The 265784-nt window shown below is 37.4% G+C and overlaps 6 protein-coding genes and 1 pseudogene across 10 annotated transcripts; 3 read left to right on the top strand and 4 right to left on the bottom strand.

Annotated features, from left to right (window-relative positions):
• The first annotated feature begins 16392 nt into the window (after positions 1 to 16392).
• LOC113050036 (protein RIC-3-like) lies at positions 16393 to 21906 on the top strand (annotated as a pseudogene).
• A 1055-nt stretch (positions 21907 to 22961) lies between these two features.
• On the bottom strand, positions 22962 to 118304 carry tub (TUB bipartite transcription factor). 4 transcript variants are annotated; one of them, XM_026211836.1, is made up of 12 exons: positions 117769 to 118304; positions 61421 to 61472; positions 50765 to 50927; positions 47757 to 47891; positions 43651 to 43827; positions 42941 to 43062; positions 32421 to 32612; positions 30720 to 30832; positions 30213 to 30327; positions 29866 to 29964; positions 29336 to 29507; positions 22962 to 28426 (listed from the first exon to the last, which is right to left on the bottom strand). In XM_026211836.1, the coding sequence occupies exons 1-12, from the start codon at positions 117828 to 117830 to the stop codon at positions 28293 to 28295; spliced, it is 1536 nt and encodes a 511-aa protein (XP_026067621.1). In that variant the 5' UTR covers positions 117831 to 118304; the 3' UTR covers positions 22962 to 28292. The 4 variants fall into 4 exon arrangements, with proteins under 4 accessions (XP_026067621.1, XP_026067622.1, XP_026067624.1 ...); XM_026211837.1 differs by lacking the exon at positions 117769 to 118304 and adding an exon at positions 71430 to 71948; XM_026211839.1 differs by lacking the exon at positions 43651 to 43827.
• Positions 118305 to 122005: 3701 nt separating this feature from the next.
• Positions 122006 to 175079, bottom strand: rras2 (RAS related 2). Its single transcript, XM_026211834.1, has 6 exons — positions 174645 to 175079; positions 130353 to 130440; positions 128097 to 128199; positions 125766 to 125874; positions 125093 to 125211; positions 122006 to 124765 (listed from the first exon to the last, which is right to left on the bottom strand). Exons 1-6 carry the CDS (start codon positions 174744 to 174746, stop codon positions 124678 to 124680), a joined length of 609 nt encoding a protein of 202 aa, XP_026067619.1. The 5' UTR covers positions 174747 to 175079; the 3' UTR covers positions 122006 to 124677.
• A 5135-nt stretch (positions 175080 to 180214) lies between these two features.
• Positions 180215 to 190383, bottom strand: copb1 (COPI coat complex subunit beta 1). The gene is made up of 22 exons (XM_026211833.1): positions 190265 to 190383; positions 189430 to 189573; positions 188769 to 188998; positions 188501 to 188670; positions 188296 to 188410; positions 188106 to 188198; positions 185967 to 186104; positions 185748 to 185867; positions 185562 to 185669; positions 184509 to 184655; positions 184242 to 184387; positions 183963 to 184059; positions 183306 to 183466; positions 183108 to 183228; positions 182795 to 183022; positions 182412 to 182591; positions 181552 to 181696; positions 181345 to 181464; positions 181104 to 181249; positions 180929 to 181018; positions 180688 to 180843; positions 180215 to 180541 (listed from the first exon to the last, which is right to left on the bottom strand). The coding sequence occupies exons 2-22, from the start codon at positions 189518 to 189520 to the stop codon at positions 180482 to 180484; spliced, it is 2862 nt and encodes a 953-aa protein (XP_026067618.1). The 5' UTR covers positions 189521 to 189573; positions 190265 to 190383; the 3' UTR covers positions 180215 to 180481.
• A 2401-nt stretch (positions 190384 to 192784) lies between these two features.
• LOC113049465 (cGMP-inhibited 3',5'-cyclic phosphodiesterase B-like) lies at positions 192785 to 243297 on the top strand. Its single transcript, XM_026211832.1, has 16 exons — positions 192785 to 194054; positions 227138 to 227188; positions 228486 to 228734; positions 229784 to 229920; positions 230380 to 230486; positions 231494 to 231713; positions 231801 to 231892; positions 232000 to 232163; positions 234605 to 234739; positions 235081 to 235192; positions 235361 to 235474; positions 237107 to 237306; positions 237563 to 237766; positions 239967 to 240128; positions 240200 to 240437; positions 240523 to 243297. The coding sequence occupies exons 1-16, from the start codon at positions 193161 to 193163 to the stop codon at positions 240741 to 240743; spliced, it is 3300 nt and encodes a 1099-aa protein (XP_026067617.1). The 5' UTR covers positions 192785 to 193160; the 3' UTR covers positions 240744 to 243297.
• A 1661-nt stretch (positions 243298 to 244958) lies between these two features.
• On the bottom strand, positions 244959 to 251045 carry LOC113049462 (vitamin D 25-hydroxylase). Its single transcript, XM_026211829.1, has 5 exons — positions 250494 to 251045; positions 247808 to 247949; positions 246319 to 246948; positions 245904 to 246230; positions 244959 to 245818 (listed from the first exon to the last, which is right to left on the bottom strand). Exons 1-5 carry the CDS (start codon positions 250731 to 250733, stop codon positions 245637 to 245639), a joined length of 1521 nt encoding a protein of 506 aa, XP_026067614.1. The 5' UTR covers positions 250734 to 251045; the 3' UTR covers positions 244959 to 245636.
• Positions 251046 to 255133: 4088 nt separating this feature from the next.
• On the top strand, positions 255134 to 259462 carry LOC113049463 (calcitonin gene-related peptide-like). Of its 2 annotated transcripts, XM_026211831.1 has the most exons (5): positions 255148 to 255292; positions 255877 to 255968; positions 256383 to 256517; positions 257845 to 258030; positions 258757 to 259462. In XM_026211831.1, exons 2-4 carry the CDS (start codon positions 255883 to 255885, stop codon positions 258002 to 258004), a joined length of 381 nt encoding a protein of 126 aa, XP_026067616.1. In that variant the 5' UTR covers positions 255148 to 255292; positions 255877 to 255882; the 3' UTR covers positions 258005 to 258030; positions 258757 to 259462. The 2 variants fall into 2 exon arrangements, with proteins under 2 accessions (XP_026067615.1, XP_026067616.1); XM_026211830.1 differs by lacking the exons at positions 257845 to 258030; positions 258757 to 259462 and adding an exon at positions 257107 to 257756 and having other exon boundaries at positions 255134 to 255292.
• Positions 259463 to 265784: the final 6322 nt, after the last annotated feature.

Below are 265784 nucleotides of genomic sequence, written 5' to 3'. Positions count from 1 at the left end.
TAGCCAAGGTGCAGCTTTGGTTGCTCTTCTTTCTAGATGCATGCTAAAAACTCTCTCCTTGCTCTGGCAATTACTGCCAAATTTTTAGACACCTCTTTCAAGTGATTTCACATCAACAGCAGACGCATGTCATCGCTCTCTCACCATCCGCTCCTCACCACCCAACACAAAGAACTATGACAAACTGTCAAGTACCAAGCAGCCTGCTACATGGAAATGAAGCAATTAAAATAATGCCACATTTCGGGTTTCTACTGAGGACCAGCATCTGGTGCTTAAAGCTTTGATTCTCCTATAGCTTGAGCCAAAATCATTTTTTTATTACTTTAGATCGAATGCAGGAATATATATTATGAATATATTAGTGGTGGAGATTTTTCTGTCTCTCTTTCTGCAGGTTCAGCGATATAACAGTATATAAGTGACTCTAGGGAGTTCGACGAATCTTTCATTCAACAGTACGGATTCATTCAAGAACAAAACAAATGGTGATCTTTATGAGTGAACCATTGAATCATTCACTTGAATGATTAATTCAAAAACACTCATTGATTCAGGAACTTACTTATAACTTATATACAAAACCAAGTGAAAGAAAAATACTAACATTTATTTGAAATACATTTCTTTAGTGATTATTAATTTACTTATACCACGGGGCAGTTGAATGCTTCAATCTGATTGGCTGACGAACATTCTGAGGTGTGCAGTTATTTTCAGGGAAACGCACAGCGAACATACTTGCAGGCAGCTCTGGAACTCTGCTTCACATCGTGGCTGCATCACCACTTCGGCTGTGCATTGTTTTTCTAATAATTCAATGGCCCGGAGTCAATTATTCCTTACATATTGTGTTATGAAATATTCTGCAATTGTAATTGTGGTATACTTAAAGCCTGCTAAATTGGAAGAACTAATTTTGTGCTTAATGTAGGCCTACTTTAATTGTGCGGAAGTGGTGCTGAGGTCAAACTAAAGATATACTGAAGTATTTCTGATTGTGCTGAAATGGAACTATAGCAAGTAACCTTTTAAAGACTGGATATCTTGTATTTATTATACAGAGATCATACAATCCTTATTAATAGTGATATTAAAATACATTTTAGTCATAATATTAGGGATATTATGAATATCCCTTAAATAAAGTTTAATTATAATTGTATATATTTTACATATAACTTAAGTGATGTTTCAGTAAATAAATTTGAAGCATACTTAGTATGAAATAAAAGTATATTAATTAAATAAATTATGGCATTGGTTGTTTTACTAGAGAATATACACAAACAGTCTACTGTTCAAAATATATTTTTTAAATAATAATAAAAATACATATTTAATTCAACAAGGAAATAAATGATTAATCAAATGTGACAGACAAAACATTTATAATGTAACAAAATATTTATATTTAAAATAAATGCTGCTCTTTTAAAAAGTTATATTCATCAAAGAATCCTGAAAAAATAAACGATCAGGGTTTCCACTGAACTTTTAAGCAGTACAACAATTTTCAATATTCATAAGAAGAAGAAATGTTTCTTGAACACCAAATCAGCATGTTAGAATCATTTTTGAAGGATCATGTGACACTGAAGACACTGAAAGTTGAGCTTTGCCACCACAGGAATTAATGTTTTAAAATATATGCAAATAAATAGAAAGCACGTATTTTCAATTGTAATCATTTTACTGTATTTTTGTTCAAATAAAGAGATCATTGGCAAGCATAAGAGACTTCTTTTATAAACATAAAACTTACCAACCCCAATTTTTCTGAACAGTAGTGTACTGTATATACTCATACTGTATATTAAATTGACTACAGTAGGCCTATGTCTTTTTCTTTTAAGTCATGTGAAATACAGCCAAGTATTGTGACCCTTACTCAGAATTCGTGCTCTGCATTTAACCCATCCAAAGTGCACACACACAGCAGTGAACACACACAAACCATGAACACACACCCGGAGCAGTGGGCAGCCATTTATGCTGCAGTGCCCAGGGAGCAGTTGGAGGTTCAGTGCTTTCTCAAGGGCATCTCAGTCATGGTATTGCGGCCCGAGACTCAAACCCAAAGCTTAGGGTTAGGAGTCAAACTCTAACCTTTAAGCCATGACTTAGAGGTTAGACAAAAAGGGACGACTTTTAAGCTAAACATAATAGAAAAAAGAACTATAGAGTTAGACACTGATGGGAAAGATGGGGCTACCACTGTATTTCAGTTCGAACAGAAGAGATGCTAGAAACCCTAATGTCTATGGAAATCGTGAACAATCAGAAAATATTTTTTTTAATCAGCATCTTCTATATGGTTGATTCATCAGAGTCTCCTTTTTTAGAGGAGACATGTGAAGCCACAGGGCTGGCTGCAGCAACTTCTCAGCCTTTTTGGTGACAGGTTTTATGAGCCTAATGCAGTTTGTGATGTATAGCATAATAACCTCTCTGACTGTAGGGCCCGGCTCCTAATATCAGCTGGCTTGTGTATCAGGCAAAATTATTGTAATGAGACCCTATTTCCATATAACAGCGAAATGAGTTCATTATTCTAAGTTATATTGGTGGAGTAACCGAAAGAAATTGATGCTTTTATTTGGGCGGAATTGGATTCTGGGCATAAATAGAATTAAGCAAAGTTGCAGATAGCAAAAAATGCAATAATAATTATATTGTAGTTATCAAAAGGTCATCACCGGCGGCCCCCCCCTCCCTCGCACGTCCCTCCAATCTCTCACCACATATTTCAAACGGAGGTGTGCTTGTCAGAACGTCTGCGATTATTCCGGTCGCTATGCCCATACAGTTATTGAAATTCTGTCGCATGTCAGTTTTACCACAAAAAAAAAAGAAAAAAAAAAAGCAATTGTTAGACTGTGTCCTTGCATCGAACACCATTTCAAACATCTTTGAAACACAAAACATTCGCGCGAGTATGCCATCCATCACCGACATGCCGACACGAGCGAGATTTGGTGGATTCCACAGAAGGCTCGCCGTCCCCTTTTATCACCCATGTTGATCATTCGCATTCCTAATTGCGTTTATTTCTTTCAAGGTAACCTTTACAGCAACCCGGTGTGTGGCTGCAGCAGCACTATTCAAAGAGCCCGTCGAGAGCTGCGCTGCAGTGTATCCTCTTCATCAGCTGATTATGCTATCTATCAGCCACAGCTGTCAATGCTCATTTAAGAGCCCTGCCAGACCCTCCGAGTGATGCAGTCGAGTGTAACCCCACTGATTGCTGTTTTGTAATCCAACACCTCACCCTGTTCCTTCCTGGAACAAACATTCTAGCCCCTTTAAATCTAAAAATTCATAGGCCTAAGCTCTGCCGCTGAGGTTGGGGGGCGTGGGGGGTAAAGCCTAATTACAAACACACTGCCATCGAAGAAAACATTGTTTTGTTGTTGTTGTTGGGGAAAGAAACAAACTGAGTGGAGGAGAAGAGAGAGAGCGAGCGAGAGAGGAAAAAACGCAGGTCCAAATTCCATTCTGCATTGCCAAGGCACGCTTGGGATGCTGGCAGCTACAAAGATTCAATTATACAAAGTGCAAAAAATAATTAGAAAAAATAATGGCACTTAAAAAAAACAGGCCCCTCCAGAAATTGCGTAGAACAATAAATCTGTTAATTAGCTCATTAATATTCAATTGGGGTCAGTGGACTTAATGGAACCTTTTTCATGGGCCAAGGAAATGTTTAACACTCCGTTCTTCCTCTGCTGGCTCCTATTATCAACTACGCACAGGCGAGTCTTATCAGCGCTCCAGATGGTGGAGAACAATGCCGACCCATTATCGTCCCGCCGCAGCATGTGTGCCTTGTAACCGGTGTGTGGTTGAGACAGTGAAGTATAGATACCGAGGCATTTAGTGTAATTGATATGTGGTATATATCGTATTGTTTAGGCCCTGTTTGTTTGCTCCGCCGCTATTCCAGGCGAAAAGGGAAGGCGAAGATGGATTCTCGACGCTGCGGTTTCGGGGGTCTCTCTCTACAGGTCACAGATAACTTGTCAACACCGAGGCTGGTGTAAAATGCATCAAAGCTAAAACTCCTGGGCGCAGAAAAAAAAAAAAAAGGGTGAAAACGCAGACAGAGTAAGGTTTTGTTTGTGCAAAACAGAGAAGCCGCTGTCAGCCATTAGACTGCGCTCAGCCTGATGTTTTATTCAACAAGTGTGATGAGGAAAGTTGTCTAGGCACAGATTGAGCTCCTCAGCGTTGTTGAACTGTTTTAAAGGCTATTATGAGCTTATTGTCTGCCTTCCTCTTAGTCAATCACATTGCGCACCAACGGCAAAAGGTCAAAGGAAACATAATAACAGTGCCGTAGTGACGTGAAGCATTTGAATGCTTCCAAAAGCGAGATTTTTCATACTCTCGGCTTATGAAAGCTCTCCTGATGTCTCCAGCATGGAGACAAATCTTTGAGAAAACGCAAGCTAAATGAATCAATAAAGGCCGAGAGCACAACCGGGTTAGGTGACACATATTAATAGCAACTGGTTATTGGTGTAGGACATAAAAAAGTCAGACTTTCGCATAGCTCAATAAACAGCTAATGTAGTAACAGAGAGCCTCGTTCATTATTTCTGATGTGAGAATATGAATTTTCTTATAAACACTGCAGCTCTCAGCTTGCGAGACTTTCAGTTAGCTCAATTTCTGAGTCAGGACAGAGAGCCGTTTTTATCATCGGCTCTTCAACTTGACACTAAAGAGAGAAGGCACAATCATCAAATCTTCTGTCTTGGCACCAGATAGTAGAGGCAGATAACTAGTCTTTGATGAGGTCACTTTCTGTGTCAGGTGCTCTGAACTCACGAGGACCTTCACTTCACTTTCACTTATTAAGAGCTGACAGACTCACAGCACTTGAAGTGTGTTTGCAGACACCTCTGTGATCCCATTTCATATTGAGCTGGGACTGTGAGCGCCTAATATTTGGTATTCTGTCATGTTTGATTAGACATGTAACCACCTTACACCACTAACTCTATTGCCATTACCTGAATGCATGGAATACAAAGGAACTGTTGTAACATGAGGTGAGTTTTCTTGACTAATTTTGACACATAGCATTCTCACATGCTTTTTCTGGACTTCAGTTTATCAAAAACATCAATAGATAGAGAGCGCTACAATGCTGGAAATGGTTAAAAGTTGTGGGTGACGGAGAGGTCATGCTTTATACACAAAAAGAGCATTTTCTTGGCACTCAGTACATTTAAAAAGCCTTTCATGGCTATAAACAAGGCAATAAAAGGGGGTCTAGCAAAAGCTGTATCTGGAATAGTGTGCTATGATACTACTCTTAACATGTACAGTATGCCATTTAAAGATATGACAGAAATAATATTTCAAAACCAGCCTGAAAATAGGTGACACTGATAAATATCAACCCAATCACATGATCACTTTCCAAAGTCTTTGTAAGTAACTAAAGTGAAAAGTGAAGTGACATTCAGCCAAGTATGGTGACCCATACTCAGAATTTGTGCTCTGCATTTAACCCATCCGAAATGCACACACACAGAGCAGTGAACACACGCACACACACACTGTGAGCACACACCCGGAGCAGTGGGCAGCCATTTATGCTGCGGCGCCCGGGGAGCAGTTGGGGGTTCGATGCCTTGCTCAAGGGCACCTAAGTCGTGGTATTGAAGATGGAGAGAGAACTGTACATGCACTACCCCCACCCACAATTCCGTCCGGCCCGAGACTAGAACCCACAACCCTTCGATTGGGAGTCCAACCCTCTAACCATTAGGCCACGACTTCCCCTAAAACTAAACTAAACTAAACTAACTAAAGCTAAAACTAAATTTAGTTAAAACTATAAATCTTTTTTTAAATATTAATACAAAATAATAAACAATGATGAGAGCACATAACAAAGTAATGAAAGCTAATTCAAAATATTAACAGATACTATAATAGTATATAATATAATACTAAAATAGCATGATCAATGTCTAAAATTGGTAAAAATCACCTGAATCATTTGTGTGGCTAACATGCACAAAAACACACTGTTTGCTCAATGTATTTCTATTATTGTTTCCCATTTTATTTGTTGTTTTAAATGGAAAGTTTTCCTATTTCTTTCTCTTTTTTTAATTAACATGTTTCAAATGAAATGAGGGATGGGGGTGGTGATCAGAATAGAATAACAATCATTTTGAACAGCACCACAATAAATTCTTGGCAAAAATGAAAGCACTCATGTCTTTAACTATACTTATTAACGGTTGGAATATTGTAAGACCACTACAAAAGCACATAAACTGCAATGAAATTAAATAGAAATATATATATATATATATATATATATATATATATATATATATATATAAAATCATTTACAGGATTTTTAACTGTCTTTAAATTGAACTAAACTTAAAAAAAGCATTCATCAAAAAAGGATCATAAATACATGAATGCATGTCCATTCCTGCCATGAGATTATAGTTGTCCTGTCGAGTGAATAAACTGTTTGCTCTGTAAGATTAGCATGACGCTCACTCTATTAACTTTCTCTCTCCTCCTTCCCTCACATGTGCAAGATAAATGTCAACCATAAGAAGACATGCCTCTCAAATCCCAAATGGGGTCTCACTTTTGAGAAAAACAAGGTGAAACATAAAAGCAACAACCACTTTACCTCTGTCTCAGCTTGAAGTAAAGACTTTATGGATTTTTCACTGAGATAAAAGCAGAAGCATTTTGTTCTAAGCATGCTTGTTTATTGACACCGTTCAGCATGCACAGTAAGATTATTTCAAACTGTATGATCTTTTTAGTTGCTTGTAAAATTTCAATTTTACTTTGCTTTATCTCTGTGGAGAATATCTATGAGGGTTGCGCGGAGGGTGAAGGACTTAGTGGAGATTTTCACTCACCCTTTTGCTCAGGCAGCTTAGTGAAATGAAATCCAAAAACAACAACAGGGAGTCAGTGGGCATGGCAGTGACGAGCAATGCTGAGGCTTCTCTGAGGAAGATTGAAGCAGCCTGCCATTTCTTTATAACTTAGATATGACGCAGAGATATCGCTCACAAACAAAATGTGTTCAAATTTAGAGTTAGCCCTGAAAAAAAAAAAAAAGATTTGACCCAGTCTAGTGAATTAAAATCATATATATTCATTATAGTCATAATAATAATGAACTGGGTATTTGTTATTACGACATTTACCACTAAGTATTTTTTATTTTTTTAATTAAAAAAAATACTTTTTTCACTAAAGTCACTACATCTGAAATTATTAAAACCATTTGCTTTTGTAGAACTTATGTATTGTATGTATGCTTTCAAACACAACCTTTTATTTCGCATAAAGCACACCATGACAGATCTATATTATAGATTTAGATATGACAGTCTATAAGCTCTTTTGTAAAGAGCACCCTAATGAAATTTAAAAACGGCACAGGAAATAAAAATAACTTTGCAAAAACCTTCATTACTATTAAACAGACTTGTCTGCCACCATGTTTCACCTTCCAACTACAAAACAATATATTTTATTTGTAATAATGTGAGTACACTTGGTCATTCATATGCTTGGAACTCATAAATAGAATATTTTCCTCTCCACTTTAAGTCTGAGTGCATCTCACAATCTGACTTATATCTAGCAATTGCAACTTTCATTCAAGATATCTTATTCATATCTCTTGAATAAAACACAGCCAGACAAGGCACCTCTGGTTGAGCTTATGGAGTGGATCTCATCATTAGATAAGAAGCTGTGTTTTCAGTCGCTCTTCTTCTCCTGGCTCACTTTCACCCCTCTGACAGCAGGGCCATTATCCAATCAATCAACCCTCTAGTGCTCCAACCACCTACATACACTCACGTTTAGGATCCAGACACAAGGGCGACCTCGAGAGCAGAGCTGTAGGCAAAAACGGAGACCCCCTCCTGCTGAGTGCAATTGGGATTTGAGAAAGTTAAACACTTCCCAAGCACAAATTCCAGCCTGGCCAGCATTGTAGAGATCCCATTCTCCTCACAGCACACTTCTGCCTAGCAGAGGTCATCTCCATCAGCAGCACTACTCTCAAACACACACTAATGTATACACTGAGTCCTCCTTGCTTCCCTGCTGGTGTGGTGGTCCTGAGCCCTCAAACACTGCTGTCAACACTTTCACAGCCGCCCTTGACTTTCACAGGACTTACAGATGCTGAAGGAGCTGAAGGACAGAAATGTCAAAATGAAAAGGTGATATCAGACAGAAAACATGAATGGCAGAGAAGGAATCCATGGAGATCTAAAGTAATTCCTTTAGAAATTATTATAATCAGAGGATTTGGGTGATTCCTGCTGCACAGCACATGAGGGTCACTTACATGAATTGTTCATGTCATAATCACTTCGTTTTAAAATCAGACTGAGATGGAAAACAAAGTACAGAAAGTCTGGTGGACAAGAATTGTAGGTGATGAAATAAGTTCAAAAAGTGCATATAAAAATCTCTTGTTTCTAAAAGTCAGGCAGATGCTGGCATGTTTTTCAGATTGAAGTGAGACAGTAGCTGGCTACCTTTACTGTGAAAATGTTAACCTTAACAAGTGGTTTATTGGATTAAGTGGATTATTTAGCCTTTTTGTCTTAAATTTGTTAATAAAAAAAATTACCAAAGTCATTCAATTCAAACTTTCCAAGCGATACATGCAAATCATAAATACACCAAAAATTACATTTATTAAAGTAAGTATTATTACCGCTGCCAAGTCTACAATGACAGATCTCATCATAATTGACTTATATCAATCAAGGCACAAGTTCATGCATTAAATCTTAATTGATTAACAACATCTTCAATGCATTAAACAAAAAAAAATTTACATACTGGGTTGTGGACTGAGCTCAAAGCTGGTTTGAACTCCAGTGTAAGACTGGATATGATATGTGTCTTCATATAGTACATACTACATATAGCAACACACAAGAGACAAATGTAACAAAAAATGATTAATGGATTGGTATGCTTAAGTGTTTCACAGCCAAACTGCGATGAAGTCCTTGATGTTTTCTATAATACATGTAAACCCAGCTATCACATTCACTTATTTCTTCATATACACTCAACTCATCTGAAAAGTTAATTTATGAATGAAGAGCCCTTGAGAAGAACACTGCAGGATCTTACAACAGGTTCCACATTTTATATTGAATTATCACAATAAGTTTGTACAATGCTTCTTATCAACATGTATAAAATGATGGGGTGTTGATGGCGCAATGGATAAGACACATACATGTCTTTGGTGTGAGAGACCCGGGTTTGAATCCACTGTGAGACACCAATGTGTCCCTGAGCAAGACACTTAACCCCTAGTTGCTCCAGAGGCGTGTGACCTCTGACATAATTAGCAATTGTAAGTCGCTCTGGATAAAAGCATCAGCTAAATGAATAATGTAATGTAAACATGTAACACATGAAAAAAGAAAAGCATCATGCACTTTTTGCTAGCAAAGATATCAGCAGCCAGTTAATTTGTCGTCATTTGATAGTGGACAGAAAAACACCTCACGCTATACTTTGACTTCCATTGTCCGCTAGCCTTAAGCTATCCCCACAGGCAATCTGATCAGGTCTTGCTATAACGTATCACTGTTAGCCCATCACGCCTACATGTGTACAAACCTGTGCTGCTCCAGCAGAAAAATCTACACAGGAAGGGGGTGGCATTACTAAAACAAAGAGAAGCCTGTTTACAAGTGCAAAAACAAGCACATTACATTCAAACAATGCCACATCAGCCCCAATCCCCCTGTCAAGCTCACTCTCCCCAGCACATGCCCCTGGGGGATCCCAGACCTTCCTTCATGTTCAAAGATTATCAGTTAATCCAAAATGTGCCTGAAACACAGCAGCGCAAAAAAAAAAAAAAAACACGGAGTGGGCCAAGAATCGGAGGAGGGCTCATGTGGAGACACAGGGTTTTTGGACTTTATTTATTTGTTGGCTTTCATATTAATCCATTGGAACAACACACCATTTTTTCTTTCCCCCATTTTTTTTGGGGGGGGGGGGTTGGGGGGGGTGTAAATGTTTCAGAACCATTAAACGAGAGATGAAAGTTTCAATGGATAGCATGCGAGAGTATTAATTGTAAAGGCCATTATTTGGTGTCCATGAGGCTGAATCAGCTTACCCACTCCATTCCCCCATTTGCATACAAAATGCTTTATTTTGGCAATCAATGAAAGTGCTCCACTGTATGTGTGGCTTATCACATGCTTGCAGGGAATGGATTCCTTCGCCATCTCGTTAAATTCTGTTGATGCAGAACAATTTGAAACATGGCACAGGCTGCAATGACATTTAAAGATGCCTCGGCTTAATTATATTTTGCAAACATTTGGGTTGTTTGTCCTCGGGGATAAAGTGTCTCCACTACAAAGTTAACTTGTTAATAATTGCGTGAAAAAGCGCTCTCTCCTTCTTTCGCTCTCTTTTTTTTATCTGTTCTTTGTTTCTTCTTTTTTTATATGGAGCACTAATCATTATCACCCATTAAAGCTGGTTAAGACCATTCGAGGTGCCTGCTGTACACACAAGGGACACGCCGATGACATTCTGTCCTCTCATTTATTTAAACTAAGGGTTCAGATGTCTGGGATCCATCAGCACACAGTTGAAGCAAATAGTCAACTGAATCAGCTCTATATAAAATGTTCCTCTTATGTGGTTTGAATGTTTGTTTTGTGTATGATTCACACACTCATCTGACTCATGCGGCAATTCACTTTATGTAAGTTGTAAACTTTTAATGCCAAAGCACTCATGTCCTATTCTACATAAAATTAAACATTAAACAGTATGCATCAAGAAATACAGATTTTACATCAGAAAGCCATAAAGTGAGCTTTTATAAAACCATATATTCAAGATAAAATGACTCACTTTTAGCATTTGATTTACATTGCACATTAAAACTGCCTTTGGTTGCTCAGTCAGAAAAATCACTCACATTCTCAGGATAGAGTTTGTGCAACAAACACTATTCACTTTCCTTTCAATTGTTTGAAATGTTGTGCTTACAGTAAAAATGATATTCCACAAAGACTCAAAAGTAAAGGAATAGCTCAGACAAGATATACAATCTTCACCTGTACAATAAGAGTTTATACTGACCACAGCTCCAAATCGTCAAAACAAAAGTAGACTGACGCTATGGCAGCTTTATCTTAAGGCCAAACTAAAATTTCAGTATTTCCATTTTTATAGTTGTGAACACCGATAAATTAAATGCCATCAATTATTTTATTGGCTACAAAATGGCTATCAGGCTTGATTACTGTGTTAGCTGCACTTGATATGAGGAGAGAGAGTCATTACAACACATCGACAAGTAATGGTAAGAACAAGTCAGCAAACTACTATAACATAGCAGCACAAACTTCCTAAGCATTATTTATAAAAACACAGCGACACATCTGCTGTCACTGTCTCCTTTGAAACGTGTATGAGCGATACAAATAAGCAAATAAATATAAAAAAGAATCGCTAATACTCAATGATTTTGGCCTGTTGTATTAGCCACCAAAAATTGTCACTTCCTAGATGATGATGTCATCAAGAACCCAACTTAAAATAAAATTTAGTTTTTTATTGACACAATACAATTTTCGATGAAACAAAAAGCAGTTAATATTGTGTAAATTTTAGAAAGAGTTTGAAAGACTTTAACATTGTATCCATTATATTAAATGATATTTATGATGGAAATTGTGTGAAAATGCCATGAAATTATCATATTTTTGTTTAAATTCATGGAGTTTTTCAAAAATGTTTACGTTCATGCTCTTCTGAAATAATGGGGTTGATTACCATTATATGATGTTGCTTGTCATTTTTGTGCTGTACAGTGTAAAACTACATAAATATCTAATATAAAATGTATCTCAAGTCTGAATTCTGTTTCGTTTCTCCTAAACTAAATTCATGGCCAGGTATCCACTCCGAGTCAACCCATGTAAAAACAAACAGCTCTCTGTCACACTTGAAGAGTCCACATGTATTTGAAGCATTTACATTCTTCACAGTGAGGCATGTGTGTGCTTGTGATACTGACTCGCCTGTGGGTGGGTTTCTGCTAATATGCTTGTCTGTGTGTTTATGCACAAGTGTGTGTGTGTGTGTGTCCGGCATTTCAACCATGTGCAACTGAACCTGCAATTTCACAGCGCCTCTCTCGCTGTGCTGCAGTGTCGTGGTGGTGAGCCACCTTAAATAATGTCATTTCCCCCCTGCTGTTTGAGATCAAAGCTTCTATCAGCTAAACCTCTGCGCCTTCTCCACCCTCACAGTGGCCCTCTCCGCCTGCCCACACTCTCTCCACCACATACAGCGACCACAACAAAGATGCAATGCACTGGCAAACAACTCTAGATGTCAAACAAAGCCAATCAATTGCTTGTTTCCTGTGTGAAAACACATCGGTTATGGCTTACCTTTAAAACGATAGGTCGGGCACATGGAATTACCTTGATGGAAGGAATTTGCACCACTGTTTTAATATACTGACATTTGTGCCATATATGTAGTTAGTCACTAACTGACATTGGCTTCATAAACAACAATTTCAATGCAAATGCAACACTGCTGCGGTAATTAGTATAATTGTTTTCTCCATGAATAATGTTTATAGTGTATGCAGGCATGTCCAAATATCGGAAATTCACAAGGGTGAAATAGGAGAGACCGGGGCTAAATGTCAAAATTTTTATTTTAATGTATGTTTATTAATGCCCTAAAGTCTTATATACACTACATTTCAAAGGTTAGGGGTGAGTAGGTTGTTTTCCGAAATTTAGATTTATACATCATCTAAAAGCTGAATAAATAAGCTTTCCACTGATGTACTGTATGGTTTATTAGTATCGGACAATATACAACTGTTTGAAAAATATAATGAAAATTAAAATTCTCCAAATGAATTCTTAGCAAAGCATATTACTAATCAAAAATTAAGGTTTGATACATTAACAGAAGGAAATGTAAAAAATATCTTCATGGAACATGATCTTTATTTAATATCCTAATGATTTCTGGCATAAAAGAAAAATCGATAATTTTGAACCATGCTATGTTTTTTTTGGCTATTGTAAAAAATATACCCAAGCAACTCAAGACTGGTCATGTGGTCCAGGGTCACACATATACAGTACATAAATACATATATACACTCTACATATGTGTGCACGCACAAAACATACCAAACTATTGTTTTGTCCAACAAATATTGTGATTTTTACTGTGATTAATATCATTCTGCATGTGAACGGCTATACCAAAAAGGCTGAAGAGGACAGACTTTTACCTTTATAACTGTACCAGCTCAGTCCAAGCACTCTTTTGCCATCTTCAAGAAATGGATAAAGACCAACCTCTTTCATCTACACTTGACCCTCTAACACTTGCACTCTCTATTGTGTTTGCATTATATCTACTGGTTTTTATTTAATTCTCTAACTGTCACAACTGGTCAAGGAGGCAAACAGGCAGATTCAAACAAGCAGGTGAGTTTATCAAGGAAACTGAGGAGAACCTAAACTGAAGTGATCAATGAAAGCAGAGAAAGCGGTCTTATCGGAGCTGAAACTTCTAGTCCTTCAATAGATAGCAGAGGCTTCCAGGATCAACATGTAGGCAAGGGAATTTTTTATTTATTTATTTATAATTTTAAAAAACTTGCTTTGTGTACTATGTGTATGTGTTGGACTATCTTGTCAGCGCTTAAATATTGTTGCTCTTTTGTTGGTTTGCTTGTCCTCATTTATAAGTCTCTTCAGAAAAAATGAATCTACTAAATAATTAAAGTATGAGAGCATGGTTCCAACTTCCATTCATTTAATAAAATAAATGAAGCTGGCCTGAAGTGTACGCCAGTTGTTTTATTATGTTCACTTGTTTATCTGAGAGCTTTGCAAAAATGTGATGCTTGGAGGATAACATTTAGAAAAAATTATTCTAATACAGTTTATAACTAGGTGTTTGAAAGCAATATACTGTACAAAACATTTGCCAAAAAATCCTTCATTCTTTTTGACCTTTGACCCCTTGAACTCTGGCTGAGTCAGGGGAGCAGCAGCGAGTAATGTGTTGTCTTGTGCTGGTAGGACATAAGTGCTCTCTGGCCGAGGTCCAAGCAGCTTTCCCACACTCACGCCGCAGCTACAGATCAGATTACTATTTACACTGCTTTTCAGCCTTAATCAGGACCCCCATCTGCTGCCTCTCTTCACCGCATAATACATCATCAACACATTCACAACACTGTCCAGTTATGCTTTACGTTTACGCACTCTCTCACACACACACACATGTCCAGCATCACTTCCCCATTCCACAGTATAAAGACAGGTTGAAGGTCTGGCAAGACTCAGATTATTAATCTACATTTGAGCATCCGTCTGATAATATCTCAGGACCCGATTATTCAAAGTCTCATATGTGGCGTCCTGCTCTCCTCATGGTAAAAAATGCAGTATGACAACTGGCCAGTGTCTCAAGGCCTGGCTCACACATTAATCCAGCACATTCACTCACCATCACTGTCTCTCCTCCATGAATATAAAGGCCCCTGGATTTGTAACAGTATGTCCTTCACGACACTCAAAGCCAGCTTCATTCCCATCAATATTAAATAAAAATTAAAGCACACTCGATATATGGGAGTGTGCATTGATTTAATATTTCACCCCAGAAGTGAAAGAAGCCCTTGCTCCTGCACTCAACTTGCAATTTGGAAATAAATTGACTGATTTAGACAGAGCCAGAAAGAGAGAGAGCAAAAAAGGGTTCGATGCGAACCTGGTCTGCCAGCACAGAGTAAGGTGACATTGCACAACAAATCACTTGCATGAATATAGAGAAAGAAAACGATTGCTATTTCTGAAAGCAATTTTGTTTGGTGAAGGTGTGTTGATTGCCATGTATGTGAATCTATCGCTCACATGACAGGAAGGGGCACATAAGAGTCAATGGCATATTTTGCTTTTAGCATAAACAATATGAGCACTAAGACTTTCATACAAAATCAGACATAAAAAGGCAACGATCTGCACAGGCCTAGTGTGTTTCCATGAGGTGTCAGGCACAGTGCGACTGTGGCAGTGCATCCGTCGTACTTTAATTGAGCCTAATGAAGAATAATTAGGTAGTTAAAACGTTGATAACAGAGCAGCTCAGTAAACAGATAAAAGATGAGCTGGCCTAAAGGAAGAGTTTGATCACATGTGTACATTCACATTACATCGCCACCATGCCGAACTTAAGGACCAATTCACTTCTCAATTTTCTCCATTTCTTTGAAAACTGGAAATGTTTTTTCCACATGCTCATTAAAACTCCATGTGCTCAAATTTAAAACTTTAATTAGGAATTATTGGAAATGCAAATGAATGTGAATAATTATTTAGCTTAGCAACAAGGTATTTTCACACCAAGGTAGACCATGATATGCGCTCAAAGGTTTCAGAGAGGACTGTGAATGGATTTTTTGTTTTATTTTGTTTTTTTTTTTAATACAGAAATTAACATAAAAATGGTAATGGCTGTGTAGCCTTTTCATGACTGGTTCAATGTAAATAGTAGAAAAATACTCTGTATAGTGTCTTAAATATCCTATAAATACATTTTACTAAATGTATATAGAACATGGGTTAAGTCAGTTTATTTGTTTGACATACATTAACATTTAAAAATTACCATTATACAAAATAATTTAATAAAATGAACAATAATTTAATAATTCAGTAGTTCATGCACTATGCACAGAGATGCAATATGGTGACATTTAATGCATGACATTAACTCAAGAATGTTGCACTTTAGGTTTTAGGGCTACATTTTATATGGAATCAAATATAAAAATAGTTTTATTAATTCTTTAAATGTTATTGTTGTTTTATTACTTAAATCCTATGGAGACACAAGCTGTCCAAAACGTATACAAAAGTTCTGAGATTCGACTGTAGTGTAGTTGAGATCTCAATAAGGCTTTTAATGAGGCCTCGTGAACGCTATAATCACGACAGCACTGCCATCTACTGGACTAGTAGTTGAATAACAACAACAAGACGACAATCGCAATCATCATAAACATCATCATCAACAGCAAAATACATAATAATAACGATAGCCTATTAATATAAGTGCAGTTGTGATCCCAAACACTGTGTAATGTAAATTAGAAATGTATTATGGATATATGCTTTGTGTTCATGTAAAGGCACCGATAAAGTAAAAGACTGAATTATTTCATAAAACAGGTTAATAACAGGTCACGAATATGATTAATGATTCTGAGTGAGTTGATTTAATGTGTCGTCAGTGTAATGTCAGCAAGAAATCGGATTAATGTTTTCAGTCATTTCAGCTTCAGCAAATCAACTGGAAATTTCATAAAAGTGATGTTGTGATGTTGACGCTTGTCACCGTTTGTTCTACAACATCTCTTATGTCTGTCGTATTGATATGCCTGTTTCAACGTGTCAGAAGATCACCTTCATGACTTGCATCGTCCTCTGCATGTATTTATTCCTACCTTAATTGAAAACCTACATCAATTATTTTTACCCATGAGTGAAGAAAAATGTAATCCCTCGTTTATTGTTTCAATAATGTCAGTGCTGATTTGACCATCCCTGTGATCTCTGTTCTCAGGAATTGACTAGGAATTGCTCTTTTTAGTGCAAATCTCTTATTATATTTAATTATTTTCCTCCCCTTCTACACAGACATTCATTATCTGAAGATCATGATCACTGGGACACAGACTCTCATTGCATCAAGCATTACAACCCAGAGGCCATTGTCCGAGCCAAAGGTGTTGGCAAGCCAAATCTCCTGGACGAGGTCATCCCAGTCTATGGCTTTTACATCTTCCTTTATATAATCTACTTGTTCTTTAAAGTGAGTCTTATCAGAAGCTATTTGGAAAGCTGCTCTGTTCAGCACATCTCCTGTTATAATAATTTCCCTTGAGAAAATATCTAACAGGTACTTTAATACATACAGAAATGTTCTAAAGTTTGGGCTTAATTAGATTTTTAATGTTGTTAAATTTAAAGTTTTAAAATACAGTAAAAACATTAATATTGTTAAATGTTATTACAATTTAAAATAACTGTTTTGTATTAAAACATTTTTTAAACATAATTGATTACTGTGATGCAAAGAATGATTTTATATATACTGTATGTGTGTGTGTGTGTGTGTGCACGCATATGTCTGCTTTCATCAATCACTGATGCTTACTTTGCTCTTTCAGCAGCTGACCTCTAAGGACAAACCTCATCAACAAGGGTGCAGATTCCCTATACTATAGTCAGAATACACATTTGAAGAGATGGGTGAGTTTGCATAAACATCAACCCTAGTTGTACAACATTATATACCTAATAAAGATGCTTATCTTAATGACACCATATTTTAAAATTGTGACCTTTTTTGAAATCACATTTCTGTTTTACTGTTAGTGCATGCATTCTCTGCACTGCAGTATCTAAATCACATGCAACTCCAGATTACGATCCTGTGCAAGACCTGGCAAGCTTTTTTCTTTGCCTTTTGTTTGACACAGATTAGCAATCAAAAGTAATGTTTTATAAGCCTAGCAAGCTCCTGATACCAATTAACAGCATGTCTTTTGGATCAGTAGTAAGAGGTTTAGCTCTATTCATCAAATGGATGCCAAAGGGTGGAGGGAGCAACTGACAGAGCATCAGCATTGCCCTCAATCCCTGTACAGCATGTGTATAAAAAACTCAAACTTTGATTAAAATGAAACTACAAAGTGTGGCCTCCACGTTTCAATGAATTTGTATCTAATATGATTCTTAACCTCATTCAGTTGTCTCCCTGACAGCTACTTGTCAGCTGGTGCAGATGCAAGCCAGAATGAGTGGAAAAAAAACAGAGAAAAGTGGATATCTAAAGTTGTCCCCCCATTTGCCAGGTAATCAGATCATATTTCTCTCCTTACACCATCCAGTAACTTACTGATCAAAGAGCCCGTACATAATCTGCATTCTGCTTCAAATGGAATCCAAAAGGAAAAGTGCTAGTGCACAGCATTAAATTTCCCAGTAAATGCATAAACTGCTAAAATGCATGCCTGGAATGCTATGCAAGTCGCTTTGGATAAAAGTATCTTCCAAATGCATAAATGTAAATATAAGGAAAGTTGTTTTCCTTTATATTCATATAACATAGATCCATTTTCCTCTAAGAAACTTCCTTTTCTGTTTTTTTTTTTTTTTTATGTAATTTGTAGACCAGTATTTGACCCTGCACAACTCCATTGATGGTTTTCTTTAGTTAAGCTTTACTAGCTTTATTTTTTGTGACTCTACATGTGTTTTAAATTTATTTTTAAAATAATGAGCAATAACAGAGGTTTTTTAATGTTTTGCAGCTTCATTATCATCAAGAAATGTATACGTGTTCTCGCAGTGGTTGCAATTTGTTACTTTTATGTAACAAATCACTGTTTCTGTTTTTCTCTTATAAATCACTGTTTCTGACTCACCGCTTGTTCTGACTTCAAGTCACGCAGGGGCACACGGAGGTGTGAGGAGAAAAGGCTCAAACAGTTGAAGGAAATCACCCAAATGATGTGGGAGAGACAGTTGTGAGAGGGAGCCTCATTGGAGTAGTAAGCCGAGGAGGCCCCTTACACTGCAGACTGGGAAGGTATACCTCAAGGCTTTGTCTTGGGCCCACTGCTATTTCAGTTTCTTGGTCCTTGAATTTAATTTTAGTTTCCCAAGACTATCCAGAGGAGACCTGCCCAGAGTTTGACATGCCCTCCCACACAGATTTCCTAGTGTTATACTTAAAGAACCAGACCAAGTCATACCCACAGCAGAGGAGCTTGCTGAGAGAATGGAGAAGGAAGGAGGAGGATTAGCCTGGGCCTGGGCCTGGGTCTGATGATGCCTGTACTAATGAGGAGTTGAAAGAGGAGAATAATTTGGGTGAAAAAGAAGAGGATGACAAAGATGAAAATAAATATGAAGGGGAAGAAGAAGAGGAAGAGAATGAGGATGATGAGGTTGAGATTGGAGAAGATCAGCCCTGTCTTCCTAAAAGTATTGATGAGGATGATGAGAAACTTGAGTTACCAGGTGAAAAAGTAGAGGAACAGAAACCAAGTAGGAGAAGACAACAAATCACTTTTAGCGATCACAGACATATCTTCCATTATCCAAAGGGTGGAGCTTTTGGCTGCAAGTTATGGAAGCATATGGGTAGCATTATTCAATTTGGGATGTAATATGCAAAATGACAATGCAATATGTAAAATGGCAATGCATTTCTGTATTTACATTTACATTTTCCAATACATTTGTGCAACGTTTGGTGCAAAATGAAAATGAAAATTAAATTACATAATTTTCATTTGCCATTTACTACACCAGTTTTAAAATGTAAAATGAATATTAATTTTAAAGCTTTCTAAGTTGCAAAATTAAAATGAAAATGTATTACAGAAATGATTAGATATGTCTAACATGTTAAAGCAAAAACTGTGGCAAAATGATCATTTAAATGCTATTTTTCTTAATTGCATTAACACTCACAGTCAAGACACTTACGATTGCATTTTCATTCGGTGTCCCGCAATGAATGTAGCAAAATTCAATGTGCACATTGAAAATGCATTCCGAGCCGATCACGTGTCCCCGCCCTCGCGCCACGTCAATCATTATGTGAACAAGGCGGGGCTTACAGAAGGTCAGAGACTCAAGTCTCAAGAAGAGGATTCAATCAAGTGAGACAACATGGACAAGACAGTTGGTCCGTGTATGTTTTGATCATTTTGGTTTATGGCTTCAATATTTCATTCGGACTTGTGGGCGGAGCTGAAACGCTGCTTTCATCTGATTGGTCGAATCGGATCGGTTTTCATCTGACAGCCTTCAGCTGAAATGTCTGAAACTACGCTCACTGTTAATTAGCATAATATTTGAATCAGATGTAGCTGGGCACATAATTCGTGCTGCTGAGACCTGCAAATTATTTCTAGGTTGTAGTATTATATGAATATTGTCCCACTGATAAAAACAGTGCAAATAGTTCTGTCCCTTTGGATAACAGTAAAGTGGAAATAAATATAGTTAAATTTATGAAATAAAATTAAATAGGATTTTTTGGGAAGGTAAGTCTGGCCAGTTATACAAGCAACACTAGTCAGACGAGTCTGAAGATCTGAGCTGAATTGGGTGAAACATTAAAGTTCTAGTCTGTGTCAATTACTCTCATAATAAATAATAATAATAATGTTAACTGTATTTTTCGTTATAAGTTGCATCAGTCCAAAAATACGTCATGACAAGGAAAAAAACATATATAAGTCGCACTGGACTATATGTCACATTTATTCAAGACCAAGAGAAAACATTACCGTCTACAGCCGCGAGAGGGCGCTCTGGGGTAGGCTACAGGAGCACTGAGCAGCATAGAGCTAATTTTACTATTTTTATTTAGAAATGTAACTATATTCATTTTTACAATTATTTATTAATGTCACACACACACATACCTAGTGCATTATGACTTAAAAGATGAGAGTGGTAAATGTTACAGACATGGAACTGTTCAGTCTATTATTGATTTTATATTCCACTTCACTGTTATCCAAAGGGACAGAACTATTTGCACTGTTTTTATCAGTGGGACAATATTCATATAATACTACAACCTAGAAATAATTTGCAGGTCTCAGCAGCACGAATTATGTGCCCAGCTACATCTGATTCAAATATTATGCTAATTAACAGTGAGCGTAGTTTCAGACATTTCAGCTGAAGGCTGTCAGATGAAAACCGATCCGATTCGACCAATCAGATGAAAGCAGCGTTTCAGCTCCGCCCACAAATCCGAATGAAATATTGAAGCCATAAACCGAAATGATCAAAACATACACGGACCAACTGTCTTGTCCATGTTGTCTCACTTGATTGAATCCTCTTCTTGAGACTTGAGTCTCTGACCTTCTGTAAGCCCCGCCTTGTTCACACAATGATTGACGTGGCGCGAGGGCGGGGACACGTGATCGGCTCGGAATGCATTTTCAATGTGCACATTGAATTTTGCTACATTCATTGCGGGACACCGAATGAAAATGCAATCGTAAGTGTCTTGACTGTGAGTGTTAATGCAATTAAGAAAAATAGCATTTAAATGATCATTTTGCCACAGTTTTTGCTTTAACATGTTAGACATATATAATCATTTCTGTAATACATTTTCATTTTAATTTTGCAACTTAGAAAGCTTTAAAATTAATATTCATTTTACATTTTAAAACTGGTGTAGTAAATGGCAAATGAAAATTATGTAATTTAATTTTCATTTTCATTTTGCACCAAACGTTGCACAAATGTATTGGAAAATGTAAATGTAAATACAGAAATGCATTGCCATTTTACATATTGCATTGTCATTTTGCATATTACATCCCAAATTGAATAATGCTACCCATATGCTTCCATAGCAAGTATGAGGAAGAGGAGGAAAAAGAACACGAAGGAGAAGAAGAGGACGATGATGATGAAGGGAATGAAGAGGAAGAAAATGGTGATGATGAAGACTGTGAAGAAGAAGAGGAGGAAGATCAATGTAATGAAGATGGGCCAGGTGAGAGAGAAGGAGGAGGACGATCCCCTAATGGAAGCGGAGAGCCTGGGATTCAATGATGAAGTGGGATGTGATTCTGAGAAACAGGAAGTAGACCTCATTGACTTGACTCATTGACGTACCAACCTGAGTTAACCATCATCTCAAACAAGTCAGAGTCTCCCAAAGCTCAAAGCTCTGGGACTCTTAGAATGTGTCATAAGAAAGAAAGGGTGAAGAAGTGACAAGCTTTTCAAAAACACAATAGTCTGTTCGAATACCCTCTAGTTCAAACATACCTTACTGTGAATCTTTCTTGCTTTGCTTATGGAAATGCTTTCTCTGTAACCATTTAGGCTTTTCTAAGATTTCATTAACATTTTTCCAAGAACAGCTAGAGAATATTTTGTTGAGTATGTTGTGTCAAAAACTGGTACTTGTAAGACCTCTTTTCCAAAGAAAATCTTTGCCAATAAAACATTTCTGAACAGAATTAGCTTTTTATGAACATTATTTAATGAGCACTGAATTACTTAATTACAAATGCAATGATTTCATCTAAAATATTTGGGATGCGAAAATTCACGTTCAGATTTATTTATTTTTTTTCATATCTTGAGTAATGTATACAAACACTGTATATTGACCAATGTACACATTTTACAAAACAGTGTGACATAACAGTTATACATTATCACTTCAACACGATTGGTGAGATTGTTTTTTTCTTTTTTTTTCAAACAATAAAAAATAACGGTAAAACACATTAATTTTCAGTGTTTTTAACGCTTTAGAGCAAACCCAAAATGTTAGAGCATTACATAAAGTATAGAAAATGCTGGAATGGTTTCACAAGGCAGTTATTAACAAACTGTAATAACTTACACAGATTTCTTAGCAGTTTCGCTAAATAATTTAATATATACTATTTTCTAAAAAAAAAAAACATAATATTAAAAATACTTTTCTGGGGAAAAAATGCGTTTTAAAACGTAATGTTAAAAGTTAAAACTTATCTATGACGAATATAGTAACAAAAAAAGATAAGCCACTTGCATCAAACTTCATGCCTTTGTCTTGGATGAAGAAAAAACTAACATTCTAAATATTATTTTTAACTTAAAATGCAGTTTTGTGCGATTAATAATGTTCTGCATGATGGAAACAAACATACATTTTTCAAATTAAACCAAAGGGGCTCTCAGTAGGAAACAAAATTATGATAGATTAATTTCTTAAAAACACATTCATTCGACATTAACGTTATAGATTTTAGACAATTACAATATTAAGACTCGCTGTGACATTTGACAAATGAAAAAATAGTATAATAAAAATAAACTGCAAATCATGCTAATGCTCTGCATCTCCACAGAGCAGATCTAGTAAATCTGTGTGGCCATCTGAAGACTTTTACAACACTTTAATAGTTTGGCTTTAAGGTACAGCAGGATTTTGAATTAGGATTTTCCTTTAAGTCAGTCCCTACAAGTCAGGTCGTGACCGACAAATTGTGATCTCGCTTCAAGAGACCAATCTACTTCAAGTCTAAAATGAATGAGCCAATGGACATTGGCATGCAGTGATTGCATCCAGCTGCCGCTGATCACAGTTTGAACATAAAAATGCATACCAGCTTTTTGCTTCAGAGCTGAGCGCTAACATCATTCTGCTCCTACCAATTTTTTCATGGTGACGACGAGTTTAGCACACTCTAGGGAGTTTTTTGTGTTGGCGGACGGCGCTTCAACTGTGGTCATTCCTGTGTCAAGTGGGTTGCATACTTCAGGCTGTATTATGACCTGTCATGCTGCAAGAGGCAAATTCACCTGTGCATCTCAACATGTAAAAGAGCATTTCCTGAAAGAGCCTATTAGTCTAAAAGAGTACACGAGTACGTTTTTGTAAAGATGACAGGTCATCATTTAAAGATGTTTTTTCCCCTGTGTATTTCTGGATGCGTTCGTTACCTGGCACCGGGTGATGGCCACAATCACTGCCTCACATGTCTGGGAATTAAACATGCATAAGTAGCATTCTTGTATGAGTCATGTTACCATTGCAGGAAGATAACCATCGGGGAACTGCGGACCAGGCTCTGTTACTTCCAGGGGAGCAGAGCTCTGTTGCCTCTGCCATGATCTAGGGTTCCTCCAGGCAGCAGCCTGGTGAGGACTACTTCTCAGGCGGTATGAGGGTTAAAGTGGTAGCAAACCCTTACTCACCCCACAACTCCTCCAGCACTTTGCAACCAGTTGAGCAGCCAAAGAACAAGCTGGGCCCTATTCGAAGAACGTACCTGCGGTATTCTTCGGTGCTCCTCTCGACGAACGGATGTTGATTACTGCACCAGAGGGAGAGCTCTCTGGAGAGGAAGATTCAGCTGTGTTGCTGCCCTCCGGGATTGTGGCAACGCCTGAAATCAGTCCAGAGATGTTAGCTATGCTTTCACGGGCTGCCGAGAGGGTAGGGCTCAAGTGGCAACCTTCACTGTGTCCCCAGGCCTCGAGGTTGGACGATTGTTTTCTCTGGGTTGCTCGCACCGGTGCTCATCACCCCGCCCGGGTGCTTTTTTTTTTCCTGGAGGTGCATGAGTAGCTCACTAGTCATGAACAGCATCTTTTACTGCCGGAAACTGGTTCTTCTTCCCTCACCACCCTCGACGGGGGTATAGTTAGGGGGTATATGCCGATCCCCCCGTTGGAACGGTCGGTAGCGATGCAGTTGCGACCTAAGACCCCACCCCTCCAGGCCCCCCTGTCAAACCTGGTAGTAAGCGGAAGATCACACGGCCCTGAGGCCACCCAGAGATGGAGGGAACTGCTCTTTGGAAGATGGTGACCGCACCACTCCCTCCCCTGTAGGAGGGCTGGGAGAAGGATCTTTTGTTTTGTTTTGCCCCACCGTTGGCTGCATAGTCAATGGCACCTGAATTCTCAACATCTCTTGGTCCCAGGAGGGCACAGAGAGTCACAAACGGATCAATACCGGACCACACTAATTCTCCTCTGTCACCAGCAGGCAGCAGCGGGCAATTTGAGAGCGTCAACAATGGCCCTACTCTTGCCCCCTCTGCCAAACAGTGGAACTAGGTGAGCATCGCACCGCACACTCAGAACCCTTTTCAGTCCAGTGTGGATGGGGTTTTACACTCAGTAATTCACCTTACCCAAGAAAGGCAGTGGGTAACTAATGTCTTGAACAAGGCCCTTCACCGGTTACTGTTCAAGATGTTGATGCAGAAACACATCTTCGGGTGCATCCTTCCATCCCAACTGCACTGGCATACCAATTGCCTAGAGTAGTTTGTTGTGGGCCTTTGCCTTGAACTGTCTCAAAGGGCGCTTAAAAGGCAAACATGTTCTGGTCCTAACGGACAACAAAGTGACTTTTGTGTACATAAACCGATAAGATGGTCTTGTTGCTAGCCACATCTTCCTTTCCACCATCACTCTGGTGAGAGCACCTTGAAGTGGAATCTGTTGACGGAGTTGTGCTCTTCTCATTGATAAGACCCCTAGAAACGCCTGACCAAGGCTTTCCTTTTTGCAGCAAGGGTTAGAGCGAAGGCTGTCTCCCTCCACCCTTAAAGTCTATGTCACTGTGATTGCTGCTAACCATGACCCCTCGGAAGGTAAATCGGTAGGGAAGCATGACCTGTTCATCAGATTCCTTAGGGGGGCGAGAAGGTTAAATCCTGCCTGACCCCCATCTTGGGACCTGTCTCTATTGCTCAAAGCACTACAAGAGGTGCCAATTTGAGCCTTTGGAATTAGTTGAGCTGAAGTTTCGATCAATAAAAACTCTATTCCTGCTTGCACTGAAATGCCATCTCTAAGCAGAGGATGGCCAACTGGATAGTGGATGCCATCACCCTGGTCTATCAGGCACAAGGTGTGCCCTGCCCGTTCAGATTGCGAGCTCACTTTACTAGAAGTGTTTCATCCTCCTGGGCGCTGGCTTGTGGCACCTTGCTGGCAGATATTTGTAAAGCTGCAGAATGGGCAACCCCCAACAAGTTCGCTAGATGGTACAGACTTCGCGTGGAGCCGGTTTCCTCCTGTGTTCTCACAGGATGAATCCATGAGATCCAGTAGAGGGCTGGGTTCCATATGCAGAGACCTAAGCGGATCCCATATGTGTTAAGTCCACAGTATAGCCCGTGTTTCCCCAGCAGACTCTCAGCCATTTTCTAAGAGGGTTACAATCACCTTTATTGTTCCATATACATCTAAACTGTTGTTCATATGTGTAAGTGCTTCTGAAACCTCCTTCGGGAAGGATGGGGCTTTCTCAAGTTCCTGTTCCAAGTGGAAAAGGTAAGTTTTCCCAGTGTTATCCAATATCACTGAGTGGGTAGTGCTAAGAACAAAGGTGAATGGTCTTCTTGTTGTGAGCCCCTGCCTACACCAAAAAGTGGCACAGGAGGCTCGCACAGGACAATGGAAGGGGCAGCATCCATGGCACTTTGATAGGGATCCCAATTCATCAGTCATGACATGACTCATAGTGACTGACTGAAAGGGAACTTCTCGGTTACGTATGTAACCCTTGTTCCCTGAAGGAGGGAATGGAGATGTCACGCCACATCACCACAGCTGCTGAACTGTTGAGCGGCTGGGTTCCCAGTTTGCCTCCACAGCGAAAACCTGGTATGCTTTGCACCGGCTGCCTTTTTATGCTGATGCTGTGATCAGCAGCAGCTGGATGCAATCATCGCATTCCAATGTCCATTGGCTCTTTAAGTTTACATTCAAATTAGATTTGTCTCTCAAAGTGAGATCCCAATTTGTCGGTCATAATGTGACATCTCCATTCCCTCCTTCAGGGAACAAGGGTTACATACGTATCCAAGACTATTTATTTCTTATTAGATTGCCACACTGATAATACAACTTCCCTTATTTCCTTTTTTTCATTAATCAGCACTGTTTAGCAAAGACAGAAGTCTACAAGCTTCAGTACAGTTAAAGATGATGATTTGAGTTTTGTGTAAATTCCACTCTGACACTTTGTTTCATCCACATTTTCACAACTACCCTCATGCAGCAGATTTCATAGATGATTGAACAAACTGTGTTGCTCACTATGTTTACATGGACAGTTATAATCAAGCTTAAATAACTTTATCAAGTTCTGGTAGTCAAACTTTGCAACATCTAACCAGTTCAATTTGAATTGGACTGAAGTGTTTCCATGACAAATTATTAATGTAGCCAGAAATAGAAAAATGTAAAAGTGCATGTAAACCATGCTTAATCGCTTCATTGTACATGTAGTTGACTCTGTTCTGGAAAATCAGCTACTCCACAAGCAGGCAACTAAAGCTGATCTTTCTGGTAAGCTACAACCCAGTATTCTGGAAATGTACAGGTTGTTTTCAAGAACAAAGACAGAAGCTTAAAATTACCTGTATGACAAACAACACTGGCTGAATAAAACAATGTAGCATCTTACCAACTTCAAGCATCACAAGTGTTTCATCCCAAGGCACGATATTTACAGCTTTCCACCATTAATCTTTGAATAAAGTGCTCAGTACATTCCCCTACACATGTAGTGGGTCAGTATGAGATGATAATGTACTTACCCTGATATTGACCCTTATTACACACTTCTTCCACCATGCAGGACTTCAGGTGCTATCACACTAGTGCTACTGGTGTGGACCTGTATATGGCAAACCATTAATTTTGGTTTGTTCAAGTGATATAAAAAGCATTTTTGGATCTCATGTTTTCTTAAATATGTATGTAAACCATCCAGGAGTACATAAAGTCATAAATAATTATATCTATTTTTTGTGGAATTGTCACACATTCATCAGTTGAATTTTAAGAAATTTGCACCAAAAGCTTGAATGTGAAGGTACCTTGGTCAAGCTTTGTGCTTGAAACACGGTGAATTATGGGGTAAGACAAGCAGCAGATGGTATGAAAATCTATAAATTCATAAATAGTGGTTAAATATGTCAGACTGTCATACTTCATACTGGCTTTGGAGTCCTTGTGAAGCATGATTTGATACGTTACACATTTAAGTGGCATGTTGAATGACACAAGTGACGTATAACTGAAGAAATGTCACATGTAAAAGTCATTTACAAAAGTCCATTAAATCAAATACCCAAACTGTTATATCACAGCTACATGTTATATTTCTTGTGAAATCTCATAATTGATAGGTTAGTGAACATTAATTCTTTTAGAATTATGACCATGGAAAAATTATTTTTGTTTTTAATCTTAGGGACAAAAATACTACTGTAAAATATCCTTCTTTTAACATTAGCAAAATGTTAGTTTTACCTTGACAATTAAGTAAAGAAAGCGAGTAGGAGATTTTTGACTGTTGACTCAAATGAATGCATCCTCTTCTTATTAATCTTCCAAGTTAGAGCTTTGAAGTCTTTGTGCTTTCCCCCAACTTTCTTTTTATAAAGCGGAAATGCCACTTTGCTCACGCACATTCACACAAGAAGACACAAACTCGATACGCATTCATGCCTCCAATGGAGCATCTTGAGAGAGGGACCCTGCTGCTTTGGAGTTCACTGCAGCCCTTTACTCAGTGATTGGGATTGTAAAGCAGTCTGTCTGGGTCCTTTCGAGCTTGTGGCTGGCAGAGAGAGATAGTTACTCACAGGCTAGCTTGCTGTCAAAACTGGACAGAGCAATAGCAAACGCCTGCAGGGCACACATGGGGTAGTTGTAGTCCATTGTGAAGACGTCCTCTGCAACACGACCAAACTGCATCACAATGTAATCCGCTGCATACATGAAATAGAGAATACAGGGATGAGAGTACAGACAAAACAAACTATTTCTAAAATAAAAATAGCATTTTTTTTCAGAACTAACACATTTTCTAGATCACTTTTTCTATTATTGCTAACCATCGGGTCTAAAGGTAATTTCACATAGATGTATGATGTCAGTAACCCTTGTGTTCAAGGGATATTTCAGTGAACAATGAAATTGTTTTCATCATTTACTACTTTCATCATCCTTATGTCATTGCTGTATGAGTTTCTCTCTTATGTTGAACATAAAAGAAGATATTTCAAATGATGCTGGTAATCAAAAAGCTAAAAGACCAAGAACACCAACAGTTTGATTTTTCAAGACTCTTTTTTCATATATATTTTTCTATATATATTTTCAACAGAATGAAACTTATACAGGCTGACATAGGTTATAGATTTACTTAAACAGTTAAATGATGACAAAAAAATTTATTTCTGGGTGAACTATTTCTGTCACACTAGCAGAATAACCAGTGGCTGTAGTTCCTCAAAATAACATGTTCCACAATGTTAACAATCAGATGTTTTTTACTCTATTTTAAACAATATATTAATTTGTTTATATATTTAAAGTTAACAGACTTTATTTACATTTAAAAGTGTTTTTATGTTTTATTTCTTTGAAATAAATTACACTTGTTTATATACACATTATTTAATGGACTAAATTAATAAAAATTAAAACTTTAATAATTGTACAAAATAATTGAACTAAAAGCTAAAAATCTAATGTTATATATCCATTTAAATAACATTTTAAACCAATATATATTCCATTACAGATTGATTTTAATTTCTTAATTTTAAACATTGATATTGTTCCGAAATAACAATTTTCCCTTGAATTCACAATGCAAGCCAAATACTACTCACGGTCATTGTCATGAATGATTTGAAAATTTTTGACAGATGCTTGGGTGACCCTGCCATGGAAGTTAAGCACATATGATTGCGTATCATCGTTCCACACAGGTGTCTTGTTGTGAAGCTCTATCACACTCTCAGTGCTTTTGTTCTGCCATCGAGCCAGTAGAGACTCATGGTCCTGCACAACAACAGACAGATGTGGGGGATTAGCTTTCCATTAGAGCAACATTTGTATATAAAATATAGGACAAGGGATATTCGTTGCCTCATATTAATGCTTTACATAAGACATACATTACCTAGTATTTTACTGCTCATGTATCACAAATTACACGTAAATTAACAAACTGAAAAGATTTATATAAAAAGTAGTTTAAAAACATCTATATGATATCATATGCACATTTGAACAGCTTCTTCTATATTATTTTGAGAACTACAATTACAATTTTGATATTCTAGCTAATTACAACCTATGTATGCACAAACAGGCCTGCATGCTGGATTGATGCTATCCTAAACAGTCTTGCACTCACATTTCGAGGCCTTATTGAGACTCTTTCATGGTCCATGTTCATTCCAGGAATAATGACACTCATCTTTCGCGGCCCCTTGAACCCTAAAACATTAGTTTCCTGCACAACAGAACACAAACATCTGAATTACTCACACATCAACTTACTGAAGAGGAATTCTTAGAAACCATTCATCTACACAAGCATTTCATTTCCTATTTTTCCTTCATCAGTGGTATTGCTATGTATAAAAACCACCAGCAGAGGTCAGGCTTGGCTCACGGTGCTAGTGGTTTTAAGAGGTAGTGCCCTTAGGGCTGGGTGCTGGCTCTGCTGGCCATTGACTGAGATCATGCCTACGAACTCACGTAGCAGATTGCGGCAAGCTCCTGTCGTAGATTCCCTGCTTCTAGGCTGGAGGTGGTCTTGACTGGGTTCACACCGCTGTCATATACCGTAAACTTGGTACCCATAAGGTTCGATCTGTGAGGATGACATTGGATAAAATGGAATATGTGCAAGCCATAGCTATTTCACACCAAAATCAAAAGAAGAAAAATGAATGAGTAGTAAAAATAAAAATGTAACATATAATATAAAAAAATAGTCTTTAAATATGCTGTAATGAGATTCAGACATCAGCCTGCACACAGTTGCTCTCTCCTCATAATGAATGAAGACACTCCAGCACACAGGCAATGAACCCAATTACAGTTTTAAATGGGTTCAGCAGTGCACACATGCACACAAACCCATTAAAAATCCCTCTAGAATGTTTAGAAAGAGACACATGCCTGTTGTCTGTAAGAACAGCACTGATTTACATTACACTTCCTTATGAAACACAGGACACAATGAATCATTTTTAAGTATACCTCAGTTTGCCAATAAAGCTCTCGCCGCCCCGTGATAGGTCAGTAGGGTCGATGGAGATGAGGTAATTGGATGTTTTGCTCTTCTTTCTCTTCCTCCCGGCTAAAAGGAAAACCTAATGTATAACAGATTTTAATTGGGTGCTGAACAGCTGCGAAAAAACGGCATCAAAAACATCTAACAGAGATTGTGACATAAACAAACAATCAGAGACAGTGTTTCCATGTTTCCATAAACAACTATTATTAGAACACTAGTATTTTCACCAGCTAAAAAAATGGTTTGTAGTCAGCTATTTCTATATTTTGCTGTAGTGTCAGTAGGAAACATCAGTTGACATTTCCAAACATTCATTTTGCCATTAATTGTAAGAATCCGGTGAAATTTTTGTCTGACAACAGCCAGTGCTGCACACAGAGATTTGATCTCATCATCATCAGTGTGTCTGGAATGACATGAAGAAACAGAACAAACTGAGACAGACTCAAGCCAGAAGAACTGTGGCAATGTCTCCAAGATGCTTCAAGAAACCTACCTGTAAAGCTAAAGTACTGTTAAAAGTTTTAGGTACCTGTGTAAAAATGCTGAAAAATTAGGATGCTGTCAAAAATAATGGGTTTTCTTTTTTCAATTAACCTCCAGTAACTAAATGAAATAAAATTTTGGTGTGACTATCGTTTGTGTTTAAAGCAGCTTTTGCCCTGTAGGTGCATAGTTTCTCAGGTAGCTTTGCAGGTACCGTATTTTCCGGACTGTAAGTCACACTTTTTTTCATAGTTTGGCTGGTCCTGCGACTTACAGTCAGGTGTGACTTATTTATCAAAATTAATTTGACATGAACTGAGAGAAATGAACCAATAAAAAAACATTACCATCTCCAGCTGCGAGAGGGCGCTCTATGCTGCTCAGTGCTCCTGTAGTCTACACTAAAAACACAGAGCGCCCTCTCGGAGACGGTAATGTTTTATCGTAGTTCTAAATAAATGCGACTTATAGTCCAGGGCGACTTATATATGTTTTTTTCCTCATCATGACGTATTTTTGGACTGATGCGACTTATACTCAGGTGCGACTTATAGTCCGAAAAATATGGTAGGTTTCTTGAAGCATCTTGGAGATGTTGCCATAGTTCATCTGGATTTTGTCCGTCTCAGTTTATACATGCTATGCTTCTTCATGTCACTCCAGACATACTGACAACTGGCTGTTGTCAGATTAAAATCTCACTGCATTATTAATTATGTAAACTAATATTTCCTCCTGACACACTACAGCAAAAGATAAAAAATAACTGACTTAAAACCATTTTTTTTTTCAGTGTGTGTGTGTGTTTAATAATTGTTTATGGGAATTATGTTCATGGGAAAATATAATTTGGAAGTTGGCTATACGCTATATTTCCTATTCTATTTGGTAAATAAGACGGCTATAAGACATTGTTTTTAAAATATGATTTAAGAATAAGTCCTGATATTTTTAGGAAAGGCAGCAATATTATAATTAACTGTCATTTAGCTAAATCTCCCTTCGGGCTAAATGTGGCCCATTTCATCAGAATCAATCATTTCAAGCCTTTTGGCAAATTAAGAGGAATGGAGTGTCACTGATTGGGCTTGATTGCTAGGACACAACAATCATGACTTCCAAATAAACCAAAACTCTTTAGAAAAACTGGAAATAATCATTGTTTCGTTGTTCCTGACCTTCTTGCCGTCCTCTCTCTCCAGATGGAGGTAGTAAGTGGGGTACATGCCCCTGTCCATGCCCTTCTTATCTCGTGTGATCCGGCATTTCACAGTCACCCCTTGTGGTGCGGGTCTGAGAATGAACTCCTCCAGGTCATCCACATCGATGGATGGCTCATTGGCCAATGGGGTGGAAGCTGAGGTCGCCTCCTGTCACATTGATTAGGCAGATAGAGATGGATCCCAGTCAATTATAAATTCACACGGTGGAAGAAATGTACATTTGTATATTATTGAAGATACACAATCATATTCATGTATATGTATTTTTATTTAAACCTGGAAAAAAATATACATTTCGTAAAACAAAGTAACTGTAAAATGAGGTAAAAATGCAAAATATATAAATACATAACCTTTTTGTTCATTAATTTATTTATTTTTTAGCCCTAAAAAGTAAAATCCAGGTACAATATCAAGTGAGGGTAACTCCACTGTGCAGACGGTCAAATGTCCTTGCTTTTATTCAGTGATAGAAAATGTATAATAGAAGTATTTGAGCACTACTGTTTGGACCCAGAATAAATGAATCCAATGTCACTGTGGTCTCAAATGTAAGCAGCTGCGATTAAAACTGAAATGGTAAAGAGCAACAAAGCAGCCCAGTGACGTTAATAGGGTCAGACTCAAGATACATCGATGAGCCACTACACAACCAAATAAATATACAGCTAGATTTAGACTCCATGACTATAGTTTACTGGAATAACTTGGAGAACTAACAGATAACATGTACAAGGTTTTTTTTTTTCATGCAAAAGTGAAGATTATGAGATAAAGATATAAGTGGTAGATTTTAGTTTAATGCATTTCTCTTTGCATTTTTCTGCAGTGTGACAAATAAATAAATCTTTACAATGTCCATGTAGTACCTCAATTTATAAAAGCATAAACATTATTAAGAAAAAAAGTATTTCAACATAAATGTAGATTCAATATTACAGTCATACTACGGGTATTCTGCCTATTGAATTATTCTACTAATGCATTTTTATTCTCTACAAATCACAGTACATTGTGATCACCAGTGAGATGGTGGTAAGAGCAGGGGTTTCAAACAGGCACGGTTTCCATCAAGTTATTTTAAGAAAGTAATCATTTCACTGTTGCCATAGGAAACAACAGGACTATGACCTTCCATTTCCAGCACTGCAGGCTTTGTGCCGAGATAGACACAAGAGTATAAATCCTAGCATGACAATACACAGACTGGTTTTGTCAGCACTGTACAGGTACAGTAACACAACTGGACACTGAGGAGATCACATTTGGAGCTAACACACAAAGACCACTCAAAATAGCAGTTAACCTTCAATTTTAACATCTTAGCATAGACAGGAATGGACAAGAAGTGACCTTTACCAGCAAAACTGCTAGCTTGGGAATAAACTAAAGATACAGTCAACAATTAATCATTTTCTGTAGGTTTGGTTGGTAAGTCAGAATCTTATTGGTGCAGAAATGCATCTAATCCAATGATCTTTTAGCATTTGCAGGCCAAGGACCCTCTGAGGTATGGAACAGTGACCAGTATAGGGAGTAACTGATTACTTTTGTGCTGTAATGCAGTACAGTAAGGCATTACTAATACATTTTCAGTAATATTTTCAGCACTTGTGTTAAAACACACTTTTAGTCCAAAATTTAATCGTTCAAAGAAAAACAAAAGAAAGAAGAAGAAAACAGCTAGGCCGCGAGACATTAACGAATCAAAAATACGGCAAGTTCTATTTCCTTTTTGTGGTCAATCAATAGCAGCGTGTGGTGTCCAAGTTTGGACATAAAGATTTAAACGAAAGCTTCTGATATAAGAAATAAATATTTAGAGATTTATTTCATTCATCTCCCTCTTACTGGTAGAACTTTGTATTGTGTAATGTAGTCCAGTGAAGGGGTGTTTAGGGCGTGTTTTACAGGAGTGTCAAGAGGCTACCGGCCCAACAGTGAAAAAGCTGCTTGATTTCGGCCTCTGTGCTCAAGGTCCAAGGCTATTAGCGTTGCCCGGCTCGCATTAAGCCCTTGCTTGCACTGGCCAGTGAAAAAGCGGAAGACTGTAGGCAGAAGACTGTACATGCATGAGATGGACATCTGCGCATCTTGTCATGGCATTAGAGTTTACATATAGTCTTGCTGTGTCTAATATGAATAGACCCAAGCTATTCACAGATATTGCCATATAATCACTTTACCTCTACCATATTTTTAACAGATTTGGATTGTTTGTGATTCTGGTTGTCATCCTTTCTTGCATTGTCTTGAGACTTCACTTTGCCAAGTATAATCTATACTGTTAGTAGCCTGGATAAGCCAGAGTCATTGTGCTACACCATATGCTCTGCAGTACATTTTGTAATTTTAGAACATCTTTTGTTACGCATGTAACCCTCGTTCCCTGAAGGAGGGAATGGAGACCGACGAATTGGGATCTCTCTTCAAGAGACCAATCTACATTGAGTGTAAACTAAATTAAATCAATGCACTTTGGCATGCAATTATTGCATCCAGCTGCAGCTGATCACAGCGTGTGCATTAAATGGCAGCAGGTGCAATGCATACCAGGTTTTAGCTGAGGGGCCGAGCTGGTGACCCAGCTATGTTACCTTTCAGTCGGTCACTCTTGACGTCACATTGTGACTGAAGAACTGGGATCCTCTACCACAGCAGCATGGATGATGGCCCCTTCCAGTGCCCTGTGCGAGCAGCCTGCGCCCCTTTTTGGTCTAGGCTGGTGCTCACAACAAGAAGACCACTCACCATTGTCGTATCACTAACCACCCAGTGAGACTGGATAACACTGGAAAAACGTACTCGTTATACTTGAAACAGGGATGCTGTGGAAGCCCCATCCTTCCTGAATGAGGTCTTGGGAGCAAATACGCATATGAACATCCGTTTAGGTGCATATGGAAAATTGGAAGTTATTGTAAACCTCTTGGAAATGGCAGAAGTTTGATGGGGAAACACGGGCTTTGAGACTATACCGTGGACTTTACACATATGGGATCCACTTAGGTCTCACATATGGAACCCGGCCTTCTACTGGTTCTCAAGGATTCAATCAGTGAAGGCCTGATGTCGGACGTTCTGCCACGTCTGGCTGCCGAGGGGATGGAGGAGCTCAACAGGGTCTACAGTACAGACACTCTGGAGTAATTTTATCAAGACTACACTAACCACTTGAGGTGAGAACACAGGAAGATAGCAGCTCCACAAAAAGGCTACAGAAGCTAACGAACGTGTTGGGGGTCGCCAAGCCTGCAGCTCTACAAATATCTGTCAGCGAAGTGCCACGAGCCAGCGCCCAGGACAATGCAACACTCCTAGTAGAGTGAGCTCACAACCTTAATGGACAGGGCACACCCTGTGCATGATAAGCCAGGGTGATGGCATCCATAATCCAGTGGGCCATCCTTTGCTTAAAGATGGCCTTCCCCTTCTGCCAGCCTCCGAAACAGACAAAGAGCTGGAACTGAAGTCCTAAAGCTCTTTGTCTGGCCAACGTACCATCTCAATGCCTGGATAGGATGGAGCAAAGTTAGGGCTGGGTCTACTTATTCCGGGGAGCAGCACTTGCAGGCTTACTACCTGATTCCTGAAGGGAGCAGTGGGAACCATGGGCGCATAGCCAGGCCAGGGCCTCAGGATCATGTGGGAGTCAGCCGGCCCAAACTCTAGGCATGAAATGTCGATCGAAAATGCGTACAGGTCCCCTACCCTCTTGATTGAGGCCAGTGCAAGTAGGAGCAGAATATTTAATGAAAGAAACTTTAGCACGACTGAGTGCAAAAGCTCTTAAGTGTGTCTTGTAGATGGTGGTCTTGCCAAAGTGTTGGTGTTCACTTCCTCTTTGGGTAGGTCACCAATAACCTTTGCATCCTGTCCAGGGACCAGACATGAAGTTTCAAGAGGTCAGGATGCCCCATCTCTGAGTCAGTAGATCCTTCCTCAGAGGAATCCGCCAGGGAGGTGTCACGGTAGGAAATCCAGTGTTTCCTCCGTGTCATGTTTTGTTATTGTTTTTGTACTTACGTTGTCTCCATGTGCTCGTTTAGTTGATTGTCATCACCTGGGTGTTGATTGTCTCGCTCCAGCTGATCGTCATCATACCTCTGCTACTTATACTCACCTCGCTCTCTCTCTGTTGTCAGATCCTCTCTTATGTCTCCATGCACTAGCTGGATTATCGTCTTCCGTGTTTGTGTGCTGGTTTGGATTCGTGTTGTCGTCCGCGTGTCAGTGTTCCGGTCTGTTCCTGGTTCCAACCATTGACCACCTTCACCTGCACCGCTGACTTCACCATCCCGCTCTTCTCACGCCACCGTAGACCTTCCTTGCCATTGCCAACACTCTGGACACTCTTTATCAATAAACTACATCTGATTGCCTGCAATTGCTTCCTCCTCTTTTATCTGTCGTTACAGTAGGATCTGACCATCATGGAAGCAGCAGGCGATCGCTCCCCATCTCATCTCGAAGAATTTCTGCAACGAGCTGTGGGTCGTATGGATCGCCAAGACAAGGCGATAGATGAGATGGGTCGAGCCTTCCAAGCAATGGTGACGAAGGTGTCCGAGCTCGTTCTCCAGACGCAACAACAACAACAATCGTCACCCGCTGCGCCTCCCACGCCACCCACACCGCCGATCGTCTCCGGGGGGATTTCCCAGCCCGAACCACGCCTCCCCATCCCGGAGAAATATGCGGGTGAGCCAGAGTTCTGTCGATCTTTTCTGTCTCATTGTTCTCTGCACTTCGCCCTGCAGCCCCGCACGTTCTACACCGAGGAAATGAAGGTGGCATTCGTCTTATCTCTACTTACGGGAAGGGCTGCCCTCTGGGGGACAGCGGTGTGGGAGAACCAAGACAGCTGCTGTGCCTCGTTCCACGCACTTTCGGAAGAGATGAGACGGGTCTTCGACCGCTCCGCCGCCGGGAGGGAAGCGGCTTGGCTTCTCACGGACCTACATCAGGGGGAAAGGTCCGTTTCCGATTATTCGATTGAGTTCCGCACCCTGGCGGCGGAGTGTAAGTGGAACGAGGAGGCGCAGTGGGATCACTTCCTGCATGGGTTGGCTGACCGCATCCAACAGGAGATCCGCGCCGTCGAGCTCCCCACTTCTCTCAACAGTCTGATTGACCTAACCATCAGAGTGGAGAATCGACTCGATCAAGCCACCAGACGGAGGGGGAGAGCAGTTCTCGCGAACAGACCGGAGGCTCAGTATCAGCGCTCAGATGTTGCGGTCAGCCCACCGGGAGATCTTGAACCCATGCAGGTGGGGCGAGCTCGGCTCTCCCGGGAGGAGAGGATCAGGCGGAGATCCCTGGGACTATGTTTATACTGCGGCAGTCAAGAACATCACATCCAGCGTTGTCCGGTAAAAGACCGAGCCCGATAGTAAGACGGAGGCTACTATCGGGTGGGATCTCTGCCAGAAAGACCTCATCTACATCGACACTCCTTCCGGTGAGTCTACGGTGGTCCACCCACGCACTCGAGCATCACGCCTTGTTGGATTCTGGGGCAGAGGGTAATTTCATGGACTTCCAGTTCGCTAGTAAGCTTAACATTCCTCTCACCTCCCTCAAACACCCCATTGCACCCTTTGCTCTCAATGGACACAGACTACCAGTCATCACTCAGACCACCTTACCTGTTTCCCTCACCACTTCTGGCAATCATACTGAGGAGATATCATTTTACATTACGGACTCTCCTTCATCCCCCATCGTTCTCGGTCACACCTGGCTTCAGAAACACAACCCCAGCATCAATTGGCGCCTTGGATCTGTGGTTAGCTGGAGCGAGGAATGTCATTTGTCTTGTCTTTTGTCTGCTGGTGTTAATGTTTCTGAGTCTGTGTTTCAGGGGGAAGCAGTGGATTTGGCTAGCGTGCCCGCGGAGTACCACGACCTGAAGGAGGTGTTCAGTAAGTCTCGTGCTGATTCTCTTCCTCCTCATCGTCCCTATGACTGTGCGATAGAGTTATTGCCAGGTACTTCTCCGCCTAAGGGCAAGTTATATTCTTTGTCTGTTCCAGAGACGGCGGCCATGGAGAAATATATATCCAGTTCTCTAGCAACGGGGTTTATCCGCCCTTCCTCTTCTCCAGCGGGGGCGGGGTTCTTTTTTGTGGGAAAGAAGGACGGATCCTTGCGACCTTGCATTGACTACCGAGGGCTGAACAACATAACGGTGAAGAATACCTATCCTTTGCCGCTTATGTCTTCAGCTTTTGAGAGGTTGCAGGGAGCGTCCGTTTTCACTAAATTGGACTTACGTAATGCTTATCATTTGGTCCGCATCAGGGAGGGGGATGAGTGGAAGACTGCCTTTAACACCCCTAGAGGCCATTTTGAGTACTGCGTTATGCCGTTCGGGCTAACCAACTCGCCGGCAGTCTTTCAAGCACTCGTTAATGACGTGTTGCGAGACATGGTCGATCTGTTCATATATGTTTACCTGGATGACATATTGATCTTTTCTTCGTCTCTCCAGGAACACGTGCAACACGTACGACGAGTGCTTCTGCGGTTGCTAGAGAATGGATTGTTTGTCAAGGCGGAGAAATGCGTTTTTCATGCACAGTCTGTTTCTTTTCTAGGACACATCATTTCGACTGAGGGTGTTCGCATGGATCCTGAGAAGGTTAAGGCTGTGGTAAATTGGCCATCCCCAGAGTCTCGCAAGGCCCTGCAGAGATTTCTGGGGTTCGCCAATTTTTACCGGCGTTTCATTCGCAATTTCAGCCAACTAGCCGCTCCTCTGACCGCCTTGACCTCCCCTAGTTTGACGTTCAGGTGGTCAGACGCAGCTGAGGCTGCGTTTGCCAAACTGAAAAGCTGCTTTGTTTCAGCTCCCATTCTCGTCACCCCTGATCGCTCACGTCAATTCATAGTGGAGGTCGACGCGTCAGAGGTGGGGGTAGGAGCAGTGTTATCCCAACGCGCATCCTCAGACGGAAAGGTGCATCCGTGCGCGTATTATTCTCACCGTTTATCTCCTGCAGAAGTTAATTATGACATTGGCAATCGAGAGTTGTTGGCAGTCAAACTTGCACTGGAAGAATGGCGTCACTGGCTTGAAGGGTCGGGTGTACCTTTCATTGTATGGACGGACCATAAGAATCTCGAATACATTAGAACCGCCAAAAGACTTAACTCCAGGCAGGCTCGGTGGGCATTGTTTTTCGGTCGTTTCGATTTTACACTTTCTTACCGGCCGGGTTCCAAAAACATCAAACCCGATGCTTTATCCCGTCTTTTTGAGCGTTCCGATCCTACTGCTACTCCCGAGCCCATTTTACCGGGGACCATCATTATCTCCGCGCTCAGGTGGGAGGTCGAATCGAAGGTGTTGACCGCCTTAGAAGGGGTAACGCCCCCGGCTCGTTGCCCACCGAACCGATTGTTTGTGCCGGAGAGGTTACGGTCAGACGTTCTCCAGTGGGGTCATTGTTCCAGTGTTGCTTGTCACCCAGGGGTTAGTAGAACTAGATTTCTGGTCAAGCAACGGTTTTGGTGGCCTGGTATGGCTCGTGACGTCCACGATTTCGTCTTGGCTTGTTCAGTTTGCGCTATTGGTAAGACTTCCAATCGACCTCCAGATGGGTTACTCTTACCGCTGTCTGTCCCTTCAAGACCCTGGTCCCACATTTCGCTAGATTTTATCACCGCCCTCCCGCCCTCTAAAGGCAATACGGTGATTTTAACCGTAGTGGACCGGTTCTCGAAGGCGACTCATTTTATTCCCTTGCCCAAATTACCTTCAGCCAAGGAAACAGCGGTAGCTGTCATTGACCACGTCTTCCGCATACATGGCCTCCCGACAGACGTGGTTTCTGACAGGGGTCCCCAATTTGTGTCCAAATTTTGGCGAGAGTTTTGTAAATTGTTAGGAGCGACTGTTAGTCTTTCTTCCGGGTTCCATCCCCAGAGCAATGGTCAAACCGAACGAGCCAATCAGGATGTCGAGAGGGTTTTGCGATGTTTGGTTTCCAATAATCCTTCGTCCTGGTGTCAGCAACTCTCAGTTGTGGAGTACGCACACAATTCTTTGCCAGTGTCATCTACGGGCATGTCTCCATTTAAGTGTAGTTTAGGGTACCAACCACCTAATTTTGTCAGTACGGAATCCGAGGTTTCGGTCCCCTCCGCACACGCATTAGTCCAGAGGTGTCACCGCACCTGGACCAGAGCTCGCAGAGCTCTGCTCCAGGCTAGGTCGCGCACCAAGGCTAAGGCCGATCGCCACCGGTCGAAGCCTCCCCGTTACGTCGTCGGTCAAAGAGTGTGGCTTTCTACCCAGAATATTCCTATGCGGTCCGTTTCTAACAAACTTGCTCCCAAATTTATTGGCCCGTTTTCTATTACCAAGATTATTAATCCGGTTACCGTGCGTCTTAGCCTTCCTCCGGCGTACAGGAGGATTCCTCCCGTGTTCCACGTCTCCAAAATTAAATCGGTGATTTCTTCCCGTCTTAATCCGCCTGCTCCGGTTCCCCCCCCGCCTCGTCTCGTTAATGGGGAAACCACCTATTTGGTTAATCGTATTCTGGACTCTAGACGGAGGGGACGCGGTTTTCAGTACTTGGTGGATTGGGAAGGTTACGGTCCGGAGGAGAGGAGCTGGGTTCCTGCTCGGGACATATTGGATCACCACCTTATAGATGATTACAATCTACAGGTAAAGCAGGCTGGGAACGTCAGGTGACGTCCTAGGGGAGAGGGTACTGTCACGGTAGGAAATCCAGTGTTTCCTCCGTGTCATGTTTTGTTATTGTTTTTGTACTTACGTTGTCTCCATGTGCTCGTTTAGTTGATTGTCATCACCTGGGTGTTGATTGTCTCGCTCCAGCTGATCGTCATCATACCTCTGCTACTTATACTCACCTCGCTCTCTCTCTGTTGTCAGATCCTCTCTTATGTCTCCATGCACTAGCTGGATTATCGTCTTCCGTGTTTGTGTGCTGGTTTGGATTCGTGTTGTCGTCCGCGTGTCAGTGTTCCGGTCTGTTCCTGGTTCCAACCATTGACCACCTTCACCTGCACCGCTGACTTCACCATCCCGCTCTTCTCACGCCACCGTAGACCTTCCTTGCCATTGCCAACACTCTGGACACTCTTTATCAATAAACTACATCTGATTGCCTGCAATTGCTTCCTCCTCTTTTATCTGTCGTTACAGGAGGGGCTGTCGCAAGGAGCACTAGTTCGGGGAACCAGGTCCGAGTGGGCCAATACAGTGCCACAAGAAAGACCAGCTCCTTGTCCTCCCTGTCCTTGCACAGCATCTGTGCGAGAAGAATCACTGGGGAAGCACATACTTTCCAATTCCCAATTCCCAATCCCAATTCGTCAGTCTATATGACATTGAGAGTGAATGACTGAAAGGAAATGTTAAGTTCTACTTCTGAAGATATTTTAGTGAAAGTAACTCAAAAGTAATATTGGAGCCATGCAACACATTAACAATTCTGAGACACTAATATTGTAAGGTAATGAATTACTTGTAAATAACAGTACCAAGTAATCTATAACAAATTACAGTTTGGAAGTAATTTGCACAACACTGACAGTGACCCTTTTACACCCTCTGTTAGACTGCCTATCACAACTTGAATATTGTACCATTATAACTGCCTTACATATGTTATGATGCTTACATTGCAACCCCATTAAAATAATAATTTTAAAATGTGTATATATATATATATATATGTACAGACATGGAATCATGTCCTGTATATGTGAATTGCAATTTAATTTTACTTCAATTGAATGGATCTTAAAGGATTTAATGCTGTAAAAGTCTAATGTTGTAGGGAAAATTAAATGTTTCTCTGAATTTTACTTTCTTATCTTCAGCTATATTTAAACTTTTTATTTATATATATTAGATATTTTACTATATATTTTTATTTGATACATATTTTGTACAAAATACAAAACACTAATTTCCCCCAACAATTACAAAATACACTAATATTTAATATGTGGCTCATCAAAGCCACATTTATTGATTTATTCAAAAATATGAAAAAAATAAAACTCTGAAATATTATTACAATTGAATAAAACTTGGACCATTTTAAACGTAACCTCTCTGTGATGGTAAAGATGAATTTTCAGCAGCAATTACTCTAGTTTTCTGTGTCACATTATACTTTTGTAAATCTAATATGCTGGTTTGGTGTTTAAGAAACATTTCTTATTATCAACATTGAAATAATTTGCAACACTGTAAAAGTCTTTTCTGTCATCAATTTAATGCATCCTTGCTAAATAACTTCTTGAAAAAAAAAATCTGACACCAAACTTTTGAATGGTATATTAAATACAGTATTTCTCTTCAATCTCCCCATAGCAACGAATAAGTAACAATGGTAACCATGATCTGTTTCCATCCATCCTGTCTGCACCTATAGCCCACACTGTGTAAAAGTGAAATATCAACTTAATTAGAAAAAGTAGTCAACCTTGCTGGACTTTTTGCTGGTGGCAGATCCAGGCCTTGTGTTGCTGTTGAGCTGAGATGAACTAGAGCTGACCATATCATCTTCATCATCGTCTTCATCAAAGTTCATGCTACTGGAGATTCCTTTGAACAAGAAAAATATTAAGGTTCTTATCAAATAGTGTGTCGATAGCAGAACATGAGGAGAACAGCAGCAGGCATAAAGGAAACATAGAGGCATTATGTAGTGCAGATAACACTGCAAATAACTGCACTCTGATGCCAAAAGAGCATACGACAGGAAATTTAGTGTATGCAACAAACTAAGTACATTTGGATAAAAAAAAAAGAAGAAAAAAAATTCTCATTGAATCTTTTAATCTGTTCAACAAATAAGAAGAAAAAGGGATGCACAAGACAAAATGATTATCCACAGTCCAGATTGTCTCAAACCAGCTCAAATAAGTCATGCAGACAGTAAAGACATGATCCAATCCAAATATATCACAGAAGGAGGAGAGAGAGGCAGACACTGAATCTGAATGCTATAGCATGTAAGTAGATTTCAAAGTGTTAGTCACCAGATGATGATACTGTACATGATGTTGTTTTGCATGTTAGGCGATCAGTAATACTGAAGAACAATCTGCAAATCTGAGTGAATGGCTTAATCAGCAAGATCGTAGGGGTCTTTCCATCTGTCTCTCTCTCCGCTCTCGTTTGCTGGTGTACCTTTCTTCAGCATGGTGACCCGTAGGTCCTGTTTGCCCTGTGATTGTGTGCTGCCCACTGCCTCACCCTGGCCCTCTGCCTCGCTCTCCTGGGCAGGTGAGTGGCCCACTGTCAGGATCTGAATCTGGTTGCCCAGCTCTTGACCCTCATCCTGGAAGGCAGCAGGCCCATCAATTCCTGTGGTACCACCACAACACAGTAACACTGTTAACTCCACTATGTCAACCAGCCTGCATCCACGTTGGTATCACAGAATAATGACGTTTCATGGAAATATGGAGACAGACATTCAATGAATGAATGAATCCCTCTGCAGTATAAGACTTGATGGTCCTTTTTGTGACATAAACACTACCGAATATAAATTATGTAGATTTATTTTTAATGTTTTCTAAAGTTTCTTATGTGCTCACCAAGGCTGCATTTATTTGTTTTAAACTTTGTGAAAATATTCTACAATGTAATGTATTCCTGTGGCAGCAAGTCACTTTACTGTATGCAATATATAATCTTCTCAATGAACTTTGCATGTGCTGTTGCTTTTAAGCACCCTTGGGGTTTCAAGAATTTGTTGTTGTCTATTTACAGATCCTCTTTATGTCAGCCTGGGTTTTGTATTTCATCCAATTAGTCACTATCAGCGAAAGAACACGTTGTTCCAGACAAACACAGCTACATGCAACTGTCCAGATTATAGCTACCCTGCATCCATGCATCCAACCAGACCAAATCAAGTCATTAAAGCTATCGAGACCCTTTGTCCCCCTCCAGGGATTCATCTGCTGAACAATGTCAGAGAATTAGCTCTGACTAGATGGTCGAGAGGCATTAGTGCTCGTGATTGCACAAAAATCAGCATTACATTTAAACTATGATTGTCCCTGAAATTAAAGTGACCTGTGCTGGGGCTCCTTAACAAGGTAAGTAATCATCAGAGAAAAAGCCAGAGACATAATATTGATTGATCAAGAATAGTCTCCATAAAATGAGCAAGATGTTTGCATCAGCTTATCCTTTCAAAGCTTTGGGTCCAGATATAACATGTCTGATTTGAAATTCTCATTTGTGAGTCATAAAACAGTTTTTATTGATTATGTCATGTATAAAGCACTCTAACCTGTTTCGTGGGCCACTACACGAGTATAGGGGAGATAATGATTGTTCAGTAGTCGCAGGCTCAGAAGACGACTAGCAGCACCGTAATAAAGTGAAGAAATAGCAGCTTTCAGACATGCAGCAAAAAAATATTTTTTAGGCATATCCATACTTGTTTCCAGCCAAATGTTTTGGTTGTAAAATCACATTTGTAAAACAAAAGAAAGCGGCCGTCAAACTTAGCTTGATAAAGTCAAAACTACACTGAACAAAGTGCATATGTTTTTTTATTAGAATATTTTATACTTGATCCAATGCAAATAATTTACCTTTCTGTACTGTTTTGAGCTAAAGTTAACTGTTTAGTTAACTGAAAGTAAAAGTAAGTTTTGTTGGTGTAATTTAAATTATATGTTTCATGTGTATACTACTGTACATCTTATTTTAATTATTTATCTTTCTCAAAATCTTTCACAGCAGGAAAAACAGACACTTTGGAGAAGGTGTTAAGCTCTGCAAGGATAAGAAAAGACAGCCTTTCTTGGCAGAAAAATAAACTCTTTTTTTCTTTATTTGTTTGTTTCTACAGATTGACAGAGACTTCAAGAGTAAGGTTCACCCACAAATGAATGTTGTTCCAAATCCATAAGACTTTGGTTCATTTTTTAAACACAAATGGAGATTTTTTTTTTTTTTATAAGGAAACCTGATATATTTCTGTCCATCTATTTAAAGTTCAGGTAACCAAAACTTAGAATGACCTAGAATGTTGTGAAGATGAAAGTATTACATATGAATCGAATTGTTTTGTTTGTTTGTGTTGTATATTAAGAGATATTATCACTTTATATGATGCTTTTATACACACATAAACATATTTTACATGGATTCATTTTATGATGCCTTTATGCCTTTTTTGGATCTTCTAAGTTTTGGTTACATGGACTGTCACTGGATGGAAAGAAAGTTTTCAGGTTTCATTATAAAATGTGTTTTGAACATACCCAAAGTCTGATTGTTTTGAACTACAAACGGTAAATTAACATGATTTTCTTGAAAAATTAAGCTACAGATGACGTTTTTCCAGTAAATGTATGTTTTTAAAAAGCACTAAATATCAGGACAATTGTTACAAAATGTATTGAAATCTATAAGGAGTTTATAATTTTTACCTTGCATTCTAATGTATTTTTCAAATGTATCCAAATGTGAGAGATTGACTTTTTTCTTTTCTTTTCTTTAGTTAATGCAAGTTCATCTGAAATATAATATGAGTGTCTTTTTCAATGGCACATGGACGTTAGATTCTTGAAACAATGTTGTATTCTAGAATGTTATGCTTTTATTAAGCCAATACAGATTTAAAGTAGTTTTTCCCTATTAATTGTTGTAAATTATTCCTCAAATTGGAGTAGAAATTATTTCAATGAGTGTTGAAGATTTCACTTGACTCTCAAGAGTGTAAAAAGCTTAAAACAGTAATTCGACAAACATTTAACACCGAGATAAAGTAATCTGATTAACAAGTTAAAGCAACTTTTTGACTTTGATCCAACAAACAAAAAATAATAATTCAGTGTTCCAAAAAAACTTTTTTTATTATTAATGTAAGCTAGTTTATATCCATGTCAGCTACTCCACAAAAAGTCATACCTTCAGCAAACGAAAAGCAAGAAATTAATGTTTTCCCTTGTGTGAATCATTATGGTGCTGACGTTGAGCTAAAAGCATCATACTTCCACATCTGATGGATGGAGCCCATACGTCTATTTGTCTACTTCATGAATGTTTGTGTCTTGTATCGATGAAGGCTGCAGTAGTTCAACTCAGCGCTGCTCTTGGCAGGCAGACAGCAGCTGCTCCTAAGCAGTATTAAGAGGAGATTTCGCTATTCCTTGAGAAAAGATTGGCAGTAGAACAGCGGTTTGGTTCCTCTCCAGGGGCACGTTCATTAATGCCCTGTGCCACACTGTCATTGACAGAGAAAGAGGTGAAAATCCTCAACGCTCTCACAGGGAGATGGATTTAGATGAGTGGAAATTAAATACAAAAACACAGTATGGAGAACATGAAGGCATGGAAAGATTGAATATAGCTGTGGTAGTTTAAGCAAGCACACTACAGGAGAGATGGAAAATTACAGTAGCTGCTGTTTGACTTAAATTATATGCTTTTTATTGATTTACTTTTATCCACTTAGAATGCAAATTAACTTTGTTTTAAAGCTGTAGGACTCTTTCTTCTGCTGAACACAAAAGAACATACAGATTTTCAACATCATTTCTTTTTTGTGTTTTACAGAAGCCTTACAGGTATGGAATGACATCAGGGTAAGTAAATGATGACAACCTTTTTTAGTTTTGGGTAAACTATGTTTTTAAGGCATTAAGCAATGCTAAAAAATAATAAAAATGCTAACGGATATTGTTGTCTTGCATGGTAAGACACGTTTACTTTATGTGCATGGCAACAAGGCAGTTTTGAAATCAATGTAAAAACCATGAAAAAATTACACAACCATTTAAATGTTTTGAAAGAAGTCTATTATGCTCAACAAGGCTGGATTTATTTGATCAAAAATTTTGAAAAATTTTACAATTTAAAATAATACTTACTACTAATGCTGTTTAAAAAAATTTGGAATCCATAAAACCATATTTTTTGTCAGGTTTTTTTTTATGAACAAAGTTCCAAAGAACAGTATTTATTTGATATCTGATATATATTTGTGTGTGTGTGTGTGTACCATGGTTAAATAAATCAATCAATCTTACTGATCCTAAACTTTTGAACAGTAGTGTACATTCACACAGGAACAAATCTTTTTGCATGCTGAAGTGACATATGTGAACATCCTCAATCTTTTCTTCTGTACAGCGCAGGAAATGCTGATCATGACACAAACGGAATCACTGGATGACACAAATGTCCTTTACGCACACAGATACACTCACACACACAGATTTTCGTGCACATGCTGGGCCTGATGGTTAACAGGTTGCTCAGCTGACCTTTGTGCTTTCCTTTTTTCTCCTTCTTGGCGCTGCCAGTCTGAGGAGTGGAGGTAGGCGGCTTGGTTTTTTTAGCCGAGCGAGGGGCCTGAACCTCTGCTACGGCTTTAACTTCTTCCTGTTCTGCTTCTTGTACTAAACAAGTGCGGGATGAGCCAGCAGGAGCAGAGAATATAGTGTAAGAGAATACAAAAACAAAAACAAGAGGAAAATAAAGAAAAGGGTTAAAGTGAATGAAGAGAAGAACAAGAGTTAGCAAAGAGACAAAGCAGAAACAAAGCTTGTGTTTTTAGCATACACACAGACGACGGCTACAAGCACACACACACACACACAAATAAATATCCCACTGCTCCCTGGATCCAATTTTAATTACCTTTATTCAGTGGCTGTCAGAACAACTGTGAAATCAAAAAAAAAAACAATTTCTTCTCACAGTCTGCTTTTTTTAAACTGTCCTTCAAGGCCTTGACTGCTGTGCTTTCTTAAACAACAGTTCTGTGAGGATTCATCTGTCTATACACTCATGAAAGTGCCTATAACTGTCAGTTTGACACTTGTCGATAGCTACAGTACGTCACTAACACTAAAAGACATAAAGAGACGAGCCTGTCAGAATGAGAGAAAGGTGATCAATGGTTTAGTTATGGAAAGAAACCACAGAGACACTGACTTGCTTTTTGAAAAGAGAGAGTGATGGAGAGTTAAACAATGGAGTTACAATGCTCTCTTTAGGCTCTGTGTCTGTCTCAATTCTGGGTTAAGACGCAATACTACAATGAAAATTCGCAAACATTGATGTTGTCATTTCAATTATAGGGCCTAATTATCGAATTAGAATTTACAATTAAAACACTGCCAAAACTTATGGAAGGCAGTTTTTTCCAAGATTATAGACATAAAATGTGAGACAGTTGATCAAAAATACAAAATGATTATTATATCATTAAATTAAAATGATCCATACAAATGATCAAACCTGATAATTACAAAAAGGGTCTGTTATTTAGCTTTCCTGGAACTGAATATAACAAATTTATGACATTTTAATCAATGTAATTATAATTTCAGTCTATATATATATATATATATATATATATATATATATATATATATATATATATATATATATATATATATATATATATAGACTGAAATTATAATTACATTGATATATATACACACACACACACATGTTTGTTTTTGTGAAAAGTGGGGACATCCCATAGGCGTAATGGTTTTTATAATGTAGAAACTGTATTTTTTATTGCCTTTCACCAACCCTACCCCTAACCCTAACCCTCACAGGAAACATTGTGAATTTTTACTTTCTCAAAAAAACTCATTCTGTATGATTTATAAGCGTTTTGAAAAATGGGGACATGGGTTATGTCCTCATAAGTCACCCTCTCCTTGTAATACCTGTGTCATACCCATGTCATTATACAGAGTTGTGTCCTGATATGTCACAAAAACATGCCCACACACACACACACACACACACACACACAATTTCATCTCATTCAATTATAATTTTATGCAATAACATCTAGTGCATTTATGCACCTTTGTGCAGCTATGTAAATATTCTGTGCAAATGTACCTTGAGATACACTATATATGCCAAACATATAATCCACTAGGGTTGACAAATGCAAACGTACAAAGAAGGAAATAACATGCATGGCATAATCAACTACAGTTACAATTCACTGCAGCTCATGCTGGATGAGAGCCAAAAGGTGCTCTCTTGTTGATGAGACAGCACAACACTAAGGGAAACAGGGTAAATTATTCATAATACTGTATACCGCTAGTATCAACAGACATTCCTCTCTTTCATAACACAACACAAGCCTGTGAGGAAAATAACAGTCCCAAAGCACCTGTGTCAGATCATCAGCATCAACTGAATGATGATTTATGAGAATGTTCTGGTTCCAGTACCAGTTAAACTTTATTGACAGTATTTGTGGCATTGTGAAAACTGAAAAAATTTAAGATGTCCCTCAGTTTGTAAATAACTAAGGACAAACTCTAATTTATCTTTAGATGTAGGATCAGGAATTTGACTCTAAATTTCTGAGTCAGAACTTCGCCAAAGGCATCAGTAAGCAATGGCATAATAAGCATTCAACGACTGCTTACAGCAAAGCTGTGCTGTTACTGTTAAGACTAAAACTATTAAAAAATGGTTTTCAGTAATTTAAATAAAGCTGAAATAAAAGCCTTGACAACTAACTGAAATAACAAGGTTTAAGCTGTATTCCATCAAGTATTAAACTTACAAAAACTGAAATAATTCAAGCTAAACAAAAATATACTTCAATATATAAACTAAAACCGATCATATAAAATATTAGAATTAAAAGCTTATTCAAAGTATTAATAAACTCCGCAATAGTATTATATAAACAATACTAAAATAAGATGGAAAGGGCTTTAAAGGGGCTCTAAACTAACAAGGTACATGAGAAGTCATTAAACACTATAATGTAGATCTATAACACACTTCTATTTCATTGTCTCCAGCTTAACCATAATGCCAAACAGAAACATTGCATGACAATGCACCACAAACAGCTAAAAATAAATGTTAGCTCACAAATAAAAAGGCTTCTCATAGCTCAGAGGAAAGACCCCTGACACTAGCAAATGTTTTAATATAGATGATTGAGGTCTGCATTGACATTGTAGGAAGGGTTTATCTAACACTGAGCAGTCTGGGACAGAGATCAATAGAGTAACTCAAGCCAGTACCGCTGGCACTGTGAAGAATGGCAGTATTGTTTGCCGAACAATCATTTCAAACATGCATTTCCATTTTCAATCACCAGTCTTTGTGAGCCTCTCTGTTTGAGCAGCCTGGGTCGATATTGGCATGTCAGCATAATGACTGCTTGGAATAACGTCTCATGCCCTCGACAGTGAACGTGACCTTAGAGTCTCTGTGGCATTATGGTTATTTGATATATTAGGAGAGAGTGGCTTTGAACTGTATTCTGTACCGTGGTAGATGATGCTGCTGTTGCCGCTGAGGTAGCTCTCCACAAGGGGAGCCTGTTCCTCCGACTGCCGGGTCCGCCGCACTCGAGAGCGCCCATCCAGATTAGACTGCACCATCAGGGGCTCCTGACGTTTCTTTTTCTGCTTCTGTTCCAGTAAAGCTCGCTACAAACACACATTAACAGATACATGCATGTGATCTTTAGTGTGCAGCAAGTGTACATTACAGTGCAGTATTTCAAAGCAGATTTGAGATTTATAGTACTTTTATAATGGTTCTCTATGAAATATACAATTAAACAACAATAATGTTCCATAACTGAAGAGAATATCAATCAATGACTACACAAAATGTCATCCGTTTTTTCTTTATGAATACAAATGTCAGACATGAAAGAAATACTTAAATAAAATATTGGAACAAATAGCTAGAACAAAATATATTTATTTCTGAGAGAAATGCCTCTAGTAGTTATGTGATTTTAAATCACATCTTGCAACAACAACAAAAAACTATCCACAAGGCATAACAAAAAGCTGCCAACAAAAAAACTGCTACTGCAGTATTACAGCTACTGTTTTCATTACTGAATGTTCTTCATTGTACATGGCACTGCTTCTGTATTTCTGTGCATCTGCCACAGCTTATTTTAATCTTCTGAAGAGTTTATTTGCAAAAAACATGAAGGACAAGAGATGAGGACAAGATGCACTGCATGTTTTAACCTGTGCATTTTACCTTTGTAATGTTTCTATATAGTAATACAAATCTTTCAATATCAAAAACTTAACCACAGAAAGATACTGCTGTGCATGGATGTGAAAAGCATCTGCAGCATGTTCTGAAAACCTAAACAACTAATAAGCTGAATAAATCTTACTAATAATCATACTGAATGCTTGAGTAATTAATTTGATATAATATCACTCCTTATGTAAATCACAATATTCTGTATTATAGTAATTCATTTGAATATCCATTATATACAAAATAAAAGAAGGATTAGTTGCATGCATATGAAATAAAAATGTGTACCACACACGTCTTTAAAGCTGATCAAAAGTGACAGTAAAGACCATTATAATGAGACAAAAGATTTAAAAATGGTATGGAAATTTCTACTCAACACTGAATATTATGTAACTGGTTTTTAACACAGATAATAATAGGAAAATTTACTTAAAGAGATACTCCACCCCAAAATGAACATTTTGTCATTAATCACGTACCCCCATGTCATTCCAAACCCGTAAAAGCTTTGTTTGGCTTCGGAACACAACTTAAGATATTTTGATGAAAACCAGGAGGCTTGCGACTGTCCCATAGACTGCCAAGTAAAATACACTGTCAAGGTCCAGAAAAGTATGAAAAGCATCGTCAGAATAGTCCATCTCCCATCAGCGCAGTGCTGCATGATTAATCGAATGCGATTGTCATGTGCATTTTGTTAGTAAAGCCGGTTCTGTAATCAGCAGTAAATCTGCATAGTAAACTGCATTATAAATATACTTTATTTTAATATGAAATAATAAGAAGAAGAAGAATAAGAACTCCGATAAACCATATATTATCGTAGTCGTGTGTTTATTAGTCACGCTGAATCAATGAAAGCAGTTAAATCTTCTGTTTATTCAGCTGTAGCGATATGCATTTCCTGGGTTTCTTCTTCGGGACATATTTGTATTTTCAGCCCTCTGGCCTTCGGATAGCTATTTACTGCTGATCAAAAAACGGGCTTCTCTGAAACATATGCATGACAAATCACAGCTTCTGTCGAATCACGATTTCTATTCCATTTCAATTAATCGTGCAGCCCTACATCAGTGGTTCAACCGTAACATTACGTAACCGTAACAAGATAACAAAAATAAAAGGTCTCATTCATGAAACATTCATAAATATACAAGTAAATATGTGAATGATTTGCACGTAAAGAGACCTTCCCGAAAACTCTTCTCCTGATTCACAAATAATTTGTAAATTTCAGAGGTGATAGTGAAATGTGTGTGTGTGTTAATGAATTCCAATCAGTCGTAAATCGGATGCGCATGCACGCTCATTCTCAATTTCCATAAATCCCGCCCATTAAATCTGACTGACAACTATATATGGGCATCATATTATGACACCAACTGAAGGATTTCACCAAGAAGTGGTCGGGGTAGCCTGAAAAGACTAATTAACAAGTCATCATTCTCGGCAATTAAGTCTGCGCAGTCTCTGAAAATATTCCTTTTGCGCAGCATTCTATCTACCAAATCTAGCAAAAGCATTATATCAGCAATTGTAAATGTTTCTTGTTTTCCCTGATTTTGGCCATTTTATAGGAAAGAATTTCCGTAACAATTACGGGGCTATTAGTTTGCCCAGCCCTATTGAAAGCAATTTATTATTTGATTAAAGTGTTCCTTTGCAGATACTATTACTAGCTCTCATAATAAAAGTAAAAAGAAAAACCATATGTAATTGTTATATATTTTTTCAAAATGATTTAAATCTGTACCCGATTAAGGTGAATTAAAATGCAGCCTTATTAATTAGCAAAACGTTCGGATGTTAAACACTATTTACGCGTGGCTGGGAGAAGGTGTTGATTTCTTTCATACCAACTAACATTTGGATAATATGAACATTTGAACGAATATGAAAATTTATGGTAGAACCACTTTACACACGATTTACACAAAAATTCGTTCTGCTCGTGTTTCATGAATGAGACCCAATGACTTTATTCTACTCGTCTTCTCTGTCTCTCCCAACATCACCATAGCGGATGTTGCGTACACTTTTCTGTGTCAGCAGCACTACAAGGATTCTATGTGTATTTACGCACTGATTTAAAAAGGAAACAGCACATTCTTTTGGCACTGCTGACAATCACATTCAGCAGAGAGTAAAAAACACAGTTCACTCCAGTCTATGGGACATTCACAAGCCTCCCGGTTTTCATCTGAAATAGCTTAAATTGTCTTCTGAAGACAAAGCTTTTACGTGATTAATGACAAAATGTTCATATTGGGGAGGAGTATCCCTTTAAGGAATCAAATCATATAGAAATTTCTGCAGCTTTGCCATCACAGGAATAAATTGCATTTTAAAATATATATTCAAATATTAAAAGTTACTTCAAATTGTAATAATATTTCACAATATTACTGTTCAAGTAAATGAAACCTCAGAGAACATAAGAGACATAATGTTACAAAAACATTAACATATCTAAGTAGGGCAACTAAATACGTGATCTTTCTCAACCCCTCAGCTCCATAACTCACAACATTTCCATTCTATAATTTTCCCTTGAGAAATCTCTGACGAGCTCTAACTGACCCCAAGTAGACTGACAAGTCACTCTAAAACATTTACTCTAATGAAGACTTTCAATTCTTTAAGCACTGGTTCTCCTCTCCATCAATGAATGAGGTTCATCAAAGTCAGAAGATGACGACGAGCACTAAAATGATGTTTAAACCTTGAAAACTTTTGAGCTTCAACAACAATGGAATAGAGCCACATAAAGAACCACTTGGAGTGCACAGACTGTGTTGCCTCTTCATAAAACTTTCAGCGTCCTAGAGCTAAAACCAGCCTTTACAACACGCCTTCCCTTCACACACGACTGCATGTGCATCCCAGCATAGGTTTCCCCACACAACATTCCTCTTTCGCACCAACCTGACGTTATGTACAGCAATAGCCAAAAGTTCTGGGGAGATCCCTGTGCTGGAGTCTATCAAACATTAAAGGAATCCTTGCGCGTGTAGTGGGCTTGAGACCAGCTCTGTCCAGTCAGGCAGAAAAACACCCTCCCCTGTGCTAGCTGGTGGGTGAGCAAATGGAAAATCCTTAAGTCAAAAGGAACCTATTATCACGCATTATGCAAGCAGAAACACACCATTAGCTGCTATAAAAATACATGTATTAAGCCTTTTCTTAATTTCCATTAGGGCTGTGTCAACAATATTGAAATATCGATTTTTTGATGAACCAATATACATTTTCTAAATTCCAAAAACTTTTTGTCTGTTTTGTTGTCTGTGAATGCATAAAAAAAAACTGTGTCCACCATCCAATTATCACAAAAAACTACTTTTGAAAAGGAAACAAAGTCACAGCTTTCACATTATGTTAATTTGATGACAAACTACAATGAAATTGTAGTGAAATTGAAACTTCAGGAAACCTATTCCATGTCTATTGCTCATTAATGAAATAGAAAAAATACACTAAATAAGAAATAACTAATAATAAATAACTAGTTTGATCAATAAAAACACTGAATGCATTAAACATTCTTTCGATTTTTACTTGTTAGTAATGTCTGATTTATTGTTTAGTGAAAAAATTCAGTGTAGAAACATTTCACTCAGAAATTGGAAGCAATATTAAGTTTGAATTAATTAGTGTTATTTGCAACTTTGAAAAAAATAATTCTTAGCTAAAACTCATGAAAATGAGCTTAAATGTACATTGTAGAATGTTGAAACAATTATATAATTGAAAAAGTTTATATAAAACTGGACTATATGCAATTTAAATGACTCATTTTATTGGAGTGCTTTAACTAAAAATAAATAGCATCTTTCCCTTTAACATTATAGTAATACACAGCAATGAGAAAGATTTTTTTTCATTAAGAAAAACGGATATGCACTGTACCTGATAATTGCAAACAAATCAAAACCACATCGCAATCTATGTCAATACACAGTCCTTTTCATAATATCACAGAGATATCATTAAAACAAAAGAGTTCAAATCCTTTGATTTGACACACCCTGCAATTTGGTTTGGCTCTAAAATTGTTCATTTTTACAGAGACAATGAATTCATGCGTTTTTAATAATGCTTGATGTTCCTACACAATTTCATCTCCCTCAGGGGTTTCTATTCAAAGCTTGTTCTATTGGCGGTACCTTGTTCCTTGGGGAAACATGCCTTTGTGCAGTGCACACAGATCTCCATTTTGATGTTCTAATAAAAGTTGTTTATCTGCGAACACATTGCCTAAACACGTCGCCGTCTGTGCTCGCCTCTGTTCTCAGAGCTAATGCTAAACAGCTCTGCCAAATAAGCCATAACATTTTCAGTATCATCGAAACAGATCGTTCGGAACACGCACTCATGCAGCACCTTAAAATTCAATGAAATGCAGTGGTCAAAGACATCTGAGGCCACGTAGAGCACAAAGACGATGGCTAAGGTGATGCTCAACAATTTCAGACTCAGCTCCTCCAAAGTTATTATGCAGACATAATAAACATGGTAATTTGGTCTCATGGTCTTTTGAAGAGTGTGGGAGGTACATTAAAGAGCAGCCGAGCACTGTGAGTTAAACCTATTGGCTTGAGTCAAGATTTGGAGCAAATTATGCTTGTCTCCCTATCCAGCTGTAGGAACCACTGGTGTTTACAGCACAACAGCATGCAAAGCACCCTCGAGGAGATATCCACCAAACCCCCTCAATGCAGAGGCGAGGAAGGTTGAGGCTTGCGTTCCTAATGTTTGCAGTTCATTAAAAAATCCTATCTCCCATCTACAGCCCACCTCTAGACATTATGGACAGTTAAAGAGAGGAAGGTCTTTGACAGACAACATTTTCTGAGATGTCAGTTTTCTCAAAAAATAAATAAATAAAAAGCTTCAATGGTGAAACAGATGCTCTTTCTATCTCCTCTAACACCCTAAATCTGTCCCAGCTCTGTAGTTCTGATACTTTGAGAATGCGTCACTGAATCTTTTTATATCAGTCTGAAAATTGAGAATTAACCAATCAAATCTGTAAGAATAACCCTGACACCTTGATCTCGATACTGCTGGTTACAAGTATTTCAGTGGATGTCACAAGTTTTCAAGATTGATTTAGAATAATGTTAAATTATTTTTGCCATTTTTGCCTTATGATAGTACCGATCAGAACTGACAGGAAGCAAAGTGGGAGAGAGATAGGGGTGGGATCGAGAAAGGTCCTCGTGTCGGGATTCAAACTCAGGACACCTGTAGCACAAAGGGGCTGCCTGAAAGGCTATCTACCCTCACTTTAAAAAAAAAAAAAAAAAAAAAAAATGTAAACACTGGAAAATGACAGTAAATGTTTCTTTAGAACCAAATCAGCATATTATATTTTTTTCTAAAGGATCACATGACACGGAAGACTGGCATAATGGAGTTATTTTAAATTGCAAACAATATTTCACAATATTACTTTACTTTTAAAAATTATAAAAGAAACATCTTTCAAAACATTAAAAAAATCATACTCACCCAAAACGTATGAAAGTTAGTGTATGTAGTAAGAATAAAAAAATATTATTGCAGTATTGTTGCAGTGTTTGTTTTGTTGCTAGGCTTTCTTCTACTGTATGTTGTAATGGACTATTTTTCTTATTATTCAAACTAATACAGATATTACAGTACTTTCAACTTTAATAAAAATGTTATGTCCAAGTATTTATTTATTTTGCTTAATATCTGTAAAGCTGTATAATAATGAGCAGGATCATGTACAAACAGCCAGTCATTACTGCAAAATAAATCCCTTAATGGGGTTGCACAATAACTCTGGTCAGCGTTTACAACTCTCTGTACATGATGCTTTATTATGTTCATCATGCCTTTTCTCACATTTTGTCAAAAAAAAAAAAATAATAATCTAAAGATATTAGTGAAAAATTACATGCTTGTAGCAAAGAATAACTACCTCGCAGATTAACTAACATGGACTGCCCAAAACTTTGTGAGGGTGTCCAAGGAACCCATCTGTTGTTCTTAGTGTCTACTGCACAATGCACAAATAACAAAGCATTATCAGCATATCCAGTGCAAACCACAAGACTAACAAAGGCCACAGAGGAACTAGTCTGGCTAACTGAAACAACCAATCTTAGCATACGTTTTCAAAGCTACAGTATCTGGGGCAAGTCTATGGAAGCAGATTAGACTAATTCACGTAAAAAAGGCACAATGCACACATGGGTATCCCAATTCACATTCATGAAACCCAATTCATGTGCACAAAAAAAAAAAATATACAGGTGCATCTCAATGAATTAGAATGTTCAAATTAGAATAGAAAAATTCATTTGTTTCAGTAATTCAACTCAAATTGTGAAACTTGTGTATTAAATAAATTCAATGCACAAAGACTGAAGTAGTTTAATTCTTTGGTTCTTTTAATTATAATAATAATTTTGGCTCACAACAACAAAAACCCACCAATTATAATACTTAAGTATTCTATATATATATATATATATATATATATATATATATATATATATATATATATATATATATATATATATATATATATATATATATATATATATATTCCATAATGGATACAAACAATACTGTCCCTGAAATGTAGAACGTAAACAAAGGAATTACCATCCATATTACAACATTATTGATTCACTGGACTAAAAGTGCTCTATGGGATGTCTTCAGTGGACCCTTACCTTTCTAACTAAACTGGGATTTACAGCTATGGATCTATTTATGACTCGTTAAAGGAAAACTCCACTATTTTTGAAAATAGGCTGATTTTCCAACTCCTGTAGAGTTAAACAGTTGTGTTTGACCTTTTTTTAATCTATTCAGCCAATCTCCGGGTCTGGCGGTAGCACTTTTAGCTTAGCTTAGCATAGATCATTGAATCTGATTAGACCATTAGCATCTCACTCAAAAAAGTTGTGATTTTATAGGATGATATGTCTAGGAACTATACTCTCATTCAAGCGTAATAATTTCAGTGATATTATGCAGCGCCTGAAAATAGACCCCAGCTAGTTTGTGTAGCTGCAGCAATAGCAGAGTTGCTGGGGACCATTTTCAGGTGCTGTGTAATATCACTGCACCTGCTGCACCCATGGTACGGCAGCAAAGTTCCTTGATTATTACACCAGAATTAGAGTATAGTTCCTAGCCATACCAGCCTAGAAAACTGTTCAGTCATACAGTTTCTGCTTGATGTCGACAGAAACAATTTTTTTTCAAACTCTGTGCATGCCAAAGGGCTGTGGGATGTCGGTCTGTTCCACATGGCTTCACCATCAACGACCCCCACTGCTGCCTCACGCCCACAATGGAGGCGCCACAATTGGGGTGAGAGGAAGCGGAAAAAGGGTAAGCACGGCTAACCCACCATCGTACTGGCTAACGTATGCTCTTTGGACAATAAACTGGACTAAATCCGATTACTATGCTCAACTCAGAGGACTGTAAGAGACTGCTGTGTTTTTATGTTCACGGAAACATGGCTCAGCAAAAGCATTCCAGACTGCGCTATTCAGCCCGATCAGCTGACATGCTATCAAGTGGACAGAGTCCTCGTTGCGAGAGGTAATTAACGTGGTGGCGGGCTTTGTGTTTACATCAATGTGTGGTGCCGCGATGTGTGGCGTGATCTGCAAACACTGAATTTATGATTATTAAGTGCCGGCCATTCTATCTACTGAGGGAATATTCAGCCATACTGCTCGTGGCTGTATACATCTCTCCCTGCTCCAACAACAACAACAGGAATGAGGCACTAAATGAACTGTACCAGCACATCAGTGAGCAGCAGACAGCCCACCCTGATCCTTTTCTCATCTTAGCTGGGGATTTCAACCATGCAGACTTAAGGAGTGTGTTTCCAAAAATACACCAACACATGAACTTTTCCAACACGAGATAAAAACACTTTGGACTTTGTTTACACCACACAGAGAGGAGCTTACAAAACCCTCCCCAACCTTGGTGCCTCAGACCACATCACTGTCATGCAAATGCCTGCACACAGGCCGCTTGTTAAAATCGGCAAACCAGTTCACAAACAAATACAAGGGTTGCCAGAAGGGTCATCAGGGACTGTTTTGGCACCACTGACTTCAATATGTTTAAGCAGGCTGCCACATAAAATAACACCACAGACCTCCAAGAGTACTCCGAAACTGTCACTGCCAACATCAACAAGTGTAGTGATGATGTAACAGTCACAAAGACCATCAATGTCAGGGTCAACCAGAAGCTGTGGATGACAGGGGAGGTCTACAGACTCCTGAAGACGTGTAACACTGCTGTTCGGAGATGAGGTGGGCCTGAAGACAGCTAGAGCCAACCTATCCTGCGGCATCAGAGAGGCTAAGAGACAGTACTCCAGGAGGATAGCCCATCAATTCAGCGACTGCAGAGACACTTGTATCCTGTGGCAGGGGATAAGTCAAGTCAAGTCTGCTTTATTGTGAATTCTTCCACATGTACATTACATACATACAGAGAATTGAAATGGCGTTACTCTCAGACCCTTTATGTGTACTGCTTAAATTTAGCAAATACATTCTTTATAAGCTTTCCATTGAAAAACAGTGATCTATTGTTGGTGCTTCAGGCTTAGATCTTTAGGATGATATATAGTTTGTCAAGATTAATTTGGTCCCTTTTCATTTAATCCATTCATAAACATTGACACATGCAGACAAAGAGCAATCCATGCACTGGCGTCCAGGTACAGGTTAACATGTTAAATAAACATAAAACTCTATCAATATTAAATCATAACACAATAAACAGAACAGAACTAAATACAAGCCGCTGACTTACACTGGTCACGTTAACAAGTGTGTCTAAATGACCGATTTTACATGCAATGATAAAACAAAACACCTTTACAAGGCTAGTTAACTGAAATGAAACGGCCAACTGCACAAACCTCTACTCTGCTGAACTTGAACTGTGGTCTCACGCAGATGATAAAACATCCAGGTAAGCATGCCCACAGGGGGTTATGATTGGTCGATCAACACGCTCAAATCTGATATGCTAAAGAGTACAAGTGTCTCGCGTGGAAGGAGTTCACTGGCCGGGAAAGTCTCAGTGAAAGTGAAAGTGACGTGACATACAGCCAAGTATGGTGACCCATACTCAGAATTTGTGCTCTGCATTTAACCCATCCAAAATTGCACACACACCGTGAACCCACACCCGGAGCAGTGGGCAGCCATTTTTGCTGTGATGCCCGCAGAGCATTTGGGGGTTCAATGCCTTGCTCAAGGGCACCTCAATCATGGTATTGCAGGCTTGAGATTCCTACCCACAACCTTAGAGTTAGGAGTTAAATGCTCTAACCACTAGGCCACGACTTCCCCAAAATACACACACAAATCCAAGGCGATTCACAGTCCATGAACTTGTGAATTTTAAACATTCAAAAATGTTGTACACAGTTATACATCTGTCATTTGTGTTTTGCATTTCTGAAACATACTTTATGAACATTTATTTTTATTTTGTGCACATGAATTGGTTTTTATGAAAAAAAAAAAAAAATTCATGCACGTGAATTGGGTTTCATGCATGTGAATTGGGATACACGTGTGCATCGCGTTTTTTGCCTGTATTATTGAGTCTAATCTGTTTCCATACAGTTCTTTTGAAGTAACAGCTCATAACGTAAGGCAAAGGGACTGCTGGCATATGAAATCTTAGCAAAGACATTTTCTTTAAACTATCTTGAGAATATGTTTCGGTGATGCGACTCCTCAATGAATGGTTTCTCTCTCATTGTTCTGTTTCTGCCTGTTTTTTCTTTTGTTCATTCTATTTGATTTATCCCATTTCCTTTGAGCAGAACCATCTGTACACAGTGCTGAAACGAAACCAAAGAAAGACTCACCTGTCTATCCAGCTTCTGTTGTCGCAGGTTCGTGCCCTCATCATCCAAGGTGCTGCAGGAGGACAAAACAAGATTAATGGGGAAACCTCACAAAAAACATGCGCAACAGGCGTTGCTCTCTATTTACTGGTCACTAAATCTAAAATATGAGCAAAACTGTATATAAATAGTGCATATATGCATCAGACAGTGCTGCTGTGTTGATCATGTCTATGACTCATTGTGCTCTTTCAGGTCCTGTGAGGGGGGAGGTCTTTGGTAAAGTCTTTGTGCTCTGCCTGTCCCTCCTCTCGTTCCCTTTAATCAGCTATGACACATTCACTAAAGACCTCCTTATGCATTTCTGCCACCTGTTTTTGTGGAGCCGAAAGCTGTGTTAATTAAATGGCAATAGAGGGCTTCCTCTGTGGCTGGTGGGTCATGCGGAGAGAAGAAAAGTGACAGATCAAGGGTGGTGTGGAAAAGGATTTGTGCTCTGTAATCTGTAAAGCACAAACTTTAACATCTGATAGGAACACATTTTACAATCAATCAGAGTATTGAGATTACAAACAGTTACAAACACCATAAAGAAATCAAGAATGCTTCCATCCATGTTGATTTGGCTAATCTCTGGATGTTATCAGACAAACAAAGAAAACGTTAATTTTATAATTGTATTTTTTTTTTTTTACAGCAGTTTAGGTTCACAACACCACAGGCATTCACTGATTTCCTTGAAGACATTATGAAACACAAACAAATATAATCAGATGCTTGCATTTTCATAAATATTTAGACAAATGGATAAAATGTCATACAGAGCAATAGATAATGATAGAATGAATGATAGAATGATAAATAGAACTAGAACAAAAAATATAGATGGGTTTTGACAGAATGTTCATATACATTGTTTGTGTATATTAGGGGTGTGCCCTAAGCCGAATACCTTATTCGGAAAGGCACGAATAATGGCTTCAAAAATAATAACGGATAACGAATAATTCTGCCGAATATTTGGCTGAGGCTGCAGCACAGTCTGGTGTTTACTAGATTTACAGATGAGCCAGGGGATCAGCACAATATTTTACACAAACCTCCGAATTCACTCAATGAGTGTGAAGTGAATGAACGTAAACTTTATGAATGAAAAGAGCGCAAATCAAATACCACATTGCTGTTGCCACACTATACATCACTCAGAAATCAGAGCTTGGCAAGAGTAGGGCTGATATTATCTAAAATATTACATCATACACGTTCTACTATTTGTTCTACTATTTAAACCTATGGTATGATGTATGGTATGATACACGAATAAGCACAATGTGATTGCCAATCAAACAGCCGCGTTGCCGTCTCTGCGCGTCTCCATCTCTCAAAAACCAAACGAGCTCTCTGTCAAGAGTATAGGCTAATAATCAACTTAAATACAGATACATTACAGATACAGATACACAGAAATAGTTCTCCACACTCTGTTCTCTTTATTTTCCCCATAGTTTTTCCAGACCTGCAAATTACTTAAGTAAAATACTTTTTAAACTCAGCAGGAACCGGTGAGCCAAAAGAATTCATGTTGTTTTAAATAATACTCTAAAATTACAATGCAGTAACAAGCATGCAAAGTAGCTAAATGAGTTTATGAATGAAATAAGCACAAATAAAATAGCAGTGTTGCAGTTGCCTTTTTTCATGCATTTCCTGGAAATTACTTAAATACATTTCCATATTTATAAATTGCGTAGGAACCCTTACTGTTTTAATTTAGATACTTAAATATCTATTTATTTATTGGATCGCGAAAGGTCCCCAAGCTGGGACTCGAACTCACATTGCTCGAAGCACAACCGCACTACATCTCGAAGAATAAAGATACAGATCCGAATAATTTTGTGATTGATACAGATAAAAATACAGAAACAAATCGTCGCTGCACACCCCTAGTGTATGTAGCTATAAATATCATATGTATATTATATATATATATATATATATATATATATATATATATATATATATATATATATATATATATATATATATAAACATTTGAAATTATTCACAAAAATATAATTTGTATAAAGGAGTCACTGAGTGAGTTTAAATGTCAATATTAATTAATAATAATATTAAACTTTACCTCATGTAAATGCAATACTTCGCAATACTTCGATCCAAATAATGTGATTAAGCTCATCATTGTAGCAAACAATCGTATTAAAATGTTTGTGCCGTATTCAATTAATGGGTATGACAGTACACACCTTAAATACATCATAACTGCTCTAACCAAAGTGCAGATGTGAATAATGCATTGTTATGATCTGACTATCAAAGGTTTGCTATATTAAGTCTTTGGCTTAATGCCTACTTCATATCGCAAGCAAAAGCGGAGTGTGAACAGTGCATAGTTTGTAGGGGTATAAAGATTCACTCGTTTTCTCGATGCATTGATTACAGACCCTGATGATTCATATGCATCGATCTTAAAAACATGATTTTTGAATCGTGAATCACTGATCACGGACAGTTATCGATTTAAAACTCAAGGTAATAAAGGGCTCCATTACCTTCTATGTTACATTATGGCCCCGTAGAATTTTTTTTTGTAAAAATAGGCTAACGATTGCGTCATAACCACTCAACTCTCTGTCGCATTACCGTACACACAGGAGGAGAAGCTCTCAGGCAATTAACTTAATATGGCGTCTATCAAGCTTAGTTTGAGTCTGCGCGTCAGAAACGGAAGTGCTAAAAATTGCTGAAAATGGCCTTCACTTGTCTCAACTGAGGTCCAATGGGGTCCCTGTGTCCATTTCTTTTACTGTCTATGATTTCTCCTCAGGACTCTTGGCCAGTAATACTAATATAAGTAGTTTTACGTTTCTGTAGTTTGTCAATGGCTCTCTGCTTCTAACCAACGCAATTACCTGAGCAGTCGAAAGCTGCATATTTATTTAATGGACGGAGCAGAAATGTAAGTGTCTAAATAATATGCACAGTTCCATTGAATGATAAATGTGTTTTAACAATGTGTTTTAACAATGCTGATGAACTGAATGCACGAAGGAAATTGTTAAAATAACCACAGCATTAACAACGACCTTGAAATAAGAGCGCAAGGTTTATCTTATAATCAGATGCATGAAATTAGCATTCATTGCTTTAGCAAACAGACAACGGGTGCGTTTTCTCTCAGAATCATCATTCGTCGATGGAGAGGAAAAGTTAAATAGCTACTATAGCATTTATTTTTATGAAAATGAGATGAAGAAATTTTCACACTGAAAGAGAAGTGATCTCGCTCTCATAGACGTGCCAGTCTTTATGTGCAGCTAAACCCAATAAAAGCAGAATGAAATGATGAAACACTAAGAAAAAAACCCCACAATAAATAAATATTATTTATGAATGATGAAGTGCTAATTGACATCTTTTATTACAGTACATAAACTATAAAGTATATTTTCTACCTTATTCTGTGCAGAAAATTACAATAATAGCTATTATTTAGGGCTGCACGTTCTCAAGTTTTTCATTAACCGTTAACCGAGGCCCTTAGCGGTTAATACTCGGTTAACCATAGTGTGCCATAGTAACCATAACCATAGTAATTTCCGGACATTGGCCGAAAAAAAAAGGAATGTCCGACAAAATTTAATCTCTCCGGTCAAATTGTCCTATTAAAACTGCCTAATAATTCCGCCCATTAACACAATCTGAATTTGAGAATAAGCCTAAAATGTATAAGGCAAAAGGTAACAAGCAGACTCCGCGGCCGCCTCGCTAAGGCTATGACTATGTTTGACACGTACAATATTTGAAAATCGATAATTATTTATTTATTTATTTAAATTACATTTATATCTGAATTTATGTCAACCTATAGACTTTCAAATATCAAAATGTCGTGAATTAATATGTATTTTTGTACAAAATGACATATAAACATATTTTCCTATTATACTTTGCCTGGAAACGCTTCCAACAAGGCGTCGGTTCTATTTCTAGCATGAACGCGTCGAGCCGCGCCTGAGCCGCACGTCTCACGCAGGCAGTCGGCAAGCTCTAACCTGTTAACATGGGAACCGAATTAAAAACAGACACGCCACGCAGCTGAGATGCTTTCGCCACGCATCCAGTGTGTCCTGACCGGCCTAATGATGCCCGGGTGTTGGCTGTTGAGATTACAACAACGAGGTTGTACTTGAAGTATATCTAAGCACTGTATTGCAATACTTGCATTTTGCCCCGTCACTCGTATTAGCACGATTCATATTAGAAAAATGACTTCTTCTTGTGGACATTACAAATGTCTGGGAGCGCTCTGGCGGTCTCTGGTGGTGCAAAAATGTATTACAACTAAATTCAATGCACGCCATTGACGTCACTTAACCGAGCAAAATGTTTCACTCGGTTACACAATTTTTAACGGTTAATCGGTTAACCGGTTAACCATGGACACCCCTACTATTATTATATACAACAAGAAAAGACAAGACAGACAGACACAGCACAGAAATTCATGTTGCTCTAAGCTTGTCTTTTTGGGAGGATTATACTAGTGTCTCTTTCTCCTTCTCTCGCTCGGTTGGATATTCCAGTGCCTAGCTGCAAAGAACTCAGAATCTCTACTTTTCCTATTTAAACCTGCGAAATCTCACAGTGTGGACTGACAACACTGACACCATTTTTATCACACATGCACATGGGCATGAAGATACAAGCCCACTAACACACACTCATTCAGAAATACAGACACCTATTTGGTAACTCACACACTTACTCAAACCTCAGGATACAGAAAAAGCATTGCTTATTTGCACACATTCCTGAATTCCCTTCTAAAGCTAAAATACATAAATGCACACTAGCACAAAGCGAAGTGCCTAATGTTAGCAGTCAAGGGTGTCAGTTCCCATCAGATTGGCAGATAATGACATAAACAGAGTGGTTATAATGAGGGTCAACAAGGAATGAGAGAGAAATTGATATGTTCTGACAGCTGTCTGCAATGTGCGGTAGAATTTCTCTCCTTCACCATCAAGCTTCACTGATGACAGTGACAAATCACTTTGTGTGTCATTGTGTGTGTGTGTATGCATGTGGGAGTTTAACTGTATGTGTGTAATGGAATCTGAAATTAACATTTTCTGATTTGCATGCTGTACTTTTACCTGCAAATCTTCATTCATCAAAACAAAATACAAAGCAAAAATGTTGGAAAATATCTTAAAATAGGATTTACTCAAGAAGCAAAATTGCATAAGTAATTGGACAAGGCCTGTTTTTTTGACAATATACCTTAAATTAAGTTGACCTTTCTTCTGCTTCTTTTATATTGCATGGAGAATTTTGTGATAACAGAATACTTTTTTTTTTCTTTACGCAATAGGGATGATTCCATATTCTTTACACTACTCTACTGCACAGATCAAGAATGAAGGTCATTCACACTTTCGAGATAGATTTAAAGAATTTCTATAGCATTATGGAAGTCTTTTCTTCTTAGTGCCAAATGTTTTTTCCAAGCTTAACAAAAAAAAAAAAAAACATTTTAGAGGACATTTGACTGATCAGGGCCAAATTCATATCAGGACAAAAACAGCATGCATTGCCATTTATGCACGTGCACACTAGCATGACAGTGGAAAACAGATTCAGAACAAAACAAATTGAAAACAGGCAATGGTACTCATCTTTCCATGTTTGTGGATAACAAGGTCCTTAACCCCCAATGAGCTCTGCGTATGTGTGCATGTCTCCATGTAGAGTCTGTGAACTACCAGAGCACACTGGCTCTCTAATAAACTGGCCAAGGCTGTGAAATTAGTGTTTTTAATGCAGGAGATCTAGCTGAAGCAACCTCAGATATACCAGCGTGATCTCAAAGATCAATACATTTTTCATAGCAAGCCCATCTGCAAGGGAGGATATGCTCATCAAACAAGGAAAAAAAGCCATGAAGGGCCCAACAGCGCTGCTGACTGAGAGAGACATGAGGGAAGGACACATTCACTCCCTATGCTCACTCACTGCTGTCTGTTTCCCTAGTCCTTTATTACTGTAGGGGTTGTCAAACATAAGAATATTGCCTACCATCACGAAGGCAGGGATCCAGATCTCACTGCATTACCAGTATGCCTGAAAGCAAGAAACTTAAAAGCAAATCACCAACTGCTGCTTCTCTAATTATTGACCTACTTTCTTTTTTGGATGGAAATCATTGCCTGAATTTCACATACAAGTAATTCAACTGTTCAACCACAACACTACGTACAATACTACAGTACATAACTATGTGCAAGAGTGTGTGTTATTTATGAGATCAGCCTTTTACCAGGCAAATCTCTGCCCAATTCCTATCTACATAAATACTAAAAAGATTGGTCATCAGTATTACAGGAAAATAACTATCAAAAATACTTTTATAGACCTAAAGAAAAGCAAGTAACAAAAGACGTTTGCAGAGGATAAAGCTATTGCTCATAGGTTGCCCTTTCATAGCCAAGGATAATTGAGTTGCTAGTTTTATTTTTCTGTACACACACACACATTGTGTACACACACACATCTATTTTGTGGGGAAAAATGAAGATGATATCTGCACCACAGTGATAACATTGGACGGCATGGCTTTCACTGAATGAAAATATTGGTAACACTTTACTTATACCCTTTAATAACTCTTTATAATGCTTAAAGGCTTTAACACATTTATTATAATTCATAATATAGTATGATAAATCTTGTCGTAGATAATTATAACCAAATTTAAAATAGCGTAACAATGAATTGATAAGTGTCATAATATATTAACTGGGGTTACAATTACTCATGAGACTGTACAGTCCATTATAAGGTGCATTACAATGCATAATTAATTAAACCTTCTTTTATAATGCATTACACCAGTACATAAAGGCTTAGAGATTTTGACAGTAAATTATGGAAGAATTTTCTCCTTTTAATGCCTCTACTTACTACTACAAACAAGTGAGAGATATAATTTATTATTTTCTTTTCTACAGGTTTAGTTAAAACACATGACTCATGTATGCCTCTCTTTCCATTACGGTTCCCTTGAGCTCCTCTATTGCCGAAGCAATAGATTTCTCAGATCCATTCAGGTCACAATCACAGACCTCACACACAGGAAACTGGGGTGTGGGAGAGGGCAGATCTTCACAATCAAAACACACTCCCATAGAGACAGTCTAAGATCCTCCAGGGTAGGTCGAGCGGTACCTTTAGCTCTTTGCAACAGGCGGCAAGTACTCCCTGATGTAATTTTTTAAAGAAAGAGTGGAGGAAAGTAGGCTCGTAGCTTATAGCAACCAAGAGCCAATGAGAGAGCAGAGGCAGTGGAGTCATGGCAATGAGGCTCCTCTGAGAGGCAGCAGCAGTTATGCCTCCAACAGCAAACATACTAATATAGCCATGCTTTTGATTTATTTACACTGATAATCACTGATCTTACCACACGTAAATTACAAGTAATTAAACATATAAAGCAAAAAATAACTTAAAGAGCATTCTGAAAAAAATATTAAAGAAATACTAAAAAAATAAAATAAATGAGACACGAGCATGGGTTATATTAAAGGAAAACTATTACTTGTCAAATTTGACATCACATTTTAATAAGAAATGTAACAAAGCAAATCAGCAGAAATTCATCAGGAAATAAAAAAAACTCATTCAAACTGCAGTTGTATCTGCAATATGTGCGAATAAAAATTATTACTTTTATTCAGACTACAAAAACATTAAAGACATTTATAATGTTACAAAATATTTATATAAAAAAAAACTATATACTCAGAGAATGAGAAACTGAAAATAATTTACCATGGTTTCCACATAAATATTAAGCAGAACAGCTTTAATGAGTTCTGAAGGAAATCATTAATTCTGAAGGATTTCCCAGTAACTGCTGTTCAGTTTTTGCCATCACAGGAATAAGCTATAATCTATTTAAAGAAATATTAAAATATAGTTTTTTATTTATTTTAATAATTTTTACAACAATTTGTAATAATGTTTGTTATAATTATTGATCAAATAAATGCAGCAGCATTTATTACTACCAGATAAATCTGAATAAATGTAGTGCAAAACTCATACTTCAAAAACCTTCACAAATTATCCTAATGATCTTAAAGGGGTCATTGGATGCCGAATTCACTTTACATGTTGTTTGAACATAAATGTGTGTTGGAAGTGTGAGTTAATTTTAACATCCCCTTTCTCAAAACAGGCTGTTCTGAGATTCCTGTCAGAATGACGTAGTTCTGAACAGGCCGCTGCCACGATAGTTGATTGACAATGCCGTCTTACTCATCCTTAGTGTGGCTGTATGCACCTGACAAGTTATGATTGCAATCTGCCATTAAACAAAAAAACGACTCCAGTGCAGGGGAAGACAAGAATGTCTCCGATTTAACGATTGAGGTGTTTTGTTGTTGGATGTAATTATGAACATTAGGGCTGCACGATGTGTCGTTTAAGCATCGATATCGCGATGTACGAATCCACGATAGTCACATCGCAGGATGTGCGATGTAGGCTGTCGTAGTGATTCCGTTATTCATTAACTGTACGGGTCAGCTGCTCCCCGGCCCATGACGAATCTGATTCGCGGATTAATTGCACAGCTTAACTATCATAGAGTGAAAGTTTTGACAGGGAAGAGAGAGAGAGAGAGATAGAGAGAGATAGAGAGCGCATGCGAGAGAGAGAGAGAGAGATAGAGAGAGCGCGTGTGAGAGAGAGCGCGCGCAAGAGAAAGAGAGTGCGTGAGAGAGAGAGAGAGAGAGAGAGGGAGGGAGAGAGACCGAGGGAGAGACAGAGGGAGAGAGAGAGAGCGCAAGAGCGAGCGCGCCAGCGAGCCCCGGCCGGCGGCTGCACGCTCACCGTCTTCAAACAACACGAGCGCTGTCTTGCTCTCTCTCCCTCACGCATATTAATCAATTGACACGATGGTGTTGATGTTTAAATCATTTAAAATGAGAACGTAAGTGTGCTCACCCCATTTTTGTTTGTAAGAAAAAATTTCATATCGCAATATATATATCGCAGAAAAATAAAATATCGCAATGTCATTTTTTCCCAATATCATGCAGCCCTTATGAACATAGCAGTCGTCATTTACACCCGAAATCCGAGCCGCTGAAGATGCAGAGGATTAAGGTTACTTTCAATTTTGACAGGAATACGCTGATCCCCAATCTGCCTAAATGCATTTATGTTCACATGAATCACTTGTGATCCAGCTTCAAAACAGAAGTAATTAAGTGACTGTGAATCATTGCAAATCGCCTTTCCTAATATGTGCTAGTTAGCAAGTTTCGCGGCTGAAGTTTACAGTCTGCTCGTCACCCCACAGAAGAGAGGGGCGGGGTGAGCAATGCTGATTAGCATTTAAAGCAACATGGACTAAAATAGGTTACTGAAAACAGAGCTGATTTTGACTGGGTAAAATATTTTTTTTTTTACACTACGATTAGGAAATTTTATCCAAAGTATGTTATAGACTTTTCATTAAGACCCCAAAGATCATATCAACTTGTGGAAAATGGGCATCTGATGACCCCTTTAACAAAATATGATCTATTGTAGCCCGCTAGAGTTCTAAAAGTTCTGAAAGCATAAAAAAAAAACAAGATCAACATAGACAAGGTATACGGACAATGCAGCAGTGACAGTTACGTCAGCTGGCTCCAGTAGGGCCATCTTTATTGCTGAACCCTGTAATAAATTGTGTGTCAGACCATCTGATATAAACAAAACCTCAGCAGCAACTACACAACCGGACACTCACAATCTAGCTCTGAACCCTCAACTAGCAGCACGAGAAACCCAAGAGTGTAGACAAGGACAAGGGAATCACCTTTGTCCCCTTTTGCAGCCCTGTGTGCGAGCCACTCATTATCAATTCATCATCCTCTTTCCTATATCAAAGACACCTATCCTCTCAAAACCAAACACACAAGCTCACTCTCTCACCAACAAACACATGTACCTGTAAGGGATCCAGTCAGACGAGTGTTTGGAGCTCATATCTGTGTGTGTTGAAGGGGTTCAGAGCGCAGGGGGAAGGGTAGCGGCAGCAGAGTAGGACAGCAGCAGCGATGCCAACAGCAGAGCCCATGCAGCCCAACCATCCCCTGCACTTCTGTCTCCGCTATCTACAGATCTACAGTCTCTTCCATTCACACAGCTCCTGCCTGCGGTCCACAGCAGATCCTTTTCATCGTGAGCCAGGCTCAGCTGCCTCGCTGGGACTCCTGTTCCCTCGGCATGTGCTGTTTTCTTTCTGTTTGTTCACAATCCCTCGTGCTTTATTCTTCCGTTCACCTTCACTGTGCGTCTCTCGTCATCGTCTTTTACGCTGCTCTGTGTACTGTGGCTCTCACTCACTGCGCCTCGTACCGACTGCCTCCTTCCCTCCCTTCCCTCTCTCTCTCTCCTTCCCTCGCTTGCTCTCTCTCTTTCAGACCACTGTCATTATAACCTTACACAGCCCTAAGAAGGGAGAACATATAAGAGTGAATCGCTTTTGTCTAGCTGCTTTGATGTTTGTCGCGATGCTCTGCTGGTCCATCAACACACACACACAGATACACACGAGGCTCTGAAAAGCGGGAGCCTCAAATGAGTTTTCTAAGCCATGATTTATTCATCCTTTCATTCAGCGCTGGGCTCATTAACATGGGACAGAGCAGCGCAGTTGTAATTGTCTTTGATTTAACATGCTGAATCTAAACTCAGCACACCATTTTGTCTTTGTTTATTGGCCTTCCGCATTTTTTCTTTGGTCCCTCTGGTGCTTCACTCCGCTAAATAAGGATCTGTCTTCATATACATATTTTAATATCAGCATTATCAGACTGCCTTCATTAGCCACCGCAGAGAACAAAGCTAAATGAACTCATCTCCTCTGTGGATGTTGTATTTTAATGCTAAAATCATATTCAGAATTGAAAAAAAAATACATGACTTCTGCTGTAGCTTGTAAGCAATGTGTATTCTCATTTTTAACAAACATGATGCAGTGGTGTCTTTAATCTAAATGAAAAACAATGTTCCTCAGTTACCTGTATGGTTTTAAATTATTTCTCCTTCCATATTTGTCTCAAGTGCACTCCTTTTGATTTAGTGCATGGCCCAGACGCACACTCTTCCCGGAACAGTAAAACTTGGCGCTTTGTAAAACTACAGCACATTACTTTAGGAATTAACCATGCATTAAACAAGTCTCCTGTCGTAGCACCTTTGACTAACCGGCAGTTTATTCTAGTCAATAACAGCCTGCTGAATTACACAAAGCGATCAGTTGTGGTTTGTTTATGGTACAGTACATGTTACAGTATGTGCTGTATAGTGCCAGCTTTATCAGTGTCAGATATGTAAAAAAGTGGCAGTCTTGTGAATGGTTCTACTGAAAACAGCTGACTAGAGCATAGCTGAGTAGAGCGGAGTATGTTCATCCATATCCCCTAAACACATGTTATTGATCTTTATGTGAACGATACGTTTAATTTTTGCCTGTGAAAATGACAGACTTCCCTCGTGCGACATATGATGGACTTTTCCAGTCATTCAGCCCACTTAAACCTCACCTAGACAATATATTTACAGACTATATTTAAAAAAAGATATAGTTCTGCTTGTGAATATCTAATTAACTTGCTGGCAAATGGCTCAAAAGTGTTTTATAGAAAGCTGAATATCTTTGAAGAGATTTAACCTTTTCAGTTGTGAGTTTAAAATATTCTAGCAGTCCCCCCAGAGTGAGTTTTTTTAAGGCGACCGTTATTTTAGAACGTTTCCCCTTACTGTTTCCATGGTGACACATCATGCTTGTCACATGACACAGCGAGGCCGCAATAACAATATGACAGATGATCTCTTTTATCTTGTTCTTCTTTTATATAAAATATTCACAATCTTGCATACCATCTGATATTACGGTTCACAAATGTGTGTAATACTTGTTTTTTCATTTAAAAACCTTTCTAAATGATATTGAGTGCGATATGTGACATGGGTGCCGCCATGTTTGTCCCCTCTGCAGTTGAGAGAGTCCTGTCAGTCGGATTTACAGCATGTGAATTCATCAGTTTCTCCCGAAATACAAGTAATAAGTTGCCAGTGAACTGGGAGAAGAATAGAGTTAATTTTACAGTTACTTCCACTATGTGTATCTGATATGAATAAAACACATCGGCAAATTATATTTGAATGGACTGTTAATGTAAATAAAAAATTTAATTAATTAATTTAATTTAATTTAATTTAGCTTCCATAGACATGTGAGTGTATTTTAACTCTAAGTGTATTGTTTTACTAGTACTTATGTGTATTTAAATCTGAAACCTAAAGTAAAAATTATGTGGTTAAAAACACTGCATAGTTGTGATAATGAGTCAAGTGCAGTGCACATCTCTCTCTGGCTCAGCACCAGCTAAAGCGCGAAAGCACAGTTTAAATTTGACAGTTATGCAACATCACCGAATGTTCTGAATCCATATGTGGTACTGTATTCCCAAGGGCACAGAAATAAAAATCCTATAAGGGGGACTGTACCACTCAAAGGGTTAATGACACTAAAACTGTAAAAGTATACCACCAGGTGAAAAATAAATATACTAAAATGAATTTGAAATACATTTACTTCATGCCAAGTATACTACAAATGCGATTACATATTTATCTACTACTTAAAAATGCCCTGTACTTTTGATATACTAATATGGTACACAAAGTCTGCTAAACTGATACAACTTAATTTGTGGTTAATGTACTTTGTGCAGAAGTAATGCTGAGGTCCAACTAAACATTACACTGAAGTACATTTGATTGTGCTACAGTGGAACTATTGCAAGTATCCTTCAGTTACACTTTAAATATCTTGCATTTAAAGACCAATATTATAAAAAATAAGAAGAAGAAGAAACACAATCAATCCTCGTCAATAATGACATTAAAACACATTTTAGGCTTAATATTAAGAAAGATGCAATGTGCACAAGTAGTACTCCATATAAAGTTTAATTAAAATATTAAACTAAGTATCAAGCAATATGTCAGTAAATATGTTAATAGATTTGAACTATACTTAGTATGAAATAAATGTATTTTAAATATAGGTATTTTTGACTAGGGCATACCGACATACATACATAAATGTTTTATAAAATGATGGTGTCAGTTTAGAGCTGGATATGGCAAACTACCATACGTAAGCATGTGTTAAAGATCTAAATGTTACAATTCAGTATGTCACAGAGAGAGAGAGAGAGAGAGAGAGAGAGTGAATCTATGGTGTCAGTTTTAATCTCTCGTGCGGTTTACTTCTCATAGGAGCTTCTGACCTCACAGAAGAACAACAATTTCCCAAAGGCATCTTTGTATTCTTTGTTATCAGAGTAACCATCAACACTTACACAAATATATCTAATTTCAAACATTTAACTCAAATAATGAACTCGAATCAAAGCAATTATTTTTAGTTATGTCAGCAGCATATTAAAATAAGACTCTGAAAGGGTGAAAGCCACTGCTAGATTTGCTTTCAGACAAAAGAACCGAAGGCAAAGATCAGACAGACATCTGACCTGCTTTTATCTGGTGCTCAAAAAAAGAAACTTGATACAACCAAGTCCCATTTGGTGGCCAAAACCATTCGTCAGAGATCTGCAAACTGTCCCTGCCGGGGGGCAGAGGTCAACATTTGTCCTAGTAGAGGTCAAAAACAGCGAACATGGTGGGATGTTGCTGGATCATACGCACTCCGCTAGGCTCCAGCAGAGGGAGAGCAGGTGGATAAGCAGCATGGCTAGTAAATATTTGATGGTGCTGCAAGCCGTTTGAAGTCACACTATTCTGAGCCTGGGCAGATCCATTAGTGAAACCTACGGCCACCTTGCCTAAAATTATGTAGTCCACCATCAAGCTGTGCTAACAGCACACACACGCTGCTAACTTGATTGGCTGAGTCCCAAAAAGAGTCAAAGTATAACACTGGCACAAAGGCTTAGTAGATATTGGATGTTTTGATGCACTGTAGCGCTTCAGTTCTGAGAAGCGCTATGACAGGGGGTCTCTGTGTAGTATGGGGCTAGCTAACATTGCCAAGGCCGGCATGTGGGCAGCTGCAGAGCCAGAGTATGAAGAGCTTTGTTAATAATGCAGAGACTCCATCAGCCATGCAGGACACGAAGTGCCAACGGTCGCTGATGAATGAACATAAATCCACACTGCTTTGTGTGTGAGTGAGTGTGTAAGATCTTTCTTTCTTATTCTGATCAAATTACACTGTCAGTGACAAGTAAGTATCTGGCATCAAATGGCAATAAATAAATTAAATCACAATTCACCTCTTTTGTGCTATGTGAAAAACAAATATACTCAAATGTATATGAAATACATTTGTTTAATGCTCAGTATACAACAAATACATGTATACATTAGGCTACTTAATAAAAATACCCTGCAACTGTAATTTTAGTGTACTTAAATGGTCTGCTTAGCTGGAACAACTTATTTTGTACTTAATGCATTTTACTTGTGCAGAGGTTGTGCTGAAGTCCAATATAGTAAAGTATATTTGGACTATTTTCAAAAATACCTCTTGTATTTGAAGACAGATATTATGTAGCGTTCATACATTCCTCATCAATAATGACATTAAAATGCATTTAAGGCTTAATATTAAGATTCGAACTACCGTATTTTTCGGACTATAAGTCGCACCTAAGTATAAGTCGCCTCCGTCCAAAAAATATATCATGATGAGGAAAAAAACATATATAAGAACCAATAGAGCATCACAGTCGACGGCCCGAGAGAGCTTTGGTGCCGGAAGTCAATTTCCAATTAATTTCTCCCATTGACTTTCGGAAAAATCTGTATCTAAAGAGTTTTAGAGCATGTCTGAGGATAACCAGCTATGACTGAACTCATATAACATATAATTTCAAGTGAAAAAATTAAGAGAAAATCCAAAAAAAGTCAAAGGTACTAGACTGTGTACATATTTTAATTTCGAGTGAAGGAGCTACTCATCCCATAAACCACCGCGCCTCACTGAAGTCGACTGAAGCCACAACCGCAAACTAGCCTTTTGAGCGACTTCCAAATCTGACGACAGCCATGCAAACTTTTTCCTCCAGTGAATTTTATTTTATATAGTGAATGTGCAGTAAAAGCAGTTCTTTCAATATTAATCTTGTAAATAGTGTTTTATATAGGTATTTTGTATTGATTTTTATATTTATCATCGTGTATTTTATATATTGTGTGCGTGTGTGAAAGCGGTTAACGATAACGTCAGCAACATGGTCGTCAACACGTCGTTGCCATTACACAAATGTTCAGTAAATGCACAAAAAGGTATGCCTAGGCTAAATATTGTTTTGACAGTGGCATTATAAAATGCTTGATATGACTCATACCATATGGAGGCTACAGTAGCCTAGCTAAAGTGGACGATAATGCTAACTAACGTTACCAACCCCCCTGCAAAACTGTGTAGGTCTTGTCCCAAATGCTGGCCCTTACAAAACCCACAAGCTGACCCTCGGACACGCTACACTCAACCAACGTCACATGACCCTATCTGAAGTGGTTTTCACCCCTTTGAACACTTTTGTTTTCCTCCTTGAAAAAAGCCATCATGGCAGCCAAGGAGATCGTGATTGCACTGATAAGTCTACCGTGCAAAAACACAACAAAGGTTTTTATTTTATTTGTATTTTTTTATTAATGATCTTCAGTCTTCACGCGGCTGTAAACGGTAATGTTTTTCTCTTGGTTAATTTCTCTTGGTTCATGTCAAATTAATTTTGATAAATAAGTCACACCTGACTATGAGTCGCAGGACCAGCCAAACTATGAAAAAAGTGCAACTTATAGTCCGGAAAATACGGTATACTTAGTATAAATGTATGAAATAGTATGAAATGTATTTTCAATATATATATTTTCAGCAACATTTAGTACTGATTTTGGGATTTTGATTTTAAGTGCCCAGTTTGTTTAAAATTAGCATAAATATTGCTTTTGAGCTGCTGTAGAAGTCATAAATTCTTTATTATAATGTTCCTGTGGCTCAAATGGTAGAGCATTGTGTTAGCAGCGCAAGGTTGTGGGTTTGATTCCCGGGGAACACGTTAGATAAAAACTCGCTTTGGATAAAAGCGTCTGCTAAATACATTAATTTAATTTTAATTGTATTATTATTTATTCAAATTAAATGGTTTACTTTCATCTTTGAATTTGGTTTTGCACAAAGTTTCTTTTTTTAGGAAAGGGCAACATTTAAAATTTAAAAAAAAAAAACATTAAAAGACAGGGACTGATCTAATATTTCAAAAGTTTTGACATGTAAAGGAAGGCTTAAAAGGAAAGGTCTGTGATTTTTCACAAATGTGGTTCTGCTAGTAAAAGAAGTTCTTGGACTTTTGGACCTATGACTTAAAATAAGACAGTTATTGTGCTAAAGGACAGAAGATATATGGGAGACATAGGGAGGTAAAAGAGTATCTCGTGCTCATATTGAGTGCTAGTGAAGTGACTTTGTAGGCAGCACAACTGACTACACAACCTGACGTCCTTTTTGATTACATTATATATTCCTGCTTCTGCCAGCTATTCTAAACCAATCGCAAGGTTTTCCATTTTAATTGGAGGATCAGTTGATGTTCCAGTCATTCCAAGCCTGCTTTTTAAATAAGCTCAGAGACGTAGGTTCACAAAATTACATTAAAATCACAAGAAACCACCACAAAAACTTAAACTCCATAATACTCTTCAAGGCTTTCTGTCTCCTCTTTTTTATCTCAAAAAATCTTTTTTTATCTTGTGCAGAGGCACAAGCGATTTCAAGCTCATCAGTTCTAATTTAAAACCATCTGATGACCTCTTCATTAAAAACCAGTGAGACGGCTCTCAATGAGATACAGACCTTTTGTGATTACGGCCACAGTTGTGAAGATAAATATTTACTGACATCTAATTGAAATTGCATTAGCAGTGGCTAGAAATCCCAGATGGTCAACTGGGCAGATGGTAGAGGAGTGTCTATACAAACAGAGGAGTCTTTATTCCAAATTTTCATCTGGTGAAGAGGAGAAAGAGGGGGGAAAAGCAAAGAGGAAGTACGAGAAATGTTGGCTGATGGTCTGCATCGATTCCCAATGATGGAAATAACAGTTCATGCCTGAAAAGACCCTTCTATAGGCTGACATTTAGATTTCATTCACAGATTACTCACCATAAAAGAGGCAAAGGGAAGAAAAATACATAACACTTAAAGAGGATAGACAGTCCTTCACTCCAATTGTTCTGCACCCTATCTGGACTAAATGACTAATTCATGTCCACAGGGTCAAGGTTTGGTTAGCATGGCTGCATTAGCTTCTGCTGGTAGAAAGTGTAACCACATCATTCTAACAGCAAAAACAGAACATCTTTCTACATTGGCTACTCAAAATTATTAGTGTCTTCTGCTTATTTGCAAGGAACACTTAAATATTTAATTATATTATAGCCTAGTAGATATTTTTCTAAGTCCAAGAGAAATCTCAAATTCCTTTTGTCAACAATTTTCTATAAGCTATAGTGGAGAATAAAAAAATCTTCTGGAGGGCAGTTCATTCCTTTAAAAATGTATTATTTAACGGAATTTGATCACTCAAGTAAACCTATTCAAAAGAAAATATGAGGTTTTGCTTGAATAAAAATCTTAATATCTTATCTTTAATAACATTTATTATTAATTTTAATAACAGCCACACAGCAGTAACTGAAATGAATGAGAATGCTAACAGACACTTCAAGTAGAATGAAATATATTAACTTAAGACAGAAATGTCTTACAAAGGAACATCACTACATCTTCCTGACAATAAAAAATATTAATTGTACTTCAGTTATTAGGCCTCTTGGCTTTGTTCTTACTTTCTTTACCCACAAACTGTCAGATATTTATGGAGAAATTTAAAACCAAAATCAATTTACAGTCTTCACCCTGTAGGTCCACACTGTATTACACAAATGCTCAGGTGAGATTTGTATATTTATAGAACTGCGCTACTGCATTTAACATGTGCTGTGTACAATATAGTTATTTTGTCAACACTGTATAATTTTCTGTTAGACTGGTGATAATTTAACAAGATGTCTACATTAGATCTCTAAATGAGGTCAAGACTTTATTCCAAATCACTTGCTCCCTCATTCAATTCATTTAGTGGAGCAGAGCTTCAGGTTAATATGCCGAGATTAGAAGCAAGCTTCACCTCTAGAGAGAGCTATGACATGGCTAATAAGTAAGATGTTCCTTGGGGAACCGAGTATGAACAGACTGTTCACTACTGCATTTAAAAGATTCATGTAAATTCTGTAATCATTCACTCTCAGTCATGAGGTTCCAAGCCTGTATGGCCAATAAACTTACCTTCCACTGTGGCTCTCACATCTCATCCACATTGACATGCAAAAGTAAAACTGACCTCAATATTGGACAAACATGAAAAAGCAAAATTCTCAGCAGCCTTTTAGGCCACCTCATGTAATCGGTCATCAGTGTCACACGATTCTTCAGAAATCATTCTAATATTTAATTTAAGGTTGAACTAACCTGTTAAGAAACGTCTAACATCTGCCAACACATGCTGGCTCTATCTGTGATCTCTCGGTTTAGAAACAGTGCACAATTGCCTAGAGGCACGACACTCTGAATGTTGGAAAGGGTCATTAGCCGTGTTTCCACTATCGAGCTAGGACCGGGCGTGCTAGTGCGTGCCAGGGCCAGTCGCGTTTCCACAGTCACTTCCGGGGCTTGATCGTGCCTCGCCGGGGCTTCCTCGGGGCCAACGGCCAGGTTTTTTCGGCCCGACGAAAACCTTGGGCCAAAGCGGGCCAGCTGGGGCTAGAGGAGGGGTTACGAACAAAGGCGGAGTTTCTCAGCGTCTGGAGAGCGTCAGCGCGGATCATTTCAGAAAGATAACAGCTTTAACACCAGCATTAAAGACGTTTTAAAATAAGTTGAGCTTAAAACTCACTCTTAGTAAGCAGCAAGTGTTTGAAATAACTTGATCCGATGTGGATTATAATCATTAAACAAGGCAGAAATATTTATAAGCGATGTAAAAGATTATGCACGCCAAACATTAACGTTATATAGTAAACATGTTAAAAATGACCGCTTGGGTAAATAAGACGTCAGCTTCTTATTCTCTATCACATTTATTAAGTAACATTGTGTCGTTTCGTGAGTTTAGCTACACGTTGCATATCATCAAAATATAATAATGATTTTTGTTTGGGAGCTTTTATAAAAATAGAGAGTCTGCGCTGAGGATCATTTCAAAAAGATAACCGCTTTAACATCAGCATTTAACACTTTTTTTAAATAAGTCGAGCTCAAAACTCTCTTTCAGTCAGCAGTGAGTGTTTGAAATAACTTGATCCAATGTGGATTATAATCACTAAACAAGGCAGAAATATTTATAAGTGATGAAAAAGATATGCACGCTAAACATGTTACCATAGTAAACATTTTAAAATATGACCGCTTGAAGAAATTAGACGTCAGCTTCTTATTCTCTATCACAATCGTGTATTTATTAAGTAACTTATATTATCTGTCAGAAGCCTCGTCTCGAGTTTTTCTCACGTTGCCTATCATAAAAGAATATAGCCAAACAATGTTTTTTGTTCGGGAGCTTCATTCTAAATGTGACGGCTGTGGCTAATAAGCAGAAACAGACTCGACTGAACAAGCAGGCTATTTTCATGAGCGTTAAAAATAAATAAATAAAATAGAAATAAGTGTATTTATGTGTGAATTATTTTGAGTCCTGATAAATTAAAACAATATGATCAATGTATCACTTATTCTATAGTTAAAACATCATGCTTTTGAATTTGAATATATAACAAAGCATGCAAACAAACTGCCGCTTTTATCATGTTTGTTTTGTGATCGCGCATGTTCCAGTGACTTATTTCTTAGTTTTCTGATAACTTCTCTTTGTTGGTGAAATAATGAGGTTGCATGACGTTGTTCTGAGAGGCGTGTAAGGGCGTGTTTTAGTGACGCGCAGCGGTGCTTCAAGCTCCACTGTAGAAACCCTGCGCTATTCTGGCCTCGGTGCTACTGGCCCGAGGCTATGAGCCCCGCCCGGCCCGCTTTAAGCCCTGGCTCGCACTGGCCCGACAGTGGAAATGCGGCTATTGGTACCATTTGTTCTGAGCTAACTGAGTTTCAAAAAAGGTCAATGAGATTTCAGGTGAAGACCCAATGAAATGGATTAATGTCAAGCTAAAGCTGTGCCAGGATCCTCCGAGGCAAGTAATATGAAAATTCACAAACCCAAATATTTCAGTGCAGTTCAGACAAGGGGATGAGAGGCACACGGATGGCTGGAACCTCAGGGTTAATGACTGCGCACAAGCACTCGCCCCAGTTCTGAAACAGAACTTACATAACGTATGGATGAGTGTTTACGCTTGAAGGAAATACGATGCCGTGAACTCTCATGGTCAGATATCCTTTCATGCTAATGAGGGGTGAAGCAATAATGGGGCATCTCACGTCTGTGCCCTGTACCGCAGAATATTCTCACACTGGTAACTGTATGCAGATCAGCTGCATAGATAATTCCAGACCTCCATCATACTCTACCTATAAGCACACACAAAAGAAGAAAAAAAATCCTTCTAGATAAAATTAGGTTAAATAGAGAGGAAATATAGACTTTGCCTTAATTGTCTTGTTTCTCAGCTAATTGATGCTACAGGCCCCCAAATGTTCTCTGGAATCTTTTCTAACATTATTAATTACTTTGCCATCATTTCTTATCAATTGCAGAATAAAATTATTAATTTCAAAATAAACTTTATTGATCCCAAACCTTTGAACAGTAGTGTATTTTTATGTAGAGACCCATTTATATTATAAAAAAAAATACAAAAGTATACTTTAAAATTGTACTATTAAAAAATCTAGTAAATGTGTAAATATTTCCTGCAAAATAAGACAATAAGATTTTTTTCCTTTCTTTTTTTAAACCCAGTATTACTGTTACTGATCTACAAACCAGAAAATCTGGAAACGATGAACACTCCTGCTGTAGAGTTTCAAAAGAATATCACAAACTGCTCAGATTTCCAATTACACCAAATGTTGCAGTCTTACATGAAGTCTCATTCTCATGAAATGTGAATAACATTCCACGTCAGAATCTCCCAATAACAATATGTTCTGTACAATCCACATTAATCCCATTATTTCATTTGTGTCGATTTTTGTTTCTTCTAGAATCTTCATTAGAAACAACTGAGACAAAGCTGACACTAACATTAAAAGAAACATAACCAGGAGCTTAATTAAGTCTCCTGAGGCATGAATGTGTAATTTCTGAGCAATAAAATGTTGCTCTCGGTACAACTGGGTAGTAGTCTGATTCAATTTATTTTAGTCACAGCTGCTATCCTATTTCTAGTAACTAAAAAAAAAGTCAACCAGAAGAATAACAGTACTAGGCTTCTTCTATTCTTCTATTCTTGGCTGAATGTCACGTCACATCACTTCTACCAGTGTCCAGAACGCTCAGCGTAAAACTTCATTTTCATTTCATCAAAGGAGCAGGGTAACACACACCAGCTGCGGTGGTCATGTAAAGCACAGGTGCGGAAACTAGAGGGCACAAGGTGATTCTTGTCTCCCATTGCATCACTCCTCTTTGCACTCTTGAGCAATACAGCAGCACTGCAACCCACAATTCCCCAGCTTCACTCCAGCACCTGAGTGAAATATGCGCATGCATTGAAAATGATGTGGGGTTGAAAATGTCAGCACGGTCAAGCCACTGGTGCAGTAGACCAGGAGAGATCCCATCTGTCTTTTTCATAACAGTAGCTGCAGATGACTAAACAATGTGGATCCAAATGTGTCCTATATACAAGATGTTTTCTTAAAGGTATAGTTCACCAAATGAAAATTTGCTAAAATAACAATTACTCACCCTTGGGTCTTCCAAGATGTAGATGAGGGTTTTTTCTTCAGTGGAACAGACTTCCCCCTCAGTCCGTTCACAATAGAGTTTGGGTCACCCTCAGTCTGTTTGCCGCAGGGCCTGGTGCGACCGCACCAGTTGCACTGCCCAAAGGACAGGCCTACTTATGATTTCCACAATGTGGAAAACAAGGACGAAATCATGGAATTCAGTCATAAAAAATAGAACTTACTGTATAATGCAGAATGTCACAGAATTGGCCAAATTTTAAATGAATGAATCAAAACCAAATCACAACATGGACTAGTGTCTGTGAATACAAAGCCGCAAATGACTATTTAAATATGAATCCTGCATGTTCTGCACATCTCTGTGTGAATAAATGGCAAAGACACACGGTTTTGTTTACTACTCATATCTTACTGAAGTGCCTGTGATACTCACTGTGATACTGCGTTTTCAGACAGAACTGATTTACCAGATAAACGTAAAAACACTACACAAAGTATTTCTGATAATAAATAAAAAAATACATTAAAACATTAAAACAAATAATTTTTTTAAATAAATTATTTAGAAATGTTTTCACAACTGAATGAAACAATTAAAATGGAATCCAGAAAATTAATAGAAAACAATTATTTTTTACAAATAAAAATAAATTGGAGAAGAAAAAAAGTATTTTATAGGCATATAAAAACATTTTTTTACTTTTAATAAATTGTGTAAGTTTCCTGATTTTAAATAATTAGACATACTTTTTGATTTACATAATTTAATTTGACCATTAAAACGGAGTCTAATGAGGAAAAAAAAATTAAACAGAATTTGGTGAAAAATAAAACCGCTTTCTTAAGGCTCTACAGTTGATGAAATGGGACAATGTTTTTTTTTTCAGATCTTTGGATATATTGGACTGTATATTTGTATATACTCTTATATACTCTTATGGCACCCTTTCACTGCAGAGGATCTATTGGTGAGCACGTGATGAAGTGCTAAATCCTGAATGGCCTGAGGGTGAGTCAATTTTCATTTTCACACTTCTTTTTCTTTTTGGGTTAATTTCTTTAGGGATCTGCAGTGGCTCATTGTTTCATTGTCAGTTAAAAAAGCAAAAAATGTTCAGAATAACAATAATCCCTACTTCTAGATACACAGCTAAAGATTGTGTTTGTAGGGTGGAGTGATGGGCATTGCACCATGCATCACTCCTGACATCTTTAGTTTCGGAAAACTCTCAGAAAACGCTTTAAATCTGAATCTAGCATAGTGATTTCATCCGACAGCTCCAATACAGCCATAGAGCTCCTTAATGTTTTTCATTGTCAGTTCAAAACACACAGACTGCACTGCAGTTGGATTTCATTTTAGGTATTTTTAGATTATTTAAGACCTTAAACCTCATGAAGAATCTCATTAATGAGCGATACAGTGAGGTGATGACTACTGACCTAAATAACTTGTGCTAAAAATTTCCAAGTCAAAATCCAAAAGAGGAAGTAGGTTTTTATTGCACTTATTGTCATCGTTGCTCAATGCAAAGGTCAGGTATCAGTATGAGAACATGTGATGACTGAAATGTTCTTATAATCAATAACTAATTGTGACACTTTCAGTTTACCATAGATGATGCATTTAATTCTGGAAAACATGTAAATGTGTACATAACATATAAATGGATATGTACGCATCATTACCTTTGCTTTTGTACCTTGATGAACTTAATCTTTTTTTGACTTGGCAAGTACAAAGAAGAGCCACTCCAAGGTGCAGCTAATTTTAGTTACCATGGTAACATCTATGGGTGCATGGTTGTCAAGGTAATGTCATTGCATCAAACAAAGTATGTGCTGAAGACCAAAAAGAACAACCAGAAAGATGTGTGTTACTGTATATATATATATATATATATATATATATTTAACTATTAAGTGTGAAGTTCATGATAAAGATTTTAATTTTCACTTTGATAACACTATCATTATTACTACTTAAATTTTTTAAAAATTTTGATTTTAAATTTTTTATTTTCACAAACACTACATCATATTACCTTGTGTCTTCCCTTAAGAGAACTTACATGTGAAAACATTTCTAGCACACCACGGGGGACAGTAAACTCTGTTACACCCCAGCTTTACTAGTTAAAAAAAAATACTGATGTCACTATTATTGTAGTATTATTTACTAAAATTAGTATTAAATAAATAAATAAATAAATAAATAAATAAATAAAAAAAAAATAATAATTATTATATATATATATATATATATATATATATATATATATATATATATATAATATATATATATATATATATATATATATATATATATATATATATATATATATATACATATATATATATAATAAAACTAATTGAAATAAATTATATTTGATAAATCATAAATAAACGATTAAACAGAAATAAAAAACACTTCCAAAATTAAAATGAAAACTAAAAATATTAAAATTAGCTAATATTATATTTTAAGTTTTAATTTAAATTTTTAAGTTTTAGTAATTTTGTTATGTACTTTTCTTTTCTACTTCAACTGTACATAGCTTTATTTTTTAAGTTTTAGTTATAATTTTAGAATTTAATCTCAAACATTTATTTCAGTTAGTTAATAAGTCGAATATTTTAATAATTTAAATGAGCAGGATGCGTCACCCTTTATTTCCAAGATAATTAAAACCAAGTCCAAATTCATATTTTTCAAAACATGCTATTTCTGTGTTTCTGTTAACACGTCATAATCCTTAATTACCGGACCAATATACCACATCTAATCCTCCTTAAATATCACTGAATTAGAGCTTTAAACTTAAGAATCCCAATTACTACACCACTGCATTATTACAGGTTACTTTTTGACATTTCTTAGCAATGATTACGCACGCTTGTCTGTGAGTATGTCTGCATTTCACACAGCTATAGTACTAATGAGATGACGTCTTTGCCACGTCTGGCTGCCTCATCTAACACAAGCACCGCAACTCTGTATCCCACAACCATAGCAACAAGCCACTAATTACTCACCCCCCCCCCCCCATATACACACACACACACAAAAAAGAGCCAGAACAAAGTGGAACACAGTGTCAGTCTATGGAGCACTCTGCTCTGCTACTGTAGCCATACTCACATACACCGATGAGTTATGAATGGAGATGACTTATCACTACACTGAAGCGAGGAAACATAAGAACACAGAGAGATGAGCAATGCAGAGCAACATAAAAAACAAACAAAGCTTGCTAACTAAACATTCGGATGTAAATTTGTGTATTCTCCATCTACAGAACAAATTCCATATAAAAATATATAATCAAATATAGATATAAAAAAAACAAATCTATTTTGGAAAGCATCCACTTGGTGTACCTTAATTAAACAAGCCACTGCCTATGCAGTTTAATAAAAGGATCTTCACTGACATCTAGTGGGACATAATATAAAATGGCCTCATGCATGATCAGTTCGGGTTTTGGCAACGGCCCAGGCCGGGATTCAGGTGAATTTTCATGTCATAGTTCAGATGCGGTCCAGGCCTTGGTCCGGTTTTAGGCTTCTCTTTATTTTTATATTTTAGACTTCCATCAATTAATGATGAAAACAATTGCTGTGCTGGTGGGAACAACACAAGGCCGAGCTTCCAGTATTCTCAAGAGTGCCTTGATGGTGTTAAGGCCCAATCCCAGTTCTACCCCTTAGCCCTTCCCCTTTCGTGCTTTCACAGGAAGATTCTCTAGATTCTCTTTTGGGTGGAGGGGTAGGGGGAAGGGGAAGGGCCAGATAGCCCTTCAAACGAAGATTTTTCAGGACCACACTTCAAACGAAAGGGTATGAATTATCTCGGCAACATGGCTGCTACAGCGAACAAAAAGATACATAAATGTAAGCTTTTTTGGCATAAATAAAAATTTTAATGAAAAGTAATCATTTGTTTTATGCTACATTCAATTGTGAGTTCATATTAACGGTCATGTTACTCAAAGAAATGTTTGCAAAAAATCGCTAATATTTGCTAACGTCATATCATTACAGACTGCATGATAGTGCCACATCATCTGTCTGATCAGGGCGATAACTGCTGTAGACATTGATGGAAATTAGAAATTGCTAAACCATTTTCTCAAATATTGCCTATTTGAGAGAGAGAGAGAGAGAGAGAGAAATGGAGGTTGCGTGTATTCGCGTCTGTGCGTTTATCTTTTTAGAGTGAGTTTACTTAACAGCGATTGTATCCTCTCGTCGCTGGAAAATAAAATGTAGCAATTCAGTATTTAAACTGTATTTAATAAAAGTCGTGGATAATAACAAGTTTATTTTCTCCTGGATGTGTGAGCTGCGCGATTTCCGATATGTGTGTGTGCCAGTAAGCAGCTCATTAATACAGAACGATAATTAAAGGCTCTAATGCACATCAGCACACCAGTATATGTGTGTACTGTAAGAGCTAGACGACGAACGCTGATGACGTGTGACATCATGGTAGTGGTGTCCCAATCCTTAGGGGAATATCTTCTCCCCTACCCCTTGGCACTCTGGTTTAAGGCAAAAGGGGAAGGCGGAGAGGTAGGGGAAGGGGAAGGGGTATAAAATAGAATTGGGATTGGGCCTAAGTGTCCCGCAGCAGGTGTGTGGTGTGTGCCGTCATCACAGCTGAACAATTCTGCATTCAAATGCACGCAATAGGCTTAAAGGGATAGTTGAATATGAAAATTTGAAGTTTATCTGCTTATCCCCAGGGCATCCAAGATGTAGTTGACTTTGTTTCTTCAGTAGAACACAAACAGAGATTTATAACTCAAACTGTTGCAGTCTGACATTAATATAAGAAGATCCGTCACGTGCCAGCTGAAGAAGATGATGTGAATGCGCTCAGGACATTTCGGACATTGCGGTGAATCAGAGGTAAAAAAAAAAAAAAAAAAAAAAACGCTATATAAATACTGTTCAGTTTCTTGAACACACCGATCGTTTCGTGTCTTTACAAGTCAATGCATCGTCATGAGCTGCAGTATTTAATTTGGTTTTGTTTATGTTTTATTTTTGACTCTCAACCATGATTCCCATTCACTTCCATTATATGACTGACAGACTGCAACGGCTACTGAAGAAACAAAATCACCTACATATTGGATGACCTGGGGTTAACTAGATAGACATCAAATTTTATTTTTTGGGTGAACTTTCCGTTTAAGCTTCCTGCAAAGCATAGACAAAAGTAATTGCCATAAATGTGTCAGGGGACAACATTAAGGAGATATTTGAATTGTTTATTAATAAATAGTGTTTTATGAGTCTGTGTCGCAAAGATGAAGTTGCCGATACTGACTCGCCACCTCTTCATTAGATGTGCCTTTAGAGAGCAGTGCATCTTTATGGATTATGATTATACTGAAAGAGTTTTTAATACATTTTATATTTGTTAATGGTGCAATGTGTAATATTTACAACGATCTATTTACAGAAATGCAATACATAACATGTTTTCAGATGAGCATAAAGACCTTACTTAATGAACCGTTATGTTGGACACAGGCTGGGCTAGGGCCTGAACATCTCGGGCTAGGACCTAAATTTGAGGCCCGCACAGGGCTCTGGCTAAAATGTCAGTTTTACATGGTTTTTCATTAGACATTTCATGCAATTTAGAAATACCACCCAGGGCATGTCCAGGAAAAGAGGACATATGGTCACTTTTAGTATTATACTCCTTATGTACCCTGACATATCAAATCCAAGACAATGAAGTATAAGTGAAAATGTGGGTGTCCATATATATGAAATATACACACACATTTTCACATACTTATATTTCAGTGTCAAGATTTGACATTTCATAAAAGAATTATGAGTAAATGAGTAAAAACTATAAAATAATATAATATACAATGATCTTACAACTAACCAGGTATTAATAAATCATATATCCATATCATGTGTTTGTGCCAAGGGGTTTTGCAATACCTAGATAAAGTGAGCAATCAACATCCACATTAATCTAAAATGTCTGTCGTCTTGGAAATATGTAAATCAAATTCTGCCATTTTTGTTTATGGGCCACTGGCAAAGAACGTAGTGACATGTTGACAGTGCTGATTTGGTGATTTCAGCACAAGTCGCAAGCAACAATACTGAGCTGTGACATGACCGGAGCAGACAAGCTAAAAAATGTTGCTCTGAAAAAAATAAAAATAAATCAAACATGGTAACCATGGCCTACTGATTCAAGCTACTATACATAGCCACAAGGTGGAGCACTAGTCTAAAGGTTTCAGGAGTTTCACCACAATGTGGCACCATAAAAACATTGTTTTCATCTTCTCATTCTGATATAAAGATAAATAGGCTATACTACTATAACAACAACAACATAAAAATTATTTATTTTAGTACAATTTTATGAGAGTAATAATAAGTAATCAGAATCTCTTCCACACAGCCACAAGCTGAACTAAGCACTATTTACATACCTAATGCCACAACATCCTGACAGGCACAAAAGATTATAGTAAAAAAAGTTTTTTTTTTTTTTTTTTGTACTCAGCAAGCCTGTTGACCCACTTACATCCTACAGTTTTACTCCATCAACATCCACTAATCGCTCACTCCTCCATGCCTTCACACATATATATGCAGGAAGCCTTCCACCATACCGCACCTGTGGAGCTGCTTCATTTATATTCATGGGGATGTGTGCCGGACTATAAGCTGCTCTGCACTTAGTACAGAATGTACAAGTAAGCTACAGGAAACTGCCCTCAGCTCTCTCCATTTCCTGTGAACATCCATACGGCGGGTTTCTTTGTTGTAAAATAGTAAATCTTCTAAAGGTGTATGTAGTGTCATAATCAAAGCATGTTCTCTAAACTCAGTATGGATCTCTGAATAAGGCCTCTGTGAGGGGCAGTGCTTTAAATGATAGTGTGTTCAAAAAGCAAGCAAATTCTTTGGGCATCTATATTCAACTTACATAGCTGAGTGGATAGGAATATAAGTATTAAATTAATTTACAAAACATGACTGTGTTCATAAATGATGTTCATGAAATAATCAAACATATGCTTAGTAAACGGTTAAGTTACTAGCTAATATATTATTATTATTAACTTTTCTGACATGGATAATTTATTACGCTGTGAGATTATAGTACAATGTTGACATTTCAATGATTTATAAGTGATTTATAATAATATATTAACTAGTACAGTAACTCAACTAGTAACTATATGGCAAAAAAATGCATTAAATTTACAAAATAAAAAAAAAATTAAGATAAGGGGTTGCAATCAATTTATTTATCTACATTTAAATAAATTTAGTTGAATAACTTTCACCATTTTTTTTTAAATGTGGCTAAAATATATTGTTTGCAACCACTTATCTTAAAAAATTGTGTATATTTTTTTCAGTGTTTTAACCTGTTTTAAAGTATCTTAAAGTATCTCGTAACTTACGAGATTTGTAAATCCTTATCATAATACATAATAATCATTTTTGAATGTATAGTCATGTTTTGTAAATGATTAGTTAATCATCACTTGTCGTAGTTAATAGTGAATAAGTGTTCCCTATTCTTAAGTATTACCATAGATATACACAAACATGACAATTCGGTACGTACCTCAGTTCTGATGTCCCAGTTTGGTATGGTTTTGGTAATGTATCTATACAGTTTATGTGCTTAAACTGAACTGCTATTACATATTTGACAAAAATGTGTGTGTTTGTGTGTGTGCTTCACTCACTTTCCTGAGTGCTATAAAGCAAATTTGCTATAAAGCAAATTCTTTATAGCATTTGCTGTACATTCAGTGCTGTACTGTAAAACAAATGTTAAGTGCCTAAAAAATGAGGAGTTTTGCTGCCTTCTCCTAAGCAACAGAGTAAACATCTTTTGGCTTGATGACACAAATGAACCACTGTTCGGACCCAAATAAAATAATATGAACGCAGTCCAGCAGGGGCAGGGGGAGTGGGGAGCAACTGAACTGGTTCGGACCAGGCAAGTGAACCAAGTGTTCAATGCAGCACCCTAAGTGTGCCATTTTCATTTAGAAGCTGTTGCTTTGAACCCACATTCTGTGGTCAAAGGAGCTCTCCATGACATGTAGGTGAAATAGACAGTTGTTATGCTCCAAAATGAAAACAAACCCATCAGAGAAACAGCAGGAACATTAAGATTTGCCAAATAAAGTGTTTGGTAGATTCTGAGAAAAAAAAAATGCTGGGGAGCTCAGCAACATAAAAAGGCCTTGATGGGCACAGATGACAACAGCGGTGGATGATCAGAGTATCCTCTCCATGGTAAAGAAAAACCCTTTCACAACATCCAGCCAAGAGAATAACACTCTATAGGAGGTAGACCTGTCACTGTCAGAATCAACAATCAAGAGAAGTCTTCACGAAAGCAAATACAGAGGGTTCACCACAAGGTGCAAACAAGGCCAGATTAGACTTTGCCAAAAAACATCTAAAAAAGCCAGACCACTTTTGGAAAAGCCAAATCTACCAGAATGATAGGGTAAAAACAAACAATAACAACTAAAGTCAGCTGCAGCAAAAACCTGGCGAAGCATCACAAAGGAGCAAACAGAATCTTTGGTGATGTCTATGAGACCCAGACTTCAGTCAATTATTGCCTGCAAAGGATTCTCAACAAAGTATAAAAAAATGAACAATTAACTGATGATTACATATTTGTATGTACAATTATATTTGATCCCCTGAACAGGGACACTGGACAGTAGTGGGGATAAAACCACTACTGATTACCAGGGCCCCAAAGGAAGAGAGGGCCCTTGAAAAGTCTGGAATATATATTTTCAAGGGGAGGGGGGCCCATTAGGACTGCCTATGCATAGGGCCCGGGATCTTGTGCAGCACCTCTGCCCCTGAAAATGGGGGGATGGTGTATAAAAATGGAGGTAATTCCTAAGCATTTTATGTTACATTTGTTCAACCCCTTAAAAAGTTCAACCCCTTGAAATTTAAAGCTTAAAGTTTGCAATTCAATTTCTTCTTGATTGTTTCATTTTAATTTTATTCTGGTGGCATACAGAGCCAAAATTATGAAAATTGTTTCAGTGTAAAAATATATACAGTATGGACCTTGAGCTGAAATCTCCAAAAACCTAAAAAAAAAATTCAAATAGGCTATATCTTTATTAATAAACTGCATATTTGAAGTTTAAACAACTACATTCTGTGACACAACAATGGTAGTATTTGTAAAATTCCAGTGGGTTTGGTCCTCCGCCATGATGCTCACTGAGAAATTGGCTACTGCAAGCAGAGTTATACAAACGGTGAAAAGGTTCCCAAGGTGATGCTGGTAGAATATATCATGGCTAGAAAGACCCCCAGACAATCAGATATTAGAACCAGAAGTACAATATTTGGCCAAGTTACAACTATTTTACTGAAATCTGAGTGCAAAAAATAATTGAGAAAATCATACTAAGTAACCAAAGCTTTTTCTTTTGGATGCGATTAATTGTTTGACGGCATATTTGGCTCTTTACAACAGCCTTCATGATTTTGCATGTTTCCTTTTGGAATATCTGTTTCTCTAGTGTAATGCATGCATACAGCCTATATCATTAAAGGTCCCCTTCTTCGTGATCCCATGTTTTAAACTTTAGCGAGTGTGTAATGTTGTTGTTAGGGGATAAATAATATCTGTAAAATTCTAAAGCTCAAAGTTCAATGCCAAGCGAGATATTTTATTTAACAGAATTCGCCTAATAAAAAACGACCCGTTTGGACTACAGCCCTCTAGTTCTTGCAGCAATGACGTCACTAAAGGCGGGGGTGCACGGTGCGAATTCGGATGGTCGGAAGATCGTATGTCCACACACACGGCACGAGTGAGTATATCTGAAAATCGTACAGACAAGATGATATACGACACGATTTTACAACCTGCGAATTCCAGAAGAAAATCGCACGAAGTTGATAGACGCGTTCGACTTGAAGCACCGCTGCACGCACAGAAGGATCACTGTATGACATTAAAGTACTGCGAGAGCGATAAGAGAGCACACATATCCAATGCATTCGAATCGTGGTACTTTGATGTCATACAGGTGAACACTCTGTGTAGCGCTGCTTCAAGTGGAACGCACCTAATATAACTGCTCTCCCTCTCTCATAACTGCATATAAAATATTGATATGAGCCGTGACTGTTTCCTACACATACAGGTTATCTTTCAGCAATAGGAAACCGGGACGTTTGGTTACCCTGTGTGTGTTCTTGTATATGGTTTATAAATATCTGAAATAGGTATTACAATGTAAACATGGTTTGTGAGGACATTTCCTGTGCCCTCGTAAACCAAATGGCTTTAAAAAAATACTTTACGGTGTTTAATGGAAATTTTAAACATGCATTTTCCATGATTGATAGAGGTAGTGTATGGGGATATACAGTATAGAATACCGTTACATTTATGGAGAGTCCCTGTAAACTACATATGCGTGTGTGAGAGAAAGAGCGAGAGAGAACTAAAAAGGCATTGGAACACGTTGCTAGAAACCTCATACAGCGCTCGCGGTTCAGACTTCAGCGAGTTTATCCTCCTGGTTCGCCGTGGCGCTGCCGTCTTCGTCTTTCCTCTTCTATGGTTTTCCTAGTTAGTGATTGGTCAACTTCAGATAAATCAACAAATTGACTCGTTCAACCGCACAAATGGCACGAATTCAAACCGATAGCTCACAAACTTTTTAGACAGGTTTAAAAATGATCGGGAGGTCGGGAAGTGCTCGTAAGCCACTCTGCTCGGCTCGTAATTCATCGCAAATGATACGAGCCACGACCATACGAGCATACGCGATTTCCACATGATTGAAAAAAAAAAAATTGCATGCAAACTCGTAACGACAGCAAAAATCGCACCGTGTATGCCCACCTTAAAACAGTTTCTTGACTAACCTCCGCCCACATGAATACACAAAAAGGGGGGTGTGGTCTTGTTGCGCTCCAACGGAGAAGGAAGAGCTGTGTTTGTGTTTGCCATGTCGTTGAAATGCTGTTATTTTCATCTTGGAGTCCAATCATCTTTGTTTGGGCTTCCCAGAGACGCTGTACTTGGAGATTAATGGTTACAATTTATGTTTAACCCGGTTCCCAAAAATTATAATCCACATGTAAAACTATGTGAAGCACATTTTGCTGAGGACAGCTTGCTGAGGACAACTTCCTCAATCTCAATCAGTTTAATGCCGGATTCACAAAAAGATTAATCTGAAAGATGGAGCAGTTCCCTCTTTTTCTGGAGAAGGCGTTGTTTATGGACCACAACCGGTAAGTGCATTTTATTATTTAAGTTGGTGCGTTTAACAGTTTCTGTAACTTACTACACAAAGGACAAAGCTGTTTAGCTTTGTTAACTAGATGTTAGGGCTGTGCAAAAAAAAACGAATTTGATTTTCATGCGCATCTTGTCAGTAAAAACGCTTCTGTAATTATAAGTTCATTTCCAGCACATGCTCGTGCCCACTTGCTTCTCAAGACTATTCCAAAAATTGCCCAATCACGTTACCAGGAGGGCCGCGTGCTCTAAGCTGCGGTCGAATCACAACACAGGTACCGCTAGCACAATCAGAACTCGTTACGTATTTCTGAAGTAGGGACTTCATAGAACAAGGAAGTCATCAGCCATTTTTGTGACAGTGAAAACAGCGGTATACAGTTAGGTCAATTGTGTGCAAAAATACTGTGTTTTTTTACTCGCGAAACATGAACACGTTATATTGCACACTGTAAACACAATCAAAGTTTCAAAAAAGTGCGAAAAACGGGACCTTTAAGTGAACTATTTACACAGTATTGCAGTCTTAAGCTAACATATAAAGCTGTCACAATGTGTCCCTTTATACACCACAGTGTTCAGAGTGGATTCTAATTACTGAGGCAGTCTCATTGCCCACAGCCGTGCTTTCTCCTGTCAACTCCTATCTACACCATGATTGTTCACCATAGCAACAAGCCACATGGGTTCCTCATGTGGGCCAGAGCTGGTGAGACCCAAGAATGCAGTTCTCATGTTAACCATTACAAATGGCAACCACTTCTCAGACCTCTCTGATTCATCATCAGAGCAGTGATAAAATGGCACTGCCACCTACAACACTCATTTCAGGAGTCCTGTCAAGACATGGAGAGCAGTGAAAAGGGGGTGTAACTGCGGAGGTTTTGCAGACAAAAGACATCTAATCAGTGCCCAGGGAAGCAGACCGGCCAGGAAAATTGACCTTTGAAACAAGAGCTTCAGCCTTTAATTAGACCGACCCTTCATGTACTGTCAAGCTACGTGCTGGTGCAATGTGCTTACTAAAATCCCAAATGTCAGAAATGCTTTGTGCTTTGGCAAACAAACGGTGGGGAGCATGTGTTTATATTTTTTTCCTCTGTTTTTTTTTTTTTTTTTATAGTATTTTAGAGTATTTTTAGAGAAATTGGTCTGTGCAATTTATCTATTCTAAAAATGCATTATCATGCTTTGCAGAGAAGCTCAGAAAGAAAGAGCACCTTTTTGTTCTCTACAGGATGGCCTTATATCATAAAAAGAACAATAGAACAAAATAGAACAGAATATAATAAAAACATTTTTGTCTCTACATACTGTACAGTCCTTACTTCAGTCTGAATAATAAAATAAAATAAATTAAATTAAATGGGTGCAATAAATAGAAAATGTGTGTTGTCTCTATAGTTCAAGCTCAAGTTGAAATTTATTACAGGACTACGGTGCTACATAAATACAGACATACAACAATGTAGAAAAGCAGTATGAACCTATGCACAAACCAACCTACTGACATATTTTGACTGTAAATATATTATATATATAAAGGTTTGCCTATACATAAACCACATAAATACAGACATACAACAATTAAGTAAAGCAGTATGAATCTATGCACAAACCAACCTACTGACATATTTTGACTGTAAATATATTATATATATAAAGGTTTGCCTATACATAAACCATAAAAAGAATACAGACTAAACAAATGCTTCACATGATACTTTACATGTGCAAAGAGAAATATCGTAAGTCAAGCTGCTGGCTGGGGAACAGTGCAAGATGATTTGTAGTGCATGAGCATGTAAACATACACATATCACAGAGTCTTTTTGGGGATAATGTACACAGCAGTGTATGAAATGTGTCTAGTGCACATAGAGCACAGTGTGGTTTGTATACAGATCCCCTGTAAAGACCTTGTCTCAGAGGACCACCAGGACAAGACCACAGGAAACAGATAATTCTTCTGCACAATCTGACTTTGCTGCAGCCTGGAATTGAACTACTGGTTTCGTCTGGTCAGAGGAGAACTGGCCCCCCAACTGAGCCTTGTTTCTACCAAGGTTTTTTTCTCCATTCTGTCACCGATGGAGTTTCGGTTCCTTGTCGCTTCTGGCTTGCTTAGTTGGGGTCACTTCATCTACAGCGATATCATTGACTTGATTGCAAATAAATGCACAGACACTATTTAACTGAACAGAGATGACATCACTGAATTCAATGATGAACTGCCTTAACTATCATTTTGCATTACTGAGACACTGTTTTCCAAATGAATGTTGTTCAGTGCTTTGACGCAATGTATTTTGTTTAAAGCACTATATAAATAAAGGTGATTGATTGATTGATTGATTGTACATGCCCACTCACCTGTGTGTAGCACACTTCAAATAAAAAAAATAAATAAAATACATACAGTTTTTCTGTGACGGGGTAAGGTTGGGGGGTGCAGAAGTGAGATGGTTCATGTTACAGGAGGTAGGGGGTTTGTGTTGGGTTTCAGAGGCAGGCTGGGTGATTTGCGTTCAGGGCTCTCAAAGCCTAGGGGAAAAAGCTGTTGAGCAGTCTGCTGGAGCGGGCTCTGATGCTCCGGTACCGTCTTACTGATGGCAAGAGCTGGAAGAGACTGTGGGAGGGATTGGTGGGGTCCTTCACGATACTTTTGGTTTTACTGGAGAATCGTGTAAGGAAAATGTCCAGGATGGAGGGGAGAGGGGCACTGATGATCTTTGCAGCTGTGCTCACTGTCCGTTAGAGGGTCTTGTAGTCTGCTGCACTACAGTTCCTGTACCAGGCAGTGATGCAGCTGGTTAGCATGCTCTCTATGGTACCCCTATATAATATGATGAGGATAAGTGGAGGGAGACTTGCTCTGTTCAGCTGGTTCTGATCTCCCTGTGTCATGGTCCAGTCTTTGAACTGCCATAAATTCACCAGACAGACTTTCACACTATACAGTATACCCTGGACTACATTTCCCGTGATCCACTGCACCAATTACAAGTTCACCTGGTAACTAATGGTAACACACTACACCTAGTTCCCATCAGTGACACTATAAATGTTGCACTCATCCACACACACATTGCTGATTATCAGACCAATAGTAAAAGTTTAACTGTCAATCATATCCAGTCTTTTTCAATTAATATCCCACATACAGCAGTTTCTAAATTTGTACTTTTGAAATGGATCTATGACATACATAAGTGCAGCCTTCTGCATTTCAATGCAGTAAAAGTCATCCAAACTGTTGTCAGAGTTTACATCAAGTAATACACTTTTATATTGACAACATGACTAAGCATTCTGCCGATCTTGTTTGTAAACAATGACACAAGGACATTAGGCAAGCGAGAGGATTTTACCCCCGCTGCCTGGCTGAGGTCTTTGATGAATTGAAAAAGTACAGATGATTTGATGGGGAGTGAAACTCTGATGCACTCAGTCAGTGTTCAGCGAGTGAAAATATATCTGTGCTAATCTTCTAATAGCCTCAAAAACACACACTGGCAAGTAAAATCTAAGAATTTATTAGCCAATGGCTAACGATAGACATCATTTAGTCACCCAAAGTAAAATTTAGTCGCATATGCGACGCAAAGCATTAAAAATACTGGATAAAAAACCATACCACTACCACCACTCTAGTATTCTGAGGAAATATCAGTTACTTACCTGGGAAAATCTAATTAAATTCAAAAACATTTGTTTAATTTATAAAATTAGTTATGGCTTAGCACCTCCTCCACTATGTGATTTAATACATTTTAGATCCAGTGAGGTTAGGGTAACTAGAGGGGCAGTGAGGGAAGACTGCATCATACCCCAGAGAAAAACAGTTTTTGGTCAGGCTGTCTTCTCCGTAAGAGCAGTTCAGCAATGGAACACAGTGCCGGCAACCATTAGAGAGTCCTTGTCGTTCTTTTCATACAAAAAAAAAATGGCTTGTAGAGAACCAAACTTGTGGGCACTAATGCTTTTATGTGTGTATTTAAATATTATATCATTTTTATATGAATTGTATTTATTAACCATAATGTGTTATATGCAATTTTTTTTTTTTTTTTTTGGATTTTGTACTTGTTATTATTTTTAAAGATTGCCTTGTTTAAATCTGGCTGGGGGACTACCGATGAAAATTAGCACTTTTGAGCTAACTCAGGTACCCTTTCAAATAAAGAAATAACTTGTAATGTAAAGGGTTGTGTACAGTATATCTAAAGTCTTGGGAGTTTATTTAACCTATAATTGATATTCTGTGAGAAATCTGTACACTATATGAGGTAAAATAAACATGCACATGAGTAGATATTCTATTGATTTGTGCTTATTGGTATAAAAGCGTTATAGACTAAACATTCTGTTTATAGTTTTTCTCGATTGCTTAAACACATTTCTTGAAAATATACCTGATATTCTCAAAACAGTAAACACAAATCCATAACATCTCACCCACTTCCCCAAACAAACTATTTTCAGGTCAAAATGAAGCTCTATACTCAAAACCACTCTCTCTTGCTGAAAAAACAAACTTTGCCCTCAGACAATACACACAAGCCCTCAAAAACACACACACTACAACATAGTCTAACACACTGGTGAGATTCATTCAAAACAATACTACAAAAACCAGTAATAAGTTGTGTTGCTTGTGGTTCTCCCCCTCAAGGAACTTTTCACATGATGAACACATGTATACATTTGCACATTTTCTATTCCTTAATGTACTGTACAGTACAATACACCAAACAACAACAAAACAATATTCTACTCCAGCATCACATCTTTGGTCTGGGTCAGACCAGAGAATCTTGTCAACATCACAGGCTATAGTGGCCCTAGCCAGGCAGCAGAGGTACAATTCTTTTGCATGACTGATCCATCCCTGTCACACATCACCTGAATGTTCTTATGATTGAGGCGACGGTGAAGAAGCTTAAGTTTGGCTGAACTCATTGCCCAGCCTCCCTCATAGTCATACCATGGACAGGGACATGGTCAACTAGTGGCACAAATTTCATCTGAGACTCCTTGTCTCCTTGCCCCCTTGCCCCTCATCCTCCTCCTCTTCCTCTTCATTCACCTCTTCCTCCACTCCTTAGTGCTCTTGCTCATCCTCTTCCTCTTCCTCCTCCTCCTCTTTGGTGTCCTCGACTTTTTCCAATCACGTCTCTCTGGATCCATTGTTCCAAGACTGAATGAACTGACTGGGGCACTTTTATCTATCTGTTGAAGGTTCTGATTGGTTTGTGATAAACTTTGACTCTTAGTGTTTCCACTTAGTTAATTGTGTGATATTTGAGTTTAAATTGTGCAGACTTGAGTGAACAATATTGAATGCTAGTGCTTTCTAAATGACCACATGGTGTAAGGACTGAGAAATGTAGGGATTTGTATGTAGAGTTTTGCAGTAACAGTTCACCAAATCTGACTCATGTGTTAAAGCAGGGGAATAGTGTTTACAGTTTATAGTTTGAAAATGGGTGTTCTTTGTCAAAACTGGCTGTATGGTTTAGAAATTTTAGTTTAAAATCCTGGTTAGTGTTTTAGCAATCAAGAAAACTAACATGTTTTAGTATTTTCGAAGACACAGCACATTTGACTTTTTGCCATCCTGGATTTTTTTTTATGCTCGTCACGTTGCATTTTGCATTCTCCATGAAATAAAAACTAAAATAAATATATCCTTCATAGAATTTGTATAAAAACGGAGAAAACATTTTCACTCAAAACATATCTGCTTGTATTGCTTATTCATCAGAATTTCATACAGAAACTAAAATGCCTAATTGGTGCATCTGAACTAGCATTAAGACTCAATATGTTTCACAACCAAATACATTCAACTACTGTGTGTCTTCAGAAACAACAAATTATTCATGTATCCATTTGTTGTCGTGATATTCTTGATATTTGTGTGGTATACTGCACCATTTGTCAACAAGTAAAGCTACAAGTGCTTTATTTGAGGGAAAAAAACAACAACAACCATGTTGTCTATGCAAGTATATTCCAACACCTGGCACAGACCTTTAACCCCTTAATTTAACCCCTCTGCACATCATTTTCAAACAAATCTAGCCCTATGAGATGGCTGCCCACCATGTTTAACAGCTGCTGACATCGTGCGTTGAAGGCATACTTTGTCTTTCTGCTAACATAAACTGCTCTAGATGTAGAAGATTGATGTTTGATAGATGACTCATCAGACCATATATATATATATATATATATATATATATATATATATATATATATATATATATATATGAGTCTATTGCCCAGGGGTCCAGGTTTTGTTCTTCTCACACCAGGTCATACATCGGGCCTAATGCGAGCAGTTTCTAAATTTTCTAAAATAATTATTTTAGAAGCCATATTTTTATTGCCATTTCTCAGCTATCTGTATCTCTTCTTATGAACACTGTTCATCTTTACCAGTTTGTTTGAGCATGTTATGTAATAATAATAATTTCTGACTTCTGAGGCTGTTCCTATTGACACAATGCATTATTGTGTAACTACAGCACACACAACTCAGTAACCACATAATGTGATCTTGCTGCTAACTGTGATTCAGATGATTTTCTGTTCAAATCATTGTGCATGTGGTGTTTCCATGATTTCTCCTACCAATTCTACCAATTAAATAATAGATATGACAACAGATACTTGACCATACCTAGACAGAATTAATGTTTTTTTGTTTGTTTGTTTGTTTTTTGCAGGTTTAACATTATGCCAAGTGACTGTCTTCATGAGTTAGTCATTAATTATCCATTCAAATGATGTTTAAAAACAAAGATTAATTCAAGAGTGTAACAAGTGACATATCTTTATGAATTAGTCATTGAACCACTCAATCAATACATTCCAAAACACGGATTCATTTGGCAATAAAACAACAAATAATGTGTTGCAACAATCCTGCTGTGGCTGTGTTTGTGGGGGAAGCAAATGTGGTTATAATATTGTGTCTAAAATTTAAGTTACTAAATTTTAATTTTACTGAACTGTTGTATAAAAGCAATATCATATAATCATAGGGCTGGATGATTATGGCCTAAAATCAAAATCTCAATTAATTGAAAATTTTACCTCAATTACGATTAATGAACGATTATTTTGTTTCTGTTTTGTTTTTTTGCCTTCATAGTTCAATGACAAGGTTTGTACTGTAAATATCATTGACTAGGGGTGCTCCGATCACGATCGGCCGATCGTTAATGCGCATCTCGTCAGTAAAGCCGGTTATCTAATCAGCGGTTAATTCCATCAGGTGCCTGATTTCACATAGAGCAGCTGTTACTACACAGAGCCGTTGTTAACTGAGAAGATGCGCCAAAAAACGCTGAAAATGAAGTGGATTTGCGCAACTTCTCTATTAACAACGGCCATGTGTAGTAACAGCTGCTCTATGTGAAATCACGCACCTGATGGAATTATCCGCTGATTAGAGAACCGGCTTTACTGACGTCACGGGCTGAGCGGCCACACCTGCGGATCATCAAGAGCTGCCTATTTATGCACAGCAAACGAACACAGAGATGAGAGATGTATCCAGGAGAGCCAGCTAATCCTAATTGTCTGTCTTGCTTTCAGAGAGCAGTGTGTGACCGCCAGCCCCACCGCATACGGGAGAGCACAACGGACCCACACCGCCACAGCACACAGATCACAGCACACCGGACCACCTCACCTCACCGCCTTCTGCCACACTATTTATTCATAAAATCCACCCTTTGTATGGCTGCCGGCGCACGTGTCCAGGCCACGCAGCTGCTGCCGAGGATGACATCCCAAGATGACGTTATCACATACCTCCAGATGTTTGAGACCGTGGCCAGGAGGCGTGGCCCAAAGTGAAGTGGGCCTGGATCATCGCATATCCCCCCCCCCCCCCCCAGAGTAGTGATGGGATTTATGGCTCTTTGAGGGGATCCGGATCTTCGCGATCCGTTCCTTTCAAAGAGCCGTTCAAAAGAATGGCTCTTTTGGCTCTTTTTAAATATTTAGTCAGTTTTAAGAAGCCAGCTTGGGAGCATCTCAGTTTATCCTGGAAATAATCACTGGGAGGTATTATGAGGTGAGATTTGTAGTCAAATAATTAAAGCTCAGATATCACACACCAATATCTGAGTTTGAATTATTCTGAAATATTGATTATTACCTCATTTCTCATGTGTCGACTATATTCCATAGGGTTGCACAAATCCCTCTGCTTAGACAGTGACATCATTATTTTGATTTACCTTTAGTACAAAGTGTGTGTGTGTGTGTGTGTGTGTGTGTGTGTGTGTGTGTGTGTAAAACTACGTTGACTTATGTTATTCATACAATACCTACTCACAAATAAACATAAAAAACAAAGCCGGCTGCAATGAATTTCTGTGCAAAACAGCTTTTACTACAAACACTTCCACACAAGAACATTGTTATCACACAATAACATTTTGATAGAAAACTATTTTTTTTTTTAAGTAGATAAAATTAGAATAAATAAAATGGAAATGTCTACATACTATTACTACTGTAAACTTTGCAAATAGGACATCAGCCCCTTCAAGTCAATGAACAATAACAAAGTGGGCTGCAATGAATGTCTGTGGAAAACAGCTTTTAGTGAAACATTTCTATACAAGTACAGTATCACAAAAGAACATTTTTAATGATTTTAAAATAAGTTTTAAATGAACACAAAATGCAATGTAAATGCATGCACAACTAATAGCTAATATCATCACGCTATAAAGGGTTGGCCTGCGCTGGGTGCGCCCCTCCCCCTATAACTGTTCTGTCTCCTGGAGGAGCTCATTTGTATGAACACGCATAGGAAAAAAAGAACGATAGAAAGAACGGCTCCTCTCCAGTCGCGACTCGGCTCCCATCGTTCATGTTTATGAGCCGTTCAAAAGAATCGGTTCGTTCGCGAACGTCACAACTCTACCCCAGAGCTCAACGAGTCTTACGAGGAGTGGAAAAAAGAAATCCTGGGCCGGATGGGGCTCTCACCGATCAGCGCCGCTCAGCTCTTCAATGAGTGGGCCTTTGATCCACGACAGCCGGCCCAAGCTCAGGCGGCCAATCTCTCCCATTTCGCACAGCCCTGGCTACTGGCCGGGGGTCCCAACGCACACCAGGTAACGGAGCGTGTCGTCATGCTTTGCCTCCTGTGGGCCCTTCCCCACCCGCTACGTCTGGCAGCCGGCATGCGGAACCCAGTGAACTCCCCAGCGAGCTGTTGGAGGCCATCGAGCTGGCGGAGGCCACCCAACACAGGGAGGTTGGGGAGAGAATGGGTGGTCTAGGAGTGGCGCACGCCGGAGGGCACCCAGCGAACAGTGAGCAGGCCGGCGGTTCCGCGGAGATGAGCCTATGCCCACCAAAGCACCCTGCATTCCGCCACAACCTTGGCTGGCAGGCTGCAAAGTGCACACTGAGAACGCGCCGCGGGCGGAGGTTCACCTAAACAGTCGCCCCTAACTTGCTTTTCTGGACTCAGGCAGTGCGGTCAGCCTTGTGAATATGGCAGTGTTCGGGAGATCCCTCAGGCCTCCACCGGCTTCACACCATTTTCAGTTGCTCTTCGGTCACCAGCCCCGTGGTCTGCTCGACGTTGCCCGAGAGGCCTGGGAACAACAACCGGACGTACACTGTACGTCCCGTGGACCCCCGAGACGGAGGCGGTGTGACACGTGTCCTGAGCTCTCATCAGCGTCGCCCTGGAAACAGAGCAGTCACACCTGCTCCTGCTCGTCACAGACTGAGCGGCCACACCTGCGGATCATCAAGAGCTGCCTATTTAAGCACAGCAAACTAACAGAGGTGAGAGATGTCTCCAGGAGAGCCAGCTAATCCTAACTGTCTGTCTTGCTTTCAGAGAGCAGTGTGTGACCGCCAGCCCCACCGCATACGGGGGAGCACAACGGACCCACACCGCCACAGCACACAGATCACAGAGGAAGCCAAGCACCCCGCACCAGACCACCTCACCGTCTTCTGCCACACTATTTATTAATAAAATCCACCCTTCGGGGAACTCACCTGTACTTACTCATTGTGTCCTTCACCCCACCACACTATATATATATATATATATATATATATATATATATATATAAAAATAAAATAAATTTGGTTTTGACAGACAACCCAGAAATCAAACAGCCCACCAGAAAGTTCAAGTACTCCTTAACCGTCCATCACAAGGCTAGGGGAGTTACATTGAATTGCTTAAATGTTTCATCAACCTCTTCCTGAATGTGATTTATAAGAGCTTCACCATATAGTGATATCTAATGATTGATGTTAACAGTAACACAACCAATAACCAGAGAGATGAAGAGCATCAATCACTAAGGATGACATCAAACTAGGGGTGTGCCGGTTTCAGAATTGGTGATGACGGTTATGACGTGAGTCAAATGTGACGGTTCATAACATAACCGTCGGGGGGGGATAGCGTGTTTCATTTTGTTTCATATTGTCTCGCCACCATGCTAGTGGATCTGCCGTAGAGTCAATTGGTTGATCTTGGAGATAGCGGGTTAACTCCGTGTCAGCGCGCGCTCTGATCGGTAAAGGGGCAGAGATTTCAGACCTCCGTTTATTAAGGATATCTGTCACAAAACTCATCATCCGCGCCAAAGTTTTTTGAGCAAATTTCAAAGCCGCACCCGCCCGCCATCCTCTGATTGTTTTGCCGTCTATGCTTTGCTGATGCGAGCCGCAAAAAAAAAAAAAGCCATTGTCTGTTCTAGAAAGGATGCAGCAAAGATATTTAATGCTAGAGTATGAGGCATAGGCCTACGCTGAGTTTCATTTACAATGAGATGCGCTCTAGTTCACAGCAGTGTTGCCAACTTCTTTCAATGGAAAGTAGCTAAACCCTGCCTGAAAAGTCGCTAAATGTCGCTAGATGACGTCATATGCTAATTAGCATATTCATGACGTAGGTGCGTCATATTATCTCGCCCTTTCTGTGCTCATGTACTGCATTTTAATGCTGCAAAAATTCTAAAAAAATTCTAAATAAAGCTTGTGCTCGTTCGGCAGTACTGGAGAGTCTCAGAGAATAAATAAGGTCTGTCAAAAAAAGTCGCTAGATTTGTCGCTAGTCGCTTTTTTGGAAAAAAGTAGCTATGGGGGTCTGAAAAGTCGCTAAATCTAGCGACAAATCCGCTAAGTTGGCAACACTGGTTCACAGTGCAGTGCAAGTGAACGCGGCGCGCTGGTGCTTCCATGTCACGGTTATCATTGTCTGCTATATTTGCTTTTTATTTATTAAAATACATGCAATTGGTTGATGAAACATCTATTAAAATGAAGATAAAATTAGTTCAAAACAAAATTCGTTTTTAAGAAAGGTTTTCTACAAAGCAAAATTTAATGAAGTGGTAAATATCATGTCTGACGATTTACAAAACTTCATTAAGTGGTAAAAACCATGTCTCCCGATATATTGCACATCTGATGATCCTATCTAAAAAATGAAAATAATTTTTGATAAAAAATGTTTGTAAAAAATATTTTAGTGACACGGTTTTGGCGGTTATAGAGTTCTAATGACGGTGTTCAACTATAACCGCCGGTCTCACGGTTATATACTAACCGTCACACCCCTACATCAAACCACATCATCCTGTACAATAATATAAGTTTTCTCAAAAAAATAAAAACGTTGCCATGGAATACACATTTACACATCCACCCCCCTTCACTTTCTAAGACTAATGCATCATCAACAGAGAGAGAAGAGAATATGTGTGTGTGTGCATGTAGAATATACATGTTCTCTATGCAGTTATGTAGTTTTTATTATTAGTTTTACTGCTACTGTATATTTACAAAGCTAAGCTCGAAAACATGACTGAGTCACCAGCATATTGTTAATGCTGAAAGATCTTGAAAAGCATTTAAATGACATTCAAAAGACTAATGGCCTTGGCCATTGTGACTCAGTAAAAATTAACTTAAAAAATGTACAAGGTCAGATAAACATTAAAGATGTAGCAGTATACTTTAATTCAAATTTAGCCTTATCTTCAAGACCACCTACATATATAAGGGTGAAATGTGTTATTTTTTTGTACATTTCTTCCTTTGGAACAACATCAGGGGGAGTAAATGATGACAGTAGGATTTTTTTCTATCACTTTTATACTACATGTTTGTGTTTGTGTGTCTGTATTCACACCAGCAGCATGGGTAGAAGCCACTGGCAACTTCTGGAGTGTGGAAACACACCAGGGGTCTCATTTATAAAACTTCATCCTAAAAGTGTACGTTTGAACAACAACTAGATTTTTTGTTCGCACAAAAGTTCAGATTTATAAATGTGTATGCCAGAACCTGCATAAAAAAATCCCTTTATAGATCCCATATTATCATCCCACACAGCGCTCACACTTTCTCTCTTCTTCGTCGTTAACAGTTCTGTCTAATATGGATAGAAGGCTGTCTAATAATCAGATAGAACGGTTAAACAAAGGAGTTAATGTATACAGAAAGTATTATAACGATTGCTTTTGTAAGGCCTACCGTATTTTTCGGACTATAATTCGCACCTGAGTATAAGTCGCATCAGTCCAAAAATACATTATGACGAGGAAAAAAACATATAAGTCGCACTGGATTATAAGTAGCATTTATTTCAAACCAAGAACCAAGAGAAAACATTACCATCTACAGCCGCAAGATGGCGCTCTATGTCTTCAGTGTAGACTAGAGGAGCACTGAGCAGCATAGAGCGCCCTCTCGTGGCTGTAGACGGTAATGTTTTCTATTGGTTAATTTCTCTCGGTCCATGTCAAATTAATTTTGATACATAAGTCGCACCTGACTGTAAGTCACAGAACCAGCCAAACTATGAAAGAAAGTGTGACTTATGGTCCGGAAAATACGGTAATAGTAATAGAAGGGCAAACATTATAATACGTATTTATATAATTTAAACAAATCTTTGAATGACTAATCAACATTTCACAAACCTTGCAAACTTGTCGAATCCAGCTGAGAGATCTTGTGTGTATGTGTATCCAGCATGATTGCATGTGCTCTGTGTGATGGTCAGTCTGTGTGAATTGAATGCTTTACACTTTAAACTCGTGATTTCAAATTATGCTGTGCTTCATGCAATTTCTACTCCTATTTTGTGCCTATGCAACGTTTATAACGGAGACCCCTGGTGATCACTGTTGTCATCTTATCTGGAGTATTAGTGCATCCACATCCACAGTCTGACATTTCACACACTGCACGTCACCACAGTGAATACTTAAAATACCTTTCAGTTACTTCTTCTCAGCAGACGCTTCCAAAACATTTTACAACTATTCTTTTGTGGAAACGGTCTATGAAAAGTTAGGTAAGGTGTCTTATCATTGAGCACAATGATGACAGAGCAAAGTTTGAGAGCTCATTATATGTCATACCTAATTGAACCTGCTACACGTGTTCTAATACTCTAGATGACCACCATAGTCCACTTCTTAAATATGGGCACATTATAAGTCTGTTTTCTTGAAAATGGTTTATGAAATGGCTAAATGCATTCAGATGAATTGTGAAATGGTTACTGGCAAGTTAGAGGTCACAGATTAAAGAGACTGATAATGACATTAAATACTAATGTCATTAATCTCCCATATAAATTGGATGATTGATTGGTAAACACCCACGAGACTTACGTGAGCAATTTTGCTAAACTAAATGTATGGCTCTCTCTCTCCTTTGACAAGATTAGAAGATGCAATAATCCTTTCAGTGTCTCCCATTTGCAGACTACTTACCTGGCTTTTTCTCCTGCAGCAAAATGACTCAGCAGCTAGCAAGCTTGAATTGCTAGAAAAATGGCAACTTTTTTTTTTCATCCAATAAAAGCTTTTAAAATGTGCCTCGTTTTACTCAAGGTTTATCTTAAGGAATGTCTAATGGAGTCTAAAGGAAATTAAATCCTCAAATTAAAAGGAGTGCTAGAGAAAATATGAGAAAGCACTTTCACCTTGTTCTCAATATCTCAGAGATGGTTTTTTTTTTTTTTTTTTGTTAAATTGACAGTGGCATGTTACATCTCAACTGCTCAACAATTTTTAAGTCTGACAGTACTGCATTCATATCTACAGCTAGTGAAATGTAGCTATGAGGTATGAAAAATCAACTACACAATAATACAATAAGACACATGAAGTGATTTTATCATCATGTTTTAACTGGCTTACGGTCCACTTTTCATTAACAACCACAAAAAAAAAAAAAACAATTCTACTGCCAAGTATAGAGATCATTAGGATAACTATTTGCATTTTACAGTAACCAAAAGACATTGTAACTTGTAGCATTACTATAGAATTTAAGTGATGTGAGGTCACAGATATTAACTCTGTTCCTAGAGTAAGTTATTTTCTTAAGGTGCCAACTCTGTGAGTGTCTAATAGGCACAAAATGCACACACAAATATTAGGTAAAAATGGAATAATCTTTCTTGCTGTACTTTTTTAAACAGTCATTATGTTAGGAATGGGACTTAAAATGCTGTCTATATAGGCAGCTCACCAGATGATTTCAGATCCATTGTCTATTGACTAGTGCATTGATTTTGGCTTTCTTTTAAATAATTAATTTTCTAACGCTAATGCTTATAATGTCAACCGAATGCCTTTTTATTTTAAAAAGCTTTTGGGTTTAAATAATTTACACCCACACAACTGACTACCCTTCATCACAAAATTAATTAGGGCCCTCAGATTTCACGGGCAGAAAGGCTCCGAGGTGAACTGAAAGAATAAAAAAATAAGTAAACAATTAACACCACTCGGCATGTCTTCAGCCTCTTTGGGCTTAATTACCATCTATCTATTTTTTTGCCCCATCTTATGAGAAACTGTCCGTAATTAAATCAAAACCAGAGTATTTATAATTAAGTGTCATTTCAGAAGCATTCAGACAATTAGAACTGATTTTGAAGAGGTGGAGAGAGGTAGACGTGTGTCTCGTGTTTTGTGCTATGGACGTTAGGGAGATCTTCTCTCTCCCTCTCTGCTGCTTTAACCAATTCTGTTTTAACATATACCAGCCTGGAGCCTGCGACTGCATTTCCCTGGTGAACTCCACATCTCTGACTCTGAGACAGTAATTAGAGCAGTACAGCAGTTTCTGTTCTGTGCCCCTCATCTGTTCTTTTAGGAGAAAGGGCTTATGCTCACAGCATATGTTGCTTTAATGTGTTTTCCACAAGATACACTTTAATTATTTCATTAAAATGGATTGTATGGATAAGGTATAAATAGATTACTCAGAATACATTTTGTCTCTTGCAAATTTACACAATTTGACAAGTAGAGTTATCAGCTGCTTAATTTGTAGCAAGTAAATATGGAAAGATTAAAGTACTGTTTAGAAGTTTAGGGTTATGTTTTTGAAATACATCTTACTTCTCACCAAGGCTGCATTTTTTTAAATCCAAAATACATTAAAACAATAATATTATGAAATATTATTACAATTTAAAATAACTATCCTTTTAATACCTATATTTTAAGATTTAATTTATTCCTGTGATGTCAAAGCACATGACTCCTTGGAAATCATTCTTTATTTTGATTTGATGCTCAAGAAACATTTCTTATTATCTATGTTGAACAGTTGTACTGCTTTATTTATTTTGAAAATTTATATGAACAGAATGGAGAAATATAAGAGCATATTTAAAATGCAATTTGTATTAACAAAAATCTTTGCTGTCACTTTTTAAAAAAATATAAAAATATATATTTTGGACAGTATATCAGTTATATCATTTTGAGACATATAGGTTTTAAAAAGCTACAGAACCTGCTCAAAATATATTTCTTTCTAGTTTTTTATAATCTTTCAAAAATGCAATTATAAAAAATACCTAACATCATAAACAAAAGGCACAGAGTTAGAAATTTGAATAGCGAGCTAATAATAAAAACCCAACCATGACTATGGTTACCATTATAAACTCATTAGCAAAGGCTTAAACCGGCTCCATGAGAAAAAGAACTGGAGCATCTTCACGCTGCAGTAGAGGAGAGGTTTACTGTAGATTCAGTCACAGGTGAACGGTTACCACAGAAACGGTTCCCAAATTATTCATAAGGCTGAGTTTATGTCAGGGGTCACAGCTCCAGGGGCCAGACCTGAAGGACACCACTTATGTCCCATATGAGACAAGACAACAGATTTGAACACACACATACATATGCAGCCGTGTGCTCTTCTTTCAGTAGATTAGTAGTGCATTGTTGTTCAAATCTACAGAAAGCATTTTAAATCTGCTCCCCTGTGCCTCACTAAGGTCTCTAAGATCCAAAACGTCGATAGGAGGCGAGACCGCTTATTTACTTAGCCTCACATAAATTGCTTTGTTTAGACGTCTATCTGTAGAGATTGCCTGGCATGGACATCTTCTAATTAACCTGATATAGGATGAAGAACAAAATAAAAAAGGTACTATAGTGTTGTCCAAGGATTTCAACCACAGGTAACATTTTCTATCATATTCTCAACAGATGTGCATCAATCAGCAATATATATATATATATATATATATATATATATATATATATATATATATATATATATATATATATATATATATATATATTAGGGATGCACGATATTGGATTTTGGCCGATATTCGATATGCCGATATTTTCAAAATAATTTTGGCCGATGCCGATACCGATATATACAAACATTTTCACCTGATATATTTAAACTTTAATTTTACTGAAGAGAAATCCACGTATCTCTTCTGTACTGATTCTACCATAAATTTATTATTTTACAAATGTAGACAGACATTCACACCTGAAAAACAGGTCAATTAATTCACTTGGAGAATATCGGTTTGGCTCATCGGCAGAAATATTCATATCGGCCGATACCGATGATGGTCATTTTAAGCTTTTATCGGCCGATACCGATGTTGTGCCGATATTATCGTGCATCCCTAATATATATATATATATATATATATATATATATATATATATATATATATATATATATATATATATATATATATATTTTTTTTTTTTTTTGGGGGGGGGGGTTGTGATAATAACCTCAGCAGGTAATAACAAATCACTATGATTGGAGTGCCATCAGTCCAACCCATTTATCGATTAAGCGGAGGCTAATAAACCTCCAACCAGGTGATCACAAAAAAGGCTAGTTAGCATCACTTGCTCAGTGCTTGCTGGTGGATGCCAGAATTACACTGTAAAAAAGGAAAAGAAAAAAAAGAGAAGCATTTTTGCCTACTATGGGGTATGCAAAAGGTATAATATATACATACCTTAAATATATATCTTTTATTCAAATGTAGAAGACATATTTTTCTTTGAATGATTTCCTACAGCCAAACAAACACCCATGAGCAAAGATGGAAGCCTCCATCCAGGTCACATACTCCTTAGGGTTCATGCACAAGTCACCCAACTGCCACAAAGATGAATGAAAATGCTAACGGATAGCTCTCTCTGCAGGTAATACAGACCTTCAGTCGAGAAATTGAGATGTCTTCTAATGGAGACCTCTTTCCCCACCAAGCTATCTTAACAAACTTACTGAGTCTGAAATACAAAATTAATCCCACAAATCAAGCATCTGCCATAGAGAGAGTGTGTCTTTATATAAATGTCTTACAATGGTTCCACTTATCTGTCAGAACACAGTAGATGTTCTGTGTAATTCATGCTGTGATTCAACTCCTATTGGAATTCAGTCCATGAGCTGCAGTGAATGATGTGAAAAGTCTGTGCCTCGCAATGATTTTTCACCATCACACTTCTCATATTTTTCACTATAGTAAGAAGTAGGGATGTCAACGATTAATCGATGATCGATTAATTGTCGATAAGAGATGCAATCGATTAAGGCTATCGATGGTCGGTTAGCTGCGTGCGGCTCATGCGCACTCAACACGTGCGAGCGGCTGTGAGTGACGGTGACGATATATAAAAGCATCATCATTCATTCACAATGTACAAATTAAGCTTTTCATGTGATTTAAACTTTAAAGTACATTAAAATAGAAACAACATTAAAGTTCTTCAACATTAAATGCAATAGAAATGTAGTTACTAATCATTTCATCAGATAACTGTTTTATATCGTGCGCTTTGCAGGGCTGCGGGACACAGTGACAGGACAGGTAGTCTATTCATTCCTACAACTTGTTAATTCATTCCTACGAATTATTAATGTGGCAATTGTCCATGTTTCATTAATTTTGTTCCCTAAATAACCCATGATTTAAGTGAAATAAGGGAACAAATTAATAAATCGAACGAATTCTTAATTCATGAAATCTTTAATTTCCCTTCCCATGTTTACCACAGTAAGAGATGCGAAAACAGTTATTAAAAGCGAAAGATAATAAAATAAACCTGGGAAATTAGAGGGTTAGACTATGAAGATTTAGGAAAAGAAACGATGCCTAAATATACTGAATTTGTGGAAATTCGCGACCAACCGGCAAACCAGAACAAAGCCGCGTAAATGAAGACTATGGGGTCCAAAAGCATGGTCGCGATCTAACATTTTCCAGTTAACCTATTATTCCTCTAATAAACAAAGCTTTTATACCACACTTGTCATAATCAGATCTTATCATTTCTAAATAAATAATTGCTGGATTCAAAACAGCGATTAATAGGCGCTGTGACCGACACATTCCTGGAGCATTCACTGCTGTCATTAAACGATGACGCCGAGCATCGTTCACAAGTTTCTGCATGGACCTGACTAGGGCACAGGTTCTAAGCCCTGGGACAAAATGGGATGCTTTAAGGAAAATTTATAGCCTACTAAGTAATAGGCCCAACATAAAAATAACAATTTGTTTTCATGTTTTTTTTTTTTTTTTTTTTTTTAATAGGCTATGCGAAATATATCCGATTTAAATAGGCTAATTAAGATTAACGGATTTAAAACAGAAGTGTGGGCGCTCCATAAGTTCACAAAAAAAAAAAAAAAAAAAAAGGATGACAACGCATTCTGTTTGTTTGCTTTATTTTACAAGAGCACAAATCTTCTGTTTTTATTGTGAGTGTGCACAAATGAAAGTAAACACTTTTGCGGAAAATATATAGCTATATTTTTTAATGTCTCAGCTGTTTCGATCGCCCCGGAGCCTGCTGCACACGTATATTCTAGCGATTCAAACTTACATCGCAGTCTGCTCATTATCAAAATAAAATGTCAACTAAACATTAAAAGGTTACACTGGTCAGTTTAAATAGACCGTAGTATACCGGTCCACTCTGCTGTTATGCCAAGGACGTTTTTGCTCATATGAAGAGGATCATCTTTTCCGTCTATATGCGAATGCGTGTTAAGTACAAGCCTAGTTTACATTATAAATAATAGTTTAACATTCAAATACATTGCGAATATGGAAACATTTCGATTTGTGCCGAATGAGACATGAGCAATAACCTCCAAATAAATCTAGCCAAAGCCGCGCTCGCTCATCCTCGTCTGCACGCATGCACTGTCACGATCTAATGCGCTGTATGCCGGATTTTTAAAAATCTGACATTTTCTAGGACAGAATCCAGCAGGATCAAATTAATGTGAGCAACTGTGTTTTGGTGCAGCAGCGCCGATGTAGTTCACTTAATGTGCAGCGCAGTCACACGCGCTCCACATTTCGGATAATTTTATACAATAATGTCAGTTGAAAACATTGCAATTGTGCTTTAAAATACAACAACGAGCACCACAAAACCATTTCAAGAGGCGCGTTCAGCGTTCTCCGTGCGGGATTGGAAACTGTCAACAAAGTAAAATGACCTCAAAAGTATGGCTCGCTCTCTTCATTTTATCAAATGATCATAATCGCATCTATTCATTTTATAATCCTGCTACTAGCATTTTATTCAGACTAAAACCTCTTTAATTCAATTGAGAAAGCGTTTTGTGTGTGTGTGTGGCTTTTGCACATCCTGTCATACCGCTGACTGCGTGCCTGCAATAGACGCATTTTGCAGTATTATGGTTAACGATTAATCGATTAATTGATCGTTAATTTAAACGACGATCGATCATAGAAATAATCGAAATTTGACATCCCTAGTAAGAAGTGTGAAATAAGGTATGAAAAACATATATAACCTTGCTTTAATTAAATAACTGAGCCTTTGCTAAGCCCTGCCTTAACAACTGTTGCCATCTGACATGTTCAAGCTTCTTTATAATGTAACTAAGCTCATGAAGGAACTCTGTGTTTGTAGTAGTTCCTCTTTTCATGTTGTTATTGCTTTAAAAAACAAAAAAACCTATTAACATTTTTTTCACTGAAATTATGTTGGAATAAAATATAAATGTTAGATGAAAAACGTAAATTATTAGGAATAAAAAAACTGAAATGCCGAAGCAAGACATTAAAAAGGCAACTTCCAAAGTATAAAAACTAATAAAAATAAATAAATCCAAATCTCACAATTTATTTCAGTCCAATTAAGAATAATATCCATTAAATCAATCTTTACCCCTCTCTGAGCACTGAAAATCAAACTGGCTGTATGTGAAATAACATACTCTCCAAGTCGATACTACAATTCCCAACTTCTCTCTGCCTATAGTATAATGAATACAATGAATTCAAACTTTCTACTCTTTTCACATTGTTTTTATTTTTTATTTTTTTGCCTTCTGTGTATGTATATTTGGATGCATGCAGTGATGATTCATCTGGGATGTTTAGTGAAACTAGTCAAGAGTTAGCAACAGTAACCAAGCAGGCTAAGCTTAGCAAAGGGTCAATTAAGTGCACTGATTATATGATCCATTGAGAATAAAAAAAAAGAAAAGAAAAAAAAAAGCAGGAATTAATTATAAACAGGTCTGTCTAATGGTCATTGTGAGACACCTTATCTGCCTCCTAATGAGATCACTTGACATTTATTTGGATAATTGGAGCAGATTCCCCCCTCTTTGACACAAATGTGAAAATGCTTAACTACTTCCATTGAAGTTGCCTGTGCTGAAAACTCTCTCTTCTCTTTCAGCTGTGCTAATGGGGACACCGGCTTGTTGATTAGACCGTCTGAGAGCCGCTCCAGACCTGATGAGGATGGCTGTCGATTGTAATGCCAGCATGAGCTGTGCACGTATGAATCTGCAATCAGCACCGGTTCCATTAAATCCTGAACTAGCTCAAGGCATCATTCTGGAGCTGATCTAACCGCAGGTAGTGGCTGAATTAAATAGGTGAGGGAAATGTTCTTACTGCAGTGCTGGTTATAGTTAAAAGGATTACAATCAGTTGAACAAAATATTGTGGTGCTTTGTCTCCATCACACCCGCCTCTGTATTCACTGCACATCATAGATAGAACTATGATCTGGGATGTACTCGAGCCTGATGTGCTGGCAGGCATTGTCTCTTTTATCCATTCATCAGAGATGGTATACTCAGCAATGAATAGTATTCCCTTTGTTTGGAAGAGAAGCACCAGCTGTTCTCTGAAGCACTGTCTTTGCCATACGAACACATCCTCCATTTACCTCTGTGCCCTATCACCCACATGCATCCCCCAACACTGAACTAGCCAGAAGGGTCTCAGAGGAGAGAGACAGAGGGAAAGATGCTGCATCCAGAATGCATACCCCTCGACTACTGATGAAGAGTGTTTTTCAGCTATGCAATATAAAAACAATCTCAATACTACACCTGCCGTTAGAACTGTCCTTTGACCTTAGATGTACTGATAATAGAAGTACATTATGCTGAATCTATTAATCAGGTGAAAATAATAATCAGGTGAAAAAGTACAGTTTACCATAAGGCTCAAATTATCAGTATATCATTCAGTATTCAGATTATTTATAGAAAATATACTTTAGATATCTTAAATCATAATATATAGAAAGAGAGAGATATACAGATTAAGAAAGAATTAGATTATTTATAGATAAATTTTACTCAAAGTATGCATTAAAAATGTATCATGCATGTGTATACAATTCACTCATTTTTATACAGAGCAAGTAGTTATGATTTTGTAGCATTTTTAGAAAAATAGTATAGAACTTTCTACAATGATATTACATATTTATTAATCTGATGACTGCAGTCCCATGGTACTGGGATAGCAAAATGTCTTTTTGCACACTTTGGCAAATGTAGAACATCATTTGGTTATTGTTTTTTCTATGGTTTCATAAATACTACATGTTTAGACCATCTCGTTTAATAAAACACTTTTTTATTTTAGTTAAATGTGCATATTCAGACAGTTTGATGAGATGGTTGGCTTCTTACGTATATTATCCCTGCTTCATTGTAACATGCCCCATGAAGAAATGCTACAGTATGAGGTATCAAGACTACTGTATTCCCTCTGGGGAGCAGTGAGAGTGCAGTCACAGCATACCAATCACATCCTGGGTTTTGACTGAAATTTCAAATGTGTCACCTACAGCAGACATGATGAACTCCAGCATCTTCTGGTTCATAGGCAGGATGATGCCCGTAGAGAATTGGGATGCTGACAGTGGAGCTGAGAGGATGCTGAAACCAGGCTAATCAACACAGCAGAGATGCGCTGCAAAGAGCACGTGTTGAAACAGAACGGTGACGTTTCGCTCTGCAAAAGCTGTGTTGATACGCAGTAACCGTTATCTCAAAACAAAAATGACCCGTTATGTGCTGTTTGATTGAGCCTAATGTTTCTCTTTGTTACAAACTCCTTTGCGAACACTATATCAGCGAAAAACAGCATTAGGTTTGCGAAATGCCCTTCGTTTGTACTAAAAGATGCCATTTGTTCCATCTCAAACGAATTACGAACTTTATACACAACTTCGGTCGTTAAAATCAGCGTGTTCGGTCACCGTCATGAGCCGTTGGGTTGGTTTGTTCGATACATTTCTCTTCGCTATTTTCTTTGAGCACATGCATTATTTAACTCGTACAAAATCTGATTTTACAGTGTGTACAGAATAACGGCATGCTTACCTGTCATAACTCCATCGACTGTATGACATGCTCTTATTGTTGCTCAGTCCGTCCATGGCCATCTGTGAACGCAAATGCTCGTTTTATGCAGCGACGGCGAGGTATAATATTGTTGGCGTCTTGTGTTAAATCCTCCGTCTTCACCACGGTGGATGTCTTCAGCTGTTTCTAGTGGAGAGCTGGGAAGCCAGAAAACCGTTTGGTTGAGGGGTTTAAAATAGGTGGACTAAACCACTGGCTGCGAGAGGGGAAATGTCTGTTAAATTCACCATGCTCCTACACGTTTGGATTAAGATTTTCTTCAAGAAAATAACGTAGACATCAGTTTTGTTGTTGCAGAAGTTACAGTGGAAACCTTTTGCGTGTGTGTAATATATAAAAAAATCCCCTCTATTGTAGAACAGAAGGTAAAAAGGGTAGCCTAAATTTTGTTTCGAGCATCGATAGATGCAAACTGTATATTGGTCATTCCTGAGCCTACATGTTTTTCAACTACACGTGATTCAACTTCTAAACACCCCGCATCATTAGGTAAATATCAGTCATATTTTTCCACCTTTGGCATTTTTGACATTTTTTTCAAAATTACGGACACAATGTAATTGGTTTAAAAAGGATTTTACACAGAAATTGTTATAAAACAAATATATAGCCTAGCTATTGCTCATGTCATGTGTCCCTGATAACAAATGTAAGATTTATCATAATTCTCACATTTTTATAGGACTGAAGCTAAAAACACATAATTTGTGTGTCTATGGTCTCTTTATATTTGTAAAAAAAATTGTTTTATTAAAATCTTTAACTAAAACCACAGTTTTATTGTTTTAGTCCTTAATGTGTCATATAGTAGCCTACACAGCAAGAAATACTTTTGTTCTCATATATATATATATATATATATATATATATATATATATATATATATATATATATATATATATATTTACTGAAACCATTAAACTATTTTATACCTTTTCATTTAAAATATTAATAAATGAAGCAAATAACCCGTCACAAGTTTACAACCCGTAACAATGAGAAATAAATTTATTTATGACGGGGATGAGATGTTGAAATGTGGAAAAAGTAATAATTTTCCATCTTATATTTATGTGATGGGGTTGAGTTGTTAAGTGTCACAGTACCCTCCGTGACTATAACATGACTCAAAAATATGAATAAAAAGTATGATTCTACAAACCATTTTCTGCACCACTATTAAAGATACCTGACTGATGTAATTTCTGGGAAATTATGTCACATATGAGTGGAGTCTAAATTTTTATCGGGTAGAATGGTTAGTGTGACGGTTGAGTTCAGACTGAGAGACATAACTTAAAAGTATGTTTTTTATCAAAATCATCAAAATACACACCATGAATTATCACTAATGCTCATTTATCATTTATCATATATATATATATATATATATATATATATATATATATATATATATATATATATATATATATATATATATATATATATTACGCACACACACACACACACACACACACACACACACACACACACACACAGTAAAGATTACAATTAAGCCTAGTTTTTTGAGGATGATTGCACCCTAAAGAAAACTGAGCATTAGTGATAATGCGTGTGCATTTTGATTATGCATCATCCAAGATATTATGTAGAGAAGTATTTAGGAAAATAAATGTAGGCTAATATGAAAAATGTGCAACCTCTGACACAAAGGCCTCTGAGGTAAACTAATGTCAGTCATCTATTTTTACAGAATAGATATAACATACAATTGATAGTTTTAATTATTTTAAAAGCTATCAATGTTGAATAGTAAATGAAATGCGTCATGTAAAATGATGTATCTTGACAATAATTTAATAATAAATGTTATTGAAAATTTATATAATAACAGAACCCCAGACAAAAGTAAACACTTGCAGCAATAATGATACCACATTATTTAAAAATACAAAATAATAATAATAAAAATAATAATTGTATTACGCAAATCTACATTTACAAAAAATGTAAATGATTTCCAAAAATATGAAATGGTATAATTTACCAGTTTCTTGCATTAGCTCGGTCTATTTTCTGGAGTACCTTTTAAAAGGCAAATATACATCTATTAATAGAGTGAAAGAGAGAGTAACGGGGATCAGTTAGTGAGTTGCCTACGTAAGTTTTGCACTCCTTGACTGGATCACAACATGAATGGGCTGGGGGATGGGGGGTTGAGGTGGGAAATCTTGGAGAGTCCAATATCATTCAATAAACAAAGAAACTGATAATGTGGCCAAAATTACTAATCAAAAATGATACTGTAGGGAAAAAAATAGCAGAAAATAATGACTAAAACCATGGCACATTCAAATATTTGAAGTCTTGACAAATATGTGCAAGATGGACAAGATCAGAATTCAATATGCAAAGAAATACAAGAACAAAGACCAATTACAATTCAGTTATCAAACAATGATTTCACCGCTGTTGATTAAATTGTTAAAACCCCAATTAAACTTGACTTTTAGTCATCTTCATAAAACAGGACAAAATTATCTTTTAGTAGATATATGCAATTAAATATGATCTCTGAACTGATAATATTCATGTCTCATTTTGCCTTCACAGGCTTATACCTGTCCAAAAACTGCTCTCTAGAATGAGAATATCTTTTTTCCCCAATAGCATTTCTTGGCCCTGAAAAAGCCCTCAACATTGTCAATGTATGTCAGGATGAGATTTTCAAAATTGAATCTTACATTTATTAAAAACTTATAAAGCTAATAAAGAGCAAAATAAGTAGCATACCTAAATCTTTAAAATCATCCATGAAATATTGGAATAGAATTTACTGAAGTTTTATAAAACTGATTAAAAGTAATCAGATCGTTGTTCAGAGTGTTAATCAAAACAAGACTTTTGGAAGAAATGTACCAATTCTAAATGGTTTATTGGTTTTTTCAGTGACTGTTTATTTACTAGAAAACAAAGAATGTTGCCAATATTTGAGATCTGAACAATGCGGTTCACTCACATCGCTGCCGGTTAACCATGTGCTGCCAGGCAAACCCAACTTCAAAAATATGTTTGCAAGCGCAGTGACATTAAGCTGTCAATCCAGCCATTCATGACCCAGATGTGCTCAAAGGACACAAAGCTGTCTCCCAAACAACGGCTCGAATTGAGTACAGCCAGTCAAAGGCACATTCTGACCTCATAAAGGCATCCATGTTTTTGCCACATGCTCATCAGGGGGGTGGGGGGGTGGGTAAGAAAGTGTTTTAAGCTACCATAGATCAGTCAGATTCAAACACCAGTATCAATGTGCTCGTTTTCTTCTTTTCTATTATGATCCCTCATTCCCAGCAGGTGATGGTGATTATTAAAGCCCACTTATCCATGTGAATATGTGTGAATGTGTCATGGCGATTTTGACACAGCGCTCATCCACACAACGTGAACGGAACAACAAAACCCCCAAAATACATTTATGTTAATACATTTTTAAGGCTTCTGCATTTGACAATTATAGACTGAAGAGACCAGTGATCCATTATATGATTGCATGCATAATTCATTCTTTAGATATATGAGTATTTAAGGTCTCCCTGCACTGGGAACTACAGTTTTAGCATTACATCACCTGCCCACCAATGGATTCTCTGCAGTGAATGGGTGCCATCAGAAGGATTTGAACTATTCTTTTAAATAGATTGTCTTATGATGCTTTTGGGAAACTCAGCCCTGACCATTCAAGGCCCGTCTCCGAATATGCTTTAATAGTAACTGTGCATTCAGATTTACAATCACTATAAAACTGACACACACAGCAACAACTCTATATTATAGCTGTCACTGCATTGATTTAATTCGGTTACTTGACACATTAATCGTAGAACTGTCACAGCATGAGCAAACAACAGCTTTTCTGAAGCCGCTCCTCTTAATTCGGAGTATTCTCCAAAATAATATGACACCCTTCTCCTTTATAATGTTACCGAACACTTTTAAATCTCATGAAAGAACACACAGCAGACTCAATAACAATAAAACCAAACTTATGACATAAGTTGTCACACAGCTCATTACCGTATCGGCTGGAACACCATCCAAGAATAGAATGGAAGTTTTGCAAATCACAGGGAATTTAAGGACAGCAAAATAACAATCTACTTGTCACTTACAGAACGAGAGCTATCCTTCTGTGCGACGTGTTGTACCCTGTTTCCTCATTAAGGAAAAGCAAATATATCACAGATAAAGCATAGATTTTATTATAGCACCAGAGGCTATACAGGGGGAGGGAAAGATGTGACAAATAAAACACAGTATGTATTAGATGTACACAGACTCTGGGAAGAAGAAGAGCCATGCACTTCCGTTCTTACTAGCTTTGGATTTGATCCATGTTGCTATTAACTGGTGTAACGGACAAGGTTTAGGTTAGGATATGAACCTGAGTCATCACAAAAGGGCATCGCTCGAAGCATTGGCCCAGTGATCACTGATAAAGTTGTTATAGGCTATGAGGTGGACAACTGTTAGGATGGGTTATCGGCTTCAGTCCACCGAAAGGACCACAGTTCAACACACATTGGCCTTTTTTTTTAGTTAAAAACAAACCAAGATAATTAAATACTCCTCTTTACATATACACACAGTTGTGCCGCGAGAGCTTTTTTCACTTACAAACATATAAAAATACTCATTAACTAGTCTGATAAGAAAATAATGTATAAAAGTATATAGTAAAAACATTTAATCATGTCCATTCAAAGATCACTTCCATCTTTTCTCTTATATTACATGATGATGAAACACAAAAACTAAAACGGTTTATTTGTATCCCTCGTACAGAAATGCACGCTGGAAAATAATATTCGTAGAAGATGGAAATAAAACGGGACATGATAGGAACCCTCGGTGTATGAAGCCAGGAAGCAAATGATCACCTGTCAGAAGAGAAATCCCAGATTGAAGTGTGAATGTCACCGAGACGTCAAACCATATTAAATGGAATGTGGATGTCTGGTGTCTAAAAAAAACAACTTGATTTGATCGGATCACATACACGAAAGATCTGTGATGTCAGCAGTTCAACAGAGTCCTCACGCGGTTTCAGTCACTTAAATACGTTTCCAAACCGAGAAAAACTAAATCAGTGTATAAGTGAATTGAAATACAAGGCCAGAGAAAGAGACAATTATCTGAAAGACTAATTCTCTGTGTCACCGATTTCGGTGGGGTACCGAGTAGAGAACAGACAGCCTATTGTGCACTACTGAATGAGCAGACATCGTCAGAACATTGTGAAAAGACTGTAAATGGAGAAACCTGAGTCTGAGGATAGTCTGTAGAATTCCGAGCTGAGAGTCAAGAAGGCTTGAACAAACCATCTACATGTAGAATACATTTCACAATCACAGAACGGAAAGGGAAAGTTCAACCAAAGATGAACATTCTCTCGTCCCCCCAAACCTGCATGACACACTAACTTCTGTGAAACACAAGGAGATATTTTGAAATATGTTTTGCAGAAAAAATGAACAGTCATGGGGCCTTAACAACAACAACTACTTTCATTCTGGCATGTGATCAAAGACAAATAAGAAGGAAAAAGAAGAATAAATAATTTTCCCCTATTCAATATGACTGTATAATAGTAATAATAATTGAAAATAGTATTTTTACTCTAATATTTAAATTATAAACATTAATACAGAAATATAATACTATTGTACAGTAAAATAAGAACAACAGTGAAATTAACAATATTTATGGACTATGGCCTTAATTTCTTAGATTTTTAAACATAAAACAATAGTCATTTTGGCGGAAAACCAGAGGGAGACCGTAAAACTTTTCTTTTGTTGACAAACGCAGCAATTTGTTCCTCGCATACACATAATTCAAGTGGGTCTGAAAGAAGGTCAGAAAATGTGAAAATCAATATAAATATTAAAGCAAATTGAAAATCACATCCTTGTTTATTGTATGGACAAAAAAAAAAATTGTGTTCTGCAGATAAAAGGTTTCGGTTTGGATCAGGTTTGGAACAAATGAGGCAAAGTGAATGATTTTTCATTTTTAGGTGAACTATCCCTTTTAAAAAAAGAAAAAAGAACAAACAAACCCATACATGCCAAGAAGCCTTACGATGCGAACCAAAATGACACCTTGACCAAACAGTAAGTTGGCAAACTGACTTCACTGCTGACGAAATTGGCATAATGTTAGAGGCTATCTATGTACATATCTGCGAGTACATTATTGTTTTAATGCATGTCAAAACAAGCTCGTCAACCTCACACACAATACTCTGCGACTGAGTTTTTGTCATTATAAAGGTGGTCTCAACTCACACGAATCTTCACTTCTGTACAATCGCTGATTAGCATATGGAAGTAAAAACAGATATGGCACGACACACACACACACACACAAAGCTTCAGAACATCATCTCAATCTAGATCTCGTGACTAAAAGGCGTCTGCAATCTCAATGGTGTTTCATTTAGTCTTTCCATCTCAGCAAACGTACTAATGTCACAAGGCAAGAGAAAGAAAAAACCCTTCGAAATACAAAAACAAGGAATTGTGTGTGTGTTTTATAGCAAACTTGTAAGAAGCGATGTTTAGTGTTGGGGCACGATTACCATATTCTAGGTCACACTGATGTCAGTACTCTAGTTGAAGGTAGAATGGCGAGTTCCATCAAGATTTTGTCAGTTTGGTTCTTCTAGTAGTGAAGTCCTAGAGGCACAACTGCCCCTGATAAGGCTATGAGAGAGACTGCTGTTTTGAAGACATGCACATGTAGAAAGGCAGCGAATTCATCCGCACAGGACGTGATGTCAGAAGGCAGGGTGGGGGGCAGGGACCGGTGACAGCAGCTGGGTGAGTGGCGGCAGTGAAAGGCCAATTAGACAATCACACAATGGCAGCCGCTCTTATCCTTCTCTTTGCGCGTGGGCTCCGGCGAGGGTGGGCACTCTTGCTCTTGGAACTTCCTGTGAGAGGATGTGACAATCAGTCAAAACTTTTAGCGAACAAATCTCTGAGCTCAATTTAAAAATCACGTAATACGAGACATTTTTACCCATGAAATTGGATAAAGTAGACACCAATAGCTCTATTAAATATGCACCATAATGAGATCATAATGACAACATTGTAGCATACGATTGTTTGAAATGTTCATCTTTTCTTAACGTGCACAGATTTACATTCTTATTTCAGAAACAGTATGCAAGTGCTCCATTTCAACCACAGTCTGCTGTTTGTCTGCTGCCACCATCTGGTGGTACAACAGCAATGTATGACACACACACACACACCTTATGACTCGGACCAGCTCGTGGAAAGCCTGGTCAACATTCATACGGATCTTAGCTGAGGCCTCCATGTAAGTGACTTTGAGTTGCCGGGCGAGCTGCTGACCCTCCTCCTGAGTCACCTGAAAAAGAAATCCCTCCTTAATTAAAATCCAGCTATGCACTTCATTTTTTTCAACTATTAAAATTTTTGCTTTCTGTTTAAAACAATATTTCTCATAAGCTGCCTTTCATAAAGGTAGAGACAACTGATGCAGTTCATTTACAACAGGCTGACATTCTCTGTTCTGACACTAGGTGGCAGCGTAACACAATCCGAGTGGCTTTCTATGCACTCAGTAACCCCATATCTTTTATTACCATCTCTCTCCCTCAGACACACACACTCTCTGATATCTTTCAGCCTTTCAGTTCATTGATTTTCAGGACTGGATTTCATCCACATGTAATTACCATGAAACTGTGCTCTTGAGGTCTGTATATATGTGTGAGCAGTATGTACATGTGTCATTTTACAACAGAAACTATACAGACAGAATCTCTGCAATGGATACAGCAGACTGCCAAGTCATGGTAAGATTGCAGAGCAGACAAAGAGTATTAAAACATTCATATCAATACTCATTCAGTGGAGCTCTCTGAAATTGCAGTATTTGAAGTGATTCACGCCACTCACTTGTCTCTGTTGCTCAAGATCAGCTTTGTTACCCACTAGAATCATGGGAAATTCATCCCGGTCCTTCACTCTCAAGATCTGTCGTTGGAACTTGTAGATCTCTTCAAAGCTGAGGAAAACAAGATGATGTATAGCCATTAAAAAGGTCCAAGCAGCTTGAAACTAGCCATGCATTTTCTCTCAGACACACACACACACACACACACACAAATGCAAACATGAAGCTGTAAATGTAATAAAATTATAAATTATGATAGAATTTTCATTTTGGGGTAAACCTTATAAAATAAAACAAAAACCATTTCTAAATATAAAATTCAAATACATTTTTTTTAAAGATAAATAAAAATAAATCATCCATCAATTCATCAACCAATCAATCAAATTAATATTTTAATATACTGATCTGTTGCTCAAAAAACATTTGTTATTATTATTATTATTATTATTAATGTTGAAAACAGCTATGCTGGTTAAATATATTTTTGTGGAAACCTTAAAGCATTTTCTTTAGGATCCATTGATTAATAACATTTATTTAAATGGATTTTTGTAACAATGTAAAAGTGTTTATTCTGATAAATATATATTCTTACTGAATAGAAGTATTACTTTCATAACCAATTGTACTGAGTTGACCCCAAATGTATATATAGTGGTTTAAAAATGTTATGTCTTTACATAAAATATTGAAAGAAAATAATTTATTAATTTTAAAGATTTAAAGTTTATTAAGGTTTCAATTTATGAAACTAAATCAAATTAAATATGGCCGCGGCTATTTACACTAAATGAAAATAGCATATTTTCTTAGCAACACATGCTATTTACACTAAGTGCAAATAGCTATAGATTCTATTTACAGTATATTAAAACTGCAGGATCTTCTGCTATTTATAATACTAATAAATATTGGCAATTATCTGCACCTCAATATCGGAGTATATTATACAACAATATGCAATAATAACGTAATGAGTGTTATTTGTAATTTTAACTCATATTATTAAATGGATGCTACTTTATTGTGACTATAAAGACCTTGATACACCTACCCCACCCCAATACTTTATTTTCAACTTTTCTGTTACTTCCTTAATTTTTATTGAAAATAAATGCCTATCCGATGAGATATGAGATTTGCAAAGGGAGAAAATTTTTTTTGGCTAAAGGCGGATTCAAACTCGGGTCAATCACGTCAAAAATAACCACGACACATGCTTTACCATCTACACCACTTGAGCTGCTGTTAGGCGATCGTCTTTTGTAGTGTCGACTAGACCAATCACACATTGGTGGGCGGAGTTAGTGTAAATAAATAGCCTCTGTCAAAAAGATGGATATTTTTGCACTTTTTATTTCTGATTAAATATACTTTTCAAAGTTAAGACAAAATCTCTGTGGAAACTTTGTGGAAAATATTATAAATAACTACACTAGTGGTGTTGTTTCTGCTAAGACACCGGTTGTGTCAACTTGAGGGGAACTAATAACAAAACAAAAAATCTCCTAATAATTGTCCGATAACCCATATGGGCCTCAATACATCAGGCATCCCTAGTGAGGATGTTTTCAGAAATGATGAAATGAAATCACATGCATACACCCACAGAGCAGAGCTCCACCTCTCCACAAAACCTAAATGGAATGCAAGCCCACCCTTCCAGCTGATGAGCAGCTATCTCTGTTTTGGGCCACAGAACTGCATTACAGTACACAGGATGACATGAGGTCACTCAGTTCTCATGCCGTTGCTATAAACTTTTCAGTAACAATGTTTAGTAAAGATGGCTAGAAGCTGTTTTACAGAGAACAGTGTGTGTAAGCTGGGGAGGGAAAGACACTCATATGAGGTCTCTGTTGATTCTGACAGTGCGAGTTGTCTAAATGTCATGCAGGAGGAGGAAATGCTTGTCATGGACTCTGGAGAGAGAGTGTGTTCAGAGAGGCCTTTGCTATCGGCTCCAAGCCCGGTAATGTAAACCAAGGCAGAAAAGACTGTTTACTGTATAAACACTAAGTGAGAACAACTCTAAGAGGGCACAAACCGGCTGATCACACTCCTCATTCCTCGAGGACACAAAACTGCAATGTGTGTGAGATCTGATCATTTGCATGCGCTGGGTTTCACCGAGACCACACCTGCGGCGTAAATTAGCACGCTTCTAATTTTACAGTTACAGAAAATGTAAATGAGAGAAAAGGGGGAGGGCCGTTAATACGAACTGGAATGACAAAAACAGAATGAAAGTGAAACTGAGACAGACAATGTAGGGGAAAGGGGAAGAGAGAGAGAAAGTTGAGAGAAAACGTGAGTGGGACGTTGCTCACCTTCCCCGGTCAGTGACAGAGAAGACGAGAAGGAAGCCCTCCCCTGTCCTCATGTATTGTTCTCTCATGGCTCCAAACTCTTCCTGTCCTGCTGTATCCAGGACTAACAACACAGAACAGCCATGTTAGTCACCCACAGACAGCACTATTGGTATGATCAGAGCCTAAATGAAATCAATTATTATTTTCTATTCAATTTAGTTTTCTTATTTATAGGCCTAACAGGAGTTGTGTTGTGTATCTATGGCAACAGTGAGAATTAATAAGTGTATTTACTAACAGTTATGACTCAACGGCAGATTGAATAATGTCTGTATGAACACATGACAGAAGTCAGCTCCCTTCTTGAGTAATGCTTGTAATCACAGACTCCGTTTGTGTTATTTTAGTGATCAGATCACATTAAAGTGGCATGAAATGAAAATTCGCCCATATCTGTTTTTTTAAATGGATGTTATTGATCTTATTTTGAACAATGCATTTTTTGTTTTTAACATTTTGTTTGACCTCATTATTTTGAATCAGAATTTCATAACTTGAATTTCCATTAAAACCACAGACTTCTCTTTTGTGATGTATGCTGGACTTCTCCAACTACTTAAAAGTTTGCCTAAACCCCACTTTTGCATGCTCACGTTCCTCTCTATCTGTATTTGAGAGCAGTGTGCCCACATCCAAAAATCCCATCAACAGCCGATGGATAGAACAAAGTCCCTGCCCTACTTTTTTTTTATCATAATCATTTGTATTCAGTTGTACATCGCAATACGGAAGAAAACATCACATTCTGCTGTGAAACTGTACCTTTTTGACTCAAAGGCCTTCTGCAGTCTAACACAATATTTAAATTACTATGTTCTTTAAGAACTGTATGTTCTCCAATATTTTTTTCAATATTATTATTATTATACATATATAGTATGTATTATTATAATATTCAATTATAATATAATTATTGTCCCTTGGAAGTTTGAAGCTGGTACTGTCCTCCTGGTTGAACCACTGCCTTAAAGAAAGATATGATTTTTTTTTTAAAGGTGAGTAAATAATGAAAAAAAAAATATATTAGCTTTAAAGGGATAGTTCACCCAAAAATGACAATTCTGTCATTAATTACTTACCCTCATGTCATTCCAAACATGTAACCTTCAGAACACAAGTTAATATATTTTTTATGAAATCTGAGAGCTTTCTGACCCTGCATAGACAGCAACAGAACTACCACTCAGAAAAAGTATTCTCGTAGTTCATAAAATTATGGTTGAACCACTGATGTCACATGGACTATTTTAATGATGTCCTTACTATGTTTCTGGGCCTTGAATGTGGTAGTTGCAGTGCTGTCTATGCAGGGTCAGCAAAGCTCTCAGATTTCATTTAAATATTAAATGTATTATTTGTTTTCTGAAGATGATCGAAGGTCTTGCGAGAGTAATTAATTACAGAATTTTCATTTTTGGGTGCATCTCTTTAAGTCATGCAAATTTCCACCTAGATTTTTTCAATTTAAAGTATTTTATTTTTTATTTTTTTTTATCAGCCATGTGATCCTGGACCACAAAACCAGTCTTAAGTTGCTGGGGTATATCTGTAGCAATAGCCAAAAATACATTGTATGGGTCAAAATTATAGATCTTTTCTTTAATGCCAAAAATCATTAAGATAGTAAATAAAAATCATGTTCCATGAAGATATTTTGTAAATTTCCTACTGTAAATATATTAAAACGTAATTTTTTATTAATAATATGCATTGCTAAGAATTCATTTGGACAACTTCAAAGGCGATTTTCTCAATATTTAGATTTTTTTTGCACCCTCAGATTCCAGAATTTCAAATAGTTGTATCTCGGCCAAATATTGTCCAGTCCTGACAAACCATACATCAATGGAAAGTTTATTTATTCAGAGTTCGGATGATGTATGAATCTCAGTTTTGAAAAATTGACACTTAAAATAGATTTTGTGGTCCAGTGTCACATATATATGGCTGGAGAAAGTATAGTCATTTAGTAGATGCTTTTGTCCAAAGTGATATTACAGTGCATTTTTTATAACCCCGCCCACACAAGTATGCATATTGCATAGAATAATAACGAAATGCACCAGTTCCTCTGTAATTGATTTGATATCTGTGATGTATCATCCAATCATAAAGGGCTTCATCGTTCCTGGCGGTTAGCAGTATATTATTTCCCTACATCCCATGTGATTTGTTTGACAATCAGACTCCTTCATCTATCAGAGGCATACTTACTGTCCAGCCGCGCAGGCCTCTCGTCAATCACACACTGCTTCGTGTAGGAGTCTTCAATCGTAGGGTCATAGTCAGTGACGAAGTATGACTAAACAAAAAGAGAGAGAGAAATATAAACAAGAAAGGTCAATATCACATTCTATATAAAGAGGTGGGAAGGCATTGAGAAAAGTTCATATTCAATATATGAGAGATCCTGTCTACTAAAATGCTTTAATCTCTTTTGGATTTTTGATAGAATCGATGTCTCCTTGACAGCTTACAAAAATCCCAGACTCCTGTATATGTGGTTTGATGGATGGTGGAAATGAATAAACACGGCATTTGATGAAGCAGCTAAAAGACTTTTATTTAGAAATGTCAATATTTGGCAAAATTTTTGTTTGACCAAGAAATTAGCATTGTAGTCTCTAAATGTTTGCTTGTTTATATCTAAAGCTCACTTGAATTCATTTTCGATCATTAGATGTGATGTTAACCAGTCTGTCTGACACCAGTCTCCTTTTTGAGGAACCTTCATACACAAACATCATAAACAACATCGTTTACTTCAGCTTTGAGGGATCTACATGCATAAAGAGCATTTGTTTTGAAAGCTATGCTAAATGAGGGATTAAACTCATAACACAACCCAACAGAAAAACTGTTCTGTGTCTTCTGAAAAATGAAAGAGAGGTCCACCCTTGTGTGTATGGTCAAAACATGCACTGACTTCATGTCAACATTGTCCTCCGTGGCCCTCCGTTTGGGGTTGATAATTCTGGTTAATTAACCGCAAACTTTTCCATTTCCACAGACTATGTTTCTATGCTAATCTGAACACGGTATCAGTTTATAGGAGAAGGGGGAGTTCTAAGGAGGCATTTTTCACATTTTTCCCATGTTTTGTGTGCCTCTCCTCCCAGGAGGCTGTTTAAGTGACGACAGCTGAACGTTGTGTTCAGGCTTGTCTCTGTGTCAACTGAACACACGCTCATGCTCACACACAAACACACACACGATGCCTAAGCAGCAGCTTCCTATTATGAGTTTGACTTATTGATGTTCCTGTAACCACTGGTTGAGTAAACCATTTTTAGCAACGAAACGAGAAGCGCTCCAAAAAATGAGAGTAGGGTTAAGCTTTGTTCTCTTTTCTGCATCAACCATTCACTAAGGATGGAAAACAAGTCTACACCGGAAAACCAGCACCAGTTCAATATTCTTATGATCTTTAAAAGCTCACAAGCAGTTTACACATAATGTGTAAAATATTTGTTGAGAAATATGACTTTTTTTGTACAAAATAAAAAATGTCGTATAATTATAAATCAGAATTCACATGTAATTCATGTTTCAAAGTGTTAATGACTTCAATATTATTCTAAAACGTATAAAATAGTAATAGTAAAGAATGAGTAAGTGTGTCCAAACTTGTCTGGTGGTACTTACACACTCAAAAGTTTGGGGTCAGTAAGATTTTTTGTTTGATTTGTTTTTTGAAAGCCTTTGCTAATCAGAGCTGCGTTAATGTGATCAAAATATCATAAAAATAGTAATACTGTGAAATATTATTACCTTTTTTATACATAGTTATTTTTGTGATGGCAAAGCTGAATTTTCACTAGCATTACTCCAACTTTCATTGTCACATGATCCTTCCAAAATCATTGTAACATGCAAACAAACAGGTATTCCCAGCCCAAATTCATGCCAAGATTGCTGATTGGCTCGTGCAGGCTGTGGTCAAATATTTTGTGTGATATCATGTGATATCACGTGATCTATTTTCAGTGATAATTGTCAGGTAATAGACATTTTCCTGTGTGCTGATCCAAAAAACGCTTTAAACAGAACCTGATTATTTGCAGCATACTGCTATTTTTAAAGCGCAGGCAAAGTACACTTGCAAACGTTTGTGAAAGTGAGCAAATGAAGCATGCATGTTAGCGTTTGTGCATTGACAAAGAAGCCTGTAAACCCTCGCTTTTTTTCTTGACATCAGTCATCCTTTCACACAGTGGCTCCTCTGTATGCACTGTGTGCAAGACTCCATCATGTCCACTTTCCACTGTTCAATAATTCATCAGCAGTGCTGCATATGCAGTCGACTTCATCGCTCACTCGTCGCAGTGGGGATACAGGCAGAATGTGGTGAGAGAGAGTAAGACGGACAGACAGAGAGAAAATACCTTTCACTGAAGTTATGTGAGCAAAAGAACAAGGCACCTGATTTCGTGACAATGCTACAACCTACTGAGAGTGAAAGTCACACTTTAGTTTGATGAGTAAGTGAGAAAGATGCTTTAAAAACATCAGTCTGAACGTGATAAGACCAAACCTTTAGTCATGATTCAACATGGGAGCTCACACATTCCACAGTTTCCTGCACAGCAACACCTCTCAAACCGACAGCGTTTTATTGTCCTCACTGACCACACACACATTTATTTCTGTGAATTGTGGGGACTTTCAATTATTTTTATACTGACCAAACAATATTTTCTATCCCCTAACCCTAAACATACCCCTTACAGAAAACATTGTATGCCGTTGCATTGTTACACTTTCAGATAAACATAGTTTACAATTTTTTATAACCGTTTTCACTTGTGAATGTCAAAACATTTCAGGTTTTACTGTCCTTGTCCTCAATGTAGCATAAACAAGTACACACACACTTACCTACACCCCGTTTAAACGTTTGGGGTCAGTTTCATTTTTTAAATGTTTCATCTGCTCAAAAAAAGACTGCATTTTTGGGATCAGAAATATAGTAACAGTGGTAATATTGTGAAACTTTTTACAATAAAATATCTGTTTAAAATATCTACTATTTAATATATATAAAATAGGGCTTGAGGTTTAACACGTTAATTAGATTAATTAATTACGATGAAAAATAACATGTTAAAATTATTAACGTATTTAAAGAACTTGCCCCACCCCAGACCTACGTGGGTAATCTGACATTTCATACATTTATTTGCCAACAAAAATACAAAGACAAAGCAGAACTGTTTGTCTCAGAGCAAAATGCAGCTGCATTGAATGAATTGGGTGAACCGTTAGGACCGCTGGATCTGAAGCGGCATTGCCCAGACTGATCAGTTTATGAAATCAAAAGCACACAGAGTCATCTGCTCTCTAATTGCTTTCATGGTACTTTGATGTCACAGATGTAAAATCTGATGGTGATGATCTGCTTCAAATTAATGCCTTTCTATAGTCTTCTGTGTCACACGATCTTTCTGAAATCACTGATTTGGTGCTCAAGAAATATGTCATATTATTACCAGTGTAGAAAGCAGGTGTGCTGCTTAAATATTTTGATACTATTTCGCAGATTTTTTGTTCTTTAATCTGATCAATTTTAATGCATACTTGCAGAGTAAAACTATTTATTAATTTATGTTTTTATAATTTTGACCCCAAAATTTTAAATGGTAGTATAGTTATTTAAATGAGGACATACAATAAACTTATATACATAATTAAATTAAATTAATATTCATTTTAGCTTTATTTTAATGTTTCTATTAATATATAAATATTCTCCAGAATATCAGTACATTCCTAATTTATAACATTTAATTTATTACATTTATCTGCAACAATAGCTCAACACACCCAAAATATAAAAAAAAAACACTTTTACTTAATTTCATTATATTTTAAGTTGCTTGATCGCCACCAAAATATGGTTGTTATATTTAATCAACTTCTAGGGACAATACTGTAGCCAAAGAATAGCTAAGTAAACCAAAACGCATAGTCTGCTTTGGTTGTAAGGCAGGTGTAGAGGGTCTGTGGTTGAACAAAGCCTGCATTTCAAAGTCAAACTGTGGGTAGCTGTTCAGAAATGCCCACCTGTCCTACCTTCGCTCTGTGTGACAGCATGTCCCAGCTGACCTTCATCAGATGTATGAATGACCAGAACTAATGGCTAACTCTAACAGTGGTGGGTCCATCTGCTTTGGCCCTCACACAAACTCTCTTAGAAAGAACCATGCTAAATGCAAATCACAGCTCTTCCCCTCAACAAATATACACTCTTAATAATACAGGTTCTTTATTTGCATCTATGGTTTCTGGAAGAACCTTTATGATCCATGGAACTTTTCCATTGTGCAGAAGTTTCTTTATAGTGGAAAAAGGGGTTTTCAAAGAAGAAACTGTTCCTTTAAGAACCAATCACTGAAATGTTCTTTGGGGAAACCAAAAGGGTTCTTCAATGGCATCAATGTAATAGGCATAAAAGGCTTTTATTTTGTAGCTGTGTAGCTCATTCCATTCAGCCGAGCTGTTGTTGTCATGTGAAAAAGAGCCACACTGTACCAGTGCAGGAGATCTCTGATATAAACACTTCAGTCATCAGTCGTGGAAACAACATTTTTAAGGGGCCTCCAAACTCCCTGAATGCTCTATAAAATGCTCTCCGCGCCAAGGTATACCAATTAAAGAGTGCTAGCCAGAGTTTCCAACCGTGTCATACAACTCTTTGCTGCCATAAAGGGTGATCGTAGCCACCTGACGTAAAACATTCTGGGATAGGAGAGGAAAAGGCCCACCCCAGTCGAAACCAACAGGGCACCTCCAACGTTTGGCCTAAAGGAAGGAAACTCCACCTACAGGGCCAGCAGCCAGAGAAATACAGTCCTATGGGTGGTGATGATTTCACAAAAGAGATATTCCCGTTACGCCCACCCTCCCACCGCACACAAGGACACCTCCTTTCCAGTCCAATCACTCTTTCTTTCTGCTTTTTAACACCCACTTATCCCTCCATCCATTCGTGCATCCTCTATCCACCCAGTGAATTCATACCTTTAAACAGTAAGCGCTTGTTTGCCCAGAACAAAAAGGTCAGAGCCAATGCAAAGAACAGAGCAATACAGAAATACAACAAATGGGTAACTGCAAGTGTCTGTAACTGTCTTTGACAATAAAAATACAAACATAAAAAATGTGTGGGTGCACATCAAACTACACTCAAACTACACTTGTCACCCACTTCCGAACCAAAGACGCCTCCACACATTGATCCATCTGACACATTTCAGATATGAATCGCATAACGTCACGCACATTCACATGATGTAAACTGGCAGGGATCCATACAATCCAGTGTATCCAATGTGTGTCTAATGAGCCACATTAGTTGACATGAAACAATGAAGCAATATATAGTTTTCAGAAAAAAAATATTAAGCAGCAACCGTTTGATCATAAATAATAGGAAATGTTTCCTGAACACCAAATCTGCATATTCAAATTATTCCTGAAGGATCGACTGGAGTAATGGCTGCTGATAATTCAGCTTTGCCATCTGATTACATTTGTAAAATATTAAAACAGAAAAAAGTTATCTTCAATGGTCATTATATATTACTGTTTTTACTGTATTTTTTTTTTTATCAAATAAATACAACCTTGGTAGGCATAAGCATGTCTCAGTTTCTCACTGCATGTGTGTGTGTTTACATTTTAGGGCTGGGCGATGTCTACCAAATTGGCATCAGACAATGTCTACAGTGAAATATCATGATGGATGATGACATGACTTTCATGTCACTTCACTTTCATCGGGGGAGTTGGGTGGGGTTAGGGGTGTGCCTGAAGTGTGAAACAAATAACGCGTTCTGTGGAGCCACTAAAAGGTTAGCCGCTTGCCAGTGGTAGTCTGTTGCATTACAGTACATGAAAGTTCACTTACCACATACAGAGGGTATGTCTGGTAAGAAGATGGCGAATGATCTGCAGATCCTAAACACCAATGACAAACATCTAATCTTGTCAAATGTGTGGTAAATACTGCTGCTCCCTATAGAGTCCTTGTGATTACGAATCTCAAAACTGAAAGTGAAAGTAAAATGAGCGGCGCAATCAAAAATCGTTTCAATAACGCCTCCCTGATGCCTATTTTTTATCCTCACATCTCGTAGGCAATTTTTTTCCCTTTAGGGTTTCCGTAGTACACTTAATTTCCTTTCCAAACATGGAACTGGTAAACGGCAGATTGTGGGAGGATGGGGGGTGATGAGTAATCACGATGTCAGCTTAACATTTTGCTGTCTGTCAGCCATCGGCGATGGATGATGGCATCATCTATCGGCCCAACCCTAGAACACTTATGCACATACGAGTATGTGGAGTAACGGAGTGTGTATTTAGATGACAGGTGTATGGCCCAGAGTCAGATTCAAGGAGACCCTGCTCCGAGTGCTGGTTCTTTAATTAAAGCCAAGCTTCTGTTATGCAGCCAGATCACATCTAGCTTGAGGGCATCATGCCAGGCCTTAACAGAACCACTTTCCTTTATATTCATCCATCCAAAGTGCCCCTATATATGCTAGGAGTAGAAAATATTAAGTCAATATAAGGTTTTTTCACAATTGAAATACTTGCTTCACGTTTTAACCCAAGTTAACAATTAATCCTGGGTATTCACACTGTACATTAAATGGTTAAATGGACTTAAATTGTGACATAAATTTTAGATTTTCTTTTTTTGTTCAGATGTTTACAAACACTCAAGACAAAATAATGAGGCAAATATCCCATCTTTGTTTAAAAATGTTAGTTATAACTAATGTTACTTACAATATAAGAGACTATAAGACAATATAATATAGAAATGCCAATGTGAGAGAAAAATTATAGTAAAAAGAGATTACATGGTTGTATTTCTCCACTGCATAGACCGTTCAACTTATGCCGCGTTTCCACCGCAGGAACTTTACCCAGGAACTAAGGACTTCGGCCTGGTACTCGGTGTGTTTCCACCCCAGGAACCAGGAACTAAATAAATATATAATATATAATAACTAAATAATAAGTAAAAAAGTGCCCCTCAGAAAGTCCCTGCTGGCAAGGTAGTACTTTTTCAAAGTTCCGGAACTTTCGGGGGCGGGACTTGGGCGCTAAACATCCTGATTGGTTAAGTTCACGCAGCATTGGTTGAGTTCAACCACCAATTATTCACATCATTTTCAAAATATTACTGTTATTGTGTCATGAAATGTAATTTTTAGTATTTAGTATTTTAGTATTTTTAGTATTTCAGGCGAGAATGTAGTTGTTTAAAACGCAAATCTGTGGTTTATTTATAAAGACAGCGCCTATTTAAAAATGTGTTTCGCCGATCTCGGAGATGGTTATGTGTGCTTATGTATCCGCCGAGAGCAGCCTCACCTCAGCTAGCCCTTCTGACATTCACCGCTGGCTTTGATGTCCCTTTAGTGGTCAAACATAAAATATAATTTGTTTTGGGTAAATCTAACAGGTTATTTTTGGTCTATATTCAATTTATCTATATGTTAAAATGAAAATAAAAAAATATAATATTTCGTTTCATTGTAATGGCTCTATATATGCACATATCCCTGAACTAAGTACATTTCTGCGAGTCCAAAATCAGCACATTTTGTATTGAGAAACGCATGCAGACCTACATCACCAGTTTATTTGCCTAATCTTCCCGGTACATTACACCGTGGTGGAAACGCAGAAAGCAACAGGTCTGGGGGAAAAAAGTTCCTGGGGAAAAAGGTTCGTGGTACAAATGTTCTGGGTAATTTCGGTGAAAACGCGGCATTAGACTCCTTTATTGCACACCAGTAGTTTCCCATTCAATACAGCTCAATTAAACAGTACATTTGAGAAACACGCTCCCATGAAATGGAGCTACTTCTGGGAAGGTTAAAATGAAAAAACCAAAATACCAATGCCAGCTGGTTTTTATTTTTAAGGGCTCTGGGACACAATGAGAGAAGAAGGGACAGATTCATCCTGGAATGAATTTATCACAGTGAAGCTTACTGCTGAAGACTGTGCCAGCTTACAGTCTAAGACCATTTGCTACAGAAAGAACCCTTGTCTTGTAGATAATCATGATGAAAAATAGGATGGTACAGAGAGGAAGGTCAGGGACATGTGACAAATTGCAGTTACGCTAAGTTTTATAATGATTCCCTTAAGCCACTGACCATGTTTGTAGTGCTCTCCTGTACACCAGTCAAGCATATCAGTCACGTTGAGCAACCTGTAACCAACAATCTCCTTATTCAACATTTTACCATGACGACCTCTTGACATTCGGAGGTCACCACACGGCTGACCTCCACACAAGCTAGTAGACGAGCTTGGCCTTTGGCAGCTGTCAGTAATCACGGGCAAATAGCTGTGATGGGAAGGTTAAGATGAAGCAGATGGGCTGCATGGTGCCGGTGCTACACCGTGAGTTCAGTGCCTCCGTTTCACTCTCGTTCAGTACAGACTGACTAGCACACAAAAGAGCCTCCATTTCCTGGGGAAACTCCTATTTTTCCCATGAGCTCATGCAACAGCCAAAAAGTTCATTCAATAACAACAATATGAACTAGATAGTAAAGTTTGTTTTCAAACTTTAAGTTGGCTTGAAAAAGCCTGGCCAGAAAGTTAGAAAAATGTAGAAAGTTTGAAAAGCTTAAAAAGTTTTAAAAATGTAAAAGTTTGAAAAGTTAAGAAGTTTAAAAAAGAAAGTGATTAACATATTACTAGCATTATAAGCAAGTGACTACCATGTCGTTAGCATGATTAGCAAAGTTTTTAACATGTTTCTAGCATGTTGAGAGCATGATTTTAGCATGATTAGCATTTTGCTAGCATGTTTCTAGCATGTGACTAGCATGTTTCTAGCATGATTAGCATGTTGCTAGCATTCCACTAGCATGTTTGTAGAATGATTAGCACGTTGTTAACATTTCGGTAGCATTTTGTTAGCATGATTAGCATGTTACTAATATGTTTGTAGCATGATTAGCATGTTGCTAGCATGTTGCTAGCATGTTTGTAGCATTATTAGCATTTTGCTAACATGTTACTAGTATGATTAGCATGTTGCTAGCATGTTGCTAGCATTTTTGTAGCATGATTAGCATGTTGTTAGCATGTAACTAACATTTTGCTAGCATGATTAGCATGTTGCTAGCATGTTGCTATCATTTTTGTAGCATGATTAGCATGTTGTTAGCATGTAACTAACATTTTGCTCGCATGATTAGCATGTTGCTAGCATGTTTCTAGCATGATTAGCATGTGGCTAGCATGTCTCTAGCATGTTGTTAGCATGTTTCTAGCATGATTAGCATGTTGCTAGCATGTCGCTAACATTTTGCTAGCATGATTAGCATGTTGCTAGCATGTTTGTAGCATGATTAGCATGTTGCTAGCATGTTTCTAGCATGATTAGCATGTTGTTAGCATGTTTCTAGCATGATTAGCATGTGGCTAGCATGTCTCTAGCATGTTTCTAGCATGATTAGCATGTTGCTAGCATGTCGCTAACATTTTGCTAGCATGATTAGCATGTTGCTAGCATGTTGCTAGCATGATTAGCATGTTGCTAACATGTTTCTAGCATGATTAGCATGTGGCTAGCATGTCTCTAGCATGTTGTTAGCATTTTTCTAGCATGATTAGCATGTTGCTAGCATGTTGTTAGCATGTTTCTAGCATGATTAGCATGTTGCTAGCATGTCGCTAACATTTTGCTAGCATAATTAGCTTGTTGCTAGCATGTTTGTAGCATGATTAGCATGTTTCTAACATGTTTTTAGTATGATTAGCATGTGGCTAGCATGTCTCTAGCATGTTGTTAGCATGTTTCTAGCATGATTAGCATGTTGCTAGCATGTCGCTAACATTTTGCTAGCATGATTAGCATGTTGCTAGCAAGTTTGTAGCATGATTAGCATGCTGCTAACATGTTTCTAGCATGATTAGCATGTGGCTAGCATGTCTCTAGCATGTTGTTAGCATGTTTGTAGCATGATTAGCATGTTGCTAGCATGTCGCTAACATTTTGCTAGCATGATTAGCATGTTTGTAGCATGTTTGTAGCATGATTAGCATGTTGTTAACATTTTAGTAGCATGATTAGCATGTGGCTAGCATGTCTCTAGCATGATTTTCATGTTGCTAGCATTTTATTAACATGATTAGCAAGTGACTAGCATGTCGTTAGCATGTTTGTAGCATGATTAGTATACAACTAGCATGTTGCTAGCATGATTAACATGTGACTAGCATGTGGCTAGCATGGCTAGCAAGTGACTAACATGTTTCTATGCTAATCCAGGTAAAACCAGTTGATTCAGTTAGAAACCAGCTAAGACCAGCGTGACAGTGGCCAAAACTACTTTAAAACCATGTTAAAAGCATGTTTTTGACATGATTATCAAGTTACTAACATGTTGTTAACATGTTTCTATGATAATCGAGCTAAAACCAGTTGATTCAGTTAGAAACCAGCTAAGACCAGCTTGACAGTGGCCAAAACCACTTTAAACCATGTTAGAAGTATGTTTCTAGTCTGATTAGCAAGTTACTTGCATGTTATTAACATGTTTCTATGATAATCTAGTTAAAACCAGTTGATTCAGTAAAGAAAACCACCTAAAACCAGCTAAGACCAGCTAAAGCCAGCTTGACAGTGGCCAAAACCACTTTAAACCATGTTAGAAGTATGTTTCTAGTCTGATTATCAAGTTACTAACATGTTGTTAACATGTTTCTATGATAATCTAGCTAAAACCAGTTGATTCAGTAAAGAAAACCACCTAAAACCAGCTAAGACCAGCTAAAGCCAGCTTGACAGTGGCCAAAACCACTTTAAACCATGTTAGAAGTATGTTTCTAGACTGATTAGCAAATTACTAACATGTTGTTAATATGTTTTTATGATAATCTAGCTAAAACCAGTTGATTCATTAAAGAAAACCACCTTAAACCAGCTAAGACCAGCTAAAGCCAGCTTGACAGTGGCCAAAACCACTTTAAACCATGTTAGAAGTATGTTTCTAGTCTGATTAGCAAGTTACTAACATGGTATTAACATGTTTATATGATAATCTAGCTAAAACCAGTTGATTCAGTAAAGAAAACCACCTAAAACCAGCTAAGACCAGCTAAGGCCAGCGTGACAGTGGCCAAAACCACTTTAAAACTTGTTAGAAGTATGTTTCTAGTCTGATTAGTGAGTAACTAGCATGTTGTTAGCATGTTTCTATGCGAATCTGGCAAAAACCAGCTAAAAACAGTGGATTCAGTAAAAACCAGCTAAAACCCAGCTAAGACCAGCGTGAGAGTGGTCAAAACCACTTAAAAACCAGTTTGGGAGACTAGCCAAAACAACTGATCAGCTTAGGCTGGTTTTAGCTGTATTCTCAGTAGAGAGTTTTTAAGGTTTGCCCTGGTAGTAGACAGCTTAAATATATTATAAGCCTTATTTTTCAAAAGTTTGTACCCCCGTAATGAAAGTCTATGGGATTTAAGGTGGTTTTGGTAGTCTGGTTTACGAAAACCATAAGCCGAATCAGTTAGAAAAGATATAGCAACCCGAGTCAGACCAGTCTGAAGGTCTGACCCGAGTTTGGTGGTTCTAGCTTGAAAGCTCTAGGAGGAGATAGTGTTTAAAATTTGGCTCAGAAGAATAATAATAACTAGATAATAAAGTTTGTTTTCAAACTTTAAGTTGGCTTGAAAAAGCCTGGCCAGAAAGTTAGAAAAATGTAGAAAGTTTGAAAAGCTTAAAAAGTTTTAAAAATGTAAAAGTTTGAAAAGTTAAGAAGTTTAAAAAAGAAAGTGATTAACATATTATTAGCATTATAAGCAAGTGACTACCATGTCGTTAGCATGATTAGCAAAGTTGTTAACATGTTTCTAGCATGTTGAGAGCATGATTTTAGCATGATTAGCATTTTGCTAGCATGTTTCTAGCATGTGACTAGCATGTTTCTAGCATGATTAGCATGTTGCTAGCATGTCACTAACATTTTGCTAGCATGATTAGCATGTTGCTAGCATGTTTGTAGCATGATTAGAATGTTGCTAACATGTCTCTAGCATGATTAGCATGTTGCTAGTATGTCGCTAACATTTTGCTAGCATGATTAGCATGTTGCTAGCATGTTTGTAGCATGATTAGCATGTTATTAACATTTTAGTAGCATGATTAGCATGTGGCTAGCATGTCTCTACCATGATTTTCATGTTGCTAGCATTTTATTAACATGATTAGCAAGTGACTAGCATGTCGTTAGCATGTTTGTAGCATGATTAGCATTTTGCTAGCATTTTGCTAGCATGATTAGCATGTTGCTAGCATTCCACTAGCATGTTTGTAGAATGATTAGCATGTTGTTAACATTTCGCTAGCATTTTGTTAGCATTATTAGCATGTTGCTAATATGTTTGTAGCATGATTAGCATGTTGCTAGCATGTCGCTAGCATGTTTGTAGCATTATTAGCATTTTGCTAACATGTTTCTAGTATGATTAGCATGTTGCTAGCATGTTGCTAGCATTTTTGTAGCATGATTAGCATGTTGTTAGCATGTAACTAACATTTTGCTAGCATGATTAGCATGTTGCTAGCATGTTTCTAGCATGATTAGCATGTTTGCTAGCATGTTTCTAGCATGATTAGCATGTGGTTAGCATGTTGTTAGCATGTTTCTAGCATGATTAGCATGTTGCTAGCATGTTTCTAGCATGATTAGCATGTTGCTAGCATGTTTCTAGCATGATTAGCATGTGGTTAGCATGTTGTTAGCATGTTTCTAGCATGATTAGCATGTTGCTAGCATGTCGCTAGCATGTTTGTAGCATTATTAGCATTTTGCGAACATGTTTCTAGGATGATTAGCATGTTGCTAGCATGTTGGTAGCATTTTTGTAGCATGATTAGCATGTTGTTAGCATGTAACTAACATTTTGCTAGCATGATTAGCATGTTGCTAGCATGTTTCTAGCATGATTAGCATGTTGCTAGCATGTTTCTAGCATGATTAGCATGTGGTTAGCATGTTGTTAGCATGTTTCTAGCATGATTAGCATGTTGCTAGCATGTCGCTAACATTTTGCTAGCATGATTAGCATGTTGCTAGCATGTTTGTAGCATGATTAGCATGTTGCTAACATGTTTCTAGCATGATTAGCATGTGGCTAGCATGTCTCTAGCATGTTGTTAGCATGTTTCTAGCATGATTAGCATGTTGCTAGCATGTCGCTAACATTTTGCTAGCATGATTAGCATGTTGTTAGCATGTTGCTAGCATGTTTCTAGCATGATTAGCATGTTGCTAGCATGTTTCTAGCATGATTAGCATGTGGTTAGCATGTTGTTAGCATGTTTCTAGCATGATTAGCATGTTGCTAGCATGTCGCTAACATTTTGCTAGCATGATTAGCATGTTGCTAGCATGTTTGTAGCATGATTAGCATGTTGCTAACATGTTTCTAGCATGATTAGCATGTGGCTAGCATGTCTCTAGCATGTTGTTAGCATGTTTCTAGCATGATTAGCATGTTGCTAGCATGTCGCTAACATTTTGCTAGCATGATTAGCATGTTGCTAGCATGTTTGTAACATGATTAGCATGTTGCTAACATGTTTCTAGCATGGTTACCATGTGGCTAGCATGTCTCTAGCATGTTGTTAGCATGTTTCTAGCATGATTAGCATGTTGCTAGCATGTCGCTAACATTTTGCTAGCATGATTAGCATGTTGCTAGCATGTTTGTAGCATGATTAGCATGTTGTTAACATTTTAGTAGCATGATTAGCATGTGGCTAGCATGTCTCTAGCATGATTTTCATGTTGCTAGCAGTTTATTAACATGATTAGCAAGTGACTAGCATGTCGTTAGCATGTTTGTAGCATGATTAGCATGTTGCTAGTATGTCTCTAGCATGTTTTTAGAATGATTAGTATACAATTAGCATGTTGCTAGCATGATTAAAATGTGACTAGCATGTGGCTAGCATGGCTAGCAAGTGACTAACATGTTTCTATGATAATCGAGCTAAAACCAGTTGATTCAGTTAGAAACCAGCTAAGACCAGCTTGACAGTGGCCAAAACCACTTTAAACCATGTTAGAAGTATGTTTCTAGTCTGATTAGCAAGTTACTAGCATGTTATTAACATGTTTCTATGATAATCTAGTTAAAACCAGTTGATTCAGTAAAGAAAACCACCTAAAACCAGCTAAGACCAGCTAAAGCCAGCTTGACAGTGGCCAAAACCACTTTAAACCATGTTAGAAGTATGTTTCTAGTCTGATTATCAAGTTACTAACATGTTGTTAACATGTTTCTATGATAATCTAGCTAAAACCAGTTGATTCAGTAAAGAAAACCACCTTAAACCAGCTAAGACCAGCTAAAGCCAGCTTGACAGTGGCCAAAACCACTTTAAACCATGTTAGAAGTATGTTTCTAGACTGATTAGCAAATTACTAACATGTTGTTGATATGTTTTTATGATAATCTAGCTAAAACCAGTTGATTCATTAAAGAAAACCACCTTAAACCAGCTAAGACCAGCTAAAGCCAGCTTGACAGTGGCCAAAACCACTTTAAACCATGTTAGAAGTATGTTTCTAGTCTGATTAGCAAGTTACTAACATGGTATTAACATGTTTCTATGATAATCTAGCTAAAACCAGTTGATTCAGTAAAGAAAACCACCTAAAACCAGCTAAGACCAGCTAAGGCCAGCGTGACAGTGGCCAAAACCACTTTAAAACTTGTTAGAAGTATGTTTCTAGTCTGATTAGTGAGTAACTAGCATGTTGTTAGCATGTTTCTATGCGAATCTGGCAAAAACCAGCTAAAAACAGTGGATTCAGTAAAAACCAGCTAAAACCCAGCTAAGACCAGCGTGAGAGTGGTCAAAACCACTTAAAAACCAGTTTGGGAGACTAGCCAAAAAAACTGATCAGCTTAGGCTGGTTTTAGCTGTATTCTAAGTAGAGAGTTTTTAAGGTTTGCCCTGGTAGTAGACAGCTTAAATATATTATAAGCCTTATTTTTCAAAAGTTTGTACCCCCGCAATGAAAGTCTATGGGATTTAAGGTGGTTTTGGTAGTCTGGTTTACGAAAACCATAAGCAGAATCAGTTAGAAAAGATATAGCAACCCGAGTCAGACCAGTCTGAAGGTCTGACCCGAGTTTGGTGGTTCTAGCTTGAAAGCTCTAGGAGGAGATAGTGTTTAAAATTTGGCTCAGAAGAATAATAATAATAACTAGATAAAAAAGTTCGTCGAGACAAACTTTAAGTTGGCTTGAGAAAGGCGGTGCAGAAAGTTTGAAAAGTTTAAGAAGTTTAAAAAGTTTTAAGTTTGATGGTTTTCAGTCTGAGATAGATCAGATAGATAGATAGATAGATAGATAGATAGACACAGTCAGAAGATAGATAGATAGATCTAGGGTCCCCAGGAGTGGTTGCTAAGGTGTTGCTAAGCGGTTGCTAGGGTACCCTGAGTGGTTGCTAAGGTGTTGCTATGCGGTTGCTAGGGTATCTGGGATGGTTGCTAAGGTGTTGCTATGCGGTTGCTAGGGTACCCTGAGTGGTTGCTAAGGTGTTGCTATGCGGTTGCTAGGGTATCTGGGATGGTTGCTAGGGTGTTGCTATGCGGTTGCTAGGGTACCCTGAGTGGTTGCTAAGGTGTTGCTATGCGGTTGCTAGGGTATCTGGGATGGTTGCTAGGGTGTTGCTATGCGGTTGCTAGGGTACCCTGAGTGGTTGCTAAGGTGTTGCTATGCGGTTGCTAGGGTATCTGGGATGGTTGCTAGGGTGTTGCTATGCGGTTGCTAGGGTACCCTGAGTGGTTGCTAAGGTGTTGCTATGCGGTTGCTAGGGTATCTGGGATGGTTGCTAGGGTGTTGCTATGCGGTTGCTAGGGTACCCTGAGTGGTTGCTAAGGTGTTGCTATGCGGTTGCTAGGGTATCTGGGATGGTTGCTAGGGTGTTGCTATGCGGTTGCTAGGGTACCCCGAGTGGTTGCTAAGGTGTTGCTATGCGGTTGCTAGGGTATCTGGGATGGTTGCTAGGGTGTTGCTATGCGGTTGCTAGGGTACCCCGAGTGGTTGCTAAGGTGTTGCTATGTGGTTGCTAGGATACCCTGGGTGGTTTCTAGGTTGGTTTGGATAGTTGCTAGAGTGTTGCTATGAAGATAGATAGATACATAGATAGATAGATAGATTAGAAACAGTCAGATTATAGATAGATAGATAGATAGATTAGAAACAGACAGATTATAGATAGATAGATAGATAGATAGATAGATAGAATAGATAGATTAGAAACAGACAGATTATAGATAGATAGAGAGATAGAATAGATAGATTAGAAACAGACAGATTATAGATAGATAGATAGATAGTTTAGAAACAGACAGATTATAGATAGATAGATAGATAGATAGATAGATAGATAGATAGATTAGAAACAGTCAGATTATAGATAGATAGATAGATAGATAGATAGATAGATAGATAGATAGATAGATAGATAGATTAGAAACAGTCAGATTATAGATAGATAGATTAGAAACAGACAGATTATAGATAGATAGATAGATCGATAGATAGATAGTTTAGAAACAGACAGATTATAGATAGATAGATAGATTAGAAACAGACAGATTATAGATAGATAGATAGTTTAGAAACAGACAGATTATAGATAGATAGATAGATTAGAAACAGACAGATTATAGATAGATAGATAGATAGATAGATAGATAGATAGATATGATAGATGAGTTTGAATGAGTTTGAATGAGTTTGAATGGGTTAGTAATAGTACATAGAATATGTACATAGTACATAGACTATGAGTTTAATGGGCTTCAGTGTGTTTAGATTTGAATTTTTGACAGTTGGAGTTTGACGGAATGTTCAGTTGAGCAGAGGCTTTTCAATGCAAGTCTATGGGAGTTTTTATGATTTTTAATCTTCAGTTTTATGAAAAGTATAAGTCCGATCAGTCTAAAAAGATATAGCAACTAACTTCAGATCAGTTTGAAGATCTGGGCTGAGTTTGGAGTCTGTAGAGTTAAAGCTCTAGGAGGAGTAGCAGTTGAAAATTTTAGTCTCAGAAGAATAATAATAACTAGATAAAAAAGTTCGTCGAGACAAACTTTAAGTTGGCTTGAGAAAGGCGGTGCAGAAAGTTTGAAAAGTTTAAGAAGTTTAAAAAGTTTTAAGTTTGATGGTTTTCAGTCTGAGATAGATCAGATAGATAGATAGATAGATAGATAGATAGACACAGTCAGAAGATAGATAGATAGATCTAGGGTCCCCAGGAGTGGTTGCTAAGGTGTTGCTAAGCGGTTGCTAGGGTACCCTGAGTGGTTGCTAAGGTGTTGCTATGCGGTTGCTAGGGTATCTGGGATGGTTGCTAAGGTGTTGCTATGCGGTTGCTAGGGTACCCTGAGTGGTTGCTAAGGTGTTGCTATGCGGTTGCTAGGGTATCTGGGATGGTTGCTAGGGTGTTGCTATGCGGTTGCTAGGGTACCCTGAGTGGTTGCTAAGGTGTTGCTATGCGGTTGCTAGGGTATCTGGGATGGTTGCTAGGGTGTTGCTATGCGGTTGCTAGGGTACCCTGAGTGGTTGCTAAGGTGTTGCTATGCGGTTGCTAGGGTATCTGGGATGGTTGCTAGGGTGTTGCTATGCGGTTGCTAGGGTACCCTGAGTGGTTGCTAAGGTGTTGCTATGCGGTTGCTAGGGTATCTGGGATGGTTGCTAGGGTGTTGCTATGCGGTTGCTAGGGTACCCTGAGTGGTTGCTAAGGTGTTGCTATGCGGTTGCTAGGGTATCTGGGATGGTTGCTAGGGTGTTGCTATGCGGTTGCTAGGGTACCCCGAGTGGTTGCTAAGGTGTTGCTATGCGGTTGCTAGGGTATCTGGGATGGTTGCTAGGGTGTTGCTATGCGGTTGCTAGGGTACCCCGAGTGGTTGCTAAGGTGTTGCTATGTGGTTGCTAGGATACCCTGGGTGGTTTCTAGGTTGGTTTGGATAGTTGCTAGAGTGTTGCTATGAAGATAGATAGATACATAGATAGATAGATAGATTAGAAACAGTCAGATTATAGATAGATAGATAGATAGATTAGAAACAGACAGATTATAGATAGATAGATAGATAGATAGATAGATAGAATAGATAGATTAGAAACAGACAGATTATAGATAGATAGAGAGATAGAATAGATAGATTAGAAACAGACAGATTATAGATAGATAGATAGATAGTTTAGAAACAGACAGATTATAGATAGATAGATAGATAGATAGATAGATAGATAGATAGATAGATTAGAAACAGTCAGATTATAGATAGATAGATAGATAGATAGATAGATAGATAGATAGATAGATAGATAGATAGATTAGAAACAGTCAGATTATAGATAGATAGATTAGAAACAGACAGATTATAGATAGATAGATAGATCGATAGATAGATAGTTTAGAAACAGACAGATTATAGATAGATAGATAGATTAGAAACAGACAGATTATAGATAGATAGATAGTTTAGAAACAGACAGATTATAGATAGATAGATAGATTAGAAACAGACAGATTATAGATAGATAGATAGATAGATAGATAGATAGATAGATATGATAGATGAGTTTGAATGAGTTTGAATGAGTTTGAATGGGTTAGTAATAGTACATAGAATATGTACATAGTACATAGACTATGAGTTTAATGGGCTTCAGTGTGTTTAGATTTGAATTTTTGACAGTTGGAGTTTGACGGAATGTTCAGTTGAGCAGAGGCTTTTCAATGCAAGTCTATGGGAGTTTTTATGATTTTTAATCTTCAGTTTTATGAAAAGTATAAGTCCGATCAGTCTAAAAAGATATAGCAACTAACTTCAGATCAGTTTGAAGATCTGGGCTGAGTTTGGAGTCTGTAGAGTTAAAGCTCTAGGAGGAGTAGCAGTTGAAAATTTTAGTCTCAGAAGAATAATAATAATAATAATAAGTTTAAATAGAATATCAGTAAGTTGGCTCTCTCAAGCCAACTTAATAATAATAAGTTTAAATAGAATATCAGTAAGTTGGCTCTCTCAAGCCAACTTAATAATAAGATTAAATAGTAGATCAGTAAGTTGGCTTTTTCAAGCCAACTTAACTAGATAGTAAAGTTTGTTTTCAAACTTTAAGTTGGCTTGAAAAAGCCTGGCCAGAAAGTTAGAAAAATGTAGAAAGTTTGAAAAGCTTAAAAAGTTTTAAAAATGTAAAAGTTTGAAAAGTTAAGAAGTTTAAAAAAGAAAGTGATTAACATATTACTAGCATTATAAGCAAGTGACTACCATGTCGTTAGCATGATTAGCAAAGTTGTTAACATGTTTCTAGCATGTTGAGAGCATGATTTTAGCATGATTAGCATTTTGCTAGCATGTTTCTAGCATGTGACTAGCATGTTTCTAGCATGATTAGCATGTTGCTAGCATGTCGCTAACATTTTGCTAGCATGATTAGCATGTTGCTAGCATGTTTGTAGCATGATTAGCATGTTGCTAACATGTTTCTAGCATGATTAGCATGTGGCTAGCATGTGGCTAGCATGTTGTAAGCATGTTTCGAGCATGATTAGCATGTTGCTAGTATGTCGCTAACATTTTGCTAGCATGATTAGCATGTTGCTAGCATGTTTGTAGCATGACTAGCATGTTGTTAACATTTTAGTAGCATGATTAGCATGTGGCTAACATGTCTCTAGCATGATTTTCATGTTGCTAGCATTTTATTAACATGATTAGCAAGTGACTAGCATGTCGTTAGCATGTTTGTAGCATGATTAGCATTTTGCTAGCATTTTGCTAGCATGATTAGCATGTTGCTAGCATTCCACTAGCATGTTTGTAGAATGATTAGCATGTTGTTAACATTTCGCTAGCATTTTGTTAGCATGATTAGCATGTTGCTAATATGTTTGTAGCATGATTAACATGTTGCTAGCATGTCGCTAGCATGTTTGTAGCATTATTAGCATTTTGCTAACATGTTTCTAGTATGATTAGCATGTTGCTAGCATGTTGCTAGCATTTTTGTAGCATGATTAGCATGTTGTTAGCATGTAACTAACATTTTGCTAGCATGATTAGCATGTTGCTAGCATGTTTCTAGCATGATTAGCATGTTGCTAGCATGTTTCTAGCATGATTAGCATGTGGCTAGCATGTTGTTAGCATGTTTCTATCATGATTAGCATGTTGCTAGCATGTCGCTAACATTTTGCTAGCATGATTAGCATGTTGCTAGCATGTTTGTAGCATGATTAGCATGTTGCTAACATGTTTCTAGCATGATTAGCATGTGGCTAGCATGTCTCTAGCATGTTGTTAGCATGTTTCTAGCATGATTAGCATGTTGCTAGCATGTCGCTAACATTTTGCTAGCATTATTAGCATGTTGCTAGCATGTTTGTAGCATGATTAGCATGTTGCTAACATGTTTCTAGCATGATTAGCAAGTGACTAGCATGTCGTTAGCATGTTTGTAGCATGATTAGCATGTTGCTAGTATGTCTCTAGCATGTTTTTAGAATGATTAGTATACAACTAGCATGTTGCTAGCATGATTAAAATGTGACTAGCATGTGGCTAGCATGGCTAGCAAGTGACTAACATGTTTCTATGCTAATCCAGGTAAAACCAGTTGATTCAGTTAGAAACCAGCTAAGACCAGCGTGACAGTGGCCAAAACTACTTTAAAACCATGTTAAAAGCATGTTTTTGACATGATTATCAAGTTACTAACATGTTGTTAACATGTTTCTATGATAATCGAGCTAAAACCAGTTGATTCAGTTAGAAACCAGCTAAGACCAGCTTGACAGTGGCCAAAACCACTTTAAACCATGTTAGAAGTATGTTTCTAGTCTGATTAGCAAGTTACTAGCATGTTATTAACATGTTTCTATGATAATCTAGTTAAAACCAGTTGATTCAGTAAAGAAAACCACCTAAAACCAGCTAAGACCAGCTAAAGCCAGCTTGACAGTGGCCAAAACCACTTTAAACCATGTTAGAAGTATGTTTCTAGTCTGATTATCAAGTTACTAACATGTTGTTAACATGTTTCTATGATAATCTAGCTAAAACCAGTTGATTCAGTAAAGAAAACCACCTAAAACCAGCTAAGACCAGCTAAAGCCAGCTTGACAGTGGCCAAAACCACTTTAAACCATGTTAGAAGTATGTTTCTAGACTGATTAGCAAATTACTAACATGTTGTTAATATGTTTTTATGATAATCTAGCTAAAACCAGTTGATTCATTAAAGAAAACCACCTTAAACCAGCTAAGACCAGCTAAAGCCAGCTTGACAGTGGCCAAAACCACTTTAAACCATGTTAGAAGTATGTTTCTAGTCTGATTAGCAAGTTACTAACATGGTATTAACATGTTTCTATGATAATCTAGCTAAAACCAGTTGATTCAGTAAAGAAAACCACCTAAAACCAGCTAAGACCAGCTAAGGCCAGCGTGACAGTGGCCAAAACCACTTTAAAACTTGTTAGAAGTATGTTTCTAGTCTGATTAGTGAGTAACTAGCATGTTGTTAGCATGTTTCTATGCGAATCTGGCAAAAACCAGCTAAAAACAGTGGATTCAGTAAAAACCAGCTAAAACCCAGCTAAGACCAGCGTGAGAGTGGTCAAAACCACTTAAAAACCAGTTTGGGAGACTAGCCAAAACAACTGATCAGCTTAGGCTGGTTTTAGCTGTATTCTCAGTAGAGAGTTTTTGAGGTTTGCCCTGGTAGTAGACAGCTTAAATATATTATAAGCCTTATTTTTCAAAAGTTTGTACCCCCGCAATGAAAGTCTATGGGATTTAAGGTGGTTTTGGTAGTCTGGTTTACGAAAACCATAAGCAGAATCAGTTAGAAAAGATATAGCAACCCGAGTCAGACCAGTCTGAAGGTCTGACCCGAGTTTGGTGGTTCTAGCTTGAAAGCTCTAGGAGGAGATAGTGTTTAAAATTTGGCTCAGAAGAATAATAATAATAACTAGAAGGTACATTTCCTGAAGAAAATGTGAGTGGTGCTTGCAGTGGCAAAACTCGGCGCCCTGTTGCTAGGTTGTTGCAGTGAGGTTGCTACGGTGGTTGCTAAGGTACCCTGGGTGGTTGCTAGGGCGGTTGCTAGGGTCCCCATGATGGTTGCTAAGGTACCCAGGGTGGTTGCTAGGGTAATCTGAATGGTTGCTAGGGTCTTGCTATGTGGTTGCTAGGGTACCCGGGGTGGTTGCTAGGGCCGTTGGTAGGGTACTCAGGGTGGTTGCTAGGGTAATCGGGGTGGTTGCTAGGGTGTTTCTATGTGGTTGCTAGGGTACCCGGGGTGGTTGCTAGGGCAGTTGCTAGGGTCCCCATGATGGTTGCTAGGGCCGTTGCTAAGGTACCCAGGGTGGTTGCTAGGGTAATTGGGGCGGTTGCTAGGGTGTTGCTATGTGGTTGCTAGGGTACCCGGGGTGGTTGCTAGGGCGGTTGCTAGGGTCCCCATGATGGTTGCTAGGGCCATTGCTAAGGTACCCAGGGTGGTTGCTAGGGTAATTGGGGCGGTTGCTAGGGTGTTGCTATGTGGTTGCTAGGGTACCCGGGGTGGTTGCTAGGGCGGTTGCTAGGGTCCCTATGATGGTTGCTAGGGCCGTTGCTAGGGTACCCAGGGTGGTTGCTAGGGTAATCGGGGCGGTTGCTAGGGTGTTGCTATGCGGTTGCTAGGGTACCCGGGGTGGTTGCTAGGCAGTTGCTATGGTAACCAGGGTGGTTGTTATGATGTTACTTGGTGGTGGGTAGTTGTCACAGATGGTCACTATGTAGTTATTATAGAGTTCTTAGCCCATTTGAGCACTTAGCTAATCACTATTAGCATGTAGCTAATCACTGCTAGCATGACTAGCATGTTGGAAGTCCAGTGTGCTAGCATGAGTCAAAAAATCCAACCGCCATGTCTATGCGATGTTCTGATGCAGAGATATAGGTCGTGCAAAACGGTTGCTAGGGTACTCCGTTTGGTTGCTATGGAGTGGCTTGGCAGCTGCCAATCGTGATACTCCAAAGGCTGTTCGCCAATATAAACCAACCCCCATGCCTCTACGATGTTCTGATGCAGAGATATAGATCTTGCAAAACGGTTGCTAGGGTACTGTGTTTGGTTGCTAGGGAGTGGCCTGGCAGCTGCCAATGATGATACTCCAATGGTTGCTTGCTAATATAAACCAACCCCCATGCTTCTATGTCTTTCAGATGTTAAGATATCTCTCTATACTTTGGGTTGCTAGGTAGCTCTTAATGGTTGCTAGGGCGTGGCTAGGTTGTCTTGAAGGAGATACATGATTGGCCGTTTGCTGCCCAAGTCATACGAGCCCACCCTCATGTTTCTATCACACTTCTATCCAAAGTTATTCATTTTATCTTTTTCAATGGAAGTCTATGGGGCTTGTTGCTATGGTGCTCTATATGGTTGCTAGGGCGTGGCTTGATAGATTCACAGTGATCCTGAGAGACTGATTGGTTGCCTGATTCAAATGAGCCCACCCCCTTGTCTCTATGACACTGTGATGCAGAGTTATCTTCAATACAAAATCCCTATGTAATGTCCCATAGCAGGAAAAGTCCTCCCTATACTTTGTATTAGGGCCATTTTTGGGGGGCTCTCGCGCCCCAGGGGTACAACTTATACCCCACTGCGGGGTATGTTCTCGCACAGCCTGATAGCCTCTCCAAATGTGGAGATTCACGTGTTTCTGCGAAATTCTCTCTCGGAGCTACGATCCGTCAAAGTTGGCCGCAATGCATTGTCTATGCGTTTTTTCGCCCGTTTTTTCGCCCGGTGTACGAATATCGTACGCCCGATCGCTTATAAAAGTCATAGCACACCATTCCCGATTAGGCCGCACGATTTGACGCCTGTTTCGTTGGTCTGTGACAAAAACTGCGGGACTAGTTACGCGCCGAAATTTGTACGGATCTAGTATAATAATAATAATAATAAGTATGTGAGATAGTAATAGTGATGCCTTGCCTCCGGCAAGCACCACTAATAAGATTAAATAGTAGATCAGTAAGTTGGCTTTTTCAAGCCAACTTAATAATAATAATAACTAGATAGTAAAGTTTGTTTTCAAACTTTAAGTTGGCTTGAAAAAGCCTGGCCAGAAAGTTAGAAAAATGTAAAAAGTTTGAAAAGCTTAAAAAGTTTTAAAAATTTAAAAGTTTTAAAAGTTAAGAAGTTTAAAAAAGAAAGTGATTAACATATTATTAACATTATAAGCAAGTGACTACCATGTCGTTAGCATGATTAGCAAAGTTGTTAACATGTTTCTAGAATGTTGAGAGCATGATTTTAGCATGATTAGCATTTTGCTAGCATGTGACTAGCATGTTTCTAGCATGATTAGCATGTTGCTAGCATGTCGCTAACATTTTGCTAGCATAATTAGCATGTTGCTAGCATGTTTGTAGCATGATTAGCATGTTGCTAACATGTTTCTAGCATGATTAGCATTTGGCTAGCATGTCTCTAGCATTTTGTTAGCATGTTTCGAGCATGATTAGCATGTTGCTAGTATGTCGCTAACATTTTGCTAGCATGATTAGCATGTTGCTAGCATGTTTGTAGCATGATTAGCATGTTGTTAACATTTTAGTAGCATGATTAGCATGTGGCTAGCATGTCTCTAGCATGATTTTCATGTTGCTAGCATTTTATTAACATGATTAGCAAGTGACTAGCATGTCGTTAGCATGTTTGTAGCATGATTAGCATTTTGCTATCATGATCAGCATGTTGCTAGCATTCCACTAGCATGTTTGTAGAATGATTAGCATGTTGATAACATTTCGCTAGCATTTTGTTAGCATGATTAGCATTTTGCTAATATGTTTGTAGCATGATTAGCATGTTGCTAGCATGTCGCTAGCATGTTTGTAGCATTATTAGCATTTTGCTAACATGTTTCTAGTATGATTAGCATGTTGCTAGCATGTTGCTAACATTTTTGTAGCATGATTAGCATGTTGTTAGCATGTAACTAACATTTTGCTAGCATGATTAGCATGTTGCTAGCATGTTTCTAGCATGATTAGCATGTTGCTAGCATTTTTCTAGCATGATTAGCATGTGGCTAGCATGTCTCTAGCATGTTGTTAGCATGTTTCTAGCATGATTAGCATGTTGCTAGCATGTCGCTAACATTTTGCTAGCATGATTAGCATGTTGCTAGCATGTTTGTAGCATGATTAGCATGTTGCTAACACGTTTCTAGCATGATTAGCATGTGGCTAGCATGTCTCTAGCATGTTGTTAGCATTTTTCTAGCATGATTAGCATGTTGATAGCATGTCGCTAACATTTTGCTAGCATGATTAGCATGTTGCTAGCATGTTTGTAGCATGATTAACATGTTTCTAACATGTTTCTAGCATGATTAGCATGTGGCTAGCATGTCTCTAGCATGTTGCTAGCATGTCGCTAACATTTTGCTAGCATGATTAGCATGTTGCTAGCATGTTTGTAGCATGATTAGCATGTTTCTAGCATGATTAGCATGTGGCTAGCATGTCTCTAGCATGTCGCTAACATTTTGCTAGCATGATTAGCATGTTGCTAGCATGTTTGTAGCATGATTAGCATGTTGCTAGCATTTTATTAACATGATTAGCAAGTGACTAGCATGTCATTAGCATGTTTGTAGCATGATTAACATGTTGCTAGTATGTCTCTAGCATGTTTTTAGAATGATTAGTATACAACTAGAATGTTGCTAGCATGATTAACATGTGACTAGCATGTGGCTAGCATGGCTAGCAAGTGACTAACATGTTTCTATGCTAATCCAGGTAAAACCAGTTGATTCAGTTAGAAACCAGCTAAGACCAGCGTGACAGTGGCCAAAACTACTTTAAAACCATGTTAAAAGCATGTTCTTGACATGATTATCAAGTTACTAACATGTTGTTAACATGTTTCTATGATAATCGAGCTAAAACCAGTTGATTCAGTTAGAAACCAGCTAAGACCAGCTTGACAGTGGCCAAAACCACTTTAAACCATGTTAGAAGTATGTTTCTAGTCTGATTAGCAAGTTACTAGCATGTTATTAACATGTTTCTATGATAATCTAGTTAAAACCAGTTGATTCAGTAAAGAAAACCACCTAAAACCAGCTAAGACCAGCTAAAGCCAGCTTGACAGTGGCCAAAACCACTTTAAACCATGTTAGAAGTATGTTTCTAGTCTGATTATCAAGTTACTAACATGTTGTTAACATGTTTCTATGATAATCTAGCTAAAACCAGTTGATTCAGTAAAGAAAACCAGCTAAAACCAGCTAAGACCAGCTAAAGCCAGCTTGACAGTGGCTAATACCACTTTAAACCATGTTAGAAGTATGTTTCTAGACTGATTAGCAAATTACTAACATGTTGTTAATATGTTTTTATGATAATCTAGCTAAAACCAGTTGATTCATTAAAGAAAACCACCTAAAACCAGCTAAGACCAGCTAAAGCCAGCTTGACAGTGGCCAAAACCACTTTAAACCATGTTAGAAGTATGTTTCTAGTCTGATTAGCAAGTAACTAGGATGTTGTTTTCATTTTTCTATACTAAACCACCTAAAACCAGCTAAGACCAGCTAAGGCCAGCATGACAGTGGCCGAAACCACTTTAAAACCATGTTATAGGCATGTTTCTAGTCTGATAAGTGAGTAACTAGCATGTTGTTAGCATGTTTCTATGCGAATCTGGCAAAAACCAGCTAAAAACAGTGGATTCAGTAAAAACCAGCTAAAACCCAGCTAAGACCAGCGTGAGAGTGGTCAAAACCACTTAAAAACCAGTTTGGGAGACTAGCCAAAACAACTGATCAGCTTAGGCTGGTTTTAGCTGTATTCTCAGTAGAGAGTTTTTAAGGTTTGCTATGGTAGTAGACAGCTTAAATATATTATAAGCCTTATTTTTCAAAAGTTTGTACCCCCTCAATGAAAGTCTATGGGATTTAAGGTGGTTTTGGTAGTCTGGTTTACGAAAACCATAAGCTGGATCAGTTAGAAAAGATATAGCAACCCGAGTCAGACCAGTCTGAAGGTCTGACCCGAGTTTGGTGGTTCTAGCTTGAAAGCTCTAGGAGGAGATAGTGTTTAAAATTTGGCTCAGAAGAATAATAATAATAAGATTAAATAGTAGATCAGTAAGTTGGCTTTTTCAAGCCAACTTAATAATAAGATTAAATAGTAGATCAGTAAGTTGGCTTTTTCAAGCCAACTTAACAAGAACAAGGAGCATACAGGGAGTAACTGCTGAAAGAACAAAGGGGATCGCATTGTTTCAGCAAGTGCTTTAAATGATGTAGTGTATCACAAAGTGTAGGTTAAGCAATCATACATATCAAGGGTGTGTAAGATTCAGAATGTAAATATTTGCTTATACAATTCATAAGCTGGAATTTGAATTGAACTGGCCACACCTCACAGGAAGTTGAAGTCAAATTTGAAATGAGGTGACTGGAAGAGGAATTTACTCAACGACGTATGGGTTATTTTGTGTTAATCAACCAAATGTCAGAAATTTCCCCAGCACAGATTTTTGATTATGCTAATATTTTTTCTGAAGAAAGATAAATATTTATGTGTGAGTGATGATAGCCCAAATATGAAGAAAAAAATCTTGAAAAGAGCTCTTTCCCCATTTCCTCAGGTGAAAACTGCCATCTTGACCCCCCTCTACAAAATAATGGATTACTCAGTAAATATCCATCCATGACATTTAATATTTTGGCTTTCGTCAGTATACATGTCTGTCTTTCTTCAGAAAAGATATTATCAAAATAAAAAATGTGAGCCAGGGGCCTCTGGCTGAGTTGGCCCATATGGAAAAAACAGTCCACCAAAGGATGTCTAAATACAAAATATTTGAAAAATATAGATAAAAAAGGTTTTACTACCACCTTCAAGATTCTGAAGTGAACATCTGATGGAAACTTTACAATCCCATGAATCCACAGTAGAGGGGTCTACAATTCTGCATCCAAAATTTAATTCAAATTCAGGAACTCGATTCTTACTGCTCACATCTTTTGTAAAAGGGCTGACGCTCATCTGAAACTTGTGGAACACACTAAACTTCCTGTTGACATCATGTGTTTTAGATGAGCAAATGCATTTCCATCCATTTTCTCATCACATGAACTGCAGCTGAAGGCTAAAAGCTGCAGAATCAAGATGACGACACACAACTCTTTATTTCCATATGTAATCAAGGAGTCTAGCAGCGTGACTGATCGTTCCCAGCAGTGGTCTGAAAAAATCATCTCAAACCCATGGAAACTCCTCAGAGCAGCTGGTGAGACATGAAAACCTCCATCTGTGGGTGAAGGAATCTACAGGTGTCCGGTTAAAAAGTATGAACTTACATTAAAATCACACAAAACCACATAAACAGACCATGGGGAAAACCAAACCATCAGAGATGTGTGTGTAGTGAGAACACCTGTGAATATTTTTTGAAGTTGAGTTTCATAAACCTGAAATAGTTCAATGGAGCCTGTTGATGGCCTTGCCAACAAGAGGAGCATCCCTGCAGAGTTTAAAAGAACACAGAGACTGAGAGAGTGTTGACCAATAGTTTAGGCCTTCAATCATGTTGCAAAAGATCAGTGTGATCTAAACGCTCCGTTTGAACTTTCCAGGGGGTCCCATAAAGACACACGTCCAGCAACTGCCCCACTCAACAGACTCAAAGAGCTCATTTCACGCAACTGGCTTTTAATCGGCAGCTGACCACTCTGCGTTATTGCCTATATTTTACCGCAATTTGGGGAACTGGTTTCCAGTTGTGTAACACGCTTCCTTGTCACCTGCATAGTTGGCTTTGTTCTAAATCACACCAAAACAAGCAGAAGTACAGCATCACATGTTAAAAAGAAACACCCTCAGCCTCCCTGTGAGCTCCAGATCCAGGGTTGAGCTACTAATGTTGCTAGGCTGCCACTGTGGCCTGACTGGCCTCTGATTTTGTTGTTGCAAAGGAAAAAAAACAGACTTTTTGTTTCGGTTGGCATCAGACCCTGAATGTTAGGACCAAGGTAAGCTTTTTTTCAGTAGCGTACCAGGCTGAAGTGGAGTACCATTCAGTTGGCTGGCCAAGAAAACCAATAAGTCATGGACCACAGTTAAAATGAACTATTTGACCTCATTCATTACAAGTAACTTGGTGACTCCACTAATGCAGTAAAACTATCATATGCATGAGCTCATACATCTATTCATTTCCATCTGATGTCTTCCGAGCAGCAGCAAAGCCACATAAGACTCCATATGGTGGTCTTTCACTTAAAGTTACTCCTTGCAGGTGAACCATACTGAGAAACGTTTACAAACAGAAACTAGATTTTATATTGTGGGCAGTGCTTGATTTTTTAAGACAGCACTAAGGTATTGTGGGTAGTGGCCAGGGCAAGTCTTTAATGTGTTACTATGTGGTTTCCTACTGGCCCAAGTCCCCATACCTTTATATAGTGCACCATTTAAGGGGATAGCCATTTGTTGCAGTTTCCGAAATAAGGCTCTCTGGGAGTCGTGCTGAATGAATTACCACATCTTGGCAAAAAATGGCATCCACAACCCTTCCCACCAAACTCAATGTTCAAAATCGCTCACTTGTTTTAATTAATTCCATTTAAGTGTACTAAACTAATGTCAGAATAATGCAATTTTTAAGCAATTTTGAATGCAGCCTATGATATTCTGGCCCATTTATTAAAAGTTCACCTAAAAATTTAAATTTCCTAAATATTACACTGTTTCAAGTAAACCAATCGAACACAGTTACACAATATACTTTTTTATTTTTTAATAATAACATTTTCGAATTGTTTTACTTAACATTTATTTGTAATATTTGGGAAATTAACTAGCAATTTCTAATTGAACATTGTTTCAACAATGTAAATTGTACACCATTTTTTCATGTATGGGTGGTCAGATCAGACCCGCAATGTTATGATGCAATGAGAATTGTGAGCAAAGAAAACAAAAATTACTTTGTTCAACCATTTTTTTTCTTCTGTGTTACATCCACAAGAGAACCACAATGCATGTGTGCGATGCTGCTGAAGCAGGAGCCGATGTTCTGACATAGAACACAGATGTGCTGCTTCTTGTTTACAAGCAGAGGAATGAACATGCATGAGTCATGGTACTCTTGTGAACTCAACACAGAAGAGAAGAAATTGTCGAATAATGTTGTTACTTTTGTTTTCTTTTCAAACAAATAGTTCTCTCTTAGCTAGGCATGGGCCGGTATGAGATTTTGACGGTATGATAACTTAAGCAAAAATATCACGGTATTCTTGCTACAGCTGTGAAATGTCTTATTTTTTAATTAAATTTAATAAAATTAAAAATAAAATTAAAATTCTGCTGGACACAATATATTTTGTTTTTGAGCAACATAAAGAATATTAGAAATAGTAGAATTAGTTTATTTTTTCTTTGATTTGTTTAATGAAAAAAAAAGAATGACATCTATATTTAAGCTAAATTTGTAGTTACATTTATATAATTTTAGTTATATAATTTATATACATATAATTTATATCATTTCATATAATTGAATTATATTATAATAATCATACACATCATTTGATTTAATAATAATACAATTTAAAGCAAAAACAGAATGTTCTGACAAGCTTTGTGAAATTATACCACGTAAACTTTTCAGAAGACAGTCCGATCCCCTTCGAAACTCATTCATATAAACCCCAAAATCAATATTGAGGATTTTCTTCAAATAGTTTGTGCATCATGAACAGTGAGTGATCTGCCTGCTACAGTATTTTTCTCTGTGCATCCATCTTCAGCATCTCTGGCTTGTGTTAACGGGCATTAACAGACTTCATATTATCACATAAATTACATTTTGGAAAACGATTGCATTGCAACGCAGTTTGTGGACCTTGAACATTTCAGTTGCATTGCTGTCAATGGAGGGTCAGAAAGCTCTCGGATTTCATCAAAATTATCTTAATTTGTGTTTCAAAGATGAACAAAGTTCTTACAGGTTTGGGACAACATGAGGTGGAGTAATTAATGACAGAATTTTCATGTATTGAAATTTTTTTTTTTTATTTACCCATCCAGATATTCATTTTTGGGCTAAACTATTATGGGCAAACTATTATTATAACTCTTCAATGCAGTCCATTGAATCTTTTGACACATTTTATGGTCTTCAGTGAAAGTCTCAATTCATATTCATTAACATCCATAGAACAAACAGTGTGGGATGAGTTCCATGCCAAAATCTAATACTCAGGGTGAGGAGCAACACTAATATTGATACCTTCCTTAGCAAGCAGCACTAATTACCAGACCACTTCAGATTCCAGGAAGTACATGACACAGAGTTGGATGAGGTCATGTGTTAGTATACTGCAGTCATCCAACGCTTGGAATGTGGAACGAGTCAGCCGTGTCAAAAACGACTATCAGCAGTGCAAGCGGGCCAAGAGCAGTCACCCTCTCGACCCCCATCTAATCAAACAGCCTTCTTTTATGGTTACTGCTATTCAGCTCGACGTGAACCACCCACACGGTCAGAATTCCACTGCCACCACGGCTTTCTAAGGGCAAAAGAGGAATTTTCTGATTAAAAAAACCTTCACACAGCTTTCTGGCTACATAATATTACAATATTTTGTAAGTTAAAAAGAGGCTTGTGCGTTGTTCCAGAAAGACTAACAGAATGAGATCTTTGCTTGGCAGACTGACAGAAATACAGCACCATTACCGTTTTAGGCCAGCGGTCTCCCAATGCACAGAGAACAGAAATGCTATTAAAGCACCAGACTGCTGCTAATAAATAAGAGCTAATGGCACTACGCACTGACTGTCCTCAAGAGCCCTCCTGTTTGAGAAAGCGAGAAGAGAGCAGTACAATTCATCTCCAGACACCATTTTAACACCCAGGGAGGCTGATACAGATCGCATTAAATCAAAACGCTCCTCATTCTCAACAAACATCACTCTATTCTGACAGAGGAATTAGATCTTAATCCTGAAAGAATGTTTTGGTTGCTGAAGATTAAAGGTTACCGCAACTGGAGCTATACGGGTGCAATCCAGGGTCAGGTCCTGCATGCAAAACAAAAATATCCAATGTTTTGTTTGCTTATGCCAAACATTTATCAGACCCACTTGACATGTGTCCTCTGAGGCCAAGTGGTTCTAGTAGGCCACATGCTCACAGGTCATGAAGCAGGCTGTGAGACACATCCATCACCTGTTGAGGAGCTCTCCGGCCCCCTGCTTTCTATGCAACAGCTGCGTCGCTAATGAACTCAACTCTCGTCTAGCTCGCTGACAACTGGCCTGCCCCTGTGAACTGGACCCCAGGCACCAGCAGACTGAGAAGATCTGCAGTACAACGATACAGATCGGTTGGACTGGATCATGTGTGCTTTAATTGTCTATTTGATTAAATAATTAAACAAAAAAAATATTATGAAAGGTACTTATTTATTGCTCTACAATGGCGTTTAGCTGTTCATAGGAAATGGGAATTATTAGAATCACTGAGCCTGGATTCCTGAAATCCTCAGAACCTGTCTTCTCTGACAACGTGAATTAATTTCAGGAAAGCGTGTCATTGGATTACCGTCACAGTTTGAGCTCTAACAGCTAACAGAAAAACTATACACCACAAAATAGGTTTCCATCCGCATATTTGAATGCAAATGTTGGCATACTGCAAAAATTTGACGGGTGGAAACACCAAAGTGCAATTCAAATTTATGAAATGTGAATAAAAAGGATATGCTCACTCGAGGTACATACTGTTGATTTAGCAAGAAGATATGCGCATAAACTACAGTGGAAACACATTTACTGAATAAATTCGTAACTGTGCATCAAAGAACTCTGCATATGTGAATTCACTAGCAATTCACTTAAGAGATCTGCCATCAATCAGTCATTTGAAGAGTGTTTTGTCTATATGTTTTAAATTGTAAGTAATTAATCATAAAAACAAATAAAATTTAACTTAATATCATCATCTTAAAGGATGTAAAAATCTACAATTTATTATTTATTTCTGATTATTATGATTTAATATTAAAAATGGTTAAGATCAATAAAACTGCAATTAAAATTTGTAAATTGTGTATGTTCATAATTTTGTAGATAAAAGTTTGTTCGGTAAAAAGTCAAGCACATAACTTTCTTTCAACACGTCAAAATGAATACCTCATGTGATCTGTGATAAATTTCCAGCAAATATGTAGTTTGTCAAAACATTTTGCAAATAAACATTTAAAATAAAATCTTACTTCATTTATTAACATTAAAGAAACAATAATTTGTTGCTTAATTTGATAAAAGAGGCCAGTGGTTACAACATCCATGCATCAATTATCTAATTTATTATTATCCAAAGAGAAAAACTCTTCTGCATTCTTTCTTACCAAAGGGGAAGACAATACTTCTAGCTTTAAATAAAAATGGATTATTAAGAATGAAAAATATGTCAGGTGGGACTTGGTTCGATCCTCTGGATGGAAGCAGATCTGAATGTGAGCTTGCAGTTGATTGTAATGAAGGGACAGAGTTTATTTGGACGAAATGCGTTTAGTGAAGTCTCACATATTTCACCAGAGAGAAGTCTGTTTTTTTTTTTTGTTCTATATATCAAAAAAATAAACAAAATACAGATCAATAACATGGATTTACATAATAGGATGAATTTTCGTTGAATGCATGCTTTTAAATAGGTTAGAAAAGTCTTCTTGGTAAGTTCGGATGGTGGTCTGCATGCTGGGCTGGGGGTGAGGGGAGTGTGTGGCTCATACTGGGCTAGAACAGGAGGACAGGGTGAGTTATGCATGCATACTGAGGGCACATGAGGAATGCAGGAAAGGGGGGCTGATTCGCTGGCCAGACTTCCGGGGGAAGGCGCCATGAGTTCAGTGACTCAAAGAGCAGCTGAACTGTAACTTCATCAAAGCCCACTATAAAGCCACTGACCCCGTGGCACGTGCCTGTATGGAAAATCATCAGGGCAGGCAATGCCAAAAGGCTTAAACATTGCTCCGCAGCACAATGAAATAAAGACCAAAAGAGAATGGGGGTGTTGAGCAACTGCAATTGTTTGGGAGTGTGATATCAGGTCAGCACTTTCATAATGTCCCTCCTGCATCTGACTGTTCCACACTTGCTGCCACAATAAAGACTTGCATTGTTACTCACCCAGCTTCAGAGAGCAAATAACTTTTTTCATCCAGCTTGCAAAAAAAAGACATTATTTACGAAGAACATTTTTTAATGTTTCTAAAAGAAGCTTCTTATTCTCACCAAAGCTGCAATTTAAAAAAATACAGTAAAAATGAAATACTGTAAAATGTAAAACAATTATTAAAATGTATTTAAATATAATACTTTTTTTTTAATTGCAATAATATTTTACAATATTATTACAATTAAAAATTATTGTTTTATATTTTAATACATTTTAAAAATTTATTTATTTTTGCTTTTGAGCAGAGAATACAGTGTCACATGATCGTTTATAATCTTGTGCTCAAGAAATCAATTTAGAGATCCACCGATCAATGGGCCAGAGATCGGAATCAATCATGACTGGTCCGGATCAGTGACCGGTCGATCAGTCTAACTTCTTTCCGATTTCGAGCCAATCAGTTTTATTACCAGCAGCACAGTCAATAATGTCACATCAGTGGCCCATTCTCGCTCTCTTCTCTCCGATGACCCCTTCTCTCTCACACATGTCTCATTCACGCCAGTTTAATGCTGCTTGTATTGCACATTATTTTAGTCATTCCCGCAGGTTTCGCTCTTACACCACTGATCTATATTAGAGGAGCACACAAGCTGCGCTCAGTCTCAAACAGCTTGTGAGCCACAAATACCAAAATGAGTGGCTAACTGTGCTAAAACGTTTAAATACATACAAATTGACATCAAAATGGCTGTCTTGGCGAGTATCCAGTTAAACACAGTCAGTTTTGGAATGTTAAATAGTTGAGAAAGAGAAGGTATGTTGTGTAACAGTATATTGGGTCTGTGGATAAATTCTTGAAGTGACTGAGGTCCAATATTCCTGCTGCTGTCTGTCATGTTAATCAAAGAACAAAGAAAAGCTCTCGACTGAATTCGTTTTATAATTTTAATGGTAAGCATTCATTTGTATTTATTTTTATGAAGAATACAGAAATGACCTTTTATAAAATTTGACATTTTACTTTCATTTCTGTAGTATTTCTTACCTCAATAAAACCTTAACCTGAAAAACTAGCTTAGCTCTCTTTATTCTATTGCATTTATTTGTGCTTTTGTTTGTAGTATTTTTTATTTGTTCTTGTTTTATAACTTGTTAGAACTGTTCTTGACTTTTTACTTGTTTTTTTTTTTTTTTTTGAACTTTGAATTGAAGAAAAGTAGATTTTTGTTTGTAGATGCTGTCAAGTATATCTCTTAGGGGCAAAAAATCGGTATCGGCAGGTCACACTAACAAAAACAAAAAAAATCGGAATCAGCCATGAAAATTGCAATTGGTACATCTATAAATCAATTCTTATTATTAATGTTGAAAACATTTTTTTCTTTAAATGGTGATTCGTTGGTTAATTAAAAGTTTTAAACCATTTATTGGAAACAGAAATTTAAAACAGTAATATTATAAATTCACTTCTAAATTACACATAATGCAATTACCAAATATTATGGGTCTGACTCATGTACGCAGATCATTCAAATTGAAAAAATAGTATGAACCCATAAGTGCACCTGAGAAATATTGACATCATTTTCTGCAAGACTGATGGTCCTAATAGAAGCTAAAATAACATGTTTACTGTTGAACAGACAGAACTCTGATTTTTAAAAATGAGACTTGCTTTTAATTGAATAGCAGATATATCAATAAGCAGATATTAAAGCAGATGTCAAATTTATGAATATGTTTTGCAGATGCTCAGTAGACTGCTTGACATGACTGATCTCCTTTTATTCTCCTCGTTTACACCTGATAAACGATTGTCGTATTAGAAATACAAACTTTTGATAGTTTCTTCGGAAGAAAACAAACATACATGAACACAATTCCAAGAAAAGCAAAAGTATTGTTCAACTTCAAAATCCTCTTAGCATGCAAACTCAATACACAGTATGTTTGTTACGCAATGGAAATGTTGTTTTTTGTTCTTTAGGGTAGAAAAGGTGTGGTATAATTTTCAGTGCACAGCGTAAAGCAGACAAGGTGTGAGCACGATTCAGTCAATAGATTTTCATCCAGCAGTTAGCACAAGTAAACAGGATACCTCAGTAGAACGCGAGCCACATAAAAGCCACAGAAGTTAACGAAAGAGGCAGCATGCGAGCAAGAGATGTGTGTGGGCGCCACTCAACAAACATCAGACAAACACAGCCTACATACCCTCCCCCTCTCATAAAGAGTCACACTCCTCTCCTTCAAACACACACACATGCTCAAAACACATGTAACCAAAACTTACCACTTCTGCAAACTGCTACTCTAACCAGTGCAGAGTTGTGTTTTCAGTAGCGACACAAATCGGAAAAGAATGACTTCATTTAAATGAGGGTTGAAAAACATCCGAGAGGTGTATTATTAGATGAGCAAGTAAATGAGGTACGCCGTGTGCTCCATTTCTGATGATGAGGTGTAGCCTCCTGAGACACCGCGATGAATTGGCCTGTCGCTGTGCTTTATTAAAGACCCGTCGAAGTCAGCACAGCGGTGGATAAGCTACAGCTGGGACGAAGCGTAACACCTCTAAGAAGTTTATGCTTACAGCATCTCCCCAATGTGCCAGTTGGAATCAATAGGTTTCCGCAAGGAGGTTCATGGAGAGGCATGTGGGCCTCTTTCTCGATTTTTACAAAGCAAAGGCCACATGTAGAAGTTCCTTGCTCTGATCTGATCGAGGTTCTATTCCTAAAAGAGGTTCCTTATGATTTCATTTTTCCACTGAGGTCAACTTAATTCATATTAAATTTTTTAATTAATTAATTTGAATTTTCTTCTCCACCCCCTCTCTCTGGGGTTAAGAGTTAAAGAACATTTGTTGGTGGTTCGCATGTGACATGAGCAGCGGGTTGCTGTGGTCTAATCCTCAAACAACATTTTGTGGGTTTTATTATCATGACCAATGTCATTTATGTCAGAAGTCATTTTGACACACACACGTACACACAAACACACACACGCCTGAATATATATATGTTTATATGTATTTGTTTTTAAGAAAACTAATTTATTCTGCAAGGATGTATTAAATTGATCAAGAGTGATGCATTAAATTGATCAAAGGCTGTTCCAACAAAATTCTATTCTTTTTAACATATTCAACGAATCCTGAAATGTCGTGTGAATCACGGTTTGTACAAGGAAGTAGGGATGCACCGAAAATGAAAAATCTTGGCCAAATTCAAAAATGAACAAAATGAAACATTGGGCCGAGGGCTGAATACCCCACACGGTTTTTCCAAAACAATTTGGCGCTTGGTGTGAAGAGGACGCTTTCGACGTCACTGGGTCTTATAGGTGCGTAAAATTGCTGGTATTCTTTATTTTCTTTTTCTGCTTGTTTGTGAGTTTTGATACATCTATATTTTTTAATTGTTTAATTATTTTAAAATTAATATTGTACATATTTGGTTAAAATCGATTCCCTATTTTCATTTTCAAAACTTTTTTTTGGTTGGTCTGATCGATTGTGCAATCGATTCTCGAACTAAAAGTGACACTACTGTCGTTAAAGATTTTGTCTTTTTTTTTTCAGGTAGTTTTAAATGCTTCCACACTGCGACATGTTTTCTGAATTAGTGCGTGCCTCTATTTTATCGTGTCACGTCATTGTTTGGTGCATCCCGAATACTAAGAAATATTTCTTGAGCATCAAGTGAACATATCAAAATGTTTTCTCAAGGATCATGTGACATTGAAGACTACTCAAGTAATGGCTGATGAAATTCAGCTTTGACTTGACAGGAATAAATTTAATGTTTATATTATTATAATTGTATTTTATTGTAAATATTAAAATTGAAAACAGTTGATTTTTATCAATAAATTAACATTGTAATACAGAGGAGAGGTCTGTGTTGGGGGGAAATCAACTTTTTAACCTGTTGAGCTCAATTTAACCTAACATGTATTTCTGACGGTGACCTAGACTTAATACTTAACTATATATCATCACACGACCAGATGAAACTTCTAAATTATCTAAACTAACAGAGTTTGTAAAAAATGTAAAAGATTGGATGACCAATCATTTTCAATCATTTTCTCCTATTAAATTTTGATAAAGACAGAGATATTACTTATTGAACCACAAAAACGTACACATAATCTCTTGGAGTACAATTTGAAACTAGACAAATGTAATGTAATCTGAGTGTTATTTTAGACAGCAACTTGTCTTTTGAAAATCATATTTCCCATGTAACAAAAACAGCATTTTTCATCTTAGAAACATTGCCAATCTTCGATACGTTACCTGCTTCTGATTCAGAAAAGCTAATTCATGCATTCATGAACTCTAGACTGGACTATTTTAATGCACTGCTAGGTGGTTGTCCTGAATCCTCAATAAACAAGCTACAGGTAGTCTAGTCCAAAATTCAGCAGCTAGAGTCCTTATCAGGTCAAGAAAAATAAGATCATATTACCCTAATTTTACAGTCTCTGCACTGGCTACCTATTAAGTTCTGTATCGGTGACAAAATACTTTTAGTTACCTATAAGGCCTTTAATGGGTTAGCTACAGCGTACCTAACTACTCTTCTACCATGCTACAATCCATCACACTTCCTAAGGTCTCAAAACTCTGGACTTTTGGTAGTACCTAGGATAGCAAAGTCCACTAAAGAAGGTAGAGTTTTTTTTTCATTTGGCTCCCAAACTCTGGAATAGCCTTCCTGATAACGTTTGGGGTTCAGAAACACTGTCTCTGTTTAAATCTAGATTAAAAACATATCTCTTTGGCCAAGCATTCAAATAACACATCTCATAATCTTGTACTGCAGTTATATCTGATCAAATGCACATTATTATTCTTTAACTTAAAAACAACACATTTTTGCTTTGTTGGAGCTACACTAATTATGTCTTTATTTGTTTCTCTGTTTCTGCCACGTAACTAGGATTTACACAAGCTTCAGTCTGGATCCAGAACACCTGAGAAGAGATGATGGCAACCCCTCGGAGGACCTCAGATGATGCCAACCCTAAAACAACATACAGAACTAACAAATTTTGCTATAAGTTTGTATAGCAACATATAATAATTGCGGTTCATCATCTGTTTGATTACATCTTTAATTGATTTTTCTGTACATTTCTGCCATATGTACATTACCCGACATAGTCACCACTAATAAGCTATTAGTAAATATATTGTAGAAACTTAATTTTCTGTAAAGCTGCTTCGCAACGATGTGTATCATGAAAAGCACTATACAAATAAACTTTAATTGAAAAATCTTTTATAACATAATAAATTTATAAACTCATTGGTGTCACTTTTGCATCCTTGAATAACACTATTTATTTATTTCACACAAAAAAAAAAAAAAAAATCTTACTGACCCCAAACTTTTTTATGGTAGTATGGGAAAGTACTTGTACAATTTGGAGGTCATTTCTCTTCTTCCTATAATAGTAGCATGCTTATCAATACAGCAGTGTGAGAAATCAGCAGGTGAGTCTGCAGGAAGAAAACAACATCTCTACTCTCACGTTACCTGCTTCACACAGCCTCCCACACACATTCACACTTACTACTGTCAAACCCATTTTGAAATTTTTATGATTTCTTTAAAGCTAAAGTTTACATTTAAAAAAAATTCAATTAACTTTTAAGTCTTTATATCACTAATAGTTTTCCTCTCAACTTGATCAGTGGTTTTAGGTAAAATGCACATGCAAAAAAAAAAGGCCTTTACGTTCTCTGAATGCTCCAAACAATCAGCCACTGCATGATCAGAACTAGCTAATATAATTTCCAATGATTCAATATATGATCTCCCATCTTGTTGATCACAGTGTTATGACACTGAAGATGTGAATTTGTTTGGCAAATACGACAAAACGTAGGCGTGGCTCAGTCTCCACTTGGCTAGAGTAAAATACTAATGCAGCTACAAGGTGTGTGTAATTCAAGCTACTATAACTCCTCATCAATCGGCTGCTCTTCAGTCTGCATACATGTACTGCTTTACTTCCACTTTTGACTGCACTCTTCCTTCTCACAAACAGTTCATCTTCTTTAAAGCTCCATTTGAAGGGTTGCCAGATATATATATATAAAAGAAGCAATCTGGTCTAAAATACACAACAACCCCAGATACTCTGCTTTAGGTAAGTGAAAACAAACCCTTAAAGTTGCAATATAGTAAGTAGGGATGGCAAAACTGTACCAGAAAAACAAACATAAGATCAATATCCCAAAAAAATAAAAAGACAGGAAATAAAATTGCTGAGAGCCACAAAGATCTATCCTAGGTCCTATGCTATTTTCAATATACATGTTTCCCCTTGGTAATATTATTAGAAAATACTGGATTAGTTTCCACTGTTATGCTGATGATACTCAACTATATTATATATATATATATATATACACACACACACACATACATACACAAGACCAGATGAAACTTCACAATTATCTAAACTAACAGAGTGCATAAAAAATTTAAAAGTTTGGATGACCAATAATTATCCTATAAAATTCAGATAAAGAGATATTACTTATTGTACCAAAAATAGTACACAGTATGGTCATAATATTTTAAACTTTTTATTATAGCAACCTGTTTGACAGTGACATATAAGCAATACAAACTGTCTACCATGTTCTTTTTATGTTATCAGAATACTGCTGTTTCTGCTTTCCCTCAGTACAGTATAGGTCTTGTCTGAAGCTAAAACACTCATATGTAAGCACCAAAGACTGACCATGCTGCAGTCGTAGGGAAACAGTGCTGCAGGGAGTCCATTCTCCCAGAAATGAGAGCCAGCGATAAAAGCTAATATTAGCTAACATGTGATCGTGCCTTCACCAGCGCCATGCTACGCTTAGTGTACTCTGAGACGGTCTGAAGCGACAAAAAATGTCAGTGAGGCCTGCAAATAATTTCACTTTCACACTTTTGCTAATGAGGAACAGCCTTTACTCACAAGAAGCTCAGCTGACAACTAACAATCTAGGAAAACCAAAGGCAAAAACAATGATTTTCTTGCAGCTTTAAATCATAGCACAAACTACATCAACTCCACCTTTTTAAAAGTTAAAAAATAAAAAAATTAAACGATAACAGTAGGAATATTACTTAATATCATTATAATTAAATTATAATTCATTAATTAAATATCTATGACACAAAGTTCAAATAGTCCAAAGGGAAAAATAATAACAAAAATAATCTTTTACGTTATAATATATTTTTAACATTAATTTTAAAGCAAAAAAAAGGTAATCTGCTACTAATATCTGCACAAAACTCCATGAAATGCCATACTTATACTACACAGCTTGGGTTGCATCACAATGACGTCAACTAATCTATTTCAGTCTGAGTCACATGTCTAACTGGCGCTGATCATAGCCCATGTCATGACGCTAGTTTGAGATCAACCTCTCTGCTTTTTTATTGAAGTCAAACTTGTGGCACAGTGTGTAGCAGTCAAGCAAAGTAATGCATCACTGCAGTATCTTCAACCAAATTTTGACAGCAATCAATTATGTATTGCGCCAGCATAACTAACAAAGAATGTCACGCATGCACCTAACATTCAGTGGCAAAGCGGTGTGAGTTAGGAGGCTGCACATACTTTCCCATACACATCCAGGAGGTCCTTAGAGACCGAGCAGGAGTGGAGGAACTTCCTCTTTCAGAGGCCGGATTCCGGCTTCTCCATGGTCATTAACCCAACATGACTCAGATGAAACCTCCCTGATTAACACACATCTGAACGGGAAAGCCTGGAGTCAGAAACAGCTGGGCTGCACTTTCTCACTGGCAAAGACTTCTAGAAACACTCCAACAGGAAGGATCTTCCATGGTTTTCTTTGGACTACTCTCGTTTTTTACACATTTAGTACCAGTGGAAATCATACTAAGCCCCATTACAGAATAGTAAACTTTCACTGAACATTGAAATGTGTTAGGTTAATGTTTAATTGTAGTCTGATTTTCATTACTAGCTGAAGGTGTTTCATTCAGTGCATTTGCTAGTAACAGATCATGACCATGTCATCAAATGTTGATGATTAAGCTCAAATGTGGCACTGCCAGCAGCAGTTAAGCATTAGTAAAAATCACAAGCGTATGAGGTGATCAAGCATATTAATCCGCTTGAATTGCTAATGCTTGCAAAAATATGGACAAAAAAAAGCAATAATTCAGTAAGTCTATAGTAAAACTGGTTTATGGGGAGGAGACTGTGACACGCAAAAAAAACAGCAATCTGGCATGACTTAAACTAAGATACAACACTACTATGATGAAGAAAGCAATTAAAGAGAAAACACCTGTTCTGATGTTGATCTGCTGCTTTAAGCACATCAGATTGATTCAGTGGAAATGTCAACTGTATTTCGCTGCTTTTAAATCCAACAAATGTACTTTTAATATCTAAGTTCACACAAGAAATGAATAAGCACCTGACAAGCTGGTTGCACACTCACTCTAACATTTATCATTATGTTTCTTCATCAAGATAAAATAGTTGAACGTATACCTAAAAGATAAGAAATTCTGAATTCCTAGTAAATCAGCTTCCTCGGGCATGTAAATACATTTTCTTGAATTATGCCCAAATCGATGTGTTGCCAGTCATGCCAAGTTATTTAAGACACTTTTACCCTGTAATCTGCCATAAATAAAGCTGCCTTGCTTAAAGTTCATTGCGACAAACTATGAGAGATGAGACAACTTTACGAGAGACAGATTTAGACTGTGTCTCAAAACTCTAGTCAGTCGTCTACCTAGACACCGTTTTGGGGCATCGCAGGCATATAGATCACCTAAAATAAAGCCATTAATTGTTTTCCTGTCTTGTGAGTAATGAAAAAAAAAAAAACAGACAAAACTAAACAATAGGTAATGCAACAGAATTATTTTTACATTTATTCTTCAATTTTCTTACAGAATGCATTTTTTTTCTTGTGTAACATTACAACAGTGTCAAATACAAAAATCACATTGACAAATTTAGCATTCACTTCAATGAATGAATGAACTGAGACAACAGGATGGCTTCAAACCGATTATCAGCTCCAACTATTGAGCTGTCACCACAGCCAGATGGAAAACCTTACAGTGTTGTTGACCGCTTATAATATTCATTCAAACAACAATCTTGTTTCGCATATCACATGAAATGCAGTAGCCATTTTGTTTTTCTTATGTAACATGAATTTGCCTACTTAAAACTTTGGGAAAACACCTAAAAATCCTAACCAATTTCTTTATTATTTTAACCATTGAGTTAATAAATCATAATTGAACATAGAAAATATAAGCATAATAATTTATACATGAGGTACTGATTAATATAATTAACTGTCTGAGAATAATGTAATATCATAGATCAAATAAAAGATACATTTGTGTTGGGAACATTCTATTTACCCTTATTGGTTAATTGTGATGTGTATATGTTTTATATGTATGTGCATATGTATATTTTGACTAACCCTAACTAAGCAGATAAAGTTGTGATACAAGTTTTGTCCCATGTCTCATGAATGAATGTAACAATAACTGAACCCATTACTGTAGTTTTTACTATAAAACCCTGGCATTAACCACCCATTTCCTCAAAAACAACTGAAATGACATACTGATTCTGTAAACAACTTCTTAGACGAGAAATGTCATTACACTAATTACAGCAGCTATGGTACCTTGGCAGAAACATTTCTAAAGTGACTAGACAACTATCCAAAAGAAAAAAAAGGAAAACTTGTCAATATTGTTTTACATACTGTTACATAACATTGTTATGCAGTCTTTAAATATATTCCTAGTCAACAAATGGCTCAGGTATTTCAATCGCCTGCTATTGTTATTAATTTGTTGTAACTCAGTCTAATATGCAACAGTTTACGAAAGTGTTTCTCATCCTTATGAACTATATACAGCACTTTCGATACAGAGTTTTAACTATTACTACATCCATTAACTCCTACGTTTCTCCTTATATATTTGTTTTTACGTGTAAGCAGTAATTTTCTTAAATAAAGGCGGGGAGTTAAAGTGACGCAGGCCTTGCTCTGATTACTGAACCCCCTTTTCCGCTTATGGGGTCCCCATTTCTGTGAGCAAGATCCACCCATATTTCCTAAACACCCTCACATCTTTTTAAAGGGCCGAGAAGCACATAAGATTGCGCCATCTATCCGCTTACCTGGATAAACTGGATGGTTAATGCTGATTTCCCGACGCCTCCACCTCCGACGACCACCAGGCGATATTTCTCCTGCACTGAGCCGTCTTTCCAGCCAGCCATCGGGGACACACTGCTGCTCTCGCTCCGCTGTCTAAACACACGCACAACCGAGACACTTTACTCTGTGACAGGCCTTCAGATGGAAAAATGCAGCAGGGGAAAATGCGATACGGCGTTTAGGCGATATGTGGACTCAGTGTTAATCCGTACGAGATGAGAAAAGTACGACCACAGTCTGTGGGAAATGCATTCACTGCTGCCTCAAGTCCATACGCCCTCGTCTAAATCGCTACCAGGCACTGACTGCCTGTGCTGCTGCAAGATGAGGGGAAGATAGGGCTAATCAGTCCAGCAGTACACGCAGAAGGCGCTAGGGGGCGCTCACTGCCATTCCTGCAGGTATGTGTTGGTTTGAAACTGATGTCAATGTATCACTGATCTCAGTTACTAAATATCCGGAATTGCGAGGTAAACGTTGAAGTCTGCCACTGACAAACCCATATTGTCCCACTCAGTGTCTGTGGTGGTCCTGGGCTATCTCATAGTCATTCATTGTTGAATGTCAGTCTGAAAAATAACAAAAAACCCTCTAAAACGAGCCAGGGTAAGACCAGCAAGCCATCTTTTAGGCCGGTTTGCGAAATGTACATTTGAATCATCTCTCAATCAGTGCTTCTTCTCAACCAGAGAACAGGAAAAATTACCCCAGCAACTGCCATTTTCATTTAAGAATCAGTATTCCCTGCTTCGAAAAACAAGCTTCGAAAACCTGGATATATGCAGTGTTTAAAAAATTGTTTTGTAGTCCTTGAAAAGTTATGTTAATTAGTACAATAATAAATAATCATGGACATTTCTAGAATAAATATAGATGTTTGTATTAATAAACCAAACTTCAGAATCTTGTAATCATGCGTTTCAGTTGATTCAATTCAGTTAATATAAAATAGTATTATTTAAAAAATAAAACAAATACAACTTCTGATCAGTCATAGTTTCTGTTGGAAATATCTTAGTCTATTATACATAGGGGGTCTTCAGAAATTGTTCTTGACAAAAAAAGAATAATTCAAATTTAGGAAAGAATATTTATATTATCACAGTGATTAAATGTTGTGTTGCAGAAAAGTGTACACAAGTGAGTTACAAAATAAAACTAAATAAAACAGAAGATCTGGTGCAAGTCAAAGGCCATTTTTGATCAACAGGTGGGTGTGTTAAACCAAAACCATTAAAGAGGAGTCATTTCTTGACAGTTAAACATGTTACATAGCCCACCGAATCATTCTCAGACTTAACAATGTCAACAGTGGAATCACTTGGGAGAGAATTGTCTGGAGACTTATTTCTTTGAAAAAAAGAGGAAAGTCGTACCAAATCATTGTTTTGTGAAAATATAGCAAAAAAAAATACAAACACAAAAACGTTGAGCTTGTGACAAAGTCCCTGAAATAATCAGGCACTCACTTTAAGCTCTCATTTCGATACGATAAGTAAGAAAAACAGCAGTGTACCAAGCAAGTGTTTTAAAACTGGTAGAAGCTATGCTAAATGTGACTGTTTGGCAACTGAACTGTTCATATTTACAAAATAAAGATGTCTGGGAATCCACTCTGGTCTCATGAGACCAAGTCAATCATTTCAGATTTAATAGCTTTCCAAAAATGTTCTGGTGTTGCCAGAGGAGGAGTACAGTAATGTGTCTGTTTCTCACAGTGAAGTTCAGGGGTGGTAAAGCTCTTGAAAATGTAAAGAAGTTGTTCTTCATCAGTGCTGTCATGAACTCATACTAAACTGAGTGATGTAATTCAAAAACTTAAAACGGAAGATGGCACCCTCTCCTCATTCCCCGCATTGATGGGCATTTTTTTCAACATGACAATGACAATATACATCCTCACAAGATGAAAATCTGTCAGTGGACAAATATTTCACCGAGTCTCATCACTCTTGAGCACCTGTGGGGGACTCTGTACACTACCCATTAAAGACCAGGGCATTCTCCAGAAGTTCATTTGTCATGAATTTGTTCACTCAATCCCAAGAAAGTACTTAAAGTTATTGAGGACATATGTAGAATTGAATCAAGGGTGAACTCATTTCTTACTTATTTTACAGATATTAATGTCATATATTTCCATTTTTATATGTTTAATACATTTACATTTTGCCATCTTTCCATACACTGTATTAGTGATCATTAAAAATAAATAAAAAAACATTTGTATTTGTTCAGAGGGGATGTACAATACACAGAGGACTGTATAGTAATACTATTCAAAGTAATGTTGAAAATGAACTGTATGATCTCACTACGTTTAATGTCTTTTATCATATCGGTTGTTTGTTTCCTCTCCTGAAAGAAACTTCTGTCAGTAATTTTATCTGTCTACGGAAATCTGAAAAGGACAACCAACAACACAGCACCTGTTTGTGTGTCAAATATAACAATTAAGGGCCTTTTCCACCCACTTGAATGTGTGGGGTTTATAACGGAGCTGTTTATTTCCACAGCTGCAGAAGAGTGACCCAACACTTACTGAGGCTCAGTCTATCTTAACACAATGACCCATCCTAATAAAACCCCAACAGTCCTCTACATGTCGTGACTTGCTAGTATGACCTCTGGAGGTCTTCACAAAGAGGGCCTGTGAATCAACAGAGCAAGACTTATTACAACACGAGGAAGTATCAGCTGTGAAATGTAAATCCTGTAAATACTATACCACTGAACTCCAGAAATGTGATCTTTAAAGGATACTGTGGTTTGCATATAATTTTTTTTTCACACGCAGTGTTTTGCATACTCTTTTAAGCAGTGGTATGTCCACAAACTGTCTGAAAGTTATTATCTTGCGTAGCAGAATTAATCAGTTCCCGTTGACTCCTGCACTCGCCCCGGAGGAATTTGAGGAATTTCAATTAACTGGTAATCCAGAACTCCAAGATTCACATGTTCCCACTGAAGTCTCCGGGAGGAATGCAACAACGGGAGTTCTTTCCACCTCCCACATTCCTGGAAACCAAAAAGATAACGAGCGTACATGTTGCATAAAACATCTGATTATTATTACTTCTCCAGCTTCTCAAGAAATGTCAGTCTTATCTACAGAATGAAACCCCTGAGCACCCTTTATTGAGTGTACCAGAGATAATCATATATTCTGCTTTTATTAGGAGTCTGTGGATGATATCTGTTCACCTCACCAGCTTTTTGCCAGCCTTACGGCTCTTATTTGAACTAAACTGTTCAAATATTTTAGTAGTTTTTTCTAGTTTTTTAAATATAGTCTCTTATGCTCACCAAAGCTGCATTTATCTGATCAAAAATACATTAAAAACTGCAATATTGTTAAATGTTATGATTAAAATAAGTTTTCTATTTGAATATATTTGAAAATGCAGTCAGCTGCATTACTCAAGTCTTCAGTGTCACATGATCAGAAATCCTTCTAATGTGTAGATTTTATGACCAAGAAACATTGCTTATTATTATTATCAACAACAGGTGAGCTGCTTAACAATTTTGTGAAAACCGCAATTTTTTTCAGGATTTTTTGATGAATAAATAACAATTAGAAATCTTAAATGTCTTTACTGTCTCCTTTGATCAGTTTAATGCATTGTTTCACAGTAAAATAATTTACTTATTTCAATAAAACAATCTTACTGTCCCCAAACTGTTGAACATATAGTGTACATTAGCTGTATCATACAACTAAGAGTGTGTTATGACTATTTATCAGTACGGAGTGTCATATTGCTTTTAGAGTTAATCAAGTATCATGCAAGATGAAAAAGGAATACAAAAGAACACAAGTATTATAAATTCAAGGAACAAAAATGCAATGCAAAATGCAAAAGTCCAAACTGACGCCATGACTCACAACGCTGAACAGTTCCATTATAACATGTATGATTAATAGTCACCTACTGTGTTTGTAATATCAGAACAGAAACTGTAGCTCTGTCATTTTGTGATTCACCACTCATTTAGTCACTAATTACAAAATGAGGCTAAGCAATCACTGCAGCCTTTTCAAAGAGCAATAATACTCGAATAAAACATTAAAACAATTCTACGACGTTTATGGTTTGGCATAATACTGATAAATTATTGTGAAATCCCCATGCAGCGTAGTTTTTTCATCTTCGGTTTTACAATAAAATGTTGTAAACGTAATGTTCAAATGTGTGGCTCGTGACAACTTAAGCAACTGAGAAGTTACCATATAGATCAGACTCATTCTGAAATTGCCTTATTGGAAAAAAGCTAACGTGTAAAGACATGTCAAAGAAAACAATCACGCTACAGTTTTGTGTCACTGCTAGATGGGGAGTCTTCTTCAGTGCTTTAATTAGCCTAGGAGTTTTGAACAACAGTATGGAATAGAACGGTAATGTCTTCAGTTGTTGCATCATATTTTAAGTGGGGCCTTCATTATGAAAAGCTGATCCCCTCCAATTAATAATGTTCGCTTAGAACTTTATTACTTCATTTTCCCTAGCTATCATTTGATTATATGTGGAACATTTATAACAGTAGGTTTGAGAAACTCATACATTTCCATTAACGTAATTTTTATGTAAGTAATGTTTCTCGTTATAAAAGCTTAATGGAATTAAACGCAGGACTCTACATAAAGTCACATCAGCACTTTTCACATCCATCTCCAACACCCTGTGAAACTGGAAGCTACTTAAATCTAATGTATCGTTTGCATCAAGAACTGCTTCCACTGCACTTTAACAGACAATGACTGGTGACCAGGTACAGTGCAGTGACTAAATGCACTACTGTTCAAAAATCTGGAGTCAGTAAGATTTTATTATTCTTTTTTTTTTTTTAAGTAATATTTTTATTCAGGAAGGATGCATAAACTGATCAAAAGTGACAGTATGAAAAAATATTTCTATTATATATAAATGCAGTTCTTCTGAACTGTCTGTTCATCAGTGTAAAAGAAAAGAAAAAGAATCACGAGTTCCCCCAAAATATTAAGCAGCACAACTATTTTTTATGATAATACAATATCAAATCAGCATTTTAGATTCTCTACTGATGAAGACCGGAGTAATGGCTGCTGAAAATTCAGATTTGACATCACAATTACATTTTATATTAAAATAGTAAAGTTATTTTAAATGATAATACCTCACAATGTTACTGTTTGATTGTACTTTAAACTGTAGCGTATATTCACTTGAAAAAGAATGTGTATCGTTATAAGGCCAAATCTGCTTAGGGCAAGGCCACAGCGTTGACGCCTTTGTCCTTAATATTATTATACACTACACAGACATGAAAGTTATGGCTGACCACAAGTCTTATGAGCCTAAGTCATCTAAGAGGCAGGAGACCATAACAAAATTCTCAAAATTCCTGAAGGTTTTCTTCAAGAGAACACATCCTTTGTTGTGTCAACTGTGGTTTGAGGGCAGGACTGTTCTTGACTACTTACAAGAGTTTTCCCAATTCATAAAAAGGCTTGCTGTAACCCTATTCGTTAACAAGAGAATACAAACGCTTTCGTGATATATGGTGTGCAATGTTTATTGAAACAGATTAAAGAGACCAACAGGGTCAATTCCATTTAGAGCAGTTAGGAAGAATCGTGATCTCCTTTAGACATAGTTTAAAGAGCTTAGATCTTGTCCACAGAGCTCTGCGTGTGTATGGTAGTCTGGACAGACACAAAAGAAGCACTAGAGAAGAAAAGACAAGACATAGGAGTAACCATAGCACTTTTTAGTCAAATCTCGGCCTTTTACTCAATGGCCTCAGTCTCTGAAATTTATGCGCCGGTCCTCTTCTGAGAGAGGTTGATTTTGTCACCCAGGCTCAAAGCCATTCCCTATTAAAAAACAAAGAGGCATTATCAATCATGCAGTAACAAACTACACAGGCAAATTCAAGAACTGACTGTTTAAAAAAAAAAAAAAATATGACTTTGTAACGGACCATTAAAATATACAAATGATTACACTAAGTCAAATTCACCTGGCTTTTTGCTCGGATGCGAATATGGCCATTGACTGGGGCATCAGGTCCCATGTGGATTTGCTTTTCAATGCTGACGTTTGCAAGGGCATCCTCCCCAAATATAGAGCGGGCATATAGATTTGCTGCCATAAAGCCACAGACGCCAGACAGGGCCTGAGTTACAAAAGCAAAACATGAGATATGACTGAAATCACATTATAATGTAGGAATTTACTGTTCTCATCGAGTGGTTCGGTACCTTCTCTGGGGTCAAGCACTTCATGTTGGTAGATTTAAGAATGTGGAGAAGGTATTCATTCAGATCTATGATGTTGGTGTTGACGGTAACCTGTGTGGAAACAAAACACAGAACAAATTCTAGACAAAATGGAGATCAACATAGCCATTATCTGCAAAAAGAAATCACCAGACACCTTGTTTTCCCACTCAAATTCCGCCCACATCTGTCTGAACTCGGCGTCTGTGCAGGAGGCCGGCTGAATGTAGTCCATGATATCAATGTGAATGTCGCTGAGGACTACGCAGTTCCTGTCACTGGCTGCTCCTGATACATCATATACTGCAAAACAGGCGGTTTCGTTTATTCCAGGTCCCTCCTCAACAACAAAAACTGGTACAGGTATGAATAAGGACAGCTACACATAGTCCACAAACCTATGTTTCCAAATATGATGCCATTCTCTGTGGAGGCAACTTTCACATTGGCTTTTATGTTGGCAAAGTCGTGAGGAGCCAATGTAAGAGGAGATGGTTTCTCAACCAATTTAAGATCACCTGGAGATTGGAGAACACGTTCAGTAAAACATGCACCAAACACATACAATTAAAGGTTTCTTTAAGGATCAAAGAAATAACTTGTACCAAGTGTTGCCAGCTCCAGGGTACAGTTCTGTAGGGTGTCGCTAGTCTGGTTAACAACCAGGACATCCAGGACAATGTCATACTGATTGACATGGACATAAGCTTCTGCGTACACTGGATCTGAGAAACCAGTTAATTGAGTGACCTGGAAGAAAACATGAGACAGCTCATTCCAGGACAATGGTTTTCAAACAGGTGGGCCTTAAGATGACGTAAAAGTACTTCAAATAAGAAAAATCAAGCTAAAAATTCTTATTTTTTTATTTTAACTTTATTTATTTTAGGGTTCTGACGGCTCTTAAGGTAGACTAAGTTTAAAATTGATATTTATAGACATGGAGATGTTAAATGTATTTGTTAAATAGAATAAAAATTTTGATTTAGCTCTTACATCTTTCAAAATGTAATATATATATATATATATATATATATATATATATATATATATATATATATATATATATATATATATATATATATATATATATATATATATATATATATAGAAATTAAATTGGGGACAAAGGGGGCCTTAAGAGTCAAAAAGATTGAGAACGACTGGTCATGGTAAATCTAACTGATACTTGAAAAAATTGAAACTGAAAAATTAAAAAAAGACCAGAAGCTCATATTTGAAATACAGACGAGGAGTTAATTTCTAGCATGTAAGATGCTAGAAATGGGTGGAAAATTCAGACTCCTGTCTGATGTGAGGCATTAACAATTTCCATCAGTTGAACCAGAATGCCCTCTGGTGGACAAAGATGACAAACTACAAGCAACCTTTCCAATTATTGGTCATCTTCATAAACCTATGCCAGTACAGATTCAAACAGATCCATATAAAATCTTCAAAAAACCTTATTAAGTTTGGATGCCAGAGGGTCTGTGGCTTCTTTCCTCTGAGTATTGCCCATAGCAGCCAGCAGACTGAGCTGAAACTGATCCTCTTTGGACGTCATCTCATTCTTAGCGGTCAGCTGCATGAAGGAGATCGGATCATCTGCCTGAACCAATACATTGCGCTTCTCCGACTCTTTCTGAAAGGGACAAAAAAAAAAAACCAAATAACACCAGGATTTAATATAATGGTCACAAATAAATAAAAAAACGATCATCTTTTAATCTGTAAGAAAAGATCTGACAATATGTTGTACTATATCTTCATATGGATATAAGCATACTATAATCATATTATTAGGTTTCTGGTTTCACGAAGTAAGCAATGCAGAAAAGTGCTTACCTTCTGAGATAGTTTCTCCTCCTCCAGTCTGACAGCGAGCATATGGGACAGAGACCTGCGGCACTCCTTGTTAAAGATGTCATTCATGAGGGGCGAGCACTCGGACAGGACCTTGAGGCACAGTGAGATCCGGTCCACATCGTCATCTGTGATGGGCTTCTTGGGTAGAGATGACTTGCCAAGATGGAGCACAGTGGCCATGATCAGCATAGCCTCTGCAACAAATGACTAAAGAGAGGGAAATAACAGTAATTCCACCACAAATAAACACATGAATAATTCAAGTTTAGTCACCGGTTTAAAATGAACTTACATTTTGTCTTTTTTTGTCCTCTGCAAGAGCAACGTGGCGCAAGGCCACTTTGGTGAGGGTGGTGGCCAATGAGGCAGCAACATAAAAGTCTCCATCCATCAGGAAACCCCTCAGAGGAGGCCTACAGAATAAAGGGACGATTTAGAGATGTACTTCGGAGCATAATCTCCATAACGTATCAGTAAGGGGGATAATGACCTGTCCTCTTCTTTTTTGGATGGTCTAGAGCTGCTCAGGGCACTCTGAGTGACGTAAGTGCCCATTTCTGTCACCAGCTTAGGAGCTGGAGCTGCAGAGACCTCCTCCTCAGGTTTCACCTCTCCAGCCTCCTTTTTCAACTCATTTTCCACAATAGGGATCTGAATAAAGAAAGATCATCATTTAAAACTCATGTTTGAGAGCACAGAAAGGTGGAGTAACATTAATAAAGAATGCTTATCACATTTTTCATTTATCACATTCAGGGCTCCCACACTTTGACAAATTCATTTTTAGGTTTAAAAAAAAAAAAGTGATCATGCTTAAAATAATAGTTCCTAGCCAAAGAAAGTTTTTCTCACTTTTATTCTGACTACAGAACTGTCCATGATCTATTAAGATATTATTAATTTTCAAGAATTTTCCAGGCCTGGAAACCACATTAATGAAATATCCAAATATTTCCAGACACATGAGAACCAGCATTTTTATTTTCCAATACAACACTATTTAACCTTAAAGCCTTTGACTCAATTTCATTCAACTTAATATGTTTATTAAAATGTTAACGGATTTGTAATTTGGTGCTTGTTCCATGTAAGTATTAATGATGAGCCCTGAATATAACACAGCAATATGAACTGCTGCCCTACAGACCTCTCCCAAAGATCTGCGGACTTCTGTCATGACACTCTGGATGTCTTCTTTAGTGCTGCAGTATTCACCCAAAATCCACAGAGCTCCTCTGTAAATCCTGCAACAGAAAACTCCTTGTTCAAAATCACTGCAATGCATCATGATTCCTTTTATAACCTCTTTCATGTCAAAGTACTGTTAAGCAGTCAAGAATAATAGACCAATTCATTTTTAATACAGATGATTTACGTAATTGGATTTATCAGACCTCTAATGAAGCATTTAAGTAGCATTTCTTACTTGACCGTCTTGATGGAGTGAAAGACCTCTAGCATCTTCTCAGTGATGAGAGGTCTAAGGTTTTCGAACCTCTGAATCGCCTCACGCACAAACTCCAGCACGTCAGCTGCGGCCGCCTCGTTAGTGTCACTCAGGAACTCCATCAGCTGTGGCCACACACAAAAAGTACATTTAAGAGCAAAGACGAGAACAATTCATTCATTATGAATGTTTTGAAATAGCTGAAATGCATAAAAAGCGTTGAGAGTGTTCACTCGACAGCCGTACCACAGGGATGACATTGGCTGCCATGTCAGGGAAGCGCACGCTACAGGAGTGGAGAGTGCGAACAAGCAGCTGCCTGTACTTGTCCGTGTCCTCATGCTCGGTCACATTATTGGTTTTGATGACTTCTTTCTTTAGCACTATAACCAGCTGCAAAAAAAAAAAAAAGAACAATTCAGGTCTTTTGCTTGAATCAGAAAGATTATTTGACATTATAATTTACCACTGCATGAAAAACTACATTTTGTTTAGTTTTTGGTAGACATAGAATGAGAGAGTAAATAGGGATCCAGGATGTCAAGCTTTTTTTTTTTCTTTTTTTTTTTTGTGAAAAAAACAAACAAACAGAAAAAAACAAATAAAATAATAGAATGACACGTAAATCAGTGATCACACTAGACTTAAAATAAAATGCTACATTTCTTCACAATTGCGTTATTCCCATATTGTTATTCTGTGACATCTAATTTACATTATGTGATAGATTTGTTTTATGTTGTATACATTATGGGATTTTTATTTAAAAAAAACAATAAGGTTCTATCTACACAGTCAACTGGAATGCCAAAACTTTGAAGCTCAATATCTCAAAACTACTCAGAATGCAGAGAGAACCTTATAATTCCAAGGGGACGATATGACATCATGCTCTGTGGCACATTTATTTAAATATTAAAACTTTAAACTTATATATAACAAGCAGAAGTTTGCTGAACTTTGAAATGTATAAAAATGGGAAACTTCTTTGCATGAGCGCGAGTTTCCGGTCTTCCATATGTGCATGCATATGAATGGAAGTCCACAGAACTAAATGTGCATTGTGACCACCACTTAAATCAGATGGACTACTTTTATAGTGCCTTTTTGGCTGTTTAAAGACCCCGTAAATGTCCCTATGTCCCCTTCATTACATGGAAAAGAGATGTCAATAAACATTTCAACATTTTTTCTTGTGTGTTCCCCTTAAAAAAAGCATTTCTTAAAAGTTTGTAACATGAAAAAATGATGCTTTTTTGGGTGAACAATCCTTATGAAATGGAAGGTACTGACACACACCTCTTCTACATTGCGGGATGACACCAGGTCCAGGGCCAGCTGAAGGGTCTTCTTGCGGACCTCAAGATCAGGAGTGGTCAAAACCCTCAGAATATCCATCACAAGGTCCTATGTATAAGACACAGCAATGAGCTTACTGCTAGGATTCATTTGTGGAATGAATGTCTCTGATGCACTCATGTGTACCTGCAGCACACGCTCATGTGTAGGATGTTCCTTCAGCTCGATCAGTCGGTCCAGAACAATGAGCTTAACGTTGTTATCACTCTCTTTAATGATCAGATCAATGTAGCACTGAGCAGCTGCCTGAAACACAAAAGGAACATGCAAACAATGCCATTCAACTTCCATTTACAACCATGCAGAATAAGTATATGAGAACAACTGTGGAGTAAGATGCTGTACCTTGATGGCAGTGGGAGCACTGGACAAAGTAACCAGAGTTCCAGCTGCTTCATATTTTACAGCAGGACTGGACGACTGCAGCAGGTTGTAGATACAACGGATGAAACGAGCTCTCTCTGAGGGGTTGGCATGGCAGACCTAAACAAATTTAAGAATGTAGAAAAGACACTGAGAATGTGTGCCAACTGCAGTATGCAGTGAGTAAAGCTGAAGAGCTTAGAATTTGAATCAACCAGAGGGAGAACTGTGCTGCTGATGACAGCATTTCTGTCATTAAATATTACATCCAAAAAAATAAACAAAATAGCATAAAAAAAGCAAAAAACTTTGTGGACTTAAAAAAAAAAAAAAAAAACATATACACACACATATATGTGTTTGTGTGTGTGAAATTATATATATAAAGTGTGTGAAATTAATGGACATTTAAGATTGTAAAATCCCTCCCCTAGAGTACAAAATGTAAAGATAAAGTGGTAAAAGTTGTGTGTTAATTAAGGCCCCGTCCACACGGAGACGCGTTTCTGTGAATACCCACAAATTTTTTATCGTATAGGCGTTTCGTCCACACGGATACGGCGTTTTTCATCAGGTGAAACCGATATTTTTTGAAACAGGGGCCCAGAGTGGATACATTTGAATACGCCGTCTTTGCGTTTTCGTCTGGACGGCTAAAGGCGCGGTCACACTAGACTTTAAACGTGCGAAATTATTTCGGACGCCGCTGCGAATATGCGCGGGAGCAAGATAAAACGGTCTCTCCTCAATTATCACAACATGGATTAATCTGTGCTTGTACTGTGTCTCTTGCGACTGCGTCAAAAGCATCTTATATTGTACTCGCTGTATCTCTCTATATATAAATATATACACCCTAAGCAATAAAAAAATTATAAAACGTCCTCATTCAAGTGTATCATTTGTTCCGGTTTCCTGTTGACACTACAAAACCATGCAGCTTCTTTTTTTAATTTTTATAATCTTTTAAATATGTATTATATAAAACAGGACGCTGCTCTACAGCTAAAATTATATAGCGCTTCCTTCATTTTTTAATTTCTGTACAGAGAGGTCACGCAGTGACGTATCAATCTTCTATTGGTCCCACATCTTCACGTAATGCGAATTCGCAGGTCAGAGTTCACCAAACTTGAACTTTGGAACGCAGCGAAATGTGAAATTTTTTGCATAAGCTTCCGTTTCCGGTCTGATCCATTCGCATGCGTATGAATGGAAGTGAATGGAGAGAAAAGTGCAGTGTGACCGCCCCATAATCCGTATATTTTCTGAAACGATGACGTCATCAGCCCACGTCTCCCCCTTAGTCAGACACCTCTATGTCAAGTAACAGCAACAATAACATGAACAAACACTGAACGATTGTCTTTTTATTAACTAACATTAACACTGATTAATAAATGTATTGTTCCATGTTCGTTTGTGTACCACGCGCAAGGTTTATGAGCATAGTCCAAGTCTTCTCTGTTTTTAATGCATCTCTGTGGCAAAATTACAGCGCCACATACTGGTCTGGCATGTATGGCATGAAACCATTATGCGGTTTCGTGTGGACGTGGATATTTCTTGAGACGAGGAGGAAAAAAAAGATTGGATTGGGGTAAGCTCCGTCTCCGTGTGGACGGGGCCTAAGTTATCTGACTGTTTAACACTGTAATAAATATTTACATCCAAGCATTTATTTTATATAAAATATATTATATATATATATATACACATGTTATATATACACGTGTTTATATATAAGCCCAAACTATACTCTGGGGATTAGCCTGGCCAAAGCCTTTCCCATCACTAGACATACAGATTTAAAACAAAAAAAACATATATGTCAAATACTTGCTTTGTAAATAGATGTTCCAAACCTTCTATGAATTGTGTCAGCTAGCTGGTGTCATTTTGTGTGAATACAAGCTGTGGCAGTACAAGCAAATATTTCCCCCAAAAAACTGAGATCAAGTGTCAGCTACTGTTATGCATCGTTTTTCCCATTTTAAGTCAGAGTTAAGTATTATTCAATTGGTTTATACTGAAGTTGAAGTTCTGCTATGTTGGGTCTCAACAAGAATGACCTGTGAAAATAGATAGTACTGTGAAAAGTATTGTTAATAGACAACTCACCTTATAAATCAGTTCCACAATAACAAGCTGTAGAATGTCTCCGAAAGTATGCACCTGATCAATACAGGTGCTAAGGTAGTCCAAAGCTCTATCCTGCAATAATTATAAGAAGAACAGGTATGTAGTTTCACGAGATACACATTCTTGTACTTAAAAACATGATTTGTAAAACTATAATAAGACAATGTACCTGATCTGCATGAATCAGCATCATAAAAGCATTTCTCTTGCAGCTTGCGTCTTTCTCATTCACAAGAAAGTCATGGATCAACTCAGGGGCGTCTGGGATCAAATGCTCAAAGTTCCTAAAAATATATAAAATATAATAACAACCAAAAAAAGGCTTTGATGTTTGTTTCTTGCTTGCTTGTGCATACAAAGAGCCATCAACACACCTGTAGATAGTGTAGATGGCCAGAACTGCATTACGGCGTACATAGCTGTGACGATGCTCAAGACAGGCACGGATCGCTGGCATGAGGGGCTCCAGCAGCTCAGATTCCTTCAGCTTGCACAGGAAGCGCAGGGTGGAGCCACGGATGAACTCGTTGGGATGCTGGAGATCCTATGATGCAGAACACAGATGGCATTTTTGAACAAAGAAATACACAATATACCTCTTTACAATAACAATAAACATTTGGTTTCATATTTTATGCCTACCTTCCTGTAGGCATCACAGACCAAGATCATCTCCTGAAGAAGTTTGCCATCAGGAGTAGTTTTAGGAACAATTTCCCAAAAAACTAGTAATAATTTCTTAATTGTGTGGTCCTGAAGAGGCAGCACAAACCGAATAATGGTCATTAATAGGCCTGGAAGTTTCTCTCCGTTCAGGATCATGATGATGACCTTTTTCAAAGCCTCTGTCTTGGCTTTGATCTCCCCCTTTTCTGTTTTGACAAAATGAAAAGAAGAAAATTGTTACACACATTTACTACCTTTCAAACATTTGGGGTAGGTAAAATATTTTAAAAAGAAATTATAACTTTTATTAAGGACACATTAAATTGATCATAACTGATAGCAAAGACTTGTACAGCATTATAAAAGATTTCTATTTCAAATAAATGCTGTTATTTTGAAATGTCCAATAAACAGCAGCACAAGTGTTTTCAACTGTGCTAAAAATAAGCATATTAAAATGACTTCGGAAGCTCACGTGACTGAAGACTAGAGCAATGGCTCATGACAATTTAGCTTTGACATCATAAGTATAAATCACATTTAAAAAAATTAACAATTAAATTGTAATAGTATGTTATATAAATGTACATTTAATAGCTGTAATTATATTTAATAAACTACTCTACATGAACATTACCTAAATCAGTTTTCAAGCTGACTTCCGATGGTGGTTCAGAGTCATTGGTGACGTTGATGAGTGTGTAACACACATTCTCCGCGGCTGTCATGATGTCGGCTCTTTTTCTCCTCAAGAGACTCCACTCAGAGAAAATGAGTTTTCCTGAAACACAGGTTGCAACACATCACTAAAACCTCAAATGAATAGTAAATTACATGACAACTTTATCGTTATAAGGTATATATTGTTTGGTAGATTTCTGTTCATGCATATGCATAAAGTGACCAGACCATTAGCTCAAACACTATATAAATTGTTCTTTTTCATAAGTAAAACCTTTTGTTATTATCAAAAACCCAGGAGGCACCTTTAAATGATTACAATATTCACGCACCTTGTATTTACGTGCTATTCCAAACCACTTCAAAGAACACTATAGCTACATGCATTTTAGGTGATTTTAGGGTCTCCTTTTAATATCAATGTCCCATCAGAAGCCTAAAAGTCTGCGGCTGCACAGGATTCACTGAATTAGCAGCTAACGTTAGTTAACCAGCCGTGGCAGAAGACCAATTTGCACCATATTGTGCAGTTATTATAACTAATCGAGTATTAATATCAGCACTGCTGTTAAATAACATATCTTGATAATGGACTTAAGGTTAAACAGTTATAGTATTGCTTGCGTGGTCATTCGACATCACCGCTACAGTAGTAACGTTAGCTAGCACGCTAACAGTTTGCGACCAAACCAAACACAAACAACCACAGCTTCCGTGCTCGAAGCAGCTCAAAATAACAACAAATCTGTCTTTTATTCACGTGTTTTTTTGTAAAGCTGCCAATTTATTACCTTTCAAACAGGTCTTAGGTCTCTCTCCTCTTCTGTGTGAGCATCCGTGTCTGAAGAGATTCTGATCCTTCCGAATGACGTGGAACCTGGCTGACTTGGCCACATCAATACTACAGCGAGCCAGAAGGATCAAACTGCACGGCGCGTTACGCAAACGCGAAAGTTTGTTGCAGAGTAGACTAGAGTTGTGTTTATGATTATGTTGTGCTTGTTTATACTGGAATATTACACTTAAATTATCCTGTGGTTTGTTTGCTAACAGCCTAAAAAATCCAGGAAAAGAGGAAGAAATTTCCCTGTGTTAATCAGGATGTATAAGGAGAAATAACACAAACTATTTGTATTTTTATTGGTGTGAAAAGATATTTTTATAGTTAATCAAAACTAAAACCATAAAATAAATTAAATATTTATTTTGTTTTACTGTATCTTGATGTACTAAAATAACTGAAATAAAAAAATGCTATACTATAGACATATTTAAAATGACTATACCTTTAACTAAAATTGAAACAAAAATGGAAAACAGAAATACTTTTACAATTGGAATAATATTAGACTATTGAATGTTATAGATAAAATTCATATTTGCAATGAAACATTTTGGAGAAAATTAATAAGAATATTGAATTTAATACAATTTAAAGAGATTTAAAGAAGAATTTAATGTATTGTTCTAAAGCCCATATACCCCTGTTATATGTTATAAATTTAGTAATATTTATCATATAATGCAATTTATAGTTTACCTTTTATTAAAGTACACTGTTATAATAAAATCTGTGGAACAATGGAAAAAGTACTTTTAATTTTCTGCCAGGACATTTTTATTTTATTAATTTTTTATTCAGTTTATAGAAATTTCCTGTAACAAAACAAAATACAGTATAATGTGCAATTCAAAATATAGGGGGAAAACAGGGTAAAAATCAATAAAGACCTCCATACCCTCAAATGAACACATTATATATATATATATATATATATATATATATATATATATATATATATATATATATATATATATATATATTTAGAGAGAGAGAGAGAGAGAGAGAGAGAGAGAGAGACTTTTTTAGAGAGAGAGAGATACTTTTTTAGAATGTAGCACATATATACATTTGTACATTGGCCTCATTACCATGCTGAACAGCTTTCTGCCAGTTCCACAAACACTTGGAAGATACATTAGTGTACATGATCCTCACATGAGAATGACTGGTGGTTTTATTGACTTGTCTACTCAACCACTTCACTTGTGCAGTTGGAATCAAAAGCTCTTAGGATAGCTATGGGGATTCCAAGCACAGAAGTAAAGTAAATTAGGTCAATTTCAATGCATTATGGAACCAGCATTAGTCTCCAGCATTTGAGATCATAAATGAACCATAATGCAAGAACCACAATTTCAAACCAATTTTCCAGCCAAGTGCATAAATTGTTCTTGACCGTCAATATGGAATAAATATATTACATTTTCATAAACTTCTATATCTGGATCTTTTTACAAATGTGAGTCATCTTAAGACCATTAAAAATCATTCTTTGTGTTCACGCTTCAAATGGAAGACCACAACTTTGTTCAGAATTACCTAAAGAATTGGCATCAGGGGGACTTCCCTCTTTATAACATGTTTTTTAGGAAAGGGAAAAGGTGTTGACTGAGCAAAGACAAAAGGATCATGGGCAAATTTTATTTTTCTACTTTACAGGCCTTATAGTCTCTAGATCAGTTAGTTAATAAAAAAAAAGCTTCAGTGTTATCACTGAATGTTACGAAAGTCCTCAAGTTGTAACCTTGAATTACAATAATGCCTAAAAAGAAAATTATATATATAAAACTCTAACAAAATGTTCATAAAGGTACTGCAGGGGTCTGTTTATTTGCAAAAAGAGAGACTTCTCCTTAAAAAATTTATGAAGAGTTTATTTTTTTTAAGTCATGTTTTATTATTATTATTATTATTATTATTACTTAAAATAACCCAACTGCAGTTTGACTGAGATTAATTGGAATGCACAATGAAAAAAAAAAAAACGTTGATTTTGATTTTATAGAGTACATTGTAAAGAATGCAGAGTTCAAGAATAAAATTAGCATATGTAACAATGATGAGATAGTATAGGCTTCAGTGTTATTAATAAAACATATTAATATTAGGGGGTTCCTCACGACTCAGTATCCCCATCATTGGTAAGAAACACTTGACAACTCAGCTGTAGCATAGCCTAATGTCAACAATGTTAGTGACCTCTTGTGGTGCTTATGCATTGAAACCATAAGGGCCTGTTGTTACATTGTTGTCGAAAACGTAGAAGATAGGCTACATAGTCAACACTAGCCTATTTACGTGACTGATTAGTGACTTACCTCAATCATGTGCTACAATCGTAGATATAAACAAACAAGAAAGACAACGTATAGCCTATAGATACACACGACTCCAAAGTATCTAATTATACACTCACTCACTCACTCACTCACTCACTCACTCACACACACATACATACATAGAATACACATATGCTGTTTAAGTATTGTTATATATTTTCCACATATAGAAAGCCAATACTTTAACATTCTTTAGCATTGTTCTAGCATCGCATTAAGGCTAGGAAAAAATGACTAGAAATGAAAGATACAGATATAAATTGAAGGCGGCGCGGTTTGGCTGCTCGCGCTCTAGTCATTTTACAAATTGTCGCACCTAGACGGCGACATAGAGCTCGAGTCTGCTAAAAAACAACAACATTTCAGCCTCTTTTCCTCCTGGCCAAAATGCCTGAGCACGTTTGAGTGACCATGGAGCGCGTTTGCCGTCATGTAGTAAATGTTGACACGCGGAGGATTTATCTCGGAGCAATGAAAGTTTAAAGCGCACCGAAGGAGGACAACATGGCTGTGCAGGAGGAAGGAGAGGTTTTGCACAGTAAAAGCAGACAGCACGATGGTGTTGTTGGCAATGCAAACAGCGCGGAGAGCTTCAGGAACGGCTATGTGAAGAGCTGCGTCACTCCGTTGAAACAAGACCATCCGAGGGGCTTTTTATTCAACGTTTGTAGGTTTTGCAATGAGGATATCCTCAAGTCCAAACTATTCCGCGGCTCGGCTCTCTACGTGGGAGCGCTGGCAGTCCTGGCGCTCTCCTGCTTCATTTCTTGGAGCTTTCAGAGTGAACACGGCGTCTCGGAGCTGCGGACTTTCCTCTTTGATTTCTCCCAGTCCATCAGTCCTTTATTCAGCATCGGCTGCGCGTATTTCTTCCTCACCCTATACCTGAGGCGGACGAAGAGGGAAAGCAGCAGATGTTGGCTTTTGTCCTTACCAGCATCATGCTACTTGGGGGATTTGATGGTCTTGCGCTTGTTGCAGTGGGGAGAGGAGCACCATCAGATGCAAATGATGGGCAGGTTGCTGTTTGTGCTGGGCTGCGTGGGTCTGCTCACTCTCATCCCCACTCTCAAACTCAAACACAGCGTCCTGATCCTGGTCTTCGCCAGCCTGGTGTGGCTGCTGTCCTTCACCAGCCTCGGCTGCCTGTCTCCGTCCCTCAGGCCGGTGCTGGCGTGTACGGCGGGGGTCTCCGGCTCTCTGCTGGCGCTCTGTTTCGATCACTATTACCCACCGAGGGAGACGGCCGGCCGGATTCCGAGCGCGGAGGAGAAAGTTCCCGTCATCAGACCCAGGAGAAGGTCCAGCTGTGTTTCTTTGGGAGAGACGTCCAGCAGTTATTATGGCAGTTGTAAGATGCCCCGCAGACCTTCTCTGCCCTGTATATCCAGAGAACAGGTAGGGGCTGTTACCGCTTGATACATGGCATCACATTCCTGAAATGCACTTTAAAACTCATCACAAATCACCATACTCCTGACACACACACTCGCACTCCTGACACTCCAAAAAGCCACACACACACTAACAAAATAAAGGTTCTTTATTTGCATATATACTTCCATCAAGAACTGCTAACATCCATGGAACTTTTTTTTATTTTTAATTCAACAAAGTTTTTTCATATATGTATTTATAGTGGAAAAAAGGTTTGAAATTTTCTTCACATTAAGAAAAATTATTCTTTTAAGAACGCTTCACTGAAAGGTTCTTTGGGGAACCGAAAAATGGTTCTTCTATGGCATTTCTGTGAAAACACCCTTGATTTTCATAGTGTACATAGCCATCCTAAACCCACTGCTGATACCCCATCACACTACACCACAGCATCACATTCCTTATACAGCAATCATCCACAGAGTATATTTCATTAATGTGATAGTATTATACACTGATGTTGGGCCAGTCACCTGTTGCCTAGTTCCCAAATTTATTTAGGTTTGATTCTTTCACTCTGATGGCATGAGAACTTTTATTTATTTGCTGAACATTTCAGTTTAACTTTGTTTGGTATTTTAGAGCGAACACCGAGCCTATTTCAGGATGTTTCAAATGGATCGAAATGGCATTTAGGCCTATGTGAAGTTTCGGGTTATATCACCTTTGCTGGTCCAGTAGTCTGAAACAGTTTTATTTTAAAGATGAAGATGTGTCCTGTAAAATATGTTTGATCCTTTTTTTTTTTTTTTTACAAGTTACAAAAACATATTTAATGAAATGTCTGTTTAGTAATATTTCCTTATTGCTTTTTCTCAGTGCTACAGGAAAACATTTACTTTTCACCCACAAGACATTATCCAGTTTACAGCACTTCTCATAATGCTGCTCAGAATGGTGTGTTCGTCCTGAAGTGAAACAGAAGTTACACTTTTAATCATTGATTCAAACACTTGAAAAGTGGAGCAGCGCTTGTCCCAGTGTCTGTGCCGTAAATAGAGTATATAAGGTTTTAAATGTTTTCCTTTGATTGGCTCTTCTTTTTGCGTTCTAGTGTTAAGTGAAACGTTTTAACAAGAGTTTTTGGTTTATGTTATGTGTGTGTGAGATAATGGAAAATCAGCAGACTGTTTATTTAACTTTTTTAGACACATGCAGTTTGTTATCTTTAAGTTGTATAAATATGGAAACTTTGTTAGTTCATTGAGTAGGATATGGTGCTTGCAGTTGTTTGATTTATTTATTTATTTTTACGTCAAGCCCATATTGCCCAAAAAAGTCAGCCCCAGCCAAGGGTAAAGGGTCATGTTTAAACACTAAATTCAAGGTCATCAAACCTTTGCTTCAAAGTAAATATACTGACACATAGTGCTGGGTTTTCATGTAGTCATCCTGACTTGTTTCTGCACGTACATAAAGGCAGCTTTGGAATTAGTTATGCATGTACATTTGGAATTAGTTATGCATGTTTTCACACTAATTATAAAGAGTTTAGTTCCTTCTCTACTTGCGTGCACATAAGGCCATTTTCTTTGTGCTTCAAGTGATTTGAGTGTGCTTTGAATGAGTGCACTGTTCCAGTCACGCTCATGAATTGAGGTTTCAGTATGACCATTTTCAGACGTTATTTTGACCTGCAAGCACCTGTTCTTACTGAGCAGAAGCCTCAGTTCTCCCTCACACGGGATCTGTAAGGACACCTGGAAACAAAATATCAATTTAGAAAGAAAGTCAATGGAATTTCACCATGTATGAACTCCATCTTGTCCTAGTTTGTATTGTGGCAGTTGGTGCTTATTGAGACAAATATTTTTAAATTTGACTTTTGCATTTGACGTTGAAGTGAAGAGAGCTTGCATGATGCATAAAACAAATCATTTTTATCATCGATCCATTAAATATTTATCCCATTAATGCATTTTTTTTAAATGCATCCTTCTCTGTATAATTTTATGCAATCAAATGTGTGCCCTCATCTTATCAAAAGGGAGCTGGAGAAGTTCACTTTGAAGTTGAATATTGAACACTGTTGTCTATGTGTGTGCTCATTTTTATTTTTATTTTTATTGAAGTAGAGTTGTTGTACAGTGAATTTCCAGTAGGTGTTTTTGTGCAACTTTTTCTCAGTTTTAGTCATGATATGACATAAGAGACACAAGTCTCTCATTCTGATGCTATCTGACTGTTTTTGATAGTTACGTGTTTATTACCTTTCGCACACTATCCTGTTTAGATAAATCATGAACAATTTTGTTTGTCTCCCAAAGTGCTGTTTGGGCTTAATTTTAAGGATTGCATTATATTAGTATTAGTATTCTCTAATTTAACTATTATATTATTATAAATAATAATAATATATTTTGTTAAGTTGCAACTTCTAGTAAAAATTTACACGAGCTCATGTAACATACGCTGAGTGAAGTTGATCTGCCTAAAATAATATTTTTGTGTACACTACAAAATGAGCTGATTTATATATTAGATTATATGTATTGGATCTGTTTTTATCTGCATATATATATTAAAAAAGTTTTTATATGCTTTTTTCACATTCTCCTTGTATAGACCTTGAAAGTTTGAGAGTGTAAGGTTATTATCAGTCATTATCAGTTGTGAAAACGTCATGGGCAATCTGAAGTAAACATAGGTTTAGCCTATTTTTGTTCTGCTGATAAACTCATTGCTGTGTGAAAATAATGTACTTTATTTATATATTATTTTATGTTAGTACTGGCGCTATGTAGTTTGTCTCCCATGAGAGGGTCTTAATGTGTGCGCCAGTATTTTTGTTTTGCATGTTGTTGCGGTCAGTGCTATGTCTCACGTATGGCCTTATGATGTTTTCACTTGCACACAGTGAGAAACAGCTCCAGTCCTCTTTTCAAGCCACCTGTGATTCATTGCACTTTCAGCCCAATGTTCGTCACAGCCTGAGCTGTGTTTAGAACTGATGGCAGGATTATGGCGCTTTTAAGACCACTATATGAGGTAGCCAGGCCGTTTGAGATGTTTATGTGGCTTGGATCTTTAAATCAGTTGATAATCATAACAAAGCCCAGTCACCTTTAACAGAGCACATGGAGCAGTGTTTATATTGTAGAGATGCTAGGGGCCGAGCAGTGAACAATGTCTTGTTCCTTTTTGTGTGTGTTTTTTTTCTTACATAGAAGTTGAGCTAAAAGTATTGCAAATAGGTGGAATTTGTTTTTTTATCCATAATTATATATTTTAGAGTTGGAATGAAATTTAGCCATCGAGTTATGACCATAACACACACTCTCTCTCACACAATATATATATATATACACACACACACACAAAAAGAAGCAGTTATTTGCAGATAAGGTGAAGTTGTGGTTGTTTTATTGGATCACAGGTTGGAAAGAATCGTTTTTTCTTAAAGGGTTAGTTCGCCCCAAAATGAAAATTATGTCATTAAGAACTCACCCTTAAGCTGTTCCAAACATGTAAGGCCTCCTTTTATCTTCCGAACACAGTTTAAGATATTTTAGATTTAGTCCGAGAGCTCTCAGTCCCTCCATTGAAGCTGTGTGTACGGTATACTGTCCATGTCCAGAAAGGTAAGAAAAACATCATCAAAGTAGTCCATGTGACATCAGAGGGTCCGTTGGAAATTTTTTTGAAGCATCGAAAATACATTTTGGTCCAAAAATAGCAAAAACGACAACTTTATTCAGCATTGTCTTCCCGTCCGTGTCTGTGTGAGAGAGAGTTCAAATCAAAGCAGCTGGATTTCCGGTTCGCGAACGAATCATTCAGTTCACCAAATCGAACTGAATCGTTTTAAACGGTTCGCATCTCTAATACGCATTAATCCACAAATGACTTAAGCTGTTTACTTTTTAAACGTGGCTGACACTCCCTCTGAGTTCAAACAAACCAATATCCCGGAGTAATTCAAGTACTCAAAACAGTACATTGACTGAACTGCTGTGATGAACACCGAGCCGAGCCAGATAATGAACAATAGACTGACTCGTTCACGAGTTCACTGAATGATTCGTTCGCGAACCGGAAATCCAGCTGCTTTGATTTGAACTCTCTCTTACACAGACACGGAAGAGAAGACAATGCTGAATAAAGTCGTCGTTTTTGCTATTTTTGGACCAAAATGTATTTTCGATGCTTCAAAAAAATCCAACGAACCCTCTGATGTCACATGGACTACTTTGATGATGTTTTTATTACCTTTCTGGACATGGACAGTATACCGTACACACAGCTTCAATGGAGGGACTGAGAACTCTCGGACTAAATCTAAAATATCTTAAACTGTGTTCCGAAGATAAAAGGAGGCCTTACATGTTTGGAACAGCATAAGGGTGAGTTATTAATGACATAATTTTCATTTTTGGGCGAACTAACCCTTTAAGGCCAAAAAGTACTGCTTAATCAGGATATATTGCATAATACATTTCTATTTAAAATTCTATTTCCAAAATCCAGAAAAAATAAATATGTATAAAACATCCCCCTGTTGATGCATATTTAGACTTTTAGTCAAGAAACGTTTCTTTTATCACCTAAGGTAGCTAGAAATTCAAGGCAGTACTAAACTGTGAAGAAGTTTGAAAAGTTGCAGACAGAATGAAAATAAGTGTGCATGTTTTTGTTTTTAACATTTTAAACTGATGATTTAATATGTATTGTTTATTGAAAGTGATCATTCGAATTTGTTTGTCATTAAGGGTAAACAGTGGATGCATTGAATAGAGATAAAAGACACTGGCCATTTTTTTAGGATCATTCCATGGAGTCTTCTCTATGTTGTCGGACATCTTAGTTATACTGTACTGATAAAGGACCCGGTAAAAGAAAAGCTGAGCAATTGAAGAAAATTGAGAAAGAATTGCAAAGAGAAATCCAACATGACCAACCAATTGTGTCATATAATCAGTTTACACTTTAATCGCATTGTAAGCTGGTCAGTTTACGTACATGTCGCAATACAGTTCATAACAACCATAATGCCTGCAGCCTTGAATTAATATGTGCATGCGTAGATCAACATCAAGCAAAATCCATCATGAGTGTCATTGGTGTGGTCAGTTATTGGTCAGCTGTGGCACAGAGCAGCTAAGCTGGATATTTCACTTTTGCCTGTGGTAATATATGGGTGTTGCTTTCATGTTTTGTCACTTTATGGACTCTTGTTTTTCATGTCAACTCAAGCTAGACATGGCATGTAGTGTCTCAAAGCACTATCACAAACTACTAAATCTTATATTTTCATTATAAATATTCTCTAACAAAAATACATGCTAGTCCCAAAAAGATACATAAAGGAATTATTTAGCCCTTCAAATGTGATGTTTTTGCTATATGGCAGTGGTTCCCAACCTTTTTCAACTCGCGGCCCACACAACCAAACACATATGTTTGCGCGGCCCACTTCAAAAAAATTAACTGACCCCGCTATTGTTGGGTTAATAACTTAGTACTCAGAAGCTAGATTTTAAACTATATTTATTGAATAAACTAGGGCTGTGCGATATGGACAAAAAAAAAAAAAAAAAAACTATCGCGATTTTTTTTTAATCAATTTTGCAATTGTGCTTTTACAGTCATAAATGCATTCAGGATTAATTTGAAACATATTTCCAAAAGAAAACCAATCAGAGCTTTATCAAAAAGTTGTAACATCTCTAGAACAGACATAAGTCAAAATTATCACTATAGTGAAGATGTAAAAAAATGTATAGACTTGTGGCAAAAAAAAAAAAATCCTGTATACAGGGACTTTTTTTTCTTTTTTGCCATGCATTGTTCATAGAGCTCATTAATTGTAGCGGTGCCTCAGGTGTTTGCAGTGTGTATACAGTATGTGTATGCGGCCAGCAGTGAGAGCGCAAAAATATAACGCGAAAGCATATTAAAATAATGCATGAGTGCGAATCCCTCTGTTGGCAGTAGATTTCCTTTGCTCTGTCACAAAACCGGTCGTGCTTGCTCAGATAGGCTACACGCTGCTTTGCGAGGAGAGAGTGTGCACACTTAAAACGTGTCTCCTCTCACTTTAACTGCATCCTGTTCACTAACAAATTCACTCTATGCTCATGTGTTAGACATGAATTATTTTCGCACGTTTTTATTTCTAGCCTTTTACCGCAGTGAGAACGCTCTGATCCGTCAACATTGGCTCAGAAAAAAGGCGCATCACAGACAGTGTGTGAACCTGGAGTTAGGCATACGCGCACGCTCAAATCGTGATTTTAGGACGTTTTCTTTTAATCGCACAGCCCTAGAATGGACTGGAAATGAACAGAAAATAATTGGCGGCCCACCTGCAATACCTAGTGGGCCGCGGACCACAGGTTGAAAACCACTGCTATATGGTATTGTCATTTAGTTAGGCTGAATGTTAATGCAAGATAATCTAAAAAGTGACATTCAGCCAAGTATTGTGACCCATACTCAGAATTTGTGCTCTGCATTTAACCCATCCAAAGTGCACACACACAGCAGTTAACACACAAACCGTGAACACACACCCAGACCAGTGGGCAGCCATTTATGCTGTGGTGGCCGGGGAGCAGTTTTGGGTTCAGTGCCTTGCTTAAGGGCACCTAAGTCGTGGTATTGCCAGCCCAAGATTCGAACCAACAACCATAGGGTTAGGAGTCAAACTCTTTTAACCACTAGGCCACGACTTCCCCAGTAATTTACCTTATTTAATAAGGTGTGTTACGAGACCCTCCTCTGCTTCAGAGTCCTAATCAAACTAGCAGGGTTTATTTAGTTATGATGACAAAGTGTAGTAAATGTACTGGCTGATTTCCTTACTATAAGGCAAAACTGTCTTAACCAGCTGAGTAATGGTGCTTTTTGTGGCATTTGTTATACATTTTTTGCATTTAATAAAATGATTGTCATTATTATCATTGCGTATCAGACTGTATAGTAGTTGACAGAGCCAATCCAGTTTACAAGTCAGTGGCGTAAACTGTGTGTTAGGACTGTAAAATTGATTAATTGCAATTAATAGCTTCTTATATAAAAGTATGTTTTATATATATATATATATATATATATATATATATATATATATATATATATGTATATGTATGTGTGTATATATATATATGTATGTATATGTATGTGTGTATATATATATGTATGTATGTGTGTGTTAGGCTTGCCGCGATAGACAGTGCTGACGGTGATACCGTTGTTAAGCCGCAAAACCGGTTATGTCACTTGCCCACCGCGGCAGCGACCCACACTGTTGTTTAGATTTTTTATAGTAATAAACATCATTTAGTATAAAGAACAGACACTACAATTAAAAACTGAACATGGCTGCTGAATGTACAGATCACAGATCAGGTTTCATTTATCCAGTGAGGAGAGTGAGGAGAGCTGTTGAGCTCTTATTTATTTGGTTATATATTATATGTTTACATATTTCCAGTTTTGCATACCTATTTATGTAGCTTAGTTATTTGTTATTTTATATTAGGCATAGCCCGTCCTATAGCAAGGTGTTTTTATTTGTTTTGTTAATAAAAGTTCTATGTTTTATATATAGGCTAAAGTGAGTTTGACATTGTATTTTTTTTTGTTGCATTCAAGCAATTGATGTCGAACTGCCACTAATTCGAAGTGACAGTAAAATGCCCACGGTGTTTTTAAGCTATTTAAAAGTTAGGAAAAGAGGAAAATTAAAACAAACTAAAAACGAACAATTGCATTACTCTGAATTGCAGCTATTTGAAAGTGAAAGTAAAATGCGCACCACTTTTTACAAGCTATTAATCGCTTTTACAGCCTTACTAATAATAATAGTGTAATTGTGTATGATGGAAAAAATTCTATATAAACTGATGAACAGCGCTGACCTTTGCTGTTTAAAAAGGGTACTGCAGTATTAAAGTAAAAAAAAAAATATATATTTATTTATATGCTGTGCCATAATTGATGACAGTTGATCACATAAAATATGTAATTATTATAAAATATCAGTTATAAACAAAAAAAATTTCCTTTAGAAAATACACGTGTCATTTAGTTTTGTGGTGCTATCAGAATTATTGAAATGGAGCTTGGTCATTTACTATTAGTGGCTCATGTTGATATGGAAGCTGTGAAGTTGGCAGTTGTTGTTTGTCTCTGGGGTGTTTGGCCATATGGGTTTGTAGAGAGTTTTGGGTATTTCGTGATGTTCGTGACCTCATGAAAGCAAAGAGAATGAGAACAATCACGACTTGGCTCATAGCTATTTTCAGCTTTGCCAGCTTCTGGGAGGTTTAATATATTGTGTTTAGGTAAGGTTTCGGCTAATCTTTTTCAACACGTCAACAGTAAGTGAGGGCCCAGATGGTTTAGACATACATAAGTAATGCTCAAGTCACAAAAGGTTAAAATGCTGTCACAGGGGCCTGCATCTTACAAACTGACCAATGTTTATTTGATGAAAAACAGTTTGTTTAACAGCTTACTGCTGATTGTGACAGTGTTTCCATTATAGTGCACTCTGCTGAGAAACCGCTGCTCTTGGTCACGCTGTTGTTTTATTGAAATTGGAAATTTATGGGAATTTCACAGCGAGTATTTTATATTCATATCATTGCAGTGGTATGAATAAAATAAATCTGACCAAAACAAAGCATTGTTTTCTTAGGGAATACCGTTCTTCATTGAACTAAGAATTTATATTCTAAGACTTTAGTTATATACACTGCAAGAAATTGCTTGAAAATACAACAAAGAGTATTGGAGTTTTTTAAGGAAATCATTTTTTACTTCAAAATTGCACATTTAAATCACTTATTTGTGTGAAAATTATTTATAGTTTCCTATTGTTTGTGTATACATATATATATATATAGGTGTATGTATGTGTGTGAAAATGGTTTGTCGGGGGAATCATTGTAATGATTTGAATGAACTGACGACATGTTAATGGCCCGTGATTGTGTGTGTGTGAATGCAAATACCAGAGAGAGGCCATGTGTGCTCACAATAATTTCCCTTAGTTGAAAATGAATAGATCACTTTTGCGAATGAGATGCCTGAACGTGGGAGATGTCCTGGGCCGGGAATCCCCAGCAATGCATGTGATGTGGCACATTTGGAAAGCGCTCCATATTATGTATTTATGGAAGAACAGTGACACTGACAATTCATAATTCATTTGACTCGATGAGTGGGATTCACATTTTACCACAGATGAAGTGTCAGTGAGGTGAAAGTGCGTGTGGAGATTCACAGTAAAACATCATCCACCGAACATCGGTTTATGTAAGCGACAAAAAAACAAAAAAAAACAAAAAACAATCAATCGCATAAGTGCATCTTTTCATTAGATATAAAGGCCGTGTTACGCGCAAATCTTATTTTAATGTTTCTCTACCTTGCTTTGGCAAAGTTGATGCTGCACCCATTAGTTAAGTTTAATATATTGAAATGTTCTCTCTAAATTTTATTTTGGATTAAGCACGAGAATTTGCAGTCACTCAACATGAAGTGTGTGTGTGTATTTACGGAATAAAGCCTGTGTGGTATTACATGGCCTTTAGCCATGGTGTGTGCAACAATGTTGTGCCACAGTCTTAACGTCTCATTGAGACTTTTGAAACATCAGCTGTTACTGTGCGTTAATATAATAATACAGAGGACTTAAAATAGTAAGAGACAAAGGCTGTCACACACACACAGCGTGCCGTTGTTGTAAATAAAGTCAGCAGTATTGTCTTTTTCAAATTGTCAAATTATGTCAAATGATACAATTAAATGATTGGTATTTTTTATTTTCGTCTTGTATCCCTTTAGTAAGTACTGAGTGCAAGAGACAAATGATTTAATTTAGTAATGAACTTACTTTAAAATAACTTTAATTGTTTTTAATATTGTAATTAAAATTCATCCCCAGACATATGCACAGTTGTAATTGTAGTCGTATAGTGGCAAGCAATGCCTCTAAACAACCCTTAAATATAAAGCAAAGAGAGCGAGCGAGAGAGAAAAGGTGCGTGTGTGTGTGAGGCGGTGGAGCTCCTCTCAGCTGTCACGTTCTCCTGCTCTAATGCCATGTGGAATGATATAACATTGACGTCACTAAGTGGTGACGTATGAGAGTATGTCTACAGAAAAAAAAGGCCAAGTTTTACTTATTGCCATGTACAATTTACTGACTGCCTCCTCAACGGCATGATCAGAGCAGAGAACACTCTGTCCATACCCAGCGCTCGGAGACATGACAAGCTGCTGTATGTCTGTGTGTGTGTGTGTGTTTTCTCGTAGAGGTCTGATAGTTTCAAAATTAATATCTCTTTTTAAATGAGAATAACAGCTTGAAAAACAATGACATCAATGCGTTTCAAAAATGTAGTTCGTAGTCATAATTGAAAAAAGGTGAAGTGATGTGAAACAGGGTGTGAATCTCTGAGAATGCCTTTTAAAACCAGTGAAAAGAGAATGGGGAGGCTTGGCCCTATTATGTGTGAGATGAAGCGCTGTGATCTATTTCCATTATTGGAGTGCGAGTGAGCTTTTGGTCTCATTCTCTGAATGGACTGGTTTGAGTGTGTGTGTATATGTTGGAAAGAAGGAGATCATCTTGAAATGTGGAAATGCACAAATTTAAATTGAGGAGCAGAGGATAGATAACAGTGAGGAATGAACTTTAAGCCATAAACTCTTATTAAATAATAATCATATTACTACTATTATTATTGTTATGAAATTGACATAAATAAGTAACTTCCCCGATTTATGTTTTTTTTTTTTTTTTATTCTATTGAATTTTTAGTCCAAACAATAATGTACTGATAATTTTAACAAAATGTGCTCTCGATTTTGTCTCAGCTAGATTAACAGTGCATTCACGATGTATTGGTGTTAGATTATCTAATAATGTGTTTGGTTTTAATGTGAAATGTGCTCTTTATGAGGGGAGCAGTAGATAAATGTGTCCTGTTGTGCCAGGAACCGTGCCAAGCTGGAATATTTCAGCGCTTGATGCTTTCAGTTGCATCTCTCTCAGCTCGTAAGTTGTCTGTTGCATTTTAAGGCAGACACAAAGAACTGTAATATAAAACCAGCTGTTCCTCTCGGTTACTTCCCGAAAACCCCTCTTATTTTTTTTCTCTTCCCAGACTCGCACCCGACTCGATCCTAGCAACACCTGTGGCATGAGTAATTAGTGTAGCGCGCAGCAGTCCTCCAGGTTAAAGAGGAAGGGGTTAACAGAGATCGGCTGTGTTTCTGTCTGCAGACTGAAACAGGATGCAGCGAGTGCATTGTCAGCCTGCTGGTGTGAGTGCAAACAGATGAGGAAATGCTGGAGCGGCTACTCCAAAACTCGGTTACCTTGGAAACCGTTTGCGTCATGATCACCAGCAATTAGCTTGCAGCTCTTTAGTTTTTCATGCTGGCGGAGCCGAGCTGAGCAGCGGCTGCTTAAATCGCTGAAGTGTTGCTGTTAGTCAGGTTTACTAACACGGTGTGTTACTTTTTATTTTTCATTTGATTCTTTTTTTTATACTACAATTTCTTTTCTTTTCTGCAGTAGTTTTTTCTTTTTTCATTATTTTATTTTTATTTTTACCGCCTTGACTACGTGTGCATCATTTCTATTAATTTGTCTTGATGTCTCATCCAGTTGCTGTATTTTTTCAGACAAGTTCACCAGTGGTTTCTTTAATACATTAAATGTGATTGACATGATTAACATTGATAAATCGTATTAATTTAGCACACGAGGGATATTTGAGGACAAGCCGTCCGAGCCAAACTCTTGTCAAGTTGTACTCTGGCTGTTCCTCATTTCCCCAGCTTCTTATCTGGCCTTTCTCACTCTCTCTCCACAGCCGTGTGTGTGTGTGTGTGTGCTCTCGCTCACCGTATCCATGCAGTGCTTTGTGTCTCAATGTTTTGTGGACATTAATAGAAACAGTAGAGAGATAAGTGGCTTTTCCTGGATGTGTTGGAGTGACGGTTCACACCTTCCCTATGCGGACGGGGTCAAAAGCGTCCTTGGAGACCCAGAACAGGGGACGTCTGGCACACCTTCCTTCTTTATATTAGCCACACTCTCAGCACATCTCATTGGTTTTAAGTAGGCCCAGGGATTTTCTGCATGGCTTATCGGGAAAGGTTTATTGCACCATAAGGTTCCCAGACACTCAAACATTTAAGGTGGCCTAGTAGCTCTAAAGTCCACAAGGAGCTTGTTGATCCTTGCATGTGTCCAGCATTTGAAAAAGCTGTTTGTTCGCTTGGCCGGCTGTAGTGGGGGCGAACACATGGTCAGGTCTGACAGGGAGGAGGGAATTGTGGGTCGAATGTAGAGTTCATGGGTGAGTTACTGAGCTCGGGAAGCCTGTGTCCAATTTACGTAAAGATCCTGATTGTAACTTGGCTTTGGCTCTTTGATTTCCATGACATGAGAATAAAAGGCATGCCAGATTGTATTGGTTTATTTTTTATTTTTTTTGTATTACTTGAGTTACACTTGACAATTAAAATTTGAGAGCTTTATTACCAAAAACTGTAATAAATACACAATTCTCTAAAAATGTGTATATATATATATATATTTTACAAATACTGTAATTCCCAGGTTGAATACTTAATTCTGGATTTTTAAAAAAAAAATATAAAGCTCCATATATGTGTGATTTTGAGGAAGTATTAAATTACTGTGGTAATACATTATGCCATTGAAACACAAGTATCTTAAAAGCGTCGCTGCTCTTCTTTTTCCTCCTTTTTGTCTCTTTCTTTCTTACTTTGACCATCTGTCTCTCTCTCTCTCTCTCTCTCTCTCTCTCTCTCTCCGTTTCTCACTCTGTTTCTGTCTTATTTGAAAACAGTGTCAGCACTGCTGCTTTTACACCAAAAGGCTGTTGCTAGGTGACTGCTGACGTCAGTGGTGGCTACAGAGGAAGGTCTGTGTGTTTAGCTGCTGAGAGCGAACCCCACTGAAAGAGCACAACTCTGAACCGCTGTTACTCACTACAGTGCAGAAACCTGAACTCCTGGAACAACTGACCTAAATATTCCAAACATTTCCTTTTCTATTAAAAGTTTTGACTGAAAATGTAATGCTAATAAAATGTAGTCGTTCCAGCGGCCCCCCTCCCCCCACCCCCCTGTTTTGAGCTTCAGCTATGATGACGTCAGTCGCATTTCACAGGAGGGGAAAAGTCAATCATTAGTGTCAAAAGAAGGGCCCTGACTTCAGTGCCGGCGTCTCGCCCCCACTCGCGTGAGCCCTGTCCTGAATTTTCTTGACTTCGTTAATGCTGCTCAGGAAGTCCTTCTTTTTCAGATTTGCAATGGTTAAAGGCAGATGTTTTAACAGGTTTAAAAATTACATTTTACTAGCCTTTTTTATAATTATTTTTGCAGTTGTGCTCTGATCCTGTCAGATTTTTTTTTTTGTCTTTGTGTATGGTTCAAATTTGAAAACTGGTATTTAAAAACTACTAAACTATGCAGGGACTGCTGTGTGTGTGTGTTTTTTTTTTTATTATCAATGTTAGTTTACTCTTGAAATTAATTAATCTTGTGTATAATGCAGGTTTTGTTAGCAAATCAACTATTTAATTTAATAATTATTAAAACATAAAAATAAAACAATTTAAATGTCTTTGCTTAAAATGACTCCTTTTTAAATTTAGCATTTAGTGAATGTCTTTCAGGTCTGTCCACATAGTTACACATTGACATTCTTATTGGTACATGACTAAAATTTCTTCTAAGTTTATAGAAAAACAACATCGTAAATGGAAGTAATGAGGCATTAAAATACTGTCTGTTAAACCCTGAGAGGTGTGTGTCTCTTTAGGGCTCTGTGTACTTGCTCATGTGTGTGTTATGAATGACGTGAGCTGTCATGAGAGATAAGAAGGCCACTCAAGCATGTGGCTTAATGAAGAGTGTGATAGGCGTCTGTGGGAATCACGTGGCCATTAGCAAAGAAGACTCGTTACTTTAGTGAGCTCTCGCACAGGCACATGCTCTGGTGGTGGTGGTGGCGCTGCGCTAGATTAAATCAGAATCGTGGCCCACCCAAACTGCCACGTATGACGCACACACAGTTCCCCACCAGGTAAATGAATAGAGGCCTCTAAGAAACAGACAAGTGAGCTTTAATTTTTGATTGTATTTTTTTTCTCTCAAAAGACGTCAGAGAGAAATATAACTGCTTGAAGAGAAAGGGAAAAAATGCTAATTGCATGGCGCTATATATAGCAAATATTATATTTGTGTTATTATATGTAAAAAAATTTTTTTTACACCGCATGACATTTTGCTATAGAGGCGTCCATTTTATTCCACGGAATAAAATAAATAAAAAGATAATGACGACTTTTTTATTGAGCAACTCTGACTTTTTATTGCAATTCTGAGTTTATATTTTGCAGGTTTAAAAAAATATCTGATTTCAGTCAGGTTTTTGCACTTTTTATTATAATTCTGTGTTTATATGTCAGAATATTGACCTTTTTCTTAATTCTCTACATCTAGTTTGCATCTCACAATTCAGACTTTTCTTCTCAGAATTGCAAGTTTATATCTCAAAACTAACATCAGAAATCTTTCAATTTTGACTTTTTCTTTCAGAATTCTCCGTCTATATCTCAGAATTCTGACTTTATCATACATTTAGAAGAAAAAAAGTCATCATTGTGACAGTTCTCACAGTTCTCTTTTAAAAAATTGTATCCAGTGGCAGAAATAAGCTTCCACATAGGATGATTTTCTTGAGGCGTCTTTTAAAACTTTTTTTATCCCATATTTGAAGTGCTTTTAAGAGGGAACGGGCTCTTGGGAAATGGAGCGTGATGCTCCTCTTCGCTCGTGCCCGGAGAATGACTGCAGCAGCTGCAGGGCTCCCACAGTGCCGTGCAACAGGGATCATACAGGAGCACGGCAAAGCCTTTCCCAGCTGCACACAGACAGGCGCTCGTGGAGAGTTAAAGTTCCCTGACTCGGCCCGGTGCCTGACAGACAGATCTGGCCCTCCCCCAGAAACCCGATGACAGCAAACACGGTCCTGCGTACACATAGGAAGGGATGTATGACCAGAAGCCCGATCACGATCCCTGTCGCAGGCCGTATCATGTTCGCTCTCTGCATCATGGCACACAAGACAAAAGGAGCTCAGTGCTCTGATGGGCACCTGTATCCTCGATGACAGGCCACTGAGGTAAAACCTGCTTAGGGGCGCCACGGATGGGAGCTTGACGTTACTCGGTTACATGCTTGCCGCACGTAGGCAGGGGAACCTTTATAAATCATTAAGACAATGTAATTAAAGAAAAAAAATCCTTAGGCCTCCCAAGATTTAGTTGAGTTTGTTTCTGCATCGGAACAAATTTGGAGAAATTTAGCATTGCATCACTTGCTCCCCAGTGGATCCTCTGCAGTGAATGGGTGCTGTCAGAATGACAGTTCAGGCATCTGATAAAAACATCACAATAATGCATGCGCATGTGACGTAATGCTAAACGTAACGTAATGACGTAATACGTGTGACGTAATACCCCAAAACTAAGGGTGTGCGATATGACGACTTTTGATCGTGGACGATAAAAATTTCTCCACTATCTGCTTTCGAAGATAGATATATCATAGCGTCATTCTATTAGCTGCAATTCTGGGCGCCTCTGTCTCTATGCTGTAATGTTGCAACGTGATATACATTCACTTCAGTTTTAACTTTGCGTTAGAGTTACTCTCACGGGACACTGCACTTATTCGCAATCACAAAAGTACATTTATGTGCATGTGCTTTTAAGCCTTGCCTTTTAAGCGTTTCATTTGCGTGCTGTTCTGATGTGCGCTAATACTATCAAAACGCATAATATTTGCATATAAACTCAGTTGGTTATGTCTAAAATAAAGTAAACCGTTGAGAGAGAAATGGATTCATGCCTGTTTATTAGATGCGTGCAGGTCTTAAAGGGACGTTACTGAACATGCTGCCGGCAGTTATTAAAGGGATAGTTCACCCTAAAATAAAATTTCTGTCATTATTTACTCCACTCACATGTTGTCCCAAACCTATATTAATTTCTTTCTTTTGCTTAACACCAAAGAAGATATTTTGAAGAATATGAGTAACCAAACAGTTGTCAATTTCATAGTAGAAAAAAAAAGGAAGTCACTGTGGACCAGCAAATGTTTGGTTTTCATGTTCTTCAAAATAGCATTTATTCTTAGCAGAAGAAACTCATTCAGATTTAAAACTACTTTTGAGTAAGTAAATGATGGTATAAAAATAAAACACTATGGCAGAATTGACAAACAGGTGAACTATTCCTTTAACGTTAGTAAAACAACAAAACACAGAGACAAATTAATCACTACTCTTGACTGAAATTTGTAATACAGTTGTTTTAATAGGAATCATTGTTTTATTTTTATATTTGTTCATTAAATTTCTTGAATGCCTCTGCCAAATACACCACCTATTGAACTTGAAAATAAAATGGTTTGTTTGTGTATTATGTGTATTTGTAATGTGTATCTTTGTTCTTAGTTTTTAATAACAAATATAAAATAATGACAGAGATTATTATTCTTTTTTTAAAAAAATCTTTGCCCACTTTGGCCTGAATACCTGCCATTCTTTTTTTATATTTTGTCTTTATAGTTGGGAAATTAGTTTGGATGTAATGCTCAGACAAGTAGCAAAATAGTAAACCCAACATGACAAAGAATTGTGATAAAATCTTGAATCGGGATATTTCCAAATAAACTGTGATATTATATTTTTGCCATATCGTCCACCCCTACCGAAAACTAAAGAAACAAACTACTCTACATTTTGAATAGACGGAGGGTCAAACAGTTTCTTAAAACGAACTTGAATCAAACTGGAAATCCTCAATTGGTCTCAGCAGAACAAGATCTCACCTACTTAAGTTTAAAGTGATGATTACTCTCTAATCAGATCTGGAGTGGGATAGAAGGAACACAAGATCTTGCAGTGGTTGTTTGGGAATGTAACAGATATCCTAAAGACCTGAATGTGGCAGATCTTTGATTGATGCTGGCTCAGATTTAGGACGAGGACAGAGGAACATGATTTAGTCACTGTTTCAGCAGGAGCCGCTCCGGGCCCATTTACTATTTTTGGGGATGTTCTCGCTGCCTATAACTCATTAGTCAGCTGTGCGCTGTGTTTGCGCTGTTTTTCTTTTCCTAAAATGTGATTGGAGAGTCTGTATCGTGATAACAGTTTTAAAGCCCCTTGGGGATCAAGTGGAAAGTATTCTTTTTGCATTCCTCACATGCCTTGCTCTTTTCGAGATGCTGTTTAGGTTAGTGCAAATTGACACCACATGTCGAAGGTAACTACACTGAGGCATGATAATAATTAATTTGTGTTTGTTTTTCTATGGGCGAATAAAAAAGATGATTTACTGTCTGTTAATTAGGAGACAGCGTCAACAAATGTTTGCCAAGTGAAAACTCAGTTCCATTGCACATAAAAAAATGGCATGTTTTATATAAGCAAAAATAGCCCGTGCAATATTTACAGAATGCAGCCATTCTTTTTTATTTTATTTTTAATCTTAACAATTAGTTAATAATTATATTTTAATATTTTAAATGTGTGTGTGTGTGTGTGTGTGTGTGTGTATGTGTGTTTTCTTTTTTTTTTTACAAGTAATCGCTAAATCTTTTTAATCAGAATCCATGTGTTTGTTCCTCTGTCAGTGAATTGCTTTTGTTTTGTTTCTGGAAACACATTTAGGAACTGGAACACTGCTAATCTTGCCCAGAGAGTCAGCCTAGTCAATTAGTAATCTTGAAGAGATCTTCAGAAATCTCCTCTAGCTACTACATTCCAAAGATGTGACTTTGGCCAACTAATGTGTTTTCCCCTTTATCACCTATTACCTCATCCATCTTGTTTAACCAAAACAGCATTGGGGAATTCATTCATGAAGATAACCATGCATGATCCCCCCTCCACCAAATCAATTTAAGCCCCCCCCCCCCCAATTTTTTATACTTTTTTGTATCACTGAACAAGCTAGTGTCAGTTCTGTGTGTATTCTGCATTCTCTGAATAAGACAGTTCATTCTACTGTTCTCCGATGAAGCTGGTTTGCCCTTGAGAGCTTTCTCTGTTTCATATGGGGTTCATATCTGGTATAGTTGAACATTAAAGCACCACAGTTATGACACGAGACATGTGGGAAAAGATAAAAATATAATGACAATAGTAGTAAAGTAAATAAAAATAAACAGTTGAGTAAAACAACAAAAATATATAATTAAATAAAAAAAGTGCAAGGCACCCAGTAATATCCGTGTTCAGCTCACTCAGTGCTTTATCTTGAAGTGAGTGTTAAGTTGGTTCTGAATCATTGAAGAGTGAAGGAGCAGCATGCACTGAAGGCAGGAAATAACATCAGGTGTATTTTAAAAGTGGTTTCTTAGTGGCACCATTTATGATGACCAGGCTATGCATTTAAGTGAATGACTCAAGAATCTCTAAAATAATGAAAAGGTAAAATCTAGTTAATTTTAATGTGTGTTATTTTATACTGCTTTATTTTTGTGTGTGTGTGCTCACCATGCAAGGCTGTATTGATTTGATCAAAATACTCTAATATTGTGAAATGTTGTTACAACTTAATAGAACAGTCTTTTAATGTTTAAGTGTTATACCAACCTTCAGAAATCATACTAATTTGCTGATAAGATGTTTAAAAATATTTATTATCATGAATTTTTAAAACATTTGTGCTGTGCTATATATACACACACACACACACATATACATATATACATACATATATAAATAAGCATATATAAAACATCTTTGTTTTTTGTTGTGGGAACCATGATTTTTTTTCCCCCCCGATTGAAATAATACAAGATTTATATGAAGTGGAAAACCTTTCTAACATTATAAATGTTTTTACTGTGAGAACTTTGGATCAATTTAATGCTTCCATGCTCTCTGCACATCATAGGCCTTGTTTGATATGATGCCTGGATTTCTAAATTTCTCACATACGTACACACACACACACACACACACACACACACACACACACAGTGTTCTACACATTTCACACTCTCCTGTCATGATTTGGACTCTTGATCCAGAACAACACTCACCTTGCCAACAAAGGACCATTTTATGTTTCTCATAAAACAAATCATTACACTCACATTTGATGACAAGAGGGCATTTTTCAAAGCGTGCCCTGAAAAAAAAAACGAAGTCAGAGTCTGATGTTTTATTTGTGTTTTGGCCAGAATACCCACGATTTGATTGTGCTGATAGATAGCAGGCAGAGCACACAGTTTGAGCAAGATCACGATAACATGGCTGTGTCAGTGAGTTTGAGGAAGATTAGTTTGGTTAACAGACTAGTCTTCTATCACTCTCTTGGCCAGACTCTTGTGTAAGACAGAGAACATGTTAGCGTGCAGTCCTGTTTGCGCATGTGAGGTCCCATTATGAAGCAAGGGTAGGCGTCACATACCATGGCCGCACACTAGATGGCTGACCTTTCCTGCCCTGATACCCTCTCAGCTCTCAGAGCTCTTCCTTGTCATCCGCTGCTCTTTAACAGCAAGCCTCCTGTGAGCGCAATGCTTAACACTGCTACAGTCATCAAAAAGATTTCTATGAAACTACTTATTGCTGGTATTATTTGCTTTTTGTCAATGTGTGCCATTTGTATCATTTCTGTGACTTTTAGTGTCGTATTCAGCACTGTCAAGATACCCAGGTGAACTGTCAACATATTTTCCTAGTTTGATTACAGTATTGAAAACATTATAGTATTACAGGTTTTCTAAAATTGTTTAAATATGCAAATGGGACATTATCTAATTAAAGGTGCACTCATTTGCATACATTTCCAGAATAGAAATCTGAACATTTGATAAAGCCAGATTCAGTTTCATTTTGTTGTCATATTAGAGTCCAGAAGGAAATTTAGTTATCTCTTTTTAATATTCCAGTTTTTTTTTTTTTTTTTTTTTTTTAGAAAATCATATTTTAGTTATCAAATGTTAAAAAACATTTTTTTTACAAACCCCCTTGTAAAAATTAATTTGTGAGAAAATAGCCTTTAAAGATATTAGATCTATAATATAATATAATTTTATTATATTATATATGTTAAATGTGTAATATAATTAAAAGTTGCAAATAGATAAGGAGAAGTAAAATAAACACTTAAAAGTGTATTTTGGATGTTTTCTTTCCATTAGTCTGAAACAACATGTTATCAAAAACAAAATAGCCCCAAACTTTCCAGTAATAGAAAAAAAAATGTGCGTGTTTATTGATAAACTGTGTAAACTGGGTAGTATCTTAATGTAATGGTCCAGGATGCTGTTGTTTACTTACAGAAAACCATTTCGGTTCATCTCTTGGTTTGTGTAATATAAAAATAATAAAATGTTTATTTACATATGCATTCTAATGGGTATATACGCTATTTTCAAAGCATGGCATACCTTAGTTCTCCTAAAGCTTGGTTAAAATACAGTAGGCCAAATATGTTTTCTGAATGGCTTTATACAGGCCTTTAAATACAAATATAAACTGTACCCTAGGACAACAAACAGGCCTGCATGCTCCCATTCATCAAAAAAGTTTGACAACGCCCGTCTGTCACGACAAAAGCAGATCGCGGCCAGCATTATCAACAGTGCCGTCTACACTGGAAGACCTGTTTCTGTTTTTGATGTGCTGCACAGCTAGACCAGCTACGTGCCCAGCTAAAATTATACTGTTTACCCTAACCATGTGTGTTCATAGACTGCCATATATTTTCACTTGTTTCATATTTCTTATAACAATTAAAGCCACCTATTTTAATACTATTTTATTTAATTCATTTTTATTTTGTAAATGCTTTTTATCTGTTAATAGTTTTTTTCTTTCATTTATAATGTACATAAAATATATAATATTATATGTATAATGCCTAATGTTTGATGTTTTATTTCTCATTAATTATAGTTATTACTATAATTTATAATGCATATAAAATAAAATATGTAATATTTTATATAAACTAATTACTTGGTTATTTATGCATTAGAATTGCACACACAGTATATAAGTCTATAGCCCTACATTGCTGTCATTTAACTGGCTGTCAGCGGCACCACCTGGTTAGAGGCCTCCAGGTCATCTGAGCTCAAGACCACTGATTTACAGTTCATTTGCTGGATATGATTGATATGTATGTACGAGTTAAGCAGGAAGAAGAACTCATGGTTATATGATCGCTTTGATAAGCGGTTAAGAAGCCCGTGGCCCCAAGCGTCCACTTGTTTGTAAATGATTCACTTGTCAACAGCCGATTTCTCTGGGTTCTCTAATAGATGGCAGCTCGGCGCCATTCACAGGCTTGTTAGTGACTGGAGAACTGCAGCGCTCCAGTGTTTATGTGAGAGGTCTGTCCGCGCTGATTCCAAGATAAAGCCAGATGTTCCCTTACAAGGCCTCCAGCCCGGGCCTATCTGGCAGCCATGGCCATATCAGGTAGAGTCTTCCTGTTGTGCTCCGACTCTCTTTCCCCTCCGCATGAGAGGATGCCTCTCTGCCAGCGTTGTTTGTGTGTTTGGCCTTGCTTGACACAAATCAGTCTGGCATGAGCCGTGCTCCACGGAGTGAAAAATTCCAGGGCTTGGACGTGTTGTATCCAGCATGTCGACGTTTTGGAGACGTTACTGGGTTTAATGTTAACACTGGAGTTCTGGAGAAACTCTGAGGGATCAATTATGCGTGCGGCTGTCATTGTGTGTGTGTGTGTGTGTTTGTGAGTTCATGTGTCTTCTGTTCCATCAAGCTGTACGGAACAGTGGCCTGTGTTCGTTCAGCCTTCATTTACAAGGCAATTACTGCATAAACGTCTGTCTGTCAGGAAACACTATTTATTGCCCCTTCTTTTTAAAGTCACTTGCATAAAATATATGACTGGCTCTCGATGGTGACAACAGGGAAGTCAAAGGCTACTTTAGAGTCAATCATGGATGATGTTCCATAACATTTCTAAATACAGTATTATTGTACCATTGCACGCCAGCTTCCCAAGAAATGTGCTGACAACTTTCAGTTACATCTAGATGACATCAGACTAATTAAGTACATTTTAACAAATAAGATTTTTTTTTTGTTTATCATATTAAGTACTTATTTTTATTGGTAGTTTTATTAGTATAGAAGTAAAAAAGTACATCGATAATTCTGCAGTAGTGTAGATGAACATTCAGGTGATATTAGACTAACAAAGCTTAGTCAAAGCACCATATACATTTGTTAAAAACTGTTCCAGTTCTTTGCTTGCTTGCTTATTTATTTATAGTGTCAAATTACTATTAATCGCTTTTATTTTGGTTTTGAAATCAGAAATACAGAGATAATTTAGATTTAGATTTACATCCAGATGATATCGACTTACAAAGATTGGTCAAGAACGACAGAAATGGTATGTACCTGTGTATTTCAAAACTGTGTGCAGTCTTTTAATGTCTGCTAAAAGTAGATCAACTTTGTAAACTAATGAAGGCTGAGCTCAAGAGGCGTATCATGGAGAGGGACTGTTGAAGGGTGTTCATGACGGTAGGGCACGTAGCCAGTGCCCAGAGTTGAACAGCTGAGGTCTAGGTCAACAGAGGATACTGGCTGCAGATAAAGCTGGACCCGTATGAAATGCCACCTGCCTGAAACTGATTTATTGAGTGCTGTGCTTTAACTTCAGATCAAACTACCTTGCAGAATCTAATCTCAGAAGTACACCGATGGCTTGCATTAACGTTGCCTTACGGACACAATATGCTAGCTGTTATGTCCCTAAGCTGCTAAATATATTGGGTGGAATAAGCTAAAAAATACGAGATTTTATGATCCACTTAAAATGTTAATGTTTTTCACGTGGCTTGGAAATATTGTATACCTCTTGATCCCGAGGAGCTTGAATTTGAACTTGTTTTGCAATGAAAGGTTCCAGAAGACAGTGACACATAGAAAGGCAGGGGAGGAGTTGGAATTGGTCGAACGAGGCTGCTTCACCTTTCATGCTCTAGACTTTTCACACTGTCCTATCAGCCGGAGTTTGAGAGAGTCAGTCAATATGTCACACACTCCTGCTAGAACTCCATGTGCTCGCACTGGAGCAGTTTGGATAAGCTTTCAAAACTGACTTTAACAAAAGCAGCTTCAAATTTTATTGTGAATGTTTCTTGTTTATTCAGGGATCAATAAGGAAGGCCTGAAGGCTCAAGTGGGTTATCACTTTATTTAATGTTTGTTGGTCATGTACATGTTTTTGTTGTTATTGTTGTTTTTTGGACTTGCAAAAATGTTTATAGCTTTTATAGGTAATTCAATATGTCATATTTTGCTGTATTATAATTATAAGATATTATAATGATGACTAAAGATTTTTTTTGGAGCCTGTTACAGCTGGTAAACTAATTAGTATTCATTTCCTGTCAAAATGTGTTTTATATGTGTCGTTGAGTTGACATTTTAAGAAAAATATAAATTCCTGATATCATATGTATTAATATACTACAAAAAATAGGCATTCATTATAGGTTGTGGGGCCAGTGAATGTGGGTCAGTTGAATTTTTTTTTTTTATTGTTGAATGCATTTATTTGTTTATATTTAATAGTTTTTAAAAGCATAAAGCACTATATGCTACACTACTACACTACTGTTCAAAATGTTTTTTTATATATATATTTTTTAAACAAATCAATGCTTCTATTGCACTGAAGTGGTCAAAAGGAACCATAAAGATTAAAAAATAGTTTCTATTTCAAATAAATTCTGTAATTTAGACATTTCTCTTCACCAAGGAGTTCAGAAAAAAATGTATCATGGTGTCCACAAAAATATTAAGCAGAGCATCTGTTTTCAACATTGATAATAAGAAATGCAACATCAAATCAGTATATTACAGTAATTCCTGAAGGATCATGCGGTATGTTAAAATATATTATATATTGTGAAAATATGTTTTATGTTTTATAATTAAAAAATATATTTAACAACATTACTGTTTTTATTGTATTTCTGATCAAATAAATGCAGCTTTGGTGAGTAGTAGAGACTAATAAAAAAAAAAAAAAACATTCAAATGTGTTACCAGACCCAAACTTTTTAAGTGTACGTATTATTGTAGTGATGTCAAAGATAATTCTACATCGGTGGGTTTCTTCAAATAATTTGTACATATAAACCATAACCTGTCAGTGTGGTTTGTTTTGAGTCTGTGTGCTCATTGTAATTCTGGTACTTTCTAAACATGTTCGCCTGTGGTTCTTTGTTACTTTTTGACTCCTATAATGTCAACTTTTTTGATGAGTATAAAGCAGAACAAAGCCAAATAGCGATGGGCCATTTAGTCGTGAAGCATACCATTGTGGGAAAAAGTTCATCATTGACGTAATATTGTTGACCTTCCTCAGCTTGTGGCGTTTTTGTTGTTCCTGCAAAAACGTGTTTGTTATTATGCAAGCTCTGCTCGGTCTGGCATGCGGCCAAGAAGCAAAACCTGAAGAATGAGTGAAGAGAGACACTTTAACAGAGATTAGCTTTGCGTGTGTTCACACTTTTGAACTCTCGAGATGTTAGCTGCTGTTATATTCTCAATATTTTTTTGTTTTCGTGGTGCATTTTTTCACATATCTTCATGTTTGAAAAGAAAATCCAGAAACACTGCTTGCACATTGCTGCATGTAATATTGTTTATTTTATACACTTAACCCAAACCTTATGTTAAAAACAAGCTCTGACAGTCTTTGAAAAGAGATTTGTCATTTTAATCAGTTTTGCTTATCAGAATAACAGGTCAATTTAAGGAGTAGGATTTGATGGAGGTAGTGTGACTTGAGAGAGTGGAAAATGCTAGATCACACCGTCAGCAGATTCAGAGCCAGGACTTCTAAACGACACGCAACTTTCGGCACAAATGTACTGTCCCACCGGCTCGGGTTTCATTCTCCAGGTGCCACACTTGCGTGAGCTTGATTGCACGAGTCAAGGCCAGCCTTTGGGAAACCCTCGTTCCCTCCTCCAGGATTCTGCCCTGGAGTCTCCCCCTTTGTTTCCTGTTAGGGTTCTTGGAATGGAAGCATTTTGACAGAGGAACACTGTGGACTGAACTGTTTTGCGTCAGCAGCATCTGTTTGTGTTGGAGGCAGGTGACCCCAGAGGGGTGTGCTGTAAATCAGAGAAGCACAGCGGCTATGACAGCCCGTTTACATGTGTGCTCATATGCACATTATTTATATGTATATTTGATCATATCAACACACACAAACAGTGATGAACTATTGCTTTCTTTCCCTCGAGTGCCATCTGTGTCAGCAGCACTGTGTCACACACTCAGATATGCTGTATTCCCGGCTCTCCCAGTCACACCACAGACAGCAGGATTTTCATTTCTGCCCTAAAAAAAAAAGAGAAGTCACTTTGGAGCTATTTGCTCTTAGCTGTGCCAAGACAGTCAGAGGGGCAACATGGTGCGGCGCAGCCAGCCAGCTGTGCGCAGAGGCAGGGCGAAAGAGAGGCCAGCCAGACTCTAGGGCTGCCCTGATGACCCTGTAAAGCCTCCCCGCCTGTTCCCAGCACCCGCTCTGGTGTGACTGGGATCTGGTTGGTTTAACATTTGGCTGCTTTCTTACTTTTCCATTTTGCTTTTCAGGAGTTCTGCTCGATTCATATGTTTAATGCAAAAAAAGTATGTATGTATGTATATAATACTTTCATTCAGCAAGTACACGTTCATTTAATCAAAAGTGATTGTTGTTACAACCTATTTCTATTTAAATGCTGTTCTTTTTAACTTTATTCCTCAAAGAATCCTGAAAAAAGTATGGCAGTTGCCACACAAATATTAAGCAGTACAACTGTTTTTATTGTTGATAAAAAAAAACATGAATGACAAAATATTGAATGACAATATTGTATACTGTTTTTACTGTATTTTTGATCAAGTGCAGACTTGGTGAGCTCAAAAGCCTTTTTCAAAAAATGACAATCTTGCTCCAAACATTGTTTTTATTTATTTTTTTTGGCAAAGTTTTTGGTAATCATTATGTTTTTTTAAGATGGAGTCCATTTTAACGTTAATTTTTTTTTTTTTTCAAATATATAGATTTGCACATCCCTAGACAGGACAGGATTCCCTTGCTCCTATTCTAGCGAATCAGATACCCTGGCTGACCACTGAATAACCCCACCTCCACAGCCCCCCAACAGTTTTACCAAAACAAAAGGCGATGGCTAAAGCAGATGCTAGCGAGCTCAGACTGAGACTAAGACAACAGCACACAGTAAACTGGAACATGTCTTGGAGCAACTGCGTTCCAGACCCAAATCAAATGAATTCTTGTGATGTTTAGATTGTCATGTTTTGCAAAAAGAGACAGTGAGCCGTTTTTGAGGACCATTGTCTATATTGTGGAAAGAAGAAAAGCCATCAAAATCGTCATCCCATGACAACATTGTGGGGAAATGCTTTCAAACCCTCCCTTTGGATCGACTCTCCATTATCACCCCATAACCAGTTTGAATAATTTATAAAACTGCAACTGATGCATCAACCCATTTACAGCATCTTTGTTTTAGAGAGCCTTTTAATGACTTGAATCATTTCCTGGAAGACTGTAATCACACAATCGCCATCATAACCTTTTGGCCAAGTGTAACGTTGGAGGCTTGTAGCCGGCTCGGTCTGTATCTGTAACTATCCTCAGTAGTTTGAAAAGAAGTGATGCTCCCATGTGAAAAGCACAGGATGGCGCAGTATCTCTTCGTTCCCCTCCGCAAAGGGAATGTTCCACAGGCCTGCCAGCTCTTCTTGACAACATTAACCCTCTTCCCCAGTCTCTCTCCTGTCCATCAGAGTCCTGACACCAGTCGCTGAGAGCCAGATGTAATCACCGCTCAGAATGAAGTCACTGACTGCTTTCCAGAAGACGGCATATCTCTGTAATGACCAAGACTGTGAGCCATTAAGGATGGGTTGTGCCCATGTTCAAGGATGAAAGCAGTGATATTGGAGATGCTTGGATAAATATCTGTCAGATAATTGTGCTTGGCACCAAAAATGTTTCAGTTTGCTGTACACATGGATTGATTAAGTAATAGGGTGTGAGATGCTTTCTCGCTACTTCCTTTTTAAGTAGCAGCACTCTTGATTTTGTGGTGTTGCTTAATGTTAGATCCGAACTGATTAGAATGTATTCTTCACTGTGTGATTTCATGCAGAACCATTGCACTGTTTTCCCGGAGAACACCGAATGTGCAATTCAGATTGATGTGGCCGAAAAGTCATAATGTTCAATGTGAAATGCGATCGTCTCTTGGGGTCAGATGAGACTTGAGAAAGGGCCATTGACCTTGTCTTTGTGAGACTGGCTGGAGTTGACTGCAGAGTAGCCAGGACTTTCCCACACTCACAGCTGCTGCAGACGAGCTGAGCCCTGAGGGGCGTTAGCCTGCACTGACGTCAGCTCTCTGACACCCACAGGAACACAGACTGGGACACATTCGGCTCTGCTACACACTCTTGCTACCATACATGAAAGGGCTATTCAAAATCGTCATTTTGTACATATGGACCTCATCATTTTTTACATGTTTTTTTTTAGGTGGCATACGTTTTAAATATTAGTTCTGGCTTTTTGTTACTCCTTTTTGAAGCTTTTATCAACATATTGTCCTAGTTTTTTTTTATTATTTAATTTTTTACAAACCCTTATATGCTGATTTCAAAATCCAATTTTGTTGTATTTTGATAAATATAATCTACCATTCAAAAGATTGGGATTGGACTCTTTATTGTTTTTGAAGGCTATAAAAATCCTTTGAAGTCTTAATCAAAACAACAGTAAAACAATTATTTGAAATATTACTATAGTTTAAAACAACTGATTCCATTTTATTCAAGTAAAAACAAACCTGATATTTTTCAGTGTCATATGATCCTTCAGAAAACATTCTAATATGCTGATTTGATGCTTGAGAAACAGTTCTTTTTTCATTATTACAATGCTGAAAACAGATATGCTGCTTATTTTGGTGGAAACTGATACATTCTTTTATTTGACAAATTATTATAATACAAAAGTGTTTTTGATCAGTTTAATGCATCCATGCTGAATAAAATTATTCTTTTTTTAAATCTTACCGACTCTTAAAAGTTAGTGTTTTACTATAAAACATAGAAACTATTACTAGTATATCTGTTCTATATATATATATATATAATTACTATAGAATAATATAATATTTTTCCTCTTTTTCCATTTATTTATTTAAGTTAATATTTGATAAGTGTTAAATCACTTTAGTTCATAATACAAAAGCTAATGTTGCTTTATATATATTCTCTTGTTGTTGAATGTAAAAATTAAAATGTAAGAATAATAAATACTGTAGGAATATAATGAATTGGTAGTTTGTTGCTAATGTAATATACAGTGTTAATGTATAATATGCATATTGTAATGAGTTTCGGGAAAAAGCTTTCAAAATCACCCAATAACAACATGCTTGTGATTTCCCGTGCTGCATATCAGGCCATATTTTCTTTGTCTTTAATCTCAGATCATACAGCATTTGCTTATAACAAACTTCAACAAACTGTTTTCTGTGTTTGGAATCAAATAAAAGAGTCCCCCCCCCCCTCTCTCTCTCTCTAATGCTGTCTCTCTGCATGTAAAGCGATACGTGTTCATCAGCGGTTGGTTTGTTTTTCTGGTTCACTGGCTGGTCTGTTGTGTGTTGATGAAGCTCTTGACTAGCTCTGTGTAGTGCCGTGGCTTTTATGATGCTGTTTTTGTGTGGCCAGCCTCGGTTGGCCTCTTGTTTTCAGACGGTGTGCAGTTATTTAGCCACTCGACTGTAGCCACTATACTCTCCATCTCACACCTCAGAACACTGACTCTCTCATAAAGACAATTTAGTAGCGGAAATTCAGTTTTTTTTTTTTTTCAGTCTTGTTGATGTCTCATTTTTATTTAGTCTCATTGTTAGCAAAGTTCCCACATGTCATTTGTGTTTGCTTTAGGTTTACGTAAAGTATGTTGGGTTTGACCTTATGTAGGCGAATATCTGCAGAGTCTACTTTCGAGTGTTTTAAATTGGTGTTTTGTAATGCAAATACTATATGACACATTTTCCCCACAGTACACTCGCAGGTTATCGGTCTCTTTCTGCCTGTTGGTTGGATTAAGGGAGTGTATTTTTACGCCTGTATCAGTGTTTGTTCTGCTACTTTTAGCTTGGATTTTAGTCAGATTTTTTGTTTCTAAATATCTTTATACATAAAAGTTTTACAAATGCAATTCTTCAGTAATTTTTTTTTTTTTTTTTTTTTTTGTAGAAAAAAAATAGTTTTATTCAGCAGGATGCATTAAAGTAACAGCCAAGACATTTTACATTTGTGTTCTAACAAAAATGTTCTGTTTTAAATAAATGCTGTTCTTTTGAACTTGATTAATCTAGGAATCCTGAATTTTTTTTATCATACTTTTCCACAAAAGTATTTGTTTATTAATAATAATAATAATAATAAATGTTTCTTGAGCAGCAAATCTGGAAAAGTACAAAATTTTAAGATACATTAAAATAGAATACATTTTTATTTAACTCTAATAATATTTCACAGTATTACTATTTTTATATTTTTTTATAATACAAATGCAACCTTAGTAAGCAATAAGAGACATTTATAGGTCATATTTTATATTTTATATTTGACCTTTTGATTTATATCAAGGCTATAGCAAATGTTGCAGCTCTAGTAAGACAATATTCATGAGATTCATACATTTTTTTTTTTTTTTACTTGTATAATATATTACACTTTTTTTGAAAATGGTGTTTGAGATTGTATGCCCATATGGAGTCAGGGTAAGACAATATCCTTAAACTTTTTACAGGTGTTTACACCTGGTAGTTACATGAATCTCAAGTGCGTCTCCTGTGACCACCTGTGATCGGATTTCAAGGGGAAAGTCTCTGATTTCATGACTACATGCATCACTGACTGTGTCATAGCGTACAAGGAAAATCTGCGTAGTGTTACTCTAAAAGATGAATGCATTTTAATGTTTTAAGTGGAATTGTCCTTTACCTGCTATACTTTACTTGAACTGTGCTTCATGTGATCTGTCTCTCTGCATGTCAACATCAGTCAATTTATCTAAAATGTATTTGAAAGAAGTCTCATTCTCATACCAAGGTGACATTTATTCATTTAAGTCTAAAATACTAATAATAATAAGCCATCAGCTTCAGCCTACACCTTTTCGGTTACCCTGTTTGTTTGTATTGTAGTTGCTGTACATACATTTTGTCTTAAGTTTTGTAACCGAATAAACCGTCATTCATTCATACAATAATATTGTGAAATATTACAATTTTAAACTTATTAATGCATTTAATGCAAATTACATTTATTTCCATCATGGCAATGCAGATTTTTTTTCCATTTCTCCAGTCTTCAGTGTAACATGACCTTTCAGAAATCATTATAATATTCTGATTTGCCTTTTTAAAAAGTACAGTATTGTTATGAATGTTGAAAACAAGTTGTACTGTTTAATATTTTGTAGAAACCATTATACATAATTCAGAGGATTCTTTGATAAAGAGAAAAAATAAAAGGGCATTTATTTAAAATAGAATTTCTTTAAAAATCCTTTTAAAACCCATACTTGCTAATTACAAGTATTATTATTATTAATCTTAAAGCTGTCAAACTAGTCTATACAGATGGATTAGCAGTTAAACTCTAAATGCAATGTGAACACAAAGTGCTTTGTTAGCTATGTATGAATTAGATTGTGAAACATTTTGGACCCGCATTAAGTGCTGTTCACTTCACCCAAACAAATCTTAATACCATGTACACAAGAGTCAAAATATTGTTAAATATTCAAGGAAGCAGATTTTGTGAAACTGACCCACCTTTATTTTTCTGTTAATCTCTGTTCCATCTGTGAAGTTTACCAGCTCAACAGAGCGTAAAGAACATTCAGAGGGGTAAAGACGCGAGTCTATGTTTATGTACTTATTTAGCTCTGTGACACATGCTCGATTTAATGGGAACGTATCGGACCAGTCAGATGTTTATGTGGTCATTTTTCACCCACAGAACCTTCCCTGTGTTTGAAAGAGAACGGATCAGATCCCTTTTTCTGACACGTCTCTCCTCTATCTATCTCCCGCCGTTCTGAACGCTGTGACGTTTGTACTATTGTTTGCTGGCCTCTGTCAGGTAGGTTGCCATGGCAGTGCTTATTTGCCGTACTAAATGTCTGATGGTGTTAAGCAGATGCTGAAAGCTAACAGTGATCATCTCTGTCTGATCAGTAAAACATCTGATTTGAGAGCAAGAGGCCACAGTGTCTACATCGTAACCAAATTCCAATCTAGACTTAAGAAGAATGAAGTCATTTGTGTCTTGGTTTCATGTTTGTGTGTTACTCTTTTGATTCAGTGTAAGCAGAGGTGAGTGTTTCCATCAGCTCCATCTGTTGCTCTCTGTGGTCGTGTGTTTTGGACGGCTCAGAGTGCTGCTGGTTTTAAAGATCAGAGCTGCTGGAAATGACACATGACACGGCCAGCGCAGGTGCAGGGGACTTCTGCTGTGTCTGTTATGTGGAGAAACTGGGCTCTTCTCTCACATATCACCAGTACTCCCCCATGTGGGCGAACGCTGTGCTGCGGCTCGGTTACAGTGACTTTCTGAGGTTAACATGGCGACTGCTTACATATGAGCCGATGTTGGCCAAGAACTCTCTCGAACTTTGCTCGTCTGATAATTTTAGGACTGTGACACGCCGCTGTTTGGGCAATGCTGTTGAACTCTTGTTAATCTGGTTAATGCTAATTTATGTCAGGTTTCCCTGAAAGGTTTTCTACATCCTTTTTATTTGATCTTTCTGTTGTAAACAGAAATAAACTAGACTTAGAATAAATAAATACATGGGTTGTTGTTATAAAATCCAACATTTTTTTTTTTTCTTATAAAACTATGTACATGTAGTCTTTTAAATAATATGAGGCCATAAAACTGCACGGAATTTGTCCTTTCATTTGTCACTTTGTAGGACTGTAGAATAGTATTGCAAAATATAAGGTGGCCAGGAATATTTTTTTCTTATATATTCATGTAAATTTTAACCAAAATCTTGATGTTTAAAAATAAATGAACACATTATTTTCTGTCAACCAGCCTAATATGGCTCATACTTCCCAAATATGCTAAATGATTTCGTGTTAATTCAAAATGCATTAACTAATGTAAAGAAGCACAACATGTGATTTTAATAAAGTATTGGTAAATGTTGTGAAAGTAGGCCTATTGTTCATTCTTAATGTTAACTAATGAACCTCATTGTAAAGTGTTACCAAGATATCTTTTGCGGAATGCATATTAAAACACATTTCTCAAATGTCTGTTTAGAGTGTGAAATTTATATTCATTTTGTTGCTACAGGAAAACATGTTGATTTTGAATTTGGTATATGGTATATTTTTTTAAACTTGTTTTGCAATGTAATTGTAAAAGTTGCTTTGCTGCTCCATGATACCAAAAACCAGACACAGCCTGTGACCTATCTTGGTGATAGTGTTGTGGGACTTGGCTTCTGTCGGGTGACTTTCCTCTGAGCCTCTGAGACAGATAACGTGAAAATGCAGTCAAATGACGTAGTTTGGCTAGATAAGATCTGTGAGCGCCATTGTTGACGTCTCATTGTGGTTACAGTGGTTTTCTTTTTTTTTCCCCTGCAAGCGCCAGAAAGGTTTTCGTTAAGCAGCTTTCAGCTCACGAAAAGCATTTCTCAGGTGTTGAAAAAAGATTCAGTCTCACATCAAACGCTTGTTCAAACCAATACGTAGAAATGTGTTATTTTTACATGGTTACAGGCACTTCAGAAACTTAAAAATAACTAATTTATCTGCTTCTTTGTCTTACATTTCCATAGTTTTTGTGCAAGGTGGCAGTCGCGAATGAAATGTGCTTTAAAGAGCCTTTGTTTTGTGTCCTTTAGATGATCCTGTGGGACTGGGACCTTAAACAATGGTACAAGCCACAATATCAGGTCAGTACAACTCCTGTTCAGCTTTTCAACATTTTATCAGCATGATTTATGTAAGTTTTTTTAGGTAACTGCACTCCCATGACATTCTGGCTTAAACAGCCAATTTCCAGAGCAGACTGTATGGTTTTTTAACCCTTTGTGAGTTACTTTCATTTATAAATCAATGTAAAGAAAAAAGTTAAAAAAAAAGAAATAATTTAATAAAATGTATTTAGTAATCATTTATTCAGAATTCCTGGTTCTAGAAGGTAAGCACATACATATATATATATATATATATATATATATATATATATATATATATATATATATATATATATATATATATATATATATATATATATATCATAATGCTTTATGTCCAGCCTGGAATAGGAGAGTAATCTTTGTGGTCCGTCACATACAGACCAGCATCTCCTCTCACTTTCTTTCCGTCTGAATGAGCCTCATATGGTCCATCTGAGAACAGTTTGTAGCCTGTTAGCATGCTGAGGCCTGTAGCCCCTCCATCTGCCTGCCGCTCATTACTGCGGCTGACCTGCGAGTGGATAACCCTCATCCTGGCTCACATAAAGCTTGCCAAATGACGTCAAAGCCTGGAGGAAGTGCTCGCTGTGCACTTTTACCACACACATGAGCACGCATACACACGCAGCAGTGCCTCCACTCTACTTTATTACTTTCATCAGAACCACCACCCCCTTCAAAAAAAAAAAATGATGTAGGTCTGAATTAAACACAATCAATAAAATGAGCTCAGCATGTACGCGCACGGCTGAAGATGGATTAAAACTAGCTGAGTTTATAGAGAGCCAGAGTTCTTCCTGTAATATCATTATGAACGGTTCCTTTTTTTTTTCCCCCGCTGAGTGGATATCATCAAAAACTGTCTCTGCTACTTGAATGGATTTATCAAATGGATGGCTCTGAGAATGAGTCATTCTTTGCTACAGTTACTACTGGCACAAGTCTGGAGCAGTGGGATGGCATGCTGTAACCTTGCTGTAGCTCAAACAATACATGGTGCTAAAAACGCCAAAGTTATGATTTGATTCCCAGAGAATTGCATGCACTGATTAAAAAGTGTAAATTTAATGCAATGTAAATTACTTTAGATAAAAGTGTCTGCCAAATGCAAATGTTAAAATGTTTAAAATCCTGATGTACTTCTAAATGACCACAAGGAGGCAGTATAAGTCTCATAAACAGATGCATACAGGGTCTAAATTGTAGTTTCTTCATGCAGCAAATTTCCTAATTTTGCATTCTGTGGCCGTTCTAATCTTTGTCTGCTTAGGGTGCAGTGAGTGGCAATGGTGTGGATCTCTCTGTGATAAACGAGGCCAGGAACCTGGTCTCAGACCTGCTGGTGGACCCGTCTCTCTCACCACACGCCCTCTCGTCACTGCGCAGTGTGAGCAGCCTCATGGGAGCTTTCTCTGGGTCCTGCCGGCCCCGGGTCAACCCCTTCACCCCCTTCCCCGGCTTCTACCCCTGCGCTGAGATCGAAGACCCCTCAGAGAGAGGAGAGAGAAAGCCACTGAAGGTAGGTGAGCCGCAGTGTTGGGAAAGAGACTTTCCTCACCAAGCTACAGGTCACTCATAATTAGAAGTAGTGTAATTGTAGTCAAGCTGCACTTTTAAAAAGGTAGGTAGCAATACACACACTACTAACAAAAGGTAGCTACTATATTGTTGTTGCTCATGGGACAATAGTTATATATTTAGGTATACACATATCTTTATAATTAATAATTATAATAATTTTAGAATAGTATTTTGAATGTATTTTTCTGTTCACTGATATTAAAGATACGACCAGTGCTAGAATTCTGATAATTTTATGCGTTAAGGCAGATTACTGACCATAAAGTAAATTCTGTGCTATTTTGTCAATAAATAAATAAATAAATAAATAAAATCAGTGGTTTTAAATGCTTAAAATGAATTTAGACAACACATCATTATAATGTATAGTCTGATAGATGGATATTTATTATGAAAAGTTAAGTCTAATAATATGGGAAATCTGGTACAATTACATTTCCAGTATGAGCTATTTTTTATATCCAATATAGACAATAACAATGAATGGAGGGAAAAAAAACGGCTCTGATATCAGCTAACCATTATGGAACTGATATACACTATTGTTTTTTTGTTTTTGTTTATTTTTTAAGTTTGGAGTCAGTAAGATTTCCAAAAAACTTAAGCTGGTCCTTTTTTCAATGTTGATAATATAAAAAATATATATCTTTGGCACCTAATTAAAAAACTGTTTGACAGTTTCATGAACCGTCCTAATGCAGTGATTTACTAGAAGGAACTAATACTTTTTAATACTACAAATGAATGAGAGAAAAGGGTGAGAAGGCAGTTTTAGATAGTGTTTTAAAATATGAACTATGGGCTAAGTGATCAATACAGTATGATATTAGGTCATTTGCTGGTTCAGTCCCTGCTAGTAGCCTTCATCTTTGTGCCCATTAGCACAGTTGTGCCTCTACATATCTCCAGAGGTATTGTCCCTGCGACTGGTGCACTGTAAGTCATCCCTGTTCATTGAGTACTAACTAAATGACCTTGTACTTTCAGGGTCTGAGCAGCAGGAACAGTCTCCCTACCCCTCAGCTGAGGCGCAGCTCAGCCTCTTCCTCTCTGCCGCCGCTGGAGTCTGCCTCGACACGCTGGGAACGCACCAATGGAAAGAGATCTCACTCTGAGCTCAGCAGGTCAGCCCTCTCAAACTGCCTCATGTCCGCACTCTTACACCGTAGTGCACTTTCTGTACTCTTCTGGTGCGGGCAAGGACAGGAACACTGGTGAATTTGAATCTGTGGATTGGTAATCGCCGCTAAGCTTGACATATGACCAAATAGTTGAGGTGTGATTTTACTGTTTGTCCTCAAGGTGGCAGTATTAAAACGAGATCGGTCAGAATCTGGGTCGAGAATCCCTAAAGAAACTCCATCTAATGCAAATTTGACTTAGGCTTACATGGAAAATTTTGTCATTCATAAAATATTCCATACCACCCTATGTCTTTTTTAATTAAACATTTAGATTAAGTTATTTTATTATGCTGTCACCTATCAGTACAATTGTAGTTACCTCAGCTGTAACACATTTTAGTTTGTGACTCCTATAAAATTGTTCCTCTATTTATTTTCTTTTTCTTTTTTACCCTACAGCCAGAATTTTGTTTCGAATGGGCCCAACAGCAACTTGCTGACCATTCCCAAACAGAGATCTTCCTCCATCACACTCTCCTATGGCCACACAATACCCAGAAGACCAGGTCTGCAACCATCAAGAGTGAAATAACCTTCCTTTCATATAAAACTTTGTAAAAGTTAGGAGATTAGCCAGACTGATTTACATGTCATAATTGTGGAGGTGACATTATTTCCTCTTTGTATGTTAGTAAATGATAATTAGATCAAAATCTAGTCTAAAATACATAGATCTATCTATCTATCTATCTATCTATCTATCTATCTATCTATCTATCTATCTATCTATCTATCTATCTATCTATCTATCTATCTGTCTATCTGTCTGTCTATGTGTCTATGTATCTGTCTATCTATCTGTCTATCTATCTGTCTGTCTGTCTGTCATTCATTCATTCATCTATCATCTATCTGTCTGTCTGTCTATTCATTTTTAAGAAAAAAAAAACCTATTCTACTTATATATTTTGGTTTATAGGCTGTATTTTAAAATTGTGTGGTGTAACCAGTCAGTAAAATGTAAAAACAAATGAAACATATTTTCCAAAGTTAAATAAAGTATGAATGTCTATTATACATTTATATAGAATAAGTAAAGGTAATGTTCATCCATACCGTGATTGTTTATTCACCCTCATGTTGTTCCAAACCTGTTTGGCTATCTCTCTTCTGTGGAACTTCAAAAAGATATTTTGAGAAATGTCTTTTATGTTTTTGTCCATATAATGGAAGTCAATGGTCACTGATCTTGACACACAACATGAGGGTCTGAAGGGGTCCTTTCTGGTTGTTTTCTTGTAGCATGACAACGAAATGGCCACCTGTGCAGTATGTTGACTACACCACACTTATTAAATTGGACAGAAAAGCAGTAATATTTGGTTTATGCCAACATTACTTTTTCAAGAACTTCAGTATTTTAATACTGACCTTTTACAGACCTGTAGTGGTATCTGTACAATTGCACCACCTTGACTTAAAGTCCACAAAAAATATAAAAATGATTTTAACTCGGAAATTAAATTGTCCTTTTTTTGGATAAATGAGTAGATATTGATTTTCATGTGTATAGGCGCTTCTCCCAGCCTGAGTCCCGTCAGCTCCCCGAGTCACAGTCCCCCTGCTGCTCCCGGCTCCTCTCTGGTCACACGCTCTCCAGTGGAGTTCCCAGACACTGCTGATTTCCTCACCAAGCCCAGTGTCAACCTGCACAAACCGCTGGGCTACACACTGAGCTCGTCTGATTTCCAGCCACAGTATCGAGGTCCCTCCTCGGCCCCCTTGTGCACCAGGTACTGTAACATCTAGAACCCTTCTCCTCTCAATTAGGTTGTACCTCATAAACAACATAATTATTTGTTTTTGTTTTGTTTTTTTAGTTGTGGCCGACAGATGTTAAAAGGTGTGGTTAGCACGGAGGTGGTTGAGGGCCATCATGCAACAGCCAATGAAACGCAAAGAACACGCTCCGGTAAAGTTAATAACCTTTGACACTAATGCCGTTTATCACACTAGAGTCATTCCAGATTGCATCCTTAGATTTATTACTCAAAATGATGCTTTTGCTCGCTTTCTTAGCTGAAGGAGCAGAGTATGGTGGGGAAAACTTGATCAGAGAGGAGAGCTTGGAGGCAGAGTCTCAGGAGGAGAGGACTGCAGACACAGCAGGGGAAAAACTAAATAGCCAGCCTGAGGAAGAGGAACAGGCTTCCAGTACGGAGCAGTCCTCATTGGATCCTGAGGTAGAGCACGCACACATGCTGAACTGCATGTACACTTTATCCCTGCATGGTTTCATTATATTAATGTCTAAAACATTGCCTCAGGAACTGAAATCAAGATCCAGTGTTGCTTGTGGATGAGTAATTTTAATTTATGAAGTGCTGTTTCGCCAAAGAAAGCCCCGCAAGAGAAGAGCTTTTCTTTCATGTAACCTGAAATGCCCTCATCTTGATTCCAACGCTCTCCTAACTTCTTTTATTGGCCAATCTGGCAGTTGTTAAAGTGGCCAGCTGTTGAACAAGCCGAGTGGAGTTTAGAAGCAGAGTGCTTAGTAGGGATGCACCGAATGTTCGGCAACCGAAATTATTCGGCCGAAAATAGCCAAAAAAGCACTTTCGGTGTTCGGCCGAATAAGTAAAAAGGCCGAATAAATTTTGCCGAACAATGACGTTTTTAATGACGCAATCAAATAACCCGCGTAGAGTGATAGGCGCGCGCTTTATGCAGCAAACATGTCAGCAGTGTGGAAACACTTTAAAAAGTGTCAGATAAAGATGCAAAAACGGCCGTTTGCAGACATTGTTCTGGATTTGGGAAAGCCGCTAGGTGATGGAGACTGTCAGGTGATGCACAGCGCAGGAGATGAAAACAGCTCAGAGAGTAACTGGCTCGTACTACAGATGAGCCGCGCACAGTCTCGCTGTCTGACATGTTCGATGAGATCCTCCAAGAGAATAACCCATTTGCAAGACAGAGGACAAGCTCGACCGCTCAACAGTTAGATGGGCAGTGTTGTGCCTGAACGCGTTCATTGAACGATAGTTCATGAACTCGTTCATATTTTGGGCGAACGTGAACTGAACGTGCTGTATTACTGCCTGATGAACGTTACTGTCAACTCGTTTATTCTGGTGTCTGTGAACGGCACGCTCTCTCAGGTTAACTTCGTTCAATAGGGTGCCAGATTTCTATAGAGCCTTCCTGGCGAAAGCCCGGCTAAAACACACCGTAAACGGGTCTTAATATGTAGCGAAAAAACACCCAATCTGGCAACACCAGCCACCAGTGGCGCACAGTCGTCCGCCGCATGCGCGACGCGTCATCAAAAAAAAAAAAAAAAAAAAAGGTGACAGCAGCATGTAGCAAGAAGGTGTATGATCATTTAAAAGAATTTTTTATGATGTTTATGACAATGTCGGTGAGAATGGGAGACAAAGCATTAAAGCAACAATGGGGAAATGCTGTCCCCTCAATGCTAATGTAAACCCTGTTTGGATAAGGATTCAAAATCGGATATTATATGAAGATGAAATCTGACGCATAGCTTCATTGTTAAAACTGATAAAATAATTGCTGTCTGTGATTCTATATGGGCTGTGGCAATAATCAAGGCCGCTTTCCTGACCTGGCGCAGATGGCACGCAGGTAGGCTCCTTGTATGGGAAATTAATTTAAGATTTTATTTATATTTTGGATTATGGTAACACTTTATAAGTAGTTTCTATTTTTAACTTTAACTAACAATGAAAAACCCTTATTAAAAGCATTTATTAATCTTAATGTTAACATTTACTAATACAGTATTAAAATTAAGTATCACATTTGTAATTTCTGAATTAAAAAGTATCAAAAGTGGTAGGCCTATTTGTTAAAATTGTTAATGCACTTATACTAACATGAACTAAATATTTTTTATTATCTTACATTAACGAAGATTAATAAATACCATAACAAATGTATTGCTCATTGTTAGTTAATGCAATAACGTTAACAAACATTATAAAGTGTTACTACCTATATTTTATATGTATTTTGTGAAAATTCTGAACTATTTTCAGTGTAGTAAAATAGTAGGCCTACACTGGGTTTCAACCATTTCATTATCTTGAAGACATTGTTCGTTTTGAAATGAGCAACTGTCAGAAAACTGCAATAAAATGTTCAACTATTCTGCAGGTACTCGTCTGCTCCATGCACAAGCACCAACAGTGAGAGACTGTTTAGTGCTGCATCTCATGTCCATACCTGCAAACTCAGAAGGCCTGAAAAAGGTGACAGATTGGCAAAATAAATGGAAAAAATGCGAAACACCGCGTTCGGTATTCGGCCTTCGGCCTTCGGCCAAGCATTTCATTATTATTCGGCTTCGGCCAAGAATTTCATTTCGGTGCATCCCTAGTGCTTAGTTGCATTCCCATGCTTTTGCATTATTATGTGGTTGCTGGATTTATAGCTGTGACTCTTGAGTGGATCTCTCTGCAAACCCTCGGTTTATTGTTCTGCCCAAAGGGGTCCACAGTAAGAGCCTGTGAGGACAACACAAATTTAGCTGACTTAGTAAAACCCTTTCCTTGTTATCTCTGGAAAAGATGCCAAGCATGACTTTTTCCTGCAAGACTAAGCTTAGATTACTGCAACAACATCTACCTGCTGTCAGCTGTCTGTGATTGATCTCTGGCAGGGAGATGAGGAGTTTAGGTTGGACTCTATGCTGGAGGACCATGAAGCACTCGTGGAAAGGATCAACACCTGGAACTTCCAGATCTTTGAGCTGATGGACATGACGGGAGGAAAGACTGGCAGGATTCTCAGCTATGTTAGTGCTTTGTGCCTCTAAGTATTAAAAGATCCTGTTGAAATATGCTAATGAAAGCCTTTGTTTTAGGAAAATGAAATTGAGCATTTTTTTTTTTCACTTTGGTGGAAAACATGTTTATCTTTTAGCTAATTAAAACCATTCACGTTTAGTTAAATCCACATAATTGCACACTTTTATTGACTGATCTGATGTGACTGGCATTTCATAGATTTAGCTGAATGTAATGCATGCGAGTGGTCCTTCTCAGTACTCCGTGCCAGTAAACATGAATCTGCAGGGACTAAATGGCTCACTGCTTGTCTTGTCTTAATGAAGTTCTGTTTGTTACATTCTCTCAGGTGGCGTACACTTTGTTCCAGGACACGGGTCTGTTCGAAATCTTCAAAATCCCTGTGCGGGAATTCATGACGTACTTTTGCGCTCTGGAGAACGGCTATCGCGACATCCCCTGTGAGAATAATACAAATCTTGTTTGAAGTTAAACTTGGGTTAGAATTGTTCCAGTATTTCTCAGATTTTCACAGACCACAGTGAAGATATGTGTCTTGTGAAGCTAAGAACGGTAGGAAACAATTCCAGTGAAGGCTAAACTTGGTATATTTTCTGTTCTTCCTTCAGATCACAACCGCGTCCATGCCACTGACGTCCTTCATGCAGTGTGGTATCTTACCACCCGGCCGATCCCAGGCTTTCAGCAGATCCATAATGAGAATGTCACAGGAAGTGATACAGGTACACCTGTACTCTCACACTCCATTATAGTTTTGGCATCAAGAAACTTTGAGTTCTGCAGGTATTGCTGAGGCAGAGTTGTGGACTGGTTGTAGAAGGTTGTAGGTTCAAATCCCACAATGGCCGATTCATTATCTACCATCATTGTGCCCTTAGATATCAAACGGTATTATGGATAACATGATGGACAGATTCAGGTTAGAGCATCTGCATCCTCAGTCATGTCTCTAATTATAGCTTGCATATCTCCTGATCCATTGGAAATAAATTAGAGACCGTCGCCGCTTCCCGGCCTCCGTTATTCCAGCCAGCGACGCAAATGCTGTCCGATAAGAGATCCTCTATTGTGATTGAGATCTGAGGTGGCTGCTGGCTCAGCATGTCCAAGGCTTATTTTAAGTCTGCTGATGGCCCTTGTAATTTCTCAAATGGAGTTGACTCTGAGTCACTCTGCTGCTGTTCCACTCAGCAGCCAGCTCTGGCAGGCAGAGGTGTTGAATCACACTGAGACCAGTGACTTCACTTGCTGGCTCAAATACAGAGTTGCAAAATATTCAAAAAATCTCTGGGAAAGAGATGGAGTGTTGTTTCAGGATATTTGGTTTGCTGTAAAAACTGCTTAATTGCAACCTCTTGGCAGTGTTTGGTTCCCTTATTTCATTAGTGACTTTTTTTACGCATATGCAAGTTTGAATTAGCAACGAAGAAATGCAAAAGTAATAGAAAAAAAACCTTCTCTGAACATTACTGCACAGATCTTGATGTGTATGTATATATGTGTGTGTGTGCGTGTGTTTATGTGTTTGGCAAGTGTTTAATTTGCAGAATAATTTATATAATTGTGTATAGTATGTATTTGTGTATATATAGTGTATATTTACTTTTATAACAATTTCTCATTTAATCTAAATGTTTTTTAGAGGATTATGGTGAATTAAATTCTATAAATAGGTTTCATACATAAATGCTGCATTTGTGTATGGTTACATATTGATTATTTTCTGATATAAGAGTTTATTTCAGGTGTCTAAATTTTACAATCCTATTTCCCCTGATTTGCCAGTTTGTTAGGATAGGACAAAGTTAGGACCGAGTTACAATTATTTGAAAATCTGGAATCTGAAGGTCCAAAAAAATAATTGCCTTTAGAGTTGTCCAAATGAAGCAATGCATATTACTGCTAAGTTTAGATATATTTATATTTACAAAATATTTGAATGAAACATGATCTTTACTTAATATCCTAATGATTTTTGGCAACAAAGAAAGATCGACAAAAATTCACTTCTAGCATTTAAAGAAATTGCTTTAGTGTTTAGGATTAAAAAAATATTTAGAAAAAATACTAGCAAATAGAATTGTAAAATCAGCCATTTATGAGTTGTTAGCAACACCATGAATGAAAATGATTATTGGCTTATCTCTATCACACGTGATTAGCTGATAATTGAAATAGTAAATTATTGGCTAATTCACATTTAAAATAAAGCAAGCTCATAAAATTAGATTGCATGTGTCGCCTAGGTGGTTATGTAAGACACTGTATTGATTTTGAAATGGACTGTCAGCTGAAAAGGATGTGCAATATTGTTTCACCACTCTCCTTGCATGGTCTCTCTTTGTATTTATTAGATTCGGACAGTGGAATTTCCCCAGGCAGGGTGGCATATTCCACCTCCAAAAGTTCCTCATTCTCGGATGACAGTTACGGCTGTCTGGCCTGGAATATCCCAGCGCTGGAACTCATGGCACTATATGTAGCAGCTGCTATGCATGACTATGATCACCCTGGTCGCACAAATGCCTTTCTTGTAGCCACTAACGCTCCTCAGGTAAGTCATGAGGAACGGCCAAATTGTAGTTTAGAAGAACCTTTGAATTTGTATAGTTCATTTGCTTCTGAATAGATCATTAACAGTCTTGGCTAATTTATCTAGTTTTCACACTGTTGTGTCAAGAAATGAAACTAGCCCATCTTTTATCATAAACAGATGCTTTTGTAATCAGAGCAAGGAACCTCTTGACTCATGCATGTTTCCCTCTTCTTTCTTTCTCTATTTCCATCTCTCCACACTCTGTCTCACACAGGCGGTGTTGTATAATGACCGTTCAGTTTTGGAGAACCACCATGCAGCCTCTGCCTGGAGCCTGTTTCTTTCCCAGCCGGAATTCAACTTTCTGGGCAGTTTAGACCATGTCGAGTTTAAGCGTTTTCGGTTCCTAGTCATCGAGGCCATCCTCGCAACAGACCTAAAGAAGCACTTTGACTTCCTAGCAGAGTTTAATTCCAAGGTCAGTAGTAGAGGTGCATTGATATGGTATCAACAACCAATATTAATAATCAATAACAAGCACGATAGCTTGTTTTGGTTGACATAAATCAGACCAACTGGTGACATATCATGAAAGTCTGACTTTTTACATGTTTAAGTGCTATAATTTGGACCCTGGTGCATCTACCAACCCATAAAATGTGATAAAGAACAACCAAGTAAATTTTTTTTTAAAGTAAGCATTTCTCTGCAAGCTTGTGAAATAACTAGAGCGTCAAATTTCACTCCCCCTGTGTCGTAGAAAGGGGATCTTCTCATAATATTACCACCCCTTGATCTGCCAGCTTCCAACCACAGTGCCACGCCACCATTGTGTGACACATGTACCAGTTTGAACACCTTGGTAAAAGTTCTAGCCAAGCATGCTAACCTTTAGCTTTGCACTGACGAGCACAGAACACTGTTTAGAGTCCCAACCTCAGAGGAGACAAGAGAGAAATGGATTTATTTACTGTATATTACGCTGCCGCCACACAGATGTACCAGTAATATAAACATGAATTTTCCTTCTCATCTGTTTATCTTCACAGACATACCCGACTGTTTTGTGTAACGCGTGTTTTTAACAAACGTCTGTGAATTTGACTGGTTAAAGGGATAGTTCACCCAAAAATGAAAATTTGATGTTTATGTGCTTACCCCCAGGGCATCCAAGATTAGGTGACTTTGTTTTTTCAGTAGAACACAAAAGGAATTTTAAAAACGAACCGTTAGTCATATAATGCAAGTGGATGGGAATCACGGCTAAAACATTTTTTTTTTTAAATTAAACCCTGCAGCTCGTGACGATATATTGATGTGTAAAGACACAAAACGATCAGTCTATGCAAGAAACACTCGATCTACAATCTCAATTAGGAGTGTCAATTGTCCATTTGAGCGAAAGGTGGCAGTAATGCACTTATAAGTTTGTGATCCGCCATAAAGCAAGAAGAAGAAAATGCCTTGCGCACAGACTGGGTTTGAGAAGGTGCTCATAGAGTTCAGACAGGTCAGGAATTGCAGTGCATCAGAGGTAAAAAAAAAAAAAAACCTATATAAATACTGTTCAGTTTCATGCACACAGGGCTGGCCCGTGGCATAGGGGACATAGGCAGTTGCCTAGGGCGCAAAATGACTGGGGGGCGCCCCAGGAAAGGTTTTTCTTTTTGCCCTCTTGTGACCATCGTGTCCTACACCCATATATTAAGCAAAATAATTTCTGACAGTTAACATAATTTTAGTACTAACTATCATCAAACTGATTTAAATAATGTTAGAATAAAACTAAATTGACATCAATGAAAAATCATAAGATTTGACAATATGTTGGACTAATTTAAACACTTTCTGCATCATAACCGTCTATGATCATAACATAAAGTCATCATAGCGCATTGATTATGCATGGTGCACGCATTTAAAATAGTTTTGTCATTATGTGCTCTGAAAGTATAATTTCTAAAAATAGTGAAAAATTAAAATTATCATGGGCACAAGGCAGGTAGCGACACAAAGAATAGGAGCAGAAAAAATATCAATATAGAGATAAAAATCACTCGTTAACACTGTGTATTAGCCCGTGATGTTTATGTAGTAATTTGAAATAACGTTAGCCTTTTTAGAACATCTTAACTGGCAACACTGACACCTTGGAATGTTTTTTCTTGAGTTAACTGCTTATTTAATTTTACTTTATGTTCCGTAAAAGAAATGTAAGCTTCTCTAATCTTGTTTTAATATCAGTTACATTACTGCTTGCTTCTAATTCACCAAAAATAGTCTTAATGTCTTTTGAAAAAGACCATGACTAGGACTATAATGTAGCATTCAAAAAATGAAATAATTAAGTTTAATTCTGTCATTTTCCACTGTATGTATGCACAGAATTGAAATGAAAGGTATGAATATGCTAATTAGACAAACTAACTAGCTAGTACATTCAAACTATTATTTGTGAATTGCAATAATATTTCGGTGTTTTTGATTAGATAAACATAACCATGGTGAGTATAAGATACTTATTTCAAGAACATTAAAACTTCTTTATACTAAACTTTGGACCAATAGTCTGTTTAAAAATGTATCGTGAACATGCCTACTGCAGAAAATTGTGCTATTTTTAGGTTAATCCTCTGATTGATCCTTTTTCCTTTTTCCTTTTTTTTTTTTTTTTACAGGTTAATGATGTGAATAGTCCAGGCATCGACTGGACTAATGAAAATGACAGGTTGTTAGTGTGCCAAGTGTGCATTAAGCTGGCAGATATCAATGGGCCAGCCAAAGAACGCAGCCTTCACCTCAAATGGACAGAGGGTATCGTCAATGAGTTTTATGAGCAGGTCTGTCCTATTCTCTTCACATAACTTACACAGCATACAGCAGCTTGCGATCAACATCTGTGCATTTTCAGGGTGATGAAGAAGCCACTCTGGGATTACCCATCAGTCCTTTCATGGATCGCTCGGCACCGCAGTTAGCAAAGCTGCAGGAGTCTTTTATCACGCACATCGTCGGGCCTCTTTGTAACTCCTACGATGCTGCCGGCCTGCTGCCGGGATACTGGATTGACGATGAGGGCTCAGATGATGAAGAAGAGACAGAAGACATTGAAACGGAAGATGAAGAGCTGGACGAGGATCTTGAACCAAGTATGAATATACAGTTTTGCAGAATCTGTAAAAAGAGTCCATTTGTGTTATGTATCGCACACTAATCGAGTAGTTTTTCTTTCAGAGAGGAGGAAGGGTCAACGTCGGTTATTCTGCAGCATCATGCAGCACTTATCAGAGAACCACAAGGTGTGGAAGAAGACCATTGAAGAAGAGGAGAAGGCCAAAGAGCTGGAGACTCAGCAGCAGCAGGAATCCGAGAGCCCCAGCCTTCCTCAGTCCACCTCCTCCTCCGACGACATCCAGGTCATCCAAGAGGAGGCCGAGGAAGAGGAACGGCAGTAGCAAGAGGAGAAGGTCAAGAAACGACCCCTCCCTCTCCTTCACCTACACAAACACACACATTGACACCCAGAGGAAGACCCTAGCGGATCTCCCCACGCTGAAATTCGTCACTGTGCCGACACTCTGAAGCTAAAGCAGTTCACATTGTGTTGAAAAAAAAGGCCTTACTACTGTGAGAGGACCCTTTGGTGGGAACCCCACTCCTATGCACTTTCACCCCATGGAGAATCAGCGGAGATCGAACAGAGCTTTGAAGACGCCGAACCGTGTTGTGAGATTAAATCCAGACGGAGAAGAACACAAGCAGGGAGAATCATGCCATCCAATGGTTCGCTGGCTGTGTCGCCACCTTGAACGTAGAGCTCTTAACTCTCCCGTAGGTACTGAAGTCCAAAAAGACACGAAAAAGACAATGACGTGATTGACACCCGTTACCAAAGCGAACAGTTCGAAAACATAGAAAGACTGCGACTGAAGCCGTTTCAGGCTCAGTGTCAGGAAGCATAGCTCAAAATGTGCCTGTCTGAACTTTAAAAAAAATATATAAATATATAAAATATTGTTTGTTTTTATTTTTCTTGTGGTCCAGAAAATGGGCTATGTACGCTGCACTGTGTGTGCAGTCCCCAATTCATGCTGGTGACATAAAACACTGTATTACTGAACAGAGTCATTAGGACAAGTGGAAATGCTGACATTTTGACTGAAAAATGACCTGACTTCTGCATCGTTTTGGATGCTTTTTATTCATGTTGATCACCTTCTTGCAGTTTTTTGTTTGCCTTTGTTGTTTTTTTTCTTTCTTTCTTCCTTTCTTTTTTTATTTGCATTTGTGGTGTCCCCCTTTTTCCTCTTCAGGAACGCTGAGTTGCCAATCATTCTCTGTAAAGTCCATCTGTGTTTAAAAGCATAGCAAATGGGACACGAATGCTGTTCAAATGAAGGGACGTTTCTCCTTTTTTACGTTGAAATAGATCTATTTTTTCACGGTTACTCAGGATTAATGTGAAGGATCGATCATTGGTTTTTGCGAAAGTTTAATTCTGCAATTTCAACTTGCACGTCGAACGTTCTTTTCAGAGGCGGGACAAAAGAAAAAAAATATCTATTTTTTGTATAAATAGCTTGAAAGTCGCTAGCAACAAAAAAGAAGCTCCCCCAAAGTCCTACATATTAACCCCCATCCTTATCAGCTGCTCCAGACCAGTATATCCATGTTTATTTTTTACAAAGACCCCCCTGATAAGAATTGGGAGCCAGGGAAGTTAACCGAAAACTGAATGTTTGAGTTAGCATGCATGTCATAGACTAAACATTGCTTTGGGGTATCTTCATGTTTGGCAGTATTTGAACATGCTTGTACTTTAATTATTGCCAAACGCAAAATCCGGCCAGTTCATTTTCTAGGAATCCAGGGTTTCACCTTGAAAGTTGTACTTTTCTCCCCTGTATATTTTCTTATTCTTCACCATAAGGCAAGTTTAATACTAATAGTTTTATATTTTTTTGTCTGAAGCAAGAACTCTAGGCATTCCACTAGAATAATTAGAGAAGGACGGGGAGGTGGGTCTCTTTCTCTCTCTCTCTCTCTCTCTCTCTCGGTCTGCCTCACCTCAACAAAAACTCATTTTGTCTCTGTAGAGGACAGTTCTCAAGTAGGCAGTGTAAATCAAGCTAGTATATTTAAGAGTAAACAAAAAAAAGAAAAAAAATATATAAATGTGCACATTTTACTACCAAACAAGTGTTTAACCTCTGCACAGAACGAATACATGCATATATATAAATATATATATTATATATTTTTTAATTAATCAACAATGTGTCTGTTTTCTACATACAGCTGACATATATTGTACATTGAGACCATGTAATTATCATCTTGTTTCAGGAGTTTTTTTTTTTTAAAATCTAATGCTATTTACAGATGTGGATGTGTTTGGGTGTTGTGTTTTTTGGGATGCACTGTCTTTTGTTCCTGCCCATAACCACTCTTTTGCGGAAAGCCCCTAATTTCAATGCCAGATGCCTCACTGTCTCTGTCTCCCTATGTGGGTTTGTTCATTAGTCACTTTTTTGGCTTGTGCTCAGGGTGTGTTCTGTGTTGGGGGCTTGTGCGCACCCAAAGCAGCTTGTGGTGCTTCTCTTTTTCTGTCCAGAATGTGTGTTCATTAGTTCTTGGATCCGGGTCTCCAGTGTGGCTCAGTTCGTCCCCCCTCCCCTCCCCTCCACTTCACTGAGCTAACCCCGACTGGGCTCAAACAGTTTGCCAAGCAGGGTAACGGCAGATCAGAGCATCAAGACACCCCCATCCCCTCGTCTTGCTCGACTGTGGTATCTCACTTTTGGGGGTTCGTCGCACCACAGTAACCTCCGATGTTCCTGTCATCAATAACTTCACGATGGCTTTCACTTTTTTAATGTAGCATTTAGATGGCAATGTCTGATGTAACCATTCAGCCTTTTCAGGGTTGTGGGGGAGAATTGACTTTTTTGTTATTATTTATGGCTGTCATAAAAGCACCATCCCTGAACAAGAGTTTCATTCTCTCTCAATTCCTGGCTGTCATTTTTTTTTTTTTTTTTTGTCTTCTGTGTTTTGCATGGGAGCAGATGTGTACCTGCCTGTTCTTAGTCAGGGGATTTCAAACTAGTGTTTGAAGAAGGCCTGGAAAAAAAAATTATAAAGAAAATTATTTAAGGGGCCGTGAGGGAACGTATTTTAGGGCTGTTAGAGCCGTCAGGGAAGTCAATATTTGCAGTTACGATATTGATTAAATCTATTGACAGTACTAATTTTAAACTGTAAGAAAAAATCTGATCTGCATGGTTTGTTCACTGAGGCTCCATAAATATCAAAAATACAGAAAAAATACAGAAATATTGCAGATTCACTATAGAAGCTTTTTTAAGTCATTAGTCTTCAGTGTGACGTGATCCTTAATAAATCATTTTAATATGCTGATTTAGTTCTCATGAAACATTTATCTTAATAAAATAACATTTAAAAATTTTAATTAAAAAAAAAAGCAAAAAGTGTAAACCACAAAGCATTTTTTTTCAGGATCCTTTCATGAACCGAACATAATGAACATTATAAACCTCTTTAGCGTCACTTTTTATATATTTAATCCTTGACGAGTATTTCTCTTTTTAAAAATGTACTGACCCCACAATTGATTTTATATTTATAAGAAAATAATTCTCAGATACTTTATGAGGAAAGAATGTATGTTTTAGGTTTACAGCATATTAAAGGCATTCTTTTTTTTTTTTGATTGTCTCTTGTCAATCATCTCAAAATTACTTTTGACAATTTACTTATCTTTACGGATCGTTTTTGTATACATAAAAAATTATCAAGGGTCCCTAAGGGATCAAAATTTTTAAGGGACCCTGATATCAAAACGTTTGAAAACCCCTGGTTTTGTTAATAGAATCATAATACTTGTGCAGACCACATTATCCAGGTATACCTGTAAAATTTTGATCGCACCACCGCAGTGAAGGAACAAGCGTTGATCATGACCTTTCACTTATTAAAGAGATGTCCAAACACAAGCAGAATGTCTTCACCCTTTGGAGTTATCTCTATGATGCAACATGTTTGTGACATTATATCTAAGTGTGCTACTAAGCAACATCGAGTTGCATGTTTCCTTCGTGCTCAGATGAAAGCCCAAGTGTTCTCCAGGGAGGAACTGCCTGTAAGATGACAGTCAGCGGATGATGAGTCCCCAAGTGTGGGTCGTATGAAAGGCCAGCCTTATCTCTTCAGATGACAGCATCTCTGTGACAGCTTACCCAAAGCAACAATGCCCTGCCCGTCACTCCGCTTTTAAATGAGTTTTCCGGTCCTGTGCAGTTTGTCTTAGTGGTGCCTAGACGACACAGACAGGAAAGATTTTTTGGTGACAAAAAGATGTTTTTACAGTGACAACATAGGAGTTTTGAAGGCACTGCAGAAGGAAATTAAGATACTACATACAGTAGGTTCACAGTCAACAAACAAAAATGCCTTGAAAATCATTCATTTTAGATATGTGCCAAACCATATGCTCTATATGCTCCTTTTCCAGCTTTATAACTGGCTTCGGAAAATTCCAGCAAAGTTGAAAGAGAGGTCGCAGACAGAAAGCTTAGGATCAACTCACAAAACAAAGGCTTATTTTGTCTTCATTTTATAAAAAGATTATTATTTTTTTTTTATCACAACAAGTAAAAATAATATTAAGCTATAAAATGTATATTGGAGTCCAGCTTTTCATGAAAGTACCATTTTTTCAGTCAGAAATATTGCAGCTCAAGTTTCTCGACAGTCTCTTTCCACTGAGATAAACTAGGGACAGGGCCGTTATTGCAGAATTGATATATGGCATTAAACCAATGGGAGTCATGAAGCATTTCCAAAACTTTCTGGAAACGGCAGCTGTCCTCTCACTTGCCTGACTCCAGAAATGGAGGAATGCTGAAAAAGACAGACCTCAAAATCATTATATAGGTAAACCCTGTCAATCATTGACACAATAGTTCTTTTCATATTGACAAGCACAACATTCGGTTTGCTACACAGTACACTTATTGGTTCAAGTTATGAAAGATACATGCTACATTTATCCTGATACCCTCATGTACATTCTCGTTGGGTAACACACATGTGCTCATTCTTTGCTCGCCAGAGCATGTGTTCTGTATAACAGTACTCTTATCACTCTCAGGCTGGGTTCTGTGAAGCTATGGAGGACACGTTCTGAGAATTTAACAAGTCAATATTAGAGGTCAGTATTCCCCGCTGATGGAATTTAAGACGGGGAACTGCTCTGCTCACGTTTGCATTTCTTAGTAAGATCCCCTGAGGTGAGTGCATGTGTCCCAGAGCTCTTGGGGCAAGGTTTACTGCTGTCTTCTGATGGCACATATGGAGTACGGTCGAGGCTGAAGGGTCATGCCTAATTTTGGAGAGAGACTTGGAATAAAGCCTTCGTGGAACTGAAGATGGAACCTCTGGAGCAACGTGGTGAAGAACAAGAACATCTCCAGCCTAGCCAACTGCTCTCCCAGACAGTGCCGCTTACCTAAAGACAAACACACAGAAATCAGATACATCAGAACAACGAAAGTCTTCTAGACTGACCGATTTCCCAAATATCTGCCGTTTACCTATAGAGAAAGGGAGAAATGCTTCATGGCGGACAAATTTGCCGTTACAATCAAGGAACCGCTCTGGGCAGAAGATGGATGGGTCACTCCAGTACTTCTCATCGAAATGCACTGAGTACAAGTTAGTGATGACCATGGTGCCCCTGGGGATAGTGTAGCCACGCACCACCGCATCTTGAGACGTAGCGCGGAAGATGCCCAGTGGGACGACGTTGCAAAAGCGCAGGACTTCATGCAGCACTGCTTCCACATACGGCATCCTCTGCTTGTCTTCAAGACCCGGTGGTCTGCCATTCAGGATGCAATCGATCTCCATTTGGACCTTTTCTGCACGGAAAACACATAACATGATTAGTGCGACGACATTAAAAAGATGTAAACGAGAAAAAATACCCATTGCTCTGTGGGCACCAACCTTGTATCCTGGGATACAGAGCCATGTAAAGCATAGCCCAGCGCAGACAATTTGTGGTAGTCTCTGTACCCGCAATGATGAGCTCTCCAACAGAGAAAATCAGATTATCTTGAGAGAAAGATGTAGCTTTATCAGTGGCGCTCTGCTCCATTTCGTCCAAGTAGGCATCAATGTAATGTTGCGGCGACTGGGGTACTCTATCCTGCGAGAAGCGCTGGATGATTTGCAGTAGGAAGTTGTAGACCTCGTTGGCATTGCGGAAGAGTTTTTGGTGCTTCCCGAAGGGCACGTACTCCATCCAGGGGAAGGCGTTGTACAGGAAAGCCCAGCCACTGGCTGCCAGCTCCACATTCTCGCTGAAGATCTCAATCATGTGTTGAAAATCGCTGTCGTCGTAGGTGAAACGCTGCCCGAAGATAATGAGGTTGGTGATGTTGGAGACAGCATTGGTCACAAGATGCTTCGGGTTAAAGGGCTTCCCCTGATGCTGGTCAACGGCATCGAGAAAAAACAGGCACTCCTCCGAAATCCTCCCAAACATCTGCTGACCGCTGCCAAAATAGCGGAAGCAGTTTACGGCCAGCTTATTGTGTTCAATCCAGCCTCGACCGTATTTGCAGTTCAGAAGGCCTAGACAGAGAACAAACAATGTCGGTTTAAATATGGAAACAAAGAAGGTTTATCTAATGATAAACTCTTCTGTATGTTTAACCTGAGATTATTAGTCAAATGGTCCTAGTCTCATGAGTTAAACACAGATTACAAGAACTGCGATGCTGATAAAGTGATAACCTCATGTGTGACTGTCCGCTCTTCTCTGACATACATTAGCATGCCAGAGCCTTTTCCCTGAAACACTCAGATAGTTATAGGAATAGTTCACTAAAAATGAAAAATCCTTTCATTCACTTCCCTCGTGTTGTTCTAAACCTGGGTGCTGTTAGATATTCTACATAAATCATTTTTTTTTCCCCTTTTCACAGAGAACATTTGGTAACATTTTATTTTAAGGTGTCCTTGTTACGTTACATGTATTTACTATTATAATAACTCTTAATTATGCATAATTACATGCAAGTAACCCTAAGCCAAACCCTAATCATAACCCTAACCATATAGTAAGTACATGTAATTAATTGATATTACTCAGTACTTAAATACATAATTACACTGTAGCAAGGACACCTTAAAATAAAAACTCAACATTTTATAGTGACTGTTAAGCATCATTAAACTAGTCCATATGCTACGCTTTGTGTTGCACAAATCAAAATTCAAGATATTCCTACCATACCACTAGTTTTATGCTGTTTTTTTTATTGGGGTGGGGGGGTCTTTTGTGTAGGACATGAGAGGGGATAATAATAATACTACTAATTATAATAAACCTACATTTTTGGGTGAACTATTCCTTTAATCTAGATCATTCGGCAGTGATCTATTCTGGGAAATCATTCTAAAATAAATGATTCTATAAGGAACCACTTACCTCCCATTTTTGTCATCTTCTGAAATAAAGGGAGGGATGGACGATCTGCAAAAACCTCACTTTGGTGATATAGGCACTCTTTAATGGCATCATAACCATTTAGAATAACAGTCGAGATTCCTCCCAGGTCTAGACTGAAAATCTGGATAATAAAATGGCAATATTCATTAATCCACTCCCCTGCCAAACATATTTCTACTAATGAAGGAGTATAATTAGAAGGCTACATTCACTCTTATGGATACAGTGAGGAAATGAATTAGGCATGCTGACTCAGCATGTCTTGGCCATTCTGCAAAACTGAGTGCTGCGGCGCTCTGCCAAAAACGCAAATGCAAGACTCATTTGTTCTTTTCAAGCACCCCAGATACTCTTCTCACAATGCGACGCAACGTGCCACGTCAATAAGAGAACGCTGTGATTCACTAACATGGACCAATAAGCTGTGAGCTCGATGAGAGACCTCAGCAGTGAACTTTAGTTTTAGTGGACTCCCAGTTATTAATAATAATCAGGGCTGTAGTTGGGGTTTGCACCGTGCAGATTGTACCAGTGGGCCCTGTTTGAAACCTTTACATTTTTGTTTAATTTGTATGTTCGTTCTATTTATTTATTTGTGCTATTTACACAATGTTTACGTTTTTCAAGTTTGTAGGTGTCCAGGTACAGAAACCGAATAATCAAATGTAAAATAGCACTGCATAGTCTTCACTGTAAAAATCAAAGTAAAAAACAGTCAAAACAAAACATTTCTCACATTATCACGCTATACTTTAGATAATGGTAACAAAATATGACAAGAAGAGTTAACAAATTAATCTTGATAATGTCAGATAACTTTGATAGAAAGTATAAAATGGATTACAACCAAGCATAAAATCTGACAACTATTAGTATGACAATAATTACACAATTAGCAATACTTTGCTGACCAATTACCAAGCAATGCTTAATTTTGTTCAGTATGTGGTGTAAAAAGGTTGCATTAGCAATTAAAGAAAAAAACACTTAGGCAAAACATGGTCAGGTCTAGCAAAAAATATAAAAATTATATCTGGTATCTGAACAATTTTAGTTTGACTGTGGAATAATTCTTGTTAAAACTACAGAGTAATTCAGTCAAGGGCAGTGAGTGATTTTCTGTCTTACATTTTCTTGGATTAACATTAAGGACACCGACAGCAGATGGTAAATTAGGCGTGGTCACTTTAAGGGACAATGCATCCAATGCATCCTCAGCTTGTGGGCCCCTATAATCGTCACCACCTCTTACCCGGCCAGCGACAGCCCTGATAATAATTTTATAATAATATTAATAATTAAATAAAGTGTCTTTAACTACTATGTACTAAAATTTTTATTATACATTTATTGCAATGCTTATAGGCTATTGCATGATTTACGTTGAAAATACAAGAGCACAGTAAGTAACCTGTAATATTAGTATTTTTAATTATTAATTCATGTTCATTAATTTTTTTACTTCAGACTTATGTGCCCTCTAGAAGCTTGCATTCTGCAAGTGAACGTCGCTTGATTGTGCCATCCCAAAGAAGCACAAAGTCACTTTACAGACTTTTAAATTAAATGTTCCCTTCTGGTGAAATGAACTCAATCCGGGCAGCTGAGTCCTAAGCCATCTTCAAGAATCCCCTTAAAACACATCTCTTCCATCTTTATTTGACCCTCTAACTTTAACACTCACTATTCTAATTCTATTATTAAAAATATCTAACTACCTTTCTAATCTTTTTGTATTCTATTTTCTTTTCATTTATTATGCAATTATATATATGTGTGTATGTGTAAAGACCTCTAACTAGCTTGCTCGATTCTTTTTTTTTTCTGTTTTCTTTTTATTTATTATATTATTTAAAATCCCATGCTACGTGTACTGTGTTAACCTAACTGAGACTTGTTATAGCACTTATATATCATTGCTCTTTTTGTAGTTTTTGATTGCTTCCACTGTCTTCATCTGTAAGTCGCTTTGGATAAAAGCGTCTGCTAAATGAATAAATGTAAAGTGAATTTAAATGTAATGTTCTTATGGCAATAACGTATCGACTGATAGTACACACTAGCAGTAAAAAGTTTTTGAACAGGAAGGTTTTTTTTTTAATGTTTTTAAAATAATTATCTTCTGCTCACCAAGCCTGCATTTATTTGATCCAAAATACAGCGAAAGCAGTAATATTGTGAATATTTTTACTATTTCAAATATTGCTTTCTATTTGAATATATTTTTAAATGTAATTTATTCCTGTGAGCAAACATAAAAATCTTACTGTTAAAATATATAAATATATTGTAAAATTTAATTTATTCCTGTGAGCAAACATTAAAAATCTTACTGTAAAAAAAAAAAAAAAAAAACTTTTGACTGGTTGTGTATATGTGTTTAGTCTATTTGCAGCTCGTCAGAAATGAAAAACTCTGTTTAGAGCGCAACTACGGACGACTCCACTGTGGACAACTTCTTTCATTACAAGAAAGCGTATAACGCTACATAATATTTATCATGTTGTGGCTTAAACTCGCTTTTTAAACAGCAAAACCAAACAAGTGACAACAAAAAATATCAGCAAAAACGTAAAGTTAAAAGCAGTCAAGTCTACTATACCTATATTCTGTAATTATGTGCAAGTAAATAAGAGAAAGTGAGGACTTCCAGTGTCATGCGTACCTGACCGTGGATATCACTCTGCCTCTTCATGTAGACGTGAGGCTCTGTGGCCAGGGACAGAATATTCCCTATCATGGGTAAAGGTGTCGGTCCAGGGGGAAACCCTCGGGGTCTCCGCTGCTTTACCAGCTGGCGAATTACCACAAAAATGAAGAGTGTAACGAACAAACTGCCCAGATATATGAGCGTTTGCTCCCAAGACACAGAGAACAGAGATGTCAACCGTTTAATCGATACCATCTTAGATGCAAACACTTTGTGCTTTCTGAAAAGTTTCTAGCGCTCCGTTCTCTGTCAGTCAGTGATCATCTTGCACATGTTGCTCTATATCCCCCGCCTCTTAAAGGTTAAGATTGGCTGGTGGAAAGAGCGCTTTGGATGAACTTGCGTTGAGTTTGATTAAACGGTGGCCAAAACTATTGATCGCGAGAATTCAGACCGATTTCTTTTTATTAGTGCAAGTGTCATGGCTAGATTTCCAAGCGCGTGCTTCTTTGTAACTTGCAACATACACGTGGCCACGCCCAACCATTCAAACCAAAAAAGGACTTTTGAGGTGGAAACCTTTTCTCTGAACTAATGGCTGATTCATCGAATCTTTTTATTTCCCCCACACAAAAATGACTTGTTCAGTGTGCATCTCTGTGGTTACATCGTTGCTCCACTAGGTGGGGACAGGAAAGAGAGTAGGCTTTGTCATGATTAAATCATTTTCTGCAACAAACGTGGCTACAAATCCACTTAAAATCTCCAGAAAAACAATCTTAAGAGGAATTCTTAATTCTTTTCTCAAGAACTTCAACACAGTATGAGCTGTACAAATAAAATATTTGCACAAGTAAATTAAGAAGTTAAAAGTATGTAAATTTTTACGTATTCATAGTTCCGCCGAAGCGTTTCTTGCCGAACTGAACAAACCACATACCAACCCATCACCCCTCCCCCTTTCAGCAGATCTTCGTTCACGAACAATTATTAAATGTCACCTTATTTGTTCGTGTCAGTCCTTGATTTCTACTACTTTGACAAGTCAAAGGCACAGTGACACACTAAACTATAAATTACTCATTTTGAAATTAGACACCTGCTTCAAAAGGTGGACATTTCATATATATACATATGTGTGTGTGTGTGTGTGTGTGTGTGTGTGTGTGTGTGTGTGTGTGTAGATCCTATAAAAATCATTCCTTCACAAACGAAATATCACTGCTTTGAATTGCTTAAATTTACAATAAATAATGTTTGACTGAATTTCCGAAGAATATTTTACAGAGATTTAAAGATTTACGTTTATGGAGCCCTGCACATGACATGCAGGAAAAAATATTAGGCCAAATCATGTGCACGATTTTACTAATTAGTTTCCTCAATGTACAGTACTAAAACGTGCACACGATTACTATAGCGTTTCCTCAATTTATTGTTGCGTTCACTCGATTTATAAATTGTTTTCATGATTTACTAATTCTTTCCCTCGATTTGCTAAATTGTGCGTACGATTTAGCAAATCAAGCGAACGCAATAGTAAATCGAGGGAACGGAATAGTATATCGAGGGAACGCAATAATAATCGTGTGCACGTTTTAGTACATGGAGGGAACGAATTAGTAAATCGTACGTACAATTTATTTATTTTTCCTTGCATGTCATGTGCGGGGCTCCATATACGTTAATGGTAAAATTAAAATAAAAAAAGACATCATTTCTTGTCAATAGTCCAGCAGCTCACTTCCATGACAAGTGAGAGAAAGAGAGTGTGTGTTGCAAATGAAGTAAAACCAGTTTTGGCACTGTACGATTTGTGTTACAAACTTTGACCTTATGTTTTGAAACTCCCCTCCAGTCATGTCAGTATTTTTTCTGCTGTTTTACTCAAGCAGTGACCTGCAAGTTCTCAGCACATTTATCAAGTCATCACAGGCATCTAAAATAGCACGTTTATTTTATAAGCACATAGGCTATTATATACACTGTGATAATTTATCTGTAAGGTGATCTGGGTGCATTTAATTATTTAAACAAAAGCATTATGCTTCTGCACCATGTATAATGCATGCAAGCATTTATAAATATATAAAGGGTTTGATCATTTTATCAACTGCTAGGCACTGCAGAATCATTCATATTTAAAACTTGGTATTTTGTCATAAATATTGTAACGTATTGCTCATATTTAATTAGGAATTAGTTTTCATATTAATCCAACCAACAATTCAGAACCAACAGTTTAATTCAAGACAGCACTTATTATATATATATGTCTAACATATGTTATCAATGAACAGCGCCTCAGCAAAAAGTGAATAGTGCCTTCAGAGTGGCATAAACCTTTTATCTTAATTGCAACCTATAAAAATTGCATGAGCTGATATTTATAAACTGTGTAATGTGGGAAATGCTGTCCTGAGAACATAATAGGTTTGAAGAGGAAAACAAAGCAAATGTCTTTGCATAACAGAAATCAAACCAGCCTCTGATGTTTTTATACTATTAAAGGATGTGTGAATGAAGTATCAGAGTGTTAACCATAGTAATCACATATTAATCCAGTGATTTTCTACATTGATCATGCACTGTTCTGTGGTATCTTTGCCTTATTATCTATGAAGTTTTCTACCGAGCCATTCCATTGCATCAGTATGGATAGACAAATCCAGCAGGTCTCAGAGGATTCTGTTCAAAGACTGCAGTGTTTGTGATACATAATGAGGACATCTAGAACATTCAATGTATCCCCCGATAAGAAACATCTTATTATGGATCTCAGTCAACATAGATTAATCAATAAAGGAAAGTGGGACCTCAGAGGACTACCGGCACATAACGAAAAGAAAACCTTTGCTGTGATTTTAGCAAGAGATGAAGTCGAAAATGTAATTAGTAATGGAGGATGCCGTGATTCAGAAATAGCTTTTTTCCTGCATATTGCATTTTGCTGTATAGTGTTGCACACGCAGTAAGCAGTTTTGAATGGGCCCAGCTCATACCAATCAGAGGTGTCTCAGGCATTTTTTTTTTTTTTGTTAGTGCTTGGTTGCGTGCCAATCCTAGTCAGATGTATATAGTCTAAATAAAAGGATGGTGTGTGATCAGTAAAGCACACAGACGAGATTATGATGAACTCTAACTCACTCAAAAGGCTTGATTGATGAGCAACACTCAGTGATTAAATCTCATTTCCTTAATGTCTAAGGATGAACTGTGCTGGCTCCTCGCTGACCATTTAGTGCCTACTCTTTGTCTCAGAGAGGGTTATGGATAGTGCTTAGTTTTCCTCTCAGAGTCATTACAAATCACACTTAATCCCTGTTCGGTTCCATCTGCAGGTGTTTAAACAGCCGCACAGTCCAGAAAAGCTTTGTCGGATGTCTTCTGCACCACGATAACAGCTGCGGTTAGCGATGCCTTTTCCTTAGATGAACTCTCAAAGCGTGTCATAGGCGAATGGTGCCCATGAACAAATGTAATCCAAAAGGACATCATCTGCCTCGAAACCAAATGATTATCTGTCTTCTGAAATAACTTACAGGAGGCCGGGTGGAGTGAGTGATGTTAAAGCATGACCAAATTTGAAAGGTTACAGTATCGACTTCAAAGTTTCATGCAGGAAAGGAAAACTTGCCGGCTTACTTTGTTTGCTTACTCACTGATCTATGGACATGGTAAGTCTCAGCAAAGTGATCCTCTAGCGGAAATGACCCTTCATTAGTCAGAAGGAGTTCATCACGCATACAAGTGTAGTTTGCATCCGTAGCGGGGGTCCATGGTCCTGTCACATTGCCCAGATTTACCGATTCTGTCATTGGCGAGGCTTTGGGTTCGATATCACTAAAAGGCTCATCCAGACTAATGGGGTTCCTTTGTGACGCAAACACTGTCTTTTAGTGGAAATGGTTTATTAGGCCTAAGCCAATAGAGAAGAGGAGTCAGATGATGCCTCAAGACAAAGAGTTCAGTAATTGGGACTGAGATAGAAGGCTTGTTATGGTCGTAACCTCTTTGATTCTTTCAAAGGGTCATAACGTCAAGAAAACCCAAATAAGGACAAGAGCAATGTTGCAATTGATCACACACATTATTACAGGATACTTTTGAGTCTGAGTTTGTTTTCCGCCATCAGCATTTGTCTTGCATGTAATTTGAAATGGATTTACCAAAATGTCACACATAAGCCTTGTGCATTTTTTTCTCTCTGTTCTTTAAATAAGTAGCCACAACAACTGTGTATGTCCTTCACTCAAGGATTTCTAATGAATCATAACTGTGAAAAAAATTCAATTAAAGCACTAAGCAGAAAAATAAGTATCATGCAAACTCTGTGCCATATCACATACACGTATAGATAGACAGACAGACAGACAGATCACAATCAATAGTTTTGTACCAGCATGAAACTAAGAATGATAACAACAGAAAAACAGATCATAGACTTTCTTTAAATAGTTTACTTAATTTCTTTTTTTCAAACGATATTGAATTTTGCTGATCACTGGTAAATTTTTGTGAATGGAGCAGATTGTGATTGAAGAATGACGTCATTGGGGTGACACACTCTATCATTTTTTTCCAGAAGCCTGAGTACAATCTGATTGGTTGGATGAGGGAGCAGTGAGTTCTGGTTGGCTGCCGGAGAATCATTAAACACCCACACTGTCAATAGTGAGACCCACATGGTGGGTATATAGGCAGGTGTATTGTAGCTTAATGCAACAGACTCAAAATTTCATCAAGTTGAAATATCCCCTCTATTTTGGGACAACTCTTTTCTATATCTATTGCACGAAGCCGAACTTCTCAAGGTAAGTAACAACTATTTATGGCTTTACACATACTAGATGTGCCATGATTCTTATCATTCTCAATATACTGTACTGTAGATGTGTGTAAATAAACTGAATAAAATGTTAGGGAGTACTTAATGGTATATGCATTACTCTTCGGGACTGAAAGGCATGCTCGATGGATTTCCTCAAGGAGAATTGGATGGGTCCTTAGACCTGGCTGTGGGTGCAGAGACAGCAGCTCATTACACTAATGCACAGGGTCCTGCTGGAAGGAAAATCACGAGACTAATATCTTTAATGCTGCAGTTATAGCATAGCGCCTGACAGTAGAAGACGTCTGCACCAACCACTAAAGCTCTGGTTTTTCAAACGGCAAACGGGAGAAGACTTTCCAAATATTATTTTCGTTTTTTAAGCTAGGTCAAATAGTGTGCCAATGACAATGAAAAGCAGGAGAGAGTTTGGCAGGATAAAAAAACAATAGCTGAATAGATAGGAAAAATGCATTTTCGACTCTTTCACCAGTAATGGGTTGACCGAATCTAGTCCTTTTTCGAGTCTGTCCTTAAACTATCTAATGATGAAATGTTTTACCACAGGGGACCATGGTTATGTTGAAGATCTCCGCTTTCCTTGTTGCCTATGCTCTGATTATTTGCCAGATGTACAGCTCTAATGCAGCTCCTGCCAGGTGAGGTTTAATAAGAATTATATTGTCATGCTGATAAATACTCAAAGGGCAGTGCTTTTTCCCACGATAACTCCTTAAATTAGCTACAAACATCTGTAAGTGAAAGTGGTCATTCAGACGGAGACAAGAGAGCATATGTTTTCATTAGAGGTTGCGGCATCATGGACTATCAGTCTTCTGATTACATCAGATGAATCCCGGCCAAACCCACTCTGCTTACGACAGTATTGATCGGGTGATAAATCTTAACTTGGCAACTGGACAGCATTTAAGTGCCGTACTCTTAGAAGATTGTTTTGATTATGTTTAGGATTTGACGGAGCAAGCAAAAAGAGCTTTTATCATGCAAAAAATGTATACCTCACACAAACCGTTTGCATAGTCTCCAAAGACATGATAATCGTTGCATTGCAGGCCCGCAATGGAATCATCACCAGATCGAACTACGCTTACCGACTACGAAGCGAGGAGATTGCTGCATGCAATTGTCAAAGAATTCATGCAGATGACCGCAGAGGACATGGAGCAACAGTCAGCTGAGGAAAACAGGTACAAATCCCGTCGTATCTACTATTCAAACCATTGCAAAACACAACCTGTTGACTAATTCAGAGAGTGTGCACTGATTTGTTTCTCTCATATTTAAGAAAGTAAGGCTGAAATTCTTCCAAAATGAAAGCAATGCCTCCTTAATGTCAGGTGTACTTGTACTTGTTGTATATAACAGGTATGTGATACATTTCTGTACAGATATGGGGGTTCATTTTTCAATTAAAGCCTCAGAGTCCTCTGTCAGTTTATTCTCTGCATGAACCTTTATTTACCCATCAGATTTACGAGATATTGACTGTTTGTAAATGCCTGTTTTGCTCTCAATGCATGAAAACGAGTATATCAAACGGCATGGATGGAAGCATGATCTTAAACCATGTGAGGAAATGCCTGCATGATATGCTCAAGTAAAGACATGAAAAGTGCAGCAGAAATGAATTATCGAAGCATGATTTGAGACCATAATGACAGCCTAGCTAGGAAGCATGTCAACATGCATCCTGTCATCATGTCTATCCTGTATGTGAATGCTCTTGCATGTCTACGTGTCTATGAGTTTCTCTGCATGTGGTCTGTTTCCTCACAGCTTGGGTAGAGCCGTGTCCAAGCGCTGCTCCAGCCTCAGCACTTGCGTGCTGGGGAAACTGTCCCAGGAGCTGCACAAACTGCAGACATATCCACGCACCAATGTAGGAGCGGGTACGCCGGGCAAGAAGCGCAGCCTGGATGAGAGTGATGTGTTGGCTGGATACGGAGAGGCGCTCGATCGTGTCTAATCGGCAGCAGCTATAAACCCATGCTTGGCCCTGATATGCGAGTGCATGTGGAAGTTTGCTTGCCTGATTGACTTGAAAGAACATCGTTTTCTACTTTCTTTGGCAGAGTAACAAATCTCAGAAAGACTCTGTTCCACTAATTTCATATAGTCACCGGATCTATTTGGGTTATATAACTAATTCATGAAATCGGGGAGCTCTCATTGGTAGATAGGGCGTAATGATGAGCTTTTTTTAAACCCACAACAAAATTCCTGTCTTGTGTGATTTGGCTTTGTTCTTGATCTAATAAAGATATTTTTAGAAGGAGATATTTTTTGCTTGTTGTTTGTTTAAAGCTCAGAAATGCACAAGTGTTTTTAATTTGATCAATTATAAGTAATCAGGCTTAAGTACCCATTTTAGGTAAGATATATTACCGTTACCATTTTTCTTTTTTGTTTCATATAATTCATTCAAATATTGCACATTTCAAATGAATAATTTTCATGTGTTTATTCATTACTTCCGAATGAAGATATAAATTCCTAATATTTCCCCCCCTCCAGTGTTACAACACAGAAGAGAGCTTGTAACACGGCCACATGTGTGACCCATCGCCTGGCAGACTTCCTGAGCCGCTCGGGGGGAATTGGAAGCAGCAAATTTGTCCCAACTAATGTGGGCTCTCAGGCATTCGGCAGACGAAGGAGGCTCAGTCAGGAGTAGTCAACTGAATGGGTCTTTGTGAAATGGTATGTGAATAGTGTTCTGAACACTCTCGTGTCATTTTAACTAGCAGAGTCATCCCATTAATTTAATGTGAACTGCAATCAATATAATTCTGTCATGACAATGGTTGGAATTATTGTGCTTTATGATATCACAGTATATGATTACATTTATGTTCTTGTGATAAAGTTCTATAATTATGTGACAACTGTCACAGTAAGGTGTCCATTTGGAGAAAAAAAAAGGTGCAAGATAAAACCATGATTTATTACTAAATATTTGATGTTGCACTATCTTCTATTCAAAATAGCTCAGTTCATTTTATTTCTCATATAATAATTCTGTAGTATAGTAAAATAAATAATAAGAGGTAAAAAGAAATTAATAAGAAATATTCATGATTTTGCACTTTTAATATATTTAAAATAATAACATTTATAAGATATGAATTTAGGAAAATGCAGAAAGAAGCATTATCAGCAGTGGACAACATTATATATATATATATATATATATATATATATATATATATATATATATATATATATATATATATATTTGCACTTTTGCACATTTCTTGTTTTTGCAGACATAATAATTTTTCAGTTTAACTTCTCTCATATTCTTATGCTGATGTTATATTTATGTTGATGATTGCAAAAAAAAAGAAGCATTTTCATAACTGGACTCTTGATATGTTGCTGATGTCATACAATTCTGATAAGATCCTAAATAACTTATTTCGACAGGTCACCAGTCTACACGTCCACACTTCTTCTTTGATTGCTGTCAATAAAAGAGAAAGCATCATGTCCACATTATGACCCCTGGGAATGGAAACTCCTTACTTTCATCTGAATGGACTCCAACTGATAGCACTGATCATTTCCATCCAGCCAGACATTATAACTGCTCCTTTTTTTTTTTTGTCTCTTCCATGAAGCAACATAAGTTAAAAAAGAAAAGAAAAGATAAAGCGGCGATCAGTAGCCCTCATTTTTTCTACTCATGTGGATCCGAGGAAGTGCATTGCTTCTTTCTTTCCTCTCAGAAGAGAGCACATTCAGTATGTACAGTCTGGTTTGGCCCACGTTCCTTTAATGTGTCTCAGCACATTACAGTATTTTGGGGATCATATTAAAGCAGTGCCTCATAAAAAGGCTTCCCTGAATATGGATGTGTCTTGTGCCTTGATGTAACACACTTTACATGCCGCTGTTGTACAGTAATGTTTGAATTAAAGGAAGGAGGTTCTACCACTGGATTACAAATTGTAACAATTGTGAATTTGAGCAAGATTAAAATGTATTTTAGATACATAAGGTTTGGGGTACTTGATTTATTGACTGATTGACTGGTTGTTTAAGGAATTGGTCTGCAATGCATAGTCGCAACATGCCCCCTCATGTCATGTTCAGTTTTGAATTTCTGACACAATAATCTGAAATAAATGATGACGACAAGGTTCAACATTATTCCACAGTTGTTCTGAATGCCAATTTAACATAATAATGAAATTAAGTCAAATTAAGAAGTCTGGTTGCATGAAAAAAAATGTTACAAATGTATTTCTACATCTGAATAGTTGTAGCACTGCCTGTTCTAGGAAAAAATTAGTATTTGCACCATTGCATTGTGTTTTGTAGTCCCAAAGACACGCTTCATTTGATCTTATTGGCTCCTCTGTGCATATTACAATGACAGCAGTCATTCTGCATGAACCCTTGTGGGAGCCGTTTGTCATGGTTGTGTTTTTCAATTGACATGCAGCGGCCAGCCATGGGAACTTGTTCACAGTTAAATCAATTTCCCAAAATACAAGTCAAATTACCTTTTTTGATGTCATTTAAAGAGGGCACAGAGACCCGTTATACCTTATCAGGGTGCATTGATCTTTTTATTCATTGAGGTCTTATGAAACCCATCTTTCTGATCTCGTAAGCGAGAGTGACATGTTTAAAAAAAGGAGTCTTACGTTCACCATACAGCGCCTTTCCCTGCGACTATCTGAGAGAATGCAACCTTTTATATATTCCCTCATTCAACCAATAACATTTTAAATGAGAATAAAAGACCACAATGTGAATGATTCATTTTCATTCATATAGTCTCATAAACGTGGCTCGTTCTAATCGCTAAAACCACTCATCCAAGTTTCCCATCACAACCTTCTCAACAATCCTGACGGCAAGTGCTTTCTTGTGTCCTCACACAGTTCAAATGGATCCCATCCAGTTAGATACTTTGTTAATTAACCTCTATGCCCTCATAGTAGTAGTGAGTCATTTCATATTGCAGTGGCTCTGCCGCCCGGCCCATTCCTCTCTGCTAATAAGGAGAGATTGTAAGTTCTCGTGCCCCTGAGAGACAGGGTCTCTCTGAGACCCAGCCGGTCAATTAATCTTTATCTGCAAACTTTTACATTACATTACTCCTATCACTAGACAAATTTCATTGTAATTACTTATGGCATATTTCACAGAGCAAACAAAGGTGGAAATGCAACAATTGCATAACTAAATGCTCCTGGCATTGAATTTGATCTATACTTTTTACTGCTTTAAGTAACAGTCTTTCGTCAGCAATAGAAATAGATGGACAGTTATTTTTGGTACGTCTGAGAAAACTATTATAATAAAAAAGCTTTGCAGGTATTTGCTAATCGAGCTGCATAATTGAGTATGGAAGTGCGATGATTTCGCCACAGTAAGATGTCATTAAGTAAATGGATTACAAGCCTCCGGCGCTGTACATCCAACAAAAAAAAATGGACTGATCTAAATGAAATACATCAACACATGGAGCTAAATAAAGCAGCTAGTGCTTTAGCGCCTGCATGGCAGTCCGCCAGTCACTTCACCTATGACAAATACTGTTTAAACATGCTGGCTAAAATGCTAAGCAGTCTAAAATCGAACAACTACATTTCTAGAACGAAGCAACAAAGTATCCTACACCATCAACTAGTCTGCTGATTACTGTTTAATAGTATATGTCAGAAAAACTCATTAACGTGACCTTCTTTAATCATTTGCAATCAGAAATTGGTGTAATTACAAAGAAACACCAAGTAACATTGAATTAAATGTACAACTCTGAATTAGATAAACTAAAGCAGTTTTTGTTTTTACAGTGTACATTCATTATTATTAATAAGGATTTTTTTAAATTAGGGTTTACATTAATTATTATAATTTTTTCTGCATAGGTGATCTCAGTTGAATCATTTTCCTTATGGAGAGCTGTATGTTGCCATTACTGGATGCGCTTTACTGTAAAAAGCAATTGCTTTGATTGAAGGCAAAGTGACGCACATCCGCTAATGAGATCAATGGCAGAATATAAAAACATGATATTTACCAAGCCTCTCACACTGAGTGGAACACGAAAAGCCTAAAGAAAAAAAAATCAATTCTTTCCACATCACTCTCTTGTGGACTCTGTTTATGGAAAATGAAATGGCCATTTTGGCCCCAGACCAGGTAAAAGATGTTTGTCTGCATTCTCATAAGAAATCCTTTTCCACCACGATCAAACAATACAAATTAATAGCCTTTAAAAATATGTAATTAATAATCTGATTCTTTAACTACGCTGTTCCGACATTTTCACACGTGCTGTGATGCTAAATTTTTGTTGCATTCTGTGTGGCACAAAAACAACTCTAAACTACTCAAATTATATATATATATATATATATATATATATATATATATATATATATATATATATATATATATATATATATATATGTAAACTTCATTAATTAATTGCATTTATTTCTGTATTTTGATTAAGATGATGATGAGTTGAACTGGATAGTAAAGGAAAAGATAACGCTATAGATGGTTTAATACCATATTTTTACATAGTTCCTATATACTTCCCTTTATGTTAGTTCATACTTTTGATAACATTGAACTATTGTCAAATGTGAAGAATAGACAAGAATAGAACTGGAGGCAGCTGAATTTATTAATAAGACATCAAAATATTTGGTTACATGAGCCAATCTGCACATTGTTTCATTGGGTGGCTGAAATCTTGAGACATGAAATCAGTGAACTGATGCCCACTTTATACCTCGTCGAAAACAGTTTGCATTCGATTATCAATAATCCGTGAAATTGAGGTTACATTGAGATGAATGAGCAAAGCGTAAGCCATGATCATAATTTGCCCGTGAGGGAGGGAAGCGTCTAATCAAAACCTTAATCTCTTATCAAAATTCCAATATTAATGATCCATTCTTGCTGTAAAACTACTCAGGCCAGAGAGATAAATCCTATCCTAGAAAAACTGAGAAAGTGCTCTGGGGGAAGGAGGAATTGTTTAATCTTAGTGTGTGCAAAGCCATCTCTGAATCATAATGTTTAGAATGTTGAATACTTAAACAACTGGGGGGAAAAAACTTTTTTATTTATTAAAATTGAAAAAGTGTTTGATTTTAATACCTAAGATCTTGATTTGGCAACAACCTCCCCATAACATTTCTTGTAATTAAACAAAGGTCAAGAGGAATACCAACAACAACAACTTTCTTTTAATGGGCTCACTTTTCATCCACAGAACATTTGCCACTTATGTTTTGGAATATTCAGGTGCTCTTTTGCAGAGATTGGATTTAAGCAAGTCAAAAAGATGTTCTGAAATGTCTTAAATGTTTTTATGGTGGAGGGGAGATCTGGCCAACCCTTCAGGTCTAGTCTTATTGATTGGCCTCTAGGTTAGACGACCCCTTAGCCAATTTTAATACTTTTTCCACCCAGCACTGTTTACATGGTATGTCCAATAAAAACATGAAAATGTATTATTGATTAACATTGATTGCCATTATTGAATCATTTAAGAACACTGTTTGCTGCTTGTTAACTCGGTTATAAAATTGGATCTGATTTTCAACCAAGTTATGCAGAAATCCCTCCAGGTAAATCCAAAGGGCCTACATACTTTCCCCAACAGCTAATAGTACAAAAAAAGGGACAAATTCATAGTGTCTCCACATTTCCGTACAAAACTACAGTCACTTTGTGGATAACAGGGCACTTTATCTGATATGAGCCTGAAGACTCAAAAGCCATTAGCTCAACAGTGTTTCCACTATATATTTGATAAGCGTCTTCCCGGGTCGTCACTTATGCCATATATCCATCCCAAGATCAATAGTGTGCGCTTGCATTAGAGACACATGTAGGACCAAGTGGACTGACCATATGGAAGCAGGCATAAAGAGCAGTCCACATCGTCAGATCAATAATGAATATCTTTTAAAGCATTATGCTTCTCTGAGCATGATTCACACCACATTTAAGAGGACAGCAAATGTCAATGACTTTCAAAAGTAAAAAAAAATCATACGATTTCACCCAATAAATGACAGGTGGTTTTGTACCTATCTTTTCTGTTAGGTTGTTGTGGTAGGGTACAACGATTAAAAAAATCCCTTAGCCACTGCAGTTAGGTGGGTAAAGGAGGAAAATGTTAAATGATTTATGCATGAATATATATGTTGTAAAGTGTGCCCACACTAACTGATCAGTTTACAATTTAGATTCCATTTTGAATGTGCCCGTCTCAGTAAAACATGAACAATTATCAAATGCCCAATGTAATTAAATAAACACAATAAATGAGAAACTTCTAAAGACACATCTTTATCATCAGCACTTGACCAACTTATAATATACCTTTTCTTTTCTATTCTGTTCTACTCTTTAAAAAAAAGAAAAGAAAACCTATAGGTTGTACTAGCTAGACTAACTGAGACTTGTCATGGCACTTGTATACTGTATATTGTTGTTCTCTCACTGGTCTGATTGCTTCTACTGTTCTAATTTGTAAGTCGCTTTGGATGAAAGCATCTGCTAAATGATTAAATGTAAATATAAATGAGAAACCATTTAGTTAGCTTAAATGATAAAAAAAAATGTAAATGTCAAAAGTCTGCATATGGTGATAATTTTCTACACATCACAAATGCAACATATCTTCTGGAGCTCAGAAAATCTGAAAGAAAATCGATAGACACGTACTTAATGTTGATTTAATTGTTTCTTTTTTTTTAACCAGCCAAATGCAGTCTGGTGCAAAACAACTAAACTGCTATTTACAAAAGGTTGTGTATACTACACAATGATTATGTCCTGGACACTAGTAGGTTTTAAATAAACAAAATGATTTATTTTTGTTGGATTTTTTGAAACAGTGTTTAAAAAAAATCAACTTAAAACAACATATTCCTCAGGCTCAGATGATTTGATCTCCCTACTGTTTTCACGACATTACTTTTTGTGGAAGATTTGTGCAACACCGCCACCGTGCGGATAAATCAAGATCTATAGATTATTTTTGTATTACAGCAGAGGGCGCACCGTCAAATAATTAAAAGATACCAGCATGCTGCAAACGATCATCGCGGCATCATTACTGGAATAGCAGTAATTTACAGAAACAGGTGGTTTCTAATCCAAACACATAGGCCTATTCCTATCCAAAGAGAAAGAGAGGAAAACTAACAGGAAATCGAGACATTAGCTTATAACTATTGCATTAGCAGCTGAACACTACCCACACAAATCTAGATTAGATTCAACTAGTTTCTATAGATTTTAATCGAAGGGATTTCAATGTTAGGTTAGAGAAAGTTGTCCCAGATGTTTCATGTGTTTGGATTTTATATTTCCAATTTTGATTTAAATGATTTATTAATATTTTATTTAAATTTAAACACAAAAAAAGGTTTTATTAAGGTTAAGGTTTGATTTAATTTTGTCTAAAGTGTCGTCTTGTCTTAATAAAAAACAGCATATTTTCTCTGTTTATTTTCTATGTGAATAAAAAGAACAATACCAACAGTTACCAACAGACCTCATTTCAACCATCTCACTGGTGATGCAACACATTTCCTCTAGATGGCAGTAAAGATCCAGGCCTTGTAGTAATACTGCTCCACTCTGCCTGGAAGCTGCCTTTAGCGTTTGTTCTCTTAAATAAAGCTATATTTGTAATATATAATTTAGATATTTTATTGTCCTTATAGTTAGTGAATATATCTTACAGTAAGAAAAATTAACATAATTACGAGAAACAATGTCAAACTGCCCCACTAATCTAGTTTTGTCACTAAACAGAACAGTTATTTGGTCATTATATAAAACAGCAGATTAATTACAGCTATAATTATTATAGACTATATATACAGTATAGTTTTAAGTTAATAAATTGCATTGTTTTCTCAAGTCCAAATTTTTACACACACACACACACACACATACATATATATATATATATATATATATATATATATATATATATATATATATATATATATATATATATATATATATATATATATATATATATATATATATAAATTTAAAATTTACAAATTAAATAAAAATTTTTAATTCAATTTAAGTTTAAAAATATGCATTTAGCAGACGCTTTTATCCAAAGCGACTTACAGTGCATTCAGGCTATCAATTTTTACATATCATGTGTTCCCGGGGAATCGAACCCCCAACCTTGCGATTGCTTGCTTGCTAGCGCAGTGCTCATATATATATATATATATATATATATATATATATATATATATATATATAAATGGAATATAATTAAGGAAGGATTTGCAGTTTAATTTGACATTACAAAGTCATGAGCTCAGGGTCATAAATTGGTCAAAAATATGTTTTTTCTACAGATATTGACCTTTATTAATTAATTTATTTGTTTATTTAGTTGTTCACTAATGCATTTTAAGCTACAGTAATCCTCT

Source organism: Carassius auratus, chromosome 30 (assembly GCF_003368295.1).
Source record: "Carassius auratus strain Wakin chromosome 30, ASM336829v1, whole genome shotgun sequence".
NCBI classification, from domain to species: domain Eukaryota; kingdom Metazoa; phylum Chordata; class Actinopteri; order Cypriniformes; family Cyprinidae; genus Carassius; species Carassius auratus.
Note: the sequence above shows the minus strand (reverse complement) of the source record. Positions and strands in the feature narration are given on the sequence as shown.

Coding starts and splice junctions, on each gene's coding strand:
- tub (XM_026211836.1), bottom strand. CDS start 117,830: ATGGCCATGGACGGACTGAGCAACAATAAGAGCATGTCATACAGTCGA. Junction 32,613..42,940: donor CCAGCAAAAAGTCCAGCAAG/GTTGACTACTTT, acceptor TCAATGTGACAG/GAGGCGACCTCAGCTTCCAC. Junction 29,508..29,865: donor TCTCAATAAGGCCTCGAAAT/GTGAGTGCAAGA, acceptor GTTGTTGTGCAG/GACCATGAGTCTCTACTGGC.
- rras2 (XM_026211834.1), bottom strand. CDS start 174,746: ATGGCTGGCTGGAAAGACGGCTCAGTGCAGGAGAAATATCGCCTGGTG. Junction 128,200..130,352: donor GAGGCCTGCGCGGCTGGACA/GTAAGTATGCCT, acceptor CTGTGTTGTTAG/TCCTGGATACAGCAGGACAG. Junction 125,875..128,096: donor TCTGTCACTGACCGGGGAAG/GTGAGCAACGTC, acceptor TGTTTTCCTCAG/CTTTGAAGAGATCTACAAGT.
- copb1 (XM_026211833.1), bottom strand. CDS start 189,520: ATGACAGCCGCGGAGAATGTGTGTTACACACTCATCAACGTCACCAAT. Junction 181,250..181,344: donor CATCATATTTGGAAACATAG/GTTTGTGGACTA, acceptor CCTGTTTTGCAG/TATATGATGTATCAGGAGCA. Junction 180,542..180,687: donor GCATCCGAGCAAAAAGCCAG/GTGAATTTGACT, acceptor GTTTTTTAATAG/GGAATGGCTTTGAGCCTGGG.
- LOC113049465 (XM_026211832.1), top strand. CDS start 193,161: ATGGCTGTGCAGGAGGAAGGAGAGGTTTTGCACAGTAAAAGCAGACAG. Junction 231,893..231,999: donor AACGCAAAGAACACGCTCCG/GTAAAGTTAATA, acceptor TCGCTTTCTTAG/CTGAAGGAGCAGAGTATGGT. Junction 235,193..235,360: donor CGGCTATCGCGACATCCCCT/GTGAGAATAATA, acceptor TTCTTCCTTCAG/ATCACAACCGCGTCCATGCC.
- LOC113049462 (XM_026211829.1), bottom strand. CDS start 250,733: ATGGTATCGATTAAACGGTTGACATCTCTGTTCTCTGTGTCTTGGGAG. Junction 246,949..247,807: donor GAAGATGACAAAAATGGGAG/GTAAGTGGTTCC, acceptor TTCTCTGTCTAG/GCCTTCTGAACTGCAAATAC. Junction 246,231..246,318: donor TCTGTATCCCAGGATACAAG/GTTGGTGCCCAC, acceptor TTTTCCGTGCAG/AAAAGGTCCAAATGGAGATC.
- LOC113049463 (XM_026211830.1), top strand. CDS start 255,883: ATGGTTATGTTGAAGATCTCCGCTTTCCTTGTTGCCTATGCTCTGATT. Junction 255,969..256,382: donor TCTAATGCAGCTCCTGCCAG/GTGAGGTTTAAT, acceptor GTTGCATTGCAG/GCCCGCAATGGAATCATCAC. Junction 256,518..257,106: donor CAGTCAGCTGAGGAAAACAG/GTACAAATCCCG, acceptor GTTTCCTCACAG/CTTGGGTAGAGCCGTGTCCA.